The following is a 285,511-nucleotide window of genomic DNA, read 5'->3' on the forward strand; positions in this document are numbered from 1 at the left end:
AGGGAGGTAAGAGATTCCTCTCAGGAAGGAGGGAATGATTTGAGCATCTCTCAACTTACACAGTGAAGTCAGATTTCAAGACAGATGGTTATACAGCTAGCCCACTGCAGCAGGAACTGTAACTTTTTTTTTTTAAAGATTTACTTATTGGGAAGGCAGATTTACAGAGAGAAGAAGAGACAGTGAGAAAGATCTGTCTGCTGGTTCACTCCCCAAGAGGCTGCAATGGCTGGAACTGAGCCAGTCCGAAGCCAGGAACCAGAAGCTTCTCCTGGATCTTTCACATGGGTGCAGGATCCTAAGGCTCTGGGCTGTCCTTGACTGCTTTCCCAGGCCACAAGCAGGGCACTGGATGGGAAGTGGAGCAGCTGGGATTCAAACTAGTGCCCACCTTGGAACCTGGCAGTTACAAGGCAGGGATTTAGCCACTAGGCTACTTGGCCGGGCCTGACTACAGCTTTTGATTGCCTACTTACTGAAGCAGTTGCGACTGCCCCTTAGGGACTTCAGAGAGGGGCTGTATTTTAAATAACTACTAGGCGCAAATACTACCGCTGCCAGGAGCCTCAGTGATCCTCTGTAGCCCCAACTCCCTTAAAGTACCTGTCCCCAAGTATTTATTTCATAACTACCGAACAATGGTAGCAGTTTGATATGGTCATCTTAAAAGAGTGCAATGAAGACACTTCCAAAAGTTCAAAGAAAATGAAGACAAAAGATGAGTTTATTTTGGTACAAGTTTTTTTAAAATGTACCCACAGTTTCTTATAATGTGCATTTTCCATGAACTTTACGAAGACTTCTCCAGTGTCACAGTGGAATGAAATATTATGTCAAAACCCTAATACAAACATAAGCGATTATGCCAAACAAAAACATGACAAAAAAGGTTTGGCCGTCTCCCTGGATGGCATCACTTATTTCCTGGCATCTGCTTTCTTGGCGAGCTGCAGGCAGTTTTCGCCACGGCCATAGGATGTTCTGATTCACCATTTTCTTCTCGGTCACTTTGGAAAGAATAGGGATTGGGACTTTGCAGACTATCAAATCCCCCAAGTCTTATAAGGACACAAGGGATGAGCAACATAAGCTATTGTTGCAAAGGAGCTTGGGTCTGCGAGAAAAATATACGAGAACACAACAGTGGGTTGTTTCTTTGAGTGATTGTTTTTACCTCTAAAACCTGTCCAGTTTTGGACAGATGCGTTGTGCGGGAGGAAAGCTAAAGGAAGGCATTCAGAGTCTCACAGATCTTCTCTGGCAGGCCATTTTCTGCTAACCGACCACATCTGACAGATGATCCAATAAGTTCTTAATTGCCCAAGAAATTTCATCTTGTATTCTACCACTCTGAGTATCATTTGCACCTGTGATATGCAGAGAGCAGTCAAGAACCACATCTTGTATTTTTAAGAACCCATACTTAAAAATTAAGATTTGTGCTTATGTAATTATGGTGATAATTCAGAAACCAAACTGGTATTTATAAACACTAGTATTTCATAGAACGACTTAAAGGAAGAGACCCTTTCCAACTTCTTTATAAACTGAGGAACATATAATTGCTTTAAGAAGAACTAAGTTACTTTTACTAATTGCATTCCAGAACTTTGTCAAAAGGAAAAATCTTTTGCAATCTTGAGACTTATACCTCCCCAAATCTTAGATGCATGGCTTTCAAAAATTATTTTTGTAATCCACAACATGTGAAACCTTCTGGCTGACAAAAGGCCAATGCGTACATTCTTCCCAAGGGTGGAATGAACTTTCCTGTGTTCATGCAGCTGAGTTCTGCAGTGCTCACCACACTGAGAAGCAAGGAATCATTCATTTTCATCATCCATGTTGTAGACAAACAGGAAGTGAGAAGATCCCATGAAGGTCATTACTGTAGATTCCATATTCTGATCAAAGTTTAAAAACACAAACGTTTGTATCTTAGGTGGCAGGTGTCCTTCTTGGCTGTAACAGCATCTTCAAAGACTTTTCAGTTTATCTTTATCTGGCTCTTTTTGACTGCAAAGTGCAAAAGACTCCCGCACAAACTGCCTGCACATTGGGCACTGCTGAAAATAGCGCACGCAGCCATCGCACAGGCACGTGTGCCTGCAGGGCAGCAGCACCCAGTTCACGGCCCCGTTCTGGCACACGACGCAGTCCTTGCTGCTCTCCTCCCATGGCTCCCCTTCGCTTTCCGACAGTCCTGCCCTTTCCAGCAAACTCCGGTCGGTGTTTTCGTCTTCTGGGGAGGGGCGGCTGGAGGGAGTGCAATTATTATTGGCAGACATGAAAAGTTGCTGAAAATCAAAGAATAGAGGTTGAAGGATAAATGACCACGACCCTTTCAATCAAGGGGTCCTAGCAGCATTTGTGAGTTATTACAGCCAAGAGCAAGAAGAAGCTCACACCTATGGCCGCTCACAGCAAAAAAGCACATCGCCTCTACGTGGCTAGTCTTGAAGTTGTGAACAAATGGACAGAGGTAAGAGACCCCAGGGCATGACTTACCTTAAGATCATGAAATTGACCTTGAGCCAGGAGTACATACTGATACAATATTCTGCAGGAAAGTTTGTAAGTCTTATCAGGAATATGAATTACTGACACCATGGAAATCTAAAATTAAAAAAAAAAATTGAAGAGCAGTCAGTACTTAACCTCCTTATGTTATTTTACAAAGATGAGGCAAACGCTTCTCAAGTAAATATAAAAGTTAAATTAGAAACTTTGGTCTAAATAAGCACAGTCATTGAAAAGGATTCAATTACATATTTTAATCATTCAAATTTAAAGATTTTAAATGATCTCAGTAAAAATATCAATGCACATTTTTTAAAGATTTATTTATTTATTTGTATTGCAAAGTACGATATATAGAGAGAGGAGGAGACACAGAGAGGAAGATCTTTCATCCAGTGATTCACTCCCCAAGTGACCGCAACAGCTAGAGCTGAGCTAATCCGAAGCCAGGAGCCAGGAGTTTCTTCCGGGTCTCCCATGAGGGTGGAGGGTCCTAAGGCTTTGGTCCGACCTTCACTGCTTCCCAGGCCACAAGCAGGAAGACGGATAGGGAAAGGGGCTGCCAGGATTAGAACCAGTACCCATGTGCGATCCCAGCACAGGCAAGGTGAGGACTTCAGTTGCTAGGCCATCGCACCAAGCCCACCACTGAACTGTTTTATGATGCTGTCTTTATAAACCCAACAGTTTTCCTAAGGAAAAATAAACACTTTAAAACAGCCAGGAAAATCCTGAGCAGAGAGCTATGGGAGGACACGAATGCAGTCAAATAAGAAAACACAGTACTAAACTTCTCAACTGCAGTGTGCGATACCGGTATACGGAAAGACAGATGATTGGAACGGAATGAACAATCCAGACCCACGCCAAATTATGTATAAAATAAGAGCAAAGTGCTATCTCATTTCAATTGACAAAACATCTTTTTAACAGACACTATTGGTTGAGGAAGGGTCTGTGGCAGAGTGAGTTAAACTGCCACTCAGGACGCTGGCATTCCCTACTGGAGTGCCAGTTTGAGTCCTGGCTACTTCCTTTCAATCCAGTTTTCTGCTAGCATAACTGGGGGTGACAAATCGTTGATGGATCAGGTCCTCGGGTCCCTACCCATGCAGGAGATCAGACAAAGTTTCTGGCTCCTGACTTTGGAATGACCCGACCCCAGCTGTTGCAGTCAGCTGCGGAGTGAACCAGTGGATGGAAAATCATTGTCTCTCCAATATACAAATAACTGGGACAACGAGAGAGCTATTTGGAAAAAGTTAAAAGTAGACACATTACTCATCATATGTAAGTGCTAAGAACATATGGTATCTAAATGTAGAAAATAAACCTGTACAAGTAGTTGAAGAAAATGGGTAAATTCCTTTTTAGTAGCAGTATAGGGAATGACTTAAAGCCATAAATTAGATAACTTTGATATGCTGAGCTATGTAAAAAAAAATTAAAACCTTCATGACAAAAAGAAGAATTATAACAAAGTCAAAACATGACAAAGTGGACTGTAATATTCATATCCACTGATTGTGGTTTAATATTCCTTAATAGGAAAAGTTTAAAAATTAAGGAAAAAAATGACCAAAAGCCTGTAGAAAACTGGGAAAAGTAGGTGAGTGGACAATTCACAAGAGAGAAATACAGTCCTTAGCCATATTAAAAGGCATTCAACTACATCTTCAATGTTTCTTTTTCACCAAACTGACAGAAATTCAAAAGCTTGTCAGTATATTCTGTGGAAAAACTGTCCATCTCATATGTTGGTGGAAATGTTAAGAAAAACATACAAAGGTACAGCCCAAATGGAGAGGAACTTGGCAATATCTAGTCAAATGACATTCATTGACACTTCACCCATACAACTCCAACATTAAGATCACACATGGGGGATCTTAACACACAGGTTATTCAGTACAAGATTGCTTGCTACCGAGGAGGATTGCTAGCTACTTGGATCTCCAAGCACACTAGACTGGCAGAATAACTTTCGCGCGCGTGCGCGCACACACACACACACCTCTCATACACAGAACAAAGTAGGGTGCCATTCATAATCCCGAGTGCCACAATCCTGGTTGTTAAAATTCCCAAATTCTGAACTCTCTAAATACCAAAATCTCAAAATCATAACTCTAAAAGACTAACTGAGGGGGCTCTATTGTGGTGTGCGGAGTAAAGCAGCCACCTGCAATGCTGGCATCCCATATGGACACTTACTTGGGTACTAGCTGCTCCACTTTTGATCCAGCTCCCTAATGTGCCTAGGAAAGCAACAGAGGACAGCCCAAGTATTCGGGCACATGGGAGCCTTGGAAGATGCCCCAGTCTTTGGCATTGCCTCGGCTTAGTCCTTGTCATTACAGACATCTGGGCAGAGAACCAGTGCATGGAAGCTCATTCTCTCCCACTCATTTTCCATGACTTTCAAATACATACTTAATAACAAAAATAAACTAAAATGCTAAAAGTAGAAACCTCAAAAATCATGATTTTGGTAGGGAAGGAAGGGTTATGTAAGAAGGCAGAAAACTCAGTCTTCAGGGAGAGATTTGCATGTTTTCAGCTGCACACAAGCTAACCGCCCAGCTTGTCAGTCCCGTGTGCCTCTGTCCCGTCCCACGCAGCATGATGCCTGCCTCTTCCTCAGACAATAAAAACAACTCAACACAGTCCGTGGCCTTCAGACTGAAGACACTTGTTCCTGCAGGGTCACAAAACACACTTATTGGTGAACTACTCTTAGCGAGCTGTCAGAAAAGACAGCCTTCTCGTATGGCCACCAAATCAAGATCTAAGTACAGGCTACACTTTGCTTAATGAATGGCCCCTTCAAAACTGTTTCCCTTGGTTTTTATCAAACACAAGAAATCTTTAGGAAGTTCACTGAAAGTACATATTACGAAAAAAAAAAACTATGCATGGATTCTGAAAAAAAATTTATGCCAAAATAAACGTAATTTCACCTTCTAGGTACTTCTGGGACTGCCTGCATTTCCTACAATTCATGTCCCTGTGGGGGCTGAAAGTTTCTGGAAATTATCCATTTACTTAAGTATTAATGATTCAAAAAAAAATGAAGCACTTTATAAATGCTTATTTAAAGATCTGCTGGACTTGGCAGAAGTAATGAAGTTTCCATTGAATCTTCAAATTGCAATGACAGATTTTGAATTATGTGTAACAAAGGGCTTCTAAAAGCAAATTTTGAAGTGTTACCAATAAGGTTTGTTCCTTCCATTCAGCCCAGTGCCTCTGATGGATTATTCAAATGAGTAGGTTGGCCATATGCTACAACAACAGAGAAACTTCAGCTTAAAAATGTGTCACTTGTCTGCGCTGGTATTCCTTCCAGCTGGTAAAATTCCAGAAGTTCTTAATGAATGAAAGTTGTACTTGTCAGAAGAACCAGCTAAACAATAATGACTGGTAGGATCAGAAATCAAGCGATGGTGCTGTCTGGTCACCAGTCCCAAGTTGGTGTGGTCCATGAGGGCAGGTGGAAGGGCTCTCTGGGAGACTAAAGCACATCACAAAAGATGGGAAGACTTAACAGGGACTGCTCAGACCAGCGGTCGAATTACAGACTTCCAAAATGAGCAGTATCATGTAGAAAATGGATGTGAACAAACTCCCAGGAAAGTCAGGCGCTGAAGGACATTGTGCGGCAAGACTTCAAATCCCCGCCAGCGAAGGGGAACGTCAGCTGGCCTTAAGGGACTGTCCCTTTGCAGCTGCCTACCATCGATCCCTACCATGCACTTTTGTGTATGTTGGATTTTCTTTTGAATATCCACTTTTTCTTTCTGTTCCCCACTCCCCGTTTCATTGTCAGCATTATGTTCTATGAGTCAACACGCCATGTCTACCTTTGCATCATTTAAATACTGGACGTACTAAAGTGTAAATACTTTCAAAGGGTTCTAATTTGTACTGCATATTTTAAAAAACATTTTGCTCCGCAAAAGTAAATTACCAGAACATCAACTTGGTATATAAGTGCTGTACACATGTAAAAATGTTCAAACTTCCTCAATAAAAAAATGCTTGGTACATCTGCAATTTGTAAAAATAAAATATCCACACATCTTAGAGCTCTGGTTGAGTGTGTCTGCAGTGGCAAGTTATCATGTTTGTTCGTTTGTTTTTAAAAGATTTATTTTTATTGCAAAGTCAGATATACAGAGAGGAGGAAGGTCTCCCGTCTGATGATTCACTCCCCAAGTGACCACAATGGCCAGAGATGTGCCAATCTGAAGCCAGGATCCAGAAACTTCTTCAGGTCTCCCACATGGGAGCAGGGAACCAAGGCCTTGGGTCATCCCTGATTGCCTTCCCAGGCCACAAGCAGGGAGCTGGATGGGAAGCAGGGCCTCCAGGATTAGAACCAGTGCCCATATGGGATCCTGGTACATTCAAGGCAAGGACTTTAGGCGTTAGGCAACCACGCTGTGCTCTATTTGTTTTTTTAACATTCATTTTTATCTTAAAGGCAGACTTACAGAGAATAGTAGAGTCAGAGAGAGAGTTCTCTCATCCGCTGGTTCACTCCCCAAGTGGCCACAGAAGCCAGACCTGAGCTGATGGAAGCCAAGAGCCAGGAGCTTTCTCTGGGTCTCCCAAGCAGGCACAGGGGTCCAAGGACTTGAGCCATGCTCTGCTGCCTACCAGGCCACAAGCAGAGAGCTGAATTATAAATATACTTATGTATTTTACACATATACATATATGTTATTATTGCCTATTTTATTGGGTAAAGTGGCCTAGGAAGTGTTTCATTATGTTCCTATGTTTCAAGTAAATCTCTTTCAACAAATGTAAACAAAAGCCTTTTACACATTTTTTCAAAATTATTTTCTAGGATTATTTTTGAGATTTTTGATCTCTCAGGATTTCAACATCTAGGATTCTGATCTCTACAACCGTCTTGCAGGATTACACGCAAACCCAGTGAAGCGCTCCACAGCTGCTGCAGAGACAGAGATGTCTTCAACCTGATCCAAAGGATTTCTAAGAGATATTGTGAAGTGACGTAAGTACAGATGAGTATTTACGAGAATGCAGAGTGCAGCTTGAGTACAGGCTGCTCTGATTTTGATTCAGCTTCCTGCGAAGGTACCTGAGAATGTAGAAAACACTGGCCCAAGTAACTGGATCCCTGTAACCCATGTGCGTGATCCCAGGGAGTTACTGGCTTCAGGATGTTCTAGTCCTGGCCATTGCAGCCTTGTGGAAAGGCTATATGTATGTATGTATGTATGTTTCTATCTATCTATTTGAATATAGATATAGATGTATATTTAGATATGTTTATAATTATATATAATTTCTATATATTTATAATTATATATAAATACACATCTATATATCTATATATGTGCAGTTTATAAGCATCTTGTATAACCTTTATAAAGTAGTTACAGCACAGATACACCTTTTGTGTAAGAAAGAATTAAAAAATAAGAAACACAGAAAGCAAAACACTAAACTTGGTTATTCACGAGGAATGGCACGTGGGAGGATGGCGTCCAGGGGTGTGGAAGTGAACAGTGTCTCTCTTCAAACTGTTGTGTGACTTTTGAGAGAACTAAACCAAGTAATTTATGCACAGTTAGGCTCTAAACCATCAGTCTTGGCAGGAAGACTTGGCAGGAGAGAGGATACTTTCAGCAAGCAAAATAATAGTATTTAGAGATGAAATTTAAGCCAAAAAAGGAAAAAAAAAAAAAGAAAATCATGAGATTGCAGAGATAGCAAAGATACAAACCAACAAATAAATCAAAGAGAAGGTGAGACCTTTTGTCCTGTCGAAGTCTAACTGTAAGGAGAGCTAACCTTGAAAATTTTTCATTTTGCAATCATTTCATAAAGACAAAATCTGGTAAGAATCATCAATATCAAAATATTAAATCCAGGGGAAATCTGTGATAAAAATCAGTATATTTGCATGATCTGACCAGCCTACAAGAGAGGACAGAGTAAGACAGGAGAACACGGCTTTTCAGCAGCTGTCACCCATGGCAAGAGCAGCTTGAATAATGATCCATGTACAGAAATATCTTCACAACAGCTACAGTGCCTTCCCACAGTTCAAGAGAGACAAACAGTGAAACAGTGGAGAAATTAGCTAGCACCTAGACTGAGGGGTCAACAGTAACCCCTACCAAGGAGAAAGCTGATGTCCACTTCCAGGGGTAACAGCATCACCTGCTCATATCAACACATCTTTAATCTGGTCATGAGCAACAGTCAGACAAACAAAAATGAGAACATTCGGTTTCACACAAAAGGGATGCCTGGGTGGCTATTCATTAAAATTGCTAATGTAATAAAAGACAAAGAAGGCTGTAAAATGTTCCAAATTAAAGCAAGGTAAAAATACAGGACAAATAGAAACCCCACATCCAGCCTAGAACCTGCCCTGGAGCAGAAAATTGCTCGTGGAGAACACTGCTATAGCAACCGATGCACTCCTCAGCTGTTTGTTGTTATGATTCCTGAAAGTGGCTGATTTGGGGACACAGTTCTGGAGGTGCCGGATCCAGAGACCCCCTGGCAAAGTTCAGAGGTGATGCAAGGATCACGTGCCAAGAGACAGCACACCAGTATGACTGTATCTGCGTTCATCTCTCCCTTTCCTAACAAAGCAACCACATTTCACTCTCAGGGACACCACCCAATACCCTAATCCAACCTCAACAATTCATCCCCAACGTTCCCACATTACCTGTACTTTCCTTATGTCACTTGACAACATCTCAGAAATTGCTCTGCTCAGAGAGCCCCGCCCGCCTTCCCTTTTAACAAGTGTATACCTCTCCACTGAGTTTGCACACAATCCTGCAAGACATACCTGAAGCCCCAAATCTCAAATTTTGAAATTTTGAAGATAAAAAAAAATCTCAAGAAGTTTCTAGAAAAATAATTTTGAAAAACTCATAAAAACTTTTATATACATGTTTAAAAAGAGATTTACTTGGGCCCGGCACGGTGGCGCAGTGGTTAAGGTCCTCCCCTTGCACGCCTGGGATCCCATATGGGCACCGTTTCTAATCCCAGTCACCCCGTTTCCCATCCAGCTCCATGCCTGTGGCCCGGGAGAGCAGTCAAGGACAGCCCAAAGCTTTGGGACCCTACACCCGAGTGGGAGACCCAGAAGAAGTTCCTGGATCCTGGCTTCGGATCAGCATAGCACCAGCCATTGCGCTCACTTGGGGAGTGAATCATCAGACGGAAGATCTTCCTCTCTGTCTCTCCTCTCTGTATATCCGCCTTTCCAATAAAAAATAATAAAAATAAATCTTTAAAAAAAAAGATTTACTTGAGAAACAAATAAACAAACAAACAAACAAAAACCACAATGGGACACTTCATATGGCACTTTGCCCAATAAAATAGACAGTAACAACATACTATCATTGGACTAAGTTTCTACCTTCTTAATACCACTACCATTATCCACTGGGGGCTAAATTCTTGCTTGAATTCAGGGGCCAAATCTTATGGGAAATAGGTTGAATAAAATATTATGTCAATATTACTCAAATCAAAAGGCTTGATAAAATATTGCATCAATGTTAAATGCATAAAGATGGTAAATATACTGTGGTTATTTAAGTGAACATTTTTACGATCAGGAAATATTCTCAAATTGTTCATTTAAAATATATGATATGATATGATTCCTTGATAATATATAATTATATAAATGTGTGTGTGAGTGTGCACAAACAATGCAAATGATGAAAATGCGATCTGGGTAAAGGATTCTCTCACTTCCATTAAAACAAAAATTTCACACAGTAATCCTTCGTTCCTCTTTCGACCTGAAACAACAAACGGTTCCTAACTATATTACCTAAAACTGATTCTATACTGTTATAACAGGAGTAAGATAATTATTTTTTCTTTATAGTCAGTGATTACCACTTCAATACTAAAAACCACATATGAAAAAAAACTGGAAAATTTTCAGTTTGCTTTTCAAATCAAGGAGGACCTTAGCACAAAATACAGTCATAAATATCTGCTAATATCTGCTTCCATTTGAGAGACAGGAGATGAGAGAGTCACAGGAAAAGTGTCCCAGGTAAGAAAGACACCAAAGGACCCAGGAAGGAGACAGAGAACAGGAGAAGATGCTGCTGGCTCCTCAACCAGGGACAGCCAGTGCCGTGTCATTCCCCTCAAAAAATGGTTAAAGGGGTAAACATTTTTGCTGTATGTATTGTAACACACACACACAATTTCAGTTTAAACAGGAACAAGGCAATCAGACAACAAAGAAGACTGTGAGCACACAGCGGACAGCACCGCTGGTGAGGGAAGGGAATGCAAGAACTGGTTCCATTGCCAAGAATGTGCTATCCAAAATGCCTGTTCAGCATTTAAAGAGAAAACCCTACCTTTTGTTTGATTTTAAGTATGTATTGAATGCTATGACAGAACACAGCAATAGCAATGGTCATACGTGGAAATGGCGGGGAGATAAACATATACTCAGTATTTTAATAAAGACAAAACCAAAAGGTGGTGGTAGGCATTTTGACTAGTATCTTGGATGCTGAATGGGTCACATCACACAGTTGTGATGTGGGGGGTGGGGGACTTTGGTTCCTGGGCTTCAGTGTTCGGCTAATGAAGCCTCTGGGAGTCAGTGATGTACTAAAATAGTTACGAGTGTGCCACTCACGTGGTCTGACTTCAATCTCTGATTCAAACACTCAAAGGTTTGACCTTTGGATGCCATGGGAACAGAACCCAAGGAACTTCGAAGGACTTGGTAGTGAGACGAGGCTACCTGGGCAGACAGGACAAGGATTAAAGAAACTGGGACTACAGAGCACCAGATTAACAGGTCTACTTGTCATCCACTGAAGAAGCAAGGAAGAAGAAAAGGGGGAAGCCAGAAGTTTCTCTTACACACACCACTGGAGGCACGTGGAACGAGTCCTGCTGTGAAGCTCTCTGAGGGCCACGGCCATGGCCTGATACAACTTCTTTTCCCCACTTATCATCTTTACTGAGCACTCACTGTATTCCAGGCTAGGTTCCAAAAATACAGTGCTGTTTGCATGACTTCTTAAGAACTGTACATGTTTATTATGAACTGGGCACTCGTTCATACCCTGGCTGCTCCACTCCCCATCTAACTCCCTTTTATAAAGTGGCCTAGGAAAGTAGTGGAGGACAGCCTAATGCCTTGGACCTGTACCTGTGCGGGAGACCCAGAAGAAGTTCCTGGCTCCCGGCTTCAAATTGGCTCAACTCTGGTCATTGCGAGTACTTGGGGAGCGAACCAGTAGATAGAAGATCTTTCTGTCTCTCCTCTGTAAATTTGACTTTCCAACAAAAATAAATAAATCTTTTTTAAAAACTGTATGCATTTAGGACTGGCAACATGTTTTGATATATAAACACAGAGTAAAATGAAAACTACAGTGAAGCAAATTAATATTGCCCATCACCTCTCATACAGTTACTGTGTGTGTGTATGTGGCAAAACCAGCTAGTCTTTCAGCAAAAATCAAACGTAACATTACCAACCACAGATCTCATATCACACATTAGCCCTTGAGAACTGGTCATCCTACACATCCACAATGTATCTAACACCATACAGCTGCTCATTTCCTCTTCTCTGCCACCACCATTCATAGCTTTCACCCTGGAGGCTTAACTATAAGCGACCAGCATTTCCGTTCCCCAGTAACAGCCTGCACATTCCAAAGCAAAATGTATACATGCTTCAAGAAGGTATTCCTGTTGAATGAGAATAAGGGCTGGCAGCAAGGGGCCCCAAGGCTCGGGGTCCAGGCTGAGTTCTCTGTTACTGAATGACTGAGACACTCTTGACCCTGTTTCTCTCTAACATGGTAAACTGCTGGAAGGTAAAAATTAGTAAACTAATTTGGACATTACAATGTATTATAAAAAAATGTTACCATGTTTTTATTAATGAACTTACCTGTATTAAACACTTTAGAAAATACATAGTTTATAAATGGGCATTTTTTAATAATGATAGGATTTTTAAGATTTATTTATTTTTGTTGTAAAGTCAGATATATAGAGAGGAGGAGAGACATAGAGGGAAGATCTTCTGTCCGATGATTCATTCCCAAAGCAGCCGCAATGGCTGGAGCTGTGCCAATCAGAAGCCAGAAGCCAGGAACCTCTTCCAGGTCTCCCATGCGGGTGCAGGGTCCCAAGATCTGGGCTGTCCCTGACTGCCTTCCTAGGCCACAAGCATGGAGCTGGATGGGAAGCAGGGCCGCCAGGATTAGAACCAGTGCTCATATGGGATCCTGGCATGTTCAAGGCAAGGACTTTAGCTGCTAGGCCACGACGCCGAGCCCTACAATGATAGGATTTCATCCAGTTATATTGCATACAAGTTGGACATCCCTTATCCAAAATGCTTGGGAGTACAGATGTTTCTAGGTTTCCATTTTTTTTTTCTTCAGATTTTGGGATATTTTGCACACACACAATGTCCTGAGGATGAGACTCCACCAGCGTAATTAGGAAGCTCATTTATGTTTCACATACACGGCCTGCAGGTAATATTGCATAACACTACACTTGAGTGTGCCTCAGCTATGACTGTGACCTGTGAAGTAGGAGACTTGTCCTGTCGCAGTCAGGTTGACTCAGAATTTCAGCTTTTGCAGATGGGTTTTCAGCTTAGAGATGTTAAAGCACTGCCAAAGTCAAGTCCTCTTTGATCTTGCATTTTCCTGATACATATAAATTACAAGATCAAAGAAATAACTAGCAGGGCTGATGTGTTAGTATAGCAAGTTAATCTTCCACTCTGTGGCACCAGCATCCCATATGAACACTGGTTCCTGCCCTGGCTGTTCCATTTCCAAATCAACTCTCTTCTTATGGCCTGGGAAAGCAGCAAATGATGGCTCAATCCTTGGAACCCTGTACCCATAGGGGAGACCTGGAAGAGGCTCCTGGCTCTCAACTTCAGATTGGCTCAGCTCTGGCCATCTTGGCCATTCGGGAAGTAGACCAATGGATGGAAAGCCTTTATCTTTCTCTTCTCTCTCTGTACTGCCGTTTAAATAAAAATAAAATAAATCTTAAGGAAAAAAATAAGCATATAGTGAGAAAAGAAAGTTCTCATAATATCTGAAACTAAACGTACCAGATTGTATGTGTCATAAGCATAGTTGGGGCTCTGACAGAAACACAACTACCACAAGGCTGCAGAAAATGATATTGTTTTAAACTGAGCATTTTTGATCACTGGTTATTTTAAAAATATTAGGACCAAACATGCTTCCTAACAGATTTTTTTTTCTATAGAGCAAACATAATAGATACAAAATTAATAACATTATCATAAATCAATCAAAATGTTTCCTTTATTTTCTAAATAGTTACATTTTTGTGAGTCATAAGGTACTATTGTACAAATAAAATTAGATACACAGCCTTTGTTTTCATTTGTCAAGAAAAAAATATGTCCAGGCCAAACATGTATCTTCAGAGATTCAAACATTTCACCACCCAAATCATTTAAAGGCAATGCTGTCAGAATTTACAATTACTTACGATATCATAGATCTCTCGGTCGTCCTTGTCAGCCAAGGTCAACAGTGCCACCAACGGATAGCGAGATCTGGGCACTGCACCGAAGTCCTCAATGTTGTTATCTTTGGGTAACTGGCAATATATTTCTTCTTTGCTGTCCTTTTTAATACTTTTTCTTAATGTAAAGGTAAATTGTCATGATGGTCAAAACAACAAAAATACACCAAAAAAGGATCAATAAACAACATTGGATTGTATCCACATAAAATCTAATTCCAACGTGCTAAAGAACGTATCAGATAAAAGGATACAAATACTGTTCTTGGTAGAGATATTCGCTATACAAAGCATCTTCTAATGCTTGCGGGGTGCTTATTCTGAAGCAATAAACGTGCTTCTGCAAGGCTTCATATAACTTCTGAACACTGCACCCCCAGTAGCAAGTGAGGTGACTGTCTTCAAGGCAATCTGTGGTCAAGCTTATGCCAGCTACAGGACACAAACCAGAAAAAGAATGGAAATCACCTAATGGCACTCTCCATACAGTGAGACCCTACCTTACAAAACCTGCTTCTGGAAGCCAGCCAGCCAAACGGCAATCCAAGCAACCATTTCAGGGTACATGTTTATAAAGAACGGAACTGATGTTTACAAGAGATACAAAAGTCTGAATGTCTACACAGCTTTGGAGTACTACCAGTCAACTCCTTCATTCTTTCTACATGTTTAACCTTGGAAAGTATCAATGTCATTCTTCCCTTTTGGCAACTCGAGGGTCTCTGAACAGTGTATGGAACTTTTACTACTAGAAACAGCATAGCAGATGAGATCCATCTCCAAAACATACGCGCGACCGATGGTGTCTGGAAGACATCACTGGAGCAGAGACGAGACTCAGAGACACTGAGGTTTACTTATGTTAATATACACATGTTGTTAACATTATTATTTAGTCTTGTCACACAGCTAATGTGCCAAATATCCTAAGGAGTGAGTGGGGATTCCAAAACATAGAGGTTAAGTTTAATAAGAATATTCTTGTACATTTGTTGTGTCCAAAACAAAAACAAAAGATAATACCATCAGAAAAGACCTAAGGACATTAACAAAATGTAAATGGACACACAAATTAGATTATACAGCTTTACTTATGCACCACATACACAGGACTTACTATGTAATTCTTCTCCCCTCAAGAGTGGCAGATGTAACAATACGAAGTTCAAGGGAATTGACTCCAAGGTCTCACACTGCTGGCAGTGTAAGCTGCTCAGTGCCCCGTGGCAGTGGTGAACCTGCCCAGATCCAAGGGCACAGTTTTTGATTGCTGCTTCTGGCTGAACAGTCATGGTCTTGGATTCTGGCTCTCCTCGAAACAACTTAGTATATATTTTTTAAAGTTGTTTGGTTGCTTGCTGACAGCGATTCTGATTGTCAGGTTACCTATTTTTACCACTGGTCAACAGCATGTGCTGAAGAAGGCACACGAGGGAGCGATGCTCTCACCTTCTTCTCAGCAGTGAGGAGCTGGCACGGAGTCTGAGAGCCTGAGGGTGTAAGGTGGCACTGACACAGCCCTTTCTACTCACAGTGAGGTAAGACTTTTAATTAGTAGGAACTTTGCACATAATTGAAGCAGAATCTGATTTCAGACTTCTTGAGTCCAATCATCAGGTATTAATTCAAGAAGCTGAAGAAAAGCATCCCATGAACATAAACATACGCACATGCCAGACACACACACACACACACACACACACACTCCTATTTTCTACAATGTCATATACACATCACGTGGCAAGAAAAAAAAAAGTTGTAAATAAAAGTAGAAGAAGGAAAAATAGAAAAAAAGTTCATTTAAAAAGTTGAAAAAGGAAACCCAAAAAGTGATTACTTAATATTACTGTATTATTGGAAGATAAGTGGAGAGATGCATGAATAAGCACATTAGCAATTACAGTAGTTATCATAGCAAATGCTGGAATTAACTTAAATGTCCAGCAATAGTATATTAAATGAATATACAGCACTGTGCAAGGAAGCACCATGCAGCTGCTAACAAAGAATTGTGGGGGGTCAGGAGACTGGTGTAGCAGCTGAGCCATCACCTGGGATGCCCGCAGCCCATACCAGAGTACCTGAACCTGACTAGAGTCTTGTCTCTGCTTCTGATTCCAGCTTCCTGCTGTTACACATCTTGGAACGCAGTATGTGTGAAGGCACAAGCAGTGAGTGCCTGCACAGAGTTCCTGGCTCCTAGCTTTGACTTGCTCCAGGGTGGCTGTTGCGGGCACTCTCTCTCAATCTCAGTTGCCTTTGGCCTGCTCCAGTCCCAGCTGTATTGGGCATTTGGTGCGTGCGCTCTCTCTCTCCCCTCCTTTTCAAATATGTGACAATAAAATAAATGAGTAAAAATTTTAACTACAGGAATTGAGGCCTATCAAAATACCTATTTGTATTATCTATGGAATATAGTATTACACAGAAACAGAAAGTTGGGGCAGGGGGTGGGAGACTGACACAATAGCTCAACTCGCCACCTTGCACCTTGCAGTGCCAGCACACCACAGAAGTGTTGGTTTGTGCCTTGGCTGCTCCACTTCACATCTAGCTCCCTGCTTCCGGCCTGGAAAAGTAGCACAGGATGACCCAGAGCCTTGGGACACTATACCCGCATGAGAGACCCACAAGGTTCCTGGCTTCCTCCAGCTGTTGCAGCCACTCAGGGAGTAAACAAGTGAATGGAGGATCTTTGTTTCTCCTTTTCTCTGTAAATCTGCCTTTCCAATACAAATATTTTTTTTTTTTTTTTAAAGAAAACAGTACATACACTGTGAGCAAAAGTGACAGATGTCAGCCTAGAAATCTTTCAAGGACAACAAAACAGGATCTGGAACTAACTGCTCCACGTCTCTGCTGAACTGTCAAGAGCATTTCAAAGATCCAAAGTGCAAAACTCAATGCATTTCTTCTCTTCCAAACCCGCCGCTCCTCCTGTCCTCCTGGCCTATGCAGGATGTAAGTAAAGAACCTCAGGTCACCCTCCCCCACTCCCCTTCTTTCTATAACTCTGTCTTTCAAAAAGAAAAAATAAATCTTCAAGACAAAGGGTGGGAGGTGGGTGTAACACTGTGTGATAAGCTAATCCTCTGCCTGAGGCGCCAGCATTCTAAATGAGTGATGTTCCTGTCCTGACTGCTTCATTCCCATCTGCTTAGGGCCTGGTAAGCAGTAGAAGATGGGCCAAAATCTTTGGGACCCTGTACTCCCATGGGAAACACGGAAGAAGCTCCTGGCTCCTGGCTTCAGATCAGCCTAGCTCTGACTGCTGCAGCCGGTTCAACAGTAAACTAGTGGATGGAAGGTCCTCTCTCACTTTCTCTCTCTCCTTTTCTCTGCAACTATCTTTCAAATAAAAATGAAACAGATCTATTAAAGAACCCCAAGTTGTCACCTCTCACCTCTGTCTTATCTGTCCCTCCTTATGTTTAATCTGTAACAAACTAGTTGTTGTTACTCCAAAGTACTTATTATCTCTCTCACATTCATCACAGGACTGTCCTCACTCCTCTTCTCCCTGGAATCTTCCCCAAACCAAGAAGGAAACACCTAACTTATCTTTATTAAACAAAGATTATTAGAGAAACATTATTTACAACAAGGGCTTTGGTTTTGGGAGCAGCACATTAAGCTGTCACATGTAATGATGGCAACAGATAGCAGTGTGCCAGTTAGAGCCCTGGCTGTCCTGCTTCCAACCCGGCATCCTGCTAATACGTCAGGGACTCAGCCATTCCAGGTGGGAGACCAGAGCGGAGTTCCTAGCTCCTGGCTTTGGCCTGACCAAGACCACTGCGGCCAGGAGGGACTGGCTGCAGACGCAAGAGTGTGCTTACACTCTCCATCATTGTGTCTTTCAAATAAACAAGTCTTTTTAAAATATAAAAATAAAGAATAAGCGGGGGGGGGGGGCGCAGCGTAGTGGCCTAGCAGCTAAAGGTCCTTGCCTTGAACAAGCCAAGATCCCATGTGGGCACTGGTTCTAATCCCCGCGGCCCCGCTTCCCATCCAGCTCCCTTCCTGTGGCCTGGGAAAGCAGTCGAGGACGGCCCTGCACCCGCACGGGAGACCTGGAAGAGCTCCTGCCTCCTGGCTTTGGTTTGATTCAGCACCAGCCATTGTGGCCACTTGGGGAATGAATCATTGGATGAAGGAATTTCCTCTCTGTCTCTCCTCTTCTCTGTATATCTGACTTTGCAATAAAAATAAATAAATCTTAAAAAAAAAAAAAAACCACACACACAGAAAAGAAAAATAAAAAAGACTTAATGGGCCCAGTGTGGTAGCCTAGCAGCTGGGGTCCTCACTGGCATGGGCCAGGATTCCATAGGCATCCTGGTTCTAATCCCAGTCACCCCGCTTCCCATCCAGCTCCCTGCTTGTGACCTGAGAAGGGAGTTCGGGATGGCCCAGAGCCTCAGGACACTGCACCCACTTGGGAGGCCTGGAAGAAGCTCCTGGCTCTGGATCGGCACAGCACCGGCTGTTGCAGTCACTTGAGGAGTGAATCATCAGACAGAAGATCTTCCTCTCTGTCTCTCCTCCTCTCTGTATATCAGACTTTGCAATAAAAATAAACAAAATGTAAAAAAAAATAAAATAAAAGACTTAGCATATGCTTTTTTATGAAACCTTTCCTGCGTATTTCCTCACCTTAATACACCATTTCTTTCTTTGCAAGTCACTCTGCCATAGGTACCTAGGGGGTCACAGAGACAATTTATTGTTCCAAGACCGCAACTAAATCCAGAAACAAACAACTGTCACCTCTGGTTCTCATCTACAAAAGCATCATGTTCCATTGAAACAATCCATGGCAAAGCACAGTGAGCTCAGGTAAGAGACAGCAGCCTTCCCCAGCTGCGTTTAGTCCTGTGGCATCATCTCTCACCACCCTGAAGATGAAGGACAAAGGCAGGTCTCAACACACTAATCTTGGGAACATCTGGAATACTTTGTTTTTTTTCATCTGTATATACATAATCTGTCTCTATTTATTAACTGGTAAATTCCTCAATAGTAAAGTTTATGAGTTCTTTAGTTTTGTATCTGTACAATGTAGTCCAGGTCAGGAACAAAATACTTGCCAATAAACGGTTGTTACGGAGCCTAAAGAGGAAGCCAGAGAGACAGAAATGGCAGAGGTGGGAGGGGTGGTTGCACATAATGAGACAAAAGCTTTGGGAAATAGTCACCAACTTGAAATTGAAGCTGAAGATGGATTAGTAATCTCTAAGCCAAAAGGATTCTTGACTTGTCTCATCTGTTTCTTGAAAACTCTTGCACTGAACTGGGTCTCTTCTGAGTTTCTCAGAATGACTGGCACATCCCAACCAAACCTGGAGAAAGGCGAAAACAAAACAAAACACTAGTTGTAGCAAAGGTTGAAACTTTACACCATTTGTAGCATGTTCATTAGCTGATCCTTACCCTAAATGTCAGAAAAAAGATCAAGCAACTCAATTTACCATCTTTTGCAGAAACCTAGAATTACGGAATTGGTCACACCAAGTTGCAACACCATGGTTCAGATGGCTAAAACTGAAGATGCTCTTGAAAACCAAGAGCTCGGGCCCAGGGCGGTGGCGCAAGTGGTTAAGGTCCTCTGCTTGAATGCCCGGGATCCCATATGGGCGCCGGTTCTATCCCAGCAGCCCCGCTTCCCTTCCAGCTCCACGCCTGTGGCCCAGGGAAGCAGCCGAGGACGGCCCAAAGCTTTGGCACCCTGCACCCGAGTGGGAGACCCGGAAGAGGCTCCTGGCTTCGGATCGGCATAGCATTGACCGTTGCACTCACTTGGGGAGTGAATCATCAGACGGAAGATCTTCCTCTCTGTCTCTCCTCTCTGTATATCCGCCTTTCCAATCAAAAAATAATAAAAATAAATCTTTAAAAAAAAAAAGCTATACTTAATATGTCAGAAAAAGAAATAAAATTACAGAATTTTGAAGGAGATACACAAAACATATATCCCATATGTAGACTATTTACTATGCTCTTAGGGACAAGACAATTTTTAAAAAGATTCATTTATTTACTTGAACTCCAGAATTACAGAGACTAAGAGAGAAAGAAGGAGAGAGAGAGAAATCTCCCATCTGCTGATTCGCTCCCCCAAAAGGTTGCAATGTCCAGTACCGGGCTGCTCCGAAACTGGGAGTCAGATCTCCTACATGGACACAGGGCCCAAGGTTGCTTTCTTTTCTTTCTTTCTTTTTTTTTTAAGATTTATTTTTATTGCAAAGTCAGATAGAGAGGAAGAGTGACAGAGAGGAAGATCTTCCATCCAATGATTTACTCCCCAAGTGACTGCAACGGCTGGAGCTGTGCCAATCCAAAGCCAGAAGCTAGGAATCTCTTCCAGTTCTCTCACACGGGTGCAGCATCCCAAGGCTTTGGGCTGTCCTTGACTGCTTTCCCAGGCCATGAGCAAGGAGCCAGATGGGAAGCTGGGTCACCAGGATTAGAACTGGTGCCTACATGGGATCCCAGAGCGTTCAAGGTGAGGACTCTAACCACTAGGTCACTGCGACGGGCTCCCAAAGCTGTTTTCTAAAGCCACTGGTAGGGAGACTGATTGGAAGCAATGCAGCTGGGACTCAAACCAGCACCCATATGGGATTCTGGTACCACAGGGCCAGTGGATGGAAGTTTTCTCTCTCTCTGTAGATTTCTCTCCTTTCTGTAAATCTGCCTTTCAAATAAAAATAAATGCATCTTTAAAAAAAAGAAGAAAGAGAACAATGGTTGCTTCTGGAAGCACAGGAGTAGGCACTGAGGGTATGGATATATGGATATTTACCACATGGGTGGTAATTTTCTATATCTTACTAAAGGCTTGAGTTGTATAGGTGATATGTTTCAAAGCACCATCAAATGCCAGTCTATACATTTTTTTTTAAGATTTATTTATTCTTATTGGAAAGCCAGATTTAACAGAGAGAAGGAGAGACAAAGTCTGCTGGTTCATTCCCTAAATGGCTGCAATGACCAAAGCTGAGCCAATTTGAAGCCTGAAGCCAGGAGCTTCTCCTGGGTCTCCCACATGGGCAGGATTCCAAGGCTTGAATCATCTTTTACTGTTTTCCCAGGCCATAAGCAGGGAGCTGGAGTAGAAGTGGAGCAGCCAGGACATGAACCCATGCCCATATGGGATGTCCGCACGTGGAGGCGGAGATTAGCTAGCTGAGTCTATGCACCAGCCCCCACAGTTGGAATATTTCTTTGCATGCAGACACCATTTTAAAAGTAAAAAAAAGAACTGTAAACCAAAGTAAACACTGAACTTTATTTATCAGTATGATAGTACTTACGAATGAAGAGCTCAGCTTACTTGGAAGCCCAAGATGAAATAAGATGAACCAATGTGCAAGCAGAAGAATGGATAGATGGACAGACATGTAGTAAAGAAATTATAGTATGATACTAGTGGCAGAATCTAAGCCATAGGCAAATACAAGTCCCCTGCGTAATTCTCTCCAGGGTTTTATGTGCTTAAAATCTTTTATACTAAATCTTGGAAAAAGAGAGAAATAGCTAGATTTGAAGATAAATACCTTTATGAATTAAAAAGGGAAAGAAACAAAAAGTAGTAAGCAAGGCTAATGCCATGGGTCAGTGTGTTCTGAGTCTGGTGGCAGGCAGTGGCCACGGAGTCTTCAAGTAGGAAAAGAGGTTGACACAAGCTGTCTACTCAAAAACGAGTCATGGCTAGGTCTGCAACTTTCTTTGCTGTTGTTGTTAAATTTTTATTTTTAATTTTTGAATTTTATGGTACAATTCTGTAGAGACTGGGATTCCCCCCCCCCCCCCCCGAACTCCCACCCCCGGACAGATTTTCCCCACACTGCTACAACAGTATAGTCCTTCATGAGGAGTCATGATTCCATCAGTCTCTTATTTAAGTGCCCCGACATTGCTGGTACAGACAACGTCAGACAGTCCAGCATCCCATTGTCTACACATTTCCAACAGTTTCATTGGGAGTCCATCTCTGATTTGGAAGCAGGGATGCATATTGCATTGTATCCCTACACCTGGATATGATAGTCTCCATTATTCCATTACTATACACTCCCATAAACGAAAAGCCACTAAATAAGGTCAATAACTGGTATGAATTAGAACAACAACAACAAAATTATATCGGTCTGCAACTTTGGAACCAAGAGTTGCGATAGGCCAATATTTATCATGCGGTCCGGTACAGGGGGCCCCGGAATCTGGGTGATGATTACAAAGAGGCTCAATATGAGGGTAAGGACAAAGCAGAAACAGAATAAAACAAAACAAAGAACCCTCTACTAAAACTTCAAAACATGCCCAAAAAATCTAACGCAGCAACAACCAACCAAAGTAAACAAAACTTCCACTCTAGATAAGCTTAACTTGCTAGAACTAAAACTATCCTGATTATGCCTAATAAAACTCAAACTTAGCCTCTCACAGACCAAACCATTTCCAAGCAGCTTCACTGTGACCAAGAGCAGAGCTTAGGAATTTTTATAGGAATATGAAAATAGTCAGCATCCAATAATGTAAAATTCACAATGTTTACAATCCAGTGTTAAAAAACTAACAGGTATGTAAAAAAGCCAAAGAATTAGTACCCACAGCATCAGAGAAACTAATCTGTAAAAAACCAAAAAATGACAACATGTAATTACTAGACAGACATCAGAATACTTCTTACATTTCATATGTTTAAAAATGTAAGATTCAGCAGATGATAAAGATATGGAAGATAGAAACTTCCAGAGGTGGAGTGCTTCCGATGGAAACGACTGCAGATTAGACATAACAAAACAAAAAATTAACACTATAGAAAGTACCTAAAATGAAACATAAAAAGAAAGAAAAAAAAAGACTGAATAAAAATAAAAATAAAAATAAATTAAAAAAAGGAACAGCTTCAAGCAGTTTGAAGCACACACAGCAGAAAGCCAGAGCAGCAGCAGACAAATAAAGAGCTTGAACATATAATGACCAGTAACATCTCTAACGCATTCAAAATGACAAGTTCACAGACTCCAGAATCTCAAAGCACAAGAAGTTAAGAAAATTATACTATGGCACTAATAATCAATTGTTTAAACCCAAGTGGCCACTTAGAAGCAGCCCATGAAAAATATACCACATTAAAAACAAGATAAGGGGGAGAGTAGCTTTATTGCCAGAAGCAGTGAAAGTCAGAAAATCTTCAAAGAGTAAAAAGGAAAAAAAATAACCAATCTATATTTTGCAAAACAAAAAATAAGGACTTCTTCAAAGTTAGGAAAAGCTAAAAGAATTCATCAACAATATACCTGTAGAGTAAGAAACGGTAGAAGTTTTCTGGTCCCAGCACTATAGCCTAGCAGCTAACGTTATCACCTTGTACATACCTGGATCCCATATATGGGCACCAGTTCTAACGCCAGTGGCCCAGCTTCCCATTCAGCTCCCTGATTGTGGCCAAGGAAGGCCCAAAGCCTTAGGACCCTGCACCTGTGTGGGAACCTGGAGCAAGTTCCAGGCTCCTGGCTTTGGATTGGCACAGCACAGGCCATTACGGTCACTTGGGGAATGAATCATTGGATGGAGGGTCTTGCTCTCTGTCTCTCCTCCTCTCTCTCTCTCTATATATATATCTGACTTTGCAATAAAAATAAAATAATCTTTAAAAAAAAAAAGGAGTTTTCTTGAAAAGAAAGAAAATGATCCCAAACAGAAATCTGTCTTGAAGAAAAGAAACGAATAGCAATGAAATGGTAACACTATCAGAAAATATTTTTATTTTCTTACTTAAATCTCTTTTTTTTCAACATTTATTTATTTTTATTACAAAGTCAGATATACAGACAGGAGGAGAGATAGAGAGGAAGATCTTCTGTCCTATGACTCACTCCCCAAGTGAGCACAACAGCTGATGCTATGCCGATCCGCAGCCAGGATCCGGGAACTTCTTCCGGGTCTCCCACATAGGTGCAGGGTCCCAAAGCTTTGGGCTGTCCTCAACTGCTCTCCCAGGCCACAAGCAGGGAGCTGGATGGGAAGTGGAGCTGCCAGGATTAGATCCGGTGCCCATATGGGATCCCGGCGCATTCTAGGTTAGGACTTTTAGCCACTAGGCCATGGCGCCAGGCCCACTTAAATCTCTTTATTACTTGTGAGAAGTATACCACAAATCCTAAAGGAATGACTCAAGAAATGTATTGCTAATTAATCAACAAAGAGCTAAAGCAGAATCATATAAAGAACTTTAGCATAAATGAAGGCTGAACTACAGAGGAGGAAGAGGAATACAAACACAGGGCAAGCAGCAAGGTGGTAGATTTCAATTTCATCATCATAATAAATCACATCAAATGCAAATTACTTAATCTCCCCAATTAAAAGATTATCAGATCATATAAAAATATAAGATGTGGGCTGGCATGATGGCTCAGTGGCTAAATCCTCACTTTGCAATTCCTGGGATCGATATGGGTGCCCGATCAGGTCCCAACTATTCCACTTGCCATCTAACGCCCCACCTGTGGCCTCACAAAGCAATAGAGGATGGCCCAAAGCCTTGTGGCAAAGAACTCACGTGGGAGACCCAGAAGAAGCTCCTGGCTCCTGTTTTCCTGGCTCCCCTTCTCTCAGTAAGTCTGTCTTTCCAATAAAAATAAATCCATGGCATACCCATGACAGTTACCTACCTATATTTACTAGCAAGTAAATATATATATATTTTTTTAAAGATTTAATATTTTTTTATGGTAAAGTTAGATACATAGGAGGAGAGACAGAGAGGAAGATTTTCCATCTGATGATTGACTCCCCTAAATGACTGCAACGCCTGGAGCTGAGCCGATCTGAAGCCAGGAGCCAGGAACCTCTTCCGGATCTCCTATGCAGCTACAGGGTCCCAAGGCTTTGAGCCGTCCTCTGTTGCTTTCCCAGGCCATAAGCAGGGAGGTAGATGGGAAGCAGGGCTGCCAGGATTAGAACCAGTGCCCATATGGGATCCTGGGAGGTTCAAGGCAAGGACTTAATCTGCTAGGTCACTGGGCTGGGCCCTAAAAATAAATAAATCTTAAAAAAAATAAGATGTAACTATATGCTATATATAAGAAAACCATTTTAGGGCCCAGCACGATGGCGTAGTGGTTGACGTCCTCGCCTTGCACGCCCGGTATCCCATATGGGTGCAGGTTTTAATCCCGGCAGTTCCACTTCCCATCAGGCTCCTTGCTGGTGGCCTGGAAGGGCGGTCAAGAACGGCCTGGAGTCTTGGGACCCTGTGCCTGCGTGGGAGACCCGGAAGAGGATCCTGGCTCTAGATTGGCTCAGCTCCAACCATTGCGGCCGCTTCGGGAGTGGGCCATCGGATGAAGGATCTTCCTCTCTGTCTTTCCTTCTCTCTGTATCTGAGTTGCCAATGAAAAGAAATAAATCTTAAAAAAAGAAAAGGTTTAAAAAAAAAAAATAAGAAAACCATTTTAAACCTCAAGATAAATATAGGTTACAAGTAAGAAGATGGAAACGTGTACTTACACACACACATAAACCTGGAGTGGCAATAGTAACACCAAAGTTGGTCTCAAAAACTTTTTTCAGAACTCAAAAATTACTCGAGAGGGAACAGGACAGAGCTCTTCAATATGTCAGTCTACTCTCCAATGGCCAAGGCCAGGCTAGGCCACAGTAAGGAACGCCATGAAAGGTTCCGACATGGGTAGTGACATCACCTCTGACTCCCAGGACTTGCACCAACGGAAAGACAATGCCAGAGTGGAGTCAGGATCAAACCTAGGCACTCCACTATGGGATAGAGCACTACAGTCAGCTACCAGCCTTGTAGGTAGATCCGACTGTAGGGCCAAAATATCACTCTTCAGAACAAAGATGTTTACCAGGAACATTGTTAACTATCATGGGCAAGCCATGGATTACTAGAATCCTATTTCTCACATGGCTGACCTTGTGCGTGGCAGATAAAGTCATTGCTGACGTCCCACATGGGAATCGGCTGGAGTCATGATTGCTCCACTTCTGATCCAGCTGCCGTCTATGCGCCTGGAAAAGCAGCAGAAAATGGCCCAAGTGATTGCACTCCTGAACCTATGTGGCCAGCTGGGGAAAAGCCCCTGGCTCCTGGCATCAACCTGGCCCAGTTCAGCCACTTCGTGAGTAAATCAGTGGATTGAAGATCTCCCTCTCTGTGTAACTCTGCCTTTCAAAAAAGCTTTTTAAAAAAGGAAAAGAAGGGCCGGGCACCGTGGCCTAGCAGCTAAAGTCCTTGCCCTGAACATGCCGGGATCCCATATGGGTGCCGGTTCTAATCCTCGTTGCCCCACTTCCTATCCAGCTCCCTGCTTGTAGCCTGGGAAAACAGTCGAGGACGGCCCAAAGCCTTGGGACCCTGCACCCATGTGGGAAACCTGGAGGAGGTTCCTGGCTCCTGGCTTCGGATCGGCGTAGCACCAGCCATTGTGGCTGCTTGGGGAGTGAATCATCGGATGGAAGATCTTCCTCTTTGTCTTTCCTCCTCTCTATATGTATATCTGACTTTCCAATAAAAATAAATAAATCTTTTTTAAAAAAGGAAAACAAAATGGTGTTAAAACAAAATTCTATTTCTCATTAACAAGAATTAAAGAAATAACCAAACCAGCCTACATTTTGTCTTTGAGAGTTCCATTCCCTCCCCCTCAAGATCCCATTCACAGCAATAATTTCTGTACCAGTTGACTAAAATCCAATCAGCTATTTTAACAGACAAATATACATTTTAAAAAATTGACCAGTAGGAAAATGGACAGGACGAACAGGAAGACACTGAAGAATACCTCAGCAACAGCAGGAAGCACTCTCTCCCAGGACAAGCATACAGAGCAGAAGGGTCCCTGTGGAGCTGGGACACAGAAGCTGCTTAAGGAGGCTGCCCTCAGAGAGTGGGAAATGCTACAGTGGCATGCTAGGATGCACCTCCACTGCCAGGCTAAGACGGACAAGAAAAGGGAGCAAACAGGAAGCAGCAAGGCCTTTCCTGCCCTTGCAGCCTTGCAGATGCCCTCCTTATTGGCAAGGCCTGGGGCACAGCAGTCAGCCAAGAGGAAAGGTGCCTTAGAATTCTCCCACAGATCACCAAACAGAGTAAGTGCAGGAGGAGCGAGGTCCAGTATGCCAGCAGGATCCTTGTCACCTGAAACTATGAAGCATGGACACGGCACTTTGAGTTGTGGAGCTACTGCAAGACCACGTGGGTAAAACAGCAATGCCATGCTTTCTCATGAATCTCTGCCAAGAGCAGGGGAGAGAAGGAACAGAAAGAAACCAGCATAACCACACAGAACCACAACAGAAAAACAGATGACCTAGACAGATCATGCTTGGGGAGGTTAAAAACAAAATAAAATGATAAGGATTGAAAAGCAAGGTGGTTGGTTTTTTCACCTCTCTGGTGTGGTACTATTAGATGTCTTTAGAGAAGCAGGTTTCATCTTTCTACTCAGCAAATGTGTACTCTTGGCTTAGGTTTACAAATAAACATGGTAAGCCTACCTACTTGGGCAAAGCTGATCCAGATGGAAAGAGTGATTCGACTGTGTTCAAAATGACTGGCCAGGACCAACTGGCACTTCCATGGGCTTCTTGCCCTCAATAGTGCTTCACCCAAACTTCCAAAAGCATTGTGACGGCCTGGCCTCCCACCTTTTTAAAAATCATACTTACCTGGAGTGATAGCCATTAAATATAAAAACCAATATAACTGCTAACTATTCAAATCTTTGAAACCTAGCAGAACCAAGATTTAACCTGCATCTGACTGCTCTGACTTCTCTTGACCATCACAAACACTGAGACTCCCAATAACCTTCACCCACGGAGCTCAGCCTGGTTATCAGCTAAAGACACACAGCTGACTGATCTAATAGTTGGTCTTCATAGTAAAAATCTAAGCACATGACGTGTTGATCAACTAAGTACTTTGTTTCCTCATGGAGAAATTGCATTCTTTAAGAGAGTGACATTAACATTATGGTCATTTAAAAATGCTGCGTTGGGTAACACCTCCCTCATTCCAGTTACAAACTCTCTTAAAATTAATAACAGTAATAAAATCTGATGGGTCAAAAGCAACAAACTGGGTAGGGCTTGTCCTAATCTCCCTGCATCCACATACAAGGGGGTTTCTATTCTAAGCCTGGCAGGCTGGGGGCAGCACGTAAATATTACAATTTCCTTTAGCTCCTAAAGAGGTGTGTCTTTTCGGAAACTCACCAGCGTGGGGGGTCCTTTCTTTAAACTATTGCCAAATAGGGCAGGGTAGGGGGGAGGCAGTAAGAGGGAGGGACGACTTTAAAAGTTTACAGAAACTTTGTGACTTTCCCTCTACCTCCCCATGTGGATTGAGGGGTGTTTCTGACCTCGTTTGAAGAAGCCTGGCGTGATCATGAACACGTCCTCCCGCTCTGCTCACCAAGTGTTCTCTGAAATGCCTTCTGCACCACACACATTCAACTTTCGTATTCCAAATCACTCATTCTCCAAAATCCCAGTTTATTTCTCCCCTTCACCGGATCCTCTCTGCCTGCTTCCGGCCACACTGGTCCACCACTTGGGGCCAACATCTGTCACAGCTGCCAGCCTGCTGTATTTCTGAGGTCTAAACGCAAGTGACAACAGGATCTCAAAAGAGAGAATCTGTGTAGGAGAATGTGTAGGCTGGGACCGCCCCAGGGAAGATCTAACAGTCTTTGCTCTCCTGGTCTCCCATCCACCAGCTGCCTGGACCCCTGGGGTGTCGCTTCTTCCTAACATCCCTTTCGAGCCCCTCAAGTGGCCACTTTTACACCTGTATTGCTTAAGGGTGACCTCAGAAGTGGTGTTGGACTTTGAATAGAAACCAGTAAAAGCTCCCCCCTCCCCAAGTTTGGTGACAAGTTCTGTGCAAACACTTGAAGGCAGGTGTTTCCCAGCTGGGGTTTCATTCTCCGGTTTCCTGCGCATACAGTAGGCCCTGATCTGGGACAGAAGCCCACTGGACTTCCAGCGCCAGACCCGACACCGGAGCGGGCCCTTCTCGGCTGTGTGGTCGCCTTTGAAACAAAGCTGGGTGAGATACCCTGACCTGGCGTCCTCTGGGTGTCCGCCACGGCGGGGCACCAGCCTGGGCTGCAGGGCAGCGACGCAGGTGCGGTGACCACCTTGCCTCCCTGCCCCGCGAGGCCCCTCGGAGCCCCCGGCCCCGTCTCTCCCCCGACAGTCGCAGCCGCCCCGCGGCCCCCTTCCCCAGCGCGCACGGCTGCTGGCCGCGACCCCCTCCACTCCCGAAGCTGTACGCCCTGGGGACACACTCACCATCCTAGTACCAAGCCGGTAGTCACGACAAAGCAGGTAAACACCACCGCGATGTAGAAAAGCGGTGAATATTCGTACAGCGTGACCAGAAACACCGCAGCCATCAGGGTCTCCGGGACTGAGCTTGGCTCCGGCCACCCGGCCCAGTCCAGGCCAGCCCAGCCCAGCCCGCCCGGCCCGGGCTAAAAGCCGCTACGGTACCCGGGAGTGGACACACTTCCTAGGCCCGCACTCGCCGGGGATTCAGCCGGAGCTAGAAGCCGGGGCAGCCTCGTGGGCCGCGTCAGGTCAAGTGCCAATCACGTCGTCGCCTGCGAGGCTCGCCACGCCCCTTCAGCTCCCGTCTCCGGTCATTGGCTCCGCCGAGGGGCGTGGCCCTTGGTAGTACCGCCTCCCTCAACTTTCAAGATTGGTACCCAGCTAGCTAGCTTCTTCTGGCTGGTCTGGCCCGAGGGTCTTCGCTGCTCCGCGGAAGTTTCAAACATTAATTGAAGCGAGCTGTGATCAGGATCTGCAGGTTTCCTTATGTCCGAGAGACGTACTGTCCGAAAACAACTCGCACTGTTTCCAAATTCCGAAACCCTGCGGATTAGATCGTGGGTACTACAAAGCCAAAGAATCCCCTAGCTGTCCCAGTTTTAACTAAGAAATTTAGAAAACACACAAAGGAATCTCTACACAAGAAATGTTCACGAGCCCTGGCAGTCCTCAGATTGGACGTGATCTTAGATCAGAATTGCTTATGAAAAATTCTCTTAGAACCAAGACAATGAGCTATTGCGTCGGTCTCAATTGTCTTGTTTCTAAGAGAAACATATGGGTGCCGGTTAGTGGCTCGGCTGTTCCACTTCCCATCCAGCTCCTCCCAGCTTACGGCCTGGGAAAGTACTGGAGGATGACTCAAAGCCTTGGGCTCCTAACCCACGTGGAAGACCTAGATGAAGCTCCAGGCTTCAGATCGGCTCGGCTCCAACCTTGGTAGACATCTGGGAAGTGAACCAATGAAGGGAAGATCTTTCTGCCTTTCCAAAATAAAATAAAATATGATCTAAAAGAAAAAAAAAAGACTCTCCCTCTCCCCCTGTACTGCTGAAATTAGAGCTCTTTCATATTTTTTTATTTTTAAAAATAATTGTTTATTTTATTGCAAAGTCAAATACATACATACAGAGAGGAGAAGAGACAGAGAGGAAGATCTTCCGTCTGATGGTTCACTCCCAAAGCACCCCAACAGCAGGAGTTGAGCTGGTCTGAAGCCAGGAGCCTCCTCCAGGTCTCTCACACAGGTGCAGTTTCCCAAAGCTTTGGGCCAGCCTCGACTGCTTTCCCAGACCAGAAGCAGGAAGCTGGATGGGGAGTGGAGCTGCTGGTACTAGAACCAGTGCCCATATGGGGAGAACTTTAGCTGCTAGGCTATTGCACTTGGCCCTCATTCAAAGTAACAATTGCATTTTTTTCCTCTTAAATCACTCAGAAGCTTCTAAGTACAGAAAGTAGATCTCTGGTTGATCCAGCTCCCCAAAGTTGACACCCCTCCCAACTCTTTTTAATTATTTATTTGTTTTACTGGAAAGGCAGATTTATGGAGAGAGAAAGAGACAAAAAATATCTTCCATTTGCTCCACAAATGTCTGCAACAGCCAGAGCTGTATTGACCCAAAGCCAGGAGGTACAGGGACTCAAGATATTGGTCCATCCTCCACTGCTTCCCCAGGCCATAAGCAGGGAGCTGGAATGGGAATCCGAGCAGCTGGGTCATGGACCAGCACCCATATAGGATGCTAGTACTTGCAGGTGAAGGATTAGCCAAGTGAATCATTCTGCCGGACTCTTCAGCATATTTTTAAATTAACATATTTCATCAGTTCTCACTTGTTGAAAAAGTTTTTAATTGCTATTAATGAAACTGTAATAAATAGCCTGAAATTATCTCAGAATAAATTACTGTAGGGGAGACTTTTCATATTTTTCCAGAATTTGGAAAAGCACTGCTCCCTAGAAATGTATCAATTTGTACTCCAACTCTTTCATTCAGCTTTACTGTATTTTTACTGTCACATAACAAAACTTTTGGCCCATCTGAAAAGTGATTTTATCATCCAAAAAAAAATTTATACTAAAGGAAAGATTGAAGAATTTCCAAGTAAGTAGCCTTAAATAGATCTGATTCTGTTGGTTCTCCATATTCCACTAACACTATAAAAAAACTAAAAGTGTAAACAACAGCAACAACAAAAACCGAACAAATAGTAATAGCAACAGCATACTAGAAAAGGAGAAAATAGAGGAGTAGGGATAATTTACTCTCTGGAACATGAAAATCAAGTCCCAAAACAGCAGTGGGGAAAAACTGAGCCCTAATCTGATTGATCCTGCTGGAGAATTCTCATTGACAACAGGAACTAATACAAAGTTAACTTGTTTCAGAAAAACTTTATATGTGAGAGCAGACTGAAGAAAGGACAACATGTAACTCACTGGGGGATGTACGGAGTTGGTCTTGGGTGAGCACAAAACATATCAATCTGCACACCTCCAGTCAGTAGTAAGGCGTTTGCACCTAGGTTAGGCTGCACAAAGGTGACCACAGCTTAACTAGGTATACCTGGGCTGTTTCAAATAACATTCCAGGCTTCAGATAAGAGACATTGCAGAGTCTGAGCTCATCAAATAAACCTGACAGCGTTTCCTAGCAACTTTACCTATCCCACGGGTTTGGGGATGACAGTCAGGGTTACCCACAGGGCAAGACAACAGTCATGAATAAAATGGCTATGCTTATGTCATGCTAGATCCTGACATAGCCCTTATGATTCCCCATCTGAGTATCTGCTACAGCAGGGACAACTTTGCTATTTCCCATACACTTTATCTCCAGCACATCTTGCTCCATGCTGACAAAATGGAATTTTCATAGTGTATATTTCAATCCACTGCCAAAAATTCTTGATTTCCATGTTATTGAGCATTACAAAAAATTCATGGAAAATGGAATGAGAAGATAAGCTTATTTTGGTGCAATAATAATAACAAATAAATCTTTTTTAAAAAAGAAAAAGTTTACTGAGTGTTAGATAGGCATTACTGAAAGCACCTGTGATACAATAAAAAAAATGTGGCATGCCTTTTTAAAATTAAGCTTATCATCTAACAGAAAAGATAAAATAAATCCAATGAATTTTGAGCAGAGGCTGGCACAATGGCTCAATTGGCTAGTACCCACCCCCCGCCCTCTTCAAGTACCAGTATCCCATATAGGCACTGGTTCATGTCCCAGTTGCTCCACTTCCCATCCAGCTCCCTGCTTGTGGCCTGGGAGAGCAGTCGAGGATGGCTCAAAGCTTTGGGACCCTGCACTCCGATGAGAGCTGGAAGAAGCTCCTGGCTTCTGGATTTGTATTTTGAATCAAACACTGGCTATTATGTAGAAAACTGAGTGAGACGAGATTGAGAAGAAAGCCTAGATAAGAAATAATACTAGCTCTGATTAGGATACTGATGAGGACTTTCAATTAAGTGGAATATTCATTAGAAGCAATTATATCTGACCGAAAACCAACAATGATTGTATTTTAATCAAGATAAACATTTTCTGTGTGTGTGTGTGTGTGTGTGTGTGTGTGTGTGTGTGTGTCTGTCCCTTACCCTCTTTCCCTCTCAGGTGAAAGTCCAGAGGAAATTAATGTTGACACAGTTCAGTGCTCCACAGCGCCATGGACCCAGATTCCCGTGAGGCTCTACCACCTGTAGTCTTCACTTCAAAGGTCACCTCAAAGTCCAAGATGCTGTTTCAGCTCCAGCCATCATGACCAGATTCTTGTGATCAGGGAAGAAGAAAGGAAAGGAAAATGACACATCAGTCTCTATAAGGTTCACATCACACACATTAACCAAACTTCAGGATTATACCTATATTTAACTGCAAAAGGTGGTAGAAACACTCTTTATTCTAAGCAGGCTGGCTAGAAGTTCTAAAACACTATTACTTTTTTTTTTTTTTTTTTTTTTTTAGTTTTAAAGCAAGATTTATTAGAAAAGTTGAGAAGAGAAGACTCCCGTCCTAGCGACGGGAGGGGGTTTTGAGATAGAAAAAGACCCTTACCCCTGCCATAGTGGCAGGAGGAAAAGTAAAAAGAACCCTAGTGCTCTGCCATAGTGGCAGGAGGCAAAGAAGCAAAACCCGTATCAATGGTGGGGAATGCACCTTTTAAAAGTTTCCCTCAAAGATGTTTCTCCATGAACAAAGAAAATTCCTAGTTTCCATGGTACCTGGCCTTGGGACAAAACACTATTACTTGTAAGAGACAGAGTTTAAACTCCTCTGTTGCAGAAGTGTAAGGACTCAACAATAGCTTACTCCTGGACGTAGCTCTCACTCGCTGAGGTTGGATTCTAACCCTCTGGTTTGTTATCATTCTTTCCCGTCCTCTTGCCTCTTCCCCTCCAACACTCACTTTACCACTGCTGAGTGTCGCTGCTCCAGTGCCACGGCAAGGGGTACAGAGCCCACTTCCTTTTACAGGAAAGCTATCTACTCAACCTAAATCACTTCAGGCTCTCTAATCCCCCAGCTATGCTGATGTCTCCGTGATGCTCTCTGCTCCCGTTGGAGATTCCAGCCCCGATGAGGAAGCTAGCAAAGGTGCACAGGATTGCTTGCACACTCCACTGGCTCAGAAGTGGAAGACTGACTCCCTCTCCCCCTTGGGAGGCATACTCCTGGATCATTACCTCAGTTTCTCTACTGCAGGTAGCACATTAAATGCCACTTTTACTACCACCAATGTGGTGTGTGTGTGTGTGTGTGTGTGTGTGTGTGTGTGTCTTAATGGCGCTTCAAGAATTTGTGAAAACTTATAAAACTTAGAGGCCCACATGGTGGCTTAATAAGCTAAGCACCAGTATGGGAATACTTAGTATGTGTCCCAAAGCTTAAAAGCTTTATTCACATTCATGGTTATCACTGTGAGCGACGATCCTCTGCCCGCCTGACCTTTTGGCTATGGCAGCAGGCCTTTTTGGTTGTGTTGTCTCAGAGGAGCAGTGGTCTCTAGGGGGTACAGAGCCCAGCGCTGCTGCTCAACATCCCACAGTGACAGCACAGCTTAACAGCGAGGAAGAAGCTCGTGACCATAAAGGTCAACATTGCCCAGGGTAGAAACCTCCGACTTGGAAAATTCCATTGGCCTTGAGATGTCTCATCAAATCACCGACTCATTACACCTTGGTCCAAGATAGACGCTCTGGATTGCTACAGTAACCTCTTCAATGGTTTCCTTGCTTCTGCCTTCTGTTCTGCACCATCTAGTCTTTGGTTTCTTTAAAAAACATTTTTTTTTTTTTTGGTAGGGGCAGCACAACAGCGTAGTGGTTAAGGCCCTCGCCTTGAATGCGCCTGGGATCTCATATGGGCAGCAGTTCTAATCTCGGCGGCCCCACTTCACATTCAGCTCCCTGCCTGTGGCCTGGGAAAGCAGTGGAGGATGGTCCAAAGCCTTGGGACCCTGCACCCAAGCGGGAGACCTGGAAGAGCTCCTGGCTTCTGGCTTTGGATTGGCTTAGCACCAGCCATTGTGGTCACTTGGGGAGTGAATCATTGGAGGAAGATCTTCCTCTCTGCCTCTACTCCTCTCTGTATATCTGACTTTCCAACAAAAATAAGTAAATCTTTAAAACAAATTTTTTAAGTTTATACATAATAAAACTCCCCATGTTTATCAGGTGCAAGAACCACTCAATCAGATACAGGACAGTAGCACAGTTTTTTTTTGAAAGAGGTCGTCTCCTGAGCGCGCCGATAACTGGGCAACTGTGGTCGCACAGAGCGAGCGTGCCTAGCTCAGAGTCTCGCCCCAGTAGCACAGTTTTCAATGAGCAATTAGAAAGTGGCCGGTGACAGGGCTCACTTACACATCCATCATCGAATCACACTTGAGTTAACAACGTACTACCGGGAACATCAATGTCTTAACCAAGACTTAGCATGTGGGGTTCGGGGAAAGGACAGATGGAGGGAGGTGTGCTTGATTTGAGGGTGATCCAATCGGCATGGGAAGCTGCTGTCACGTTGACCACGGGAATCATCGCCTTCCATCTTTCCACTACGAGTCACTCTCAGAGCCTGAAGAGTTCCAAGGAGCCAAGGTTTTAAGGAGATACGGGGAGAAGCTCTTCGCTGGTAACCAGGCAACGCATCTTTCTTCTGACAGAAAAGGCGTTCGCGTTCCGTATACTTTTGAGCCGAGCCTCCTGCCGTCGGCCGTCACGTGTCGGCGGTGGGGGCGAAGCTGTCTGGCGCCGGAGCAGGAAGGGAGGCGGCCGCCCTGCCATTCTTAAAGGGACCTGGAGAAGGCGACGGGGTGCGGACGGCCGGAAGGAAAATGGTGAGTTGCCGCGGGGAGGGCGGGGGCCCGAGGGCTGGGCCAGCCAGCCGGGCTTTCCTGTTTTCCGGAGCCGGTGTTGGCGGGCAGTGCCCGGGGTGGGTCAGCGGCCGCTTCCGCCCGGGGCAGCCGGCAGGTGCCCACAGCCTGGGCCGTGGCCTCCCCAAGCCGCCGCCGCCTGACCGCCTCGGAGCAGCATTCCCCGGCCGAGGCGGGCTCTGGGACTAGGGTGCACCCACGGGCTGGGGGATTCGTCCTCGTCTGGCCTCAGAGCTCAAGGACAGGGGACTGCTCCCTGCAATGGCCGGTTTCCCCCTGCCAGGGCCGGGTTCAGGCCGGAGGAATCTCTGCCTGGCTATGCTCGTCCGCTCTGCGATCCCGGCCTACCTTTAGCCTCTGCTTTCCTCGGAACAAGCTTTCTTTGCCCTGGCTCGCATTGAGTTCAGGTCGTTGGAAGTCTTCGGACCCCGGGCTTTGGCGCTTGGCTTTGAAGAATTGAGTGTGGTGGGGTCTTGGGCGTGCTGGGGCGCTGGCTTGCATTCTCCCGGTGGGATGACCCTCCAGCCCAAAAAGAAAGGGAGTGAATAACATCTCTCGGCAACAAAGATCTTTCTGGAGCCTTCCCAGCGAGTATTGAAAAGATGCTCACGTTTGTTTGGGAACCACGCAAACAGAAATCACCGCTCCGGCTCACTGCATCTCCCTCACTCTAAACCCACGAACCATCGCAGAGGTCTTGTCGCTCAAGTCCTAGGCAGTGTTGAGTGTTGATCTTTGGTGACAACAACCCCTGCTGTTCAAAACGTGCTCTCCTTCATGCTCACCCCCTCGGCTTTTGGGGCACAAAGACTCCTGCTTGTCTTCCTACCCCTCTCGGTCCATCTGTCTCTCCTTTTCGCCAGTCAGGCATTCTTTTCCTTCCCTTTCTGTCCTGTGGCCCTGCCTGTGTCCACAGCTTCAGGGACCCCTCTGTGCCCCTGACTTGTGAATTTGTACCTAGGGTCTTGCACGTGAGGTGTTCTTTCATTGAGTACCTCACAGCCCCACCACCCAGTTTTACCAGAATAGAATTCCTGCTCTCCTACCTATCAAGCCATCTTCTGAGTGTTCTGGAACTGACTGTGAGAATTGTGCTGTTCAGTTTCCTCTCTTTTTATCCCCTTATCCAATTCATCCCCAGCTCCTTTGTGGTGGTTAAAACAGTGGGCCAGAAATCCAGGTGGGTGGTTGAATCCTGGCTCCACTCGCTGCCCAGCTTTGCAGAAGATGCTTGACCTCTGGAAACCTTTGCCTTCCAGAGACCTGTAGACCAGTAGTCCGCATCTTAGGGGATTGCTCTGAGCACAGGGAAGGAGGCGCAGCTATCCAGTTAAAGAACACAATAGTGTCTGTTTTCCTGTCTCCTTGTCATCAGTCTCTAAGCAGCTTTTCAGCCCTCCTCGGGACTGGCCACCGTTTGCCAGCCTCGCTGTCTTCGTCTGTTTCCTGAATGCGACAGCAAGTGCGGATCTTTTCAACATGCCAATGTAATTACATTTTCCTTCCCCACCCTGCTCAAATTACCTTAGTGCCTCCCTTTGCTCCTGAGATGGACATCAGAGGACTTCATGTGTCCCCCTGCCCTGTGTGGTTTGGCCCCTTCCAGTCTTGGACTGTGTTCCTACTCCCTCTGTGTGCTTGACTCTCCCATGTTTCATGGTCTTGAATGTGCCCTGATCACTTCAGTGGGAAGATCTTGGCACAGGCAGTTTTAGTGTGTAGATGGCTTTGTCGGGGAAGCCTTCTGTGATCATGCTGTCTTCACAGTCATCAATCCTCGCAGCATCCTGCCTCTTCCTTTCTGGTCCTTAGTTCAAGTACAGGTTTACGTATTTTTGCCTGATCCTTTGGGTATAGGTCTGTGGTCCACCCAGGGACTATCTCTAGCACTTTGTGAGGTCTTGATAATCATGAAGCAATCAGTGGTATAGAACACCAGTAAATGAACACTTGAGCTGCACTCTGCACTTCATGGAGACGTCTTACACACACACACACACACACACACACACACATATATATATATATTTTTAAAGATTTATTTATTTATTTATTTATTGGAAAGGCAAATGTACAGAGAGGAGGAGAGACAGAGAGGAAGATCTTTTGTCCGACGACTCACTCTCCAAGTGACTGCAACAGCCGGTGCTGCACCAATCTGAAGCCAGGATCCAGGAACTTCCCTCTGGGTCTCCCACGCGGGTGCAGGGTCCCAAAGCTCTGGGCCGTCCTCGACTGCTTTCCCGGGCTACAAGCAGGGAGCTGGATGGGAAGTGGAGCTGCTGGGATTAGAACCAGAGCCCATATGGGATCCCAGTGCGTTCAAGGTGAGGACTTTAACCACTATGCTGTCACACCTGGCCCACATATATTTTTAAAAAGGTTTATTTGTATTTGAAAGAACTGCAGAGAGAGGAGGAAGGAAGGATGGAGAGAGAAAGAATATCTTCCATCTGCTGCTTCATTTCCCAAATAGCACTTGATCTTAGCCAAAAGGGTGAAAAGCGATCATTTCCCAAATAGCAAAGCTGGGAACTTGGAACTCTAACCTGGTTTTTGATGTGTGTGTCAGGACCCCAAATTCTTTAGCCATCTTTCCGTTGCTTTCCCAGTGTGTGTCAGCAGGGATTTAGATCAGAAGTGGAGCAGCCACCACTTGAATTGGCATCCATATGGAAGGGTGGCCTTGTAGGTGGTGGTTTAACTCAGTATTCAAAAAACCAGCTCCCGACAGCAGTTTTTATAGGATTATGCTTTTATTTTTTTTTTTGAGAGGCAGAGAAAGCTCCCTGTTGAAAGCCTGCCAGAGTCCCTTGCCAGGCTGGAACCTGCGAGTGGGAAATTCAGTCGAGTTTCTCCATGTGTGTGGAAGGAACCCCATCACTTCGGTCATCGCTGCTGCCTCCCAGGCTCTGCATTGGCTGGTAGCTGGCTGTGCGAGATGAAAGTTGAACCTAGGCACCCCAATATGGACATGGACAGGCCTAGCTGAAAGGCCTGCACCCCTAGTAGATTTGGTGTTTAAATAATTTAAAAATTTTTAAATTTTATTTGAAAGGCAGAGGTAGAGAAAATACTCCATCTGCTGGTTTATTCCTTAACTTCCCACATTAGACATGGCTGAGCCAGGCCAGGGCCAGGAGCTAGGAACTCTGGCCCAGTTTTCATGTACTTGAGCTATCATCTGTTTCCAGTTGCTGGTTCAGTCCCCAAATAGTTGCAGCTGCCAGGGGTGAGCCAAGCACAGCTAGGAGCCTTGAACTGCTCCCAGATAACTTAGCATTAGCATTAGTGAGGAACACCAGTAGGGAGGGGCAAGCACAACTACTCACTGGCTAATCCTCTACGTCCAAGTCCTGGCATGTCATTTGGGTGCCAGTTTGTATCCCAGCTGCTCCACTTCCCATCCTGCTCCCTGCTTGTGGCCTGAAAAAGTAGCACAAGATGGCCAAAAGCCTTGGGACCCTGCACCCGCGTGGGAGATCCAGAAGAAGCTCCTGGCTCCTGGCTTCGGATTGGCTCTGCTCTGGGTATTATGGCCATTTGTGGAGTGAACCAGCAAATGGAAGATTATTCTCTCTTTTCTATATATCTCCTTTTCCAATGAAAATAAATCAATCGTCAAAAAAAAAAAAAAAAAAAAACAGCAGCCTGGCGTGGTAGCCTAGCAGCTAAAGCCCTCGCCTTACATACAGCAGGATCCAATATGGGTGCCACTTCTAATCCGGACGGCTCCACTTCCTATCACCTCCCTGCTTGTGTCCTGGGAAAGCAGTCAGGGACTGCCCAAATGTTGGGACCCTGCACCTGTGTGGGATATCCGGAAGAAGCTCCGGGATCCTGTCTTTAGATCAGCTCAGCTCCGGCCTTTGAGGCGCTTGGGGAGTGAATCATCAGATGGAAGATCTTCCTCTCTGTCTCTCCTCCTTTCTGTATACTTGACTTTAAAAAAAAAAATAGCATAAGAAGTAGGATTCGAACCAGTACCATGGCAACACATGTTAAGCCTTTACCCACAGCTCTGACATCTCATAGGTCAACTAGTTCTAGTCCCAGCTGCTCCACTTTTAATTCAACTGTCCTGATGCCCTGGGAAAAGCAGTGGAGTTTGACCCGAGTGCTTGGGCATCCATATAGGACACTCAGAACAAGCACCTGACTTCCAGTCAGTTCAGTTCTGTCTCTTATGGCCATTTGGGGTGTGACTCAACAAATGGAACATCTCTCTCTTTCTCCATAACTCTGCCTTTCAAGTAAAAATAAATAGGACTTGAACCGATGTTCTGCTGTGGCATGCTGTGTGAGTAGCAGTTCAGTCCACAGAGCCAGAGCAGGACCTGGCCCTAGCAGCATCGTAACTACTTTGCCAAATTCTGTCCTTACTCTGAAGGCATCTGACTAAGCAGTTTGAGTTGGCTGAGCAGTTTGAGGGCCTTTCAAATGGTGTTGGAGGGGTAAAAACAAAAATAAACTATGCAAATTAAAGCACAACATGTTTTTCATTTGATTTTTGTTCCTTTTAAGATCCATTTATTTATTTGAAAAGAGGAGGAAGGCTAGAGATCTTAAAGCTCTTCCATCTGCTTGTTCCTTCTCGAATGACTGCAACAGCCAATCTGGATAAGGCCAAAGCCTGGAGTCCGGAGCTCCATTTTGGTCTCCCTTGAGGGTAGTGGGTACACAAGGACTTAGGCCATCTTCTGCCACCTTCCCAGAGGTGTCAGTGGGGAGCTGGGTCAGAGGGGAGCAGCTAACTAATGCTGCAGTATGGAGTGCTGGGGTGACAGTCTGGCACACCACAATGCCCGCCCCTGCACTTGGTTTCCGTTCCCAGAATGTCAAGCTTTCACACCAACAGCTCTGGGTATCACAGTTGGATGATAAAACTTTCATGACAAATTGATCTTTGCCTAACCAAAAAACTAAATTACATATGTTTCACAAGTGGATTCTGCCTTTCATTGAAAAGAGAACGGAAATTCTGATTTTCTGACTTTAATGTCTTTATTGGAAGATGGGGGAAAAAAATGAACTACTATTAAATCTTAGCTTCAGGAAGATTCCATATGACTTGACATCTGTAAAGAGAGCTAAAAATATAAGCTCTATAGGGATATTATTTATTGTATGGTACTTACTAATTGTGTATACTTTTTGATTGTGTAATAGTGCATTTTATGGTCTTATTATACCTCACATGATACCAGTGTTCTTAATTTGAAAGGCAATTTAAAATTGATGGGTTTTTCTGTTTTATCGTGTATCTCATCCAATATTGGATCAAAAAGGAAGCTTTTTACTAAATTTTTATTCTGGGGCTGGTACAATGGCTTTGTTGGCTTAACCCTCACCTCTTAGACGCCAGCATCCGCTATGGGCACTGATTCATGTACTGGCTACTCCACTTCCCATCTAGCTCTCTGCTTGTGGCCTGGGAGAACAGTCGAGGACGGGCCAAGGCCATGGGACCCTGCACTCATGTGGAAGACCTGTAAGAAGCTTCTGGCTCCTGGCTTCCAATTGGCTGAGCTCTGGCCATTGAGGCCATTTGCAGAGTGAACCAGCAGACAGAAGATCTTTCTCACTGTATCTCCTTCACTCTGTAAATCTGCCTTTCCAATAAAAATAGATAAATCTTTTTAAGCTGTTCCTTATAAAAATTTTATTCTAACCTGCAGTTGTAAATCTAATGCTTCTGAGTCTTAATGAAGCATGCATTTAACATTGGTCTCAGAGTTCTAGTTTTCCTGCAGGGGGAAGTCACACCCTTCTGTGAAGAGATCAGAGTGGGTGGGTGTTGTTTGGAACTTGAGTCAATTAAAACAGCTGTAAAAATGATAGGGGAAATTTGAATACTACTTGAATATTTGAAAATGAAATTATTGTCCCGACCTTTAAGGTGGAGTAACTCTACTGTCTTATGTGGTTTTTTGTTTGTTTGTTTTTGTTTAAAGATTTACTTTATTTTTATTGGAAAGGCGGATATACAGAGAGGAGAGACAGAGAGGAAGATCTTCCGTCTGATGATTCGCTCTCCAAGTGACCACAATGGCTGGAGCTGAGCCAATCCAAAGCCAGGATCCAGGAACTACTTCTGGGTCTCCCACGCGGGTGCAGGTTCCCAAAGCTCTGGGCCGTCCTCGACTGCTTTCCCGGGCCACAAGCATGGAGCTAGATGGGAAGCGGGGCTGCCGGGATTAGAACCGGCGCCCATATGGGATCCCGGGCATGGAAGGCGAGGACCTTAACCACTGCGCCAGGCCCCTTATGTGTTTTTAATGGCACATTCTGTCTTTAGCAATATGCTAAAATACTGACAAGTGAAATCACTTCTGGCCTTTGGGACCGGTGTTGATGATCTAAGATTGACTTCATGTTGAGAATAGTTGAAACTGAGTGATTCTCACTGTACTACTCTCTACTTCTGTGTGTGGTTTTGAGTTTCGCATATTAAAAGTCTTTGTTTATTTATTTGGAAGAGTTACAGAGAGAGAGAGAGATCCGTCTGTCGTCCATTGATTCACTTCCCAACCCTCCCCAACAATCGGAGCTGAGCTGGTCCTATGCCGGGAGCCAGGGGTTGACTTCAGCCATTTTCTCCTGGTTTCCCAGGCACCTTAAGGATTCCGAGTGAAGTAGAGAAGCTGGGATTCAAACGCACCCCCGACAACACTCCTCTAAAAAGTATTTCTATTCTTTTGTTAGTAGTCATACATTATACTATAAAAAGAGATTACTATTATTATTTTTTTTTTTTACAAAATTATCTGTCAAACTGTCTATTAGAAAGGCAGAGAGTGAGAGGTAGAGATTTCGCATTTGCTGATTATCTCCCCAGATGTTTGCAGTAGGCTCAACTGGGTCAAGCAGAAGGCAGGAACCAGGACCTCAATCTGGGCCTCCCACCTGGGTAGCAGGATCCCAAAGCTGGAGCCGTTACCTGCTGCCTCCCAGGGTGTACCTAGGCAGGAAGCCAAAATCCAGAATGAATGCAAACCCAGGCAGTTTAGATGGGTGTAGGCGTCGCAGTGGCTGCTCCGGTGCTTTGCCAGACCTCTGCTCTGGAAGATTACCCTGGATCATTCCCTTGCCAGATTTCTGGGGAAAATTCTCTAGTATTTCTTTGTAACTTCTAAAAGATTCTTTTAGCACGTCTGTTCATGTTAACTTAATCTGGTTTTGTTCCTTTAGTTTCTTAATAGTTCTGGTGGTATAACCATAGTCATCTAATTAATTAATTTTACTCTTTAATGTTATAGGCAGGTTTTTATGCTTCTGTTATTTTTTCCCATCCATAATTGTGAGATCTAAAAATGATCCAGGACTTACTGGCTCTAAGCAAGAACAGTAAGAGTTTTTCCATTCTTCTTGCACAGTGTGACATGTTCCACTTGCCTTATTGAACTCCACATCATGCTCCTTGACATTTTTCACATTCTTCCCATCCTTTCCAATTTTGATACAGTTACAGAATTTTAGGTCTGGTTTTTGAGACATTTTTCACAGAAAGAAAAAGCTAAGTATACTTTACTGATTAGCTGAATAAAAGTTTATGATTAAACAGTATAGCTCAAAGATTGTCAAATTTACAAACTTTCAAATGTTCATGTGTTTTACTTGAATGCTTTCACATAACTAACTTTTTAGAGATATCAGATCTTTTTTTAAAAATTCAAGGTTTTATAACTTAATCTAATTGAAGTCATGGCATCCCACTTTTCTCTTATAGAGTGAGTCTTTGGTGGTCTGTGACGTTGCTGAAGATTTAGTGGAAAAGCTGAGAAAGTTTCGTTTTCGCAAAGAAACAAACAATGCCGCCATTATAAGTAAGCTAAAAGTGATTGTCTCGGATGCATGGTGTTCGTTTTTTTTGTTTGTTTGTTTGTTTGTTTCCTTAGCTATACTGAATAAGGTGAACCTTTAGAGAATGACGTTGCCTCCAGTTCTGAGGTCACAAAACAAGGGTCAGGTGCCTCCTCGCCATGGTCCTGCCCCCAGCCCTGGAGAGGGCATGCTTCTTGGTCACATAGGAAATATTTAAATACGTTTCCACTGCTGCCCTCTTAGAGATCTAAAATAGCCTGGTTATTCATCCTCAAATGAGAGTGAATTGGTTAGTAACTTGAGTGAATTGGTTGGGCACTCCGTGGTGTTCAGAATGACTTGGCCGCATTCCAGTGTTAAACCTGAACTCTGTTCGCTGTCACATGGAGAGCACTTTTAAGTGTCTGTTTTTCTGAATATGCAGAGAATTCTGGGAATTGCCTTCCCAGCAGTGATAGTAGTCCTATGCCATGAAATCTTGACACTGGACACACTAGACATCTCGGAAGTTTCTCCATCCTCACCACTAGTCCATTTATCTCTGGACATTTTAGGCACGTTGCATGTAGACCAGTCTCAGCTGCAACCACTGTTTCAGGTGGGAAATGGCACCTGAGTTATAACAGGCTTCACATGAATAGTAATGTGAGATGATAATATGAAGTGCTGAGTAAGCGAACCATGTGCTAGGAATGTGTGTAAAAGCTTTTAAATGGAAAACAAAGTTAGCGAATTGGACATTAACTGAAACTGTAAATGAGTTTTATGCATGCGTTTCTTTGATAATTTTATTTTAGATGGTCCAGAAAAGGACAGAACTGTGGGTGCTGCAGATCAGGGTCACATTTGAAACAGAATACTCATGTTTACTTATTTGTTTGTTTGTTTGTTTTAGTGAAGATTGACAAGGATAAACGCCTGGTGGTACTGGATGAAGAACTTGAGGTTTGTTCAATGAAACAAATGAAATTTTATAGTTAAGCAATTATTGCTCAAATGCTGCTATCTTGACTTTTTCAGATCAGTTTTGAACTTCCTTTAAATATGTGTTTATTGTGTATGAGAAACATGTACTAGTTATTGTATTATGTCTTGTCTTGCTGATTTAACTACTTTAAAGCATCTATAAAACCTGGTGTATTCAGTGGTAGGAGTTAGGGCTGTCTGCCCAGCACAAAGTGAGTCAGTTTTACAACTTACTTCTAAATTGCTTGGATAGTCATTGAAAACGAAAACCCCACAACTGGAGCATTTGGTTTGTCAAATTAGGTAGCTACTTAGAGCAAACATAAATGAACTTCTCTTGAAGTCGGATGTTGTGGTTTCCTCTGAGGTATTGGCTTCTGTCGCCCAGTGTCTCCTGGCAGTTGGGACGTGAGCAGGCAGGACTGTGCCCTCAGCCCCATCCCTGCAGCTCAAATGAAGGCCAGCAGAAAGGGCTTGGAGTGAACGGAGAGTTCAGTGATCCCAGTTTATGAGCAGTTTAGTCAGATCCCATTTCCTGTGTTGCATGTGGCAGGGGATTTCTGTTAGTGGTGTGGGTGTGTGGTGGGAGAGTGCTCCCAGGTTACTGTTCTCCACTGTGCCAGGGCATCTCGCCGGACGAACTTAAAGACGAACTGCCCGAACGACAACCTCGATATCCTTTTCTTCGTGCTCTAAAAACATGTTTTTGCCCCGGCCCCACTGGTCAGATTTTTGTTTGTGAACTCATTTGTTAAACCTTTAAAAACATATTTTACAAGGTAACCTCTGTCATGATCACAACCAAATGATTATTGATGTACATGTTAGTGAACTAAGAGTTGATGTGTCATTTTTCCAAACCATTCTATTTATTTTGTGTTTAATAAAAATTGAGAAAGGAAAAATTCCTACTAAATCCATTCTATAATACACTTTTTGTGGAGAGATGTTATGATTCCATTACTTACTTTTGGAGCTCATTTGTAATTTTGTGGGAACATAATAAAATGTGCCCTAAATGAATAAAATCTTACCATTTGGTGTTCCCCAAGGTACTGGTAAGCACTTTTCGTAGAGCAGTGACGTTAGTTTCTTTAACTTGAGAAAAACCTTCATTGTGTATAGTTATAAATATCAGCATGATGATGGAAGAGTTTCATATCCTCTGTGCTTTATTTTCTCCAGTCCTGTTGGTAAGTGCATTTCTTTCAATCATATTAAAATATTCATTGGTTCTGCTCTAAGCTTTCTTTATAGCAGGCAAATTTATGATGATTTTAAAGATTAAAAAGTGCTAAATACCTTAATTTAGTATATGTTCACATGCACTTGCATATAACCCTGGAAGGAAGCTTTTATATAGCATCATCTCTTGGAAGCTGTTTATTTTTTTAAGGTAAAATCCGATGAGTATAATTATTTGTCCTAACCACACTTAAACTGTAAGGATTTTGAAATGCAATGATATTTTTATATATTTGAAATGTTTTTTCATATTTTACTTATTTTTACTGGAAAGGCAGATATACAGAGAGGAGGAGAGACAGAGAGGAAGATCTTCCATCCACTGATTCATTCTCCAGGTTGCCACAATGGCCAAAGCTGAGCCGATCCAAAGCCAGGAGCTCTTCCGGGTCTCCCATATGGGTGCAGGGTCCCAAGGCTTTGGCCCGTCCTTGACTGCTTTCCCAGGCCGCAAGCAGGGAGCTGGATGGGAAGCAGGGCTGCCGGGATTAGAACCGGTGCCCATATGGGATCCTGGTGTGTGCAAGGCGAGGCCTTTAGCTGCTAGGCACTGGACCCAGGAAATTTTTTAACATTGTTTGTAAGTGTGTGATCTCTGTATAAATCATGTTTATCTTTTAAATCATGGTTACCAGTGAAGTGCTGGTACTATTCAGAGTGATCCCAGGATGGCTTCTATTGGGTGTTAAGATAGGGTACTGGTGTTTAAGGAACCAGGTACCAGAACTGCTGCCACCAGTGTTGAAGCCAGCAGGAAACACTCCTCTTGGAACTCTGCTCTAAATGTTATTTTTACCGTTTGCTCACACTTCACAGTGTACTTCAATATATTTTGAATTTCATTTGGGAGCAAAATAATTTTTTTTCAGAGATCTCCTTGTTCCACTGGCCTGCTGTCATCCCAAAACCTTATATATTTTCAGCATGCATAAAATTGATCTTGATATTTAGTATCAGAATAAAGAGTGTATACTGTAATTATTATTTGTCAATTTAATAGTAAAAACATTAGAAAACTAACAAAGTCCTAAAAGGTTTTTTTGTTGTGGTGTTGTTAAGATTTATTTTATTTTTATTGGAAGGTGAGATATACAGAGAGGAAGAGAAACAGAGAGGAAGATCTTCTGTCTGATGAGTCACTCCCCAAGCAGCCCCAGTGACTAGAGCTGTGTAGAGCCGAAGTCAGGAGCCAGGAGTCTCTTCTGGGTCTCCTACCATGCTCTTACCCCGCAAGTGCCATTGCAGCCACTTGGGGGAGTGACTCAGTGGACAGGAGATCTTCCTCACTGTCTCTCCTCCTCTGATATCTGACTTTCCAATTAAAAAAATAAATAAATATTTTTTTTTAAAAAGTGATCTTGGAATTCTAGAGTCATTTGCTGATGTTTAAACTTATTTATTTATACTTGAATTAATGTCTCTTTGTGCACGCATCTGCAGTATAGACTCAAAATACAGCTCGTATATGTTTAGACCAAATTATAAGCAAAGGAAATACTAAACGTGCTGTTTTAAAAATAAACATAATGAGCACCCCTCACATTCCAAATCTGTGCCTCACTTCTCCGCCAATCTTTCCTTTCCAGGATGTAAGCCTGAACAACAGATGATGTATGCTGGGAGTAAGAATAAGCTAGTCCAAACAGCTGAACTCACCAAGGTGCTGTTTACATTTGACTCGCTTGTTGAGACAATATTTTCCTTTACAGTGTAGAGTAATAGTTAAAACAGTCTGAAGAGTAGTGTTTTCCATGCAGGTGCAAGTTATTTAGTCAAAACAGTAAATCAGTTGGAAATAGAATTATAGAATTATTTGAACCGAAGTATGTTGTTTTTAAGTGGTAAATAAATTTTTAAAAATCACATGAAAAATGTAGACAGCTATGAAGATGTTACTGTAACAGTTTAATCTATTGAAGGTTTCTTTGTTTTTAATCTTTAATTTCAAAGTCTGAGTTACACAGAGAGAGACCCAAGTAGAGAAGGAAAACTGCCAAGCAACCAACTGACCTTCCATCCACTGGTTCACTCTTCAGAAAGCTCCAAGGCTGGGACTGGGTCATGCTCAAGTCAAGAGCTTCTTTGGGGTCTTCCATGTGGGTACAGGGTCCGAAGCACTTAGGCTATTTTCTGCTTTTCCCAGGCCACTAGTAAGGGAACTGTGTTAGAATTAGAAAGCCAGGACATGAACTGGCACCCATAGACAGCAACCAGCCACATGTGAAATTGCTGTCCCCAAGAGTTCTTTATATAAGTGTTGACAGATAAAGGCCAGCTTTGAAGCTGTGAGTGACATTTTCCATAGTCTGAAATGAACCATGTTCTGTGCTGGACTCCGGCATTGTACTGCTCACTAAAATTGCTCAAGAGTGGTAGAATTGTGAAGAATTCAGAGCATGATAATTTTACAAGCCTTGCATGGCCTACATGTTGGACATTTCCTACCCCTGCTCTAGCCTATTAATTGTCATTGGTACCACCAATTTTTGAACACGCTTTTTTCTTTTTTTTTTTTTTTTTAAGATTTATTTATTTTTATTACAAAGTCAGATATATATAGAGGAGGAGAGACAGAGAGGAAGATCTTCCGTCTGATGATTCACTCCCCAAGTGAGCCGCAACGGCCGGTGCTGCGCCAATCTGAAGCTGGGATCCAGGAACTTCATTCCAGGTCTCCCACACGGGTGCAGTTTCCCAAAGCTTTGGGCCGTCCTCGACTGCTTTCCCAGGCCACAAGCAGGGAGCTGGATGGGAAGTGGAGCTGCTGGGGTTAGATCTGGCGCCCATATGGGATCCCGGGCGCGTTCAAGGCGAGGACTTTTAGCCATTACACCACGCCGCTGGGCCCAACGCTTTTTTCTCATTTGTGTCACAGGAGCACTCTGTGGAATTACTCTAAAAGTTGGGGGAGATTAAGGAGTGTCAGATCTGTTTGAATCCTTGGGAGACATTGAAGGGCTAGAGTTGAAATATTACAAGTCATTTTTATAAATGAACCAATTGAATTCTTACTGCAATCCTATGGACATTTGGTTTGGTCCTTCAAGGTCACTGCAGGCAAGACTTAAAATTCAGTAAATCTGTAGAAGGCTAATTTTTATGTTAGTAATTCCATATGGCCTTGGAATGATGTTACCAATATCCAAATGGCCTTTGGCAGAAAAAAAAAGGTTCTGTACCCCTGGATGAGGCTGAGGACACTTTAACAGTCTCTGAGTTGATGATTAAGCACCCTGGGTATTCCCATACTTTGAACAGGAAAGCTGGTTCAGAGGGTGACCTTCCCAGGGCTACCTTGCAGAGCAAGGTTTCAAGCTCAGATCTGGTCTTCACTCGTATCATCTGTTATAGTACATGACCTCTCCGCGTGTAGCTGTTAAACCTTTTGGACTTGTGTTAATCCAGAGTCTTGCTGGGCATATGGCTGTGGCCCTCCAGTCCATCCTTACCAAAACCATCCACTGCTGGCATTAACATTGCATGTTCAGACTGTAGACTTAGTTCTGTTTCTCTAACTCTTAACTAGGTTAATTTTAGTTGTGTGTACCTGGGGTATCTTATCTAGTGGCAAGATTTGCACAGGTACTCTTTTTTGATATTTGTAGTTCTGTGCTTTTAAGAGAATTTGTTTTTTATGCCATGATTATTGTGCTTTGGTAACTGAGTACTTCGCATTTAAACAATGTACTTTCTAAAAGGTTTACCAAATTTATTACACAGGGAAAATCATGACCAATATGAAAGGAAGTTGAATTTGATATTTAATACTCACTATATAATGTGTTTGTTGTTGGAGAGTATCAGAGTATGACTTACATTTTTTTTTTCTTAAGGTGTTTGAAATAAGAAATACTGAAGACCTAACTGAAGAGTGGTTACGTGAGAAGCTGGGATTTTTCCACTAATGTGAACTTATATGTTCTAAGTATTTATGTATTTACCTGACCATACTGGAACCAGACATAAATACTTATTTATGCCTAAAAATGCACTGTTACTTACAGTATGTTTCCTGCAGTAAAGAAAATTTCTTTATTTGTGCAAAATTTGAAAAAGAGGGAATCATCTTCATAGTAATGAAACTTTGTAAAATGTTTCCTTATATATGTAATTGTTAGGTGGACTCCTTTCCTCCAGGGACTTTTTGCACTCTTGTGGTTAATTTCAATAACCTATGGTTCAGAATTTGTTGCAATTTACAGATACCATTGCAAAGTGGGTATTAGATTGTAATAGACAACAGTTGCCTCCTTTTGATAAATACTGGAAATTAGCAGTTGACAGATAAATGAAAATAGCATATTATCACTTTTCAAATTATTTCAGTTAATTTGGAGTAAAAGACTTGAATGACCCAAATTTTGAGCCACGAATAGTAATTTACTGTAGCGTAATCTGTGTTACAAGGACATTTTTTCTCAATTCCATACCTCCTTTGGTTTTCTGCTCTTTTTACTTAAATCCAGGAACTGTGTTTATCAGTCATTCAGTAATCAGTAATTAGATTTTGTGATAAAATTAGGTTTTCTTGTGCAAATTAGATCTTAGTCTTACTTAGCAACTGGTGGGGTGTGCTAATCAAGGGCTTCATTCCTGATTATGTTATCTCTAGATAGCTTCAAGTCTAGGTTTATAACACTTTACTTACAAAGCATCTCTTAATGTCCTGTGAACACTAATGATTTTAAATGTGTTAATATTGTGCCTTTGATTTGTTAGCTTTGAAGTTAGTGTAAGAATTTTTCACTGCCAGTATTCCAAATTTGCTGAAATTAATACTTTTTTAAAGGGTCCAAGTGAAACTAATTTTCTAATGTGTATATCTAAAATTTGTAATAAAACTAACTTCATATTTTTAAAAGTCCAACTATTTGCTTGCATTAGTGAATAATGGCAGTTGAGAATTTTGATTTGGGGGTATATTTGTGATTAGTTTTGTGCCATAAGAAAAAATACTTGTCTTAAAACATTGGCCATAGTGAATAATGTTATTAATACATCAATAAAAAACACATCTTATATCCTGAATGTCAGAAGATACTCTAAACCGGATGCATGAGTAGTTAGCCAGCCTAGTTTTGTTAGATGACGGCATCCTTGGTATACACAAGGGTTATAATGTATAGCACACTTTACAAAACAACACGTATGTAATTGTTCAATGCTGACTTGATACAAGGTCCAGAGCTCTATAGACTAACCATTTTTCGTAAGTGAATTTTTATATTAAGAATATCTTAGTCATTTCAGAACTAGCCAAGGCATTCTTATGTTGGTATATTTCCCATTCATAAGTTCTTTGCATTTCACTTTCGAGGTTTTTGTGTCAACTTTAGTAAAGTGGTAACGATGGTGGGAATGCTGGCAGAATAGAACAGAGCATCTTCTCTTTCCCACAGTTTGGCTTCCCTAATCTGGGAGTCTGGAAGCATTCGGAAGTCAGTTGGAGATGAGGAAGTGCTACAGTAGGTATTTGTGTGGCAAATGAATAGGAAGGATTCTGCATTCCAATTCTGAGAGAGAAAACTAACCCAGGAAGTTGAAGAAATTTTTAAACAGGTATTTTGATGTTGGAAAATTGTTAGTTTATCATTCTACATAAATGCAAATGTAATCCAAGTGAGTAGTGAACGCGTTTAATCTTTTTGAATGAAGGAAATGAGTTTCTGTTTCACGTGATTCACATTAGTAAGAGAAACTTGTGCTGCAAAAATGTGTTTTAAAAATGAGGTTCCTTAATTGGTCTTACTGTTTTGTTTTTAATGTTTTTTCCTATTTGGAATTCCTCCATGATGTCAGGGGGCACCGACTACCATGCACAGAACTCTTACTCTATTGTTGTGCAATAGGAGCAGAGAGTTGTGATAAAAATTCTTTTTTTAAGTTTGTCTGACTTCTCATCAATAACATGTATGTTGCAAGACAGCAGTTAGAGGTTAGGGGATAACTATTCCAGCTGTAGGGAGAGTTAGAAATCCTGTGCTCCAACATGTTCTCAAACATTTGTAGAATCTTTCCTTGTATCTTAAGTATATTTTACATTTTCAAGTTTATTTCCAATTTCTTATCTTTTTCCGCATTCCCTCAGAGAGTAAGTAACTCCAGCTAGATTTCATAATTCCAGTTTTTACATTCCCTATTTTTCTGGTATGACCATTACCACTCAGCCTTAAATCTTAATCTTTCCTTCTGTGCAGGGCCCTTTTCCCTGGGAACCTCCATCATGATCCTTAAAGTCAGCATTAATGTTGAGATTGTTGGCCTTGCATAAGTTCTGCATAGCATCTAATGTCAAGATAGAATCAACAAATAATACCGGTCTGCATTTTAGCATGTGTTTTTGTGGCAACATAAATGACATACGAAGAAAACTGTTCTCAGGTCACTATGCTGAAATTCCAAAATGTCTGAGTTTTGAATAGAAATCACTTTGTTCCGGTTTTGAAGCAACTATGTTAGGAAAAAAGTTGGTTGACTGTTTTGTTTACTTGATTTCTAAAATAATAGATGTTTGAATTGTCTCTTTCTAAAGAGGTCACTAAATGCCTAGTGCAATTAAACATACTCTTGTTTAAGAGGGTGTTCCTAAATTTTTTTTTATTGTCATCATTAAATAATCCATGTGGTAAAAAAGTCTGTCAGCACTTTTCCTTCTCTTTTAATCTCCTATTTTCAGGAGTCAAACGTAGCCATAAACTGTACTTTGGTCTGACACTTTGAAAGTTCCCAGGAAGGGGAGTTTATTGCCAAATTAAAGTTGGCTGTTTTTGCCCCACACTATAGATATTAAGGAAGGTGTACTTTTAAGAATGTCTGGACTACTTTTAAAACCCAAGTAATGTCAATCTGTATGTGAATTAGTGATGAATAATATTTTCATAAGCATTTCAATGCTGGTATTTGTTGGGAGTAGAGGGTAGCTTGTGTTCTGTCAGTTCAAGTATTCCTAGTATGGTAGCTTTCCCTTTGTGTCCATTAGACATAATACTGGAATCTATAAAGTTTGAGCCTTTACAGTTTATATGAAGAAGTGTTTCAAACATTTCAGGACAAATCTAATTTTGTATTTATGCAAGAATGTAAATAATCTTCTATGCCACTTAAAACGGTTGGTTCCAAGTTGAATACTCTTGAGAAATTTGTTTGTTATATCATTTGACATTTCAAATTAGTGATCATATTCCTGTGATGTTTCAATCAACTCCGTTAAGCTTGTGGTACAAACCGTGTTTTCCTGCTTTTTGGAATATGATTGGTACACATATGCTTACTTGAGTATGGAGGCCACTGACATGGGAGGCCAGTTCCCATCTATTTACATGGTCCAACATAATCTCATCCAGGAGGCTTGAAACATAAATGGTTTAGTCTTGTGAATTTCAACAGTTTTCTGTCATTGTTTAACAAAACCAACAACTGGCACAACTTCTTAAGCTGTGGTTTCAGTCTGCTAGTTCATATTGCATGTTTATTTTGGACAGTCTTCTGTTAAGCATGGTGCTTGTTATTGGTTTAAATAAAATGTTGACATGAAAGGACTTACGAATTTTTCATTCTTGACACTTCTCCCCTTTGGAGTTACTGATGATACCTTCTCACTCCATTGGCATATGTCACACACTGATTCAGCAGTTTACCTGAAAAAAGTGAGTGGCAAATAAACCAGAGTCACCTAACACCTTGGTGGGGGCAGATTTTGATGAAATGATGGTGCAAACTCTGTCTCATGCCAAGATGATTCCTTTGAGTGGTCGAGGGAATTTCAAATGATGAACCCTTGCTGTCAGAGGGGGAGTTGGAAGTTAGGAGAGCTGTGCACTTCCCAAGAAACTAAATTTAAGGTTCTTTAATTGAATGTAGTTTATAACCACTTAGTAAGCATTCATTGAATACCCATCTGCCTTTTTGCAGGCTGTGCTACATGATATGAGTTTAATAATATCTATTAAATAGATGCAAATCACTAATATTTAGGGTTTTTTAGGTGTACTTCTGGTGACTGAATATGTAGTAGAAGTCAGAATTTGTTATGATCGTGAAAGAAGTAATGTATGTGTGCCTTTTTTGTCTTCCAAGAATCTCACAAGGAGAATTGGCTAGAGTGTGGAATCCTTATTTCACATGTTGGGCCACTTAGTGACTCAGCCAAACTAAACCTTTTCACCTTCACTTAAATTATATAGATAGATAGATAGATAGATAGATAGATAGATAGATAGATATAGATATCTTATAAAATAAATCTTATATATATATTTAAGATTTATTTATTTTTATTGGAAAAACAGATTTACAGAGGAAAGGAGATATGGAGAGATCTTCTGTCCTCTTGATTCATTCCTCAAATGGCCACAATGGCCAAAGCTAAGCTGATCTGAAACCAGGAGCCAGGAACTTCTTTGAGGATTCTCACATGGTTATGGAGTCGTGAAGGCTTTGGGTCATCCCCTACTGCCTTCCCAGTCCACAAGAAGGGCGCTGGATGGGAAGTGGAGCAGCAGGGACACTTAACAGGTACCCATATGACATCATGGCACATGCAAGGAGAGGATTTAGTCACAAGACCATTGTGTCAACCCCTTTTTTAAAAGTATCTTTCTGTCCTTGTTGCTTTTCAGCAACAAGTATTCATAAACACCCTCACAGTGTAGACCCCATTCATTAGTGTGGGAGTACACCCTGGGTGGATGTTGTGTGTTGCACAGTGTGTCTTTAGCTATACTGGGGGGACTGATTAGATTTAATACCTCCTCTCTGAGCTTTACAGTTACCTGGTCTGCCCGAGATTTTCCTGTGGGCTGTGTGAACACTCTCTGCTGAGCTTGCCTTCTTTAAGTTAGTAAAGGAAAAAACAGAAAGCCCATGCTGTGTTTAAAAAGCCATCCTACAAAACAAAGCAGGTGGAGGATGGTTTGATTTGAATGCACATCTGTGTGCCCATGTGGAATAATATTGTCTACATAGTTAGATCAGTTAAATGCAAGTTCTCTGGCATTTAAGGGTCTCCATCCATGCTGGACAGCTGCCTTAATCTGTTTTCTGTACCACTGTATCAATACCTGAGGCTGGACAACAGAAAACAGATTGTTTTCTCACGGTTCTGGAGGTTGGGAATGGGAAATACAAGGTGAAGGTGTTGGCATCGGGTGAGGATGGCCAGGTTGGTAGATGTCCCCCAGAACTCACTCTCTCCCTGTCATATTCTCCCTCCTATACATCTCCAGACACACTTCCGTGAGCAATCCACAGGCCCCTGTGCCTGGTTCTCTGGCAGTGTGCTGTGCCAGTCTGGGGCCCTGCCTACCTACTCAGGGCCCATGCACACTCATGGCCACACACTCCCAGACCCTGTCTGTTGGAGTGCTGCTGTCCGCCACCCCCAATATATCTTTAAAAAAATAGGGGTTGGGCACGCGGAGTGGAACTCAGCTTCATTGGCCAATCCTGGCTAATGAACGGAGGAAGAAGTCCATCACCCCCTCCACTAGCTGCTTTTTAAGCAGCCGGCACCATCTTTGCTCCACAGGTTGGGCACGCCAAGTGGAACTCTGCTTCATCAGCCAATCTTGGCTGATGAGTGGAGGAAGAAGCCCACACCCCTCTCGGCTGCTTTTTTAAGCAGCCGGCACCATCTTTGTTCAATGGGCGGCCAGTGCGCCCATCGGGTGTGAGGCTTTACCCACTGGCCGTCTGCCGATGAGCTCTGGGGATTTGGAGGTGACAAAATATTGCCCAGGGACATCCATGGATATGGAAACCATATGTATGAGTGAGGAATGAATCCTGAGCGACACCTAACAACAGGGCCACTGCACTGGTGGTAAGTGAGGGGACTGAGGCCTGGTGGTATGGAGGGGAGAGATTGGAAGATCTGTATGGATCAGACTGATTCATCAGCCCACATGGGAGTCCTGAGATGGGCTTGTTAGCACAGAGCATCACTGACCACCACACGCCATACCACACAAAAGCTATGGCTGGGGGCCTATCTAGCAGATCTGGATCCAAGTACCTGACTGAGTGCTGGAACAGGTGACAGGCCACATTAGGGAGGAACATGACACTAACCAGCATGGGAGAGAACCAGGCCTGGGGGTAGATTCTGTGGGGGGATAAGTGGGCCCAACCCTATGGAAATACAAGTCCTGCTGGTTAACTCAAGAGTTCGGGTGTTGGCCCAGCACGATAGCACAATGGTTAAAGTCCTCAACTTGCATGTGCTGGGATCCCATATGAGCGCCGGTTCTAATCCCGGCAGCTCCACTTCCCATCCAGCTCCCTGCCAGTGGCCTGGGAAAGCAGTCAAGGACAGCCGAAAGCCTTGGGACCCTGCACCCACGTGGGAGACCTGGAGGAGCTCCTGGCTCCTGGCTTCACATTGGCTCAGCTCCAACCGTTGCAGCTGCTTGGGGAGTGAACCATCAGACAGAAGATCTTCCTCTCTGTTTCTCCTCCTCTCTGTATATCTGCCTTTCCAATAAAAAATGCATAAATCTAAAAAAAAAAAAAAACGTTGGGGTGGTGACTGGCTGAACTAGGAGTAAACACGGAACCTGCCAACACTCACAGGTACTGGAGCTGAGAATGTGGGACAGATGGGACCAGTCTGCTGTACATACTGGCAAGCACAGGAACCAGGGCAGGGGTGAGTTGGGTGGGGGTTTTTGTGGGTAGTTCCAACTAGGCTGCAGCTCCCACTGGTTTATGTGAAGGCTGAGTATGTAGTGGGCAGGATCGGGCTGGGCTCCAACACCATCGGATTTTGTAAAACGTGGGGTTGGAGACAAAACTGACTCAGCAATTGGAACTACCAGTGTATGTGTAGGCCTATTGGGGAGACAGACTATGCCAGACCCTGTATTAGCAAACACACACAAGAATCAGGTCTGGGATGGCCTCAGATGAGGTTTCTTGGGCAATTCCCCCCCAACTGAACTGCTGGACTCAGAACCCTAACCATGGAGAGAATTGCAGGTTCCATGGGCTGACTGTGGGAGTGCATGTTTCAGAGCTGGGCCACCTCAGTGGCTCAGACGGAGCAGAGGACAGCATATCCAAATGTACATGGAGGATATGGCAGTACATCGGAGCCTTCAGAGGACACCTGGTACCATGGCAGAGGATGGAGGACAGAACAAATTGATCAACTGCACCATCCAATCATTGGCAGTGAAGATCTGGGCAGATGGAGACACTAAAGTGGAGACACTATAGCAGCCAGTGGATTCAGGAGAGATTTCATCGTGATTGGAGTGGTGGGTTCGCCAGCAATTCAGGTCTGTTGAACTATCAAAGCCTCTTGAGAAATTCATGACATTGTAAATTTCTTTTTTTTTTTTTAAGATATATTTATTTATTTTTACAAAGTCAGATATACAGAGAGGAGGAGAGACAGAGAGGAAGATCTTCCGTCCGATGACTCACTCCCCAAGTGACTGCAATGGATGGTGCTGCGCCGATCCAAGGCTGGAAACCAGGAACCTCTTTCAGGTATCCTACACAGGTGCAGGGTCCCAAGGCTTTGGGCCGTCCTCGACTGCTTTCCCAGGCCACAAGCAGGGAGCTGGATGGGAAGTGGGGCTGCCGGGATTAGAACCGGCGCCCATATGGGATCCCGGGCGCGTTCAAGGTGAGGACCTTAGCCGCTAGGCCATACCATCAGGCCCAGCATTGTAAATTTCTATTTTTCTTCCTGTCGTTGATTTTGTATTATGGCTCTTCATTTAAGAGGGATGTGAGGTGACTGTGTAATGGAGACTCTCACGTCCAGAGGTGAGGATGCAATGCAGTGTGCATCTCTACTTCCAGGTCAAAGATGGACGATTAATAAGACTATTAGCTGTATCTTGACAATGGGAGACTGGACTGTGCCATTGTCCATGCCTGCAATGATGGATATGTGACTGTTTATTAAGAGCTATGCTATAGTAATAATATAAGGGAATTTGAAGGGGGAGAGGGACTTTGGGGAGGGGGTAGAGGAAATGAAAATAAATAAATAAATAAACAAACAACTAATAGAATAGGCGACTACACTTTCACATTGGCATAGTTAACACAATTGTGGCATTAACCTAGCCCATGATGCCCACCAGCTGTTATCTGCTTTCTCCCAGCAGTATAACACTTGCCTAGGTACAATGCAACTTAGGCCATTGCCTACAGCTGGGGCTAGAGTGCCCTTTTGATGCCAGTCTGCAGTATCTTGTCTCTTGAGTCCTGGTCCATCAGCCAGCTTGCATTCTGCATGTATGTGCTTGCAACAATCCCCTCTATTCCCCTTGTTAAGTTAAATGGGCATGCTTCGTAACTCCCATGCAGAAGTACCCAACTGCCTAGCTATCTTGGTTCATCTGCTTCTATGCCCTGCTTTCACACTAACTCCAGCCAAACAGGGCAAGATTGTGTACTAACATACCATGAGCTTCATCTTCTCCCAGCAGCAGCATCACTTCCTGTCCATGCCGCTGCTGCCTGCCAAAATCAACAGCTGCAAAAACTGTTTCCCATAAGGCATTCAGATTTTAAATGCTGTTGTTCGCTGATGTAAATATAGCACTTTCTTAAAAAAAAAAGTTACAATTTGGGTCTGATGCGATGACCTAGCAGCCAAAGTCCTCGCCTTGTACACACCAGGATTCCCTATGGGCACCAGTTCTAATCTCAGAGACCCCACTTCCCATCCAGCTCCCTGCTTGTGGCCATGGAAAGCAGTTGAGGATGACCCAGAATGTTGGGACCCTGCTCCCACATGGGAGACCTGGAAGAGGATCCTGGCTCCTGGCTTCAGATTGGCTCTCCAAGTGGCTGCAACACCTGGAGCTGAACTGATCCAAATCCAAAGCTGATCCACAGCTATTTCTTGGTCTTCCACATGTGTGCAGAGTCCCAAAGATTTGGGCTGTCCTCCATTGCTTTCCATGGCCTCAGGCAGGGAGCTGGATGGGAAGTAGAGCAGCTGGGACCTGTTACAAACATATGAGATGTCGGTGCAAACAAGGTGAGGATTTAACCACTAGGCTACCATGCTAGGCCCAAGTCTATTAAGATTTTAGAAATATGTATTTATTTTTATTGCAAAGTCAGATATACAGAGAGGAAGATCTTTTGTTTGACGATTCACTCCCCAAGTGAGCGCAGCAGCCGATGCTATGCCGATTTGCAGCCAGGAGCGAGAAACTTCCTCCAGGTCTCCCACATGGGAGCAGGGTCCTCCCCTGCTTTCCCAGGCCACAAGCAGGGAGCTGGATGGGAAGTGGAGCTGCCAGGATTAGAACTGGCGCCCATATGGGATCCCGGGAGTGCATTCAAGGCGAGATCTTTAACCACTATGCTATTGTGCTGGGCCCAAGTCTATTATTTTTTTTTTTTTTAAAGATTTATTTTTATTATTTTTTCATTGGAAAGGCGGAAGTCTATTATTTTTTTAAAAAGGAAAATGTCAGGGACATTTTGCGACAATTTTTCAAAAGCTACCCTATATATTTATTCTTCTATATATTGGCTGTCACAAATCATGCTACTAAGAAGAAAAGGGTGCACATGTTTCTCCAGACATATGTTTTCATTTCTCGAGAGGGAAGTGGTTATGTGATAACTCTCTGTTTAACGTTTTGGGGAACTTCCAAACTGTTTTTTAAAGCAGCCACACCGTGCTGTGCTCACACCAGCAGCGAGGGAGAAGTCCAGTTTCTCTGCATCGTTGCTAACGTTTGCTTGCGATTGACAGCTTGTCCAAACCAAGCGGCAATCCTAGCGGGGTGGGAAGTAGTACATCCCTTTGGTTTTCGCTTGTGTTTCCCTGATGGCTAATGATGTTGAGTATTTGTTCATGCGCTGACTGGCTATTTAAATGCCTTCTTTAAGATATTTGTCTTCATGGGCCCGGCGTGATGGTGCAGTGGTTAAGGTTCTCACCTTGCACGCCCGGGATCCCATATGGCCACCGGTTCTGGTCCCAGTAGCCCCACTTCCCATCCAGCACCCTACTTGTGGCCTGGGAAAGCAGTCGAGGACGGCCCAAAGCTTTGGGACCCTGCACCCGTGTGGGAGACCCGGAAGAGGCTCCTGGCTTCTGATCGGCATGGTATCAGCCGTTGTGCTCATTTGGGGAGTAAATCATCGGACAGAAGTTCTTCCTCTCTGTCTCTCCTCTCTGTATATCTGCCTTTCCAATAAAAATAAAATAAATCTTTAAAAATAAAAGAAAAGAAAAAAAAGATATTTGTCTTCAGATCTTCCCCCATATTTAATTGGCTTGTATGTTGCTTTAGTAAGTAACCTGTGAGTGTTTCATATATGTGCTAGTAACAGCTCTTTTGGAAGATAGACTGTTGGCAGATATTTCCTCCTTATCCAGTGGGTAATCTTCTCACTTTCCTGGTGTTGTGATGTGTCCTCTGAAGCACAAAGGTTGTCAATATTGACAAAGCCACATTTGTATACTTTTCATTAGTCATATGTTTAATATCATATCTTACAAGGCATTATCCAGGGCCTGATATGATGGCCTAGCACCTACAGTCCTTGCCTTGAACACTCCCGGGATCCCATATGAGCGCTGGTTCTAATCTTGGCATCCTGTCTTCCCATCCAGCTCCCTGCTTGTGGCCTGGGAAAGTAGTAGGGGACGGCCCAAAGCCTTGGGACCCTGCACGCCTATGGGAGACCAGGAAGAGGCTCCTGGCTTCAGCTCACCGGCCGCTGCGGCCGTTTGGGGAGTGTACCATAGAAGATTTTCTCTCTGTCTCTCCTCCTCTCTCTATATATCTGAGCTTGCAATAAAAATAAATAAATCTTTTTAAAAAAGGCTTTATCTACCTTCAAGGTCACAAATTTACTCTCATGTTTCCTTCCACATGTCTTAATCTTTGAGCTGCAACATTTATTTGTGTGTGTGAAAAGATTTATTTGAAAGTCAGGGAGTGAGGGAGAGAATCTTTCATTCCCAGCTCATTTCCCTCCTTAGCAGCCAGGGCTGGGTCAGACTGATCCAGGAGCCCAGAACTCCATCTGGGTCCCTGATGTGGATCATGGGTGGCAAGGACCCAAGCACCCAAGCTGTCTTCTGCTGCTTCCACAGGCAACTTAGCAGGAAGCTGGAGTTGAAGCAGAGCAGCCAGGACTTGAACCAGGAGAGTTGATACAGGATAGCTAGGAGCTTCTTCTGAGTCTCCCACATGGGTACAGGTCTCATGGCTCCTGGCCATCCTCCACTGCTTTCCAAGGTCACAAACAGGGAGCTGGGTGGGAAGTGGAGCAGCTGCAACACAAACCAGCACCCGTATGAGATCTTGGCTGGGCAAGGTTAGGATTTAGCCATTAGGCTATTGTGCTAGGCTCCTAAATTGAGACTCTTTTTTTTTCTTTTTAAGATTTAGTTGTGGGCCCGGCGCGGTGGCGCAAGTGGTTAAAGGCCCTTGCCTTGCACGCCCGGGATCCCATATGGGCGCCGGTTCTAATCCCGGCAGTCCCGCTTCCCTTCCAGCTCCCTGCCTGTGGCCTGGGAAAGCAGTCGAGGACAGCCCAAAGCTTTGGGAACCTGCACCCGCGTGGGAGACCCGGAAGAGGCTCCTGGCTTCGGATCGGCATAGTATCGGCCCGTTGCGCTCACTTGGGGAGTGAATCATCGGACGGAAGATCTTCCTCTCTGTCTCTCCTCTCTCTGTATATCTGCCTTTCCAATGAAAAAATAATAAAAATAAATCTTTAAAAAAAAAAAAAAGATTTAGTTGTGTTGTAAAGTCAAATATATAGAATGGAGGAGAGACAGAGAGGAAGATCTTCTGTCCATTAATTCACTCCCTAAGCGGCCTCAACCGGAGCTGTGCCAATCTGAAGCCAGGAGCCTCTTCCGCGTCTCCCACGCAGGTGCAGGGTCCCAAGGTTTTGGTCCATCCTTGACTGCTTTCCCAGGTCACAAGCAGGGAGCTGGATGAGAAACCGGGCTGCTGGGATTAGAACCTGCACCTGTATGGAATCCTGGCGTGTGCAAGGTGTCGCTAGGCTACCATGCTGTGCACTAAACAGAGACTCTTAAAGCAATTATTTTCAATCCTCTCCATTGACTAAATTCATGTAACTGAATACATTGCTGGATTTTTCAGTCTATCACTGTTTTTTAACATCGGTAAACAGGTATTAGGATAAACACTTTTCATTTAAATAAGTTGCTACAAGTTGCTGTAAGTTACTACTGAGACATTAGGTATATGATAACATGGGCATAGGTTGAACAAGAAATCACATTTAGTAAAAATTTAAAATGATGGGCAACCTGACTTTGAGTTATTTAAATTTGAAATATATGATTATATCACTGAAAAAAAAACACAATGAATTCTACAATGATACATTATTTTGAATAAAGACTCAATTATATGTTATTGGCATTCCTGCTTGTGGCCTGAGAAAGCAGTCAAGGACGGCCCAGATACTTGGGACCCTGCACCCGTGTAGGAGACCTGGAGAAAGTTTCTGGCTCCTGGCTCCAGATTGGTGCAGCACCGGCCATTGCGCTCACTTAGGGAGTGAATCAGCAGATGGAAGATCTTCCTCTCTGTCTCTCCTCCTCTCTGTATATCTGACTTTCCAATAAAAATAAATAAATTTTAAAATAAAATTTTAAAAATGTAAAAATAGGGGGACATTTTCATTTCTACACTTTAAAGTATATTGCAGTCAACATTTTAATATATTCTGGTTTCCTTTCTGTCTTTTCTTATATACTCAAGAGATTGTATCCAAGTTCATTTCAGGAGTAACATAATATATATTTTTTCCATTCAGAAGAACTTACAAGCATAATTTGCTTTATAATATTTCTGAGTGCATAATTTATTTTTATGTTATTATTTTTACTAGGGAGGCAGATCAGATTTAACGGAGAGCAGAAGAGAAAGAGAGAAAGATTTCGCATCTGTTGGTTCACTCTCTAAATGACTACGGTGGCCAGAGATGAGCTGGTCCAAAGCCAGAAGCCAGGAGCCTCCTCTGATTCTCCCATGTGGGTTCAAGGGCCTGACACTTGAGCTATCCTTTGCTGCTTTCCAAATCCATAAGCATGGCACTGGATGGTAAGTGGAGCAGCTGAGACTAGAAATGGTTCCCGTAATGCATGTTGTCACTAGCAGGCCAAGGATTATTTTGTTGAGCCACTGTACCAGTCCTTTGAGTGCAAAAAAGATTTATTTGGTATTTGTGGACTTTGAAAACTATTGCTTGGAGATTTTTGTGTAAAAATCTTTTCCCACTATTTGTTCCCACCGCTGGTTCACTCCCCAAATGACTGTCATGTGACTGGGGCTCGGCCAGTGGTGAGGAGATAATTTCTGGTCTCCTGTGTTCATACAGGGGTCTAAGGACATGTGCCACCTCCACTGCTTCTCCATTAACAGGGAGCTGGACCAAAAGTGGAGCAGTGGGCTTGGGATCCCATGTGGGTGCTGATTCATGTCCTGGCTGCTCCATATCCCATCCTGCTCTCTGCCTGTGGAGGGCAGTTGAGGATGACCCAAGGCCTTGGGACCCTGCACCTGTGTGGGGCACCTGGAGAAGGCTCCTGGCTCCTGGGTTTGGATTGGCTTGGCTCCGGCTGTTGTCGTCGCTTGGGGAGTGAATTGGTGGATGGAGGATCTTCTTCCCTATCTCTCCTCTCTATAATCTGGCTTTCTAGTGAAGATAAATAAAATCTTTAAAAAGAAAAAGTGGAGCAGCTGGAGCTTAAACCAGTGTCTATATGGGATGCTGGTCCTGCAGGCAGAGGTTAACCTATCTCACCAGGGTGCCAGCTCCTTGATTAATTTTCAAGATTCCTCTTTTTATATTGAATCGACACTGTGCAATATTGGAAAAAGAGCCTTACCAAAATTACATACTTTATTTGATAGGTAAAAGTGGATATCTTTAGTTTCAAACTTTTCTTTATTAAAGAGTGTTGACTTTTTTCAGCTTGGTGCAGTAGTCTAGTGGCTAAAGTCCTCATCCGGCACATGCTGCATCCCCTGTGGGTGCCTGCTCGTGTCCCGGCTGCTCCACCTCCCACCCATTCCTTGCTTGTGGCCTGGGAAAGCAGTAGAGGATGGCCGAAAACCTTAGTATCCTGCACCTGCTTGGGAGACCTGAAAGAGGCTCCTGGCTTCTGGCTTTGGATCAGTTCAGCTCTGGCCACTGTAGCCACTTGTAGCCACTTTTTTCATAGATTTTTCAGTTACAACTGTAAACTGATCCTATGTTCTATGCATCCATTAATTGTAGTCTTAGTGGTAGCGTTGATTATAATTCAAAGTACTTATTAATCTTTTGTGGTTATTTTGGAAGGGAATAATTCAATTTCATGTTTTATTTTGATGGGTTTTTAAATTTCTATACTTTTTTGTGTAACTGAATCTGCTGTGTGTGTGTATGTGTGTGTGTGAATGCACGTGTGTGCTGGCCATGTGATTCACTGCTTTTCAGGTTGCCTCTGTGCTCTGTTGTGATTTTGTGGCTAGCTTTGAATCTACTGAAGTATATGCTAAATGATTAAAATCCATCGATTCAGGGGGAATGCTATTAAAGATATTTTTTCCCCCAAAACTGAATGGTTCCTAATATTGAAAGGGAATCTTTTATTGATTTGTTTGGTTTTTTGAAAGGCAGAATAACACACACCACACAAGGAGAGGGAAAAGGGAAGGAGGAGGAAGAGAAGGTTAGAGAGAGAGAGAGCAAGCGAGCAATGTCTTCCATCCATTGTTTCACTCCCCAAGTGTTATGGCCAGGACTGGACCAGACCAAAGCCAGGAGCCTGAAACTCCAACAGCGTCTCCCTTGTGTGCAGCAGGTGCCCAATACTTGGACCATCATTTGTCATCTTCCCAGGCACATTTGCAAGGAAGTTAGATCAGAAGCAGAGCAACTGGGACTCACAGGAGCTCTCTGACAGGGGATGCCAGTGTCAGGAGTGTCAGCTTGAAATATTGTGCCACATGGACTTTCAAACGGTATCTTTTCATTCCACTTCCTTTTGAATTTTTTGAGATTCAATGGATGAATCTTAATGAAGGGATCCCAAAATATCATATTGAGCCAGGAAAAATACCCAACCCCCCCAAAAAAAATGCCAGATAAAGAAATACATAGCCCATGATTGCCCAGAGATTGGGCTGTGAGGGAGCTTTGTGACAGATAGCACGTTCTCTTCCCTGTTGGGGGCGGGAGCTACTATAAGCACATGCATCAAGGGAAACTCCTCAAGGCATATGCTTTAGATCTGTGCAGTTTACTCTCTTAAGATTGTACCTTTATAAGAATAACAAAACGAATTGTCTTTTGCACGTGCAAGTCAGTTGCCTGAGTCTTCTTTGTACATTAATTCCTATCATAATGATTATGAAACAGGTGCATCTAGGACAAAGGGCAAGGTGAATGTCAACCACTGATCATTTATAGACCCTGCCCTGTTGGACAGCTATCAAATCTCTCTTCTTTGCATGCAGCCTCAGCCCAATGTCTTCAGAAAGTGAACAGAGAAGAGCATGGGTGACCAACTGTCAGCTTGCCCACAGAGGGAAAGCACGTGAGAGACATACATCCCTCTAGGGAGGTGTCGCGACTTCTCCCCAAGCCCTTGGTTTAGGCAGTGTGTGAGGTGGGGGCCCTGACACCTTGGGCAATCTGCTGCTGCACGTCACACCCTTCTCAGTTTCCTAGCCATTCCTCTGATCACAAGCCTAGATCCATAAGCTACCCACAACCACTCATAACTCCTACGTGAAACTGCTCTGCTCAGAGATTCAAAGGCAACTCCTGGCACCTCGGGAATGGCTGGCCTCAGCTTTTTCTGCTTAAGTTTCTTGCCCCTTAAGGTGAGGGTCCACAGCCTTTCAAAGCACCAGGGGCTCCACATGTGGGGTGACATCTGCCCTGATCGTGGCCTCTTTGTGGGCATCCTCAAGTTGATGAAGGGTGAATTCTTACACGAGGAGGGCTTCTGCTTTTGCAGTGCCAACTTGTGGGGAAGTGTCCTGCTCTCCCCTCCTCACGGAGCGCGAAGGACGGATGTGATTTGGGAATCCTTCAGAGTCAAATACAGGACAGGGTGCTGAGTGGAGTGGCCAGCATTACTCCCCCTTGGATAATATGTGAGTGAATGCACATTGAGGACCAGGAAATCTGACCCGGGCAGCCAGTTCACTTGAGTTGGCAAGGTAGTGTGTGTTCCAGGAAAGGTTTTCAATTTCTTAAAAATTATTTGATTGGCACCATAGCATCATAGGGTAAGCTTCTGCCTGTGGTACTGACATCCCATATGGGCACCAGATTTTAATTTTTTAATGCATACCTACTTGTGTATTTGAGAGAGTGGCAGAGAGAGAGAGAGAGAGAGATCCACTGGTTCACTCTGCAAATACCCGCAAGAGTCAGGGCGGAGTCAGATGGAAGTCAGGAACAAGGAAAGCCATCTGGGTCTCCCATAAAGGTGACAGGAACCCAAGTATTGGAGCCATTATCTGCTGTCTTCCAGGTGCTTAGCACGAGATTAGACTGGAAGCAGAAACGGGATTCTGACAAAGCCCTCTACTATGGGATATGTACATTCCAGACAGTGGCTCATGTGGTCACACAGTCCATTTCCCCAGAGAACATTCTATGGTGATAGAAATATATTTTTTTTAAAGATTAATTTACTTTTATTAGAAAGGCAGATATGCAAAGAGAAGGAGATCAAAAAAGGAAGATCTTCCATCTGCTGGTTCATTCCCCAAGTGGTTGCAATGTCTGGAGCTGTGCCAATTCGAAGCCAGGAGCCAGGAGCTTCTTTGGCATCTCCCACGGGGGTGCAGGGTCCCAAGGCTTTGGGCCATCCTCAACTGCTTTCCCAAGCAGGGAGTTGGATGGGAAGTGTAGCAGCTGGGATACAAACTGGCACCCATATGGAATCCTGGCGCATGCAAGGTGAAAACCTTAGCTACTCGTAGAAATATTTTTGCCTCTATGCCGTGTAATACAGTTCCACCGTAAATCCATTGCCAGGCTACTGGGAACTTAAAATTTATTTAGTGCAGCCAAGGTACTGAATTTTTAATTTTATTTATTTAATTAATTGAAATTTAGATAATTGTGCATGACTAGCAGCTCCTGTAGCACATACAACAGGTGTAAAGTTTATTAGTGTGCCCGGCAAATATGTGATGAGGATATTATAATACCACGACCTACGGGTCTATTACTGTCAGTGTTCTCTCTGACATAGACCAGGCATTCTACATATCCTTATTGAAACAACTAAACCCCTACTTTTTGATGCACAAAAGGGACTTACTTTTCACATGACAACAGTCACAGGGCTTGGAGTAGACAAAATTTCATTTACCAACCCTCTGTACCTCCTCGGGAGAAATATGGGCAATGCCTCTGGGCAAGGTGACCACCTGCAAGGTCAACATTCCATATTACAGCACTGGTTGACAGGAGTCCTGGCTGCTTTGCTACTGATCCAGCTCTCTGCTATTGTACCTGGGAAGACAGAAGGATATAGCCCAAGTGGGAGACTGGAATGGAGCTGCAGGCTCTCCTGGCTTTGGATCAGCCCCAGCCATTGTAGCCATCTGGAATCTGGAGAGTGAACCAGCAGATGGAAGATTTCTCTCTCATTAAAAATGACCAAAGTGTTTGAGCCTCTCACACTCACATAAGAGACACGGGTGAAGTTCCAGGCTCCTGACACTGACCTGACCCAGCAAGAACCATTGTAACCATCTGGAGAATGAACTAGCAAGTTGGAAGGTCCTTCTCTGTGTGCATGTGTGTGCATCCTTTTCGCTCTTCGCTGTTACTCTTCCTTCCGACTAATAAAATAGTTTTGAAGATTTACTTATTTTTATTTGAAAGTCAGATTTAGAGAAAGTGAGAGAGACAGAGAGATTGTTTTCAAGATTCACTCCTGAAATGAAGACCACAGTAGGACCGAGCCAGGCTGAATGCGGGAGCCTGGAACTCCATGCAGCTCTCTCACACAAGTGGCAAGGGTCCAAATATTTGGGCCATTTTCTGCTGTGTTTAGAACAGGGTTGGGAAAAGGGCCATGTGGATATTCATAACATCATTTACAGGCCATATAAAATGATCAATTTCAATATTAGTCTCCTAGATCTTGTAAAATATCTGAATTAACTCACCCCTAATGTGATGGTTGGAGATTCTCCTCTTTGGTGAAGTGCGCCCTGTCAGGCAGCACCAGTGATGTTTCTGCTCACAACTGCTTTTCAGTGGGTCAGTCTGGAGCGCAGAATCTGCAGCAGCTGAGTTCTGGTGAACACAGCTGCCTGTTGCAATGTATGTCTCCTAACGGGAGACTTGTCATGGCTTACATTCTATTCACCTGCTTTCAGCTCATCATCAGTTTGCAGCTGAAAGAGTTCACGTTGTAGATGATCAGACACATTAGCTGGTCCCTCACAGAAGGGCGCAGCAAAGATGTTCAATTCTGTCTGCCTCCTTTTCCTGTGCTAAAATCTCCCATTAAATATCTCAACGAGCTTGGCTCATTCATGGTACATTAAAGTGTTGTGGGAGGTTTCTGTCCTTCCAGTGTGGGGAAGTGCACCATGTTGCTCCTTTCAAGTTCCGTGCTCCACAGCCTTCATTTAGCTTGAATTATTTTTGCATTTGAAAGCAGGAAGCTGGCCCTGTGAGGTTCCTGGTGACGTGCACCACGCATGCGGGATCCCACAGCCACTGGCCATCACTGAGTTCCTTCACACATCTTCCTTTCATCTTCATCAACTGCTTGACTTCCACAGTTCGTCATGTTCCCATCACTCAGCCACCACACTTCACGGTGACAAAGTCACCACACTCAGAGTCAACTGCATTCAATAAACCCTTAACTGACATCCCCTTGTTGAGCCCCAACAAGTGTACCCAAGAGATTTTCTTGGTGCATGGTGCCATGGAGTGGCACATAATTAAATCATTTGGATCAGGAAAAAAAGATGTATTATTTCATTTTTTAGCAAATGCAATGAACTCTTTTTGCAAACCACCTAATCCTGTAATAAGGCCAATTCACTTTTCAGATGTTCACTCAAGTTCTGTCCAGTGATAAAGGAGCCTGTCAAACAAGTCCTCACCTCTGGTAGTCCGTCCCATCACGGCTTCCAGGGACGGCAGTTTCTCTCATGTGTGAAAGGCTGCAGTCATCCCAGGAAGGGAAATGCTCCATTGAACAGTAGTTCTTATTTCCATTGTTTTGTCACAAGTCAGGAAGGAAAACTGCAACTCTCTCGCAAAATTTTCGGTCTCTTGTACTAAGCCAGTGTCAGATCTGAGATGATCCTGAGACACAGCTGCATCCTGCAGCAATTGTACTTTGCCACCATGCGGTCTTTCTTCTTTTTTTCTTTAAGATCTGCTGATTTTTATTTGAAAGGAAAATTTACAGAGAGGAGAGAGTGAGAGAGAGAGAAAGAGAAAGAGAGAGAGAGCGAGCGCGATATCTTCCATTTGCTGGTTCACTCCCCAAATGGCTCACTGGCTACAGCTGAGTCAATCCAAAGCCAGAAGCCCTTTTGGGCCTCCTAAGCAGGTGCAGGGTTCCAAAGCATTAGGCCATCTTCTGCTGCTTTCCCAGAACACAGTTAGGGAGGTGGATGGGAAGTGGAGCAGTCAGGACATGAACCAGTGCCCATATGGGATGCTGACACCTGAAGGTGGAAGATCAGCCTGTTGAGCGCTGGCGCTGGCCCACATGCAGTGTTTCACAAGCTGTGTCCAGCACAGGAGGCCTCAGCTTCTTGGTAATGAGCTAGTTCACTCTAACTTGTTTGAATAACTTAATCTCTTGCACAGGAGGTCTCGTGAAAGTAGCTTGTGGTGATTCCAAACTCAGCTGAAGTGCCCCCTTCATCCTCCCAGTTTATTAAGCTTAGCAAGGGATGAGCAGAAGTGACACACCAAATTGGCTTTCCTTATTATTGTTGCCACATCGCTTCCGAGTAGGCATGCAGGTTTGCTTTGCACTTTAACAACGACCAAAAATCCTTTTTCCATGTCTCTTGGAAAGATCGACACTCTGCCTCAACTTTTCTTTGTAGTCACCATTTGTGGGTTGTCAGTTCAGGTTCTGAACTTGATGCCATTCAAGATCAGATAACCTTCCAGGATGTGTGTAGCCAGAGATGTGATTATTTTGCGTTGGTCACTAGTCTAATCCTGCTTCCTGGATTAAAACAAAAACAAAAACAAAAACAGGTGCATTGTTGGTATCATTGATTCGTGTGTTTTTTGGTGTAATTTCCTTAATCTTCATCTGAGATTCTGCGTTTGCAAGGCTGACCACAGGCATGTCGATGGGGTTGGACTGGAGTTACTGAGAGCTGAAAATGGTGTCAGTCATTGGAGGCACGGTCATCAACGTCACAGCGAATGCACTCATCCTCACCAGATTACCGTAGCTCTGCTATAGTGCCTTAACACTGTGGCAACATGTGTGCTGTCAGCCTGCCTGGCACTACCTGCCTGGCACTGCCTGCCTGGCACTGCCTGCCCGTGAGTTACCGCAACATAGGTCAGCAAGTGCCAGCAGCTAACAAGGAGCACACACTCTTCACAGATCCTGTCTAGCCCACAAGGAAGTTCTTTGTCCCTCAAGATATATGTTATGATTATGATTCAATTAATACAAATGCATGTAGCTATGAAAAAGCTCCTGGATTGATTGAAATTTGGGTCTCGTCTGTGGTTGGCTTTGCAGGCCCAGACCACATGCCTTTGCAGGCCTCATAGGGCCTATGGGGCCAGATGTTCCTGGCCCTTGATCCAGAAGAAGGGGGCAGGAGCTCATAGCTTGGCATCTACAGTTCTCTGCAAGTCTCTTTCCTGGGGCTCGTTAGACTGAGTTCTCCTGCACAAACACTGCCCATGTTGCCTTTTATTTTGCTTCTGTTTGCCTTTTTGCCTCCTTCCTTTTTCCCATAATGGCCCCCCCATCAGTCAACACCGTTGATCACTCAAATGCTAGCAGACACGCTCACTCCTTTCCATCGTAGCCTCCTCTGCTCCAACTTAGACCGACAGCAGCTTTCCCTGGACCATTGTTCCGGGCCTCCAGCTTCTAGTCCTCCATGTTGCTGATGGGGCTCACCGTGCACAGTCCGGCAGTTTGTACACCATACACAGCTCAGTGGGGCTGCAGCATGCCCTGTAGTTCTCCTTGTCTGTTTATATGGAAAAAATAACGTTGGCAGTGTTCAGAGGTGCCATATAATCCTGGTAGTCTAGACCTATACTAATTTGGTAGCTACTAGCCAAGGTGGCTATTTTAATTCAGTTAACTGGAAAAATGTCACACTCAGGTTTCCATTCCTCAAGCATACTCGCTGTATGGCAAGAACCAAGAGTACAGGTGACTTGTGGCTACTGTGTTGAGCATCAGAGGAACAGAAAGATTCCCCCATTGTGCAAAGTTCTATTAGGCAGCAGCGAAAAGATCCCTTTTAATACAATTTACTAGTAAGAGTGATCATTAATGCTAAAGACATCCTTCTCACACTTAAAAGTCTTTGGTGATTTTCACTTCCATCAGTAACAGTTAATAGGTGTTCAATCCATTTAGTGGGTTGCAGCCAGCAACACAAAAAAATAAAACAGCCAAAAATTATAGAAGGGACGGTTGGGTCTCTGCTGTGGCCTTATCTGGTTGCCACTGGCATCTTGTGTCAGAGCGCTGGTTCAAGACGCCAGCGCTCAGCTTTCAATCCACCCAAATCCTGGCTATCTGTGAGGGAGACCCAGATGGAGCTGCTGGGGAAAGACCAAGAGGATGGGAGATCTCTGTGTTTCCCAGTCACTCTGCCTTTCAAATAGATGAATCTTTAAAAAAAAAAAAAAGGATGGAGAGAGTACCCATGGATCTTTAGTTTCGACAGATTTTTGTTTTGGTACGTTACCTGGGAAAAACTGGACGCTCAATAAGTTACTCACTCAGAAAATAAACCAAGGAAAAGCACCGATTTTGTGCAGCCAATATGAGTGCGATGCCACCTCCAGCCATGAGAGGGCGCCGGCGCGGCGGCCGTGGTGCGCAGGCGCGCTGGGAGGCGGGCACCGCGGCGGCGGTCGTGGCGGCGGCCGGGGGGGAAGTGAATGGTTTTACCCAGAGGGCTGTGCGCCGCCTTTCTCCGCTGGCCCCGGCGCCGCTCCCAGCTCCTCCGGCCCGGCCATGGCGTTCACGTTCGCGGCCTTCTGCTACATGCTGGCGCTGCTGCTCACCGCCGCGCTCATCTTCTTCGCCATCTGGCACGTGAGTAGCGGGGCCGGGGTGGCGGCGGGGGTGGCGAGGCGGGCGAGGCGGCCGCTCAGCCTCTTCTCGCCCCGGGCCGGTGGGCAGCGCACCGCGGGATGGGGCGGAGGCCGCGCGCGCCGCACCGTCCGGGGGTCCCCAGGGGGGTTTGGCTGCAGGTCGCGGGAGAAGAACGAGCCAGGGCCCGGGGGTCGCCCGGAGGACGCGCAGGCCGCGCGCGCCGCTGCTCCTCCGTGGCGGGGTGGGGCGACCGCGGTCCTGCCCGCCGGGCTCTGCGGGGACGGCGCCTCGCTGGTCCGGCACGGGGGGCCCCGCGCAGCCCCTGGCTCTCCAAGGGTGTCCGCACTCGGCGTGAAGTTGGGTGGATTTGCCTTTTAGGGTTTCTGCAGGCGTGCAGCCAAGGTTGAGATAGTTACAGAGGCGTTTGCAACTGAACTTTGCGGCACTTGATTTTTTTTTTCTGAGAGAATTGCATTTTGTTTTTTTTTTTTCTCCCCAGCCTGGGGATCTGTTTTTGTGAACTTGGGTGCAGAGCGGACTGCCTCCCGCAGCTTTCTGCCCCTAAACCTTGCTGTGACTGCCGGCCGATTTGGCCTCTGAGCCACTCTCTCTGTAATTTATGGTCGCCTGGTCTTAGTTATAGGGCATTTTCATGAGGTTTCGAAAATGCTGAGAAACCTTAAGTTGCCCCGGGGCAGTTTTGTTTCTCCTACTTGCGTCATGTTCCAGCCCGCCACCCGATCACCCTAAGATGTGAAAAACACATCTTCAGTGGACCCTTAAAGAAACAGGCTTACGTTCTCTGTGATGGTTCTACCAGAGAATTAAAACAAAACAATACAGATTTCTATTTCTGTGGCATGAAGTGAGAGGTGTTCCGAGAGCCCTGTGGCAGTCGGTTTCCTTGGAAAGTTTTCTTAGTTTCCTCCGGTCCTCCCCATATTCCAGTGCTTTCTAGAATGCCGTGCTTCATTTGAATGATGGCATTTTCATAACGGGATTTGTTAGGAAGCACTGCCAGGACCTGTGATGAGTGCCTTACATCCTGGGCTGGCTTCATTAGGTGGGGAACTTTCAGAAGTGACTGTTGCCTTAAAACTGGCAACTTGTAGAGCATGGGAGGCTGTTGAGGCAAAGAGGAGAGGGGAGGCGCAGAAACCATCCGGGCTTCTCATGGGCCTCTGATGCACAGTGGTGTGGAGCTTCCTGGCACCTGCTGCTGACTCAGTGCCCCACCCCCTTTGCCAGACAATAGGGAGATTTCTTGGAAGGGCACGTTTTTGCCTTTGGGAACCACATTGTGATCTTTTTATGGAAAAACTTGAACTGCACTTTAATTTAAAAAGTGAGTAAGGTAGCTTCAGCTTTGAAATGCGTGAGTAGGGGAAGTAGAGAATTTGAAGCCCTGTTAAAAAATTTTAAAAAAAAAGTGCCTTAGCTTGGTGCAGGTTTGGTGCTTGGTTAGCGGAGAGGTTGTGCTCTCGATTAGTTCAGAGTTCCTTCCAAGACAATTCTAAATAAACACGTAATTTAAAATTTTGTATCCTCCATGCAGTGAGAGGTTTTATTTCCCAATGAGATTTCAGGATTTCATTTTGAGAGTTCAAGTATAAGCTTCCGAGTCTGACTCACAGGCAGCCAGGACTCGGATTGTGGTAGGGGCTTTTTTGCCGACATTATCATCTGGTTAAATCTCCTTGTCTTGTGTGCCTGAGTGCCTGGGTCATTTGAAAGCCAAAGCTGCAGAAGTCCCCTTTAGAACTGTGTTGGATTTTAAGATCTCCTTGGTTCCTTCCTTGGCATCTTGAGGGATTTATCTGTATTGTCCATTTCTGTGGACGGTCTTGTGAGCATCTCTGCTCAGCCACACTGCAAAGATCTGAATTGCACTGTCTCGGAGGAGGGCTTAGGCCCCTCGAACAGAAACACACCCGGCCTCAAACTCAAAAGGCTCCTGCTAGTCACCTGTAGAAAATGCCCAATAGAAAGAATAGTTTTAAAGATAAGTTTTGTACTTTGCTTTTTAAGTTGGATCTTGTTGTAGCAAGTAATTGTTTTATTTTGATTCTGGTGCCTGTCTTGAACTTTGGGACTAAACTGTATTGGAACTAATGACAGTAATGGCAGATTGCTAATCATTTCCCCTGTAATCAGACGTCAGCATCTTCTCGTTTCACATTTATGGTTTTGTCTTTTATTCGTGTTAGGGGTTGTTAGCAAAGGAAAATCTCTTAATGGATACTGTCCTTTCTAAAAAGAAAAGGAAAAAAAAAGCCCCCAAATGAAACTCCAGTCTTGTTTAAAGCCCCCCTCCACATCCACTAAATGTTTTTGAAGACAGGTATGTTCTGGGCATGATTTTATGTTTTAGGTCCTGGGACATAATAGTGAATAGACTAAAAATCTTGGTTTTCCTTAAGATTACATTGAATAATTATTTTCATTTCTTTTTTTTTTTTTTTTTTTTTGGAGTTTGACAAAAACTCAGACTGGTGGATTTTATAAATATGACAGAAATTTAGAGCTGCCTCTTTTTTTTTTTTTAAATCAAACTGGGAATATTAGCAAGGAAATAAGCATGTTTGTTACAAGCTGGAAATGCTGTTTACTGACAGTACGGAGTAGTGTTGCCATTTACACCCCAGCGGGGTGAGCGTGGGGCGGTGCTGTGTTCCCAGGGGAGTCAGTGGCAGCTGCTGCTTTTCGCCTGATACCTTGTGTGTCCCTTGTTTTTGATTCTGAGTGCATTTTCACTTCAAAGGTCTGTATTTTGGTAACCTGTCAAGTTAGAGGCATTGTTTTGCAGAGAGTGAACAAAAACATGCCTGGAAAGAGATGTGTGTGGAACCTCACGGGAACAAACCGAAGTCCGGCTCTGGTGTCTCCTGGCCGTGGCCCGGGCAGGACATGGCCAGACAGTGAAGCCTGGCCCTTCTCCCCTAGGTACAGGGAGAGTGCTATGCTCCAGGACTAGGAAGTCCAGCAGGGAGAGGTAGCCCCTTGTCGCCTACCGGGGTGCAGGAGGATGCCCTTGTTTTTGTCCAAGGCAGTTTGGAAAACCCACTAAGAGTGGTTGATCTGGGCCCAGTGTAGTGGCCTAGCAGCTAAAGTCCTCTCCTTGAATGCAACGGGATCCCATATGGGCACAGGTTCTGATCCCGACAGCTCCACTTCCCATCCAGCTCCCTGCTTGTGGCCTGGGAAAGCAGTCGAGGATGGCCCAAGACCTTGGGACCCTGCACTGGCATGGGAGACCCGCAGGAATCCTGGCTTTGGATCGGCACAGCACCGGCCGTTGTGATCACTTGGGGGGTGAATCATCGGATGGAACATCTTCCTCTCTGTCTCTACTTCTCTCTGTATATCTGACTTTGCAATAAAAATAAATAAATTAAAAAAAAAAGAGTGGTTGATCTGTAGGAGGAGGGATTTTTTAGGATAAAGAGGACTTTGGATAAATAATTGTATAGGTTGGGGGTTAAAATATCCCAAATAGAAAATGTAAGAGAATGGCATTGAAGAAATGGAAAATTGAAGGTCTTTGTTTCAGTATTCCAGATAAATGTAGTGATGATGACATAACCGTATTTTCACTTCTTGTAATCTGGTTTCCGTGGTTCTTGCTAGTAGTTTGTGTTGAGTTTACTGTAAATTGGTTACAGTTATGTTGGTTTCACTTTTTAAGATATTAACTTGATTCAATAATGATTCAATGATGATGGGATAGGTTTGTTACTACTTTTTATGACGGTCCTAACTGTTGTAATTTTATTTTAGATTATAGCATTTGATGAGCTGAAGACCGATTACAAGAATCCTATAGACCAGTGTAATACCCTGAATCCTGTAAGTTACAATGTAGGATTTATCTTTGGAATTTCAAAATGTATTTGCTTTTACCTTGAAATAATTGTGAAAATGATAATCCCAATGGTATGATATACTTGTACTTTTGAAATAGGCAGAATTTTTTAAAAAGTTCTTTTTTTTTCTGCCGTGCTTGACTATTTTGTTATTAATCTGCTGGTGATCTTGTCAGCTGTCACACTAACATTCTTCCAATCTGCTTTCTACGTTGTCGGCCAGACAGTTGAAAAGGTCAAAAAGATTAAAAGAGTCAAAATTGCACTAAAGGTGTGTACTGCTTTTCAGTTTAACGCTTTGATGCCGCATTCATTTCATGGGGAGGGTAGGGCATTTGTATTTGTGTGATTCTGTTCAGTGTGCCTGTTCATGCCTGTTGAGGTTTATGATTTCATGAAATTCCATATTTTTATGCAAATGTTTGCTTGCTGGCCCAGTCCAGTAGGGAAAGCTGTTAAATGCTTATGCTTTTTTAAAAATATAGCCATAGGCACTGCTGTGTTAAGTTATTTGGTACAGTGTTTGAAAGTTGGTTAGCATGAAGTGACATCAGTAGAGCTCAATGTTGAGTTGTGACTTGTTGCTAGGTGGTGGGCAAGCGGCATCTTTGCCGCCCTTTGGTTTGTCTCTGGGTGTTTGCGTTCTTTGCCAGAGGCGGTCTTCAATTCATGCTTTCCCATAACCTTTCAGGTGGATGGCTCTCTTTGGGATTCTGGAATCTTGAGGTAATTGACTTGTGGACTTAGGCTGCCAGAATTTTATAGGAAGCAAATTTGTCTTCAATGTCCACATAGTTATTTCTAGTGTATGTTGACTCCTAAGTTTCTCAGGCAGACAGATCTACCTGTCTTATACTAAGTTGTGATCTTGGGGCTCCATTTGCTTGAAGGTGTTATTTATTCTATTATTTTAACTTGATTTGGGAAGATTGTCCCTTAGTTCATAAATAAATCAGAAACAGGAAGAAAACAGCAAATATATTTTCAAGGAGAATAGAGCAATTCTGTTTTTAAACAAATTACTTAAGTAAGAGAAATTTGTGCAGTCTGGTGCGCTCAGCACACCGGCAGGGTCTTACTTGGTGAGTTTGCAACTTAATAATTGCTTCTGAGGTAAGAATAAATGCTGGGTTAGTTTCTGATTTGCTTTTTGAGAATTATTAGAAAAAATTTGATGTAGGTACAATGAAAACTATTAACTTAGCAGCTGTGGCCATTGTAAAAAAAAAAAAATCTAGATTTTTAGTTATTGAAATCAATTGTTACCAGGAAATGAGATTTTATTCTGGAATTAATAGTGTTCTGTGCTCTTTGGCTCTTTATTGCTAATAACTCACTGATGAGGAGGATAGTAACTGCAGTCAGACGAGGCCTTTGTTGGGCATGAGGCTGCGTGGTTTCCCTGGATTGTTTTTGGTAGCATTCTCGCACCCAATCCTCAGAGGTGGGTATATTTTCCTTCTGAGTGTGGGAGAGCGTGAGGATGGCATGGCGAGCCTCTGACACTCTGGTCCAGCATGATGCTCAGGGTTCTGCAGCTAAGAGAGCGTTGGACCCTGAACCCAGGCAGCCTGGTTGCAGTGCTGGATTTCTGGCTTTTCTGGATGGGATGAGCGTGCCAGCCTCCTGATGCTGTGAGGTAAGGACAGCCCTGGTGTGGTGGCTCGGACTGCCCCGGCCAGGATGCCGACCGTTGGCTGAGCAGCAGGGCATCTGACAGTTTTCCCTATTGAAGTGTATGTTTTGACAGTTCTGCCAAAGTATGGGGGAAGACAACTGCTCTAATTTTTAAAAATGTGAACTTGAACAGGAGAGTGTCGCATTTTGCATGCTTGAGTGCTGCCACTTCAGCCACGTTTGCATGAGGTCTTTTTCCTGGATACTGGTTTGTATGTGAACTTGAGTTCCTAAGTAGAATCACTGTGTTGGTACCCAGTGGGCCAGCCTATCCCTGAAGAGTGGGGAGGACTACATAAGACCTGTCCCTGGGCTTGTTTTTGAGAAGGGAGGACATTTGGATGTAGTTGGCTATTAGAATTGGTGAGTTTACGTTAGAATTCTTACAAAAATAAGCATTTAAGAGCAGTGTGAGTGATGCTGATCACAAAATTATTCCCTTTCTAAACCCTAGTCTGGCAGGATGAGATGAATTCTTTGCATAGCAATTTGGATTGACTGACTTCATTGGTTTTAATTATGTATGCTTCCTATTTCTTTAAGAAATCCCTGTAATGTAAACTTCAGTTCAAGTGGAACCCTAATGAAATGTGTACTTTTCTTCAGTGGTCTTGGTTGTGGTCACTGAGCTTCCATAGAGGCTGGTTCAAAGGTTCCATTTACAGCTGCAGAGTTGATCTTGTTGCTTGATTTTGTAGACAGTATCTGGTTGGTGGTATAGTTTAGTTGGTTTTTACTGGGATTTCCTCTAAAGTAGTATTTGCCATAAAGTTGAAGAGGTCTAAGTTGGGAAAATTACTTTGAGTGTACAGAATATAGGCTTCAGTCTGCAGTGTAATTATTTTTCCAGACACTGTTTGCCCTTTGGGAGGATCTACTGAAGTTGAGTCATGTGATTTGAACTTCGGCTGAAATAAACTTGGGAAACTGGCTTTACGGCTGTAAATTGTTCAGGATTCTTTGGTTAAACTTGTCATGAAGGGTTTTGATATTTTTAACAAGGTGATTAGACTGAAATCTTGGGAATAAAAAAGATAATGAGCTTGAACTTTTGGTCATTTTATAAAAGCCTTTTATTCCCCCCTTAAATCAGCTTTTCTTCACTTAACACTGCCTCCTACCGAAAGGTTTTGAGTTCTGCGTGTCTGCTGGTTTGAAGTTGTATCCCTAGTTGTTTGGCTGGCAGACATGACATAAGAATAATAAAGGCCATGGAAGAATGAGAGCTCAGGGACCTTCACAATTCCAGTGTCATGGTTAAGAAGCCGGTCTTTTCCCTCCTACATTGCAGAAGGCACTCTGTCGGCGTTTGTGCTTAGTGCCCCTCCCTCACTGTGCTGAGATCACTGGCTGATGCTTTCCATTGAGAAATGACTTGTGGTAATGTGATGTCATTGCCAAATACTGTCTATGTAGCTTTCCTGGTTTCTGTTAAAGGCTTTAAAAACACGAACGCGAAGATTTCCAAAGGGGAGTTTTGTTTTTTTGGATTTTTGTGTGTGTGCTTTGTTGCATGTGATCAGATATCTCATTTTTTGATATTTTTGTCATTATTGAGTGGTGGGATGAAAAAGTATTCCAACCTATTAGTAACTAGCTGAATAGTCTGGGTGGTAACTTTGTGTAAATCTACCCGTTGCTTTGAAGATGTTAGTTTTAAATTCTAAGCCTTAATTATTTTACAACAAGGTGCATCTTTCCATCAGTTTGCTCGTAGTCCTGCTTTTGGTAAAAAGTTAAATGAAGAACTAGAAGTCAGAGGCATTGTTCCTTCCTGTTTCTAAGGAAAGAGGGAGTTTGCCTAGGGAAGCAGAGTAGCTGCTGCTGACTGCCGTGGCGTTCACATGACGGCCTGTGTTTCTCTTCCAGCTTGTACTGCCAGAGTACCTCATCCATGCTTTCTTCTGTGTCATGTTTCTTTGTGCAGCAGAATGGCTTACACTGGGTCTCAATATGCCCCTCCTGGCATACCATATTTGGAGGTAATACTTTTGGAGGATATACTTTTAACGTTTTTTCTAATTAATGTTTAAATTGTACTACAGTTGTTGTGCTAGTTGCCTAAATGCAGATGGAAACTTAGTTGGTGTTTATTATTTTATAAAGATTGATTGTCTTATTTGAAGGGCATGGTATAACAGTAAAAGAGGAGAGAGAGGCAAAGGTCTCATGAACAGGGGTAAATGTTGTGGTGCAGTGCATTGAGCTACCACCTGTTATGCTGGCATTCATTGTGGATGCTTGTTTATGTCATAGCTGCTCCACTTTCTATCCAGCTCCCTGCTGTTGGCCTGGGAAAGCAGCAAAAGGTACACCAAGTGTTTGGTTCCCTGCCACATGGGAGACCCGGATGAAGATCCTGGCCCAGCCCTTGCCATTGCATCCATCTAGGGAGTGAACCAGCAATGGAAGGTTTTTCTGTGTCTTTCTCTGTTTCTTTCTTTCCTTTTTTTTAAAAGATTTGTTTTTATTTTGGAAAGGCAGATTTACAAAAAGCCGGAGAAACAGAAATATTTTCCATCTACTGGCTCACTCCCCAAATGACCACAACAGCCGAAGCTGAGCCAGTCTGAAGCCAGGAACAAGGAGCTTCTTCCAGGTCTCCAACACGGGTGCAGGATCCCAAGGCTTTGGGTCGTCCTTGACTGTTTTCCCAGGCCGCAGGACATTAACTGGCACCTGCATTGAATGCTGACACTCAAGTGGAGGATTAGTCTTTTGAGCCATTGCACCAGCCCTCCCCCCTCGTTTGTGTCTCTTTCTGTAAATCTGACTTAGAAATGGATAAATCTCAAATAAATAAATAAATAAATAAATAAATGGATACACAGAAAACTTTTAATACCTGCCAAAGATAGAACTTTATTGCTAAAGTGATTTTTAAAAGAAAATGAGGTCTGACTTAAATATAATAACGTGCACAAGTCTGAAGGGAGTAGGTTAATCAGCATTAATAGATGTTTACACCTGTGTAGCCGCTGTCACGACGGAGACGATACAGCAGCGTCAGTCCCAGGAGACTTGCTGGGTAGCCCTTACCTTCCTGGGTAGCCCTTCCCTTCCCATACCTCCCAAGATCACTGACGTCTTATCAGCTTAGCTGAGTTTTCTGTCTTTCAACTTTATATAAAAATACACAGCATGTGTTTAATTTCTTTCTCCATGTGTACCCTGTGAATAGAAATAAATTTAGCTATTTGTAAAGATTGTCTTTTATCATGATAATTATACCTACCCTGTGTAGAGTTAGAGCTTTTTGTTTTAATTAGGCATGTTAAAATCGCATGGCCCTTGAGTTCAGGAGGTGCTTACTGACATAACATTTAGGAATAAATTGATACGTCTCTGATTGACTCTGAAATGGTTCAAAAAGAAGTGTTTTCATGGTTAGAAAGAGAGGTGAGCAGATATGGTAAGTGGTTGTATTTGGGATATCTAAGTAAAGGATTCTGATACCTTTTTTCCCCTCCAAAAATTTATTGATTTTTATTTGAGGGGCAGATTTACAGAGAGGAGGAGAGAGACATAAAACACCCACCTGCCAGTACACTCCCCAAATAGCCATAACTGCCTGAACTGAGCCATTCTGAAGCTGGGAGCCAGGAGGTTCTTCTGGGTTTCCCACACTGGTCCAGGGTCTCAAGCATTTGGGCCAATCTTCACTACTTTCCTAGGCACACCAGCATGGAGCTGGATCAGAAAGGGAGCAGCCTGGACTGGAACTCATGCCCGTATGGGATGCTTGTACTACAGACAGACTTAACCTACTGGCCATGGCCTCTCTTGACATCCTTTCTTTGAGTCTGATATTATGTTAAAGTTTAAAAAAATACTTATAGTTCATTTTTTTTTCTTGGATTTCTGAAAATGCTAAGTGACTTGGTCATCTGTCCTTTTGGGCTATTTGTAAAATGAAGATGATGAAAGGCAGGAATTTTCACAGTGCCAGTGTGTTTCTCCTGGCAGCTGATGTCAGAGAGGAGAACCCCCTCCCAGGCTGAAGGCCTGCTGCGCTTCCCCAGTGACTAACAGCCTGCGTTTCTTCCAGGTACATGAGTAGACCGGTGATGAGTGGACCAGGACTCTATGACCCCACAACCATCATGAATGCAGATATTCTAGCATATTGTCAGAAAGAAGGATGGTGCAAATTAGCTTTTTATCTTCTATCATTTTTTTACTACTTATATGGGTAAGTTTAAAGAAATGAAAGTATGATTTTGCTTTGGTGTTCCTGAACTTGTAGGCATTCTGGCCCTCATTCCTGAACTTTGAGCCCCAGTTGAAGGACAACGTGGTGTCCTGAGAAGTGGTGACTGGCAGTGGCGCACCAGCGAAGTCCCATGGAATGTAGCATGTGCTGGTGATTGAACCAGCAGACCACTGGTGCCTTGCAGTGCTGGCATCTAGGCTGTTGCTTGCTGACCATTCAGAGACAATCAGAAAAGGACAGTCCTTGTTGTCCAAGGATAGGTGACGGTGCTGGGGAGATAGGGCTGTGGGTTTCTGCTGGGCTGCAGTTCCTCTCTAGAGGTGTGCTTGGTTTTTCCCCTCGCTCTTCTACATAAACTTTATGCGCTTTGTTATTCTCTGGTTTGCTTGACTAGTGTGAGCTGAATGAAGGAAAGAACTCTGCCTTCCTGAGTAGTGGGTTATCAGGTAGTGGTCACCTTTTCTCAGCGCTGGTGCTGCTAATGTAGTGAGAAGCTGTCCAGAAGGTTCTGTAGTACCCTGATTTCTACAGATGGCCTGTCAGTAGTGGCCCTGCCCCAGTCATGACAGCCAGAAATGACTCTGGGTGATGCTGAATTCCCCCTTTGGGGCATTCTTTACCTCTGCTCTTGGTATATTGTCTGTGCCATAAAATGACTGCTTGTTGAAACTGGACAAGGTCATGGTTAAGTGTGGAAACAGAATGGTTCTTTAAGCTATTTGAGCTTTCCAGTTCATTTTCAAAATGTAAAACCGTTAGCTATATATGATGAAGTTTTTGAGATAATGAAATTTCAATTACCTTTGCTTTTTGTCACTGAAAGCCTGCCAAGTATCATGTGCTGGGCTTCTGTTCACATTTCTGTTTGTTACACATATTTCCATTGTACATAAAGATGATTGAGATTTAAGAAAGACATTTTCAGGCATTTAGAGGTTGTCACTGTAAAAAAGAATTTTATAGGTATTTCATGTATATGAAACAAAGATAGTGAATAGATTCTGAAAGGTTCCAAGTTTCTGTAACACGTGTATAGAACTCTCAAACTTGATGAAAGGAAGAAAAGAAATGAATGAATGATAAAACAAGGTGGGCAGTCGTGGGAAAATGGCCAGTCGGATTTGGAAGCACTTGGATAGTGTTTCAGAACTGTCCAACAAGTTTGCTCCCCCCTTGCCTTGTGTCTCCTCTCACGTCCTTCCTCCGTCACGCTTCCTATAGAATTGCCCTTGTGGTTGAAGCCCAAGTCCTAAGCTCACTGCCTTTTATTTTGCTGACTTAACCTGGTTTTCTGTTGCTATTGCTTAGGGTTTTTTGTTGGTGGAAATGTGCCTCGATTGCCCATTTCCTTTTGTTAAATGGGTATAATGGCAATGCCAGCCATTATTAAGTGAGGCAATGCCTGGGCAAGAGCTGGCATGGGGCCTTGCGCAATGGGGTGTGGGAAGGAGTGCTGTCAACAGATGCTTGCTCCTGGCTAGAGTCTTTGCCCCAGGCACCACACTGAGGCATTTGAATCGCCTCTCTGAGCCCTGGTCCCCAGAAACTTTGGGGTAGATCCTAGGTATGTACTGCCTGCTTGCTAACATTGTAAAGGGAACGGGGACTGCTACAGTTCAGGTACTGAGCAAAAGTTTGTGAATGCATATTTGAATTAACTGGCGAGCCTATCTGTCTACCTGTGCTGTGATAGGATGCTCCCACTTACCAGTTGGCAGTGTCAAGTAGGTTGAACTTTCTCATGTTGCCAGGCTTTGGAAGTTTTGTATACATTTTAACAGTTCTTCTCTTCTTTACAGCATGATCTATGTGTTGGTGAGCTCTTAGAACAACACACGGAAGAATTGGTCCAGTTAAGTGCATGCAAAAAGCCACCATATGAAGGGATTCCTTCCAGCAAGATCCTGTTTCCAAGAGTAGCCTATGGAAGCTGATAAGTTACTTTAAAAATGACTCCTTATTTTTAAAATGCTTCCACATTTTTGGATTGTGGAAAGACTGTTTTCATATGTTACACCCGGATACAGAATTAAATGGAATTAAGCATAAATTAATATGAAATGATTACCTCTGGTGTCGACAGGTTTGAACTTGCACTCTTTAAGGAACAGCTATAATTCTCTGACTGATTGCGTCAGTTACTGACTGTTCTTAGTCCATTGAAACTTTTCTTTATTACAGGAACTTGTAGGGCTTATTTTGGTTTTATTGAAATGAATTTGATTATAAATTAGCTGTAGATATCAGGTGCTTCTGATGAAGTGAAAATGTATATCGGACTTGTGGGAAACTTGACATGTTTCCTCATCTATCATGTAGATGATTATGGATACATTTACAAAAATAAGAGTGGGATATTTTTCCCTTCGATTTGAGTATTATCCCTGTCTATTGCATGAATGAGAGATTTTCTCATAGTTCCATCAGAGTAATATACTTGCTTTAATTCTTAAGCATAAGTGAACATGATATTAAAAATATATGCTGAATTATTTTTGAAGAATGCATTTAAAGCTATTTAAATGTTTTTATTTGTAAAACATTAGTAAGAAATTGGTTATGCTTACTGTACTAATCGGGTGGTAAAGGTATTCTTAAGAATTTGCAAGTATGTTAGCTGTTCAGAATGGAATGAGAGACAAAGCTTTGTAACCACCCCGCTGTTCCTTTAGTGCAATACAATAAAATTCTGAAATTAAGACTTTCAGCGCATTGTTTTAAAGATTATAAGTAGCAACTACTTAAATTTACTTAAATCTGTAATAAAGACATGTTATTGTCGTTAGAAAAAACAAAACTGTGGAGTATTATATTGTAGTTTTTCTTGAAAACACCATGCCCAACCTAAAAACGGTTTCAGATGGCCCAAGTTTCTTCCTTTCGCCTACTGTCTGGTGAGGTTCATCAGTGATGAAAGCATAGATGTCATCTTTCTCTTAACCAGCTGAAAAGCATTAAGGCATTGAAAATGTGTCACGAATTTTTTGTCTGAAACGGCTGTTTTTAAGGAAAAGGAATTAGTAAATTGGAATTTTTCTACTGCTTGTAAGGCAGATAAGTTGTATTTTACAGGTTATGGTAAGCATGTTCGTGCTTTCTTTGGGATGAAGAAGTTAAGGTGACTGAAGACAGTGTGTGTGCTTCCAAAGTTTCTTCAACAGAGTATCAGAGAAGGGAAATCGATGTACAGGAACTCCCCATGATGATCCTCGGAGCTGATGGGTGTGCTTGGGGACCTCTTCCTGTGTTTAATTCTGTTCTGGCAAAGAAAGTGCTGTAGGAATTACACATCTCCACCCTGGGGAGAGTAGCTGTTTTCAATAGGGATCAAGTAATTGGGATGATACGTTGAAGAGGAGGATGTAGAACTAGAAGAGTCGTGGCATTTCACCACAGGGAGAGCTCTGAAGTCCCTGTGTCTCACCGTCTGGAGAGCCGCCTGGGCAGTTTGGCCAGCCACTCGTTGTTCCTGCTGTCAGTTACACATTGAGCACTGCTATGCACTAAGGATTTCTGCTTTGAGTCATTTTGGTTTCTAGTCTGCCCCCTCTCCTCCCTGCTCCTGGGTCATATGGGTACCCACTTCCTCATTTTTCTTTCCTGTTCACAAAGTACTTGGGAACAGCAGTCCTGGCCACGTCTTCTATATTACACATAGGTTCCTCGGGCTCTTACTGTAGTGTCCCTCTCCCAAGTAATATTCCTCATTTTCTTAGGAAATTCCAGTTTGCTTTTATAAATTTTAGCAGGCATCATTGTAATAGCCTATTCCAGAATATTCCCCATGATTCATGCAAGTCTTACTGGTTGGAAGGCAGATTTTCATGCTTCCAAAATTCAATGTGGTCCTCAGCCAATTCCTCAAAGGTGGCAGTGGAATGTTGTTAGTTCCTAGGCATGTGATTAGAAGTGATTGATTTTATCTTATCTCTCCCAGTGTGTTATGAAATTATGTTACTAAAACAGAAAGGAGACACTATCTTCCAGCAATACCTGTTAGCTCTTCTCCTTTTTGAATTTGTTACACCCATCAGTCTTGTTCCAGGAGGTCCAACCTCTCTGCCACACCTGCAGGAGATTCAACTGAGTCATGGTCTGCATCTGTAATTCTCAGCTTCTCTGAGAGGTTCCATGTGCAGCAACAGTTGTTTATTGAGGTACTGTTGTCTTTTTCTCCTGATCACTTGTGGATATTATGTGCTTCTCTTGATAAGAGCTTCTGAAACAACTGTCTTCATTTTTGCCCATTTTTTTGTATCTAGTATAACATTGGTTATATCTATACCAAGATAGATAGCAACAAGATAGATAGTAAATGTCATTTAGCACTTCTCACTTCTTTTGAGTATAATATTGTATCATGGTGATATGCCCATTTACCATTAAGGAGTTTGTGTTGGTTTTTTGTCCTGAAGCAAGTATCCGAGAAGCTTTGTACAGAGAAAGAAAGTTGCTTAGGCTCACAGATTTGATGGTTCACAGTTCAAGATAGGGTGCCCTGTTGGTCCAGGGTCTGATGAGGTTGGTGGCTGGAGGAAGCATCATGTGTGAGCTGGAAAGCAGCCAAGAGCCTGCTTGTCCTCCTTAGGGGCCTCTAGGGGCTCCACTGTAGTATTTTAGTGAAATCTTTTCTCCTTTCAAGGGCCACCTTCCTATAGGCCAACTGCATTCAATCTCCTTTAATCTATTAGCCCGTTATCAGCATAAAGCTTTGGAACCAAGCCTCCAACGACACATGGGCCTTGGACACTCCTGTTGTGTACCCAGAGCTGTGGAGTAGGAAAAGTATCTAATGCTGTTTGGTGCTTTTCATAGTGCTGAACTGGCTTTCCCCCCTTGCCATTCCTAGTTAGGGGAGAGTTTGATCCCAGGCTTGTAGACAAATTGCTAGTTTGTTTGAAGTTTGTATTATTTGTCATAGGAAGGGGAAGTGAGAGGAACTGACCACAGTCGTCTTCTGATGTTTTGAACGTTTGTGAATCATCTGTGAATGTGTATGGCCAGACCGATTATGTTCAGAGTCGTGGATGGCGATCTTTCACATCAGCAGGGTTTGTGGCCGTGTACATCACGTGTCTCTTAAAGCCTGCCTGCTATTGGCCAGCTACAGCAGCACTCATGCAAACATCTCTCCTAAAGTTCTCCTGTGTCTCCAAATTAGCATCATGTCAAAATATGTCAGATACTTGCATGGAAAAAAGATAGAGCTCTATCTGTCTGTTGATCAAATTACATGTTTAGGAATAGCAATCATGGGGTATCATTGCCATGGTGCATGGAATAGCTTCTGATGTCTTGTACCTTACATGGCAGAGCTTTCTTTTGAATTGTGGTTAATGATGTATATTTAAGAATCATGTTAATCTGGACTGGCTTATTTGTATCATTTTGCATCCACAAATGTGAATCTTTCAATAATCAGTTGGCAGTAGAATTGTAAATCAGAAGTTTTGATGGCAAAAATATTTTAAAACATTTTTAGAGGGCAGTGAAAAAGTACTGATGCCTTTTTGTCTAGCATTGTTCATGAAAGTACCTGTGTTTGTCCTTGCTGAAAACAATGTCAGTCTCAAATAAATAATTTTCATTTCCTTTGTTGAAACCAGTCATGATTTGGAGCCAGACCAGCAGCTAGTCAGTTTCTGATCCTGATACTAGAGCTTAGAAGATGGTTCTGAACAAGTCCTCCAAAGAGAAGCCATAAGGACAAATGAGGTTCTATTTCTGTATTTATTGACTATCTTCCTTAACAGCAATTTCACGTTGACTAAACTCATTCAGAGCTGTAAGGCTAAATGTCTAATAGCAGTAAATAACTACTGCGTGTGATGCTAGTTTCCAGGAAGTAGCTTTAACCATGGAAGACGCGGGGTTGAAGATTTTTGTCCTGCATTGATGCATGTTTGTAGATGTGGAGAACCTCTTGACATGCTTCAGAATGAATTGCATCTCTCATATGCTAATTTCAGTGTACATTGCTTTTTCTAAGTATTTAGATTTCTTTGGTTACCATGTTTACAATTTTTTGGAGAAGAAATATCTTAGCTCAGTGACTAGGGTAGACCTTTAAGAGAAATGTAAAATGTAGTTGGCTGCTTTTGTGCTCATTGCTTGTTAAAATCTTAAGTTAACCTTATGGTGCTGTTCCACTGTCCAAAGAAATGCTGTTGAGTAGCCCTATCTTAGTCCTTAGAGCTTGCTTATTTTGCTTTTGTATATTTAATAAAAATTGTCACAAATATTTTCTTGTGTAGTTTATGGATAATGGTTGAGTCTTGGTGTTAATTCAGTGTCAAATGCAGGCAACTGATTTGTGTATGATGAGAATGTGGTACTTACCCCCAGCGTCTCCCACGCTCCTGGCATTAGTCTGTGGGGTATCAGAGGATAGGCCAAAAAAAAAATATAATGCTTCCACTATAACATTGGGATTGCATGTTGTTAAACTTAGCTATACAATTTCAGAAATGTTTTCCCTTATTACTGTTAATGTAAGGAGTTCGATCAGGTATTTTAAATGTCAAAAGCTTAATTACCACTTGGAATGGAAATTAAGAGGTGCTTGCACTTTGAAAATTTGATGATCACAAGATTTGATTAATCCATTTTCCTAAATGTTTATGAATAAGCTACATATTTGGAGAAAGTTAGGATTTGCCAATGTCAATTTCAGTGGCTCTCTAATAGAATATTGTGACTTTAGTTTATTTAGTTGCAATACTGGAATCATGAATTCAGCCCATCCCTCTTGCTTTAGCTCTTGGTATTTGTTATCAGGTAAGAAAGCCCTAGGTTCAGCATTTTGAACTGGTGGTGATTCACCTGCCAGCCTTATCAGTCTCATACTCTTCAGTTCCAGAAGCAGTGCATGTGTACAGGTGTTAACTGGATTTTCTGTGGTATCTCTAGTGTGCTCAGGTTTCCTGACAGCATTCACAGTTGTTCTGGAGCATTCCCTAGTGAAATTCAAGTAGTTCAGCAGCAGCAAGAAGGTTGTGGGACAAAGCAAGACTTTCAGTCCTCTGTGATTTATTAACTTGATTTTGATGTGTTGCCACTCTGTCCTCTGTGGTAGTGTCTAAGGCTGCAGTGACAGAAGTAGCCATATGACCTGTCAGTGAAGACCAGCAGAAGATCCCTTGCCTGAAGTACTGCTTTGCTAAGACAAGGGCCTGTGACTTGCAGGATTATGATCTGTAGCTAGATGATTGCTTCAGATGGCTCAAACCTCTACCTGAAGACAAAAAGGAATATGCCCTGGAATGTATCACAGCTACCTGCAATGCCATGGGCTCCAAACTATGTCCTAACTCTTTCATTTCCCATCCAGCTTCTTGCTGATGTGTCAGAATGCAGTGGAAGGTGGCCCAAGTGCCATGTGGGAGACCAGTTGAAGCTTCTGGCTTCTACCTTCAGTCTGGCCCAGCCCCAGCTGCTGCGTCCACTTTGGGAATAAACCAGTGGTTGGCAAAAAGATAAATTCAATAGTAGAGTGTGGGCAGGGGGAGAGAATCAGAAATATTACCCTGTAACTGAGTTCTTTATAAATAAATGTGGAAGAGAGATTCAGATCTCTCCATGGAACTCCCTAGGTGGAAAAATGAATGCTGTAAAGACGGAGCAGCTGTCTAGAGTCAAGGAGGCCTCATCTCAGGAATGTCCCAGCAGATGTTGGATAAACAGCTGTTAAGACCCATGCAGCCTTGGGAGGGAAGTGACTACCAGACTCATGGGATGCCTCAATTTTTCCCTTAGTCCATGAAGTAGAAAAGCAGTTAAGGAAATCTGGGGAGGAACAGTGGATGCAGGTTATTTGAGAATAAGTGTCAGTGCTTATACAAAACCAAGTATGCCCTTATGCCGCCTAATATGTCACTGTTTTACCAACAGTAAAACGAGGTAAAGCTGTGGTTTGTCATAAAAATCTAGGTGTTTCCCCCCATATACTTTTTCCATTATTACCCACAGGTAAAATACACTAGGACAGCCAGCCAGTACATTTCCAAAAGGGAAATCGTGCACTAATTGTTCTAGCCTTCTGAATAAGAGATGAAGAGACCAGTGCTCTTTGTCAGTAAAAGCTTTAGGAGTATCTGCACATATACATTTATACTTAAATTGATAATACTGGACTTTTCAGTACAAATTATATAGAGAACTCAAATTTCAGACATGGTCATATATAAGTATATATGTATGCTCTTTGAAGCTCTTCTTTATCTTGATACAGATCTTGATAGTGAATCTCTTGATGACAGATGTGCAGCTAGCTTGTCCCGGAACTCATGAAGATAGTTATATTGCTGAAAAGAATAAAAATGCATTGGGATAAGATTGTAGCAAACCAGTTACCAGAGTAGACACAATACTAGCAGGTGTCAGGAATCAAAAGAATACTTGCTAATAAGCATAATTTACCCCTTTGTGGGTAAGGAAGCATTTAAACTTCTGGGCAAGTTTAATCCCTGAATGAAACTGCATACACTGTGAGAAGCCTCTGCTTTGAAAAACAAAAACCAACAACAACTCCAGTGCCAAGTGAAACATGTGTATTTATAAATCTATCTCACGATGTATTTTATTTGCAAGAGGAGAAACTTGAGCTTCTTGGATTAGAAGCATTATTTGATTACAACCCAGTAAAGAGCATTGTTAACAACTTGTGGAATGACATGTTCTTGTGTGAGTAGTCCTGGGAGTGCCAGGAAGCCCGAGAATCCGGCTGCGTGGTGGATTCATCAGTAATTGGAAGCATTCACTAAGTGTGCAGGTGTGGATCCCTAATCTTGGGCACACTGACTCGCAAAGGTGTGGGACTGCTAGAGGTCAGGATTCTTCCCTCCCACTGATGATTTCCCTGACACTAACATTTCGTCTTACAGTTGAGACACACTGGATGCCTGGCAAAGAAGGGCAGATTAACAAATAAAGTGAAAGTTTTAGCAGTGTGATTAATATATAACAGTTTCCTTGGCATGATTCCTATGTTATTTTTGGAGTGTTAGGAGGAACACAAGATATCACCTGAGTTATACAAAGAAAAGGATAATCAGCTCAGCTTTACATTTTTTGTATTTTAGTGTTTATTAGTATTTGTATCAAGAGTAAAACAACAAGTAAAGATTTTTTTTTCATGCTTCATTTGAAATGTCATGAGCTTTTGTAAATACCTGGGTGATTTTAAAATATGAATTAAAAAATAAAACAAGCAGGTGACCCGTGGTGGCCCTTCTGGTCAGTGTTACCTTGTTACCTTGGATTGTCACTGTCTTCCCCAAGGACAGGGCCGCTCATGTCTCTGCCCACCCCCTCACCTTTATGGTCTGAATGGCCCCAGATCCTCGCAGGTCCCGCAGGCTGTCTATGGCTTGCTGAGGTGATACACTGTCGGACAGGTAGAGCAGGAGACAAGCGGCTACTAATAAGACATGGCAGAAAAATAGGATTAAGTGACTAGTGGGAGAATTGGACTCACCCTGTCTAATTATGCTTCTGTAGCAGCAGGGGGCTTTGATTGTAACTTACAAAGGAATTACCATTGTGTGTTTTGTACAGTAAAATTATCTGAAATGACTGAGCCTGGATTAAAGTTTAACCCTGCTTCATTCTTTTAAAATTATTTTACTGAGTTATAAAGAATTCATATATCATACACACTTCAATCATTTAAAGGGTATAACCCAGTACCTTCTTATTTATTTTATTGTTTATTCAAGGGGTTTGCAGCTAACATCATAGTCAGTAGTTTAGAAAAATTTTCGTTGTCTCAGAAAGAAATCTTGCACCCCTTGTTATCACCTTGCCTTAATCCATCTGCCCTGCCCTAGGCAGCCACTATCTACTTCCTGCCCTGATACTGTCCTAATCAACATTTCATGTCAGTGGAATCATACCATGTTTTCTCATGTGTCTGACTTCACTCACCACATACTCAAGGTTCACATACAGGAGGGATCTTCAAAAAGTTTATGAAAAAATGTTTTATGAGAAAAACCATTCATGGGCTTCAAAATATCTCCCTCCTCTCCCCTCAACATCTTCAAAAATACGATTTTATTTGAAATGCAGAGACAAGGAGGTTCCTTTTGCTGCTTCACTCCCAAGGTGTCTGCAGCAGGCCAAAAGCCAAGGACCCAGAACTCAGTCTGGGCCTCCCGCTTGGCCTGGCATGGACTTATTACCTCCGCTCTCCTGGCTGCTTCTCAGGATCAGCATTGGCACAAAGCTAGAATCTGATCTAAGCCATGACTCTAGCCCTAGCACCCTGAGCAGGCGAAGGGGTTCCCCCAACAGGGCTTTTACTAGCTCGGCCAGATGCCAACCCTTAAGCTTCATTTCTCCATGAATTTTTTGAAATGTCCTCTTTTTTTGAAGTAACAGGTATCGACAACTCTGTGTGTGTGTGTGTGTGTGAGAGAGAGAGAGAGAGAGAGAGAGAGAGTGAGAGAGAGAGAGACCAGGTAATATCCCCCAGTATGGACATATTAATGGACACTGGGGCTGCTTCCATTTTCTGGGGTTTTCACAATAAATGTTTCTAAATATGGCCCAGTTTTTGTATGAACATGTTTTCCATTCTCTCTGTTAAGTGCTGAGGGATGGCACTGCCAGTTCATATGGTGACTCTGTGTTTAACTTGGGGAATAACTGCCAGAGTGTCCCAAAGCAGCTGTGCCCCTGCACTTGCCCACCACTACACCCCTCCTGGGACTGCTTGGAGGGCACAGGAGTCACCTGTGACAAGTGTCAGGTGGTTTGCGGTGACTGCCTTTCCCAGATGGCTAATGATGCCACACATCTTTTCATGTGCTTGCTTGTTTTGTTTGGGAGAATGTCTGTTCAGACCAGTGGCCCATTTTTCAAAATCAGGTCATGTGTCCTATGTTTTAAGAGTTCTTTATGTATTCTGGATTCAATACTTATCAAATACGCAATTTGAAAAGTTTTTTCCCCCCTATTCTATAGGTAGACTTTCTGGAAAGCACAAAAGTTGTTCATTTGGATGTTGTTCAACACTAAAAGGCCTATCACACTCCAGTGTGTGGGATTTCATGAGTTGATTTTGCATCTTTCAGCACACTAAACATTTTTTTTTGAAGTCAGCATACAGTAATTAACATTGTTATTTATATTTATGATACTCCTAGGTATTGATTTAGAGATTCCTATCAGTATTATAACATTTATTTTGGGAGAACATTGAGAGCACAGCGCAGCTACTGAGATGTACATTGAGTTTTGCAGCAGCAGTGCCAAAAATACTTTCTATTTCTACCTGGGCTTTGTGGGGAACACAAGTGTGGGGTCTTACCTAATCTGCTGAGTCTCAGCAGACTTCCATTGGTTTTCCTCCCATTTCAGTCTACATTGAGCATATGGCCCAGACACAAGAGTTTGTCTACTTTGAGATTAAGATAATAACAATGAAAATACATTTCTTACCAAGACAGGATCTCCCAAGTCCTCCATAGCAGCTGAAAGGGAAATACAGTTTTGAAGTTGGAACATTTTCATTTCATCCCAAATCACCATGAACGCCTCACTTTTTCTGCCTACTGTTGATATCCATAATGCCTGGCACAGTGCCTTGTCCACAGAGATTGTTAACAAATTAATCAGAAGCAAAATGTGTTTATTTCTGAGAGGTATTCTGAAAACCTCTAAGTCAAAATAAGGCCTTTGGACTTTTTTTGTTTCTTAAAATATATTTGAGAAGAAGGGAGGGAGAGAAAGAGAAACAGGAAGAGAAGTTTCATCTATTGGTTAGATCTGCAAATGCCCAATAGCTGAAGCCAGGCTGGACCAAAGCTAGTGGTTGGGAACTCAATCCAGTTTCTCCCACGTGGGTGACATGAACCCAAACACTTTAGCCATCACCTGCTCCTTTTCAGGGCACACATCTGCAAGAAGCTGTAGTCAGGGGCCAGAGGTGAGGATCGTACCTGATAAAGGCAGAGGTAGACCATTTTAGTGGCTTTTTGCAACATCGATCCTCCTCTATCCCCTATTGCTTTCATCTCTCTTCTCTCTTTCATGAATTCCTACTTATTTTTCAAATTCTACCTCCTGAAATGCTTGTGTCCCTATAGATGACTCTGGTGTTCTGCCTCCACTGCATACAGGCCATCTGTGGGCCCCAAAGGCAGTTGTGTGTTAGTGTTGTCCACTGTGGGTGTGACTCTTGGAGATTGGGGACAGGCCTCATTTGTAGTCTCAGGGTTTGGTGAATAGATGCCATGGGTTGAATTCTGTCTCCCTAATAGACAGTGAAGTTCACTGGCATGTGTGAGTGTGAGCTCACTGGGAAAGAGAAAGAGACTGAGTCTTTGAAAAATGTAATCAGGTGAAGGCGGGTCATTAGAGTAGCCCCCTCATCCAACGGGACTAGTGTCCTCCTAAGAGGAAAACACCACATTTAGACACAGACGCATGAGGAGACTTCTGACAGGCAGAGGTTGGGGTGATGAGAACCCCCCAAATGATTGGTGACCACGCCCAGAAACTCGGAGAGGCAGGAAAGGGATCTATGCAGTCTTAGAGACAGCCTTGGCTCTGCTGACACCATGATTCTGGATTTTTTGCCTCCAGGACTTGGAAGAGGGTGAATTTCTGTGTTTGAAGTTTCATTGGGATCCTTCGTTAGAGCAGGCCAAAAGGCTCCATTGTGGTACAGGATGCAAGCAGTGTTCCCTGAGTTGGTGTAGGATTGAACACATCCAGGCAGAACTAGAGAAAGAGCGCTGGCAGACGTGAGGACAGGGACAAGAGTTACCAGATCCTGTTTCTGAGGACAGCTCCCAGGACTGTTGGGAAATTGTGGGTTCACTGATGGCAGAATGGATAGAAGATCGTCCTGATTCAAACTGATGAGAAAATCCACATATCAGATGGTACTGAGAGCCTCAACAGTCTACATATGCTGGGTCACACATCCCTCTGCCCCGTTTGTGCGGTGCTCGGGTGTGGGAGCAGTCAGCTTCCAGAACCGGTGGAAGTGGAGTATTTGTGAAGCTTCCCTAACCTGGACTAGATCTCTTTCAAAAATGTGTTTGAGGAAACAAAAACAAACAAAAGGAGTAGAAGATGATAAGTCTCAGAATTGCTTTGAGAAACATGTATAAAAAAATGTAAAGTATTTTTCACTATCTATACCTAATTAACCAGCACTATGGTGCCTGTGCTTATCAGAAAAGGTAGAGATAACGGTATCCTGGAAAGTGTAGGCTGTCAGATGGCTTCTGGTTCCTTGTTCCTTAGCCTGTAAGCTAAAGTTCTCTGGGATCAGAGTTGAGTTTGGCCAAAAAGGTATACATCACCAAAGTCCCTGGTACAGTGGGTTTACCTTAAAGGATCCTTATTGGCTAGAAGCACCAGGAAAGCAGTAGGCTGGGTTTGCCAGCTGATAGTGTGTAACCTTCAGCTTAGGGAAGTGACCTTGGGGACCTTAAGGCATGAAGGGTCAAACTGTATAATGGCTTACCTTGTTTCAGACAAGATCAATGGTGTATTAGGATACAGACTGTCCAGGAAACTCAATGAGAACTGGATGGCTGGACTCACCTCACTCTGTGTCTCACCTCTGGCAAGTTCCCTGACCTGCCCACTGCCACACCCTTTGCCCCTTTCCAAGCTACTTTTTTCTTCACATTTCCACCCTCCCTTAATTTATCTTATTTTGCTCTAAACTTCTATACCATTGTTTGTGTTTTTATAATCACTGAAAGACCACTAGCATATTTCACTTTTGTCCCAGTAGCCACTTCTTATCAGCCGGAGGTTTTCAAGTTACGCTTACATGATCTGTTGGTTATTTTTTTGCTGCTAGTTTTGAAAAACAGTGGGCTTGCTTGCTATTTATTGAAAGTCACTAAGCAAGACTGATATGCTGGCTGATTTAGTGGGGTGCTGCTATAGAACAATGATGTGCCACCTTTTTGGAGTGAGGGTGGGTGGATTTGCAACTTAAGAGCTGAGACAAAAGGAGAGAAAAGTCAGCCTATCTTCTGATTTCTACACATTTCTGTCCTTTGAGAGATTTCTCTGTACCAGGCACTGTGCCTTTCCACATTCCTGACACTAATGGGAGGGAGGAAATAACTGAATAGGGCTGTAGTTAAGTCCAGACTTTTTTTTTTTTCCCTATAGGGAATGGAGAAAAGGCGAACATACTGTATTAAGGTTTTTCGGTTGTTTTTTAGGCAGGCTGCGAGCTCTTCCATGATTTCACAGCAGCTGGCTATGTCGGGAGTTCCTCCGTCTGGGATTGGATGATGATGGGTGGTAATTCCATACTGCTGGTAGAGGTCCAAAAGGTTGGGGACTCTGTATTTTGACAGTTCCCCTCTGGTGCAGAAAACAAATATGTCCTGTATCCCATAGCTCTTTAGTTCCTCTGCCAATAGACCAAGAAACAGACACATACGCACAGAATGGGACATGTTAAATATGCAAATATGGTCAGGAGGGAGCATCTGGAGTTAGCTTTTATATAGCAAACTAATGACAAATGATTGTCTATGAATTTGAATCTCTTGTTGTCAGCATCTGAACCAAAAGGTGATTACAATTAAACCTGACTTTATACATCAAAGCGCTTTTTATTACTGAATTTCTTCTAAGAGAAGTTAATTATATGGGTGTGCTTACCCAAAAGCGTTGTCTGCAATAAATACTGTTAAAATACCTAGTGTTTAGAAGCTCTTAAGGAGGAATGATATGACATATTTATTTCTTTTTTTCACAAATCCATCATGATGTCTATGTAAGATCTCCAGCAGGGTCCATGCTGGCAGCTCTCTGGTATTCTGTCTTACACTGTTCCCTACCATGCTGGATTGGATTTTAAATAAATTAAATGAGTTAGAACTTAACTTGGTAAAAAATAAAGCACGAAGTATATTAAGTTTCTATGATTCAGCTATTTTCACCCTAATGACATGAATTTGAACCACGAAATCTGACTAGAGGTGTTCTCTCCACTGGAATTATCTGATAGTAACTGTCATTCTAGATTATTTTGGTTCAAAATAAATCTGGCTGGAGTTTTCTCTCATCTATTACTCTTTAAGTCCAAAGACTGAGATTTGTAAGTGCCAATTGCCTTTGCTCAGGAACCTTTGGTCGTGTACTCTAAAGGTGGCTAGTCCAAACCGAGACAACCTGAGTGTCAAACATCTTATTACAAAGACTGAACTAAGCACATGAACCCTGCCAGCAAGTGGCTCTGCGTGTGAAACCTGATGAGATGATGATACCGAGGACACAGTGGGCTAAATTATACACTATTCAAGTCAATTTCAATGGAATGTTACATGTATGGCTTCCATTGGTGGTTCCTATTATATTGCTGCAGGAAAGTGCTGCTCTGGACAAAACGATTCTGTTTTGGTGCTTATTAAACAGTTGAATCTGTAGTTAACATCTGATCAGCTTTCAGAAAAGAGGGAGTTTCTGCTATAGTGTGGTTTTCAAACTTTCCTGGAAAGGATTCTGAGGAGTACCACACACTGCTGCAGGCAAATTCTAGGTCCTTCCCATCAGTCATCTTGATCTGTTTTTTATACTGGATTCATTTAGTATTTCATTGCAGAATTGGAAAGTCCTCTTAAAGAATGAATATGGCATATCCAAATGAGTTAGACTGGCCTTGAGCCAATGATTTAAATCATATTTGCTTATTATGATTTAAATGCTCTCCAAGTGGAAACTATCCTCCCATGATGGGTATGTCTTAAGCAGAAAAATCTTTATAGATATTGCAAGGGCCAACTAATCCATTAGAATTTTAGTCAGTTTTTGTAGATAAGGAATACATTAAAGAAACCACATTTGCAAAGTAGGAAATATTTTTAATTTTAAAAGTCTATTCTGTCAGAATTAAGCAATACATGTTTGTCTTTTGTATTGTCAGGCTATTAGTAGGGCTAGTAGGTTTGAGATATATTCCAGGGAAACTAGAATGAAATGTTTTAAAAATCCACATTTGTTAGTATCATGTAATATATAATTTCCAAATTGGAGAGATTATGCAGATTATTAGACTTGAGGCTCTGGTGGTCTGAGTATACCCCCAATATGCAGCGGTCAATTCCCACCCTTTGTCTTTCCTAGATCTCTGCTCTCTCTACCCAGCACGGGTGACTTCACTGATCCCTCTGAGTTCCCAGCGTGGGTTAAGTTCTACCTTGATAGTCAAGTGTGCAAGAAGCCCATGTATAAAGATCTGGACAGTGTAATATGCCATGTTTCCACTGGCAAATATTTGTCCTCAAACTTACACATTCGAGCATTCAATGCAGTTTACGTGTTAACAGAGAACTATCTCCACCAGCGAAAAGCAACATCATGTTTAATGGAACGAATTCTCTGAGTCTGGAACAAACACCTCTTTGTATTGCCAGAATAAATATATGGCTGGGGCTTGGCGCTGTGGCCTGGCGGCTAAAGTCCTCACCTTGAACGTGCCAGGATCCAATATGGGTGCCAGTTCTAATCCCAGCAGCTCCACTTCCCATCCAGCTCCCTGATTGTGGCCCGGGAAAGCAGTCAAGGACGGCCCAAAACCTTGGGACCCTGCATCCGTGTGGGATACCCGGAAGAAGTTCCTGGATCCTGGCTTCGGATTGGCATAGCATCAGCTGTTGAGCTCACTTGGGGAGTGAATCATCAGACGGAAGATCTTCCTCTCTGTCTCTCCTCCTCTCTGTATATCTGACTTTCCAATAAATAAATAAATCTTTAAAAAAAATATGGCTGGACATTTCACAAAATACTGAACATTTATTTTAAATATTAAGAAGAAGCTACTGTTTTTTTCCTTTTGACAAAGGGATTTTCTGTATTTTTTTAAAGACTTATTAGTATGGCTGTCTCATATTACACCTACCTGTATCTTTTTCAATATTTCTTCTAACATCTTTAAATTTACAACCTGTAAGTAGTAATAAGGCAAGTAAAAATGTCAGTTTATGTTCACACAGAACAAACATTTAAGCACAAATATAGCTATTTTAGAACACCATTCCAAATGATCATGTATATGTTCAATTCTGTTGTGAATGCAAATTTCAGTTCCTCCTATTTTTAGAAACATCATTACAAGGATCCTTGGGTCCCAGCTGCAGGACCTCCCAACAAGGATTGCTTGTCTTGTGCTCTTTCTGTGACAAGGACCTGGCTTGCAGTGCTCTGTCTCCCCGGCACCCTGGGCTTCAAAGTGGATGAGGACGGATGAATCAAGGAAGCAGAGCTATGAAGGCAGATCTGGAAGGCTGCAGAGTGGAGCCCACCACGGGGGCTTCCCAGAAGTGAGCTCCCCTGGGCAGATGGTCTATGAGATTCTTGCTCAGTACAGAGCTTCAAGAGTCAGATAATGGAAGAAAAACATTCATCTACATCTAGTAACAGGAAGACAATTGTAGTGTCACCTACCTGGCAGAGCAGATAAACCAAGAAACTGAGACCAATTTACTTGGGACAGAGACAACCTGAAAAGAAACATTGATCAAGCTTAGCCCTTTGGATTTAAAAAAAAATTTTAAGTTTTATTATTTAAACCTAGCACAGTAGCCTAGTGGTTGAAGTCCTTGCCTTGCATGTGCCAGGATCTCATATGGGCACTGGTTTATATCCCGGCCACTTCACTTTGCATTTAACTCCCTGCGTGTGGCCTGGGAAAGCAGCAGAGGATGACCCAAAGCCTTGGGACCCTCACCCCTGTGCAACACCCAGAAAAAGCTCCTGGATCCTGGCTTCAGATCGGCTCAGCTCCAGCTGTTGTGGCCACTGGGGAGTGAACCAGTGGATGGAAGATCTTTCTCTGTTTCTCCTTCTCTCTGTTAATCTGACTTCCCAATAAAAATTTTTGTTTTTAATTTTATTATTTTTTTAAAAGTTATGAATAGAAATTCAGTTTAGCCAACTTGGGTGTTTGTCAGTGAGTTACGGTGTTTCAAAGTTTCACGGTAGTCACAATTCAGAGTTCATATCATTGTGCCATCCCCCTTGCCCAAAAAGAACCTATAAGAGGGATTTATCATTTACTTTATTACTATTTAAATTTAAAAGCAGCAACTTCATTCAGATTTACTGTAAGGATAATCATGCTTAAATTTGCCAACAGGCAGTATACTGTTTGTTTAAATCATCCTGTGGTTTGTTTCTGGGGACACTTTGTATTAGTGACTTGAAGTCAAGGAGCTGGGGAGAGGACCAACTGGGAGTTTCCTCCTCTGCATTATTCCAGAGTTTTCTGTGGGGCTTCCTTAGCAGATATGATTTCAGTCACCTTACCTGAAGGAGCCACAAGTTATTCCACTGCTTGTTGTAAAGGATGATTAAAATGAAGTAATTTCAGGGAATTGCATTCTAAATGTTCAATGTTTGGAGGACACAGCTTTCGCCCGTCTGCAAGTCGGAAGATGTGTTTCGAGGAACACAGGGGACCAACATATAGATCACATGACTGAAAATGAGGTGAGTATTTTAGCTTAAAAACGGAATCTGCCGAGGAATGAGAAAGGCTGTGCTATTTGATAGCAGGATGGAACTCCAGGGACAGAAATGCTGGTTGTCCTTTTCCTATTGCAGGGAATGACTCTTGGGGAAAGAGATGACTGCATTTACAGCAATGAGAGTGTTTTATTGCTAGTTGAAGAGAATCTGGTGTAATGTGCTAAGATTTGGGAGTGCCTTGGAAGCAAAAACTTGAGTTCCATATTTGTTACCTTTATCATAAAGCAGAGTCTGCTGATAAATGCATTATCGTGACAAGCAGTTCTCTGTATTAGGATATGAGTTAGTGAAAAGTGATTAAATATCAATTGTGGCTTTTTTTTTTTTTCAGTTTCAGGAATTAGTAAGTTTTGGTACCCAATGGGAGTGCTACTTCTATTTTTACATGTTGAGGTTTTCTTAATGTATAAAGGACCAAAAAGCAAACAAACAAAAACTTGGTCATATTATACATCATTAAGAGTAAATCATGGAGTTAGATCCTTTAAAAATAAAAATTATACAGACTGTCCCTGATAGAAAAATTTGAAGTCCCACATACTCTCAAATCTAGAACTTTGAGCTCTGGTACTCAATTAATAAAAACAATTCAAATATTCCTAAACTCTTAAAAATCCAAAATCGGAAACATTTCTCATCCCAAGGCATTTTGGGGTGAGAGTCAATCTGCTGACGAACATGGCTTAAGTATTTTCAATACACGTGTCGGGAATGCAGTTGATCACTGATAAGAGGTGCTCACATACCATGATATGTGAATCGGAGTATGTTCGTCTTCAAGAGGCTCTTCATCGGATGAGTCAAACTCACTAGCTTGTATTGAACTAGGCTTCAAAAGAAATGTTATGTTAGAAAACAGAAACCAATAAAGGCTGTTTACATTCAGGTCTAGCTTACATATGCAACGAATATCTGCCATCTGTTAAGTCATCAGCCAATATGATTAGTGAGTTCAGTAATCTCAATAACAAGCGCTATTTCCCATCCTTCTCATAATGACACTGTGTTATGGGAAGAGAGTTTGGAAACCAACACACCTGGCAGGTGGTGTGGGCTCTGCCACTCACTGAATCATCCTGGAGAAGCTGCCTCTGTTGTTGTTGTTTTTTTTTTTTTTGACCTGTTTTTCTCAACTATAAAGTGGAAGATTTACTTATTAATTCACACATGTTTCTTTGAACACCTTCATATACCAAGCTCTGGAGATACATGGCCAACGGTCACCCCTCTGTTTGGCTGGAAAGTGAGGTGTGTGAATGGATTACAGAAGACAAGTGTTGGTGGTAAAGCAGGGGTACTTTATGTGGAAATTGTGCACTGTGGGACAAAGATGCATGGACCATCACTGAGTTGAGGCTTCACTGAGCAGGTGCTTAACGCCGGGCTCAGAATGCAGAGCTGCAGGTTTGTAGGCAGGTAGGGAAAAAGTGAAGGTATGTAAGGTAAATGGAGAAAAGGCTCATGTGTTCAGCAATGATGGAGGGGAGAGAGGAAGCCAGAGAAGCAGTTCCATGCAGCCTGGTTTTGAAAACAATAATCCCCAAGGATGGGAAGGTGGGTGCACGGGGGCGTATAAAGAATTAAGGAATCTCCAGCTTTATGGTCACTGGACTCTGCTAGCCCAAGGAACTAGAAGTTAATGCTGTAGGCAACCTTAGTACACGGGGTGGGGGTGGGCGTATTTTAAACTTTCTTGGAATTTTAAAGGTTCTGTTAGAAACATAAAATCAGGGCCTGGTGCAAGGGCCCAATTGGCTAAATCCTCCTCTTGCAAGTGTCATATAGACACTAATTTGTATCCCAGCTGCTCCACTTCCCATCCAGCTCCCTGCTTATGACCCAGGAAAGCAGCAGATGATGGCCCAAAGCCTTGGTACCCTGCACTCACATGGGAGACCCAGAAGAAGCTCCCGGCTTCGGATCGGCTCAGCTCTGACCATTGTGGCCATTTGGAGAATGAACCAGTGGATGTAAGATCTTTCTGTCTCTCTTCTCTGTAATTCTGATCTGCCTTTCCAATAAAAATAAATAAATCTTAAAGAAAAAATATCAACCTGAAAACCATCTTTTCCACTTCCTGGTAGGAACCGAGATGTAATACACAGGAGTGGCAAATGGATTAAGTGTCCAGTGGAGGATGTAGCTTTAACTGGCCAAGTGAGCTCATTAAGAATCATTCACCCCAGAATTCAGACAGACTTAGTCACCCAGTCATAGGTGACAATAAAACTTAAGCGCTCCCATGTAACTAAACGCACCTGATAGCTATGCCTGGGAAGGCAGGAAGGTAATGCTAAAACAGGACAACCGAACGCTGCTGAGGTCCTGTCCCTCCCAAATTTGGAAATCAGTAACTGGCTGTTCCCTTTCGGGGGGCAGGGGGGCAAGTGGAGAACTGCAGCCAGGAGTCAAAGACAGCTGATGTTCTGCCACTTGAAACAGGGATTAGCGAGTGTCACCACACCTGCCCCTTCTGGCTTGGAAGTCGGATTCTATAGACTGGCCTTGATAGCAGAGGATCATATAACAGAGCCAGTTTAGGCGCTGCCTGGTGGTGTTACTATCCATGGAACCCCAAAGATAGCTCTTCACCAGGCTGTCACCTCAGGTGGTTTGGTCAAGAGCTGAGCCCTCAGCTCCTGGCTGGCGTCGCGTTTTCTTTTTCTTTGCAGCAGTGGCCCATTCCCGCAGCCAGGGTTAAGAATCCCAACGTTTCCGCTTGCCCACTCCCAGGGATTCTCAATGGCAGCCAAAGGGGCACAGTGCCAGGTGGGGACACACCAGTGCCACCTTGGGGTGGGTGTTGCCCACAAGCCGGGGCGCGGCGTTTCTATTCGTGGTTTTTCTCACTGGGCACAGGGGCACCCTCGACACCGCTCGGGCCTGGGCCATCACGCACACTGACACGCCCAGACGCCTTAAGCGCTCCATGCCTCAGTCTCCCCACAAGAAGCAGGGATGTCCGCAGGCTCCTGAGACCCCTGCGGAAGGCAGGTGACAGGCACACGGCGGACATCGCTCCGCAGCCGGTGCCGGTGACCATGCGGCACTGATCAGCACCGCGCTGCCCACCCTGCCCAAGCTCTGGCCTCCCTTCCCTGCGGCTTCACACTTCCAAGCCCCGCCGCCCAACTCACCGGCTTCATCGCCGGACGCCGCACGCCGGGGCCAGTGTCGCCTCCCTAAGGCAGCACCGGGCGACTCAGCCGCTGCCCAGCTCCGAGCACACCCCCACTCAGCTCATTGGCTCATTTTTCCGTGAGGTGGGGCGCGGCGTCTTAGGAGAGCCAATCAGAGCCTCGTCCTGGTTCTGACTCCGCCTCCGGGTGCCGGGGCTCGGCCTCTAACTGTTCATTGGTTCCTGGGAGGGCTTCGAAAGACGCGCGGGAGGAGGGTCCTCTGGAGCGTTGATTGGCTGGAAGGCAAGCTCGTCCCGCCAGTTAAGAGCGCGTAGGGGGCGGGCCGAAGCGGAAGCGCTAGCGTCTCGGGCACGCGCGGGAGTTGTGGTATTTGTCGTGACTGGATGTGTATGTCAGGCAGTTTTTGTTCTTTAAAGATTTTTATTAACTTTTAAGGGCGTGAGTAGAGCGGGAGCACTGTATTGGGGCGTCACGGTTAAGAAAATACACCACATAAACTGTATTTCCAGTCATATGTCCGTTGTACAAGCTCTGTGGAAGAGACCAAAAAAAAAAAAATACGAATGGGTACATATAACATGTGCTTGACGTTCTATATTCTTTTTCATTTCAGGGTCTAGACAAGCTCGGGTGTAGAACAACCTTCCTAATCACCACATAATGAATGAAATAATAGCAGGAGGGAGATTCAAAAGATGCCAGGTGGGTCTGCAGTACTAAGAAGCTATACACACTTACATAAAATATATACATATGGCATGTTTGATTATTCCCGATTCTACAGTCCACATGTCATGGGCTGTGAGTAGTAAGTCACCTAGAGCAATGTTACCTGCTAATCTGTGGGAAAAAAAATTGATGTGTAAGTTTGAGTCAGTGGTTATAGAGATATTCAAAAGAAATCTCTTGATAAAGGATATGGCACTGTTAGACTCCAAGACTGTGTTAGGATTCTGCTGAGAGGCAGAACCACGAGGATGTGCAAGGACGTGTGTGGAAAGAATTCAGTTGTCAAAGATTGGCTCTTATGAGGGTGACGGTTGGAGGAGGCAGGTAAATTGGATACTGGGCAGAGTTCAGGTTCAAAGGCAGTCTGGCAGAACCTGGACGAGGCCAGACTGTAGATGAGCTGCCAAGGCTGGCTGCTGTCAAGTTCCCCCTTGTGCAAGGGACACCAGACTTTTGTCTTCTGCAGACCTTCCGCTGAGCAGATGAAGTTCAGCCATATTCCAGAAGGCAGTTTGTTTTTATACAAAGTCCATTGACTTTGAGGGGCTCCAAAAACACCCTTACCAGAACATCCAGAATATTGGTAGTCTAACTATCACACGGGCCTGGCCACATTGACACATTCTAGAGACATGTTGGATCTTCTGCAGTCCCTCTTGAAGCACAGTAGCCATAACGTTTTAAAACCATTAGCATATGTTAGAAGGTTAAGCCAGGCTGCTGTCAGTGAAATTATAAAATAGGCACAGGTTAACCATTGGTGTATCGGGGGCTCAGCCCTCATCCGAACTCTGTCCTCTCAGGTGGTTAGAATTAGTAAGAGGGGCTAGCCTTGTGTCACAGAGGGCTAGGCGACTGATAGAGCACTGGTTGGAGTCCCTGCTGCTCCACTTTTCATCTAGCTCCCTGCTAACGTACCTGGGAAAGTAATGCAAGATGGCCCAAGCACTTGTACTCCTGCCACACATGTAGAAGACTTGGATGAAGTTCTTGGCTCTTGGCCTCCAAGCCTGGTCCAGATTTGACCATTACAGCCATTTAGGGAGTAAACCAATGAAGGAAAATCTGCCTTTCTCTGTGTGTCACTTTGTCTTTCAAATTAATCGATCAACTAACAAAAAGTTGGTAGGGGCCAGGCTAGTATAGGAAAAGTATTAGAAGCATCTTCCACTGCTTGCTTTAAAAAAAGTTTTATTCTTTTTCCTTGTGTTTGAAAGGAAGAAAGAGAGACAGACACAGAATGTTCTATGTGCTAGTTCATTCCCCAGTAGTCTGGAACTCCATCTGGGTCTCTTTTGTGTAATGGCAGGGGCCCAAGCACCCAGGCGGTCTTCTGCTGCCTTCTCAGGCCTGTTAACAGGGAGCTGGATTAGAAATGGAGCAGCTGGGACTGAAACCTGGGATGCCAGTATTGCAAGCAGTTGATTTAATGTGCTTTGCCACAAGGCTGGCTCCCTCTGGGAGCTTTTTGAAAACCCCTTACTGGACAGAAAGTACAAGATAAGAGGTCAATGTGGTCTTGTGCATGAGACTCCCTCAATAGGGTTTTCATTCCAGTCCAAACAGTACAGGTTAGTCCTTAGTTTCAAGAAGAGCTTTAGAAAATGAGTTTCAGTCTGGCTTGTCTGTGATGTCTCTTCATTTGCTTCCTAAGTGTAGGTGACACACAGGGAATATGTGTGGGTGCTGGGACCCTCCTGGTGGTGGTTGTCACAGTCAGTGCAGTCTGAATTCAAGGCCGTAGTTGTGAAAGGCAGCACCTGAAGAAGGAAAAGCCACCGGAAACAGTTATTGATTTTTTGTTCGATTTAAAAATGATCATTGATGTCCCTTTTACCTTGCTTGGGTGCCAGGGTTGTGTGTGTGTGTGTGTGTGTGTGTGTGTGTTTCATCTGTTATACAATCAGTGTCTCCCATTTAGTAATCATTACTTTACATTTTTTTCTAATCACTTTTTTTTTTATCAGATCTTTTGTTAGGAAGGTTATGTGCAAAAGAACCACCGCATTTTCACAAATATTTTTATGTTCACCACTTACCCAAAAAGGCCCAGTGTGTTCAGGAATCCTAAATCTTGAATTCAGAATCCCATGTCCTCATGTAGTTTCAAACTGAGAGTGCAAAATCCCCCACCTCTTTTGTCCTGCTCACTTGCCTAGGGAGCTGCCCATTCTGGCCACTACTACACTGAACAACCAAACTGCGCAAGTTGCGTGGGCCAGGAGCAAGGTGAGGGAAGTGGACTCAGAAAATAGAATCCATGATAGCCAACTTAGGAAGCCACCTCAAAGTGTTTGTGGGGAGAGTGGAATTAAAAGCTATCTACTTTTGGGCCCGGCGCGGTGGCGCAAGTGGTTAAAGGTCCTCGCCTTGCACGCCCGGGATCCCATATGGGCGCCAGTTCTAATCCCAGCAGCCCCGCTTCCCTTCCAGCTCCCTGCCTGTGGCCTGGGAAAGCAGTCGAGGACGGCCCAAAACTTTGGGACCCTGCACCCGCGTGGGAGACCCGGAAGAGGCTCCTGGCTTCGGATTGGCATAGTATCGGCCCGTTGCGCTCACTTGGGGAGTGAATCATCGGATGGAAGATCTTCCTCTCTGTCTCTCCTCTCTATATATCCGCCTTTCCAATGAAAAAATAATAAAAACAAATCTTTAAAAAAAAAATGACAGTCTTTAAAAAAAAAAAAGCTATCTACTTTTGCATAACAAGAACTTTGGAATCTGTTCATGCTTTGTGTATTTTCTGTGGACCGCATGTCAGTAGGAGAAGGTTATCAACCAGAAGAGGCTGAAAGTGAATTGTTCAAAGAATGGTAGAGGGATGTGCCTCCTTAATATGCCCTCTTGATGTGCATGTAGCTATTGGTAGCAGTCCTGAGTTTGTCTTAGTATCACACATGGAGAGTCAAGCAGTGTCCCAGAGCTAGGGGTCTCCTCAGAGAGTAACCCTTTTCCATAGGCCTAGCTAGGGGGCCAGTACTGTGGCACAAATGTTAAAGCTGTTACCTGTGACACCAGCATCCTATGTGAGCACCTGTTTGTCTTGTAGGCTCCACTAGCACCATCAGAAAAATATTATTTGCCTTCTTTTAGAGACATGGTAGCTGGGAAGAGTACAGAAGAGAATTAAGATGCTATTTGTCCAGGTCCTAGAATGTCCAAACAGAGCTGGAATTCTTGTTCCAGAGCCTGCAGGTTTAGTTACTGCTTTGTGCTGCCTTGGAGCTTCAGCTGGGACTTAAAGAACAAAGACTAGGGAAAAACAGCTGCAGCTTGGGAGGAAAGCAGCTGTAAATCAAGTAGGAGAGACATGGAGCAATCATGCAAGAGAATCATAAAGAACAAAGTTGAAAATAGCACTCTCCTACCTTTGCTTTGAATGTAATGTTGTGAAGGCAAAATCCCACTGGGGAGATGCAAAACAAATTTCAGAATCCTGGTCTTAGTGGTGATGATGAGCATGATGATGATGATGGTGATGATGAACAGTGTTAAGAATTTTATGGCTGTGGTAGGATTTCTCTCTCTTTCTTTTTCTTTCTTTCTTTCTTTCTTTCTTTCTTTCTTTCTTTCTTTCTTTCTTTTTCTTTCTTTCTTTCTTTCTTTCTTTCTTTCTTTCTTTCTTTCTTTCTTTCTTTCTTTCTTTCTTTCTTTCTTTCTTTCTTTCTTTCTTTCTTCCTTCCTTCCTTCCTTCCTTCCTTCCTTTCTTTCTTATTTGAAAGAGTTAGAGAAGGAGAGAGAGAAGACAAACAGAGAGATCTTCCATCTATTGGTTGCTCCCCAAATGGCTGCAGTGACCAGATTTGGGCCACACAAGAGCTGGGAGCCAGGAGCTTCTTCCCAGTCTCTAATGTTTGTGCACATCCTCTGCTGCTCTCCCAGGTGCATTAGCAGGGAGCTGGATTGGAAGTGGAACAGTGGGACTCTAACTGGTATCCACTGTGGATGCCAGCATTACAGGTGCTACCCTAACCCATTGTGCCACAGTGCCAGCCTGGATTTCACTTTCTCATTCTTTTGAAGTAGAGATGACCAACTGATTTGTTCAGTGTCCACAATTTTTTTTAAGATTTATTTATTTTCGTTGGAAAGGCATTTTACAGAGAAGGAGAGACAGAGAGAAAGATCTTCCACCTGCTGGTTCACTTCCCAAATGGCTGCAATTGCTGGAGTTAAGTGTATCTGAAACCAGGAGCCAGGAGCTTCTTCCAGGTCTCCTGTGCGGGTGCAGGGTCCCAAGGCTTTGGGCCATCCTCCATTGCTTTCCTGGGTCATAAGCAGGGAGCTGGATGGGAAGTGGAGCAGCCCATGTGGGATTCTGGTGCTTGGAGGAGAAGGATTAGCCAGTTGATCCATTGTACTGGCTCCTTTGCCCACAATTCTGCAGGCTGTTTTTGTGTGGGCCATAAACAAAAAATGATTTCTGCAGGGTTTGAAATGTGTGTGTGTATAGAAAAATGAAATTAAAAGTTCATTTTTGTGCAAAGAATGTTTGAAATCCATGCTGTTTTCTCATAGTATGCATTTCTCATGAACTTTTTTGAAGACCCTGTGTGTGTGTGTGTGTGTGTATTTGTAAGTATATAAAGACATTTATTTTAATTTTAAGGAATTGGTTCAATTGATTGTGTAAGTTGGGAAGTGTGGAACCTGCTGGGTAGGCAGCTGGAGATGGAGAAAGAGCTGATGTTGTAGTTGAGGCCAGAAGGCTGCTTGCAGCCATTTCCCTCTGGCTTGGGGGTAGTCAGGCTTTTGTTGTATTCAGGCCTTCACCCAATTGGATGAGCCCCATCTACATGATAGAGGACAATCTATATTACCTCAAGTGCACTGATTCTTATTTCAGTCTCACCCCAAAATGCTCTCAAAGAAACATCCAGAATATTGTTCTCCAAATATGTGAGTCTCATGGCCCACCCAAAAGGACCCATGAAATTATCCATTTCATGGCAGAGTTGGGTTCACTCATTCTGTATATGATTATTGACCACCAGCTGTTTCCCAAGTACTATCTAAGGTGTGGAGAGCTAGAGTGAATGCAACAGACAAAATCCCTGCCTCATGGGATGCTCACATGCTATGGGAGAGAGTTAGGTGGTGGTAGGTCCTAGAAGAAAAACTAAAGGAGGGCCTGGCTCAATAGTGTAGTGGTTAAAGTCCTCACCTTGCATGTGCTGGGATCCCGTGTGGGTGCCGGTTCTGGTCCCGGCAGCCCTGTTTCCCATCCTGCTCCCTGCTTGTGGCCTAGGAAAGCAGTGGAGGATGTCCTGAGACTTTGGGATCCTGCACCGGTGTGGGAGACCTGGAGGAGCTCCTGGCTTCGGATTGGCTCAGTTCCAGCTGTTGCGGCAGCTTGGGGAGTGAACCATGAGATGGGGGATCTTCCTCTCTGTCTCTCCTCTCTGTGCTTCTGCCTTTCCAATAGAAATAAATAAATCTTGGGGGAAAAAAAAGAAAAACTAAAGGAAGGTTGATGCTGAGAAGGATCGTGCACTAGTCAGAAAAGTCAGAGGAGGCATCCTTGACTTTATCATTGGAGAAATATTCTATTGAAGTGTGAGAGGGGCCCGTGTGAATATGCAGGGGAGGAGTTTGGGGGCACAAATGGTGAGGTAGAATGAGTTAGAGGTATACAACATGTATAGGGAGGTCAGTGGGTGAGGTGAGAGCAGCAGGAGATGAAGCAGGGCCTTGTGGAAGTTCTCTGGCTGAAGGATTTAAGAGAATGGCCAGGAGAAGGCACACACCTGCATTCACTCTGGTCTTGCCTTCTCTGGTTCTCTCAGTACTGTATCCACAGATGTCATTCTTCAGTTTCATGTTCCTGCCCCCTGCCCTGCCCTGCCTCACCCCTCCCAGGGCTAATGAGGTTATGGCTCCTTGAGAGTTGTGTAGATTCTGCCCACAGCAGCTTCAGCTGGGTTCCCTTGATCCATTCTAGCTGCTGCTGACTTCTGCAGAGGTGAATAGTGGCTCTGGTCCCCTGTTGTGGGGTGGCAGGCTGTGCTGTGCTAGGCAGTGTGTCCACTTCTGTTCTCCAGGACTTGGTTCAGTTTTTGTCATTCAACTCCCTGCTATTGGCTAACGTAGTCTGTGATGCAAATTTTGTTGGATATATCTGGGAGCTGGCAAATGGGGGTGCTTGGGCCTAGTCCTACCGACTCTTTGTGAATGAAGTTTTACTGCAATGCAGTGTCACTTACCCGTGTAGGTGTTTCCCTTGTGGCACCTTGGCAGTGGAGTAGATTGAAACAGAGGCCAGAAGGCCTGCCAAGTCTGAGGTAGTGCTTTGGTTCTTTGCAGGAAAGATCTGCTGGTCCAGTGTGTGACAGAAATGCATGTAGCTTCAGGTGACATGTATCTCCATCTGCCTCTCACACAGCAATAATCCTGGGCATCTGAGGCTAATACGGTCTTCTGCTCCACTTGGCTCAGGCCCTTGGTGATGCAGGATCCCATGAGAACTGACATAGTCTGTGACCGAGTTTCTCCATCAGATGGCATCATGTTCTGATGCCTGAGTCTGCCCTGCAGGGAGGAGCATGATTTGAGTTCAGTCTGCCAGCGCTTGTAGTCTTCAGTTAATTTCTTGGGATGTGACTCATGGCTGTTCATAAAAATGAACTCATATGTGGTCGAAACACCGTGGGAGATTTTTCAGACTATTAGAGGGTAAGTGTTAACACATGCTTGTCGATCATGAATATTTTGAGAAGTACTCAAGAGAAATTAAACATGATTGCTGTCAGTAGTTGCACCTGGATATGTGTTTTACAACCAGATCCATATTTTACAGATGTTTTAATATTAGTACTGATGGATTTGGCATGTGTGTCTGGCAGAAAGTACTAGAATCTTAGAGTGGAATGTGATTTGGAGAACATGTCCTCATTTTTTAAAAATGTTTTTTAGGGGTGTTTTAAAACTTATTTTTAAAAATCTTAATTAGTTTTTGAAAGATTTAATGTGATTTGCAGGTATAATTATAAGAACATGACATTGTCTTCCTCCTTCTCTTCTCTCCCAATCTTACCTTCCACTCTTTTTCTTTCTCCTTTTTTTCTTTTGAAATAACATTTAAAAGTTATATTATAGTAAAAGGCTAAATACTTTTCCAAATAATAAGTTTAAGAGGTAAAAGACAAAAAGACATTGAATTAGTGGGAATTTAGACAATGGGTATAAACAATAATTGAATGGAAAAATAAACCATTTTCCAAGGTAATCACAGATCATTAAAGCTACAGTCGTGTGACATTTTTAACCACTGGTTTGACAAAGGTGGAAAAGAAAGTTTTCCAAAACGATACTTCTTTCTTCTTGATAAGCCAAGGTTAAGAGTTTCTCATGTGATGGCTGTCAGGTGCACTAATACGGTGCCTCTGATGGACCTGTGTTGTTTCCTCCTTGCTGCTTGCTTTAGTGAGCTGCCCCTCTTGCATGTGCTCTTGTTGGGTAGTTGCTTGGGACTCACACTTGATTGGGCCCATTTTTCTTGTCACAGTTATAGATCTAGGGAAAGTGTATGTCCTAAAATGAATGTCCTTTCTCATCTTGTATGTATTGATTGTGGGTGCTCTCATTTTCTTTTCAACCTTCTCAAGTTTTCTGCTTTACCCCAGAATGATGATGAGTTCATATTTATACTAAATAATCAAAATAAAGAGTACAACTAAAAATATTGCTTATATTTCATGGGTGGAAGTTATAGTTTAGCAGGTTAAACCTTTACTTGGAATGTCCGTGTCATAGGTCCAGTAGAGTTCCAGCTACTCTGCTTCTGATCCAGCTTTCTGTTAGCCCACCTGGGAGGCAGCAGATGTTGGTCCAAGTATTTGGGTTCCTACCACCATGTGAGAGACTAGGACAGATAAGGAGAAAGATCTTCTATCCACTAGTTCATTCCCCAAATGACAACAAGGGTCAGAGCTGGGAGCCAGAAACTTCTTTCTGTTCTGCAACATAGGTACAGGTGCCCAAGGCCTTGGCCTATCTTCTGCTGCCTTCCCAGGTCATTAACAGGGAACTGGGTAGGGAATTGGAGCAGCTGGCACTAAAATTGCCATACATATGAGATGCCAGCCATGCAGCTAGATGATTAGCCTGCATTTTGTGTTGGCCCCTCAAATATATTGTTAATTAATATAAACCAAAAACTTACATTTTAAATGGATTTGTGTTTGTAACACTTGATTGCATTTTCTATAACAAATTCACTCATTTACATGCTGCTTTGTAATGAGACTTTGCCACATGCTGGAACATGAACTGGTGCCTGTATGGGATGCTGCAATTGCAGGTGGTGGCTTTACTTGCTATGCCAGAACGTTAGCCTTTCAGCCATTTTCGTAACCCTGTCCCAAGCATCAAGAATCAGGACATTGGCAGCTCATAGAGGCCTGCTGTGTGTCCCCTGTGCGATGTGACTCCTGTTTCTCCTTCTGATGCCTATAGCTTAATTGTGCTTGCTTGTGAATTTCATTTGTGTTTCACTTCTTTTGCTCTTCTTGATGTTGGAGAAATTGATTCATAGTGTTGTGCATGGTTGTATTTGTTTGCTCTCAAGGTATTTGTTCTATGGTATGCATATTCATAATTTATTTATCTAGCCTGCCACTGGACTGTTTCTAGTTTTGGACCGTTATGAAGTTTGGTGGCATAAACATTCTTTTTCGTGTCTTTTGGTAAATGTATAGGATATGTTTCTGTTGAGCATATATGAGGAGCAAAAGTACATAAGTTCTTCTGTCAAGCAGTTTTTTATAAAGAGGTTGATTCTGTTGAGAGAGAAGGGAGAAGATAAGGAGAGAAGCCACACCCAGCCTTCCAAATACCCCTGCACTCTGCAGTGGAGGCCAGCCACCCAACACCACCTGAGGGTCCCCGATGTGGGGCATACTCTGTGGGTCCTGCTCAAGATGTTTCAGTAGTTCAACAGTTCTGAATTACTGTCAATCCTGCCATTCCAAGCACGATGAAATCTCTCCAGAATCCACTGGCTGACATAGTGCCCCTGAGAGTCTCTGCCCAAATATTCATTGCAACATGTGGCTGACTCAGTTGATCAATTTGTTCTGTCCTTCATCTTCTGTTGTAGTACTGGGTGTTCTCTGCAGACTCCAGTATACTGCCATGTCCTCCATGTGCACCTGGATATGCTGTCCACTGCTCTAAGCCACTCAGGCTAAGCTTTGACACATGCACTCCATGATCAGACATGGAACCTATACCTCTCTTCATGGTTGGGGTTCTGAGTCCAGCAATTCAGTTGAGGGGAATCACCATAGAAACTTCATATGAGATGATTCCAGATCTGATTCTTGTGCGTGCCTGCCAATACAGGGTCTGACACAGTTTGTCTCCCCAGTGAGCTCATGCACATGTGGTTGATTGCAATTGCTGGGTCAGTTCTGTCTCTAGCACTGTCTTTTGCACAAACCAATGGGTGTTGCTACCTAGCCCCATCTGCCCACCACACATTTGGCCCTCATGCAAACCAATGGGAACTGCAGCCTAGTTGGAGTGACCCACAATAATTCCCATCAGGCCCACCTCCTGCCCTGGTTCCTGAACTTGCCAGCATGTATAGCAGACTGGTCTAGTCTGTCCCACATCCCATTCAGCTCTCATAAATGTCAATAGGTATTGAAGCCTAGTTCAAGCCAATCAGGCCCACTATCCAGCCCACACATGTGCTGGCAGGTATCATTCTGTCAAGCCATCTCTGCCCCAGTCCTGGTTCTCATGTGCACCAGTCATTGTGGCAACCCAAGAGGAGAGTGTCTAGTGTTTCCCTACTGGGCCCATTCTCATTCTGGATCTTGCACTCTTGAGGTGGTTCTTCAGAGTTTGCCCCCCATGTCAGCATCTGCCAGCTGATTCTGTGGCAAATCCTTATGCATATACCAGAAGGAACAGTCAACCCAGCCTGGCATTTCCCTAATCTAGCTCACATGCAGACCAACATGCAGGTGTTGGCCTGGTCTAACATCATCCCAACTCACGCTCTCCAGTGGGAGTGGTGGTCCAGCAGGGGAACCATTTGCAGCTGCCCCTAGTGGCTTCACCTCCTCCCCCTTGGGTCTCACATGTGTTGGTAGGGTGCTGTGGCCCAGTCTGGCATGGCCCATCTCACTTAGGCATTTGCCAGTGGGTGCTGTAGCCTGGCCAGGCCCGGCCCACCCACAGTTCCAGCTCACTCTGGTGGGGGTTACTGCCTAGCCAACCCAGCTGGCCCCTGTCCTGGCCTTCATGTGAACTGGATTGTGTTGTGACCCAACCTGGCCCGACCCACACTCCATTCTGGCGCTCAGATTCACCAGTGGGTGATATGAACCGGCCCAGCTTGTGCCAAATATATGCCAGTGGGTACTATTCCCTGGCTTTGTCTGGGCTGCTCCCTGTTGTGGTTTTTGCATTCACCTGCAGGGACTGTTTCCTGACAGAGGAGTTGCCAAGTGCCTCCATCAGAACCTCTCCCAAATGCAGATCTCATGCCCATTGTTGGGTCAATGAGTTAGCCCTACTTAGTCCACCTCTTGTCCTAGCCAGAGCAGTGGGCTTTTCTGACCAGCCTTCACCAATCCCAGTTCTTGCTGTTGGGTGCTACAGCCTGGTCCACACCCAGACACAGCATAGCTCAGCAAGGGCAGAGACCTAGCCTAGCCCATCTTATACCTACCCTGGTTCTCATGAGCATCAGTGGGTGCTGGAGTCTAACCCAGTGTGGTGCACCCCAGATCCAGTTCACACTTGTGCCGAGGAACATTGCAGCTATGCCCAGACCAGGCAACAGTGCCCACTCTGGCCTTCACACTCACCAGTGGGAACCACAGCCAAGCTAGGGGGTCCACTTAGATCCCCAACCAGACCTATTCCCAGCTACAGATCTTGTGTGTGCCAGTGTTTGCTCTGACCCAGTTTGGCATAATTTCTATGTGTCTTGGCCTTTGTCTTTGGATGCTATAGCCTGGCCTGATGTGGATTGCCCACAGTCCCAACTTCCAACTCTTGCTGGTGGGTACTGGAACCTGGCCCTCTTCAATCTGCTCCCATCCCTGGCCCATGCAAACCAGTAGATGTGACAGTCTAGTCTGGCATGACCTATGCTCCAACCTGGTTTCTGCACGTTCTGGTGAGCTAAGGTTTGCTGGGTTGTGCCTGGTCTGCCCCTCTTTCAAAACCAACTCACACACTTGCCATCAGTTGGAGATACCTTGCCCAGCTTACTCGACCCCCAGGCCTGGACCACGTGCTCACCAGTGGAAGCTGTGACCTATAGGGGAGTCTCCTATGTCCCCCTACTTGGCCCATTCCCAGACCCAAATCTCACACATGCCAGTGGATGCTAGACCCTTGCCTGGCAGATCCTGCTCCTTCATATTGGCTTTGTATGAGCTGGTGAATGTTGTGGCCCAGCCCAACCCATACTCTGTTTTAGGTTGCACATGTGGGTACTGCAGCCTGACTTGCCCAGACTATTCTCAGTCCCTATACCCGTGAGTGATGGCAAGTTTCATGGTCACACCTAGCTCAGCCCATAATCACTCCAACTCTTGGGCTAGCCAATGGGACTTGTATTTCCACAAGGTTTGGCCCACATACCCCCCACAGAATCTGCCCCTGGATCTGGTTCTCTCACGTGCTGGTTGATGACATGACCCTCCCTAATATGACCCGTCCCCTCATCTGACACTCACTGTCAGGTGCTAGGATCTAGCCCTGCTAGGCAGGCCCCCAGCCCTGGCTTTTAGATGGATTGGCATGTGGTGGTCAGGCATGTTCCATGCTAACAAGCCCTACTAAGGACTCCCATCTGGGCTGGTGTATCGGTCTGACCTTTACAGATTTTCTGGTCTTTCCCTTCCAAACCACCAGGTCTCAGTCCCCTCAATCACTTCCAAGTGCAGTGGCCTTATCCATGGATGTCCCTAGACAGTTATTCTACCCCCTCAAGAGCCTAGAGCTCACTGTCGGGTGGCCATCAGACAAAGCCTGGCACTGGTTGGTGCCCGTAAGCCCTTAATTCACCTACTGCTTGGCAGTGATGACTGGGGCTAGGGCCCCAAGCATTGAGTCTGACCTGGCCCAGATGCCCCCAGCAGCCACCATGCTGCTAGGAGATCCGTCCATCCAAGCCCCGAGGATGAACTCTGTTGAGCAGTTTTTCAAAGAGATTATACCAGTTCATACCACCACTGACACTGGTTTAGATTCTAGCACATGTGATACTGTTTGTGTTTCCCTTTTACCATTCATTGAGTGAGTCATTTTACTTCAAACCACTATTGAATTTTAAAATGTTTTAAAAAATCGTAACACAAATAAGCTTAATACTAGAGAATTAGAAGATGCCAGTTCTTAAGAGGAAGTGGAAGTTAATAATCTTTAGAAAATATTTCTACTGGGTTGATGTTTGAGTGAAGTGAGTTAAGCCACTGCCTCTAAGGCTGGCATCTCCTGTGGGTGCTGATCTACCATTTGAAGAGTGAATTAGCAGATTTAAAATCTTTCTCTGTGTCTCTCCTTCTCGCTCCTATGGGAGTCCTGGTTGCTCCACTTTCAATCCAGCTCTCTGCTAATGGCCTGGGAAAAGCAACAGAATATGGCCCAAGTCTTTGGGTCCCTGTGTTCATGTGGGACATCTGGATGAAGCTCCTGGCTCCTGGGTTAGGCCTGGTCTAACTCTGGCCTTTCCCTTTCTTTCTAATTCTGCCTTTCAGATAAATAAATGAATGAATGAATGAATAAATAAATAAATCTTTTTAAAAAAGAAACTATTTCTATTGTGCATGTTAATATGTGTGTGTAAATATGTTTCCTATAGTTTTAGAACAGTGCATATCGTTGTAATGTATTTATGTGAGGAGCACATGCCTACTTCAGACCATAGAATTTAGACCCTTTAGAATGATAGTATAAACAGAATGGCTGCAAATTAAGAAGGTTCTCAAATTTATTGATTTTTAGAAACTAATTAATTTCAGAGACAGAGGGAGACAACTTCCATGTGCTGATTTAATCCCCAGATGCTCATCACAACCCCATTACTCTTGACCAGGCTGAAGCCAGGAGTTGGGAACTCCATCTTGATTTCCCATATGAGTGCCTGGGACCCAATCACTTGATTCATCTCTGCTGCCCTCTAACATGCACATTAGCAGACAGCTGGAATCAGGAACAGGAGCCGGGACTGAACCCAGATACTCCAACATTGGATTTGGGCATCTTATGTACCAAGCTTGATGCCCTCTCCTCAACTTTAAACTGAATGTTACTGAGCACCTCACACTGTGACGAAAGAATTGCTACTTCCGTTTTCCAGGTATTACTGGCTTGATGATAAAATTAAAAGTTCCATGAAGTTGTCTTTTATTAAACATTCTTGGGCTCTTTTATCCTGTGTGTGGAACCACAGCTCTGCCTACTCCTCACTGTGGTTCCGTGCACCCTTAAGGATGGCACTGGGCACTGGTTCCCCAGCACTCCTCTTCTTGCTTGCTGGGATGGTGTCTCAGTGCTAACACAGATAGCACAGACTCAGGTTGGGGCTACCTGCTATTGCCTCACTCAACTTGTAACACTTACTGTACCTTCTCTGTCACTACTGAACTTGTTGGCTCTGGATTTGCTAACCCTTGTAGCTTCAAGGTGCCATGAAAATTGTAGCTTCTTTGGCTCTTTTTTTAAGATTTTTTTTTTTTTTTTTGGAAAGGCAGATAAGATTTATGGCGAGAGGCAGAGAAAGATCTTAAATATGCTAATTAACTTCCCAAATGGCCGAAATGGCTGGAGCTGAGCTGATCCGAAGCTAGGATCCAGAAGCTTCTTCCGGGTCTACTATGCAGGTGCAGGGCCATAAGGCTCTGGGCCTTCTTCTACTGCTTTCCCAGGCCATAAGCAGGAAGTTGCATGGAAAATAGAGCAGCTGGGACATAAACCAGTGGCCCATGTGGCATCTTGGTGCTTGCCAGGTAAGGATTTAGCCACTCAGCGATGCTGCCAGGCGTAGCTTTTTTGACTGTTTAAATCCAGGGAACCTGGGCCAGAGGATAATAGGTGCTGGTTCCCACTGGACACCACCAAGAATCATCCCTTCCTGCCAGCCCTGACTCTGCATCCTGAGTGCCACTTTTGAAGTGAAGGGTTGCTGTTTAGGTTGACCTGCTTCATGACTATTGTACCAGTAACTCTTCTTTTCACTTTCAAAAGGATGTTGCTTTAGATTGTAAATCACATGTGGCCATCCTCTTTTAAATCATCTCCATGAAAGTGTTTCAGAAGTAAAACAGAATTGACAACATGTTTTTTTACAAAGAGACAAAAAGAGGTCTTCCATTTGCTGATTCACTATCCAAAAGGCTACAATAGCCAAGTATGGGCCAGGCTAAAGCCAGGAGCTAGGAGCTAATAATTCCATTGGAGTTTTCCCTTGTGGATATGGCAGGGGCCCAAGTGTTTGGGCCAATGTCTGTTGTCTTTCCAGGAACATTAGCAGAGGTGCTAGATTGGAAGTGGAGCAGCCAGGATTTGAACCAGCACCCTGATATGGGAAGTGAGCATTGTAAACCCTGCCCTGACAACACCCCTACAGAGAAGTGTGACTTTGAGCTGGAGCTGGCATTACAGGGATCTGCCTTGCTCTCAGCCTGCTGACTGACATCTGCTTTGGCTCCATTACAGCCTCCCCTCTTCCTTGGGCTGATGCTGTTTCTTCCTTTCTGTCTGGCAGCTGGCAAGAGCTGGAGTAGAATGCACTGACATGAGTAAGAGGTTAGTAACTCAAAAACCCAGTTTGCCTACCCTGGCTTCTACTGTGTTCTTGAGACAGTTTTTAGTTGGTCCACACCCTCATGAATAGATCACCCCCGTGATCTCATGCAGTTTCCTTTCATCAGTGACCTGTCCTGGGTCTGGACCCTGGCTCCTGACCCTTTGTTACATGGATTCTGGAACCCTCTGCAGCTTTCCCCCACAGACCTGCCTGGCTTGTTGCCTGTGTTCCCTCCCCATCCCCACTGTGTTCCAGTGTACTTTGCTCTTTGAGAACTGTGTTGCAACCTCTGGTTGGACTTGCATGTTGGAGTCCCATCAGGAACGCAGGGTGCTCTAGGAGAACAGAACAAAGGCTTTGATGTTAAAAGACCTGGATTCCAGGCTCCCTTCTGAGGTTAACTCTGGGGCCTTGGAGAAATCAACTGTATAGCTAACCTAAATTGAAATACCTTTACATATAGCAATGACATGAAATTGCTACTTGAACACTGACTTGGCAAGTTTGTCAAACATGGATTGGATATCAGTTTTTGTACTTGAACCATGGCTGTATGTAAAAGAAGCTTGGGGAGAGCCTATAACAGGCCACTTAAATTCCCAGCTTCATTGAGGAGTGGGCAGTTCTGCTGGCTCCTAAAGCTGGGTTATTCTTCTCTCTCCCATTGCTCCCCACACAAAGAGATCTTAATTCATCCAGCATTGCACAGCAGTATAAACCCAGCCTCTTTCCCCTTCTCATCTCATGGGCTTTAGAAAGGAGGTAGACAATTTTCTAGGATTGGAGAAGAATCTGATACTCTCCATCTTTCACTAATACTGAGTTCAGTTTCAACATGATTTAAACAAGGGGAGCATGCTTTTCATCACTGCCTTCTGGAGTGAACCAGAATGAGCTGGGAGCATGTATGTTATAAGCATCCATGTTAATGACCTACAATGTGAAACAGAACTTGGCAAGGCTGTGTAGGCTGTAGTTCTGTTCTTCCTGGAATAGGAAGTGACAGTGAAGAGAAGTCAGATTTCAGGAAACATCTCCCTCCTGTGCAGAAAGCCCCAAGCTGGGACTCAGATCTGATTAAATGTGTCAGGCTTCCACTTATTGTGGTAGATTATAACAGTCTTTCAGCGTTCAGAAGTGGCTAGTATCTCCATAGACTTGACTAGTTCCTGGTGATTATGCACTTGGCTGCTGGGGGCAGAGTGGTGTGCCAAAAGACTGGGTTGAAGATGTGTGCTTGAGTGGTGTTCAGTCTGGAAAGGGTGTTGTTCAAACATCACATTTCTCCCCAGAGGGGCCCATCTTGGTCATAGTTTGTCCTTGGAATCTGTTTCTCTTGAAACTGGATTGGAAAGGATACAGCCACATCACTGAGTTCCTTTTAGCTTCCTCAGCAAACACCTGAGGGGCCTTGCATTGATGTTACTGTGCGTGTCTGCTGCTTGGTCCAGAGGTAATTCCATGCCTAGTCTCTTAATCAGAAAGTCACATTCAGCAAAAACCTGGCAGATGGATTACTCGAAGTTACTAATTCTTTCAGAGACTGTGAAATCGGGTGGCTTGGGCAAATGCCAAACTGAATAATGGCATTTTTTTTTTCTGATGTACTTCTGGTTTTAGTTGAATGGGTTTGAACAAACCTGTCCATTCTGTAGCCAGTTCATACTTCTTTGTAATGTATTCCCTTTATTAGGCAGACAATCTGTTGCTTGGCGCGTGCTGCATAGCAGTGGAGGCTGGAAAAAAGAAACATGCTTTTGAGGATCATTAGCAAGGGCTCTTTTGGCATACATGGAGAAGACTAGAATGGGTGTCTATTTTGCTACTAACATTTGTTGAATGTGCAATTTACACTCTATTCTTTAGTAAATCTCATATTGTCCATTCCTTAGTCCTTTTAATTTTTCTTGCTATGTCTTTACTCAGTTTAAATAGAGTGTTATGAAAGACCTTTCTCCACTAAGGAGAACAGATGGAAAGTAAATGTGGCCTGTGACAGCACTGAGCTTCTCAATCTTTTCACTTGTGTTGCTTCGTTCTGTGACTCTTGTCTCTTTCTTCAAGAAGTAGCCCTCAGGGTGGGCATCTGGTATGGCAATTAAGGTGCAGCTTGGGATGCCCAGGTCCCACATTGGAGTCCCTAGGTTCAAGTTCTGACTTAGCTTCCTATTCAAGCTTCCAGCTAATGAGCATGCTGGGCCACATTATGTGATGGCTCAAACAGTTGGATCCTTGCCATCCATGTGGGACACCTGGATTGAATTCCTGGCACCCAGCTTCAGCCTGGCCAAGCTGTAGCTGTTGTGGTCGTTTGGGACAGATGGGAAGTCTCTCTGTGTCTATTTCTACTGTTCAAGTAGGTGAAATTGAAAAATAAATATATAAGTAAATTCCCAGTCCTCTGCTTTCTCATCCAGAGGCCCCGGTCTTCTACTGCTGCTATTATAAGATGTGGCTATGATAACGTCCATCTTTTTCCCTTTTTCTGATTGAGGCCTTCTTTTTGCAATGCAGACCCCTCCTCTTTTGGACTGTTGTACTAATAATGACTCTTTCCTTTTCGGCCTTTCTTTGTCATAGGCTGGTGAAAGCCTATGAAAGAGCCCATACCTTTCCAGTCATAAAGCTAACAAACGCAGAAAAACAGCAACAGCCCCTTCAAGCCCAGCAAAGCAGACCCCTACCGTTTTCACCCTCACAGCTAAGTTTCTCAACAGAGAAGTCTACACCAAGATACTCTAATTTATTATTATTATTTTTTAAACTTTGTAAACTTAAGCAAGATTAAAAAATGTTCTTCTAGAAGGAAAATGTAAAACCAGGGGCAGACATTAGGCCTACTTGTGTGCCACTGGGTAGGATACCCACATGCCACACTGGAGTGTGAGTCCATTCCTAGTCTCAGTTCCCAACTCCGGCTTCCTGTGGATTTGTACCCAGGGCGGTAGGTGAAGGTTCAGGTAGTTGGATTCCTGCCAGTCTTGTGGAGACCTGGATTGAGTTCTTGGCTGCTAAATTTAGCCATTACCCAGCCCTGGTCATTGTGTGCATATGAGAAGTAAGTCAGCAGCTGTAATATTGACTTCTATGTCTCCCAAATAAATAAAATTATATAAATTAACATAGTCATAGAGAACTATCTCTGCCTCAAATAAGTAATAATAATAATAAAGAAACCTGTCTAATTTATAGGGAATTTCTTTTCTTCTTAGCTTTCTAAGAACACAAGTCTCAAGTTGGATTGAATTTTTTTTCGCAGAACTTCTGATTATAAAATCTCAGCAACAAAGAAAAAAATGCAAAAATCATCTTTTATCTTAAGACATTTATAATCTAAGAGGAAATTTACATCAGGGCTCCCCTAATTTCTCTCTTTTTTTTTTTTAAAAAAGATGTATTTATTTTTTATTGGAAAGGCAGTTTACAGAGAGAAAGAAGTACAGAGAGAAAGATCTTTCATTTGCTGGTTCACTCCCCAGGTGGCTACAATGGCCAGTGATGAGCCGATCCAAAGCCAGGAGCTTCTTCCGCCTCTTCCATGTGGGTGCAGGGTCCCTAGGCTTTGGGCATACTCAACTGCCTTCCCAGGCCACAAGCAGGGAGCTGGGTGAAAAGTGGAGCAGCTGGGACACAAACTAGCACCCATATGAGATCCCAGCACAGGCAAGGTAAGGATTCAGCCACTGAGCCATCGTGCTGGACTCTTCTTCCTTCTTTTAGAGTTTGTTTTAGGTTTGGTAGATTGACAGATGAAAAAAGTGACAGTTCCCAAGTTGAGCCAGGTAATGGGAATAAAATTGCAGAATGCCTGTTAATCTTTGTGAAGATTCATTAGTGAAAAAGGCATAAAGCATCCTGATTTAATGCTCCTGATTAAAGGAATGACTTTGAGAGTTCTCTCCCTGCATGTAGAGCCTTTTCCTTGGCTTGATGGAGTGGTGTCTTCCATGCCAAACACACTAGAGCTCCAGCCTCTGCTCTGGCATTCTGATATGCTCATGATGTCATCTCTGATAGAGCTTTCCTGTCCTGTTCAGGGGACAGCTCATGTGGCCTCCCTTTGATTTCGTATTTTAAACAGTTTTTGAAAGAGAGGAGTATCTTTTATCCACCAGTTTTCTCCTGTAATGCCTACAGCAACGAGGGTTGAGCCAGGCTGAAGCTGGGAGCGAGCAATTCAATCTGGGTCTCCCAAGTGGGTAGTAGGAACCCAATTACTAGAACCATCATTGCCATCTCCTCTTCTATTTTGGAAGGAAGTTGGAATCAGGAGCTTGAGCTGGGTGTCAAACCCAGATATTCCAGTATGGGTACATCACCTTAGCTGACAGTTTAACCACTAGGCTACTCACCCTCCCACTCACCCCAGCAGAACACCTTTGATGGGAAAGTATATATTGTGCTTGAAATTATTTAGCTGAGTTGTTTAAACTGTTTTGCTATAGTTGACCTGAGAGTTCTGTGCAACATTATTTCATAAACAAGCTATGTGACCTCATGCTCAGTGCCTTTTGGTTTATTTATTTTTATTATCTGAGAGACAGAAGAGGAGAGCTTCCACCTGCTTGTTTACTTCCCAGATGCCTGCAATGGCCAGATCTGGACCAGGTCAAAGAGGGCAGTTGGCAACTCAATCCAGATCTCCTTTGGAGTAGCAAGAACCCAATTACTTGCATTATCACCCTTGCTTGCCTGGGTTTGCCTTTGTAGGAGATGGGAGTTAAGAGCCAAGGCCTGATATCACACCCAGGTACTCAAGCATGGATTGTGGCTCCCTTAATCACAAGGCTAAATGCTTGCCCCTCAGTGACTGTTGTTAAGTGTGCAGCTTCCTTTATTCAGAATATTATATTCTACTGATGTAGTGTCACATTTACCTGGAAAAAACTTGGTTATGTCCTCTAAAAAGTTCGTATACATCAAATCTTGACCCAATGAATAATATGGATGAACAGTTGCCAGTGTGAATTCAGCTAGTGTATTTTCATTTCATGAGATTGAGATAATTTTGTGATCCTCTCTGTGTAATACCCATTCTCTGGCAACATAATCTATGGTGCATCCTGGTGAGTTACATTAAACATCTGTAATTTACATCTATGCTGACTTCATGCTTTTCAGTATGTGGCCCTGCGTGGCTTGGACAAATGCCGCCTGCTGGGCACCACCACCACATCCAGAATGCAGACTGGTGTCATGTTCTCTGAATTGTCCTGGTGCTCCCCCTCCCCACTGATCTTTTAAGGAAATGATTTATTGAAATGAAAATCACATGCCGTAAGCATCAGCCAGTTAAGATGACAGCTGCTAGCTGCTTATTTTAGGCTTTGTAGGGTCTTTGGATGTGGGGAATCATTTTGGGTGCTTTGAAGTGTGTTTTGATTTGTTTGCAAGGGAGAGAGAAAGAGAGAGAGAAAGAGGGATGGAGGGAGAATATGAGATCTTCTGCCTTTCTTCTGCTTTGTGGTTTGCTCCTCAAATGTTCACAAAGGCCAGGGATGGACTGTGCTAAAGCTTGAAGCCTGGAACTCCATCTGACTGTCTCATGTGGGTGGCAAGTACCTAATATATGACATCACCTACTGCTGTATCATTAGCAGGTGGTTGGATGGGAAGCAGAATAGCTGGGACTTGAACCAGGCACTTCAGTATGAAATGTGTGCATCCCAAATGGTAGCTTAATATGCTGTGCCACAAAGCCTGCTTTACCTTGGATCTGACTCTTAAGTTTGTGCCTTTATGGGTTTCATCTGATTAATTTACGCAGTGTGTAGTGTTCTGATCTCTCTCTCTTCCTTTCTCTGTCTCTCCTTATATATTCTGTTCAGCTCAGCTTTTTCCCAGCTAAAAAGGTTGATTCATCAGTCTCCTAACAGTGTATTATTTGTGTTATTGATAGGAATGAGTAAGCAAAATGTAGTAGGCTGTGGATTTTCCTTGCAGCATCCTTGCTCATTTTTGCATTGCTCATCATGACATTTTAAGTATCATCAACCAAATTCTTTCTTCATCCTTCACTGCTCTGTGCTGCTGCTGAGTGTGTCCACCAACATCTCTATAGCCTGCCCTGTTGTCTTCCAGCCTGAGAAGGACTCGTTGGATGGCTGCTGCTCAGAGCCACCTTTGCAGGCCCCAGTTCAGCCCTTCTGATCTCCCTCACGTTTGGGTCTTTTCTATTTGCAGACAGCATTTTGCATCCACTCTGCAAAAGTTCGTAACTTTAGTCCTGTGAAGAGAGCTGAGAATTCGGTATGATTTTCCACACCCAAACTGAATAAACAACAACCACATAAAAATCCATGAGAAAAAAAAAGCCTGCAAGGAAAAAAACAAAAACACAACCAGCTTGTTTCAAATCTTCTCCAGGAAATGGCCTGCAGGTGCACAACTTGTTTGGGTGCTTTCATTGAGTGCTGTTTCACAGGCTTGGGGTTGGTGCCTTCCAGAGCTCTATGTATTTTAATGAAGGGGTGGGGAGGGGAAGAAACATGGTTTTGCTTCCAAAATCCTTGTGTTTTTTGACATGTTATGGTTCATCTGTGGCTAAATCACAATGAGGAAGCACTGAGAAAACATTTTCTTCTGGAAAGTTCAGGGCATGAATGTCTTCTGCATTGGGCCCCCTGTCCTGTCCTGGGCCAGGAAGGCTATGACAGGTGATTAGTCACCCAGTGGGGATCCAGCAGGCTCTCTCAGCTCAGAAGTAGAAGCAGAAGGCAAAAGACTCATTGCACAGGCCGCAGCAGGTGGCTCTCCCGGAAAGAGCATCAGTCATTGATTTCAGGCCTTTGTTGATAACTACTCTTTCTTTGAAGTCTTTTGATACTCTGGGGTTGCAGTGTAAGTGACCAAGCGTCCAGGTTCATGAGGAAATGAAAATGAGTCAGAAATAGGAAAGGAGGATTACAAATGAAGGAGAGGACCAATGAAGAGACATTTCTTTCCTTTTTGGGGTTTTGTGGTATGTGTATGTGTGTGTGTTTCAGTTGGCACCTATTTATGGGGTGTGATTTATAGTGTGACACCTGGATGAGTGTTTACAAACTTGAAATGATGATGGTAGCCTAGGCAGTGTTGCTATCTATTTCAACAGCAATCACTGCTCCATGTGTGGCATGGGGCGCTTTTGGAGTGTTTTTCTCATGTTGCTCCCCGAGTTACTCCTCCATGGAGATAAGAGAGTTGGCACGAGCATAGTCTGTGCCTAGCTGATATGGCTGGCACCTAGCACACTGGAGTGCCTGCCGTGACAAACATAGGGGCTACACAGGTAGGTAGGTGGGCAGGCAAAGAGAGAGTGCTTGCTGAATTTTTACTGCATTCTGCATTGAGGCAGTTGGAAGCAAGGTCATTCATGACAAAGCCCATGGGCTCCAGAACAGGTGGAGGGAACCAAAAGAAACAGGGAGAAGACAGGCACTATTGAGCATGCAGGAGTCTGGGCCATATCTTGCTGCTGTCCAGATTGATTGCTTGTTTGTTTGTTTGTTTCACAGCTGTGTTCATGGGTGGGAGCAGGGTGCCAGCAGGCCATCTGATATCGGGGCAGTGGGGTGTTTCCCTCCTGCTCCACTTGGAATCCAGCTCCCTGCTAATACACCCAGAAAGGGAACTGATGATGGCCTGCTGCATGGGCCTCTGCCACCCATGTAGGAGACCTGGCTAGAGTTTTTGACTCCTGGCTTTGGCTTGGCACGGCTCTGGTCATTGTAGCCATTTGGAGAGTGAAAGTGACTCAGGAAGCAGATAGATGATCTCTTTCTTTCTCTGTCACTCTGATTTTTTTTTCAAGATTTATTTTTATTAAAAAGTCAGATATACAGAGAGGAGGAGAGACAGAGAGGAAGATCTTCTGTCCGATGATTCACTAAGTGAGCGTAGTAGCCAGTGCTGTGCCGATCCAGAGCCAGAAGCCAGGAACTTCCTCCAGGTCTCCCACGTGGGAGCAGAGTTCCAAGGCTTTGGGCCATCCTCCACTGTTTTCCCAGCCCACAAGCAGGGAGCTGGATGGGAAGTGGAGCTGCTGGGATTAGATACGGTGTCCATATGGGATCCTGGTATGTTCAAGGTGAGGACTTTAGCTGCTAGGCCATGGTGCTGGGCCCGTGTCACTGATTTTCAAATGAATAAATAACCCCCCCAAAATAAAAGATAGAAAGAAAAATCCCTACCTTGGGGAATTACTCTTTTTAAACCATCTCAGGCAGATTTTCATGTATCCTTTCTGCTCACACTGTCACTCTAGGACACTGTCCCAAGTGTCTACTTCTCAGCTGTCTCTGCCATCACACAGTGGATAGTTCAGTCCTTCCTCCTGGTCTCCTCCAGCTGTCATTTGGTGGTCGGAAGCCCAACTCTTTTTTAAAACAAAATTTAAATAAAATTTATGTTTGATACATAGTTGATTAGGGTGGGAAGGGTTGAGGATTAGGGGAAAGTGGGTGAGACCATTGTTACCAAATGTTCATTTTCTTCTTCCTGTGTCTGGGGGAAAGGGAAATATAGGGGGAAAGCTGCACTCAACCTTCCAACTGCCTTAGTACCTGGGGATGGGGAGCTACCACCCAGTATCATCCCAGGGTCCCCGATGCAGAGCATGCTCTGAGTCTCCTCAAGTGATTTTGATATATCTGAAATGCTATCAATCTCGCTAATTCAAGGATGAGGAAATTCTTCCAAGGTCCATTGACTAACACAGTCCACCCTAGAGTAGAGTTTCCATTCTTTCAGTCATTTACTGTCAGTGCTTGGCTGGGGTAGTTGACCAATTTGTTCTGTCCTCCTTCCTCTAATATGGTAGCAGATGTCCTTTGCAGGCCCCAGTGGACTGCCATGTCTTTCATGTGCATCTGGGCATGCCATCCAATGCTCATCCAAGCCATTGAGGAGCCCCAGTTCTGACACATGCACTGCAAGGTTAGACCACAGATCCTGTGATTCTCCCCATGGTAAGAATTCTGAATTCAGTAGTTCAGTTGGGGGAATCCCCAAAGAAACTTTCATCTGAAGTGATCCCAGACCTGATTCGTGTGTGTGCTTACCAGTACAGGGTCTGGTTCAGTCCATGATGTACATCAGTCTATGCACACAATGGTGGTTGAAACTGCTGGATTGGTTCTGTCTTCAGCCCTATCTTTTACGTAAACCAATGGATGCTGTGACCCTGTCCAACCCTGCCCACTACACACTTGGCTTTCACATACACCAGCAGGAACTGCAACCTAGTTGGAGTGACCCCCTGCCTCCAGTAATCCCCGCTAGGCCGGCTCCCAGCCCTGGTTCCTGTGCCTACCAGTATGTACAGTAGACTGGTCCAATCTGTCCTTCATCCCATTCAACTCTTATATGTATCAATGGGCATTGGAGACTAGCTCAATCCAACTGACCTCACTATCCAGCCCATACTCATGCCAGCGGGTGTCACTGCCTCCCTAGCCAGGCTCGCTCCCATCACTGATTCTCATGCTCACCAGTGAGAGCGGCAGCACATCAGAGAGGTATCCTCCATTTTCCTACTGGCCCCACTCCTAGTCCAGGATCTTGCTCTTTTCAGGTGGTTCTTCAGTCCAGCTTGAGAGCACTTGCCCCCAGCCCAGCACTTGCCAGCTGATGCTGCAGGAAAGCCTAACAATGTGCACTTACTCTTCATGCATACACCAGTGGTTACAGTTGGTTAACCCAGTCTGGTTCTCTCCCAACCCAGTTCACATGCAGGCCAACAGACTTTGTAGTCCTGCTCAGCCTGGTCTGCCCCTGATCCCACTTCTCTTGCTCACCAGTGGTAGCAATGGCCCAGCACGGAAGTCCCTGCCGTTCCCATACTCGGATGACACCCCACCCTCTTGCATGTAATGGATTCTGGTGATTGCTGTAACCTGGCCTGGCTCAGTCTGCCTGATTCTAGCGTATGCTAACTCAGCCCAGCTAGCCCCCAGTCCCTAATGTGAACTGGCTGATATTGTGGCCCGACCCTACCTGTCCTGTATGTTGTTCTGGTTCTCAGATCTGAAGTGGATGTTATGAACTGGCCCAGCCTTGTCTGCCCCAACACCTGAGCCACAAATATGCTAGCAAGTACTGTAGCAAGGCCTGGTCTGGGCTGCCCCCAGCCTTGGTTCTTAAATTCACCTGCAGGGACAGATTCCTGACAAAGGAATTCCCCAACTCTTCTATCGGGTCACCTCCCAGTAGCAAATCTTGTGCACACCGATGGGTCCTTGGCTCATACTGACTTAGTTTATCTCCTATCCTGGCAAGAACAGTGGTCTTGCCCAAGCAACCCACACCCATTCCAGTTCTTACTGTTTGGTGCTACAACCCAGTCACACCTGGTCCATGCTGAGACCCAGCTCTCATGTGGCTCAGTGTGAATTGAGACCTAGTCCAGGCTGTACTATACCCACCCTGGCTTTCATGAGCATTAGTGGATGCTGGAGTCTAACCCAGTGTGACACACCCCAGACCCTACCCACATCCATGCTGATGGACACTGCAGTCATATCCAGCTCAGATCTTTGCCCCCATTCTGACTCTCATGCTCACCAGTGGCAACCAAAACCCAGCTGGCACGTCTTCTGAGTTCCTCAACGTGGCCTGTTTTCAGTCACAGATCCTGTGTGTGCCAGTGGTTGCTCTGACCCAGCTTGGCATAGCCCATCACCCATCTTGGCGTTTGACATAGGATGCTGCAGTCTGGCCTCTCCTGGCCTGCCCCTAGGCCCACCTCTCACTGGTGGGTGCAAGAACCTAATCCTCCCCACTCTATTCCCATTCCTGGCTCCTGCATGTGCAAGAACCACCCCATGTCCTTGCTGATGGGTAGGATTGTTTTGTCCAGCCTGACCAATACCAAGATCTGAATCATACGTTCATCTGTGGGAGCTACTGCCCACCAGGGGAGTTTCCCAAGTACCCCCACCAGGACTACTCCTGGGTCCTGATCTCACACATGCTGGCAGTTGCTAGACCTCCACCCAGCATAGTGTGCCTCCTCCATCTCAGCCTTTATATGAGCTGGTGGTTGTTGTGGCCCAGCTCACCCCAAACTCTATTCTTGGGTGCACCTGCTGGTGCTACAGCCTGTACCAGCCTAGCCTGATGCCAACCCCATTATCCATGAGTATCAGAGGGTTCCATGGTCATGCATAGCTTAGCCCATTACTACCTTCCAGACTTAAAGCAAATCAGTGGAAATTACAGTTCCACAGGTATGGACTCGTATATGCTCTACAGACTCTGTCCCCAGACCTGATTCCCTCATTCTGGGTAGTGTCATGGCCCAGCCTAACATGACGTGTCCCTTGTTCCAACTGTCACTGATGGGTACTGTGATCTAGCTCTGCGAGGTAGGCCCCTGCCCTAGCTTTAGTGTGAACTGGTGAGCCATGCTTACTAACCCAGCTCAGGTCTCCCACGTGGGCTGGTGCATCAGTCTGACCCATAAAGGTCCTCCAGCATCCCCAGCTCCAAACCACTTTGTTCAACCCCTCACTACCTGCAAGTACAGTAGCCTTGTTGATGGAAGATCCTCAGAAGTCATTCCTCACCTGCAGCATACAACCTCAGCAGTCCTCCCTCCCACACATCTTCTTTCCCCTTTCCCTGATGAATCCATGGTCCCTGCACCCAGGAATGCATGGATTCCTCAGTCCAGCCTTCAGAAGTCCAGTCTTCCTGTGGGGTGATGTGCCAGCCAATTAGGGACCCAAGCTCCTGGCACATGCGCTGGCCTGGGACCGTCTCCAAGCCTGGTCTGCCAGTATACCAGGCCAGTATGCTAACCTAGGGCTCTTCTCGCCCCTCCCCTCACCCTTCCTAGACCAAGCACATGAGGAAATCGCCAGGTTCACTGCTCCTGACTGGACATGAGTTCCCAGGCCCATGCACACTCTTGTTGACACCATCCCCCAGACCCACTGCAAGTCTGCATTCCCAGACCCCCATTAGCCAAGCCATAAGCCACCCTGCATCTTGGTGCAAAGGGCAGTGTGCTGCCCTGCTAGAAGCCCAACTCTAACCTCGTGTTCTTTGTATCACTTTACAAGACAACAGATGCTTACATCTTGTAAATATCCATCATTGACTTGTACCAAGTTTTTGACAAAAATGATCATTCAAAACACATGTTCTTGTCTTGCAATTACATATAGAGGGAGTGCATTGGCTAGCAGTAAGTAGGTGTATGTGTACACACATATGTGTACACACTCACATACTCATGCACATATATGCACATACACTCTGCTTTTGGTAAATGGGCGGAGACTGTTATCCAAAAGGGCAAAGGAGTCTGTTTAAAGTTGTCTAAGAAAGCTGTCAATTTCTCTTCCTTTTTTATATTTTCCTCCAGCTTTCAGGAAAGTGAGGAACTAGCTTTCATGGTGGCAGGGGCCCAGAGGATGGCAATCTGTAAGTCTTACAATGGTAATAAAACTTATTTCAGCTCTAGTTTAATAGTGAGCTGCAATCTAGAACTGTAACTGTAGGGGGCGCGCTTGTATTAATAATAGCATTGCCCTTGTTTCCTGGGCAGTAAAGAAGCCAAGTAGTGGGAGAAGAGAATTCTCTTCATTACTGGGTATTTTATAGGACCAAAGATAAAGGTACTGTATGAAACATATAAAAAATCCGTATTGTTCCATATTTTATGTCACATTTTTCAAAGTGGGTGGGTGGAGCAGGACTGCTGTTGGTATAAGGGCCTTCAGTGGCTTTTGATTTTGTCTATGATCAACTCTACACGTCTTACCGTGCCTGGTAAGGCTTTACAAGCTGCCCCTCTTCCTCACCCTTGCTTCCTTTCCTGCTGTCTGGGTGGGTTCTGGGGCAGGAACTGGCTTTGCCAGGCGGTCGCTGCTCTGTGGCCTACATCACTGCTCTGTGGGTCCTCTTGTGCTCCACCCCACCCCACCCTCTGCATGTGCAAGCCCCCTGCCTGCCTTCTCTGCGATAGGTTCTCCACAGCTAGCTCTTTACTGTATTAACACAATTCAAATTGTGATATGGTTCACCTGACAGTATCGTATCCCACAAAGTTCATCTTGTTGAAGAGTGCAAATCCGTGGATTTTTGTGTACTCAAGTGTTATTGCACAACCACCATCACTATCTCACTTTGGGGCATTTCTGTCACCCCCCAAAACAATCACTCCCTGCTTTTCTGCCAGCACCCGGTGTCCACCTTATCTCTGTAGCTTTGGTTGTTCTAGATTCCCCACTTGCCTCTTTTCAGCTCCAAAGTTCCCTGTTTTTTTCTTGCTGGAACAGCCAAGTTTGTTTATGTTCTTGCTCATCACTTCCTCTTGCACTCCAAGAATGCCTGGTAGGATGTGCTCAAGTTCAGGGTAGCTGGCAGGGAGGTGAGCTCAGGATCTTCCCAGCGGGGTCCATCAGTGTGCTGACCACTGCTCTGAGGGATGGATGTAGAGGTGGACAACGTCCAGCAGAAGGCCCGTGAAATCATTTGGTGTGGTCCTGCTAATGAAACCACAGGTGGGAATCAAAGCTCAATGAATCTCTAGCAGGCTAATTTACAGGTTGATCACTAGGTAGAGATACCCAAGTGGTCTGGAGCAGAAATAAAGCTTCCCATACCTGCAAGGGAACTCCAAGCTTCTGTGGGTCCTTGAAATCCAATTCCAGCTGAGGTGCCCCATTTTTCCTAAAATGCTCTCTGTCCTTCCATTGCAACCACAGAACTATGATGGATGCAATCTAGTGCCCTGTGGACTTCTAGAAGGTGCTGTGAGGGCACTGTAGCATTTACATGTTATGGGGCTATGGACCCAACATGAAATTCCGAGGCTTCACTTGTATTGTTACAGTTGACCTTGCTAGAAGCCTGTGATAGGCACTTTTATCCAAATCCATTTAAAATGTGTTTATGAGCCCGAGAGACAGAAGGAGGCAGCGGGCACACTCTGGTTCATTCCCCACATGACTGAACGTAGCTGGGGCTGGGCCAGACCTGAACCAGGAGCCAGGAATTCCATGTAGGTCTCCCATATGGGTGACAGGAGTCCAATTCCTCAAGCCATCACCACTGCCTCCTAAGATCAGAACAGAGCGGGGACTCGAGCCTGGGAAACCCTTGATGTGCAAGTGGGCATCCTGACTGGTAGGCCAAATCTTGCACCCAACTCATATTAAAGACAGAGAAGCAAGGCTTTGTGGTGGATGCATTTTACTCAGCTGGGTTGCAGTGGAGTTGGTGTTGGAGTGCTGAGCTAAAGGCTCATGCTTCTAAGTGCTCTCTGTCAGGCCTCTCTGACATTAGTGCTGTGTTCGCCGAAGGGACCGTGTCATGTGCATGAAACAGGTGAATCAACACGGTTGCTCTTGTGAAAATGGCTGTTAAGGACATGGAAAGCAAAGGCACGATGCCTCAAGTTTTCAGCATGGCAGCCAAGCAGCAGTTTGATGTGTAGGGGATGTTCTCCTGCTCTTCAGACCGGGGCATGGCCAGAGGGGTGTCAGCAGCCTGCCAGGGCCCTGTGGGAGGAGGGATCCATTGTCAATGACAGCAGTTCATGCTTGCTGAGCAGAAGGCCCATGGGAGAGCAGGTTTCCTGCAGAAGGGATGCCTGCAGGAGAACTGCCAAGAACAGCCTAGGCCAGTGTCAGGGCTGCTCAGCAACACAGAGGCAGTGGGATGCTGTACAGAGGAAGTTGATTGGAAGGATTGAGTAGATCCAAAGCCTGCAGCATTGCAGGGCGGGCTGGAGAGTTGAGGAGGAGCTGATGTGGGGTGCAGGTTGTCTGGCTGCCTGCTCTGACCTTCCTCTTGCTGGGGGTCAGCTGGTCTTTTGTCCTGTTCTGGTTGGGTTTATCATTTACCGCTAATGGTTGAGGTCTAGCTGCCTTTTGGATAACAATTTGCTTTACTTCAAATCCACCTATTTAAATGTTAATTGCACCCAACAAAGACTCACAGAAACTTACACAATGATGAGTGACTTCACATCTGGGCTCTGTGGCCCAGTCAAGTTGATGTGAACAGGGGCCATTAAAGTGAGGTCCTCTGTCCTGGGTCCCAGCTTCCCTAGGGCTGAGGGTCAGGTCTGAATGCAAAGTGGTTTGTTTTTTTGGGAAAGTGTCTGACTCCCACATGGTGGGTAAGATGGTGAGGCCGGCTCCTGTGTACCACAAGGTACCCCAGCCCCTTTGAGACTCCTGCTGAGGAAGGCTGCATGGGCGCAGCAGCCACCGTAGTAGATTTGTACTTGCCAGAGGCTGGCCTCTGGGAAGGTAGCTCCAAGCTTTCTAGTTGCGCTGGCCTCAGGGACCTAGTGAGGAGGGAGCTACTTGATGTTGCCTTGAGCCATCTATGGATTGCATTCAACAACCACTGGCTGAATACCAGACACTTTCTAAGCCCTGGGAAGACAGTGGTGATCCAGTGGCAGTAGATCTCTCTTCTCCAGATACCTATGTTCTGGAAAGTGGGAAGAGATAGCCGTTTAACTAAGTAACAGATAAGGGTTTATGTGATACATGCTGTGGAGACAAATCAAGACAACAAAATAGAAGTGGAGGATTCTGGAGTTAGGGGTGGTGGGGGCACTGGTGGCTTATGTTGGGAGGGGTGTCTGTGGTGGGCTGCTCTGTGGGAACACAGCATGAGGTGTCTGTGGCAGGGTGGGGGAAGGGGAGACAGAGGTGAGGAGCTCTGGCCAGGATGGAGGACAGAGCTGGGGGTGCTGTGGAGCAGTGTATGGATGAGAAAGTGGCTGGGGCTAGGCTGCCCCCAGGGCCAGCAGGTTGGCATTCAGGCTTGGAGGGGAGGGGAGAGTTGACCTTGCCATTCCCTTCAGGCTCTCTCCTGCAGTTTTGGAATTCAGGTTCAAGGAGATGGTCTGGAGGTGTTTAGGATTCTTGTCCCCAGCGAAGTGTCACAGAACTGTGTTTGGGGGCCGGTGTGGGGGTGTGTAACAGGTCTCAGTGAGAGGGGAGCTTCTCCAGGGATGCAGGCAGCTTCTCTGGCCGTGGATCTGGGTGGGTCTCCTCAACTGCTCGTCTTTCCCGGGGCCTGGTGAGCACACGCGCTGTGGACATCCATGGCCCGGCAGCCACTCGAAGGAAGTGACCTCAGAAGCATGCCTTTGCAAGCCACACAGCATGGGTCGGAGTGTGACACTGTGCTGCGTGCTCTGGTTTACGCCAAATTCAGCAGCTTGCGGCCTGCAGGTCCTCAGTATAAATAGCTGGCAAGCCTGACCTTGACAACCTCATTCCTCATTCCTTTCTTGTTACAGGTAATAGAGCTGAAAATGTGGTTTTAATTATAGCACTAATGAAAACTGAAAATCCAGACAGACACTTGACGAACTCCGCTGCGCTTTATATTACATTTGTGCTCACTACAAAGTGCCCAGCTGGGTGTAACGTTATCCCCCCTTTCCTCGAGCATCCGCCTGACTGAAGCTGGATAATTGATGTGTACTTTGGCAGGAGGTCAGCTTAGAGGGTTTTTTTTTTCCAAGTTTTTTTTTTTAAATCTTTAACGATATTTTGGGGGAAAGGAATACGTTTATTACCTGGGCTGGGAGAACATTTCTCTGGATTGACCTATATTCCTCCCACTCCTCCCCTCATTCCAAACTTCTAGACTATTCCATACATTATCTTTGGGAGAAACTCAAGGCCTTCAGAAATGAACTCATGGAGTGGCTACTTAACTTAGAGCTGAGGAGCTGTGTCGTTGGCCAGTAAAGCTGTCTGGGCAAGGCAGTTCCTAACCACACACACCTCAGTGCTATGCTCCTCCTAGGAAGATGACACATGCAGACTCTGAAAGGGAACCCCAAGGTCACTGTCACATGGAGGGTGCACCTGCGGTGTCCTCACCTCTGGCCCACAGCTGTCACTGAGGCCTTGTTCCCAAGGCCATCCAGCTCTAGAATGTACAGTTGCCAGATGAAATGTAGCGCACCCAGTAAAATCTGATTTTCAGATAAAGTGCATATACTTTTACATGTCTAATTATCTGTTGTTTATCTGACATTCAAATATAAATGGACATCCAGTAGTTTCACTAGTTGAATCTGGCAAGCCTACCTAAGAGGTTGCTGTGACTGGACAAAGGTCTCCTGCAGGACTTCCAGAGAATTCTGACTTAAGGCAAGGATATTTCTACTTTGGAGACCACATGCCATTAGCTATTCTAGCTTGCTACTGACTTCATTCACATTAAAAAAAAAGATTTATTCATTTTTTATTGAAAAGTCAGATCAGATTCATGGAGAGAAGGATAGATAGAAAGATCTTCCATCTGCTTCCCAAATAGTCACAGTGGCTGGAGCTGAGCTGATCCAAAGCCTGGTGCAGGGTCACAATGTTTTGGCCTATCCTCGACTGCTTTCCCTCTTACAAGCAGGGAGTTGAATGGGAAGTGGAGCAGCTGGAACACAAACCAGTGCCCATATGAGATCCAGCGTTTGCATGGTGAGGATTTAGCTATTGAGCCATTGTGCCGGGCAGTCCATATCTACCTGACTGTGAAATTGCTCCCTCCTTCTGCTCCTCAAGCCACACATAATGCCCACATTCATCATCTCTTTGCTTTTTTTTGGAAAGTCAGATATACAGAGAGGAGGAGACATAGTGAGGAAGATCTTCCGTCCGATGATTCACTCCCCAAGTGGCCGCAACGGCTGGTGCTGAGCCAATCTGAGGTCAGGAGCCAGGAGCTTTTTCCGGGTCTCCCATGTGGGTGCAGGTCCCAAAGCTATGGGCCATCCTCGACTGCTTTCCCAGGTCACAGGCAGGGAGCTGGTTGGGAAGCAGGGCTGCTGGGATTATAATCGGCGCCCATATGGGATCCTGGGGTGCGTGCAAGGCGAGGACCTTAACCACTACATTATCGCGCTGGGCCCCATCTCTTTGCTTTTAGATGACTACAATTCTTGGCATGGTCACCTCAAAAATAATGAAAAATTCTTCAGATGTACATTGATGATAGCAGTATCTTTGCTGCCATGGTGGGTGGCCCTTTCCAAGCTATTCTTTTTTAATTGATAATCTTTTTGCTTTACAAATGAAAAGATGTCTATTCATATTATGTGTGTAGATTTCTGTAAAATATGAAGAGTAGAGAGTAAGAAGTCTTTCTTTCCCTTTTCTTGTCTAAGCCTTCAGTTCCCTTCCACATTGACAACATAGGCCTGAGCGTCTTATGCATTCTTTCAGAGATATTTATGTTTACATATGCGATTCAACATATACTCCCCTTCCTCATTGTTCCACACACATGTTGGCATCCTGGATCCATTTTACTTTGTGCACCAAATACGTCTTCCTTCTTTCACTTGCTGTACCTTGGAGAGCCTGTTATGTCATGGTACAAAGAACTTTCCGACTCTGTAGATGATATTTCCTGATAGCACATTGTGTGTATTGTAGTTTGTTTAATCAGCCTACTTGGGAAGGAACTTTATCTGTTTATCTTGGCATGTAAGTTTGTTTCGTGGTTCCAGACATCTGCTGTTATAAAAAACAACATGGTACATGCATCATTTTGTATTCCTGTGAATAGATCTTTGATTAAATTCCTAGATACAGAGTTGTTGGCCAAAGATATCAATATAAATCTGTATGCATTCATGGGTTGCCAAATCTTCCTGTCCCAGGTTCCTTTGGCTGCTGTGATGAATTTACCACAAATGTGCAGTGGCTCCAAACAGCGTAATATTTTTTGTCTTTTAGTTTGGAGGTCAGAAGCCCCAGAATCAAGATACTAGCAGGGTTTTGCCTTTATTGGCTTCTAGAAGTACCTGAATTCCTTGCCTATGGTTGCTTCCTGGGTCCTTTTTTTAATTTAAGATTTATTTTTATTATTTTTTTATTGGAAAGGCAGATATACAGAAAGGAGAGCCAGAGAGAAAGATCTTCCATCCCATGATTTACTCCCCAAGTGAGTGCAACGGCCGATGCTATGCCGGTCCGAAGCCAGGAGCCTCTTCCGGGTCTCCCATGCGGGTGCAGGTTCCCAAAGCTTTGGGCCGTCCTCGACTGCTTTCCCAGGCCACAGGCAGGGAGCTGGATGGGAAGCGGGGCCGCCGGGATAGAACCAGCGGCCATATGGGATCCCGGGCGTGCAAGGCGAGGACCTTAACCACTTGCGCCACCGCGCTGGGCCCTCCTGGGTCCTTTATGCCACCAGTAGAGCATCTTCACATCTCTTTCTCTGACCACTGCTTTGTTCCGTTCCTCTCCTCTTACTCTGTCACTCCTGGCTCCATTTAGTAAGGACCATAAGGATGATAGTAGGCTCTGTGGCATAGCCCAGGAGACTGTCCTAACATCAGCATCCAAAACTCTAACCGCATCTACAATGTCCTCTTTGTCACATTAAGGTAACACATTCACAGTTGTTGGGGGTTAGCATGTGGCTGTATTCATGAAGTCATTACTGAGATGTCCACACTCTTAACTGTACCAGTTTATGCCGCCAATACAACCTCACTCATACAATTTGCATCGTATTTTCCTAATCTCCACATCTGATAAATTAAGGAAATAGCATATCAATTTGAATTTACACTGCATATCTCCTAGTTGAACTGTCCTGACAAATCATTGCTTACTTTTCTGTTAGGTGATCACTCAGAAAGTGATGATATATTAGTGACAATAAATGAAATAAATGATGTTTTTGAGAAACAAGTTGTGTTTATTTTTTTCAGTTTGTTATTTTCTACTTTGCCTAAGATTTTTTTTTTGCTCCACAAAATGTTATTTTTGAGTCCTTGAATTTATTGAATCAGACTTATTTATGACATCTAAGTTTTGTGTCATAATGCAGATAACTCCACTTCAGGGTAATACAGGAAACAGTCTCTTTCAATAAGTGGAAAACCAGTGGGGCAACGTTGTAATGTAATGAGCTCAACTGTCACCTGGTATTCCATTTGGACTCCTGTTTGTGCTGCTCCACTTCCAATGCAGCTCCCTGCTAATGAAGTTGGGAAGACATTAGCAAATGGCCCACATCTTTGAGCCCCAGCACCCATATGTGAGACCTGTGAGAAGTCCTGGCTCCTGGCATTGGCCTGGTCCAACCTGGCTGTTGCAGCCATTTGGGGAATGAACCTGTGGATGACAGATCTCTCTCTCCCTCTCTCTGACATTCCCTCTCTCTGTTTAACTCCTTCAAATAAGTAAAACAAATCTTTAAAAAAAATAAGCACAGAAATTATATTGTCTTTGTTGAAAGGCAGAAAATGCTCATCAATAAAGAAGAAAAACCAAATAAAACTTACATTTTGCTGTATCTGCTAAGACTGCCAATGGGCTAGTAGTGTGTTTGGAAATGGGGGCTAGGCAGGGAGCTGCTGAAGCCAGCACACCTGCTGGGAGGGGGCCCCTTGGGAACACCTTTCCCCAACCAGCAGTTTCACTCATCATCCAAAATGGGTCCTATGAGGAACACGGATGCTACAGAAATCAGAAAATGCTACAAATAAAGCATGTCTCCCTAGAGGACCAATTGTTAACAATTTACCAGTACACACTAAAGACCAGATAATGCATCTAAAAGGTTAAAAAAAGAAACCCAAGAGCTACTTTTAGTTGCTTTTTGCTGAGTGAGTGAATGCAGCTGATAGAGATGGTGTTGACACAGTAGATCTGTGCTTCTGTGTGTGTATACACAATCACATGTTTATTAAAATATCAGATTGCACATTAAATGTGGCGATTTGCTCTTTATCTCCTTAGCAGTATATTTTAGTCCTTCTTCTCCCTCTAACTATGCCTAACCAGGTTGCTATGGCAGCGGTTGCATGGTGTGCCAGAGTGATGGATTGCACTCTGACCAGTTTCCCATTAAAAGACATTTACAACATCAGTATGTCTTGGTTTCCCCTAGTTGATCTATGGGACCACTTACCTCTCTCTCCCAGGTGTTGGGATTATCAGTGGGGAAACTTTCAAGCAGTGCTTTGGTAGTCTCAGGTCCATGAGACCAGCGTAAGTGCAGGTACTGCTTTTCTAGCCGCCAGCCAGGCCTTTGGGAAAAAACAGTGGTCGTTCCTAGGCTAACCAGACTCAGACCTCTTAGAAACATAGATTATGGAGATATTCCTGTAGCAACTCTGGAAAAAAGAATGCTAGTCCTAGAGAAGTGGAATCTGAGAAACAGAACCTCGCCTGAGTCAGACAGGAAAGGTGAGGCATAAATCCTATCAGTTCATTGTGAGGTTTCAAACGAAGGGTTAGGGCTGCGGGATAACTAGAGAGGGTATCCTTTGGGCCAAGAAATTTTAAAGTGGGAATGATATTTCCTAATTAGCCATGCCTTTCAAAAAAGTCCAACACAATTATTATTTCTGAAGTACCTAGAATTCCCTAAGCACTGAAGTTTGGAGAATTTAATGAAAATGTGAAAAAAGAATGGGTGGGCAGATTTTAATCATGAAAAATTGGATTTTTTTGTAAATTCATAAGCACCTCTGAGCAACTTTTTTACAAGGCTTTTGTTGCATCCAAAGCCAGTTGCTACTGAATATGCTTCTGGCAGTGAAATACAGGATTACTGCGTTCAAGTGAGTTCACAAAATTATCTGTGATGTTATTTGAACAATGCAGCTGCTGAGTGGTATTCTCATCTGCACAGGGGAAGCAGAGACTCTGAACTTTTTAAACAAATGTTAAGGAAGGGTATTACCAATATATGGAATCTTAATTAGTGTCTATGCCAAGGCTTTGAAAATAATCTTTTGCTGATTCCTTGAGCCCCAGGGCAAACAGACTCTGGAGATGAAACAGTGTATGTATACTCCATGGCCTTTTAATTCCAGAGACATGCTGTTGCCACTGGAGGGCGGTGTTGCCCAGTCGCTGTGTTCATTTAAGTGGTTGGGTTTTCTGAAGATTGGCCTGAATTTATTTACAAGGTACCCAACTGGTTCAAAAGAAGTGTTTTATCTATGCTTCTTTTCTGAATCTGGCAAAGCTTGTGACTGCAGGTGGATGTACCCTCCCTGTTAAGTGTTTCCTTGGTATTCTAGGAAAAATCAACCTGTTTGTGTTAAGGTGGTGAGCTTCAGTTCCCACTAGTCTCTGCTTTTCTTCATTCACCAGCCCTTGGTGACCTGACAACACTGTGCAAAAAAAAAAAAAAAAAAAAAGTCAGATTAAGAACTGACATGCTGATCAATAAATTATTTTTTTAAAGATTTATTTTTATTACTTCTTATTGGAAAGAGAGGAGAGCCAGAGAGAAAGATCTTCCATCCGATGATTCACTCCCTAAGTGAGCGCAAAGGCCGATGCTATGCCGGTCCGAAGCCAGGAGCCTCTTCCGGGTCTCCCATGCGGGTGCAGGGTCCCAAAGCTTTGGGCCGTCCTGGACTGCTTTCCTGGGTCACAGGCAGGGAGCTGGAAGGGAAGCGGGGCTGCCGGGATAGAACTGGCGCCCATATGGGATCCCGGGCGTGCAAGGGGAGGACCTTAACCACTGCACCACTGCGCCAGGCCCTGATCAATAAATTATAAAGGCATTCTCTTAGACTTCTCAGTTTAAGTATTAATTTTTATTAGGACAAATTATTTTGTGTTTATTCTAGATTTTGTCCACACCCCACCCCCTGGTTTGGTCTATTAAACATGATAGAACTTCAGGAAAATCATGGGTGCTTAGAGAAAATAGATTGAGCAATTAAATGTTTTCCCTCTGTATAAGTACACAGGTAGAGTTTTGATTTAAAAGCATACTTTAGGATTGAAGTTAGGGAATATTTTCTGTTGAATTTTTTACAGTATGCATCTCTTTCTTAGACTATTCATAATCCCTTATTTTCATACAATGCTTTAAAAAATTGCAAACTTTGTGTATATTTTCTAATTAGAGCCTCCAAACAGATTGACAAATGGAACAAAGGAGGAATCACAGTTTTGATTCTGAGCTTGCAAAACAAGTGCAGGTTGAATGATGTGTAGCCACCTCCTGCTTCTCTGTCGGGCTTGCCGCACCTTCCCCAGGCACGCAGCGCATGGACAAAGGCTATGGCAGGAAGGATGGAGTCACAGGCATTTTTTGGTCCATCTTTCCTCCAATTCATAGACAAGCATGCTTCTTTTTGGTATTGTCCAGCCATGTTGAACAACACAGCATCATTTTTCAAGGACTTACCATGAATAGGAGGCTCTGTACATTAAAAGCCCTTCCGCTTCTTAGGGGGCTTTATTCCCAAGAGTGTTTCCGTAGAAATGTCTTTGACTTGAAAGTCTGTGGATCACTTTTCAAACGCGGAATTGTCTTATCTGAAATACATTCCTACCTGTGCTGAAAGACACAGGTATAATCAGTGCCTTGATCATTGGACAGTCTTTTCCAGAAGTGCCCTAGAGCCTGAAGGGCCTAAGGGTGCAGAGAGAAGGCCTTTGCTTGTGTCAGAATGCACTTGGAACTGGGCTCCCTCGTCCTGGGAGTGGCAGGAGGGGAGTTTCAGCGAATGGCCTGGGAACCCCTCTAATCCCTTCCTTGTTTTCAGCATCAGATCATTAACATAGTTCTAGATGTAGGTCACTTGAGTTCAATCGATTCCTTTGTGTTCTGCCATATCATCATTTTAGCTTCACTTTGAAAACCAAAAGCTAGAGTAATCAGGAGAGTGAATTAGTGGATGAGGATTCTTTTGTTATACTGGCCATCAAAATGGACTAAAAAAATTCACTTTTCTCTTTAGTCTCTGGCAAGATGCATGAATGAGGACTAGTTCCTCCAAAGCTGCTTGGCAAAATCAAAGTCAGACTCACTAGTGTCTAACAGTCTATAGGCCCTATCAGGTGGAGCCATTGTGTCCTTAAATCATCCATTTCAACATCAATGTGGTTTTGAAAAGATGAGGTAGATTAGTGCTCTTGGTTGGGTCAGTGTCATGCAGACTAGTGCCATGTGCCTATATTATTTAATCATATATCACATACAACTTTTGATTTAAAATGAAAAGTCTTTAAATAGTTTACTGTAAGAGTTTTAGATTCGCAAGCAGTTGGGAGAAATAGTGTGGGGAGATCCCATGTCTATGTAAGTTCCTCAGCTCTTTGGTGGCAGCATTTTGCAGAACTATAGCATGCTATCATAACCAAAGAATTCTTTTTTTTTCTTTAATTGGAAAAGCAGATATACAGAGAGAAGAAGAGCCAAAGAGAAAGACAAGATATTCATATTAGATGAGTCCAACGATCTTGCTCTCTGTTTCTTTTTTTTTTTTCTGGTTTCATTTGTGTATGTGTACGTGTATTTAATTGTTTACAGTCCTAGGATATATAGGTTCATGAATCTATCACCACACTGAAAACATTGAGTAGTCCCATTACTACAAGATTCTTTATTTTTGCTCTTTTAATTTAAAAATTTTATATTATTATTATTTGAAGCGTGGAAACAGAAAGCAAAGGAGTGTGGGGGAGAGAAAGAGGAGAGAGATTCCCTCTGTTTGTCAACTCCTAAAATTGTGGGCCAGGCCAAAGCTGGGAACTAGGAACTCCCCACCCGGGAAGCAGGAATCCCACCACTTAAGCCATCCCTGATGGTCTTGCAGGGTTTGCCTTAGCAGGAATTTGGAACCAGGAAGAGGAGCCTGGAGTCAAACCCAGGTACTCTGATCAGGAAGACAGTCATTTGAGCAGCTAGGCCAAATGCTTACCTCATCTTGCTCATTATAGCCACACTCCCCTGCTTTCTGCTCCTGTATCTTTCCTAACCCTTGCAACCATTGCATTCATCCTCCACTTCTAAAATGATTTCCTTTCAATAGGTTATACAGATGAAATCAGTAAGTGACATTTTAAGCATAATTTGCAGGGTGTTTGACCAAGTTATTTATTCCATGTCATGGAGGTATCACACCTTATTCATCCATCTATCTGTTGAAGGACTGCTGTTGTTCCAGTTTGGGCTCCTGAGAAGAAAGCTGCTCTGACCAGTCATGTTGGGCGTGAATGTAAAGCTTCTGTGTAATTGGCAATGCATGCCTAACACAGAGTGTATTTTGAAGAGTAATGGGGAATGGGTCTTGAAAAAGACCTGTCTGGATTTGTGTATAGACTACAGACTTTTTTCTCCTAAAGATTTATTTATTTTTATTGGAAAGGCAGATTTTCAGAGAGCAATAGATGTAGAGAGAAAGATCTTCTGCCTGCTGGTTCACTCCCCATGTGCTGCAATGGCTGGAGATGAGCTGATTCAAAACCAGGAACCAGGAGCTTCTCCTGGGTCTCCCAAGTAGGTGCAGGGACCCAAGACTTTGAACCATCCTCTACTGCCTTCCCAGGCCACAAGCAGGGAGCTGGATGGAAAGTAGAGCAGTCAGGACATGAACCAGCACCGTTATGACATCCCTGCGTGTGCAAGATGAGAATTTAGCCACTGAGCCATCATACTGGACCCAGAGACTACAGACTTGTAAAAGCCACGCAACTCCTTGTACTCTTTATATCTTGTCTAGATAAATAAAAAGGTTCTTTTGCTGCAAATAATTTAAATGCTCTCAGTTCTTAAGTGATTGCTTCATGGAGAAATGAAGTTTTAGTAACTGCAAAAGAAAAAAAAAGAAAGAAAAAGAAAAGAAAGCAAATGCAGTCATGACTTGCTGCTTTACTTTTCTGTAGGAAGACCCTTGATTGACCCTTGATGATCGTGTTGCATTGTGGTCAGTTGGGCCGAACCCTCTCACCCTGGAGGCCTCTCAGTCCTTGAGAGCTGGGCTTCTGTCTTCAGCATCTCAGCAATGCAGGTTAGATCCCTAACAGGAGCTTCTTTAAAATTCTGGTGATTTGTTTTGTTTGTTTGTTTGCTTATTTGTTTTTGTGCCACAGGATGATTTACAAGTCTTCTAGTGTAATTAATTTCATTGATTGTAATTTGATTAAAAATAGCAAAAATGTATCCCAATTTCTTCTAATTATGCCATTATGATCTCATATAAAGACTTCAATTAAGATCTCAATTAAGACCTGTTTTTTGGGAAGGAATTGCAAAGTAGCTAAATCTTAGCATTAAGCTCAAAAGGTATACAATCCAGGATTTCACTAAAGAAGAGTAAGGATTTTGCTTCCATATGCATCATATCAAAAAATGGCACAATCCATTAAACCCAAACTTGCCTTTTTTAGTGGGAAGAGTGTACGTGTGACATTTAAAAATGCACTTTGACAGTTGGAAGGTATTTAATGTCAGTTTGATTCAGGTTTATATGAGTTCAGATTTCAGCAACACCCTGTGGAGGTTGTAGCCTTACGGCAGAAAGAATGTCAGAAGTCTAGGATAATTTCATCTTATACATTAGTGGTTTGAGCTTGATATCTGATTTTCAGCCTTGTAGTGGATGTTATATTCTGGGTATTTCTGTCACAGCCTTTCTGTATTGCCTTGCTTTGGTTCAATCTCAAGATGGCAAAGCTCAATAGCTCTGGAGCTCAGGGTTCTAGGAATACATTCAGCTTTAAAATATCTATATGCTAAGGAAATATTAACAAACTAGTAAGATGTGCAAATGACTCTAAAATTACTTTTAAATTATAAATTTGGGCTTTTCTTATAAATTTGTACAGGAATTTCTTTTTTGTCTTTTTATTATTAATTCTTTTTATTTTTGATGATTTTTACTTTGATGATTAGGGTGATTAGTGTCAGTCAAAGAAGGTGGGTGAGATCACCATTTCCACATTCTCTGTTTTTCCTTCCTATATCTGGGGGAAGGGGGAAGATAAGGAGAGAAGCCACATCCAGCCTCCCAAACGCCTCTGCACCCTGGGATGGAGGACAGCCACCCGACACCATCCCAGGGTCCCTGATGTGGGAGCATGCTCCCAGGGTCCTGCTCATGAGATTTTGATAGTTCAGCAGTTCTGCATTACTGTCGATCTCACTACTCCAAGCAAGCTGAAATCTCTCCAGAATCCACTGGTTGACATAGTCTACCTTAGAGTCTCTGTTTGCCCAGTTAGTCACTGCAAACAGTTGGCTTGTATAGGTATTTCTAAAGGAAATAATATTTAAGAATTATCTTAGGATCTCTTCTTTTGTACCTCTGCTAAGGGTGCTGGTGCATAAGGCCACAAAAAATGACATCACAAGATGAGAAAAGTTAGGTTTTGAATAATACAAGAAGCTGATTATCAAAAGTAGTCCATATACTCCTGTGTGGTCCAATCTGAAAGCTGTTCTTTTCTTTCAAATTTTATTTTTTTTCCTATCAAAGAGATTACAGATATTTTCCTTATGCAGACTAGAGTAAAATGATGATCTTTCCCCCTCTTGACCTATTCCCTTTGTTATTTTGGAGAATGTGCATTGGTGGGCTAATAGATGATATTGTTTAAGAAGCAGCAACAATTTATAGTTTAGTTGAAGCAAGTTCTTGTAATAATGACAGGCACGGTTTGGCTTTAATCCCTGGGGATGCATGTAACCTGGTGAACAATACCCTTTTGGAGACGTGTTTGAATTATGAATCCAGTGGTGGGCTCTCTCAGTTCTGTGCAGAATAGCTTTCGTGTGGGTTGATGGAGCATTTTGTACCTGGGATTCAGAACTTTTATGAAGGCCAATACCCTGAAACTCATTCAAGCAATAAATTCACTTGTCTTTGAGTTTACAAGGCAATAAACAGTGAAGGCCTTTGACCTTAACATTTACTGAATACATTTGCAGCAGTTGTGTTTATTGACAACTATTTATAGGGAAGCATTGGGTACTGAATTTCCTAAGGTGCGAGGCAGAACAAATCTGTGGGTCTTAAAATTTTTTTTTGAAAGTCTGAGTTTAATTTTTGGTTCATTTTGACAAATTTTCAGTTCGGAGTTAGGGTTTGGTTCTGTGCACAGATCATGCTTTGGGGATTTCTTTCCTTGTGATAAAACCTTAGAATAGATACGTCCCCAAAGAACCAATAATGAAAGGACTAATGCTGGAATAAGTGACTGCCTATACAATTCAACGGATATTCAGCACTGTGAAAGGGCAGAAGAGAACAGTAAGGGAAGTTAGAGGTTTTCTCCCCATGGAATCATTATATGCCATGGAGTAAGCCATTTCTGTTCTGTGTGAATATCCAGTTGGAAAGAAGGAAAACACTATGTTGCCCACAGATGTATGTGTTCTTTGTAGCAAAAGGAGGATGTGATTTACTGAAATAAAGACTATGGCATTGGGATAGGGAAGCTAGGCAGCAGGTTAAGAGTTTTGCTGCAGATACAGGGTGAGGCTGGCTTGGGAAAGATGCTCTAGAGGCCTGGGGAGAGGACCCAGAGTGGCCACACTTGGAAGGGTCCCTTTTACTCTGTGAAATTCATTGGTGCTTATTCCCCAGTGTGAGGGACCCTCTCTTGGGAAGGCTGTTTGAAATAGAAAGAAATTCCTTGCTGACATTGCTATGGTTTGCTCCTGAGAGCACCAGGTGTGGTGATGGTTATCTTCGCATCTGGTGCTGGTGGGTGTTCTGCAGGAGAAGGGAAGAGAATCCCTCCCTCCCAGCTTCTGCAACAGTGCTAACATCACTCTCTGAGGATATGATTTCTGAAGGAAGTGGATCTGACAGCCACACAGTTAGCTTAAGACACTTCAGCTAAGGACCAGCACGATGGCTCAACTAATCCTCCACCTGCAAGAGCCAGCATCCCATGTGGGTGCTGGTTTGCGTCCTGGCTGCTCCATTTCCAATCCAGCTCCCTGCTTGTGGCCTGAGAAAGCAGTAGAGGATGGCCCAGGTTTTTGAACTCTTCTGGACCCTGCACCTGTGTGGGAGATCCAAAAGAAGCTCCTGGCTCTTAGCTTTGAATCAACTCATTTCCAGCCATTGCAGCCATCTGGAGGAGTGAACCAATAGATAGAAGATCTTTCTGTCTCTCCTCTCTCTGGAGAATAAAAATAAACTTAAGAAGAAAAATAGCTGACAAAATTCTTCAGAAGCTTGCTCCTAAAGACAGAGCAAACTGCAAAGGAAACGTGTTGTTTGGGTCTTGTTGTCACCTTTTATTAGACATTCATTGTTCTTGGACCCACTCCATTGAGGATGGGACTGCCTTTGCCCTTTGGCCTGCATCTGTACTTGCTTATGTGTCTGTTTTAATGGACAGTGAAGGAAAAGGATATTTCCTTTGCTTGTTGGGTGGGATCTTATTTGATGATTTAGCTGTGTTGATCTGCTATGGGAAGTCAGTGGGGAATGGTTTTAGTTAGCTGTGCCTTGAGACGATGTGTTCAGTTACACAGGCTACCTTCTTACAAACATGATCATTGTTCTGGGGCTTAGAAGGACAGTGTTGATGACTCAGGACAGATGAAAAATAGGTGAGTGATTGTGAGTAGTGCCTCCTGTTGGACAACCAGCTGCTGAGGACAAGAGACAGAAACTTGAATCATTTGTGATTTTATAGAATGGAGAATTTCTTATCCTTTTATTATCCTACACTTGTTAAATGTCTTCTTTGTAGTCCAATTTGGTCTAGCATTTCATTATGACCAAGTTGCAGTGAAATTCATTTCACCTCAGTTGAGCCACTTTGTTGGCATGCCTCTGGCCTGTAATTGAAGACAACACAACACACAAAGTCAGGGTGTTGGGCAATGAGATCAGTTGGGCAGAGCAAGTAGCTGCTTTCTAAGGTTATCATGTGTAATGCCTTTTTCCAGTTCAACAGCATATCTTGTTTTAAACAACATTTTGAAAGGCAGCCAAAGAAAAGGTTGGCTCAGATCTGCCCTTACCAGCCCTGTTTATGGGATACAGTGTTCTGCTTCTTGGCGGAAAATGATAAAGTAAAGCTGGCTTGGGGAGGTGTGCATGAATATGTGTTCGTGTATTTAAAGTCCATGTGTAAGAGTGAGCCCAAAGGGGAAGAATTACATAGAAACACACAGCAGGAGGAAGACTGATTGCTATATCTTACATTAGTTATAGGTACCAAGGTGAGGGTGAACTTGTCATTATCGTTGGTGAAAACAGTGTAGTAGTCAAAGTTAGTTACAGGAAGATTACTTGGCATGGCTTTTTTTGATGGGTGGTAGTTGACACAAGAATATGAGAATGGCATAAACAAGAGAGTGTTCTTACCTCCTTGATTAGCTTTGAAGGCAAACTAAAATTTTCTTTGAAATATGCTTTCTTTAGAAAGGCAGAATTGTTATGTTTCAACTGCCCTCATATTAACTTTGGGACACTCACCTGGAAAAACGGAAAACTTCACTCCCTGAAACAACTAGCAGCTTCCCAGAAAGCAGTGCGCTGAGCTTTGGGTCAGAAACAAACCAACCAAACAATCCCCAGGCTGCCGAAAGCTGTTTGTTAAGCAATGAAGGGAAATGCCCTCAGCCAGACAGTCTAAAGCCAAGAATGTAGGGCAGGAGATCAGATCCATGATCGGAAGGGGAGAAGGGAGCCGATAAGGCTGCGAAGAAAGCAGCGTCAGTCACCAAAACGGGTTTCGGAGGTAAAGTGAGGAGGGCCAGGATGTTTATGATACAATCACATTGCACTGTTAAATCCTGGCACGCACAGCAGAGCTGTGACTCAAAGGCTCTATTTGAGCAATGCAGCGTGTGCGAATGTGGAATCTACTGAATTGGGCTTGGGTGCAAGATGAAGTCCTTTTAATTTAATGGGAAGCAGTCTTCCTGGCAGGTCAGTGCCATTGTGTCATAGGTTAGTTGTACAAGGGAAACTGGGTTAGAGATGGTACGTGAGATAGATGAAGCTCATTTGTTTGCGTTAATAGGGAGATCCTTGGTGTGAAACAGGGATTTTGTGTGGCATTCCTTAGCTTTCCATCAACTGTAGGCTCATTTTGGTTAGCTTCGGGACAAGACATCTTTATGCTTCCCTTTCTCCTTTCTGTTTTTTGGAAGATGGCAACTTTGAACATTCTTGTGTGATTGTGAACAACTGTGATTTCATTGTGTGGCCCTAAATCCTACCTTGAAATGCTCAGACTTGTGAACCCTGTATGAGTAAATGAAAATATGGAAGTCCCAAATTATGCTGGAGGTGATTATGTGAGCCAGTCTGGCTACCTCTCTTGTAGTCTGTTTTCTTTTCTGCCCCTGTATGTGGAGGGCACAAATGTGAGGGGTCACCTGCTGGTGCATAAGTAGAGCTACCCTGGGCTTCAGGGTACCCTAGAGCCTGTTTTTGAGTCATCTAAGCCTCATGATTCTGTCCACATCTGGAAGCTGAACACTGCTGCTGAGTGGGAATTGTCAGATTGTCAGTAAGGGGAAATCAGAGGCGGACTACCTTAGCCTTCCTTCTTGTTCCACATTAATCTCAGGACCCTGTTTATGGGCTGATTCCAGATGTGCTTGACTCTAAGGCTGAGTTTTCAGAGGTGACAGGTGGTGTGTTTACCTCGGCATTAAAAAAAGGGTCAAATTGTGTTAGAGATCGTGGGGCACACGTCTGACTGTCCCCTGGGAATGCCTGATGGATGACCGTTTGCCTGCAGTCTGGCCTGGAAGCTGGAGGAGAGTGCCTACCAGCTGGGAGCAGGACGACTTGTAATTCTCCGTGGATGCGGTAGAGGTCGCAGTATGAAAGCAAAGTGCTGCTTTGAGGACTAAAATTGGAGTTCTTGGTGTCCTCCCGGGTCATTCTTCTTGGTGCACACTACTCTAAGCTGCTGGCTGGCTCTGGGTGTTGTGACTCTGCAGTCATGGTTTTCGATGAGCTCTGTTTTTAGGAACACTTAATTAGTTTGACCTGCCCTGCTGTGTCTAACATGAAGGGAAACATTCCAGGGACAGAGAGAACTTGAGACTCGTGCCTCTCAAACTTGTGAAGTACACAGAGCTCTTTTAAAGGGACAACAGGATCTTTGAGCATCCTGGGGTTTATATACATCCTTTTTATTATGTTTCTGTATATACACTTACTATTGTAGTCCTATTCCTTATGCCAACAAGAGTGACACTATTCTTCAAAATAATGATATTAATCCAATAAGGGTGGGTGGGGTCCTTTTGGTACAATGCAGATCATTGATGAATGGGAGAAGCACAAATTGGAGATTCAAGGTTATCTTTATTGAGTTTGTATTTTGAACTTCAATAGTGCTAGCTCAGAGAATTGCTACACATGTAAGTGAACTGTCTGAAAAGACTAGAAACTCCAGGGCTTTGCTTACTAGTTTAGAAACATCAGAATTCACATTAATGTCAAGCTTTACTGAAAAGAAAATGATTAAATACCAATCTGACTGTGACACCAGTTTCTTGTGGAAAGATATCTTCTGGATTATAAGGAAAGGTCAGCATCGCAGTACCTTGAAATCTGCCTGGAACGGGTATCTGATTCCAAGACTTTTGGAGTTGTGCCTTGATAAAAGTGTTTCTTGGTTAATTGCTATCATACTTACAGCAAACTGTGGTGACCACAGGGAGGACCACCCAGGGTGTCAGCTCACATCTTAAACAGAACGTGCACTGTGAGGGCAATGGCTGCTTTAAACATGGTGTGCCTCCATGACTAGGTGCCTTGTGATGGCTTTATTCTGCTACCAATGTGTTTATATGTGAAGTCCCATGAGACTGCCACATGTGGAGCTCATGCTAAGGAAGGCAGGAGGAAGGAAGGCCATCCTGGAGCAGGGCTTAGTTGGAAGGCTCCAGCATGAGGGGTCCAAATTTGCTTCTGTTATACATTTGAGATTATTGTCACATGGAAAACATAAACTAAACATTCTAACAGCACAATGGAAACAACCTCCATGTCCATCAATGGATGAATGGATAAGCAAAACATGGTATGCTATAAATGCATGATACAATGGGATATTATTCAGCCTCAGAAAGGAATGTGGTTCTAGTACATATTCTGCCATTGGTGGTCCCTGAAGACTTCATGTTAGAGGAAACAGGCCAGTCACAGAGGGACCAGTATTTTATGGTTGTACTTATACAAGGAAGCAATAACATTCAAAATCCTAGAGACACACGATTGAGTGGTGGTTGCCCAGTGCCAGAAGGAGGAAGTATTGGGACTGAGGGTCTGGAAAGACAGCATTGCAAATGAGGGAGATGAGGTGGTAGTGTAAGCGTTTGAATGTACGTGATGTTGCTGAATTGTACGTACACCCAACAACAATGGTTACATGGTCAGTCTTATGTTATGCACATTCTAGTGGAGCCATTTCAGAAACCTTAGAATTCTGCAAGTGTGGAACTCTGCTCTGGATCGTCGGGGTCCTGACATGACCTGGGTGACAGGGCTAGTCCACTCTCCTGGGTGAAAAGAGGAAGAGACAGACAGTTGGACTTGTTCTGTAGAAATCTCAGGTTTGTCTTTATTCTGAACTTAAGTTTAAGATACCTCTTTTACTTGAGAAATAGGGGTAAAGATATTCCGTTTGTAATATGAGGAGAGCAGTAGTCAACAATGATTTTTTTTTTGTAGATTTGTTTATTTTTATTGGAAAGTCAGATATAGAGAGAGAAGGAGAGGCAGAGAGGAAGATCTTCCATCTGCTGATTCACTCCACATGTGGCTGCAGTAGCTGGAGCTAAGCTGATCCAAAACCTGGAGCTAGGAGCTTCTGGGTCTCCCACACGGGTATAGGGTCCCAAGCTTTGGGTCAACTTCTACTGCCTTCCAAGGCCCCAATCAGGGCATTGGATGGGAAGTGGGATGTCCGGGAAATGAACTGGTGCCCGTATGGGATCCCAGTGTTTGCAAGGTGAGGATTTTAGCCACTAGGCTACTGTGCCGGACCCAACACTGATTGCTTTTAAGGTTGACAAAACAAGTCGGGCATCCCATGTTACTCTCCCCAATTCAATGTTTATTTTTAAAAAAACTTTTTAGTGAAATCCCAAAGAGTGAGAACTGCTGTTTCTGAAAGCTGGCTTAAGGTCCTGTTATCCCTTCCAATTTTAATGGTGACACTCATTCAAGGTGCATTAAACATGAGGAAATTTATGGCTTAACATTCTAGGCCCAGATTCCACCATCTCCCTCAGAGGCCTTCACAAAACACAAGGAACCACATAGATATAAACTGTTGCTAGCTCTCTTTCAATATTTATTGAACACCTATGGTAGGCTTGGGGAGATGGAGATGAATCAGGCTTGGTCCCTGCCCTGGAGGAGCCCGGGGCTCAGTAGGGGAGGCAGTCACATCAGCAACTGACTGTAACATAATTTGATAAATTCTGTCATAAAGAAATGGGTGAAGAGCTAGGGGAGCCTGAAGGAGGGGGTAGTAAACTGTAACATTATCCCCATATTTTACAGCTTTTAGAGTGAGGATATATATTGTCTAAGACTCTAACACAAATCCCTTCAGCTGCAATGTGGGCCCATTTCACCTTATTTTGACCCCAGATTAGAAAATGATCTTCTCACCAGGATGTGGGCAGCAGTGGATTTTGAATTCTGGGTTAGGATTTGTGATGGAAGGCGAGTTTAGGTCATATGGCATTTATTAAGGTTCAAGTGTGTCATAGGAAAGAGTTTGGAGTTCATAATTTGTGTGCATCAGACAAGAACCAGGGTGGCCCAGGCCCCAGAGATGAGAGTAAGGCCAGAAGGCTAGATGCCAGAGCCCTTACAAAGATCCTAAGTGGCAAAGAGGCCAGAAGACAGCTGTCACACTTTAGAAATTAATTGGTCATTGGCATGAGGCAATGGCTCGTGGGACAAATAGGAATAGAGAGCATTTGCTGGAGGCTCAATGTATTCCAGGCACTGTGCTGCCATCTGTGCCTTTAGCTTCAGAAGGACATTGGGGAAGTCAAGACTGTTGTGGTTATCCTCATTTTACAAATGAGAGAACTGAAACTTAGGGAGGTTACCAACTTTCTTCAAACCACAGAGGTAGGATGTGCTGGGAGTAGAAGCTGGCTTTGTCCCCAGGAACCTGAAGTTCCTTGCCTGCAGTCCAGGTCTGTCATCCTGGTGCTCGCATGATCCCAGCTTCCAGCCCAGCATCTCCTCCTGGCTGTTTCACCAGCCCTCTAAATCAGGAGTGTGAACATCAGGGTCAGTCTCTGCTCCCTCCAACTGGTGCCCTCCTTGTTCTTCCCACTAGTGTAAGAGCTCGGTCTGTTCTTTCTGCGTTTGTTGCTTGCTGCATCCAGAAGGTTGCCTGTCGTCCAACCCAGACATGCCCTGTTGTCTCGTGCGGCCTCCCACCTGCTCATCTGCTCTGTGGCTGCTAGTCACTGCTGTGTCCAGTTAGAGGGATATGGGCTACCAGATAAAGCTGCTTTTCAAGCCCAGCACTAGTTACATAATTTTCTGCTAAAAATTTAACACTCTATGAATACTAACAATAAATTTCTTCTGAGGGACTTCAAAGAATGTTCTGTTTAGTTTATCATTCAAGTTCTTTAGCAATAAGCCTCAGTTCTATTACTCAGTGTTAAATTGCATCATGCTATTTTTGTTTTATTGTAGTTGTTTCCTTGTATTCACTCTTTTTTTTTTTTGAAACACCATTGTTCCTGAACATATCTTATGCTTGGTCACCTCTGGGTCTTTATGTGTGTGGTACTGCTGACTTGCAAGGTGTCTCTGTCACCTCTACTTGCTGACATTAAGGCTGGTTTCAAGATTCATTTCTTAGAAGACTTACCTGTTTCCTCTGCTAGCAGTGACCTTTGTCCCCTTAAGGAGACTTGGCCCTGGTGCCATTTAAGGCAGTAATTCCATGCTACCCTATACCTGCCTTCGCTCCCTCATTAGACTCAAACCCTGAAGCCAAGGATCTTAGTCATGTTTAGTATTTTGCTTGGGGAACTCAAATACAGAGATAATTCAAAAAGTTTGTGGAAAAGGTAATTAAAATTGTTTGTTGGGCCTGTTGCAGTAGCCTAGTGGCTAAAATCTTTGCCTTGTATGCTCGGGATCCCATATGGATGCCGGTTTGTGTCTCAGTCACCCTGCTTCCCATCCAGCTCCTTGTCTGTGGTCTGGGAAAGCAGTCAAGGATGGCCCAAAGCCTTGGGACCCTGTGCCCATGTGGGAGACCCAGAAGAAGCTCCTGGCTCCTGGCTTTGGATCGGCTCATCTCCAACCATTGTGGTCACTTGGTCAGTGAATCAGTGGACAGATGATCTTACTCTCTTGTCTGCATATCTGAATTTCCGGTAAACATAGATAAATCTTTAAAAAAATTAAGTTTGTTTTGGTGCAATCTTGTCAAGTTCTTGCATATAAAAGTCTTCAGTAAATTCATGAAAATGCAGATTATGAAAAAAACTATGCTTGGATTTCAAAATTTTAAATTAAAACCAACATATCTTTTCATTATATTTTTCCCATGATTTTTTTTTCATTATATTTTTCCCATGAATGTTTTTGGGGTTACCCTTGAATTCATGGAAAGTGTGTGTGGGATTGCAAGAGAAGAAAGAAGGAGCTGAAGGGAGTCTGGGTTTTTGGAGCAGAGTGGGTATTTTAGTGCCCCTAAAATTTCTCCTGAAGGAATTATTGCGGCTTCTTCACCAGCATGGCTGCTTTAGGCCGGGCTTTGGGCTGTCATGTCACCTGGCCTCCTGTGCATTTTTTTTTTCTTCCCTTCTTTTACTCTACCAGAAACGGTTTTACCTACGAGGGTTTTATCAACTCTATTCAGTTGCTCCAAAAACTGGTTTATAGTTACTTCAGAAATTTTGACTTTGAAAATTATTCCACAGCCTCCTGTCAGTTACGTTTTGGGGGATTTAATCCTGTGTAGATTCGTTTTTGTTTCATATTCCTTAGTGATCTTTTTACCAAGGTCATGGCCACAGTGTTGTTACACTGTGCATTACTGTGTACATTATAGCTGGTGCTGTTGGTGCTTTCTGAATCGGACAGTGCTCCGCCTGCTCAACTGTAGGTCAAAGTCAGGAGTATGCTCAGCTGGTTTGTTTGATAAGTCACTGTGGGTTCATTTGGATCCTGGATCTCCAGAAAGATTGAATTTGAAGACAACTGTATGCTTGGTTCCTTCAGTGATTCACAGAATTTTGGGAATCAGCCTCCTGTTTAGACATCCAACTTTTGGCTAGTTGATTTGTCCAGGTGCAGAGACTCCACAAACTGCCCATGTGGGAGCTGAGACTCTGAGAAACCACCTGCAGGTGCTGAATTTCACATTTGGGTCTAGATTGGCACTCAGAGGAGAAAAATACTTGGAGAGCGACAGCATTGCCAATTATGAGAAGTCAGTTGTGGCTTTTGTGTCAAAATGATGTGCTTGTTTAAGCCCTGGGTACTGTGGCGATTGGGCTTGTGTAAACACGGACAAATAATGTATTAGAGTGGTCTACCACCTGTGCCTGTCAAATTGTCTAATGTCCTCCGCACAAGCCAGCTTATGCCAGGCAGGATAATTAGGCATTCCCCTCTTCCAAACACTGGCACTGTTCTCCCCCATGTGGAGTGCCTGAGCCTCTGAAGGCCATGTGACTAGGGATGAGACTTTCTCTGCACAAAAATCATGGAGTGGGATTTTCTTGGAAGTCAGTGGTAGTTGGAAAGGAAAAATGATCCAGAGGAGGATGAGCTGAAGAGATAGCCCTTGAGTAGTACTGCTATGTGACAGAGTCCAAAGCAGCTTCCGGGCTGTCAGTGTAGCATCTGGGAGAACCTGCCAAGAAGCCAGATGCTGCTGCTGCCACCGAAAGATGTTCCCACAACTTTGGGGCTTATGATATTCATCTTAGCCCCATGTGTGGCCTTGGGCATGGGCTTTATGGCTGGATAAAATAACAGAGGTGGGGAGGATGGAGTTGGTGCACATGCCCATGGGCTGATTTACAAAATCAAAGCCATGCTTGTTATAACCACCTACATCATTAGGAATTTGAACTCCCTGTGTGTCCACTCCACATGGGATTTGTTTGGAATACTACCCAACAAGTGACCTATTTGAACTTGAAGCTGGATACTAGGCTGCTGGGATCCCCATGGCTAGGCCGTTCTGTCTGGTTTTCTAGCTATTTTTTGTGGTCCGGGGGACAATCAAGCAGTTGAAGTCTTCAGGTGTTTATTTCAGCCCCAGATAAATGAGATGTTCTCATTTTACAGATGATTGAGTCAAGCAGAATTTCTCCAACTTGAAATAATGTTAAGTGGCTTGTTTCAAGTTATTCCATTTGCCATCTGTAGGAATAGAAGTTACTGAGAGTTGAAGCCTTTTTGGTCCACATTGACTTCTCGACTAGATTTTTTCTTGCCTTGAATGCACTGGCCTTCCTCCACAAATCCATGTGCGTTCATGTCATACTTTCTCCCTCCCACCCTCCCTTCCCCCCTCCCAACCCTGGACTGACTAGTGACACCAGAAACTAACATGGTTTCTTTCAGATCCAGGTGACTACTGGAGAAGTCATTTTCTCACTTTTTAGGGGATGAAAAAACGCCTTTTCTCCCCTGATGATCTGCACTGCAGAGAATTTCTAGAAACACACTAGATAGATACTTTAAAAATCTTGAGGCATGAGGGAATTACTCTTTCCGCCCCTAGACAGCTAGAGCAATGAGAAGATAAATTACAGGAAAGCAATTGTATGTGTTTTCTGAAGACCCTGGGAGTGAGAATATTTTGCATTTACATTGGGAAAGTGAGTTGAAGGAATTTATGGTAGGTTCATTCTTGGTTTATCCACTCAAATGAAGGAGACCAGCCTTGGGACCAATGTAAGGTATCTGATTTCTCATCAGAAAAATTCTTTTTTTTCCTTTTTAAAAATTGTATAAATTTTATTTTTGATAATTTTTACATATTTGATTAGGATGCGAAGGGTCAAGGGCTAGAGGACAGTGGGTGAGACCATTGTTTTCACATTCTTTTCTTTCTTTCCTGTATCTATGGAAAGGGGAAATAAGGGAGAAGCCACACCCAGCTTCCCAACCATCCCAGAGTCCCCAATGTGGGGCATGCTCCAAAGGTCCTGCTCAAGTAGTTTTGATAGTCCAACAGTTCTCTATTGCTACCAATCTTTCCACTCCAGTCACGATGAAATCTTAAAGACTTTTAGGCAGACCTGTTTCTACAAATACTTTATTGGGCAGCATGTGACTCAGGGAACTCACTGGCTGTGGAGACCAGTGTCCCTCCACTCCCCATGGGGAGAGCTCCAGGCAGGATGTGGATGGACATGGCCACACACAGCAGGGGCCAGGCAGGGCACATGGTTGAGCAGCTTCTTGATCAGGTCCACTACAGCATGTGGTGGCAGCAGTAGCGCTTCAGGCCCAGGGCATCCAGGGCATCCCCCCCTCTGGTGTACTCTGCCTTCAGCAGCTCCAGGTAGGGTGTCCATTTGTTGCCCATGACCTTGCAGCAGGTGTAGCAGTGCATAGTGAGGATCATGGTGGTGGCTCTCTGGCTTTGGGCTCTGGGCTCTGGGCTCTGGTCTCTGGGTTCTGAAGTCTGAGCTCTGCTGAGCCTTGAGTCAACTCGTGGACTACTGACTTGCACCCATAATAGCTTGATCAACTTTTATAGACTGAGGGTCACATAAGATTAGGATGAAGAGTTTGAGGAATTTATGTATCCAGAAAAATTCTTGTGGCTATTTTGCAGGGTGCTCTGCTTGCATGGCACACTCCAGAGGGTGAGCCAGAAGAAGGGATAGGCTAGGTTTAGGGAAATCACCAATAACAAGCAGTCTTGCCACCATCAGCTCTTAGGAACAGCAGGGAAAGCAGTTACTGAGTTCTGAGAGCTCTTCAGAAGGTCAGATCCCATTGGTGATGAGTAATCCATGGAGACCTAACAGGATTGAACTCCCTCTTCACTCCTGCTCTGGTCTCCTTGGCTGGATCAAGTTGGAAGGCAGAGGACCAGGGAGCCCAGGATGCTGCCTCCCTTGAACTCAGAACAGGACTAAGAAGGGCGTTGTGGATGTGCATTTGCAGGAGTAAGGCAGACACCTGCTCCACTGGCACATGGTGGGCACGGATGCTCTGTGATTCATCCCCACCTGGCTGAGTATTTGGGTGCTTCTCATGCCTTCTTACATGTGCCTGGCTTTTACATAAATAAGCACTATTTGGGTAAAAACAAAAAACAAAAACAAACAAACAAAACACAATAACAACTCACTTCATTTAGATCTTCCTTGGAAATATGGCTCAGAATATTGGCTAGATTGATGACTGTGAAACATTCAAAATTTCTTAAAATTTTGTTAAACATTGAGGTGGGAGAAGCATGTCTTTACTATGTCAAAATAGTATTGGCCTGTAAGCAAGTACTAGAAGGAAAAAGGTAAGATTAAAAGCAAGTTTATGGTTCATGGTGAAAGTAGAGACATTTTGCTGACTTCTAGTTCCCCTGGCTGCCATTTTTTCCCCTTTATATTTTTTTTAATTTTTGACAATCTTTACATAGTTAATAATGGAAAAAGGTTCAAGGGCTATAGAAAAGTGGGTAAGACTATTATTTCCATATTGTTTCCTTCATGTATCTGAGGTAAAGGAGGATATTGAGGGAGGAGCCCCACCCAGTTTCCCACCCATCCCAGGTCCCTGATGTGGGGCATGCTCTGAGATACTTGCTCAAGTGGTTTGGATAGTTCACCAGTTATGAATCGCTGCCAATCTCGCCACTCCAAGCACGATGAGGTAGTTGATGAATCTGCTGATTGACATAGTCCATCATAGAGTCTCCATTTGCCCAGTATTTTGCTGCCAACATATAACTGAGGTGGTTGTTGTTCTGTCTTCTGTTTTTTCTTGGTTAGGGTTCTGAGTCTGGCAGTTCGATTGGGGAGATCCCCAAGGAAACTTTGTCTGAGGTGTTCCCAGACCATATTCTTGTATGTACTAGCAAGTATAGGGCCCGGCACAGTCCATCGCCCCATCAGCTGGAGGTTGCAATTGCTGGGTTGGTTCTGTTTTCAGCCCCTACTTCCACTGGAACCAATGGGTATTGCAGCCTTGGCTGCCATTTTAAAGTCATTTTTTGTGTTCAGTAAAAATATGAAAGAGAAGTACTTGTCCCTTTGATGAGCTTATGTAGGCCTCTGGACAACCCAGCTGGCTCAACCAAGTATCTTGGGGAAGAAAGACTTTAAACAAGAATATTTGTTGCCTGAGTCTTGGAAACTTAAACTAAAATCCATCTGAGGCTCATTTTAATAGAGCCCTCTAGGTTTTTAAACATTTTTTCCCATAATTACTTCTGTTTTCTTTATAAGCAGTTTTATGGGGGAGTGGAGGAGATATTTTCCTGTACCCCTTCAAGTGGCTTTGTGCCCGGTACCCAGGCCTTAGTGGATGCACAGAAGGAGATCGTGTCTCTCACAGCCTCATGGATATGAAATTTTATGAAATTTTCTTTTCGCATTTTCTTTAATTTTTTATTTCTTTTTTATTTAAAATGTGGACACACACAGAGGCAGAGAGGCATCTCTCTGTATTATCTGATTAACTTCCAGAATGGCTATAACAACCAGTGCTCGGCAAGGCTGAAACCAAGAGCCCAGAATTCTACTTGGGTCTCCTATGTGGGTGGCAGGGAGCCAAGTACTTCTGTAATCACCTGCTGCCTCCCAGGGTTCATCCACAGGAGGCTGGATAGGAAGCAGAGAAGCTAATATGGCTAATATGGGAAGTAGAGGTGGGGGTCCCAAGTGGGAGGGCTGTATTTTTTTGCAGGGAGGGAGGTAAGAGGGCACAGGGAAAAAGGCTGGGATACTGGGTGTGAAGTGTGGAACCAGTGCTTTGAATGCTGCTAAAGAGAAGAGGCTCCCCACACCCACCTCCCTGGCATGTCCCTAACTGGGTGTCATTAGCATTTGTCAGCGTATACTGACACAATTTCTGGATATGACCCTGAGAAGTGGAGACGGGCAGCTTTCATCCTTGCTTTGCTAACCACAATGGCAAACTCGACTCCAGTATCTGTGCACCGTCACGAGAATTTAACCTGAGAAAAATGTTTTTGTTGAAAGGTATCATTTCTGATCTCAGGCTGTGGCCAATTGACGAGTTATCTGAGCAGCACTGGCTCAGGGATCTGGCTTCCAGATGTGAATGGAAGTTCAATTTTCTGTTTTCCTCCTATGCTCGTCTGCCCGCCCCCCCCCCTCTTTTTTTTTTTTAAAGGAAAGAAGTAGCTTGCTGGTTCCTGGCAGGGATGGGATGCCATCAGGTGGAGTCTGCATCTAAAAAGAGTTGTGTTTGAATGCTAAGTGCTCTATATAAATGGTGGTAACACAGGGACCTGTCTTATACTCTGTGGGAAATTGAGAGCTGTCTGCAGAGTTGTGAACATCAGCCACACATGTGGGCTGCAGTCAGAAAGAGAAGGGGGTAGAAAAGGGGGTAGGAAAGAGAAGGGGGTAGGCCCCCAAGTTCTCACCTTCGGGGCCAAAGCCCATAGCTTTGGACAAGTGCCTCCTGCTTTCGTGCTCACTTTGCTGCCTGTTCTAAATGCTGGACTTTTTTTTGTTGTTGTTGTGTAAATCTGTGCAAACATCTTTCAAGCTGCAGGATGTGAGTATAGGGAGCTCTCCAGCTTTGGTTCTCTCTATCTAAGGCCAAAGTGTTCCTGTTCAACAGCCAACTGAGGTAACAGCAAGGAAGCGGGTGCTGCTGGGCCTCCTTTCCCTAACTTTTGCCTAAGAGAATACCATTTGCTTACCCTGTAGGAATCCTGAAGGCTTCAGGAGAGAAAGCTGTTGAGCTGTCCTCACCCAGGGCTGCTTTGAATGCAGCCATCTGATTTCTGCTAGATCTTTGCATGCGTCTCTCATCCCTCTTCTAAACCCTCTAATGTAGAACATATAAACTATAGGAGGGAAGTTGGTATGCTTTGGAGAGTGTGAGGCTAATGATCACGGAAGATACATGATCCAGTGGGCCCAAGTTAGGCGCAAATGGTCAAGTCCGGGAATATAGCCTGTCATGAGCAGGCAGCTTTCCAGGGGTCGACTCCTGGAGCCCAAATGTCAGAGGTGGAGTTCTCACTTCCAGGAGGGTTTTTAATCACCTCCAGGTCAGGGGCAAGTGCAAGTAACTCCTAAATGGGACTGTTCTTGGGAACTCATGTCCCTGAGTAAGAGCTACCCTGGGCCCAGCATCCTGAATACAAGGACAAGACAGAAACAATACAGATTGTTTCAAAAATTGAAGACAAGGATAAATGGACATAAAAATAAGAGTGCTTCCTTGACTGGGATCTGTAAGGTCTCCAGGTCCTCAGGATGCACCTGTGTGTTCTGTCAGGATTTTAGCCACTTTGTATCTCTTTGAATTTTGTGAGAATGGGAGAATGAGATCTCTAGGAAGTTGAACAAAAAGAACAGAAAAATAAGGAATGCTTGGCATTTAAAGTTTTAAAATATTTATGGATTCTGTCATACTCTGAAAAAAAATAAAACCCTACAGAAAGGTTCCTCAGAAATGTCAATGTGTATATGTGTGTGTGTATATTTGTGTGTGTGTCTTTTAAAATATATGATGTATGTATAATGTATGTATGTATGTATGTATAATAAAGTACATATCAGGGATGAACAGTGGGGAAGTTTGTCCCCTCCCTATTCCTCTTCTTTCCTTGTTGGAGGGTGGGTTTTTTTTTTTTATTATTGCTATTTACATTTTATTTGCTTGGGGGAAATGTAGACAGAGACAGATTGAGACAGATGGGCTGAGAGTTCTCATCTGCTGGTTCCCTCCCCAAATGCCCACACTGGCTAGAGCTGGCTGAAGGTGGGAATTCAATACAGGTCTCCAAGATGGGTGGCAGGAAGCAAGTACTTCCTTCATCGCTTCTGCCTCCCAGGGAGTGTAGTGGCAGCGAGCTCGCACTGGGAGCTGAGGTCAGGTGTTGTACCCAGGCACTCTAACGGGGGCCAAAGGCATCCCAGCCAGCATCGGCACCATGAGATCCCAGTGAGAATTTTGAAAATAAACCTGCAAGGTAAAGTTCAGAGATGACAAAAATTCCTTGACTCTTTAGTAGTTTAGCAATGAGATCTGTATTCATTGGAACTTTACATTTTAATTCATTGTGTTTGTCAAGCACCTACTAAGCTTAGAGTAGGCACACAACTCCTGTCCTTTTCCTGAACTGCCCACAGTCTTGTCACAGGTAGTTGGAATCGGGGTCTGGACACCGAGCCAACAGAGGTGTCCAAAGGCGTACAGCAAAGTGTTATGGCCACATGAGCACATGTATGTGAAGGCTGAGTGGCCTCTGAGATCTTCCTGAAAGCCTGACCCAGCAATGGCTGGGAGGTGAGGAGGACAGAAGTGGGTTTGGAGATGGTACTTGGGGAGCTCTGGGGAGGTGTCCTTCTCTGTATAACCAAGCCTTTGCAAAGTGGTTGGCTGTGTCCATGACTAAGCTCAGCACACGGGGAGGCCGCCCAGGAAACAAGCTATGCAGTACCACCTACCCTCCTCTGCTTTGCTGAGGACTGGAGGCTGGAGGCTTTCTGACTCTACTGTGGGAGCTGCAGGCCTAATGGCTTTTAGTAAACCCATTGTGAAGCCTCCAAAAACCATGACCGGACCTCGGGTCACTGCTTTTGTCCATGGTCTGTACCTGATTTGAACTGGATGAATTGCATTCATTCTGATGTCACGTTTTAAATTGAGATCCCTGGATCCTTCCTGCCTTTGGTTTTAAATGTGGCCACTCAGGGAGGTCTGCCTGGGTCACCCTCCCTGTGGTGGTCACATCCTCTGCTGAGCATGGCATCCTGTTTATTTTGCTTGTGGCACTATTCACAAACTAATTATTTTGCTTATTACTGTTGATGAAGAGAGCAGTCCCTCTGTAATAGGACAATATTATGTGCCAGTAGTTTTGTAAAAAGAAAGGTTTACAATCTTTACATAATCTTAGCTTGCCTTTCTATTGACTTTCTGGAAGATTTTTAAGAATAGCCTTAGGTCCTCTTCCCTTTCCTAGCTGAGTGCCACAAGCTTTGTTTTTCTTTTAGTCTTCACCCCAGGCCTTTCTATGAGAGGGCTTTTCAGTTTCAAGGCAGCCCCATCCTGGGGTGTTATGGTTTCTTTGTCCAAGGAATGTACACTCCTGTCTGTCTTGGCAGTATCCTTCTTATCAATGACAACGTATTTGATAACTTCAGTCTGTGGTTTCATACTTTCCCCTGCACAGATATAAGGTATTGACTGTTTCCCTTGCTGGGTTAGGCACACTGTGAGAAGAAGGACTGTCTCTGTCTTGTTCCTAGGTTACATTCCTAGCCTGCAGCATTGGTGTCTGACCCAATAGAGGTTCTGTCATTCTTGATCGTTGCTTTTCCCAATCCTTGCTAGCCATGGTGGACCTCTGAAGTGTTCCCCATCCCCTAGCACCTGCACAGCCCACCTGACCTACCCCAAACTGAAGAGTTAAGAAGGAGTAGCAAGCTGTAAAGTTACTTCTTTCTAGTTCTGCTAACTGGTAACAAGCTGTCTTTGGGGAGGTTTGAGGGAGGGCTGGAGGAATACAAAAGGTCCCCAGAGAGACTTTCCTCTGCGTTCACCCTACACACAATCCAAGTTTTTTGTTCTGCCTGGTTGCTATTATATATATATATATTTTAAACTGGCCTTTCCTCTCTGGAAGTTTCTCCCCTGGTTCCCGATGTGGCCGTTCTTCTTGTTCTTGGATGCTTGGATAGTTCTTTATCTCCTCGACATCTGTGTAAGGGGATCCTGCCAAGATGATCAGATGTGAGATCAGTGCCAGAAATATTTTAATTAATTTACGGTGATAAAATGTGAAAAGAAAACCATCGAGGAAAGCCTGGGCCAAAGAAAATTAAACATAAGAGGAAACAGAGAAGCCAGAGCCATGAGGTCTTGGAAGGAAGGACTTGGTTGGCAGAGGAGCCAGCAAATCTTTTCTCTTGCCCTCTGCACTTTTTAATAACACCCAAGTTGAAAGAGCACAGAGGAGCACCAGGCGGGGAATGTAGCCAGCTATCAGCTTGGACATCTTGATGAGGGTCCTCAAACAAGAGTGTGTGGAAAACACCCAAGGCAAGGCTGCAGGACTAGCAGCTCCCCTGCAACAGCGGTGGCCAGGGTGTCTCAGGTGGGCAGAAGAGGGAAGTTAACCAAGCCACAGCTCCAGAATGGCCTTGGTGGCTGTTTGGAGGAGTCAGTGTTTGCCAGCAGAAATGGGGAAAAATCTTACCTGCCGGCTACATAAGACCCGCGAAATCATTTGCTCTGGTCCCACAAAAGCAGCTACAAGCAGAACTCAAAATTTAGTACATCTATACCAGGCTAATTTTTAAATTGACAATGTGTATTACCCATGAATGATGTTGTAAAGATCCAAATGGCCCTGGCAGAGTAAGGGTTTTCCACCCCTAAAAGTAAGTTTTTTGTTTTTTGTGCGTTTTTTTTTTTTTTGCCTTGCAACCTAATGCACAGTGCTTTGATAGAATAATGCAGATATTAGAAAAAAAATTTTTTAAAAGGAAACAACCAATTATTAGCTGGCTTTGTCCTTCTTAAGACAAAAAAAGCTACACACCAGCAATATCTGTTTGTAGGCTTAACTGGGTCATTTGACCTTTGCAATGTTGATTTGATTCAGTTTTTCTTCTTTTTCTTAATCAAAAATACCTGCTGAGTGCTCAGAAAGTAGAATTTCTCAGTTATTCCAGCTGAAATTTAAATGGAGACAAAAGAATGAAGAAAAACACTTGTGAAACCAGCACTCAGAAACTCTCTAAATAAGGAGTTATGTATTTCTATTGTAATTTGTTTTGAAACTGTGTGTTGTTGTAGATTGAATGATCTCAATCCAACTGTAAGAATTTAAGGAAAATATTTAATAGACTCTGAAAAGCAGCTGGGAGAAGCATATAGCAGCAGTGAGGGAGAAAAAAATGGGTCCCACAAGCTAATTCAGCAAAATAAATGAGAGAACTGAGTCAGCCATTTGCAGAAATCTATAGCACCTAATGCCTATCCATCCTAATTAAGAGGAAACTATGCAAAATTAAATAAATAAATTTGTATTGAACTTGGTAATGGACTATTTATACAGCTGACTTAATAGAATAATAGAACTGTAGAGCTGTTAGATGACTTCACGCCACATGTTTGAATCAGAACTGCCTAGAGTTGGTTTTTATTTTCTCTTATAAAATTTATATGTGTAGCCCCCACTATCAGGGTCTTTGGGGGTATGGACTTTGCATATGTGTTTTGAAAAAGCTTGCAGGAGACTCTAGAATGCAGCTCCATACACTTATTCACTCAATCGTTTAACATGTATCAAGTGTCTACTATGGACCCAGTATTGTATCCTTATGGTAGGAGCCATAGGTAGCATGGACAGGACAGACACACAACCTGCTTGTCCTCCTGGAGCTCTGGTCTGAGTAATCCACACCCTTTTCACGATCAGTTAAAGGCATCTTTTATCTGAAAGGGGCTGTCTTTGGGCATCTATTAGATGATGATAAACTAGAAGCAACAATACTCAGATTTCCCCATCTTAGTTCTGTATTTTTCTGACACCCACCTTCACCTTTTCTGACTGTCTTTAGTTTAGGCTAAAATGAAAATATTTGGAATTCTAGTGACTGGAAAGCCATGGAGTTGGGGTCTGGGGTTTAAATCTTCACTCTTCTGGGTGTTAGCTTCAGGACAGAGCAAGCAGGTGACCTGTAGCCATCTCAGGTTCATAGTCTGGGAAACGTAACTGCTACGCTGGGGTGTGTGTCAGGGGTGGGAGGGATTTTTGGTGGGATCATGTGAGCAAAAGAACCTCACTGGAAGCCCAGGAGTTTGGGAGGATACCATTGATAGATGTTCTGCCCAGATCTTAGTAGAGCAAGTCAGAAGCTCAAGGTTGACATGAAGAGCATTTGCAATCAGAAGAAGCAGGCAATCCTGCAGAAGAGCCAAAAGGGCATGGATCTGTCAGCCTTGCTGCTGGGCCAGATTGCCAGCATATTCGAAGCTTTCCTTCTTCTGACCAGCTTGGCTCTGACTAGCCACAGCCCAAGTCCTCAGTGAGTTTCCTTTTTCAGAACAGTAACCACCACTCCAGCATATTTCAGGTTCCAGAAACAGAGAATGGTACCTTATTAGAAAGGAAGAAATTGAGGGCTGGTGCTGTGGCTTAGTGGGTTAAGCTGCTGCCCTGTGCTGACATTTTATATGGATTGCAAATTGAGCAGACAGTATTTGAACAGTACTTATAAAAGATGCCAATGTCATAGATAGTGGCTTAAATCATTGCACCACAACTCCAGTTCCGATAAACTGATCTTTTAGTTCCAGTCTTACAATTTTTTGAAGTACCTTCATAGAGCCAAAAAGATATGATTCAGGCACTCCTCTTCTGATCTAGCTCCATGCTGATGCACCTGGGAAAGCAGTGGAGGGTGGTCCAAGTCCTTCGACCCTGCACCTACATAGGAGACCTGGAAGAATCTTTGGGCTTGCAGCATTAGCCTGACCCAGCTTTGGCCACTGTGACCATTTGGAGGAAGCCAGCAGATGGAAGATCTCTCTCTTGCTCTCACTCTGCCTTTCAAATAAATAAAATATATATAACAAACAAACAAACAAACAAAAAGAAATGGAGGAAATTGGTCAAAGTGAAGACTTATGTACTGACAGTGGAAAAACCTAGGTTTCCAACATTCTTTTTAAAAAGACATTTAAGATTTTACGGAGAGAGAAGGAGGCACACATATGCACAGATTTGGACACATACACACATACATACAGAGAAAGAGAGAGAGGTCTTTCATCCACTGGTTCACTCCCCAAATGGCTAGGAGCCAGGAGCTTCTCTCGGATCTCCCACTTGAGTGCAGAGTCTCAAGGACTTGGGCCATCTGCTGCTGCTTTCCCAAGCCATATGCAGAGAGCTGGATTGGAAGTGGAACAGCTGGGACATAAGCCAATACTTACATGGGATGCTGGTGCTACAGGGTGGGGGATTTGCTGGCTGTGTCACTGCACCCGCCCCCCTAATATTCTTCATAGAGTTTTTATATCTATGATTTCAGAGTTCACATGACTACATTCTAGGCCAAAGATACTTCAAAAAGTTTTGGGGACATATGAAATTGAAAGATAGGCTTATTTTGGCACAAAACAGTTTTGAAACACATGTATCATTTTTCCTAACATGCATTTTCCATGACTTTGTTTTTGAAGACCCCTCATAATTATGGTCCTAAGAATACCCGTTGACCAGCAAACACAGAAAGTCAAGTCTACCACGCAGTGAACATTGCAGTCCCGAGGTGGACACTGCTCAAGTGCTGATTGACAAGTGGATAAATACCCTGGTTGGCATCATACCATGTACTGATTGATAGTACTGAGAATGAAAAAAACCACAGCTACTTGAATCCATGTGATCGAGCATCACAAACTATGAATGCAGGAAGTTTGATGTAAGACAAGGTGCAAAATTGATTCCATTTATGTGGTGCTCAGAAGTAGATAAAGCGTGCCTATGGGGTTGGGAGTCAGGATGGTGGGATGATAACAGAAGGAACAGACATACCTGGTGATATGTATTTTTTTCTTTTATTTTTAAAAATAATCTTAGTTGACTAGGGTACAGAGGGTCAAGGACTACAGGAAAGCGGATAATACCATTGTTCCCACACTAATATCATCATTTTTTCCCCCTGTGTCTGTGGACAGGGGAGAAACAAAGGGAAAAGCCCCACCCAGCCTCCTGCCCATCCCAGTCCTCGATGTGAGGCACGCTCCGAGGGTCCTGCTCAAGCAGTTTTGATAGTTCAACAGTTCTGCATTGCTGCCAATCTTGCCGTTCCAATCACGATGAAACCTATTCAGAATCCACTGGCTTACATAGTCTCTTCATGGTTGGAGTTCTGAGATCACCATTTCAGTTGGAGGGATCTCCAAAGAAACTTCATCTGAGATGATCCCAAACCTGGTTCTTGTGTAAGTTTGCCAATACAGGGTCCAGCACCGTCCGTCACCCCAATCAGCTTATACACATGCTGGTTGTTGCAATTGCTGGGTCAGTTCTGTTTCAGCCCTGTCTTCCATGCAAACCAATGGGTGTTGTAGCCCAGCTTGATTCTACCCACTTCATACTCGGTCAACACACAAACCAGTGGAAGCTGCAGCCTAGCTGGGACAACTCCTCAAACCCCCACCAGGCCTACCCTGGTTCCCACACATGCCCGTAAGTACCGCAGGTTTGTTGAGTCTATCTCACATCCCATTTAGCGCTGGTACTTGTCAATTGGCATTGAAGCCTAGTTCAATCCAACCAACCTACTATCTAGCCCACACACATACTGGCAGGTGCCTTTTTGTCAAGCTACACCTGCACTTGTCCTGGTTTTCATGCTTTCCAGTGGGAGTGGTAACCCAACAGGGAGGTGCCCACTATCTCCCTATAGGCCACTCCCACTCCCAGGTTATGCACTGTCCAGGTGGTTCTGGCATTTAACTTGACAGAATTAGCCCCCAGTGCCAGCCTCTGCCATCTGATGCTGTGGCAAAGCCCAACCAACCCTCACCCATTCTAATTTTTGCTTGCACCAGTCGGAACAGTCAGACCAATCTGGCCCTTCCTTAATCTAGCTCACATGAGACCCACAGGTGTTGTAGCCCTGTCTGGTCTGGTCTGCCCCATCTCAACTCATGCTCTCCAGAGGAGTGGTTGTCCAGCAGGGGAGCCCACATTCCCCTGCCGGCAATATGCGGGTTTTTAAATTGAGTGTTAGACTGAGAGTGTTTCATTTGTGAAAATGCAAAGCACTTTAAAAAGTTTATAGAAGAATGGAATTAAAAGATAAGTTTATCAGGGCCAGGGGTGTGGTGTAGTGGGTTAAGCTGCTACCTGTGACAGTGGCCTCTTACATGAGTGCTGTTTGACTCCTGGCTGCTCCATTTTCAATCAAAACCCTGTCCCTGGTTTTCATGAACACCAGTGGGTGCTGGAGTCTAGCCCAGTCTTGTACTCCCCAGACCCATTCCACACCCATGCTGAGGAACACTGCTGCAGCCATATCCCGACCAGACTGCATCCTTACTCTGTCCCCCATGTTCTCCAGTGGAACCCACAATCCAGCCAGGGCATCCCCTTTGCTCCCCAACCAGGCCTATTGCCAGCCACTGATCTCATGCATTCCAGTGGTTGCTCTGACATAGGTTGGCATAGCTCTCCCTCTCTTGGCCTTTGCCATCAGATGCTGTATCCTGGCCTGGCCCAGCCAACCCCCAGTTCCAACTCTCAATGGTGTGTGTTGGAACCTGGCACTACTCAGTCTGCTCTCATCCCTGTCTCATGCAAACCAGTAGGTGTGGTAGCCTAGCCTGGCATAACCTGTACTCCATCCTATTTTCTGCACTTGCCAGTGGGCTATGGTTTACTCAGCCCTGCCTGGTCCACCCCCTTCCAAAACCAACTCACACACACACTTGCTGACAGATGGAGCTACCCTGGATGGAGGTAGGTCTGGACCACGTGCTTATCTGTGAGAGCTATGACCTACAAGAGGTTTCCCAGGTTTCCCAGGTTACCATGCTCTGGCCACTGCCAGACCCAGATCTCACACATGCCAGTGGATGCTTGGCCTTTGCCCAACATGGCCAGCCCCATCCATCCTGGCCTTTGTATGAGCTGGTACGGCCTGGCCTGCCCACACCTGTTTTAGGGTGCTCATGCAGGTGCTGCAGCCTAGACCTGCCAGCTTGTTCCCAGCCCCAGTACTGGTGAGCATCAGTGAGTTCTGTGGTCATGCCTAGCTCAGCCCATCAGCATCTCAACTCTCAAGCTAACCAGTGGGACTTGTCATTTCATAGGATTGGGCCCACATATCTCTCACAGAATCAATCTCTGGACCTGGTTCTCTTACATGCTGGTTAGTGTCATGATCCAGTCTAATGTGACCCATCCTTTGATCCAACACTCACTGTCAGGTACTGGAATCCAGCCCTGCCAGACAGGCCCCCAGCCATAGCTTGCATAGCACTGACATGTGGTGGTCAGCCATGTTCCATGCTAACAAGCCCAACCCGGGACTTCCATGTGGGCTGGTGCATCAATCTGACCCAAAACTATCTTCAGGTCTCTCCCCTCTGAACTACCAGGTCTCAGTCCCCTCACTTACTTGCAAGTGCAGTGGCCCTGTCATTGGGTGTCCCTCAGGATTCATTCCTTACCCACTCTACTGTAGCCTGTCTCTAGGCAATAATTTCATACCCACAAGACCCCAGAGCTCTCCGTGGGTGGCCAGTGGATGAAGCCTATAAGCCTAGGACCCTTCTCTGCCTAGCAACACTGCATGGGAAGCTAGGATCCCCAGCAGGAAGTCTGGGCTGGCACGCGCACCCCTAGCCACAGCCCGGGGGACCCAGAAACCCGTGCTGTGCTGCTGCTGACTTACCTGGACTCTGCCCTCAAACTACTCTTAAACAACGATAGTTAAACATCTTAGGTTAGACAAGCTTTGCAAAATTGAAAGTGAAGGGATCACAAACCATTTCTAGTTTACACTTCCAAAAGTTCATGGAAATACCATGTTTATTTTCATGCAAAGCCATTTCTTTTTCTGGAAGTGCCTAAGTTTTAATGTTTGATAATTAAGAGTATAGCTGACCAAGGTCCTAGGGAAGTGAAGATGCCATGTTCAAGAGGAAGTGTAGTATGCAAAAAGAATGCTCATAGTCTACACACAGTAGTTAGCTACAAAAAGCCATTTGGTCTTTAGGCTTGGAAAATAAAACATTCCAAATTTCAGTACAAATTGTTAGCAACCTTTAACTCTTCTGTGCTATAGGTACTTGGTTTTTATCTTCTAGTTCTCCTGTCCCAGCCTATGTCATGAACACTGTCATATTTATCTCAGATCATTAATGCTAGTATTGAAAACATCGATACTACGCATGATCTGGTTGGACATTGTCTGAAAGTTACCTTGCATCTTTTACAGAAGTGTCTGCAGCCCTGAGCTGAGACCCTGCCTAATTGTAGAGTTGTTCTTGGCTGTCTCCCCAGTGCCCCACTTGGTGGTTTTAGACTGTCAACTGCATGATCCAAAATAATTTTGAAATTCCTACATACGTGACCTTCAAAAAGTTCATGGAAAATATACATTATGGGAAAACCCAGCATGAATTTCAAAATTATTTTGCATCCCTATAGATTTATCTATTAGCTCCATCTTCCCATGAACATTTGGGAGTCCTTGCTTTGCACTTTTCTTCCACATACTGGAATTTCTAAGCTAACTCAAACCAAAGGAGGAATGGCCTTTTTGCATTTGTGCACATAGTTTGGAGAATGTGGGTGGCACAGGTGCAAAGCAGTGGTTCATGGGGTTTTTGAAGAGACCACTAACACTCATTAAAGATGATTTGTTCAATGAGCAGAGCTGCCGTTGCCCTCTGCGAGCCCCCAGCCTCTGGCTCTCTGAGCTGGGGAGGACGGCTCAGACTGTGCCCATGGAAATTCCTGCTCCTTATGGGCCTCTCTGGGGCCAAGTGTAGCTGACCAGATTTCAGTTGTGTTTTGCTTTCTAGGCTGCCTGGGTGGGTCAGAAGGTTTCTTTTGGGTGGGGAGAAACATTCCTTTCTTCCTGTGGGGAAGGTGGTATTTATGTTTCTCAGAAAAGAACTTCCCAAAGAATAACATATTGCCATACACTTTGGATGTTTGGGGTAAAAGAGAAAAATTTCAGCAATCTATTTCTACTCTAAAGTGCTGTCAGAAGGGTTAAGAGGGAGTGCAGCTCCGGAGAGCTCCGCTTTGCATTTCATGCTGAAGAGAGCCAGGGTGTTTAAACTGTGCTTAAAACCACCTTGGAGCTTTTCAAAACACCAATGTCGAGTTCCATGCCAGTGAATTGAATTGGACTCTCTGGGCCTTGAGGCTTGAGGCCTGCTGTTTTTCAAGGCTCCCTTAGGTGATTTTATTATGTCAGCAAGGAGGAGAACTGCTGCAGTATTGTGTAGGTAGAATACCTTAGAACATTCACAACAGAGCTTATTTTGGTGTATAAAAAAATTGGATTTATGCACATAAGAGGTCTTCCAAAAGCTCATGGAAAATGCATATAATGGGAACAAAAAAGTGGTGTGGTCATTTTGCCTGGTAATTAAGATGCCTGCATCCTATATTGGTGTTCCTGGGTTCAGTTCTCAACTCCAGCTCCTGACTCTAATTTCCTGCTAATGTAGAGGCTGGGAGACAACAGTGATGCCTCAAGGGATTGGATTCCCGACACCCCTATGGGACACCTGGATTGAATTCCTGGTTCCTCGCTTCAGCCTAACTCAGTATCAGACATTGTGGGCATTTAAGCAGTGAACCAGCAGGTGGGAACGCTCTTTCTTTCTCTTTTCCTTCCTTTCAAAATTAATAAATGATTAGTAAAAGAAACCATTCATCAAATAAGCTTCTCCATTTTTAATTCCATTTTCTGCAAATGTTTTGAAGTACCTTTGTATAGGAGTGTGAAAGAGACAAATTTGGATCCTTGAAGGAGATACAAGGATAAGTGAAAAATGAAAAACTGTCAATTATTTATTGAGTGGCTTCCTTTCATCAGGTATTGTGCTGGGCACGTACTTTATATTAGCTTGCAAACTTCATAACGACACTGTAAGGTGGGTGATGTGTTGCTTTCTCTACTTAGGTAGAGGAGCCAAGACGTAGGAAGATGAGCTGAGGAGTAAAAGGCAACCAAGTTAGCTTTACCGTGAAGCTAGAACTAAAGGCTCCATCTGTGTGATTCCAGAGCCATTAACCTACATACTCTGAAGGTCCTATGCATTTGTAGCTGTGGTAAGGGGCCAGATAGTAAAGATAGGCTTTTAAGGTTGTGTGAAGGACAAACTCCAAGCATTCATTTACCATGTTGCCTTTCCTTGGTGCTTCCCATGTTCACTGCTGCTGTTGTTCTCCCTTTCATTTCCCATTTTCTCCTGCTTCTTCTGGCTTTGAAGAAGACAACCCAGGCCCCAGTACAGTATGTGTCAAAACCAGAATTTATTGTCTTTCTGCCCAAAACAGTTCCTATCCCCCTGAGCCTCATTCTGTGAAGGTACATCTTTTTGTTCTCAGCCACATGTGATGGCCTGCAACCCAGAGCTGGACCACCGCTTTGTCCACATACCCATCTCCCCATGTGCTGGTGATAGAACGTGATCAAGAGCCAGTTCCTCATTACATGAGCCCTCCTCTCTGTAACCTATCACCATCAGGCTTTTGCAGAAGACCTTCTTTTCCTCTGTGTGGGCATTTCATTGCAGAAAAAAAAAGACTACTTATTTAAAAACAAGAACAAAGCACAGTGTGCCTTTAACTGCGTTTGCCTTTTTTGTATAACTGTGACCTTGGGAAGCATGTAGATGATCTGTATTTTAAACATGAAACCAAATCAGCAATCATGAGAGGTGAAAAGCTTGCTAAGATAGGAAGAAAATGGAAGCAGGTGAACCCAACTGTATTTCAAATAAATAACATGTAACAGAACATGGGGGAGAAAAATCTGACCAAAGTAACTTAGGAACATGGCATTTGCTTATATATAATGGCACTTTGGAAAGTTCAGAGAGATGTAATTTTTAAAAATTAATTATATTGCATTATGTGACACAGTTTTATAGACACTGGGAGTCCCCCAACCCCTCCCCAAACCCTACTCCTCCACCTTGTTGCATTATCACAGTTCAAGTTCAGTTGAGATTCTTTCATTGCAAGCATATACCAAACATAGAGTCTAGCATCTTATTGTTCAGATAAGTTCAAAGTCTTCTTGGGGAGACCATCTCTGGTCTGAAAATAGAGCTGGCAAAGTATCATCCCGATCAATTAAAAGCCCCAACATAACATCAGCAACAATTTATAATGTTATGGAATTAATTGACATAGTATTGAGTAACCAATAAGTTAAAAAAAATACAAGTTCTCAACCACATCCTATGACTTCTTCATTGACATTTCAATTTTAGTTTATATACAACCAGGTTTTATATACTTTAAAATGGCTCTGGGTTACTATTCAGCTGTCTTGTGTCTATTTTCATTATAATACTTAGCATTTTATAGTGTTGAAGCATAATTTTGCTGAACCTGGCTTTTTTTTGGGCAGTCTAGACTGGCTTATAATTCTAACAAGATATAGTCAACTGTTTAGGTGCAGAACAGTTTTAGGAGGAGTGTGCAGAGAAATCTTCAATACCCTAGCGAGGAGTAACTAATCTTTGTGTCCCACTTAGTGAGGTATAAGTGAACAGAGAGATGTAATTAAAAGATAAGTTTATAGGATGCAAATAATTTTCGGATCTAGGCTCATGAAGGGCCTTCAAAAGGTTCATGAGAAATGCATAGCATGAGAAAGCCCATGAATGGATTTCATGCAGTCTCAGGGGAGGGGAGTGAAGATGAGAGAACAGCAAATGAGTTCTGCCTTTTGGGAGAACCATTCTGAAATTACTTTAGATGTATTTCAGAATGGAGTAATGGGTAAAATATTCACATTATTGAGAGTGAGAGTTGTCACTGTGACATAATAGAGGTAAAGGGCCAGCGTTGTACTGGCCTAGCCAGGAAAGCTGCTGCCTGTGATGCTTTCGTCCCACATGGGCACCTGGTTCATGTATTTACTTCTCCACTTATCATCCAACTTCCTGCTAATGTCCTGGGAAAAGACAGTATAACATGGTCCAAGTACTTGGGCTCCTGCTATCTACATGGAGACATGGATGAAGCTTCTGGTTCCTGGCTTCAGTTTGGCCCAGTACTGGTTGTTACAGCTACTTAGGGAATGAACCAGTGGATGGCAGATCTCTCTGTCCCTCCCTCTCACTGTAACTCTACCTTCTAAAATAAATACTTTAGTTGTTTTTTTTAAAGAGAGGCTTTATCATATCTAAATGTGAGGATACAATGCAGTATGCATCTCTACTTCCAGACATAGATGGACTCCCAATGAAATGGTTTACTATGTCTTGACAATAAAATGATGGACTCTGCCATTATCCATGCTTGCAATGATGGACATATGATTGTGTATGAAGAACTATACTATAGTTAATGATATAGGGAAATTCAGTGAGAGGGGAAGAAATTGGGGAGGGGATAAGGGAGATCTCAGGGCCTATGGAACTATATCATAAAATGATAATAATAAAAAGAAGTAAAAAAATTTAAAAAGAGGTACAAATGTGGAATAGGAGAGTTAAGACAGAACTCTCTGGGGATAGATTAGAATTGGAGGCATTGGAGTAGACTCAAGATTATATGCATGTTGGTGGATGAGTGTTATATATAGACACAAATATGTCTGTATTTCCCAACTTTACCCCCCTCCCCCAAAATGATACCCCAGGTAACACTGAGTTTACCCAAGGGAACTGAGACCTTGGTGGCTTGGTGTCTAATACCTTCCCCCAATAAAAGAAACCTAATTCATGGGAAAAGTAGCTGATCTGAGGCCAGAGTCAGATTACATTCAAGTTGAAATTCGAGTGTGTTTTTCAGAAAGTGATTTTTTTTCAAGATGATAGTGTGACATAGGACACAATAACTGGCATGAAGTGACTCCAGCTAGTCAAACCAGAGGTAATTTGAGCACTTTAAGACACTGGTGAATTCTAAAATAAATTAAGATTATATTTATTGTTTCATAATCAGAGGATCTCACCTTTTAAAAATAGGCCAAAAACTCACTGACAGAATAAACGTGTGAGTTCTCTAGCCTCTAAAGTGATGCTGCCCCATCCGCAAATTTTGTGTCTTCAAGCTTTTTGCATCTGCCGTGCTCTCATTCTTCCTCCTTCAGTGCATCCCTGGATGACACTCCTGTGGCTTACTATGCGTGGTGTGTCTTACCCTCAGACTTGACAACACTGCAGGATGGAGTTCAGACCCAGGATGTCTATCCACTTCTTTTCTCTGGTTCCTCCACTGAGGGCTCAACTGCGGACCAGACCATTACTGTATCTTGTGTAAGGCTTTTGCATAGCCATTGCCACACTGTGCAACAACTGTTCTTTCTGGTATCCTCTAGAATATTCCTTGCAAAGAGGAACCAGGGATAGTTCAGTGCTGTGAAGATGCACTGAACACCAGGCAACAGAGAGTAGTCAGTCACAGGTACCTGCTTGGGCAGGGAGGTCCTTGGCAGGTATCCTTTCCCAGCTTCCCATGCAGTGATCATAACCAGGGTAGCAACTTGAGTAGGGCAGGCTGGGAGCATTTGCAGCACAGAAGTCAGCTCTGCTGCCTAGAACCCTCAGGAGGGAAACCCTTCTCTTGCTGTGGCCTGTGTGGTCACATTGTGAGTCTGAAGACGTCAGGGTATGTTTCTTGGAAAATCCAGTCTGAGAGCGTGAGGCCAATGTACAGAGAGAAGCACAGGAGTGTGCCATAGGAACAAAGCACTTGAGCCTATCATCTCCTCTGTCCCCAGGGTCAGATTCCACACTGTCCTTGGCTTTGTCCGTTGAGCCCCGATCCACCCCTGACCCTATTCTTTATCTTCTGTGTGTTCTGGTTGAGCTCCATCAGTTGCACCCAGTGAAGGTCAACCTCATGATCATCTTGAAGCCTAAGAGCAGACACAGTCACCTATCCTTTATTTCTCTGTTACAGATACTGTTCCAGATACATGGGAGATGCTCAGGAAATGCAGCAGCTGCACTCGAGGGACCATGCACAGGATCTTGGTAGGTGGTCTTCCTGACCTCTTTTGTTTTTGCTCTGCAGTAGAACCCAGGGTTTGGCTCATTGCAGTAATTACCACCTGCATTGATTTCATATCAGAACAACCACTCCCTTGCATTTTATGGATATCTAGAGAAGGTCTTTTCTGAGCCCAAAGCCAGAGCACACGAGTAAACAGGAAGCAGTTGGAAGATCTAGCTTGGAAGCTGACATGATGGCATTTCCAGAACATGTTGCTTGTTTATGTAGACGGTTAATTCAGAGATAGTGATATGTGTTGTGTATTTATTTAAAAACTATTGTTTGTCTAAAAATGTCTTCTAAGAATATTGTGGAGAATTTTATACCATTGAGATGAGTGTCCCCATAGCATTCCTGATACAGGATTGGAATCCAGGTTCACCCAAAAGCTAGGAGATGTCTTTGAGTCACATGCCCAGTGAGCCATTTTCGCTCAACATCCATCCCATAAAAAATCCCTTACAGTTTAGTTCGAAAGTTCTATTTTAGATTTGGGTTCTCAGTGGCCTTAACCTTAAAATAGAAGTGTACCAAGCAGACACCTCATTTTTCAGTATAGAATTAAGTTCTGCTGATAACGGATGGATACTTTCCACATTAATGTAAAATGTGAGCACGCATCGCCAGATAGTGTAATGCACTCCAGGAACCGACGGTGATATATTTAGATACTGATTAGAAGTAAAACCGATACATCATTCCTTGCAGTGCGCACACACAGTACCAGTGCCTAACAGGGCCTCTTGGGGCTGAGGTCATTTGTTTTTCCTCCTGGATATATTGTTTATATCATGTTCTCTCCCTCATGTTATATATTAAATTGTTTAATGTAAGCCATAAGAGAGCAAATGTCACTTAAAGGTCTCCCCCCTCCACCCTCTTAAAAATCTGAAGAATCAAATCTTCTAAAGCAGGTGATCTGTCAGTTTTCATTCTTGAATGTCACTGGCCCACACAGCTTTTCTTATCAGTTCATTTCACATTCCCAAATCAAATGACTATTAATCGACACCATCTGAGCTTGAGACTGGGTGTGTATGGGGAGTTGGCTTCCCGACTTTGGTGAGAGTTATTTTCTAGGTCCCAAATGTGTGTCTGAAGAAATGAAAGCTTCCCTGAAGTTGGTAGGTTAAAAAAAAAAACAGCAATTCATTATAGACAATGTCCTAGGAGGTGAAGATTGTTTAAAGTCCAGTTGATAATGCCTAACTCCCATGAACATTTTTGGAAAATCTGTGAACATACTGTGAAGGTGTCACTGCTGTATGTCCTGGGAGACAGGATGGTTCCAAATTAAACTGTTCTATTCTGTTGCCATGAGCACCTCCTGCATCTAGAGGTGTTTACCACTTACTGAGGCTTAGGGTGTGCAAGAACATCGAATGCCTTCTCTAACTGGATGGCCACCAAGATGCATCCCCTGTGAGAGGTTTACAGCACATCCAAGTCATGTCAGCCAGTCTTGTCTCTGCCTCCCAGCATCTTCCCCATGACCATGCTAAGCTTCTGCCATTCCTTGCTTAGATTCCTGGAATAGCTTCCCAGTTGGTGTCTCTGCTCTTGGTCTCTGCCATGTTAGTTATTGCTGTTCACAACACTCCATCCTGCAGGCATGTGCAGGATTGGTCTTGCTTGCTGCCTTTGAAGCGAGATGTGGTCAGAGGACTCCCTTGGGCTCACTCAGTGTGAGTGGACGTGAGAAGTGCTGCTTCCAGCTGGAAGTCTGGCTTACTGCTTGCTGTTGTGCAGATCTGCCCTGAATCCAATGCAGGCTGCTCTATCCTTGGGTCTCTGAAGGAGAAGCAGTGGAGCAGAATCCCAGTCCTTTTACAACAGACCTGGCATGTGAAGGAGGGAGAGAAAGCCTTTGCTGTTTATCAGCCACTAGGAGTTGATGCGTATTACAGCAGCAGGACCTAGCTGATCCTAGCTCTTGCACCTCCTTTATAGTCTCTTTAGATGGCAGCCGGGCTGGGCCTTTCAAGCAGACTCAGGACTTCTAATAGCTCCTCATCAACCCAGGATAAGACCCCAAAGTGCTTTTAGGCCCTATGTTCTAGTTGTCTACTTGGCTTCAGAGATAGCCACACGTGTTAACATATTTTATTAAACATTATATGCTTGCCAGAAAATTTAACTGTGTCCCTCTTCCCCTCACTCCCTTTCCTCAGGCCACACCAGCCTCCTGCCTGTCACCTAATCATTCCTCAGATGTTCCTAACTCAGGACCTTTGCATAGGTATCTACCTGCATGGGTGACCTTTATCCAAATGTCATGTGGCTCCTTCCTTACTTTGTCTGGGGCTCTATAAAAAATATCCCCTCTTCAGAAAGGCCCTCTTGATCACCTTCTCTGATACAGTACCCCAAAACTCATTATCTTTCCTACTTCGTTTTCCTACTTAGTGTATATGTGTTAATCACTGCTGGCTCTTGTGGTTTTTATTTCTTTGTCTTTTGTTCATTTTCCTCTTGAAGGCAGGGAATTTTTACCTGTTCTGTCCACTGCTTGCACTTTTGATGTGATCACTGGCCTACCCTGGGCACTCAGTAAATGTGTGTTGAATAGCTGTGAACCCTCATTGCCAACTTAAACTTTGAACACCAAAGTAATAAAGCTTTTTGAGAAAGTCCCTGATGCTGTGGCTGGAAAGAGACCTGTGCTGGGTGGCTCTGCCACCAGGTCCCTACTGTGCCTCAACTTCGGTCTGAACCAAACATAGCCAGAAAGTGGTTCAGTTGGGGAAGGTTTGTTCGTAACATAAGATGTGCTTGGACAATCAGCTGAGGTTTGTCCAGGACCCCAGGTTATTGAAAGCTGCAGCACCTTAGAAGTCAGCTGGCCAGTCTGCTCAGAGCCTGGCCTTGCGCTTGCTTGCCTTTGATGACCAGCCCTGAGTTGAAAATGCAGTCTTTCTCATTCCTGCTTCCCGGTGCCGGAGTCAGAGCCCTGGGCTGTGGAGCTCAGGCATCGAAGAGCTGACCCGCTGCCCAGGTGTTTCTTATGAGCCCTCAACTTTGGATCTTATTCCACCTTCTCCTTTTATAGACTTAGAGAAACCGAGCCCTAAGGATTTATTTCTTGTGGAAATGATTATGTCAAATTGCAACAAGGAAAGGCGAAAGTAATTTTCAAGGTAAAATAAAATTTTAAGAGTCATCATTCATCTCTCTTTTTTGGCACAGTTCTCCTTAACCAAAGATCTCTATTTATATATAAACATGAAAACATGAGTCCCTAGAGGAAGCAGATGGCAAGTACAAGTTTTTTTCTGTTAGTACTAGTACTCTAGTATTCTTGCAGCTTCCCAGCATACCTGACAGAGAGCTGATGGCTCTTGTCTGAAACAATAACCTCCAAGAAAATCTGCTTCCTGGGTTTATCTGCAGAATTGCAGCTCCTAGAATGGGGAAAAAGGAGAGTTCGGGAAAGGAAAAGAGAAATGAGTCAAATCCTCATCAAAAATCTGTCATGGGGCTGACACTGTGGTGCCGTGCATAAAGCTGCTGCCTGTAGTGCTGGCATCCCATATGGATGCTGATTCAATTACTGACTGCTCTGCAACCAATCCAGCTCCTAGTTCATGGCCTGGGAAAGAGCAGCACAAAATGGCCCACACCCTTATGCCCCTGCCACTCATGGGGAGTTCCAGATGAATCTCTGACTCCTAGCTTCAACGTGGCTCAACCCTGGCCATTTGAGCCATCTGGGGCGTGAACCAGTGGGTGGAAGTCTGTCTCTTCTGTCTCTCCTGCCTTCTGCCTCCCACACTATCCTGGCTCTCTGTAACTCTTTCAAATAAATAAATAAATCTTAAAAAAAAATCAATGTCATGAAACACTTTCCCAGGGACCCCCTTGTTCCATTAGGTGAGGGAATCTGTATAGAAGTAATGGGTTTGGGGAGCCAGTGTATCCATGTGAACCACTGAGATTTTCTTCACAGATGTGGAAATAGGCAAAGGGCCACTCCATCAGCCCAGGAGTGACTAACTGTTAGAGAACAGAAGATTCTCTGTAGTTTATCCTTTGTATCAGTGCCTGAAAAAAAATCCCTAGAATTCTGTGGTCAAATGTGGCTTTCAGTGAACAGATAAGAGCCCAAGTAAATGGAGGCACGCCTCCATTCCTCAGGGAAGTTGGTGAGCTGCCCACATAAATTGCTGATAAAGGCCCATCTGTTAAAACAAAGTCGAATAGTCCCAGCCATACATTTCAGCCAGAGACCCTAAGTGGTTATTTTTTTCTTGACAGTCTTGCTATTTTTTTTTCTCTAAAGCCCAGAAAACTATTTGAGAATGAAATATAGATGATGATATTGGCTTTAAGTTAATGTTACACTTTTTGCTTGCAGAGAGAAAAATTCTTCGGTGCAAGCCCTCTGGTAAACACTATTGCGTGATAAATTGTTATGAGAATAAAGTCATAAGGAAAGTGCAGCTTCACAAATGACACACGTAGGAAAACAGCAGATGTCTGATGAAGTAAAGAACCGACTTATTGCCAAGACCTTGAAAAACAAAATTAATTTCCTTTCGTCTTTGATAATGATGATGTAATGTAGTTAATAGGAAGAGCCTGCCACGCTCAAGCAGCTAGAAAAGGAGAAACATTGGCCAGGCGCGGGGTGCTGAATCCTGGGGTGCAGTTGCTGTTTCTCTCACTGCGTTCGCCACTAGATGAAGTGAGTGGAAGAAGTTAAGAAGCTTGTTTCGAGTTGCTTACAATAGAAATGGAGTTAGGCTCTATTCTCACTTTTAAGCAGCGATTTCTCCAAGAGGCAAACAAGCCAGTCCGTCATGCTGCTTTTGGTTTGACAATGAGTTCAGGTATGTGGAGGCCAAGAAAGTTACTATCAGTGAAAAATGGATTCCATAAGAGTCAAACAAAATCATGACTGTTTTTTAGGATAATTATATTCCCAAAGAAGGGTAGTGCTTGGGTTTTAGGAAAATGAGCCCCACGATTGTGACCTTTTCCCTACAAGTGAAAATTTTAATACCAATGAATTGCTCATGAGATTGATTGAGCAATTCATAGGTGCATACAACCATCTCCCAGCCTTGGCTGTCAACTACAACACAAAAAAATTCTTTTAAGGGCATCTGCCCTCTGTCAGTTTGTGTTCTAGGATTGTAGAAGCTTCTGAGTTTTCTGAACCCATAAACTGGGTTTAAAATCCACAACGTGGCAGGCAACCTTGCTCCACTCCTGATGTGAGAATTGGTCCTATTTTATACCACACATCTGAATTTGGTTCACCTGCTATAAACCACAGGTTATTTAAACAACCTTTCTGTGAGGTTGCTCTGAGTCTGTGAGAGAGATAAATGTCCCTCTTACGATGGGTGGTGCCCAGGGGATTAGATTATCAGCCAATACAAGTTCTGGCTAGGGCGGGGGTAAGAGGGGTGGGATTAAGTTACCCTCTGTTTCCCTTGCTCTCCATAAAGGTGCCGGCATTTAGGATGGAAGGCCTGTATGTGAAGGCCTCTGTGATCATTCTTCAGTGGCTCAGCCAGCTGAAACCCAGCAGACAGGGCAACACACTGGCCACTGCTATCTCAGTGCCAAGGCAAGAATGTTGAACTTGGTACACGGAGGCCAGTTGTTTTTCTTCTGTCTGAGGAGATTCTTCTCCCTTGGGAAAAGCACTGACTGGTCTTTTTCCAAATCCACTAGAGAGTGTACTGAAATCTGGGAGAGCTGTAATCTTTATCTGTTGTGTCTGTCCTTTCATTTTCTCTTTCATGCCATTGATATTGGAAATACATCTAAAAAAAACCCCTTTATTTATTTTTCTTCTACCTCATCTGGTATAAAGTTGGGTTATCTGGGAGGGAAGTCTGATAATAAACCCATTGTCCTGAATTCTGCTTCTTTATGGTGAGAAACAGCCCAGTTCAATGATACCATAGCAAAAAAAAAAAAAAAAAAAAAAAAGGTAGGGAACAGTTATCAAGCACGCAAGCACAGTATCATGCATGTGCTAATTCACTGTTGTGTGTGTGTGTGTTCTTGTGTTATCTCATCAAATATTCATAACAACATGATGGGGTGGGTACTATAAACAACCCTATTTTACACATGGGGTAATTGAGGCTTAGCAAGGTTAAACTAAGCCCACAATCACATAAACTGTTCTGTTTTAAAACTAAGATTGCAAGCCCTGTGCTCCTAATGACAAGGCCAGTCCACTTCCCGTTGTTCCACAATGCTGTGTTTTCTCTGTGCTTTGGTTCTGCTACCCATTATGTGTCATGCACGGAGACATGTCCTGTAACATCAGCACTTGGGATTTTAAATTAGCCTGAGAGAGTAAGTTCATGTACATGCAGGTTGTCTTGGGTGGAAAAAAACTCATATTAAATCCAGTCATTTCGTTGCTGCTTTGCAGGCACTAAATGTGCTCTTTTGGAAACTCCTTCCACGCTATCATACACCAGGTTGAGGCTGCTGGGTTTTTTGTTGTTGTTTGTTTGTTTGTTATTTATTGAACTGGGAGCTCTGGATATTTTTGCAAAAGCCTTATTCTCCTGCTGTTTCAGCTGGGATTTTTTTTCTCAGTAGTCAAGCCCCAGAACAAATAATAAGAGAGACTGCTAAACGTAGCTGTAAATCTTAAAAGGCTCACATGTTCGGACAAAGTCAAGCAGAAAGGAATAGAAACTTGGAAGCTCATCTCTCAAGGGAAAACCATTAAGAGAAGAACTGGTTCACTTCATGTGGAGGTGGGAGGGGAGGATTTAAAAGGCGGGTGGGAAGGTCTGAGGGCTTAATAGGCATATACTCCTGTGATGAGTTGTAGGAATGAGGAGGAAAGGAGGCAGAGAACCATGTATATGATGCACAGATGAAGGAACGGAAGTCCAGCATCAGGATAAAATGAAGAAAGCATTCTCTGAGGAATGGAAGAGGAATTATTTCCTTCTTGGCTTTTCTTTAAAATATCTGTTGAATGGTGGTGCTGTTGCTGACAGAACACTTAGCATATAAAAATAGGAAACTGGAAATTTCTGCATGTTTCACCCTGAAGAATATTTGCTCTTTCAACCTTGCACATCTCTTTAGGTAGAAATTCACTATACAATGAGGAACTCAGATTTTTAATGTATGTGGGGATTTTTTCTTACTTTTGATTAATTTATTTTAAAGATTTATTTATTTTTATTAAAAAGTCAGATATTTAGAGAGGAGGAAAGACAGAGAGGAAGATCTTGTGTCTGATGATTCACTCCCCAACTGACCGTAACGGCTGGAGCCAAGCCGATCCAAAGCCAGGAGCCAGGAGCTTTCTCTTAGTCTCCTATGAGGGTGCAGAGTTCCAAAGTTTTGGGTCGTCCTTTCCCAGGCCACAAGCAGGGAGCTGGATGGGAAGTGGAACAGGCAGGATTAGAACTGGCGCCGATATGGGATCCCAACATGCAAGGTGGGGACTTTAACTGCTAGGCTACCTCACCAGGCTCAATTTATGTCTTTTTTGAGAGTAAGAGGCACAGATATAGAGAAGACTCTCATTTGTTAGCGCCCTCTGAAATTCTTGCAAGGGCTGGAGCTGGGCCGAGGTAGAAGCTGGAGCCAGGAACACAATTCAGGTCTGCCGTGTGGGTGGCAGAACTGCAATTGCTTGAACTCTCAGCAATGCCTCCCAGGGTCTACACTGGCAGAAAACGGGACACAGGGGCCAGAATCAGGAGTCAAATTCCAATACTCTGCTGTGGAACACAGAGATCTTAACCATTAGGCTAAACACCTTCCCCCAGAACTCATACTGTTTCGTATATATATGAGAATACTTCAAAAAGTTAGTGGAAAATGGCATTAACAGGTAAATTTATTTTTGCACAAACCAATTTTTTTTAAGGCTTGTTTTATTTTTATTGGAAAGACAGATTTACAGAAAGAATGAGAGGAAAAGAGAGAAAGAGCTTCCATTACTCGTTTACTCCCCAAATGGCCGCAACAGCTGGAGCTGAACTGATCAGAAGCCAGGAGCTTCTTCTGGGTCTCCCACATGGGTGCAGAGTCCCAAGGGTTTGAACCATCCTCCGCTGCTTTCCCAGGCCACATGCAGGGAGCTGGATGGGAAGTGGAGCAGCTGGGACATGAACTGCTGCCCATATGGGATGTTGGCACTTTCAGGTAGAGGATTAGCCAGTTAGTTGAGCTGGCCCACAAACTGATTTTCAAAAGAATGCATGCAAGAGGTCTTCAAACTCAGTGGAAGATGTGTATTATGAATACACTATTATTTGTGGTGTTTTTGAAATAGCCTTGTATTGTTTCACAAACAACAAGGGACAGTAATCTTTACAGATGCTAAATCTCAAATCTTCATTCCCTAGAGTGGATGGAGGCAATGTAAAAAGCTCCCTCCCCCCCCACCCTTTAAACTTAAGTGGTGAAACTCCTTTTTTAATAATAAAAAAAAATCCACACTGGTGTAGAATGGGTGTAAAGGATTTGGAAAAATATCACTAAAAATAGCATTGCTCAAGTACTTTCAACCCTTGTAGTATACCGTATGTAAAAGGAGATTATCTTTACCATATTAATGATGTGACTTCTCAAAACAATGATTTGATTTTCAAAATACATGAAACAAGTTCAAGTCTACCAGTTACTGCTGTTTGCTCCATGTGTTTTGGCAAATGACTCGAGACTCAGTTTACTCATCTGTGCAGTATGGTTTATTGCTTAACTTCAGGAGCAGGTGTGAAGAGGAATGAGAGAATGAGTTATACACATTACTGGTAAGGACAGGTACTCATGAGAAGACAGCAATTTTAATTTTCTGGATGCTAAACTTATCTATACATTTAACTATGGAGGAAATGTCATGTTTGAAAACCGGTGTTTCTTTCTTCCTCTCCAAAGTTTGTCAGGCTCTCACAATACCTAAGACACTAAGCAAAGTGCAAGTGTGTTTGAGGCCATCTATGCTTTTCAAACTCCCTGAATAATGAGTCTGCTATTTGATGTCTCCCTGGAGAAGCTGTGCCTTTCTTCTGAGGAACACTGGACAGTTCAATCATGTATTTCTCTAACTTCTTATGTGCCAGACTTCGCCTGGATGCTTGCTATCTGAGATAGAAAATATACTTGAAATTTCCTCTAATGAAAAGTGTGTTTGAGAGCTCACAGTGAGTAAGTCAATGGATGTCTTGATGATAAATTCTCTGAAGAGAAATTGCAGGGAGGCGCAAAGGCAAATATCTAAGCAGAGGTAGGTCGGACTCAGGTGGGGAGAGGGAAGGGGCAAGGCTGTCTCTCCAGGCAGCTGATTACAGAGCCAAGATCTGAAATTTGAAGAGACAGGTGAAGAGTCATCAGGTAGATGACTCATACAAACACATGTAGGCAGGAAGGAACTTGGAGTGTTGGAGAGACAGCTTTTGTGTCTGACAGCTGGTGTGGTAGGAATAGCAGTGTGGGCTGGGTCTCTGGAAGAAGCTACAGTGCCCAGAGCAAAGGATCAGAAAGGGGAAGGGGGACTCCTGCAGGATATATCATCTGTTTCCATGATCAGACGCCTAATCTATACCTCCCTGCAAAGTGGCAGTTTCTGTTTTTGGCTGACTCTTTCCCTAAGATACTTCATCAAAAGACTCAGATCCCAAAAGGGAATCTCGGGGTAATGGAATGTTATTACAATTTGGATTGTGATCTGATATTAGAAAATTAAAATCCAGCCGCTGGGCCCAGCGCTGTGGCCTAGCGGCTAAAATCTTCACCCTGAATGCACCGGGATCCCATATGAGTGCCGGTTCTAGTCCCGGCAGCTCCACTTCCCATCCAGCTCCCTGCTTGTGGCCTGAGAAAACAGCCAGGTAGCCCCACCTGCCCTAGCTTTAGTGTGAACTGGTGAGCCATGCTTACTAACCCAGCTCAGGTCTCCCACGTGGGCTGGTGCATCAGTCTGACCCATAAAGGTCCTCCAGCATCCCCAGCTCCAAACCACTTTGTTCAACCCCTCACTACCTGCAAGTACAGTAGCCTTGTTGATGGAAGATCCTCAGAAGTCATTCCTCACCTGCAGCATACAACCTCAGCAGTCCTCCCTCCCACACATCTTCTTTCCCCTTTCCCTGATGAATCCATGGTCCCTGCACCCAGGAATGCATGGATTCCTCAGTCCAGCCTTCAGAAGTCCAGTCTTCCTGTGGGGTGATGTGCCAGCCAATTAGGGACCCAAGCTCCTGGCACATGTGCTGGCCTGGGACCATCTCCAAGCCTGGTCCACTAGCACAGCAGGCCAGAATGCTAACCTAGGGCTCTCCCCTCCCACTACCCACTCCCTGTTTAGGACCAAGCGCTTGGAGAAATCACCAGGTTTGCTCTGTCTGGCCTGATGAGCCCCCAGGTCTCTGCATTCCCGCATCCCCTGTACCCTTCACACCCTCCCCCCATTATCCAAGTCATTTGCCTGCCTATATCCTTGGTGCAAAGGGCAGTGTGCAGTGCCCTGCTGGAAGCCCAACTCTAACCTCTTGTTCTTTTTCTCACTTTACAAGACAACGGATGCTTACATATTTTAAATATCCATCACTGACTTGGTACCAAGTTTTTGACAAAAATGATCATTCAAAACACATGTTCTTGTCTTGCAATTGCATAAAGAGGGAGAATATTGCTTGTTAACTTTAAGAGAACAAAAGGTCTCCACTGCTCCTCCACCCCAAGATTTAGTGCAAATTGCTGTTAGGAAGAGGAAAATGAGTAGAATGGGTATACTCCTTCTGGGGACAGACTTGATGAATCATGCCAGGCTTCTTTACAGCACTGTACTTGAAAACCAAGGAAATGAATAGAAGGATTTGCTTTTCTGAAGGTCATCAGGCACAGGGCTGGACATCTGGAATCCGTGGCACTGTTTCCAGGGACCCTCTGATTTGCTTGTGATCTATGCTATGAAGTCAGGCTTTCTCCAGATTTAATGAACAGAAATGTAAGAAAGAGAGGAAAGTGTTAAAAAAAAATAACAACAACAACAAAAAGTCATAATTGGAAATAGGCAGCAGAGTCATACCCTGGAGTGAAATAGGAATCACTGAAGCCTCTGAAGGTTTAGATGGAGACTGGAGAAAGATGTCGAAGTGGAGACGATTGCCCTGGGCTGAAATGGACAATGATGTAGTTGAGTCGGGATGTTGCAGGAGTGTTTGTTTCAGGTTGGGGTTTTATGCACTGGCTCTGAAGTCACATGCCTCCGTTCAAATCCCAGTAATTCCAATTACATCCATGTGCCCTTGGGGGAAGACCATTAACCTCTTTAAGACCCACTTACCTCATCTGTTAAATGGTACCTACTTCATAGGACTCTTGTGAGGGCTAAAGGAAATAATGTAAATCTTGTCAAGTGTTTAGCTCTTTGGGCCTGGGAAATATGAGCTCTCAAGAAATGGTGGCCATCAATATTAGCTTGTGCTTCAGAAGGAACTGCACAAACACTTTGGCAAGGAGTCCATATTTTCCCTCGGGGCTGTAAATGTAAATCTGACCCACCCATTTTCAGGATATCCTGGGCTATAACTGTCATTGTGCCCCAGACACATGTTTTGGCCTGTGCTGCTGGTCCGCGTGGTTTTCTTTTATCTGGATCCTGTGTTGGAGTGGCTTAACATACTTCAGAGATCTTTGTCAAGCATTTCCATTCTTGCTAAGAAAAAGCTCAAGTTGACCTAAATGTACACTTCCCTACCTAGTCAGGGGGGAGATGTAAAATCACTCCTAAAGCTGTAGTACGTATTTGATATCTAAAAGGCTACAAATGCACAATGTGACATAATCTTTAAGAAGGGGACAACCTAGATGGCTAAATTCCAAATGAGTCCCAGGAGCCATTTTACATTTCAACTCTTCCGATTTCACGGATTAAGGATTTAGGTATTGAAGAGACTTTCATTGGAGAGCGATATAGAAATCAATGGAGCTGATTTTCAGAATGAATGTTCTTATAGGTTGAAACACCATTGCTTTGTCCTGAAAACACAGCACCCCAAATCTTGCTTTATGTATTTGATCCATGGTTTCTGAGTCGTATCTCTCAAGTGGTTTTGAATTCTTGAGGATGAACCCTGAAAAAGCAGACTCATTTCCCTTTTTTACTTCCTAAATTACAAAGTTTAAAAATTATAATTGTTTGTTTAGGTAACTTTCCAGTGGCTCTTGTAAACTGAGTTGGTGTGGAAGGAGAACTATCTTTGGGAATCCAAAGAGGCCAATTGTCTTCCGGCCCTCCTGGTCCTGCAGATGCTTAAGATGAGATCAGAAAATGTCCCTGTGCTGTTGGGAATTTTTAATTCAGAGAACAAGCTATTTGGAACTTCACACCCAACTTCCATGGTTCTTAAAAGGAAAGACACAGCATCAGACCAAATAAATCCTGATGGAAACTATTGGATCATTCTGTTTATTCCCCTGTCAAAGGTTTATTGATCGAGTGAGCGCTCCTGTAGCTGGGGCGGCCTTTGATCTGCCAGGGAGAAACTGGGTTTGGGATTTTTGGCGGAAGGGAGGGGAGGAGGTTGGGCAAGGATTTGGAATGCAATAGCCCTTGTTATCTGTAGTGGTCAGAAACCCGTCAGCTCCTGGCTCAGGGCCAGCATGAAGCTGCTACTTTGGAGGAGCAGAGGCCAGGGGACTGCAGGAGTGAGCTGAAGACAGGCCTGTGGCATTTGCAGTAGGAGCAGCACTTAAAGTAGCCAGAGTGATTTCTTGCTGCTAATAGATTTGTTTCTTTAGTGGCAGATAAGTAAAGGAAACGATGACTTTTAAGTGAATAGTTCCCCCTGCACGGAGCTGGTTAGTGTCAGCTAGTCCAGTGGCAGGAAATACCGATCCAGCTTTTTTTTTTTTTTTTTTTGTAGCCCAGTGACAAAAGGCTTCACAGTCTCCCCTCCCCCACTCCACTCCAGCCTTCCCACTGGATCCTTTTCGCCTACAAAACCCAGACGCCGGCCCCTCCGCCTGCTGGTGGACGGCCAAGGCTTGTCTGAAAGCCGTTTAAGTAATTGCTCATAATTGCACAGGTTTCCCCGGCTGGGCTTTTACCTCTCCACCCCTGAAATTAAAAGGGGCCAAAGATGTGTGACCTTTTTCTAATGGGCTGGGTCTGGGAACAAAGGAATTCAAGGAGGAGGCCCCAGGCCTTTATCAGGGCTCATCTATGACAGCTGGAGGCCTAGGGGAGCAACCTTGTTGTTCTTTTATAAGCTGGAGAGGAGCAGGGGTGGGAGGAAATTCCTCTTCCACCAGCCCCAGGATTCTTGTAGTGTCTTCCAGTTCTCGCTTCTCTCTCTGGTCCTCCGCTCTCAGACACATATATCTCTGGCCATTTAGATCTGAAAAGGAGTTGGGTGCTCCCTGCCTGACATCTTAGGAGTCCCTTTGGGTTATTAACTTGACTCCTCTGGGCCGCAGGTTCCTCATCTGAATCAGGGGTGATGCTACCTACCCTTCTCGGGGATTGTGGACAGTGTGTAGTACACACACAGTGAGATACCAAGGACTCTCATACATGGTTGATGTTTCTTAACTATGGCTTCCTGATGTCATTTTTTTCACTGCTCTTGTATTTCTCTGAGCTGGAGAGAGACATAGCTCTTGCATTTTATCACCCAAGTTAGTTCAAGTCCATAGAATTTTACACACAGAGCAGGATTTTAGAATTATCTCACTCATCGCTTTGCCAAACTGGTTCTGTGTTAGACCCATCTGGGGAGCCTTTCAAACCACCGATAGCCAAGTTTTGTATCTTATTTGTTCTGGGGTAGGTAGCTGGGTAACAATGGTGTTGTAAATGGGTTCTAGGAGATTCCAATCAGTGTTGAGAACCACAGATGTGATTGATCCATATGGTTTCACAGGTGAGGATACTGAGGTTGACAGAATGTATCTGCTCAACCCACTCATGGCTGGTGCATCCCTCCGTGAATCACAGCCAGTCTGCACCAAGCAGTTTGTGTGTGCCAATGGTGCTCCTAGCACTGGTGCTGGAGTCGTCTGGATTGATCTTGCAGGACAGCAGAAGCTCTGAAGGCTGAAGACAGACTGGGTTCCTTCCAACCTGTTGGTTGTTGGTTTGCTACTTTTCATTGCCTTCATATAGCAGTAGAATCATACCCGTGCCAAGGAAAAATTGGTCCTTTAAGTGGCTGATGGGGACTTGGGTTTCCAATCTACATGCGCTGAGGTTACTGAATCCGTATGCCCTAGAAAACCCCATACCTGAGGGCTGTGTATGTCCTGAGCCATTTTCTCTGGGTTGTCCTCTTGCCCTCAAATTTGCCTGACACAGTGGGGAGATCTAAGGCCTGGAAATCCTGCTGACACAAACAAAATGGAGACAAACGTGCACATTCTGGCCTGGCCTTATGCCGCCGGAGTTAATGAGCTGTCAGTGTTTCCATTCTAAACCCCTGTTTTGGGGGATGTCTAACCCAGTCGTAAACATTCTCTCCAGGCTTGAGCCTGGGCACTTGTGATTTCAGCCTGGGAGCACATGTGTGTGTGTGTGTTGGTGTGCACGTGTGTTTTTACAGGGATAGGAGGGAAAAAAATAAGTTAGCTGTTTTCAAGCAAAGGATGGTGAGGAAGGGTGATGGTAATTGATTGCAGATGGCATTTTTGATGCTGCCAGGGTTTGAAGGCTGCTGAGTGGCTTTGCCCCCCAGTTGGAAGGTTTGAGATGCTGGCCTGTGCTGTAGCTCTGTCTATGCAGTGCTAATTGAAAAAGTGAAAATCCATATATGAAGGGTGAAATGTGGAACTGGGTGGCTTCCGCAAGAGCCAGAATCGATTGAAGTCCAAGGCTGTGAGGGTCAGAAGGCAATGGAGCAAAACAATACTCTGCAGAGACACGTTCCTTTTCCCTGGGCCTGGTGGTTCCCCTCCTTCCCCATCCCTGGCTCTGTCCCTCATTAACAGGGGATAGGTGAGATGCCGTGTGACAAAGACCCACCCACCACACCCTGCCTTTGACTCCCGTAGTTACCAGAGTGTGTGGTAGATTGAAGGAGTTGTCCACTTCCTTTGGAATGGATAATATGGGAAAACTTCTGATAATATGGATTTAGTAACTTTATACCCTAGCTCTGATGTGTAAGGTACTAAACTGATCAATAGCTGTAAGAATCCATGCATCAAACAATCTGTAATCAGAAAGTTGTGTGCAGTGGGATTTGACCCAGCAGATCAGTTATACAAGGGATTTTAAAATGTTCCCGGGAAAGGTATTGTATGAAAAGTGGCATTGATTTAAAAAATGTTTTGTGTGAGTGTAGACTTACCTTATAATTTCATTGCCCTTATGTTTTTTGAGGTACCCTAATATGTTGATCACCCTGCTTATGTTTGTGTACCTTGAGCACACTTCTTTCAGAGCTTTGATGACTCTCTCCTGTGACTAGAAAGTCTTTCCCTTCTCTGCTTGCATGGCTGGTTCTTTATCTCCTGTCTAGTCTCAGCTCACATGTCTCCTTCCTGGCATACCCCCATCCTTGCGGTGTCACGCTGTTCCAAGGGTCAACAAAGTATAGCCTGGGAGCTAAGAATGTTTTCTCTCTTTACTTTGATTTTTTTTCCTTACAGTTTTAAATGATAAAGAGTGAAAGGAAATTAGTATTTCATGACAGATAAAAATGGTACTTCATGACAGATAAAAATGATATAAAATTCAGTTTTTAAAAAGATTTACTTATTTGGAATATGGAGAGAGAAAGAAAGAATTGCTCTTTTATCTGCTGGTTCACTTCCCAAATGGCTTCAATGGACAGGACTCAGTCACACGGAAGCCAAGGGTCAAGAGCTTCATCCAGGTCTGCCATGTGCATGGAAGGAACCTGGACATTTGGGCCATCTTCTGCTGCTTTCCCAGGCACATTTGTAGGGATCTGGATGAGAAGTAGAGCAGCTGGGACATGAAACAGTATCCATGTGGGATGTTGATGTCACAGGTGGTAGTTTAACCAAATTTTTGAGAGTCCATAAATAAAATTTTGTTTGAACGCAGACATGCTGGTAACTTCCATGTCATCTGCAGCTCCCTTTATGCTGCAGTGAAGAGTTGTGTAATTGTCATGCAGAGTGGCTTACAAAAGCTGGGGTATTTTCTCTCTGGCCATTGGCAGAGCATGTTTGCCAAGAACTGCTCAAATCTACTCTAACAATACTTTTAGGTTTTCTGATAGCATTTGCACTTGGAATGAATTATTGCCTGTTTGTGTGTTTACTGGTTAATATCTTCCACCAGAGTGTTATGGAGGGCTGAACTGTTGTGCCTTGTTCACTGCTGCCTAGGTACAAGACATAAAGTGGGTATTCAAATTATGTGTAATGACTGTATGAATGAATGAGTGTAATTTTTAGACTAAATTATTGATTCTGAAGTTGAAATAAGCATGCCTATCCATCCTTTCATGCAACAACTACTTACTAAGTAGCTTCCATGGCAGGTGCGTGTGCTCTTGGCTTATCCATTCATTGACAAGCCTGCTACCTTCTTGTGATTATTGGCTCTAATGGGGTTGGCAGACTTTCCAAGTTATCGGACAGTTCATCCTCTTCTTGTCTGTGGGTGCAATCTCCTGTCTTATTGCCCTCTTCTCCAGCATCAGCAGGAGAGCCGTGGCATACAGGGCCCTAAATCTCCTCCAGGGATGACCATTTGCCCTCTTTCTGGAAGAGACATCAGTTCTCTTTCTGTTCATTCAAGCATAGCCTTTGCCTCTGCCTTTGTCCCAGAAGCCCCCACTCTCCACACTCTCATTCATCCGGGCTAGCCCCGGGAGCCTCCCACTCACACCTGCAAATCTCGTTCACATGGCATTGGATTCATGGCCACTGGCCCCAGAGCAGGAGAGGGGGGCAGGAGTCTGGTGGCGTGCACACTTCCCCTCCCTCCTCCTCCTTCCTGCCTTTCCTGTTGATGAGTTTTGGTAAGGGCCCTCTGTATGTTTTTCCAGTAGTAGATGCTTGCTTTACTCATGGTACTTTAAGTAGGTGGCTGTAACAAGAATGTCTCACTTTATGACAATAGAAACACAGTCGCCCATCATGACTTTATTTGCTTCCATCAAAAAAGATGTTGAAAGATCCTCGATTGGGACATGAAAGGACATGAACCTGGTTCATCCTTATGAAAGTCTTATGTTCTTCTCAAGTACTGGGAGAAAGTGCCCATTTTTGCATGGACAATGGCCCTACAATTTCAGCCCTCCACCAATATCTGGGTTAAATATATGTGAGTATGCCAAAAAAGCTGATAGAGCAATTGAAAATAGAGAAATGATAAGGTTCTGTGAGGAAATTTTGAAATCCATTTATAGTTTTTTTTTCATAATGTATGCTTTCCATAAAAAATTTTACTTTACCATTATAAAATCATGGAGCCAAATGTTATCAATTCTAGCTGCTCTGCAAGATTTGACCAAGAAAAGGTAGCGTCTTCTGACACCTCTTTTAGCACCTGATGGGTTATGAGACTCTCCTTTGAATGGCAGTTTGGGAAATGGCCAGAGAAGCTAAGGACAGATGTTGGAAGGGCTTATGCAGGAACTGAGATAAGATATACCTGACCAATTCTAAACAGATTACTAGTTTTCTTTAAAGCTGGGTATTATTTCTCAGGTATCTTGTCTGTCCCCTTTTTCCTTTCCTGCTTTAAATCCTGTAGGGCCTCCAAGAACCTCCAGAGTAGAAATTTCAGATAAAGGCTAATGCCCTTTATGTTGGCCATCTGGCAAATCCAGCACTGAGGAAAGCCCCAGGCCCATGTGGGTGCTTCCTAAACATCATTGAATGTCTTATGGAGGGAAGACTAGTAAATGTGCTCTTGGTTGGCAAGAGGATAGGGAATATGATTCTTTCTTTCTGACTTGGAAGCCCTGCTTGCCTCCACTCTCAGAAATACATCCAGCCAGTGAGGAATGGAGAAGACACATGGATTAGTTTCAGGAAAGCAACTCATAAAAGAAAAAAATAATAATTCTTACTTGTGTTGTTGGATGGACATTCAAAATATCAGGCCCTAGGTGAGAGATGCATGTAATCCTGACATCCTTAAACACAAGACTTGAAAAATCAAACACTGGCAGGCAGCACAGATTGGAAATGTGGTGCAATAAGGGAAGATCTGGTCCCTCTTTTCAGGTCTGCCCCCACCACTTCTTCTAAAGGCTCCCAGGACTCCATAGACCAGAGCGTCTCAGTATAATGTGCTCATGTGTATCCCCCATGGGTCTTGTAAAAGCCAGATGCAGATTCCCCAAGTCTCAGGCAGGCCTGATCTTGAGCTGCTCGCACGTGTCCCCACTGACGTCAGTGCTGCTGGTCCCTGCTCCACTCCTGCAGGGGTGAGGCCTTAGCGAACAAGCTCTAGAGTCCAGATTGCTCACTTCCTCTTGGTCTGATGTCCATTTCATTTGTTGGGCCAAAGCTCTGAAGGGGGTAATGGTTCTCCTGGGTTGGAAGTTTGGAAATTCTGCTGGGAGTTACTAGGGTTTCTCCCTGCTCAGGCTTCCCTTCAGCTAGTCGTCCTCCACAGCCTCCAGTGGGACCAAAATACTCTGTAGCCTTCTCTGCTACTTCTGCATGCTGCATCCCTGCCAGAATTCCTGGGTTAGGCTCACAATGGAGCTGCTCACCCCTAGGAAAAGACTCTGCCATTCCACAGCCACGAGCACTGTTCAGACGTACGGCAGGCATGGCACAAGCATCTTAACCTACTTCCCAAGGTGACCATCATGGCTCTTTAGTACACTGCCTGGATGTTGCACATGGTCCTCCCAGCACTGCTCTGAAATGCCTTTTCTCTCTGGCCTGCTCTAATGCTCTCCTGCCTTTGAATCTTCTGCTTACTAGCTGTGTGTCTATATTGTAAATCTGTAACAGACCTGACTATCCCGCTCCTAGGTATATGCCCAAAAGAAATTAAAAGTACATATGAAAAGGGGATCTGTAATCCTATATTTACAGCAGCACAATCTACAATCATAGCAAAGACATGGAAACAACTCAGATGTCCATCCAAAGAGGAGTAGCTAAAGAAACTGTGGTACATCTACTACTCCATGAAATATTATTCAGCCATTAAAAAAATGAAATTATACAATTTGCAACTAGGTGGTCCCAACTAGAGACCATTATGCTCAGTGAAGTAAGTCAATCACAAAAAGAGAAATGCTATATGTTCTCTCTAATGTAAGGAATCTATCATGCAAATTTGACTATATAGTGGTGAAACAATGGAGACTACCATATCCAATATGAAGATACATGCATCTCTGTTTCCAAACAAAAGATGGGCTCCCAGTGAAAGTGTTGGATACATCTAGACAATGGGATGATGGACTGTCTGACATTGTACCAGCAATGTTGGGGCACACTTACATAGCAGACTGATGGAATTGTAACTCCTTATGAAGAGTTGTGACATTATGGGAAAAATCAGTTGGGGTGGGGTAGAAATTGAGGAGAGGGGAATCCATACTATACACAATTATATGATAAATTTCAAAAATAAAAATTAAAATCTTAAAAATTTGTCTGCTACTCACTGTCACTTCCCCCACATATTGAGATCAAGCACTTCAAGATGCTATTGATAAGTTCAGCCAAATCTAGTCTAGAACACCTCCATTGAGTCTCCTGTGGGCCACTGATCAGCCTGTGTGCTAGTTTGCTATGCCCAGGCCCATAGGCTAACAAGTGTAAGTCATGACAATCCCTTGTGGGTGGCGAGATTGCTGCAAGCAGTTCCTGATGTATGTGGTCTTGTGTCACTCAGGATATGCTGGCAGAAAGTCTGAGTCAATTTCATTCTGTGGTGATTGGTTTAAGCAGGGACATGTGACTCAATTCTGACTGTTCAAACATGGAGGAACTTCTAGGGAAAGTTTTCTTGGTCTCAAAAAAGAAATGTGGTTGGGGTCCAGCACAGTAGCCTAGCCTAGTGGCTAAAGTCCTCGCCTTGCACACACCAGGATCCCATATGGGCACTGGTTTATGTCTCAGAACCCCACCTCCCATTCTACTCCCTGCTCATGACCTGGGAAAGCAGTGGAGCATGGCCCAAAGCCTTGGGACCTGCACCTGCGTGGGAGATCTGGAAGAAGCTCCTGGCTCCTCGTTTAGGATTGGCTTAGCTCTGGCCATTGCCATCACTTGGGGAGTGAATCATCAGATGGAAGATCTTCCTCTCTGTCTTTCCTCCTCTGTATATCTGACTTTGCAATAAAAATAATAATAATAAAAAAGAAGTGTGGTTAAAACTTTTAACTCAACAAGAAGAACTTATAAGAAATAAAAAAATACATCCATACAAAGACCTGTAAATGAATGTTTATAATAGCTTTATTCATAATATATTAAACTGAAAGCAACCCAAATGTCCATCAGCTGCTGAATGGATAATCAAGCTATGATATATTTATATAATGAAGTAACATTTATTCATAAAACAGGACATATCATGGATGAATCTCTCTTTTTTTTTAAAGATTTATTTGTTTATTGGAAAGTCAGATATACAGAGAGGAAGATCTTCCATCCGATGATTCACTCAAGTGAGCACAACGGCTGATGCTATGCCAATCGGAAGCCAGGAGCCAGGAACTTCTTCCGGGTTTCCCACACGGGTACAGGGTCCCAAGGCCTCGGGCCATCCTTGACGGCTTTCCCAGGCCACAAGCAGGGAGCTGGATGGGAAGTGGAGCTGCTGGGACTAGAACCGGCGCCCATATGGGATCCTGGCACGTTCAAGGCGAGGATCGTAGCAGCTAGGCCACGCCGCCGGGCCCGAATCTCAAATACATTGTGTGTGAAGAGAAAAGCCAACACAAAAGTCTTCCAGAATATGGAGTTCTATTCATGTAACATCTTTGAAAAGTCAAAATGTTAAGGATAAATCAAATCAGTGGATGCTAGGTACTGGGTTTGAGAGAGGGGATTGATTATAAAAAGATATGAGGGAGCTTTTTGGCATAATGGAAATGTGCTATCCCTTGGTTGTTCCATGCGTGTGTACATTTGTCAGTCTCATAACTATATACAGTTGAAAACGGGGAGTTTTATTGTGTATATCACATTTCCATAGTGTAGACTTTTTCTTTTTAAAAGCATTTCTGCTGCTGTCTTTGAACAATGCCTTCCATTTATTCAGTAGCAGCTTGGGACCATAAGGAAGGGCCACCCTTGTGGGTCACATGCTACATTTTGCAGATTGTATAGAGAGATGGTTGTCACTGCCTTGGCTAGGGAGTCCTGGCAAGGAGCTCCAGTCAGCACGCACCTGCTCAGCTCTGCATGTTTCATGTCCAAGGTCCATCTAGAAACCAGGGCCAGGGCCAGGTCCCCTCTCTGGCCCTCTCCCCCTTGCTCCTGCCTCACATCTTCTGCTTATGATAGTTATACACAATGTCCTTCCCCTGAGTATAGTGACCAGGCCCTCTGCTTGCCCAGGCCAGGCCCCAACGGGCTTTAAAGTCTTACCTCTCCATTGAGCTTGTTCCCTGCTGGTCCTTGCCTCTCATCATCTTTCATCCCCAGGGCCGGGGAAATAGTAGTTGTTGGTAAGGCACGTTTAACACTGCTGCTTGAGAAGATTCAGTTTTGCTACAGGGAAAAACAAAAAGAATGGATAAAACTTGCAAGATGTGTTAAGGCTACCAAGCAAGTAGTCATTAGACACACCAGTTTATTAGAGCAAATGTGAAAACAAAAACAACAATAACAAAAAACAGCAAGCTTGGAGGACTGAATTGGCACTAAATACTTGTGATGAATCCACATGAGGTCCCAAATATTTATGAGATCTTCATTGGAATGTCCATTGGTACATGTGTGTGGCCCCATGTGTTTTCTACCTAAAAAGTGCAGATACAATACATGGTGTTCAACAGTTTAATTTCTAAGGTATGGCTTTGGTGAGATGTGCTTACTCTTGAGTTTGATAGAGCGAGTGCCTTCCCTTGACCCCAGTATCCTCCTCTGCTGGATCCTCTGGTTCAAATCTCAACTCTGGTTATCACAGTCATAGCATTCATGAGAAAGGTGGCATCTAGAATTTAGGCTGCATGATTCTTCCACCTGCTTCCACTTGATGTTAAGTGTGATGACTTGCATCATTTATTTTATCTTGCTTCTTGCTGTGTGCTTTTAGTGACTTGTGAATCGCGTGAGTCAAACATAGTAACATGGTCTGGGAACTTTTCTATTCCACAGTCTCTGGGAGAGCCAGGTAGTGTACATGCTTTGGAGGATTACCATTATGTCCAGGTAATTTTTTAGCTAACACTGCTCATTATATACTGGCTTAATGAGTGATTTTGTGGATGAAGAAGCTGTAGGATTCAGGATTGTCTTTCAGGCTTTGGAGACTGTACCCACCTTAAACAAAAAGTTGTTACTGCCTTTTGAGCACCTGAGATATTTTCTACCTATGCTGGACTTGGAGGGGACCCCCTTAGGAAAGGTAGGATAGGGCACATTAGGACTGGGGGTTCTGCCCCTATAAGAATGGAGACAGAAGCAGTAGGTGGGAACATGTGGTGGTGTATCTGAATGTTGTTGCCCAGACACTGTAGCATCAGGAAGTAGGTAAAACCAAAGTCCTGAAATGAAACAATGCAGTGAAGTTGCAGACAACTGTAGGGTTTACAAATCTCCATGGAAATGTGGTGGATGGCAGGAGGTTGAATCAGGTCATGTTGAGGTGTGATGCTGGATAGAATACTGGATCAGTGGTCATGTTCTAGGTTGGGATGGAAATACCATCCAGGTCATTGTAGACTCAGGGGGCCACTTTGAGAGCCCAGAATTCTTCGCTTCATGAATTTATACAGGCAGAGAATTTCCCCTCGATTGCTGTCTTGCTTGTGTTTGAAAAAGGTTAATTCTCTGTGTATGCTCCCCTCAGACCCCCTAGCCTTTTAGTCCCTTATGTGGTGATACAGATGCCTTCAGGCTGTTGCTGTCTTGAATCAAATCCTTGAAGTATAAATAAGCAAATAAATACCCAAACAATTAAATGAACTTTCCTTCTCTTGATGGCCTGTGACCATTCTGAAAATAACGTCAGTTCTCTGCTTGGCTCCAGGGGATTTTATGAGCTTTAATGACATGTCTGAAAAGCGTTTCATTTCCTTGGAAACAAGCTTAACAATGTGTTTTTCTCTCCACCGTGATATAACAAGCCACTCATGCTGTGCTACTGATTTATAATAATTGAAATTTTGGTTGCTAAAAAATTGAAGTAATTTGATGGCATCTCAAAATAAAATTTTTCATTTTTTCTTGCATCTCATACCCTTTTTGGGTGACAGATAGGTAAATGGCCTTTCCATGACTTTTTGAAAGAACATTCCATGGTATTTATTCTCCTGTCATATTTTAACTAGTCCTTACATCAGTTCACGAGGTCATGGACTTGGCCTGTTTTTCATTTTACAAACATCTGGATTTATAGTAAATGATTCATGCAGCTGATACAAAAACTGCCCTCCTCTTGCTCTCTCTTATTATCACTTGTGGAATTCGATTTCCCTCCTACCCTTTGAGCTGTTCTTTCATTTGGAACCATTTCCTCAGTTCTGCAAGTCTCCCGTTTCTGGCATCATCGTGATTAATTTTTCCACGGTAATGGAAAATGCTAGCTGGGGTAGGGAGTCTCATTTCTAGGTAGAAAAACGCATGTTCTCCCTTGCAAAGACTACAGCAAATGGCTGAGATGATAACAAGAGCAACAAGACCCAGAATAGGAGATCAAGTACAAATGGGAATGGAGGAAAATGAGGCAATCTTGTTAGATACCCCTTTTACTGCTTTCTTTTCTAGGGCTCATCACTATCTGACAAGCCATGTGATTGTTAATAGATTTGTTTGTCTCTCTCTTGCTGCCTTAGCATGGAACCTTTATGAAGGGAGGAATTTCATCTCTGGCGCTATAACTGTGCTGGGCATGTAGTATGCACTCAATAAATATTTGTTGAGTCAATGAATGTAAGGGCCATTCATCCATCAGCCAAATATAAAAACAGAATATACTACTATTTGTTGGTTGCATCTTGTACCAGGTTAAATAGGGTCTGAAATTTAGAATGAGACCTTGTTTGGAACCAGGTCATTGTATATCTCATGAAATTCAGTTGAAATTCTAATGGGTTAGGTTGTTCCCTGAGTCCATTGTGATTGTTGTTCCCAGAAGAGGAAAGGACATTAAAAGGACAGTCATAGTGAAGAAAGCTGAATGGCAGCACAGGCAGACCTCTGGTTCTATGGCTCTCAGCTAAGGAGTGCCAAGGGACACCAGCAGCCATCGGAAACCAATGAGAGGGAGCTCCTGGGAGAAACCAACCCTGAAAACACCTTGATTTCAGCTCTTGACCTCCTGTACTAGAAGAGAATAAATTCAGAAGTTCAAAGCCACCCAATGGCTGGTTACAACAGTCCTAGCACCAACTCTGTGCCAACTCCTGAGCAACTGCCCACTTAGAGAGGTGAAAACTGAGACTAAATGAGAAGCCCAAAGTCTTGCTCCTGAGTACTCAAGCCCAATTCTATTCTCTTGTACTTTCCAGGACTCCACAATGCTGCTTGGTCTGGCTTGGGGCCATGAGTTTAAGGACTTATAAGTTTACAAGCAGAGTTGCCACCCTAGGGTCAGCTTCGTGGCTGCCTTTTCTAAGTTGTGATAGTGAATGGGGTAAGGAGAGCAGAGTGAGTGATTTCTCATGAGGAGGCTTGTGCTTGGTGGAATGAGTGTCAATGTGAGTCTGCCAGAAACATGTTGTGCTGCTCCTCCTCTTTGTGGGGCAGTCTTCCAGCAGTGCCTGGGAAGAGCTGCTCTCCTGTCGGCTCTATTCTTCTGCCAGGAGGCGGATCCCAAACTGTTCTCTCCTCTGCAGTTAAGCTGTTGTCTGGCAGGGAAAAGAGGCCTTTGAATACTCCCAAGCCCAGAAGAAAGGCAGGCCCATGTCGTCCAGTGGCCGACTACAGGAGCTCCTGGGAACCGTCATCACAAAGCAAAACACAGCCCCTGAGTTCATTGAACTCTCAGAAGGCAGCTGTCTTCTGGACTCAGGGAGGAACTTTAAAAACTCTTTGATCATGATCCTTCTAGAAAGAGTCAGGTGAATAAAAGTTGAAAAGAGGGCAAGCCTTACTCATTTTTCTAGCAGCTGATTACGGTTCTGAATAAGGTGTACTTTTACAGTCACAACTCCATGAAATATGACAGTGGTGGGAGGTTGAAGGGAGCTATTTTGCTCTTCCCCACACACCTAAGACAATGATCCCATGCACTCATCCTTTGATATTTGAAATTCTGTTATTAAGAGAAGAAATAATTCCACAACTAGAGATACAGAAAGAAGTACAAATAAACCTGGGGAAAACTGCACATTGGCTTTAATCCACATTATAATGGTTTAAGTGGATAACAATGAGGTATTTCTGAATTTTGGCAAACTAGACAAAATTCAAAATGGTGGTTGTCTAAAACAGGAGTAAAGATACCAAAGAAAGTGTTGGTGCTCAGGGCAGGAAGAGAAGCTATGGCTAAAAACTGTCATCTTAAACATTTTGCTATGGGAATGGATATGGGACAAAAGAAACTACCATCACTGCCAAGTCACCCTTGTTCTGAATACACTGGTAGGGTTAATGATTCACCACAGCAATGCAGTTCTGGTGCTGCTAGAAAGCCTTCCTGGGCTGCAGTAAGGGCTATACTTTATTGGTTAGGTAGTGTTGACCAGATGGCTCCTGAGCTCCTAGTAATCCAAGCCTGTCACATCTTCTGACTGTATCCTGCTTGTTCTGTCTTCCTGGTGGTGCCCTGCTGCTTGGCTATTGTGGTAAGGCCAGCTCTGCTGAGATCTATTAACCCTATAGATAGACCCTTCTTTGGTTGAGCCAGTGAATTCTGTTAGTACCTTCCCATGAATTTCCTAATTTCATCACCAAAAATTCTTACGTCTCACAAAGCTCCTAAGTCATAAGGAAGCTAAGATGGTTGCTTACCCTAATCTTGCTGGACAGTATAGCTCAGGTTGATGGACCCACGCTTAGCCTCTTCCTGGTCTGATTCTTGAGATGTCGTCAGACAGGTATGAATAGGAATCACTGGGACTATCAGAATAAAAGTGGTTTGTGTTTGAGAAAGGGTTAGGAATTCCCTCCTGGTGACATCATGCTTTCCAGCACTGATATATGTGTGTGTGTGTGTGTGTGTGTGTGTGTGTTCATGGAGCAGTACCCTCTTCCTGGGAAAGCCACCACAGTATAATCACAGCAACAGCAAACATAGCTGAAATTAAGCTAAGGTTGAACTCTTTTGCTGAACCAGGGACCAGGCTGAAGCTGTTTTCACGGATCAGCTCATTCAGTAATCAATACAACCCAAATACACACACACACACACACACACACACACACACACACACACACACACATTTTTGTAAGAGAGGGAAACTGAAGACCAGAGGCAAGAACTTATTACACATCACACAGCATCAAAATTCAGAGCGTTTGGAGCTCCTGACTTCGGATTACAAAATGTGATTAGAATCACAGCTATGTATTTACTGCCTGTGTGACCTTTAGGCTATATGAATGACCACATTTGACCTAGTAATTGTTGTATGATGTATAAAAAATTGTTTGGATCAGCATAGTTGCTCAACAAATAGCACTTTTCTTGCTTTTCTTGTTTTTTTTTTTTTCCGCACCTGTTCTCACTTTTTCTTGCTCTTGCTCTTGTATCTCTTTTTTGCTGTTGCATCTCATTACCTGAACTCTCAAATCCACTGCTTATATTTCTTTTACTCATATATCACCACTGCACCGTGGTAGGAAGATGTTTTGGATTCCATTATCTCTAGGTTCACATTTAACTTGGCAGTTCTCTAATTGTGGACCTCTGAGAAGTTAGTAGCCTTCTGAGAGTCTTGGCTTGAGTCATTGTGAAATGGGACTATTAAGATCTTCTTTTAAAAAATATATGATCGGGCCCGGCGCAGTGGCGCAGTGGCACAGTCTTTAAGGTCCTCACCTTTCACGCCCGGGATCCCATATGGGCACCAGTTCTAATCCCAGCAGCCCCACTTCCCTTCCAGCTCCCTGCCTGTGGCCTGGGAAAGCAGTCGAGGACGGCCCAAAGCTTTGGGACCCTGCACCCGCGTGGGAGACCCGGAAGAGGCTCCTGGCTTCGGATCAGCATAGCATCGGCCATTGCGCTCACTTGGGGAGTGAATCATTGGATGGAGGATCTTCCTCTCTGTCTCTCCTCTCTGTATATCTGCCTTTCCAATAAAAATAATAATAATAATAAAATATGATCAATACAGATGTTGCAGCTGCTATTTGTATCCTATATCACTTGACTCAGTCTGTCTGTTGTTTCTGCTGTAGCCATTCTTCTCTGCCAATTGAAACTCAGGATGGCAGTGCCCTTTCATGATCTCTTTGTTCTTTAATCTATAGTCTTTTTTACAAATAGAAGTGCAACGTACAGGACTTCAAGTGAGTCATGAATTATCACATGCTATGATCTAGGATGTGCAACATGTCAGAATTTGTACAAAACATCTGAAACAGCACGTATTAGAAAGAGAACACAATGAACTTGCCCTGAATTCAATGATATTAACCTATTAAATACCAAGCAGCAGTATTTGTCTCCATCTCTAGATGTTGTATCTTGGTAGGTCATGGAAATCTGCTGCAAAGAGTCAAACATGGGACTTCAAAGAATGTGAGGTAGGATTCATGCTTGTTCATGATATCTGCAGTGTTACCACTGCTGGTGTGTTTTTAGGATACTTGAACTCTCCCTGTCCCAGCTCATTGTTCAGGTTCACAGAGCATTATGTGGGACAAAGGGATGGAAAAGATGCAGTTAACACCTTTAAAGAGCTATGGTTTGGTTGAAATGAAAAGCTAAATGCACAGATATTTGCATGGAGCAGCTGTGCGACAAGCACCATCTTTAATCACTCTTAAGTCCTTCTAGAAAGTCTGGGTTCCTCCTAAAGCAGACCGAAAGAATTTTGAGGTAGTTTATAAATTTATTTAAGCCTTGAGGTGGATTACAAAAAATGTGCAAAGTATAAGCTCTATGGCTAAAGGAAGCCAGAGGAAGGAAAATAGAGCTAATTTGGGATAAAACAGCACACAGGAATGTATCCCATATGGTTCTGTGCAGCAGCTTGAGGTGGACTGCATATTTGACTCTGAGTTTTCTGAAGACCAAAGGAAAAAGGAAAAACAGACATGGTTTTGGAGGTTAGCATTTTCAAGATGAAACAATCATTTTAGAGGATCACATTTTTTCTGTGGAGTCTTGAAAGCACATTCTCTCGTGGATCTTCACTGAGAGGATGCTAGGCTGTTGCTACTGCTATCTCACACAGTATTCATTTAGTAACGACTGTGAAGAGCTCGCAGAGGGCCATTTCTTGCAGTGTCTTTCAGTGTAAGTTTAAGACAAAAGCCCATTTTAGCAAAGTCAACAGGAGAATATTTCTGTCCTTCAAACAAGTCTGTATAATCATGCATTTCCTTTTTTTTAAAGGTTTATTTGTTTTTGTTGGAAAGGCAGATTTACAGAGACAAGGAGTGATAGAAAGATATTCCATCTGCTTGTTCAGTTCCCAAATGACTGCCATAGCCAAGGCTGAGCTGATCTAAAGCCAGGAGCAAGAAGCTTCTTCCAGGTCTCCCATGTGGTGCAGGGTCTGAAGGCTTTGGGCCATCCTCCACTGCTTTCTCAGGCCACAGAGAGCTGGAGGGGAAACAGAGCATCTGGGATATGAACTGCTACCTACATGGGATGTTGGCACTTGTAGGCTGAAAATTAGCCAATTGAGTCATTGTGTCAGCCCCCACATTTCTTAATAATATTTGCATCCAATTTGCTGGATTCGGCATCCACACATTGCTGGAGGAAGATCTTATAATTTAAAACCATTTATACTCCATTTGTTTCTCCCCTTGACATTTAATTAGTTGTTGAAGAAATAAATCATGTGTCTTACAGAGTTTTCTACCTTCATACTTGAGCTGATTGCATCGTAGAGGTGTTACTGAGTTCTACAGTAGCAATTATTTTATTTCCATAAAAGGAAGTTGCAGGGCCCGGCGCGGTGGCGCAAGTGGTTAAGGTCCTCGCCTTGCACGCCCGGGATCCCATATGGGTGCCGGTTCTAATCCCAGCAGCCCCGCTTCCCTTCCAGCTCCCTGCCTGTGGCCTGGGAAGGCAGTCGAGGACAGCCCAAAGCTTTGGGATCCTGCACCCGCGTGGGAGACCCGGAAGAGGCTCCTGGCTTCGGATCGGCGTAGTATCGGCCCGTTGCGCTCACTTGGGGAGTGAATCATCGGACGGAAGATCTTCCTCTCTGTCTCTCCTCTCTGTATATCTGCCTTTCCAATGAAAAAATAATAAAAATAAATCTTTAAAAAAAATAAAAGGAAGTTGCATTTGGTTCTTTTTTTGAAATTAATCTCTTTTTAAATCTCGAATTTAGAAGAATAAATGTCTTCCTTCTCACTGATAGCCTTGGTTTCATCTCTATTTGTTGGAAAATATTAAGTGTAGTTATCTTTTCATTTAATATCAATGATGTCATTTTCTGAAAGCTTTATGTTGTCTGTTGTTTATGATGACTCTTGTTCACAGATGTTTTGTGATGTTTGTGAATTTAGGTGCATTAAAATTTGGGGGAATTATCTCTGAGTAGTCTTATGAGGCTTGGTTTGAGGGTTTATTTCTCTGGATTGGTTTCTAACGGTCATTGTCCATTTCCTAAAGACACCATGAAACTGGTTCCACTTCAGTTTAAATCCTCTGAGGTTTTCTGAGCCACTCTGGTAGTTTGATTTCTGGTCACTCTACGATCCATGTGAGTAGGGTTCTTTTTTTTTTTTTTTTAAATCATAGTGATATGTTTTGTTGTTTTGTAAAGTTCTAGTCAGAGCCAAGGTTTTCTTTGTATTTGCCTTTGTTGAATGCACTCTCTTTAGTTCACCATTTTCCTAAAGAATAATCCATTGTGAATTCTAGCTCTCTGTGGGTGGATACCCAATTTCTTCTGTCCCACATAGTGGTTGCATTAGCACTCTCTTACTTCTTTAATTGTAGTCTCATGGGTTATTTCACTCATTTTCTAATTTTCTAAAACTGGCAAATGTATGTCTATATGCTAATACGATTTATAGTTTGATTATTTTTCATAGTATATATGTTACTTGTCTCATGAGTATATATATTTAAAATAACGATAGAGACATTGTAATATGTATTTTCGAATTTTTTTGGTAGCTCCCTGAGTATTCAGTTAATTCAGATCTAATATGTTTGTGCCATAACAGAATTCAATGAGTTTTTTAGGACCTTTCTTGCCTTGATATAGGGAACCTATTGTAGTCTATGCTGACCCAGAATATGTTGCTGAATTTCCCTGTTATTCTGACTGGAACTTACTATCTCATTTGAGTAAGCTGACATGGTCTCACTCCTGTTGAACTCTGGCTGCCGATAGGGGGCCCTGTGTGAGCAAACGATTTTCAGTTGCCTTTCTTGTCCTCAAGTTGCTCTTGGGATCCTTCTTTGATGTTTGAGCCAACATATTAATTTTCCTTGTTCTGAAGATTGCCCAGACTTGCTCTTCCTATGATTGTTAGAGATCGTCTTGGAACCATCCCATTGTCTTCAAGAAGAGCTAATCTTTGCCACCTGATTGAACTCTCCTGATGTTATCCCCTTCTAACCACACAACCTCCAACACCCAGCCCCATTGTGGGTACCAGTTATTGCATACACCCAAGTCTCCTTTTTCAGTCATGGGTTGTTGGCCAAACTTCCTTGAGTTGCCATAGAAATGAAATTTGTGAGAAAGTGTTAGTACAAAGCTCTTCTTAAACAATCAGGCCAGAGAAGTTTTCTCGTCCCTGAATTGTGAGAGAACTTAGTTTGTACCATTCTTAAGGTACTTATCCACCTTCTTCTTTATGCTGCAATTACTTTACTGACATTTTTTCTTCCTTGACAAAAAATAAGGCAGTTAAGCATAGGCATGAAGACATACACTGAAGTCTGCATTCTGGTTGTATGATTTTGCACAAAATATTTTAATATCGCTGTTTCTGTGTTGGTCTCTGTAAATTGAGAATAGTACCTAATTCTTCATCTAAAAATGTTGGGAACTTACAATTTTTTTGGATTTTCAGAAAGTAATACAGTTTTTATAATATTCGTTATATAATATCTGGCAGTGTGCTGTAATCCAATACATTCCTTTTTCTGTGGCAACAGATATAAATATATATCACAGAAAAAGGATTAAGTGAAGATGGTAATTACACTCAGCACTGGATTCAGGTCATTTTTATACCACCACAGGAATTTAAAATCAACTCAATTTTCAGAGCTTTGTGACTTTTGTAATTGTGTGTGAAAGGTTGTAGATCACAGAGCTATTGCAGGAATTAAATAAGACAACATATTAAACTTTTGTAGCAGTGGGTCCTAACATACCTAGCAGACTTGGTAAATTTTACATGAAGCTAGTTTTTTTTTCCATCCCATGTATATATATATCATATATATATTAATTTGTTATTCATGTGGAGGCTAGGGCAGAGATGTGTCTGAGGAATAAAACCTTCCAGTGCTTTGCATGCCTGCTTTGATTATTTATTGGAAGGTACCTGCTTCTAGCTAATTATCTGACTATAGACTTCCTGTTATCTACATAAGCCAAGAGTGGCTCATCTGAATCAGTGTGACTGGGGTGTTAGAACTGGAATCTTGAAGACCATCTGGCCCATGAGCATGAACTGCTTTGAAACACAAGTAACCAGTATGTCATTCCCTCTCCTAATCTCCTAATTTAAAAAATGAAATTCTTAATTCAGAGAGGTGTGACTTGATTTTCCCAATGTATGTGACAGTACTTCAAAAACTTCATAAAAAAGGTGGAATTAAAGGATGAATTTATTTTAATTTGAAAAAAAATCTTTAAAACCCATACATAACTTTCATAATGCATTTCCTTGAATTTTTAAAAGTATTTTTTGAAAGGCAGAATAACAAAGAGAGAGACAGAATCTTCTTTAATCTACTGTTTTACTCTCAAAATGCTTGTAACAGGTGAGGCTAAGCCTGGATCCTGGGACTCCCTTTGGTCTTCCTACATGAGTGGATAGAACCTGAGCACTTGGGTCATCATCTGCTCCTTCCTAGGTACATTACCACAAAGTTTGGAAGTGAGCAGCTGGGACTGGAACCCGGCACTCTGGAATAGGGTATGGATATCTCAGGTGGTGGCTTAATCTTCTATGCTGCAGCATCCACCCTTCTGCGAACATTGTGAAGATTTCCAGTATGCAGTGCATTTCAATTTTTTAAGTCAAAATATATGCTTGTTTTGCTTTTTTTTTTAATTTGAAAGGCAGAGACACAGAGAAAGGGAGGCAGCTTTTCTATTCTCCAGTTAATTCTCTAAATGCTGACATGAACAGTGATTAGACTAGAGAAAATTCATCTGGGTCTCCCACAGGGGTGGTAGTGAGCTAAATACTTGAATCACCTGTTGCCTCCTAGGTTGCATTAATGTGAAGTTGCATCTGAAATGGATTAGCCATAACCAAACCAAGCACTCTCATGTGGGGTACTGGTGTGTTCCGTATGGCAACTTACACTTGCACCAAACATCTGCTCCAAAATTTATCTTTAGATTCAATTTTCCATGAACTTCACCAATGAATCTTTAAAGGTGGAGAAAGTGTAAATGTCAGGTGGAAGAAAAGAATGTTTTTTTCAGGTGTACTTTAGTGACTGACCTTCTTCATTGAGAACTACTTTCAGGAAAAAATGGAAAGGTGTCCCATTTTATGAATTATTTATTTGGTAAAAAGCATTCTATGTATATGATTTTTCAGTGTGTCTGCTCTTTAAATATTATTTTTAAATCTAAATGCTCAGTAGTTGTAATGCATTTTATTTACTGGACAAATATTTGAACTCTAGGTCTTCTTTAAGATGGACAAAGGTACAGGTTTTTCTTTTAAGGGGAACAAAAATTTATCAGGTGAACAAGTTTGGCCAGATTCTTAGGAAAAGTATAGCTAGGAAGTAGAAGATGCATACACTAAAGTCTAAAAGTTTGATGAAATACACTGAAGAAGATTTTAAAAAAGAAGAAGAAAAAGAAAGATATTCTATGATCATGGATTGGAAGAATTCATATTGGTAAGATGTTTATAGTATCCAAAGCAATCTTCAGATGTATACAGTCTCTATTAACATGCCAATGAAAATTTTCATAGAAACTGAAAAACAATCCAAAAGTTTATATGGAACCACAAAAGATTCCAAGTAATCAAAGAAAATTTGAGCAAAAGTGGAGGTATCACACAGCTCGACTTGAAAATCAGCAACGGTGGCAAGCAGTTTGATACAACAGTTAACCCACTACTTGGGATGCCTACATTACATATTGGAGTGTCCAAGTTTCAATTCTAACTCCACTCTGCATTGCTACTGATGTGCACCCTGGAAGGTAGCAAATGGTTTTTCAAGTGATTGGTGCCTACCACCAATGTAAGAGACCTGGATTGAGTTCCAGGCTTCTGAATTCAGTCTGGCCCACACATTACTCTTTTGGGCAATTGGAGAATGAACCAACGGATGAGAAATTTCCCTTTGTATCTTGTCTCCCTTCTCCTGTTTCTCTGTATTTTAGATAAATAACAATTAATATCAATTTAAAAAGGCTTTCTTGTTAAAAACTAAAACATACTACAAAGTTATAGTAATCAAAACAGTACAGAGGCCAGCATTACGACACAATGGATAAAAGCTGCTAACTGCAATGCTGGCTTCTCAAATGATCACCTGTTCTGCCCTGCTTCCAATCTAGCTCCTGGCTAATGTCCTGGAAAAGCAGTTGAGGATGGTGCAAGTGCTTTGGACTTCTGCTATGAATGTGGGAGACATAGAAGAAGCTCCAGGCTCCTGGCTTCAGCCTGGCTCAGACCTGGCTGTGCAGCCGTCTGTGAAGTGATCTGTCAGATGGAAGATTTCAGTCTCTGTTTCTTCCTTGCTCCCTGTAACTAAGACATTCAGATAAACAAATAAATCTATAAACAAAACAAAGAAACAAACCTCCAGCATGATACTGTAGTAAAAACATATACACAGAGACTGACTAAAGAATTGCAGAAAATAACTGATAAACAAATAGATTCATTTACAGTCAGTTGAGGTTTGAAAAGATGCCAAGAACTTACAATAGGACAAGGACAGTCTCTTCAATAAGCAGTGTTGTGAGAATGAGGCAACCGCATGTAGAATGAAAATAGACCCTTATTTCATGCGTATATAAAAGTCAACTTAAAAAGGAGTAAAGGTATCATGCTTAGGAAAAGTTTAAGTTTGAGGAGGGAGGTTTGCAGGGGAAAAAAAAAATGGTTACCTGCCTTCTCTTCTCAGTCCCAGGCACTGAGTCCCAATCTGCCACTTTTCCCATGCTGTATTTTGGGATAGAGAATGGTCAGAGAAGAGTTATAAGAGAAACATCAGAGGGTGTTTCAGAGGTGACGTTACTGCTCCAAAGCAGACTTGTTGTACTAAATAAGAGACCTTGAACATGCAAATTTGTACTCAAAAATCGATTAACTTGGCATACTTTTTTTTTTTTTTTTTTTTTACCCACCAGGACAAATTGTCCGAGTCCCTATTAATATTCTATGATTTGCATTGACTGTGGTGTCTATCCTACTTCATTTTTGGGGCCAGCTAATGAGGAAGATATAATTTATCCATGAAGTAGAGTAAGGAAACAGACTTAGAGAGCAGAAGTAAATTGCTCAAGATCCAATAGCTAGTTTGCCTCCAAACTGCTGCTCTTTGTTATTGAGTTGTCCAGCTTCTACAGAAAAATGCAATAAACGTAATAGAAAACACAGTATCATCTGACCACTTTGGAGCATTTCCTGCTAGCAGTTGGCCTTCAATAGATGCAGAAATTGAGGTTCAGTGATTTTTTAGCATCCTGATTCTGTTACTATTGTTCTCCCTTAGCACTTTTCTTAGGTAAGTGTCTAATAACTGGGGTAACATGTATCTCACTTTGTAGACAATATACTCTGAGTAAAAGCATTGCTTCCAGCCTGGCGACGTGGCCTAGCGGCTAAAGTCCTTGCCTTGAACGCGCCAGGATCCCATATGGGCGCCAGTTCCAATCCTGGCACCTCCACTTCCCATCCAGCTCCCTGCTTGTGGCCTGGGAAAGCAGTCAAGGACAGACCAAAGCTTTGGGACCCTGTACCCGTGTGGGATACCTGGAAGAAGTTCCAGGATCCTGGCTTCAGATCTGCATAGCATCGGCCGTTGTGCTCATTTGGGGAGTGAATCATCAGACAGAGGATCTTCCTCTCTGTCTCTCTTCCTCTCTGTATGTCTGACTTTCCAATAAATAAATAAATCTTAAAAAAAAAAAGCATTGTTTCTATCTATTTACCTCTGAATCCTGGACCTTACACCTTGTGGACTTGCAGCAACATTTATGAATGAATGAATGAATATGAACAGAGCTAAGCTGTAGCCAAGGGCAGTGTTTCCCTACCCTCCTCTACATCTGGGGACAGGGATTGGCTTTCCTTTGATCACAGGGAGTACAGAAGTGTCATAATCTCAGTCCCCCAGGGAGCTTGACCTCCTGACAGCATTTTCAAGGTTGTTGTTGAAAAATCAAGTTGCAATGCCCTCCTTCTCCCCTTACTTTCTCTTCCCATTCTCATCACAGTGCTAAAGATCCCTTCCAGGTAACTGCCTCCTGACCCAGGATACAGGTTTTGAAATGTCCCTTGGAGTCCCTGGAATAACCATGGGATGCAGGAATTGTGGGATAGTTGCAGAGGGGTATCCAGGCTGGGAAAGTGGGCAGTGAATATAAGCATGCAGGGGCAATTGTGGCATGAAGGACCCCCTTCATCCAACAGGCTCCCCTGATGTGATGCTCATGCTTACCATCTTGTGACTTGTGTTGTACCATGGGATTTTCAAAGGAACTCAAGCCAAAACAGAAGGGGACATAAAATGGCCCTAGTGGGAACACTGTAGAAGAGAAAAACAGATGTGATTTTCTGGTTTCTGGAGAAATAATTCAGGATGGCGGTATTGCGTGGCAGAGCATCGATCTCTCAGGGCAGATAGAATGGAGGCGGCCCCTCTGTGAAGCCCCTCGAGCCCTGGTTACCATGCAGCCAGACTTCAAGGCAGCCCTGCCTGGAGGATTTTGGTGCACCTAATTACATAAATACCAAGACACATCGTCTCCCCCCCAGACTAAAAGGTCTCTGCAACAATGAGGAGACAGTGGCCCCCGTGCCCCCTTGTCATGCACATTCATGTCACAGTCCTCAGCAGAGGACTTGGGGTTCTTTGATGCCCAATGTGCTCAATTTGATTTCAGAGATTTCCAATTCCTTGCTCCTAAGCACATCTCCTCAACTAACAAATAGCACCGGGACACAATTCTCTAGAAGGCTCTGTGCCCTTAATTACCTCAAGTCAGTGGCCTTCCCACTGTTGAGAGCCTGGCCGGTCCAGGGCCGCATTAACATTCCTGGGATTGTGCACCGCTGGCCTTTGTCGCTGGAGCTGAATGCCGCCTCATTAGCTCAGGCTCGTGGGGCATGCGTGTCTCTGACAACAGTTTAATTATGGACATTGTTTACGAATCAGTATTACATTGACAGACTAGAGGGCTAATCTTCCGATTAACACAATAGCTTGTTTTCAGTTTATTTTTTCAGCCAATGAAGGCAAGAGTTAAACAAACCTGTTTTTGTAGCTCTTGTTGATGCTAATAAGATTGGGAGACACATTTTGAGGCGTGGATACATTTGGAGGTTTTTATGTTTCTCTTCAAGTTTAGTTTAGCTTGTTATTCATCTGAAGGGAAAAAAAGACACCTTTGGAAAATATTCAAGTTGGAATGATGGAAAGAAGTGGGGGATTGGCTAATTAAGACAAAGGAGTTTAGGAAACTTTGTACCCTTGTTGGTTCCCCTATAGACCTTTGGGAGGTCTCAGTTTAAAAATGTCTTTATATAATTAGTTAATAATTAATTATATGATTAGTTAATAATTAATTATATAATTATCTTAATCTGTCATTAAAGATTCAGTTTGCTTTTCTTTAGCACTTTGAGGGCTATGAGTTGAAAGCAATGTGAAAACATTCCTTTAAAAAAATCTACATCTAATTAAAAAATATATATATATTGCTAATTTTAGACAGACAGGGAGACACAGAAATAAGATTTAATTCACTCCCCAAATGCCAAAACAGGAGGGGATGGGATGGGTGAGGCTGAAGCCTGGAGCTAGGTCTTCCACATGGATGGCAGGGATCTAGCTGCTTGGGTATATGGGTTCAAACACTTGGGCCATCCTCTGCTGCTTTCTGAAGCACATTAGCTTGGCACTGTATCTACGTGGAGCAGCTGGAACTTGAACTGGTGTCCATGTAGGATTGCTAGCATTGCAGACCATGCTCACCCTTCTATGCTATGGCACCAGCCCCCTGAGCAGTATCTTTACATGAATTGTCTGTCTGTAACTTCTTGAAAAGAGCAAAGATGATCAATTGACCTTCTCCTCCCCCCTTAACTTTCCACCTGATGGAAGTATTAAAGGAGGTAGGTACAGAGGCCAAGAGTCAAGGGAGTAAGAGGAATGGGCGGGGGCGGGGGAGGAGAAAAAGGGTTGGGTGACTCCTGCCTTTGTGTCCCAGGGTCAGACCCCATGCAGCAGGCATGCAGGCCTTTCCCCATGACCCTGTCTGCCAACACCACCTCCTCTACCATGTTTTCCCATTTAAAATCAAGCATCTCTGAATCCCCCATTTCATTCAGCCAATCCACATGGTGTGGCTCAGCTTTTAAGAAGAGTAAATCAACATTTTCAAGCTTGCCTGGTCTTAGTGTAAACAGTCTCCCTGCACTAAAAATGGCCTACAGTGTGATTTGGCCCCGTGCTAGGATGGTGGCTCCACACTGGGGACACACTTGCCTTTAAAAATAACATGGCATCAAGGAAGTGCACCTCGTTGCTGGCTGTGTGCGTGTTTTCTTAGCAACTTGAAAGGACTTTCTTAGCAACTTGAAAGGAGTCACCTTAGCTGCTCCTCTGAGTCATTGCTGGGGGGCCAGAAGCATGGAGAAGGGCCTGGTAGAAAGGCTTTGGGGAAGTGCAGTTGTCCTGGCTGGGCCTCATTAGGCTCTTGCCTCTTTTACCATCTCTGCCTGGAGGGAACCCTGGAGTGCAGTCTTCCTGTCTAGCAGGAGGCAGTAGATGCTTTTGCTCCAGCACAGGAGGAAACCTGTTGTGTGTGCTGCCTAGTACTTCTCTGAATCCCGTTTTCCCAGGCTGCCAGCCAGGCCTGATCCTCTTTCAGACCAGTCCCAGTTAGATGCAGCCTTCACCCACAGCACCTGGAGACTTCTTGGCGCCCCCTCACTTGTCCACAAGCTGTCTGTGGATCTGGGGTTTTTGTCTTAGCAGAGCTTGTCCCAATCCCATCTACCTTTTTGCTGTTGTCCTGAAGTCCCCACAGTTGCCAACAGTCTTTGCCTCTGTTTTTGACTGCTACGCAAATGTATTTCAAAGGGTTTATTTAGCTGGTAAGATGTCTTCCTGGAAGCATGATGTTGCCAGTTGTGTGGTTCCCTTGAATCAGTCTAAGTGTATTCTGAACTTTGCTTTGCTGTTCGTTAGTTGGTGAATTTGGACCAACCTTTAGACAATTTCTCTAGGCAGATGAAGGAGGTTGCAATAGTGGCGGTTAACTTCATAAGGTTGTTCTCAGAGTTACATGAGATAATCTCCATATAGCATTAAATGTCATGCCCGACTCGCATGGAGTGTTTAGGGAATTCTGCTATTCTTATGTCTTCATGAATGTAGACGCTGAGAATGTGCATCTTAAAGAATCCTGGGGTGTGACTCATTGTATAACCCTATAGCTGTCCTGACATTTAAGCCTTCAAACACGGCCCTGGTCTCAAGTTCTGGCAGATGTGTCATGCTGGTTGCCTGGCTGGTCTGTGCAGGAAGTTTGCTGCAGGCTAGGGGAAGAGCCTGCCTCCCAAAAGCACTTGAGCATCCTTGGAGGCAGTATTCCAGCCAGTCTGCAGCTCCCTCTATGGACCCAAGAATCTGAGGCAGCAGGAGTATCCTGATTTCTTAAAACTATTTGAATAGCTGCTTCCTTCTGCATCTTTGGGCAGGTGAGAAGCAGTACACACTCAGAACTCTTTGGCTCTTGTTCGCAAGCTGAGCCACATGCAGGGTTGAAGGATGGATCCGAAATAATAACCAGAAACAAGGCAGACAGACACTCACACCTGCCTGGAAGGAATGAACAAAACAGATGCCTGGGAACTTGGGAAGAATTTGTATGTGAACACATAGGCTTATGGATTTACCATTTCCACTCCAGCAACTTCTAGGAGACTTTGAAAGTGCCTCCCCATACTGCAGAAGAGGCCGGGCACCTGCGTGGGGAGCCACACCCGGCCGGTCCCCATGGGATTCTGATTTATGGAGAGTCGGATTCTGAGCTCAACTGCATTCTTGTGGCTGGGATCAAAAGGGCTTTCTTGCCGACCACACATCACATCCTGGGAATCCTCCCTCTGCAGAACATTCCTGAGAGCAAATGCAGCCTTGGCCACAGCCCATGGGGAGGAGGAAGCCTGGGAGGGCACGTCGCCTGGAAGATGGCATTTCCAGTCCTTCACAACAAAGAACTCTCCACCCAGTAGAAGAGCACTGTCGGTTTGGGCACAGTTACCATCTTTCCATCTGGGCAACCTGGTTGGTGGAAAATAAACTAAACTGAACCCTGGCAAATGACTTCACCTCTTTGGAACTTGGTTTCTTTATCTGTGGAGTGGGAATGTTGGATTAACATCAGAGGGGTCACTCTGTAGGCAATTTGCCACATTCCTCACTATTCCATATGGTCTCATATGTGCCTTGCTTTACTCATTTATAGTACCTTCTTTACCTCATTGGAAACTTGAACTTATTTTAAAATATTTATTTATCTGAAAAGCAGAGTCTCCAAGGGACAAGGAGAGAGAGAATGAGAGTGTTAGAGAGTAAGCTCTTCCATTCTCTGGTTCACTGGGGCCGGGCCAGGCTGAAGTCAGAAGCCATGAACTTAGTCTGGTTATTTCGTTTGAGTGACTAGAGTCCGTGGAGTTGGGCCATCTCCAGCTGCTTTTCCTGGTGCTTTAGCAGGGAACTGGATTGGAAGTGGAGCAGCCAGGACATGAACCTGTACCCATATGGGATGCTTGTGTTGTAGGTAACAGCTTTAACCTGATGCTCCATGATGATGGGCCTGGAATTCCAAATTTACAATTGCTAGACTAAATAGATATAATCTCAAAGGTCTCTCCCCATCCACCCACCCCAATCCCAGCTGTAAAATTCTTGAAGTTCACAGCTAGGGAGGTAGGAGGTTCTTGGGCTTTTGGACCAGGTACTTGGAGATGTGGGGGAAGGGAATGGCCACATGAGGAGGAGTGCCTGCTGGTGGAGTTGACTCTGGTGATTCCAAAGCAGAGAGAATACTGGTACTAAGTGGTAGCCTGTCTGCTACCTCCCTCCAAATACCCAGTGGTCTGCTTGGTTGAGTATTCTTAAGACTGGGCTTGGGCCCTGTGAGGTAGCCTAGTGACTAAAGTCCTTGCCTTGCATGCGCTGGGATCCCATATGGGTGCTGGTTTGTGTTCCTGCTGCCCCACTTCCCATCCAGCTCCCTGCTTGTGGCCTGGGAAAGGAGTCGAGGACACTGTTCCTGGCTTCAATCGGCTCAGCTCAGGCCATTGCAGCCACTTGGGGAGTGGGTTTGCTCACTTTTAGAATGAATTTGTCCCTGAAAGAATCAGTGAGGTCGTGCTTTCTCCTTTCATGGGATGCAGAAGCCTGGCAATGCTAAAAAGGGTGTGATGTGCTGGCATTTTTCTGCCAGCCAGCCCTGGGAGACAATTCTCATGTCTACCTTTTCAGTGAGAAAGGACAAGGTGCTCAGTCTAACTGAGGTCCCAGAATCCCTTTGGGAAGAAGGAGGAGTTTGGGTACACAGAGTGAGCTGGTTTGAGGAGCTGGGGCTGCACTTACATCTCTCGGTTTTAACTCCTGATGATGTCATAACGGAGAGTTTTCTGTGATGACAAGGTGAAGTGGATCCTACTTATCTGTCTGGAGAGACATTACCCATCATATTTAAGAGACTGAATGTGGTTCTCTGCCATCACATCTTTATGTTGTATTTAGATAAGAATCTTATCAAGAAAGTTAATGCTGGGCCCGGTGCTGTGGCTTAGCAGCTAAAGTCCTCACCTTGAATGCGCTGGATCCTATGTGGGTGCCAGTTCTAATCCCAGCAGCTCCACTTCCCATCCTACTCCCTGCTTGTGGCCTGGGAAAGCAGTCAAGGACGGCCCAAAGCCTTGAGACCCTGTACCCTCATGGGAGACCTGGAAGAGGTTCCTGGTTCCCAGCTTCGGATTGGCGCAGAACTGGCCATTGCCGTGACTTGGGGAGTGAATCATCAGATGGAAGATCTTCCTCTCTGTCTCTCCTCCTCTCTGTATATCCGACTTTGTGATAAAAATAAATAAATCTTTTTTTAAAAAAAGAAGAAAGTTAATGCTTTGGTTAGTGGGCGGTTTCTCCCCTGCCCTTTTTGGTGGATTGAGATGTCGGTAATTATGTTGTGCTGATAATTTGCCTTTCCTGAATCCCCACACTGCAAGTCAGGGAGAGAAGTATGGAGGAGGGGCTGATAGGTGAGGATATTAGAGTATTAGAAGGAGATGGTTACATGATAAAAGGCGCCTAGTCCACCATTTATGTCTAAAATCCAAGAGATGCAATATTCTGAATACTGAGCCTCTCGCTGCGGAATGGGATCTCACAAACTAGGGGCCCTGGTGAGAATAAACATGGCTGTCTCCACAGTCAACATTCTCTCATACTGTACATAGAAGTACATTTTTTTTCTGGTATCCTTCCTTCTTTCCATGGATAGAATGCTTGGAATCATGGGAGCCGAGCCATCTTTTGGAAAGTACCAAGATAGAGAGAATATTTTGCAGGTTCTGGAAATTCAGGGTCTTAGATTCCCAAAGCAAGATTTAATGCTAGCTCATAATGTAATTAAGAGAGACCCTAGATAGAGGGGAAACTTTCACTCTTCTGATTAAATTATCTTTTTTTTTTTAAGATTTATTTTTATTATTTTTTTATTGGAAAGGCGGATATACAGAGAGGAGAGCCAGAGAGGAAGATCTTCCGTCCGATGATTCACTCCCCAAGTGAGCGCAACGGGCCGATACTATGCCGATCCGAAGCCAGGAGCCTCTTCCGGGTCTCCCACGCGGGTGCAGGGTCCCAAGGCTTTGGGCTGTCCTCGACTGCTTTCCCAGGCCACAGGCAGGGAGCTGGAAGGGAAGCGGGGCTGCTGGGATTAGAACCGGCGCCCATATGGGATCCCGGGCGTGCAAGGCGAGGACCTTTAACCACTTGCGCCACCGGGCCGGGCCCTTGAATTATCTTTATTTATTTATTTATTTTTAAAAGATTAGCATTTCTTAAAGGTGAAGTGAGAGAGTGAGTGGGAAGGACAGAGAGAGAGGAAGAGAACCTCTGTCTTCTGGTTCACTCTCTAAATGGCCTCAGGGTCAGTAACTGGGCGAGGCTGACACCAGGAAGCTGGGACTCGGTGTGTGTCATTTGTTAGCGGCAGGGACCCAAGCGCTTGGGCCGTCTTCCCCTCTTTCGCAGGTGCATCATCAAGGAGCTGTTTTGAGTGTGGTGTAGCTAGGTGTGATTCTGTGCTTTTATGGGATGCCATGGCTTGACCTGTTGTGTCACAACACTGGTCACTACTCAAAAGATTTTTTTTTTTCTTTAAAAAGCTGTGTTAACTTTTAGGGACATAGATCAATTAAGTTGCTTACCTACTTGTATATTGAGTTTACTTACGTTGCTAATCAAATTCAGAATCACCCATAAGATTATCTGATTTAAGAATTATTGTGTGTATTAACCTCAGTTTATGAAACAGTTTATTTGTCTTTTGTTGTTGTTTAGCATTTTGGGCTTGCGCCTGTGACTTCCAGATTTTCTGAGCCCTCTGGGACAATTTGACATAGCACATAGTTGGTTAAGAAATCTGTTTTAGGGCCCGGTGCGGTGGCGCAAGTGGTTAAGGTCCTCGCCTTGTACGCCCGGGATCCCATATAGGCGCCAGTTCTATCCCAGCAGCCCCGCTTCCCTTCCAGCTCCCTGCCTGTGGCCTGGGAAAGCAGTCGAGGACGGCCCAAAGCTTTGGGATCCTGCACCCGCGTGGGAGACCCGGAAGAGGCTCCTGGCTTCGGATCGGCGTAGTATCGGCCCGTTGTGCTCACTTGGGGAGTGAATCATCGGACGGAAGATCTTCCTCTCTGTCTCTCCTCTCTGTATATCCGCCTTTCCAATGAAAAAATAATAAAAATAAATCTTAAAAAAAAAGATATTCCATTAGAAATCTGTTTTAGACACTACTGTTTGAATCTGTTTATCCCAAGCCACTACTGGTCATCTATATAACATTAGGGAGTTACAATGTGTTTCATTGATTTTATATACCTATTTTTACAATCTCATAATCCTAACTATTAATTTTTAAAGGGTCTTTTCAAAAAGCTTCTTTAAAACAAAACATAGTTTTTGCAATTATTCTAGGAGAAATTTCTTGGTCTATGACTTAAAAAAAAAAAGCAGTCTTCTCAGATAACCTCTATAAGTATCCCAAATTAGCTTTGATTGTGTTCTAATCTTTTATTTTATTAAGTAGTATAATCAAGAATATGGCTCATAAAATTCCACAAAAAGACTGAAAATAAAATAAAATCCTGAGTGAGTTAACTTTGTTTTTGTTTTTAAAAAACAAAATGGGCCTGGCGCGGTAGCCTAGTGGCTGAATCCCTACCTTGCAACTGCCGGGATCCCATGTGGATACTGGTTCATGTCCTAGCTGTTCCATTTCCCATCCAGCTCCCTGCTTGTGGCCCGGGAAAGCAGCACAAGATGGCCCAAAACCTTGGGGCCCTGCGCCCATGTGGGAGACTCAGGAGAAGCTCCTGATTCCTGGTTTCAGCTTGGCTCAGCTCCGTTGCGGCCACGTGAGGAGCGAACCTGTGGATGGAAGCTCTTTCTCTCTGTCTCTCCTTCTCTGTGTAGATCTGTCTTTCTAATAGAAATAAAATAAATCTTTTAAAAAACATCTAATTGACATAACATTTTTTAGCAATTTATATAGAAATCACAGGATTAATGCTATATGTTATATTAATTTCTATGCAGTTGTATATTGGAAACAATTTTTAGGAAAAATATTTTAATTAATTAAATAATTAGAATTCCAGAGAGAGGAGGAGAGAGAGGCCACTGGTGGGAACTGGGTCTGTGTGAAACCAGGAGCCAGGAGATCCTCAGGGTCTGTTCGATGTTTCAGGGGCCCAAGTCTCGGTCATCTCCTATTGCCTTCCTGGGTGTGTTAGCAGTGAGCTGGGTCAAAAATGGATTCGCCTGGACTAGAACTGGCTCTCACAGAGGAGGCCAGAACCAGTTCTATATAGGCTAAAAAAACTGAGGATGACTTACTGTTGAAATATTGAGAAACTTGACTAACAAGTAGCTATTTTAATTTCAGACAATGTTCAATTCTCTACTTAAAATTAATTCTATGGCGCATTCCTCCTTTGAGGTGTTCTGAGAAAAACAGAACAACTCCATGGTGAGATAAGGATAGAAAAGGCTGTATATTGATTTCTTTTCTCAGATATTTGAAATGCACGTTAGCCTGTTAAAGTCTCTGAAAATCCTATAGGAAGTCACTTGTTTTTAGTCTAGCATTTCCAAAATAGTGAAACTCTTCATACAAAGCACATAGTGGAGTGCTGTGCAATTATAGTTCTGGAGTGTGCTTGCTCAGTCTGCGCCTACCTGTGTATCTACCTACCTAGCTATCCATCTCAATTGCAGAGATGCCTGGTAGTACCTGGAAGGGTCCTGCATGGTCTTGAGGAACCTGTGGAGGAGGTTTTTTTTTTTTTTTTAAGATTTATTTTTATTGTAAAGTCAGATATATACAGAGAGGAGGATCTTCCATCCAATGATTCACTCCCCAAGTGATCGCAATGGCCGAAGCTGAGCTGATCTGAAGCCAAGAGCCAGGAACTCTTTGGACTGTCCTCAACTGCTTTTCCAGGCCACAAGCAGGAAGCTGGATGGGAAGTGGAGCTGCCAGGATTAGAACCGGCGCCCATTTGGGATCCTGGCACATTCAAGGTGAGGACTTTAGCTTCTAGGCCATTGCACTGGGCCCTGTGGAGGAGTTTTTAAGATGCAGCTAGGAAGAAGGGCAATGCAAGGTCATGGTTCAGCAACGTTTGCCTGGATGGAGAGACCCTAGTGTTGGTGTGCTCCCCAAGTACGCTTGGATCTACCAGGGCTGACTGCCAGAGTGTGTTGTCTGAGCCCTCACTGCCTCCCCAGGGAGTGCCACATCGCCATCCTGACCAGGAAGAGTGATCACCGTAGCCGATTCCTTAGTTCTGATGTGATTGGGTTGCGGGAGTAACACTCCACTTCTCATTCCACTTCCTCAGATACCAGAAGAAACAATGTGGGGAGAGTGAGCAAATGAGCAAGCAAGAACAAGTGTTAAGCATGCTCCCATTTGCTGTTTCACTCTCCAAATGCCTGCAGGGGCTACTGTTGAGGTGGAGTCAAAACCAGGTCTCCCCTGAGAGTGGCCCTGGACCCTCACTGCTGCCTCCTGATCTCTGCATCAGTGGGAAGCTAGAGTCAAAACCTGGCACCTGGAATCAAACTCAGGCCCTTCAATACAGGGCAAAGATGTCTTGACTTCTAAGCAAATGTTCACTTCCCACAACAGTTGTTCTTAATTTCATTTTGCAGAAGCTCTGGGCAAGGTGCTTGTGCCTGAGCTTTTCCATCTGAGAATTGGAGGCAATAATAATGTAATATTATAAAATACAAACTATTTTGCAAAGAAGTTTGTAACGTAAGTATGGCCGATTTAAGGGTAATGAACTCCAAATGTGTTCATCATTTAAAATGGAAACCTGCAAAGAACCATTTGATAGCAACTGCATTTTCAATGAGTGGCTTGAGGTCACAGTTCATAAAAGAGTTCTACACCACATGGGTCGTTTTCTGCAGAATTTGTAAACTGAAAGGATGGAATGCTCTCTGCTGTGTAAATTCTGCATCTGCTATTTCTTACAACTACTTTCCCTAGGGTATGAGTGACCGAAGCAGCGAAGTTAGTAGAGAAAACAGGTGTGCCTGTTCAAAGAAGGAAAGTAAGTGTATTTATGAAAATGATGTGCCCCAGCACCATGGTCCCTCTCCGAGATTCACAAGGCAGGCATCCCTACGGGCAGAGCTGATTGGAACAGAATTAGCTCCTTGCCTGGATCATCCAACGTGGAGTTTGGCAAGTTCAGAACATTGACCCCTGCCTGCAGGTAAGAGAGGAGTGATTTTACTAAGCTTTTACTCGTACTTTGCAGTGCTTCCTGTGGTTTCAGCTTGCTGAGTTGTTGCCAGTTCGAGCAATAGGATTGTGCTTGCCTGGACATGAGCCTTCTAAACCTGAACCAGAGAACTGCTCATTGGTGAGAAAGTTAGGTCAGGAGAACTGTGTTTTTATCTCATTCTGCAGTTATTTCTTTGAGAATCTAGGCCTGTAGGGAGTGGCAGTTAGAGCTAAAGTCCTCAAAGGGGTGCCAGCCAGGCACAGCCTCAAGGCAGTGTTGCTTTGAAGTCAGGAAAGCCCAGGTTTGATTTGGTCTTAAAGTTCATAGGTCTGGAAATTGGGCTTTGTCATGAACTAGGTACAAAACTTGACAAAGATTGCATGTATCGAGTTGATGATGGTTTGACTTACATGGACATGACCTGTTCAATGGACTGGACACTCTGTCAGCTGGATGAAATGGCTGCATTAGTTTCAAGAAAGATAATTGCCAAGCATACCAGACACCTGTACTAGTTTACCTGGATCTTCTGTCTGAAGGAAAGCTACATATGAAGGCTGCATGTTGAACATGGGGAGGGAGCTTACCAACAGTAACATGTGCATCAGGTCATATGACCTGATGTGTCTACCCACAGCACCAGGATTCATGCCAAGTAGTGCAGATGTTTGAGCCAGGGGGTAAAGCCCCTTCTTCTTGGAGTGGTGCTGGAAGTTTTCTCTTACATCTGAACCATCCCATATCTACCCTGTGTTGTGATGACAAATTCCTCCTGTCACCCGGGATTTCTCAAATGTGTCCTATGGTTAACTTGTCCCATTTTCTTGGGGTGGTGAGGAGAGGGAAGAAAGGGTTCTTTAGTTAAAAAATTCCACACACTATTCAGTATCTTTGTTGCTTCATTATTGTGTATAGCACATTAAGAATTCTGAATAAACCTGTTGGTTTACTCTTAAACTTTTCAAACATACAAAGACCAAGGAATTCTTTTCTTTCTTGGTGGGATATCTCCAGACATTGTGAAAAACTAGTTTTTCTAGGCAGTACTCTTTAGATTAAATACCCCTCCTCTGAAAATTTTAAAGCTCCAAATTTGAAGTATTTTAGCATTACAAGTGGTGAATTCCAAATCTGACCTAGTGTTATAGGGTCTTTGTCAAAACACAGGTGCACCAAAAATGTAGTGTAGAATTACCTTCTGAGAATGTGCAGAGTGTATTTGAAACATGAGTGAGTTTTGGTTTAGACTCAGATTCCATTCCCAAGATATCTCGTTATATATAGTCAAATATCCCAAAGTCGGGGGAAAAAAAGAAATTTAAACACTTCTGAGCCTAAGTATTTTCAATAAGGAATACCCTGCCCCAACCTTCCCCACACCCTATATGGAAATACCAGTACCTCTGTGAGCCTTTGATTGGGCAAGAGAATACTTTATTGTTTTTGCTTGGAATACAGTCTGTGATATCTTTTCTATTGATTCTAGGCCCTGCTAATAATAATGATAGAAAATAAAAACAAGGAAAGGGAAACAGAACAATAAAATGGTCCCCAGGTGAAATAAGTTCCTGGAGGGTAGAATGGCTGCTGTCTCAATTTCCTTCAAGTCCTAAATATTTGGGGTCTAGAATCTATGGAGAGGGACTGACATTGTGGTCAGCAGGTTAAGTCACTACCTGGGACACCAGCATTCCTTATGGTCAAGTCCTGGCATCTCTGCTTCTGATTCAGCTTCCTGCTAATATGCCTGATAAAACATAGCAGTGAAGGGCCATGAACTTGGGCCTCTGCTCCCCATGTGGGAAGCCCAGATGAAAGTCCTAGCTCCTTTGGCCTGGCCCAGCCCTGGCTGTTGTAGGCCTCTTGGGAGTGAACTAGTGGATGGAAGATTCTCTCTCTCTAATAAATAAATACATTTTAATATTTCTCAAATATTTTTACCTCTAAGAAGACCAGTCATTTTATTGGGCTTTTGTGGTATTTTTATCTCTCCCAAGTGGAGAAAAATGCAACCATTTTGCTTAATAGAGAACATGAAGAATTTCTGACAAGCTATGTTAGTAATTTCAGCTCTTAACTGATTTTAGCCTTAGCAGATGGTACAGTCTTGGACACTGGAAAACCTGAGTTCAAATTTCAATATTACCATGGGCAAGTGAGATCAGCTCTTGAAGCTTCAGATTCTATGTCAATTCACAATTAAATAATGACATCAATATTAAGCAAACAGTAGTGCCAACATTATGCTAAACATTGTACCTGCCTTGTTTAATTTTTTTTAAAGATTTATTTTATTTTTATTGGAAAGGCAGATATACAGAGAGGAGAGACAGAGAGGAAGATCTTCCGTCCAATGATTCACTCCCCAAGTGAGTGCAACGGCCGATGCTATGCCGATCCAAAGCCAGGAGCCTCTTCCGGGTCTCCCACGCGGGTGCAGTGTCCCAAAGCTTTGGGCCGTCCTCGACCGGGCCACAGGCAGGGAGCTGGATGGGAAATGGGGCTGCCGGGATTAGAACCGGCGCCCATATGGGATCCAGGGCACGTGCAAGGCGAGGACCTTAACCACTGCGCCATTGTGCCAGGCCCTGCCTTGTTTAATTTTAATCTCCCTAAACAAATCTATATTTTGGAGACAACAAGAACAGAAGTGGAGCTTCAGCAAAGTCGGTAGCCTGCTCAAGGACACACTGCTGGCAATGGCAATGAGAGAACTAGAACTTTAATCCAGGTCTCTCTGATAGCTAAATTCATGCTGAAGCCAAGGGCTTAGCACATAAATACTTAATACGTATTTAAAAACATAATTGGTTTTCTTTTTACTTAACAACATTAACCTGTATCCAAATGGCTTGCACTGATTTAAGTCTATTATGAAACTGTGGAAATAGGCAGAGAAGGTGATCCTCTAAGGAAGAAAAATCTCAGATTAGTCATGTGTGATCTAACAGAAATGCTTGTATGAGACAGTTTAGCAGAGTCTGTACAATGCTTGGTAATTACTGTCTGCACACTTTCTTGGTGTGTTTGTTTCTGTTCTATTGTGTGGCACTGATTATTCCTTATCGGCAGAGAGTGTTTTATTCTCTAGTGAACATTTATGTTTATCCATCCTTCTATTAATTTCCCAGATAATCAAACTTACCTTCCAAGGTAGAGCCAGAAAATGCATCTCTCAAATTGTTTTGTGGTCAGGAGAGAAATCCATGATAGGCTCTATGGCAACACAATGTCTACAAGGTGGATTTGGAAGTGAAGAAGGTGGGCAGATGACTGCATGGAGGGACCCAGTCTTCAGCTAAGATTGATGAAATGTGGGGGAAGGGAACAGTGACAGAGACACTCATCTACAGTCCTTAGATTGCAGGTGCTTCGTGTTGGTGATATGTTTTCAGTTTTGAGACATTACACTGTGAATCTCATAGAGTCCCATTAGCAGTGTTTTAACGTTTTTCTTCTTTCTATTTTGTACCTTAGAATATATTTTGCTATTCAGAAGAGATTTTCAGAAACTGGCCCAATTTAGTATTTTGTTTGTAGTGGTTAACTCAGATGTCAGGTCCCTGTTTGCCACTCATTCTTTTGACACCAGAGAGCCACGAAGAATAAGGTTTTGCACCTGAGTTTTAGATTAGATTGTTCCCTGAAGTAGTACATCATGGGGAATGTGTATGTTGAATCAAGTAATTTACTTAACAGTGATAGAGTTCTGTTTGTGCATGTGTGGTTTCTTGGGACATGATTGAGGAAGAAATCCTGAATTAAAATACCGTAACTTTTTTTGGAAATCTGTTGGGAAAGAGGATCAAGGATGCCAAGGAAGAGCAAGAAAGGAGAAGGGAGGGTTCTTTGGCTTCCTCCCTTCTCTCAGTCTAAAAAAGTCTGTTTTCCTTAGGGAGAGCCACCCATTCTCCTGGGGTCTGTACTGAAGGGTAACACCCTTGACCTTCTCCAAAAGATTCATCAATCCTGGAGCCTTCAGGTCATCTGTTTTTATAATTTGCATTTTTGTTCAAATCAATGTGAAGATGGGGAATGTCACCAGAGAGCTAACATGTAGGATCCTGCCTTGTGAAGGTTCTGCTTTCCCTAAAGAACAAAGAGAGACAGGGAGCATTGTAATCACCCATTAGGATGCTCTTAGGGATCTGGCTTATCTGGAAACAGGACATTAAGGAGATAACATTGACACACCATTTTAATCCCACCCCCAGCAGAGTCAAGTTTTCTGGCACTTCCCTTTGTCTAGGATTAAGGAGGAGATGTGCAGGAGACAGGTTTCTGTTTTTAAAACAACAGCTGCTGAGCAACCCGTGTTAACCCACCTTTTGTTACTAGGTTGGGGGCAATAGTGTGGGGCCAGGTAAGTATTTTCAGGAGTTCTCCCACTTTCTGGGGCTTTGGTCAGGCAGTAATCACCGAACATCTGTTTCTTTGCCTACTGAGCTGTTTCTCCTCCCACATTTTAAGTCTGGTTATGGAACCACAATTCTGTAATTTGCAAGGGAAGTATAGTGGGAAGTCATGTCTGAGTGTGCTTATGAAAACAATGCCTTAGGAATAAAGGCATATCTGAACTAGCCTCTTGCTAATTAGTTAGTCATTTATTTTGGGGTTCCACCTCCAGAAGAAGCTGTGCTGGCCAGTGGTTGCCATAGGAAACATACAGTCCCTAATTAAGAAGCAGGCACTTAATGCATAAGGCTAATGTGACCAAAGAAGCTCCTCTCATCCACCAGGAGTCCAGCATGAAGACAACAGTACATGTACAGTGTGAATCTTGGCTCCACATAAGGGTGTTCTGTAGGAAAGATGGCTGTTTTGCTCTTGAGAAGAGAAACAGTAGTTCCTCTCTCTATAAGGCATTGGAACTTAGGCTGTATTTTATAGTCTAGCATAAATGTGACTATAGGAGTCAGACTATCCATAACCCACAGGGTCTGACATGTTGCACATCTTAGGATTTTCCTTTTTGGCATTTTTCTATCACGATTTGGTTTTACATTTTTCCCTTGAAGGAATGATCATATATTAAATGTACTTATGAAATATGATAATATATAGTTATTACATATGATCATCACACCATACATGCAATATATAATATTATTTTAATGTATATGTTCACTATTTTTTGTATCTTGATATGCTTATATGAATAGCATCTGTATGTATATATGTTGCTTTGTAATTTGTTTTGTACTGTAACATGAGAGGATTATCTAAGAGTTCATAGAAAATGCATTATAAAAACATGGATTTCAATTTTTTTTTACACCAAAAATAAATTTGTCTTTTAATTTTATTTTCCCATAAACTCTTCATAGTAACTTCATATATTTCAAACATTTAAAAAGCATTTTAAAAGCATAACTGAATAAACATATGCCATACTTTATTTAGCTAATCTCTAAATGTTTGATGTTAATTTTTGATATATCTAGATTAAAATGCATTTCTGATGAAGTTCTTGGCATAAATTTTGAGAAATGGAATCAGTAGGTAAAGTAATATACCCATTGGCAAATTATTTCTACAGGTATTGTGTGTATGTGTTGGTTTCTCTGCCTTCGTACAATGATGATAATTATTCTTGTCATACTCATCAAATAGGAAATCAGTCATTAGATAGAAAATAAAGAAAGTATCTAATTTTTAGTTTTGCATTTGGGAGACATAGTGGTGTCACCTTCAATGTGTAATTCCGAAAAACTCTTAGCTCTTGTTTAAGAAAACACTGTAGTGTTTTTGATACATAAGAAGTTTTATACAGACGTTTAAATCTAAGACTGAGTAGAGACTTTACAGTTCTTTGTCCTACTGTGGAGATTTTCCTGTAACAAATAGACTGCTACTTTGATAATATAAAATAGGCTACTTCACTATTATCTCTGAACATAGATCTTAGAAAGATGTGGAGAAAATGAAATAAGCTCAGTGGGAAATTATGCAATCACGATTGAGCTGGGAATTCAAGGATATATCAACTCAGCTCAAAGAAAGGAAACATCCGTCTAAAGGTACTCCGGTGCTCGTATCGTTTATTATAAGCCTTTGGCACCTACTTAGGCATACCTGTTGTTAAAGATTGGAATAAAAGTCTCTATGAAACATATTCAGATGTTTCTGGACCAGGTGTGTGAAAGGTTCCCTGAGGTCAGCTTGTAACCTCTTAGTGTTTCTGCCGTGGCCTTAGGATGGGAATGGAAGGTATCATTCAGCTTTGTCTCATAGTTAAATCATTGTTAGGTAGCTAGAGAATGCAAACATGTGCTCTGAAAGCCTGGAGCTTTGAGATAGCAACCTGCAGACCTCTGCCAACAGTCAAACAGATGACCAGTGGATAAACCCCCTCCAGCCCTCCCTGCAGCTGGGCAGAGAGGGAGCGGCTGTCACCCTGTCGTAACATAGTAGGTCTGGTTGCTTTCTGCCATCATTCTTTGCTTCTCTACCTACAGCAGAGCTGGCCCCTTTTCTGGGTCCTCTTGTACATGTCTCCATCTTGGCACCAGCTATAATTGCATGCCCTGTAATTATATTTTCACAAGTCTGGTCTGTGCTGATGTCACCCTGCACCCTTCGGCAGGCTTTGCGTCTTACTCATTTTTAACCTCAAGTACCTAATATGTCCATATCATCACTAATCTGTGCAAGATTCTTCACTGAGGAAGTTATCAGCTTTCAGCTGCTCTGAATGTTGGCCAGAGGGGCAGATTAAAAGACCCAGGAGGCATAGCCCTTGCAAGACCTAAATAGTTTAGGGAATCTGTTATATTTCACTTTAGGCTCAAATTCTGTGTCACTCTGGGATTCTGAGTTTTATTTATTTATTTTTTTTTTGGCATCCACTTTTCTAAAATTTGCCTCTGTTGAAATATCACAGGGATCATACTTTAAAAATTCTATTGAGTTGTATTTGATATTAATAATGGAAAAGGAACAGATAGTATGAGAATCTGGCTAAAGATGACAATGATGACTTTTTAGTTCTTCTGGGGAAGGGAGGGACTATTACAAAGAGCTGGAATCATTTCTGTTATTGTTGTAAAGCAATTGTTGCATTTTAGAATGCTGAGCCAGCCCAGAGCAGCCCTGCACTCTGAAACAGCTGGGAGGCAGCATGATCTAGTAAACACAATGTTCTTAGTTCCTATGTAAAACCTCATGGGCTCATTTTGGTTTACAGGGAAATATCTTTAAATAGTGCAAATGAGCAGCTAAGTATCTTAGAGCAGTACACTGCCTATTTCAAAACAGACAAGTGAGTTTAATGTGGATTCGCTTATTACAGTATTGCTTTGTTGGATTCTGTGAGGCTTTCAGATGCTGATTATTTTCTGTTGGAAATAATCAAAGACTTCTTCACAGCTCTCTATATTAGGGAAAATAAGTAAGTAACTATGAGAGGTCTCTTTGGCAAAAGCACTTTGCCTTTTAATTCCTTTTTCTGTGAACTTTTGGAATTAACATATATTTATTATTTTTCTTAATTGTTTATTGACAGACTGAGCAGGTACAAGAACACGAGAGAGAGAGAGAGAGAGAGAGAGAGAGAGAGAGGAGAGGAGAGAGAATGAGCTTGTTCATTCTTTGGTTCATTCCTCAAATGATTGTAATAGCCAGGGTTGGGCCAGACATGCAAGTCAGGAGCAAGGAACTCCATTGGGGTCTCACATGTGGGTGGCAGGGATTTAAGCAATTGGGCCATCTTTCACTGCCTTTCCAAACGCATTAATAATGAGCTGGATTGGGAGTTGAGCAGCCAGGACTTGAATCAGTGCCTTGTGTGGGAATGGTGGAGTTGCAAACAGTGGCTTAACCTATTATACCGCAGCCAGCTCCATATACTTCTTTTCAAAGTCTCAAACCATCAGGTAAAGAATTATTAGAGTTTAAATGTGGCTAGAAAGGGGTTTATTCCTGAGTAATAAATATGTAACAGATAAACAAGATTTTCAAGTAAGCCATATATAGTGTAATACTTTCTCTACTTTTTTTAAACATTTATTTTATTTTTACTGGAAAGTCAGATATACAGAGAGGAGGAAAGACAGAGAGGAAGATCTTCCATTGCTGGTTCATTTCCCAAGTGACCACAATGGCCAGTGCTGTGCTGATCTGAAGCCAGGAGCCAGAAACTTCCTGCAGGTCTCCCATGTGGGTGCAGAGTCCCAAGGCTTTGGGCCGTCCTCGACTGCTTTCTCAGGCCACAAGTAGGGATTCCATATGGGTGCTGGCTCTACTTTTTTGTAGTTCACTAGAAGAAAGTTTGGGGATTTTCTAATTATTTGAATTAAAAAAAAAATAGGAGTCTAGGGAATGTTGTGTCAACATCTTCCTTTTATTCTGAGCAGGCAAAGCCTTACCTCACATAAAATTACACAGGCGAAATTCTGTTCCTCTGAGGATGGAGATTGCATCACTCCCCGTGTGTTTCTTATTTTGACTGATGGGCTTTCTTTAACAAAGTGACTTGTGCATGGGCTTTGATTTTTGGCTCTATTTACTGAGGTCATAGCCATCTTGTGTCCATCTCGTTTGTCATCTTGGGTGTACTAGGAGCAGTGCCACCCAGCAGATGTGCCTTTTGAACTTGTGTGATGGCATAGTTTCCAATGGTCATTTCATTGTCACAGCTGGCCCTGTGATGGAAACAAGTCAGGGGTATGGAAGAGGGAAAAGCATGAGTGAGAACAGCTAGCACTAATAGAATATCCCAGCAAAGACCTGAATTCTTCAGCACGTCTGTCATTTTTACACCATGGACTCTTTTGTTAAGAGAAAAATCCTAAGTTAACTGGAGTAAATAAAGAGGGAGTTTATGTATAAATTAGGGTTTGGTTTTGCCCTGTGAAGCGTGGCATGAGGCTTGAACTTTAAAAGCCAGGTTGGGCAGCTGTGGCACAAAGGATTAAGTCGCAGCTCCAGACACCTGCATCCCATAACCAAGTGCAGTCCAAGTTCCAGCTGCTCTGAGCTTCCGACCCAGTTTCCTGCTAATATGTCCTGATAGGATGATGGCTCAGTAATTGGCTTCCTGCCGCCTCTGTGGGGATCTCAAATGGAATTCTGGGCTCCTAGTTTCTGGCTTTGGTCTGACCCAGCTCTTCCTATTGTAGGTACTTGAATAAGTGAACCAGCAGAGAGAAGACTCTTCCTCTTCTATCTTTTCATCCTTTCAAGTGGATGAAAATAACAATTTTTTTTTTTTGCAAAGCATGTTGTATATAGAAAAATACCCAGATAAATTATGGTATATCTGTATTACAGGATATGTTATAGCATTGGAAAAGAGCAATATAAATATATTGAATCAGGGTTGCAAACTCAGAAATCTATAGGACCGAGGTGGACGTAGGGACAGGGACTGTGGGAGCTGCTGGAGTGTACCGTCCATCAGAAGGGGGTGACCACCTCTTGGTGTGCTCTTGTTCATTCCAACAAATGGCATCGAGAGACTTATAAAATTCTTGGCTGAAAAGGGAACATTTTCAGGTATTTGTATCAGACTCAGTTTCATGACTTTAAGGAAATACTGGAGCCCGTCTTTATCTTGACTGTACAGTGTGTTCATTCTGTTGCTTCACTGAGAAGCGTGTTAGGTGTCAAGGGTCACTAAGTGTGAACTTGATTACGGTGATTAGCCATGCAAGACCCCTGTCTTAATTTTCCCACTGTCAGTGATCAGAGACCGCCCTTAACTTGCAGCTGTCTCAGGAATGTGTTTAATTGATCAAGTATTAGTTTAACTATAGCAAATCTATTACTACTACTGGAATGACAACTCAAAGTAAATAATGAGCTAGTTGTTGATCACATCATAATTGTGCGTGAAAAATAACACCGTGCACATTGAGAAAGTTACAGTTCATTTCCTTGAATATCCTAGAAGAGGAAAAAAGAAAAAGAACAAAAAACGAAAGAGCCGTAACTGTTTATACAAAAAATAGTTGAGAGAACAAAAGCACTTATTTCCAGTCAAGGGGTGTAAAATGTGTTTTTAGCTTTCTCCATTCAGCAACTGTCCATAGGCTATAGAGCTGAAAATTGAATGATTCATAGACAACATGGTGAAACGCTATGTAAGTTCATGCTGCATGTGAACTCTTGTAAATTGCGGTGCTGACATGAACTCAAACCTTCACTATTCACATTGTTTGAAAACACATGTTTCAGTGACAGAGTGGCAAAACTTCCCTGCTCAGACTCCACCCTGCTTTTCGAAATTTTGAAAAACATCCCCTCAAAATTAAATGCTTACATAATGCTATAATCATCCCTTCTGGGTATTATAGCAAATCGTGTTATGGTATTCCACGTAGACTATTTCTCAGGCCAAAGAAAGCCATGTGAATGAACATGTACCATTCAAAACTACGTTCAGAATTGATCTGGGGAAGAGATGGGCAATTGTCTCCTGATTCAGAGGGAACCAAGGGAGATGGAGTGGGAAGGCAGTTGCAGTGTTTCCTTATCCACTCTGCAGCCTAATACAGTGCGGGGCTCCGGCTAGAACTGTCGCTTTATCTGAAATGACCCGCGCTGCGTTGCAGTCCTGAAGTGTTTCAGAGGAACAGTCACTCCATTCTTTCCGCAGAGCTGACCTGTTTCCAGTGAAATCTACACGCACTCCTTTCTGACCTGTTTGGTATTGTGATATTGATAACCAGCCACACTTTCCAGCCCCTTATCTCGCCTTCCATGGGATAATCTTTTCTTCTGGATCTTAATTCTGCTAATAGCACCCTTGACTGGCTGCCAGACAACAAACACGAGCAGGTGAAAAATGAATGGCTCCAGCCCGACCGCTGATAACTTCCAAAGGCTTTTTATTCTCAGAATTCCCTCCAAAAAATACAAGATGACAGGATGCCTGTCTGCCGCAAGCCTCTTGCTCAGCTCTGCAGGTCCCCCCTCTCCTGCCAGCCACCCCTTCCCTGCCAGTTCCTCCCGGTTTCTTTCCAGCCCCTCACCTCTCCTGCCAGTCCCCCCTCCCTTGTTAGGGCTTCTTCCTGCGCAGGAGATGGCTAATCTCCATTCTACTTAATGTTTCAGTATAAATGTTTTTACTCCGCCCTCCCTTAATCTAGAAAGTAATAGATACAAAGGTATCTTTTTGTGGAAACATGGCATAATACAAGAGAAGTTTCTTTTGAATTTGAAAAACATCGAAACCCTTGCATAGCTTTTCTATAATACACATTTTCTATAAAATTTTTGTGGATTCCTCCTCACTCCTCCAATAAGAGGTAGGGAACCCAAGGGAGTTTACAAAGATGTTCTCTATTTCTATTCCTAGGTTAATCACTAAAGTTTCATATACATTCCTCTGAGAGCTTTTCTACTTAAATATAATCACGTGTCTCCTTTTCTTTTTAAAGACAACAAAAATAACACCGAGTTTTTCTCGTTGTGTTGTTAGAACACCATGAAGATCTTTTCTCTGTACATATAAATGTATTTGTCCTTACCTCATGGCTATCAGATACTCCTTATTATGCTGGTAATAAAATTCAGTTAATCAGTTAACTATGAATAAGCATTTTCATTGTTTAGTTTTTCTGTATTTTTCATCTGTACATTTTTAACTGTCATGTCTACTTTAGCCAACATTCTGTCTTTTCCCAGCTGCTCAAGGATTACTTCCAGTTGCCTTTTTCAAACCTCCAAAACTTTTGTGTGTTTTGGTTTGCATGTTATTTAGGCTGTCAGAAAGATGTGATATTGTTAAATCACAGGTGGAGCTCAGAGCACGTCGTCTCCCATGGAGCTAGTTCATGCATAGTTTCACCTTCTGGAACTTGGATCAGTGCAGTTTAAAATGAGGGAAATGAATATATGCCGCAGGTGTACAAAGTAGTATGAGACAAAAAAAAATTCTAATGTGTTAACTGTAGAAATGAGTTACATGATTCTTAATGCAAAACGCAAAAAACTGAAAAAAAAAAAACAAAAACAGAAGTTTTTATTCTGAGAAATCAGTATATTATAATGTATAGCACTTAACTCTGCAAAATGCTGAAATCAGCTTACCCTCTTTCCCTGGCAAGGGCCTCTGGAAGGCCCGCACAGCAGGCAGCAGGGGGAATGATGGTTTTGTTCCAGAATAGCATTTCTGTCCTCCCAGGAGATCCTTGCTGGTGCTGTGACTCTCCGACGTGGGCACTGTATCCAGCGATGTTATGAAATCAATCTCAGAGAGTAAGACTCACATGGTACCAAAGTGGTGATTTAGGTGGAACATTTGAACATATGATTATAAGGTAAGTCCTACTAAGGGGGCCTGGCAGGATTCGCTTTGCTGGAATATATAAAAGTATCAACTGTTCCTGCAGGGAAATCATTTTAATAGATAACAGCATGTTGTACAATGTTTCATCAGTGATATTTAGATCTAAATTAAGAGCAGTTGTGAGATGGGTTGCCGATTTTTCTTGTGATAAAAGGGAAATAGTTCAAGAAATATGGACCAGATGTTATCTTAATCCAGACCGCATGTAAAAGAGCACACTATGGCACAGTAATAATAGTCTGTTCTACCTGTTTTTAATTTGCCTCCTCTCAGACACCCCCTGTGAAAAATAGATTAAACCAACACATCATTTATGCATCAGCACTAGGTTGGGGTTTTACTCTGTATGGAATGCCTAGATTGAAGTTTGTAACCATTGGTTTTTGATAAATGCTTTAAAATGCCCATTTGACAGTAGCCTTTCAGAAGGAAAAACCCTTGGACGGTCAGGGGCTTAGAAGAAAAGTTCACAGTTTGGGGATAATCCAGGTTTCAATAAAGATCTGTAAATTCACCGCTGCTTGACTGTAAGCTACACAATCTGTCATACATTTATATAAAGTCAGTATCAGAAAGGTGGGTAAGAAGATTCTGCTCCCTCAACCTGCAAGAGTAGCTTTAGCTCATTTGCATTCCTATGACTTGACCAAGTCTGCAAGTGTTGAGTGAGGAAGTGTGTGGCTTAGTAGATCTCCACGGGTCAGCCAATGTCCCCTTCTCTGCATGAGTTATCTGGAGAGAGTTGTCAAGGGTTCCTTTTGCAGGAGAGCCCTGCTTCTCAGGCCTGCTTCTGTCAAGAGGCCATCTCCTGCCTCCCCTGGTCCCATCTGTATCTGTGGTAGGCTGGTGATGCTCTTGTGGGCGTTTCCCCACGTGGCCCGACAGAATGGAAGATGGCTGCAGGGGCCTGGCAGGTGGCCTAAGTGAACCAAGAGGGGTGGGTGGAAGATGAGAAAGAGGAGTGGGACCCCTTGGTGACCTGAAACACACATTTAAAGGGGGCAAAGGTTACCCGACTTCAATTTTTGTTAGCACTCGGGCATGCAGGGTAATGTTAATACTTACTTAGGTTTCTTTGTTTCTAGATAACTTGTAAATAGCCTCTTTAGTATAAAATCTTTTGGGTTTTTTAATTGTGGGTTACATTACAAGTTAAGTTAAAATTTTCCATTGTAACCACCTTTTAAAGAAATGTTTTCATTTTTATTATTTTTAAGGCATAGAAACAGAAGGGGAAAGTGTTCTCATACGCTGGTTCACCCCCCACATGTCCACAATAGTTAGGGCTGGGGCAGGTAGAAGCCAGGAACCCGAAACTCAATCAGGATTTCCTGTGTGGCTGTCAGGGAGACTGTCCCTCCCTAGAGGGTCCCAGGGTGCACAATGGGAGGCTGGTGTGGAGAGCAGAGCCAGGAAGTGAACTCAGGTACTCTGATACCAGATGCAGGCATCCCAAGAAAATGCTCAAGATTCTCTTCCAGTTCAACCCTTTTAAACTGTGCAGCTGAATGACTTTAAGTACATTTATGTGATTGTGAGATCTTCTCCACAATTTATTTTTATCTTTCCTAAATGAAATGAAAACTCTGTCCATTAACCAGTAACTTCTCATTTTCTGCCTTGGCCCCAGCAAGCACCATGCTACTTGGCCTCTCCCTGAACTTGTCTCATCTAACTACTTCACGTATACAGAGTCACACAATCCATTTTGTTTAGTATCCTGTTTTTAGTGTTCATCCATGTGGATGGAGCGTGGATCATAATTTCCTTTCCTTTTGAAGCTAAATAATATTTCATGGCAGTGTGTGTGTGTGTGTGTGTGTGTGTGTGTGTGTGTGTGTGTGTGTGTGCCACATCTTTTTAGTCACTCATCCATCAGTAGACACTTGGAAGGCTTCAACATTTTGGCTGTTGTGAATCTCCTGCCTTTTAAAACACTTTGCTGGCCACTGGAAGCCTGGCTTCCAGCTGCAGTGGAGCCTTATGTTGGGGCCAGGTTGTAGCCTGAGCCTTAGAGCAAGGGTAGCTCTAAATCCGATGTTCCTTCTGTGTTCAGAGAGGGATGTGAAGGTAGTATTTCATTGGAATCCCCAATAGCCCAGAAGAGTTCAAGCAGACTGAAATTCTCTTCCTGGGTTTACTTGTTCAGAGGGAGAATTTGTTTTATTATGACCACACAGTTCCTGTGCTGAACACGACAAGTAGGACAGCGCCACTGAAAGCAGCTTCCGACCTGTGGAAAACTCCTTTGATTTCTTTTTCCCTAGGAAATCAATGCTCTTTTTCAAAATGCGATATTTCCATTTTTATTTCATGACAGAGAAGCAAGACTGTGTAATAAGAAAAATGAGCTTTTCGGGCCGCCCACACAGCTGGACCTGGGCAGGGAGGAGTTGTTGCCAACAGCTTCTATGGGTATTACAACGCAGGGTTTACATTTAAAAATCATTAGCCTGCTGATCACCAGTGACAGTCCAAGGGCAGTTTAATGACTATTGTTTTAATTGGAATGACAGCAAAAGCTTTCGAAAATTGCTTTTCCTGATCAGAATCTAGGCAAAAATGTGATTGGTTGTCATTCTGAAAAAATGAGAAGACATGACTACAAGGTTTCCCAAATCCAAGTTAGCGACAAAGACACAAAGAAACATGTTGCTCAGTGCTGCATTCCTGGGCCGCAAGGATGTTGCATTATATTCTGTGGGTGCTTCCTAAGAGTTTGTGAATACTGCATTTAACAGCAGCCTACACTTACTATACAAAGCTATTAAGGTTTCAACAACGGTGGAAACACAACGGAAGGCACATCTCAGTTTATGTCTTGAACATGCTGTTTCTGAAATCTATGTTTGCTTTTCAAAAAAAGGCTCAATAAAAATTAGCTCTTAATGTAAAAAAGACCCGCAAGGAGTTGCAGCAGGACATCTAGGTTAATAATGAAAGAGTGTTATTAGTAATGACCAAAGACCTTTAGCCTCCTGTCCAGAATTCTGTTTTACTGTATAGAATGAGAATGTAAACTCTATCACGTTGTGCTATTTAGTAACTTATTAGTGCATTCATCTCTTCATCATTTGACAGGTGGAAGTAGTAGTTGGGTTCTTAGTTTTAATTATAAGAGATTCCAGATGTAGAATGCTACCCAAATTAAAACCAGAGCTGTGCCTATGTCTTTTCAAAGGGGGCTGACTTCAAGGTATCTGCTTTTCATTTCAAAATGTTATTAAAGCTATTACTAAGAAATTCATAGTCTTAGCCTGTTCCTATAATTGACACCTTTAAAGTGACTAACCAGATTTAGAGTGTGCAGAAAAGTAAATTTGTCTTAGAGAATGACCCTAATCATCTATTTCCATATAATGGACAAATCAGTGTCTTTGGAATCAGCCTGGGAGTTGATTAATTAAGTCAAGGATTCCTTGTCTCCCTCACTCTCCTTTCTAAGGACACTTTGCAGGGTCCTATGACTCTGGGAGTTTAGAGTTCACCAACTCTGCTTACCTACACCCGGTGTGTGCTTCCTGGGGTCTGCCTCTGCCTCTGCCCCTTGGGACAAGCGGGAACATTTGGATAAAAATCAACCAGCTGCAGCTAGGATTTTTTTTTTCTTTGTATTTACTTTGGTAAGAAGTTCGTGGGGCTGGAGGTGGGGGACAATGTCCACGAAAACTTTCCAGCCCCTTCCCCGCGTTTGTTTCCGAGCTCAGCGTTAAGCATGCACCTCCCAGAGTGGCTGTGTGCACCGCTGAGATTTTCAGTAATTAGAAGGATAGCTGGCTGGGCTGATAAATGAGAGAAAGAACTTGTTTGGTGTAAACCGAGCCTGTATCTGAGGGAGAAATGTTGGGCTTTTATCCTCTGGAGTGTGATTGAAAGGGTGAGAAGTTAATTTGGCAGCCTTGCTTCTATGGTTTCATAACGCTGCTCCCCGCCCCCTCCCCGCAGCCCCTGGCGAAGCCCCGGGATCGCGGCGCTTTGCGCCTTGCCCTCGTACAAGGCAGGACGGTGACCCGAAACGGAACCCCTCTCCCCAGGGCGCATTCTCAGCAGCAACAGCTTGGCTCAAGTGTTTCTTATGAACAGCCGTCCCGAGCACTTGATCTAAATCATGCCATTTCCTTCACAGCATGGCACAGTTAACAAGTCAGTGCACCAACACAATGTACAGATGGCAGTTCAAAAGGTGCGGGTGTCCCCAGCTAGATAAAGGGCAGGCGGTTACGGGGTGGGGTGCTCATTACGGGAATGCAGCCGGGGGAGGGGGGTGACAGGGGGAGGCGGCAAGCCAGCCCAGCTCTGCCTCGGGGCCTCCCGGTGCGTACTGGTTGCGCCCTCGCCGGGAGGCAGAGTCTTGAACGCGGCCAAGTGCAAACAGCGGGCCTCCCGCTTCCAGAGAGAGGGTTGCGATGGGGTACGGCACTTACCTGGCTCCGTTTAGCTGCAACCCGGGCAAGTGGCAGGCAATCTCGAGCCAAATTCCTTCTCCTCCCCCTCTGCCTCCCCCCCCCCCCCCGCGCCCAGCCAAGTTCAAACGTTGGTAGGTAGGGCAGGGTTGGGGGAGCTCCCGGAGAACGCGTGCGGTTCCCCGGAGCCACAGGACCGCGCCCCGCAAAGCGTACGCTCGGGGCCCCGGCTGCCTGCCCCAGCGCGGCCCGCGTCCCTGGGCAAATTACATTAGCGCTAATGTCCAGCGGAGAATCGAGGAGACATATTGGCCCTTTAGACTTCAAAACAAGCCTAAATTGGAACCACATTGCGGGAATGCTGCTTAGCTAACATTTATATTACTTAGGTTACCGAATCCAGACTAAGTCCCTGGACTCGGCAGGGGAGGACATAATATATGAGGAAGTAAGAGAAGGGTGTTCTTCTCCCGCCTTTTTAGAAAAACGAACAAAAACGGCCCCCGCACTGGCGAGGAAATGGCTGCCAGGCCCTCAAGCATGGATTTCCCTAGGCAGATGAGGGCTCCCCTCCCAGGTCGGGCCCCCACCTGTGTATCGGCTGCAGGTTCGGGTGTCATCCTGATTCACCTGCAGCATGGGGAGTCCGGTGGGCCAGTCTTACCTCGGACCCCAGCAGAACTGACCGCGGCCGCGAAGCAGCAGGCAAAGGCCTTCCGTTTCTGTCTGTGAACCCATTGAAGTGAACAACATTCCCTCAGCTCCGAAATTTCAACAGCAAGGATCTTGTCAGAGAAGAAGGGGTTGGGCGGTAAAAGCCCAAATGTACAGAGTGACTGTGGGGGAACTGTGGTGCCCAGGCTGATCTCTAGTGCCCTGACCATCATGTCCTTGCCACAGACTGTCCCCATGGACTCCTCCTTTTTCTTCCATTTTGGTCATCCCACACCCAGTTCAGTAAAAGTGGAGGGGAGAAGAGCTGAAGGGCTAGCATGCAGGCAATTGCAAGTTCACACTTGACTGAGGGGACTTTAATTCTTTTGAGAGGAGTGATAATTTTAAACATTTATTTGAAAGGCAGAGAAATACCTTCCATCTACTGGTTCATTCCCAAAATGGCTAAAACAGCCAGGACTGCCAGGAACCAGAAACTCAGTCTGAGTCTCCGACTTCAGTGATGGACTCGAACCCAGGCCCTTCAGGAATTGGATAGGGATGTCCCAAGCCATATGTGAACAGTAATACCAAATGCTTAAGGCAGCTTTAGCTCCAGATGCATCCCAGTTAGAACTGGATTTTTCCATGAGTCTCTCTTATGAAGACCGCCAAGCACTGTAACCCAATGGCTTCAGGAATGGTCCTCATCCTGTTCCTGAATATCCTTTCACAACAAGGACATTGGAAAGTCCCAGAAGAGCAGCTGGTGGCTTCGTGCACTTCTATGAGCTATAGGAATTCTTTCCCGAAGGATTGCTTGTATTTACTTATTCCAAGACTTGGGTGTAACTTTGGAGAGCACAGTTTTGTTGAATAGCATTTGTTTTGTCAGGAGTCTGAGCTTTGTCATGCATTTCTGCTTTATTGTTAGTGAAAGTTTGCTATCTCCTCTCAGTTTTCTTTGGGATTTCTACCAGGATGTACAAGGGAATTATCAATTGCTTGTTGCTTGGTATTGAAGAGTGACAGTTCAGATGTTATTTGCTATGTGCATTTATAAAAACTGGCCAGGAACCAGTTTGACCCAGCATCCCAGTACAGATGTGCGTAATAATAGGATCACTGTAAGAGCTCAGAATTACTGTGTTGGTTTGTGCTGAAACTGGCTTGCTGTGGAGGGCAGAAATACTAAATATGTATACTGTCACCTGTCACTGAAAACACATATGACAAGATAAGAGAGAATGAAAATGTAAGACACACAAAAAAGGTAATAAACTAGAACTGGAGCAGAGTTTTCATTTTTAAAATATCACTTCATGGGACTGTGCATTTACACCAACTATGTTACCATTGGTAAACACAGTCTTGGAAATATTCATTGGGAATTACTTACAGAGCCAATTTATAAGTTAGTCAAGAAATGTATTAATTTGCTTTCTGTCGGCAATTTGCTTTTGTATCATTTCTAATTGTTTACTCACCTTGACTGTTTATAAGACTTGATTCCAAGTAAACTCTACAAATATCTAAAGAATGAGATCCAAAAAAAAATTCCATGAAAAATGATTTTGTTGTCAGTGAGCCCAGTGATGAGAAAAAGATCCCACATCCAGGAGACAACACTTACCAATCTTTTGAGCAAGAGAAGCACTGTATACTTCACGCTACTGAAGCCTAGGCTCAGAATCGTAGAGTCATACTCTGAGTTAATGAGAAAGTGCATTGCCACTTCAGTGGGAGAACTGAAATGAAAAACTCTCAGTGACCTTTGACCTCTCCTATAGGACCCTGGGGTATTTACTACACTGATTGTGTCAGATTTCATGTGACTTCAAAGTACAAAGGTTTCAGTAATGGAACTCAATTTACCTCATATATTTTCTTTTTCATATCATTGGCCAAAAGGGACTTGGGGAAACACTGTGGTGACGTTGTGTGATTGTTCACCCCTCTAATGGCCTACATTCCTCTTTCCTGTGGTGTGTGACTTATCCTGTCTTCCATCTTCTCCAGTATCCTTTCCTGAATCCCTGACACTGAGTCCAGACATGTGGCATGCTCTGGCCAATGAAAATGAATGGGTGTGGGGCTGAATGGAAACCAGTATAACTATAGATAACTCACAACCCTCTGGAACCATAAGCAAGATAAATACAATCATGTGCTGAGTAGTATTTTGGGGCCTGGCACCTGGCATGGTGGCCTAGCAGATAAAGTCCTCACCTTGCACACGCCAGGATCCCATATGGCTGCCGGCTCTAATCCCAGCAGTTCCACTTCCCATCCAGCTCCCTGCTTGTGGCCTGGGAAAGCAGTTGAGGATGGTCAAAAGCCTTGGGACCCTGCACCTGTGTGGGAGACTTTGAAGAAGTTCCTGGCTCCTGGCTTTGGATTGGCTCAGCTCTGGCTGTTGCGGTCACTTGGGGTGTGAATCATTGGACGGAAGATCTTCCTCTCTTCTCTCCTCCTCTCTGTATATCTGACTTTGCAATGAAAATAAATAAATCTTTTTTAAAAAAAGTGTTTTGATTGATAACTGACTGTTTATGACAGTGATCCCTTGCAATTGTATTGCCTAAAGCCATCAGAGCCACCTTAGTTTATGTAAGGATACTGTATAATGTTTGCACAATAATTATTAAATTGTCCAACAGTGCAATTCTCTGCATCCTTGTCATTTTGTTAAGCAAGGCATGAATGTACATTGGTTGTGTGTCTTAGGTGTATTGTATTGTAACAGCAAGACACAGATATGTTAGATACGGTGTCACAATGCTTGTGTTCAAGGCATGTGAAGAAACTCTCCAAACACCAGTCATCCAGAGAAGATCTGAGGAATTGTATCTAGGACTCTAGAGTCAAATAAAATGTTTGACGAATTGTGCAAGGATCCATGGTTGTGCATTGTGTTTATTGAGTCAGTATTCATGATTGGAGGATGATCAGAACATTTACAATCGTTAAAAATGACTCCAGCACCCACATGTCAGATTGGATAAACAGGTGTGGTGAACAGTAAGCCCCAGTAATAAAGTAGAATTTAGGAGGCAGGGAATGTATAATTACCACAGGAACAGAAGCAACATGGTTTTTTTGGGTTTTTTTTTGTTTTTTTTTGCTTTTGTCCCTCCCCATCCCTGTCTGTCTTCCTCTGGTTTTCATGGAGGAAGGAGGGACAGGTAAGCTACTGCCATTTTAGCTTTCTGTAATTTTTAGGTACAAATATCTTCTTTAAGGTGAAAGTTTAAAATATATTGAATAGACTCCCTAGAAGAATGTATCAGTTTTCTTCAGCCAAATCTCACATGTCTTAAGCTTAGGGAACAGTGGAAACTTAAAGGTTTGGAGCTATTGTTTTGGTACAGCATGTTAAGCTTCCATCTGAAATGCTATTATCCCTTATAAGCTTCAGTTTGAGTTCTAGCTGTTTTGCTTCCCATCCAGCTTCCTGCTAGATGTACCAGGGAAGCCAGCACAAGAAGGCCTGAGTGCTTGGGCCCCTGCAACCCAGATGAAGCTCTTGGCTTTGGAACCCCTGCCTTGGCTGTTGCAGCAATTTAGGGATGAACCAAGTCTCTTTTTCTGTAATTCTAACTTCCAAGTAAATAAATTAAATTTAAAAAAGAGAGAGAAACTTTTAGGGTTTGAAATGAAGCACAGCATCATCTCCAAAGTTCAGTAGATGCTGTAATCACATGGAGACTTGTAGATTCCTTCTATGTGCCTCATCTTCTTTTTGTAGGCAGAAGATGTAATTTATTTATGACATTTAACAGAATGCTCAAGATTTGGCTATTTGTATACAAAAAAATTTTATAGAACTCTCTCTCAATTTGGCCAGCAATGGTTAAATTTAAGACAATTATAGCTTTTAGGGACATTTTCACTTCTAGGTGTATGATAAGTTATAATAATTTTTTTATTTTATAGGTCAAAATCATTGAATGTTAATAATTTCACATAATTGATCTAAACATATAAAGTCCCTGCATGTGTGTAGGGAGACAAAAATGTATTTTTTGTAGTATCATTTGAATAATGGAAAGCTGAAAACAATCTAACTGTCCAATAGAAGACTGAATTAATCTGTTATGTTATTCTCAGAGGGGTAGTGATTAGTGGATTAAAGCAGTTTGAAGATATGCAATATAATACAGCTTATGTAATGTTTAAAGAGATGTAAAATTACATAATCCTGATGTGGATATGTACGCATATGGTAACAGAATGCAAATGTTCAGAGAAAGGGCCACTTAGTAGAGCAGAATCAAAAAGGCTTGGAGAGCTGGTTGTTATATTTGGATAAAAATAATGTGTTTTTTTTAAAGATTATATGTGTATTTGTTTGAAAGGTGTGTGTGTGGTGGGGGAAGACTTATGGGAGAGAGAGAGAGAGGGAGAGAAAGAGAGAAACAGAAACACTTGTATCCAAAAATTTACTCACAAATGGTCCCAGTGGCTGGGGCTAAACCAGCCTGAAATCAGGACTCTAACTCCTTCCATGCCTTAGGCATGGGTGACAGGGGCACAAGTATTTGGACCATCTACTGCTACTTCCCTAGGCATATTAGCAGAGAGCTAGATCCTAAGTGCAACAGTCATCACCTGAACTGCTGTGCTGCCTTCTATACCACAATGTTGGCTCTTACAAGAGGTTGTAAATCAGGTTTCATTAAGAGAGGATTAAAAATTTAACTATTTGAAGCAAGCATGGAAAAGAAAGTGGTATTATAAATGCCTTTATATTTGTCACTCAAAATAAAACTTTTTGGGAGGCCAGCATTGTGGCACAGTGGGTACAACCACCATCTGTGGCACCGGCATGCTGCTTGAGTACCAGTTCAAGTTCCAGGTGCTCCACTTTTTATCCAACTCCCCGCTAATGTGCCTGGGAAAGCAGCAGAAAAGAACCCAAATATTTAGGCACCTGCCACCAACCTAGATCACCCAGATGAAGCTACTTTTTCCTGCCTTCAGGCTGGCTCAGCCCTGGCCATTGCAGCCATCTGGGGAGTGAACCATCAGATGGAAGATATATTTCTTTTTCTCCCTCCCTCCCTTTCTCTCTCTCTCTCTCTATCTCTCTTTCTGAAACTCTGATTTTCAAATAATATTTTTTTTTCACTGTGTGTTAAAAGAGGGGGAATAGCTGTTGCGTTTTATTTGGCTATAGCATCTGAGAGCCCTGAGTTGATTGATTTAAATACTACGGAGATTCATGATGGTACTGGAAAGGATGGTCCCCAGTGTGGGCTTCGTTGGAGGCTCCTGATGTCATTAAGATCTCTAGTTCTTTTCACCTCTGTCCTCTGCCAGCCCCTGGATTGGCTGCATCCTCAGTGAGCAGCTACAGGGCTGCAAAGTTCTAGGTCTCATTATCACTCAGGTCAGCTTTCATAGTAGAAGAGTCAGCCTTCTTAGGAATAAGGAAATACTTTCTGGAACCCTCAACAGACTTCCCTTCCTATCTTAATTTTTAAAAATGATTTATTTATGTATTTGAAAGCTAGATTGACACAGAAAGGGAGATACACACATACACACAAATACCATCCATCTGCTGGTTTACTCCTCAGATGCTTGCTGAGCCATGCTGAAGTCAGTAGCCTGGAATCCCATCCAAGTTTCCCCTGTGGGTACAGGAGCTTACATAATAGGACTGTCTTATGCTGCCTCCCAGTTGCACTGGCAGGCAAGTTGAATTGAAAGTACAGAGTAGCCAGGACTCAAATCAGGATATGGGCATCCCAAGTGGTGGGATGTCATAATACCTGACCTTCCCTTACATTTTTTTTTTTTCAATTGGAAAGCCAGATCTACAGGAAGAAGAGACAGAGAAAAGGATCTTCCATCTGCTGGTTTACTCCCCAAGTAGTCGCAATAGCTGGGGCTTAGCTGATCTGAAGCCAGGAGCCTCTTTCAGGTCTCCCAAGTGGGTGCAAGGTCCCAAGGCTTTGGGCCGTCCTCCACTGCTTTCCCAAGTCATAAGCAGGGAGCTGGATGGGAAGTAGAGCACCCAGGACAAGAACCAGTGCTCTTATGGTATCCCAGTGCTTGCAATGTGAGGATTTTGCCATTGAACCATTGTGTTGGGGCCTTTTCCTTACATTTTACAGATTGTATGCTGATTCCAGAAAAGATCCTTAGGATTATCTTAGACCAGTTGTGCTCAGTTCCGGACCATATTCTTATAAGGAACATGGATGTGTGCAGGATTAATAGCTGACTGATAGAAATCAGAGTCTGTTAGGAAGAACAGAAAGAGGTACAGGTGCTGAACAGACAAGGCGCAATGTTCATTGCCATAACATGGAGTGTGTATGGGTGTTGGTAGTTTCACCATACTGTGTTCAGGCCATTCTCCAGGTTCCTGCACTACCAGTAATTGTGGACTGTTAGATAGTCTGTTAATTTTATGTGATTCCTTGACCGCAAGGTGTGTGTTTATTTATATATATATATATATATATATATACACACACACATATATATGGTATCAATATATATTATATATGATATGTGATATGTTATGTATTATATATTATATATTGTGATATATATATAATTACTCAGGCTGTAAATGGATGAGATTAATGTTTATTTATCTATTTTTGTAAATAGCTAAGTAAAAATTGGTGGTAATAGGGAGTCTTATATCTGCTGACCCACTCTTCAAATGGTTATAAAAGCTAGGTCTTGGTTAGGTCAAAGACAAAACCAGGATCTCCATCGAGGTATTACATATGGATTGCAGAGAGTCAAATGCTTCCTAGGCACATTAGCAGGAAATAGGATTAGAAGTGGAGTAGTCAAGACTTGAACCAGCACACTCTGATGAGATAGCATTTTCTAAGTAGTGGTTTAATCTGCACTGCCATAATGCCTCGCTAGATTCACTTTTAAACTAGCAGACTAATAAGACATCCTAATATGAGTGGACCTCGCCTTCTCAGGTAGAGATTTAAATAGAATAAAAGGTTGACCTTTCTTGAGGCAGAAGAAATTCTCTGTATCTGATCGCTTTAAAAAAAAAAAAGCCAAGATGTTGTGTCTGGGTATTTCAGATTTGTTAGCCTGCATAATTGTGTGGGACTTTCCTTGTAATAAATCCTTACATCCATACGTCCGTTTGCCCATCCACTTGTCAATCCACCCGTCCATCCACCCACTCACCCACCTATCCACCCACCCACCCATCCATCCACTCATCTAGTCACCCATTCACCCACCTATCCATTCTTCCTTCCTTCCATCCATCCATCCATCCATCCATCCATCCATCCATCCATCCATGCATCTACCTATCCATCCACCCATTCATCTGCCCACCCATCCATGCAGCCAACCATCCACCCATCCATCTATCCATCCTATTGTTTTAGTTTCCACAGAGAATTTTAACACCTTTTTCAAATCCCCAACCTCCCCTGATATCCAGATAGTATCCCCTAAGTGCCTGGAGTATAGAAAATCAGGGACCACCACTGTTTCCTGCCTGGCACTGACTTCATAAGCAGAAGCTCAAGTGTTAAGAACAAACAACATTGGAAGAAGGGGGGAAAATGCTCCTTCTCACAGAGACATCAACATCTTTGTTTCTATCATCTTTTAATATTTTAAAAATTTTACCTTGTTCATGTTTTGTAAAATTTCGAGTGTTTCCTCAGGGTATATTCACTGGCCCAATTTGAGATTTTAGGAATATTGTCAAGAATTTTCCACAAAGTATTTCCATTTTGGCAGCAGCTGCCTCTTTTTTTTTTTTTTTAAGTTGCTATGGCCCCTTGAGATTCATGTTTTACCTCAAATTACACATTTGCTTTGTGAATCTTGTTGTGGTAGTGACTAGAAAATTTGTCATCTGAAAGGAGAACCTTTTATTTTGAGAGAGTTTGAAATGGAGGAGTGGGCAGAGGAAGTGGCTTAAGGAGTCGAAATCTGTTGATTGTTGTGAGTCTTTTGAAGAAGGACTGGAAGATAGAAATGATTTGCTTTGGTTCCCAGGGAGAATGTTCTAGAACTCATGTAATGAAAATAGTTGCCTGTGTCCTCCCCTTTGTCAGTCACATTACCAGTTCCCTTTCTTTTTGCAAACACACATTTAAATAAAATGCGAGATCTGAGATCTGCTTTTTTTTACCTTTTATCTGTCTCTCCTGTTGTCAGAGAAGTCTACTGTTGGCAAGCAGGGAAGCCCAGTGCACTTGTCATTGTTTTTTTCTTTAACAGAAGGGACCACTCTGATAGTAATTACATAGACTCCAGGGCAGGAGCAAGAAGGGATGTTTTTGGTACTTACTTGAGGAGAGAGGATAAGTAAGATATTTTCCTTCTGGTTTTATCAGGGATTCTTACAAAACATAATTTAATTGAAAAAATACAATTTCAGTTCTTTCCCCTGAAGTGTCATTCCTTCCCCATAACTGAATTAAGGCTAACAAAACAAAATTCTAGCTTTTGCATTCTTATGCTAGCCAAAGAACTCCAGTACCCCACTTCTGCTTTCCTAGGTCCAGTAAGAAGTACTAGTTCACACAGCAGATTGGAGTCCCTTGGGGCCTCTTAAAATCTGAAAGCAAAAACCTATCTCCATTTGAAATCATGTTTGAGGATGGTTGCATATTTGAGAATGGATCCTCAAAAAGATATGGAATCCCAATTTTCATCAAAATATTCTAAGTGTTACATTAAGGTTAAGTCAGACCATCAGGGATTACTAGACCATGGTTAGTTATATCCTATATTTTGAGCATATCAAAAAGAGGGTACGAAGAACTTTGTGTGAGGTAGTTAGGCAAAAGGTAGTCTAGTGGGAAAATCAGTGGAGTTATGATATTTCATTGTTTCAAAATTCAAGTGTTTATAATGAGGAAGCATGTCTTTGTTATATCTGACCAATTTTGATATTTACATACCCCATGTTAGAGAGCCTGGTTTGAGACCTAGCTTCCCCTCCAGCTTCTTGTTAACAAGAGTTCTGGGAGACAGGAGGTGCTTGTGGCAGATCTGAATGATGTTCCTAGCTCCTGGCCTTGGTCTAGCCCAGCTCCGAGTGTTGCCATTAGGGAGTGAACCAGTATGTGGAAGATTTCTTCCCTCTCTTTGTCTCTCTTCTTAAAAAAAAAAAAGAAAAAGAAAATAATGAAAAATTTAAGAAAAAATTTAGTGGCATAGCATATTGAACCAGTTGCCAAGAAATATCAGTTCAGAAAGAGAAGCAAATAAAAAACTGGGCAATTTAACAGTTCCAGGAGAACCTGCTGCCTCTTACATGCTTCATAACCCTCCACAAGTGACAGAATGACGCACTAATTCCTGGTATCCACTAGCATTTGAAATGTCAAGTTCTTGGGAGAGATTGCTTTGTTTTCAGTTGTCCTATCTTTTGTTAACTTTGTGCTTAACCTTGAATACAGCCTTTTGTTTGAGTTTTAGGATTTATACTGCAAGCCACTAGAATAGTAATTTTGCCATTGTCATAATGTGACTTTGGTCACATTGGATCAAAAAGTTAATACTGGAAAACAAAAGTGGTTTCCTCTCTTAGGCACAGCAGGTGTAGCCTAGCAGCTGGATGTAAGAAGACACTTTAAAAAGCTCATGGAAAACTAGACTTTATAAAACTTTAAAAATTCATGCATGATTCTTAATACTACACATTTTCCATGAACTCTTTGAAGAAATTTAAGTTAATTAAATAGCTTCAAACTCATTAAAAATATTTTAGGTGTCACAAAAGCCAACATATATTTTGCTTCAAGTGATTTTTGCTTTTGACCTTTGAACTCTGGTGCGGCTTAGGAGAAATCTAATCTGCATGTTTGTGATTTCATTTACACTTCACTTACCCCTGTGTGGTTTCTCAAGGGCCTGTCCATGCTCAAGAATTTGGGGAGACTATTTTTCTTTAGTGCTGGGAAGGAGAGTTTTGCCAGAGTAAGTGATCTCAAATCCCAAAGGTTCAGGGTCAATGGGAAGCTCAGAACCCATTAAGTTCAAGTTGGTTCCACATGTTACAAAAATGTGTCTTCCTCTTGCTCCCATGGGTGTTAGGCAACTCTTTGCAGTAGGATTTGCAGTTGTTCTGTTCCTGGCCCTGATGGGCACTTGGCATTTTTGCCTATCTCTGCAGCACATCTGCTTCACCCCCTTCAAAAACTCAGATTCTTGCTTTCCAAAGACTGAGGAGCCCCCAAGGTCTTTACTTCCAGAAGTAAAATTTCTTCCCAGCTTCATCTGCCAAGGGCAGAAATACCTGATCCCAAACATACTTTTCTCCCATCTTCAAGTATGTTTAATTTCACCCTAAAAACAGCCCAGAACTCAGCTCCCATGTGTACAACTCCTTCCTAATATGCAATCATACTGGGAAATTCTCTCTTTCTCAATATAGCAGGGTTATATCCCCCACTCCTAACTGTGGCTTTCTAAAATTCTACATTATTTATACATATCATGCAGGTAATTCTGTATTTATATGTTCTGTTCCTTCAGGGGTTTCCACGTGCTTGATCTTTGTTCCCCTTTGGATTGGTGTCTTGGTTGCCAGTGTTACCTCCCTCCTTGTGTGCATAGCCCTGGTCTGAGGGTTCATTCAGCTCATGTTTCTCTGAAGGGGCTCAGAAATGAGGCTTGTTGGTCTGAACATATCTGATGATCTTTTTCTTCTTTGGGAAGGGACTGGGGGGCCAGTCCTGCCAAGGGATAGTAGGGCTAGGTCCAACAGAGACTTCTGGGAACATTTCCTTATTCCTCAAAAATGCCTGACTGGAGAAGCAATAGCTTCCCTTCTGCTGCTGCTCATGGTGGTGTCTCTATGTCTTTCTACCTAGGAGAGGTGCCTGGTGCACAGTCAGACTTCCTAAGGTCCTGGGAATTGCAGATCTGAGGACAAATTTGGCACACTGAGAGCTTCAGAGTAGAAAGAAGGCAGGGGTCTGGGACTTCTAATTTGAGACACATAAATACACACATACACGTGCACACACCCACACCCACACACACAGAGCTCCTCTTTACTGGTTCAATCCTCACTTCATGATGACCCCTGTTTGGAGTATGAAGCAAGGAACTGGGAATTCAATCCAGGTTTTGTATATGTACAGCAGGGACCTGACTACTTATGCCATCATGACAACCATCCACGCTGGCTCTACATTGGCAGGAATCGAGTCAGGTACCCTGATATAGGATGTGAGCAACCTAATTTCTAGACCAAACTCTTGTCCCAAGGTTTAAGATGCTGATAACACTGATGGACTACTAGCAAGTGATTCTGAGAATGTCTTATTCTATGAATAATGAAAATTCCTTGGAAGTCAAAGTGTTCTGGGTTGAGTTTTCTGTTCTAGGAAACCTGAACTCTTCCTAATACTTCACTCACTTTTCTGAGTGAATTTCCAACCAGCTTTGGTAGGGAGAGTACTGGGGATATCAGAGGGTGCCAGTTGCTTCCTGTCGCTTTCCATTCTCCCTGCACCCCGCCACCCCCCGCCCCCCACCGGGGCTGCGTCCCTTCACTCAAAGTTTACCACACCAGGGGGTATTCTTCCAAGTCTCCTAACCCATCTATCTGAAATTTCTTTTTTTTGTCTCCTGAGCTCCTACGTCTGTGCCTCCCTTTAAATCTTATCCTGCAACAGACCCTTTCTCATTGGCATTTGATTAGTTCCCTGTGATAGCCTGCATGAAGAATGCTCTATAAAATTGAGTTATGTTGTTCTGTGTTGTACTTCTCTGCCCTGGGGCCCAGTGGGAATCATGGGAAACAGATGAACACAGAGGTCAAAGGCACAGGCTGCAGAGGAAGCCTGCAGAGGGATGGCAATGTTGTGACCCTTCTGGGGACACATGGAGGAGCTGCAGTAGTAGTCTCCAGACCCTCCAAGGCACAGGCCTGAAGGAAAACACTGGTTTCTGGGACAGCCTGCAAGCCTGAAGGATGGGCCTAAGGGTTTCATCTCTGTAGACCACAGAATCTGAAAGAAGGTGATATTCCAGAAGCTGTCAAAGCCCAAGTCTAAGGTCTCTGCTGGACTCCTGCCAGACTCAGCCTTTGTGTCCAATCTTCCCCTGACTCCAAGAGTGTGTGCTTATGATAGGGACAAAGGACGTAACCTGGTGTAAACTTGGCTTTGCCTGTGATGATTTACTTGAGGGGACACCTTGAGAAGATGTGGAACATCTATACACTCTCAGGGTAACGTATGATCATCATTTGCTACTGGCTTTGTCCATAGATTTTTTAAAAAAGATTAATTTATTTTTATTGCAAAGTCAGATATACAGAGAGGAGAAGAGACAGAGAGGAAGATCTTCTACCCGATGATTCACTCCCCAAGTGACCACAATGGCTGGAGCTGAGCCAATCTGAAGCCAAGAACCAGGAGCCTCTTCTGGGTCTCCCATGTGGATGTAGGGTCTCAAGGCTTTGGACCGTCCTCAACTGCTTTCCCAGGCCATAAGCAGGGAACTGGATGGAAAGCGGGGCTGCTGGGATTTGAACTGGTGGCCATGTGGGATCCCAGCATGTTCAAGGCTAGGCTACTGAGCTGGGCCGCTGTGCATAGATTTTTATCCCCTCCCCTCCCTTCCCTTCCCCTCGCCCCATTTCCCCTTCCCTTCCCTCTCTTCCCCTCCCTGGGAAGGGGCACTTGTCCCAAGATTTAAGGTGGTTGATGACATTGTTGGACTACTAGCGGGTCACTCTTAGAATGTCTTATTCTGTGGATAATGAAATTTCCTTGAGGGTTCCCTTTCCTTCCCTTCCCTTCCCTTCCCTTCCCTTCCCGCTCATTTTATTTTTAAAAATTTTTATTGGAAGGTCAACTATACAGAGAGGGGAACAAACAGAGAGAAGATCTTCTGTGTGTTGATTCATTCCCCAAGCAGCCACAATGGCCCGATCCCTTATTTATTCATTTATTTATTTATTTTTAAAATTTATTTTATTTATTGGAAAGTCAGATATACAGAGAGGAGGAGAGACAGAGAAGAAGATCTTCCGTCCGATGATTCACTCCCCAAGTGAGCGCAACAGCCGATGCTATGCCAATCCGAAGCCAGGATCCAGGACCTTCTTCCGGGTCTCCCACACAGGTGCAGGGTCTCAGGTTGGGCTGTCCTTGACTGCTTTCCCAGGCCACAAGCAGAGATCCCTTATTTATTTTAAAGGTAAAATTCCTTCCCTTATTTTGAAGGTAAAGTTGGAGAGAGGGAGGGAGGGAGAGAGAAATTTTCCACTGGTTCACTCCCCAAGTGGCTGCAATGGTTTTGGCTGGCCCAGGCCGACATCGGGAGCCAGGAGCTTTATCCTAGTCTCCCATATGGGTGGCAGGAGCTCATTTACTTGGGCCGTTTTCTGCTGCTTTTCCCAGGCACACCAGCAGGGAGCTGGATTGAAAGTGCAAGAACTAAGACTTGAACCAGTGCGCATATGCGATGCTGGCATTGCAGAGGGTGGCTTAATGTGCCATGCCACCATCCGTGCTGGTTCCTAGTGACTCTTCTTGTTATACCTCCCTCCCATCTTTCCCAACTAACTTAGCATTATTTGCATCTCCTACTTTTCTGTGTTCTACTCTGTTCTCTGCAGGTTCCACTCTGGCAAGCCCCTTTCAGCTTCTCCTCACCTTCTTGCAAGCTTAGGTCACAGACCATTTCCTCCTTGAAGTGCTGACTCTGGGGCTCAGATCCATCTCTGCTGGGAAGTCTTCCAATTAACCTTTCTGACACATCGTTCCTTCATTTAAAGACTGCGCCACTGCACCCATGTGGGGAAAATCTGATTCCTGGCTTCATCCTGGCCTAACCCTGGGCCATAGAGATCATTTGAGGAGTGAACCAGCAGATGGAAAATCTCACTCCAACTCTGCCTTTCAAGCAAACAAACAAATAAACAAATAAAAAAGAATTCCCAGAGTGGCATACAGCAGGTGAATATGGATATCAGAATATTTTCTTAGTTTTCCTACGTACCTGGAAACATTTTTCCCCTTTCTGGACCTCCCATAGAACTCATTTGAAATTCTGTTGTCATATTTTTTTTAAAGATAATTGTTCATGAGATGCCTGTCTCCATTTGGGAATCATTTGCTGCCTCTAACCTCCCCTCGTAGTCTGCATATGAAAACCAAGATCACTGCTGAGATAACTGAGAACAGAGGTAGAAAGGCTAGAGTTGTTTTGACATTTATTTTTCCCTGGATCCTTTCATTTCACCCTTATCTGTTCCTTTAGGCCAGGTTAACTATTCAGGCTCATGTGGCCAGAACCTAACAGAAGAGCTCTTTGGGCACCTGATCTTGTACACAACAGACTTTCTGAACTCCACTCCCTTGGAACCTTTGTCTTCCTTCTGTCTCCTGGCCTAAAGCCAGACCCTTGATCACGGGCTGTGTTGGATTCTCTGGATTGATCTCTGTGTGATCTCCTGGAAAAGGTTCTATATTTTCACTCAGGACTTCACTTCTTGCTCCTCTGGACTCCCTTGTCCCGGCCTGGTTCAACCTCTGTAAGCTAACCCTGGTGCAAGCCTCAACTCTTGGCAAAACCAACTTTAGATTGGAGATGACTGTGGCAATTTGTGTACAAGATAAGGTGCTGCCTTGAAGTTCTTATATAAAGATGATATTTATAAATCTGTATGCCTTCCTTTTCCATGTCTCAGAGTGGACATTTTTCAAGCATTAAAAGTAACCATTCTTCTATTATTTCATCCCTTTACTAAGGTGTGAGATTATTATTTATTTTATGTTTTTTTTAAAGGTGAGGGCTATCCTCTTAGTTGTAGAAACTCAAAACAAAATGATTAAACCTGGAAAGTTTCTTACTTGGTGGGATAGGAGTTACTGCCTTTTATTAGTATATATTGCTAGCTCCGTTTCTAGCTGGTGAGAGGCTTTTTAAAATTGACAGTTGCTTTCCTAGCTATTTGTGGATTGGATGAAGAGACAGAAATACCAATCACTCAGATTTCCTCTCTGCTTTTGCTCCTGCCTGTTGGGGCAAGGCCCTTGGTTCCCAGCTAGTGATACCAAAATATCTCTGGGACCCCTATGGCAGGCTCTCTCACATGTTCACAATGGCACTGCACTCATCCAGGCTGTGTTGTGGGACTCTGGAGTCTGCCACAGGGTGGTGGTGGTGGGGCTTCTGCTTTATCTGGCACTGTGAGTTCCACAGACATTATTGCCATTCTCAGCCTCAGCATCATCTTCTCTCCAGGGTATCTGCCCAATGACAGCATCCCTTGCTGGAATAGGAGCCGTGAAGCCCTAGAGGTGCCAATGTTGTTAGATGATGTTTGTTTTACATAGGAGAAGAGCCACTTATTAGAATGGAGCCTGGTGGATCCACTGGCTGCTTAGGGGATTCCAATATTTATATACGACACTCCCTTAACCCAATGAGTGGCTGAGGACAGACAGAAAAAGTTCAAATGGCAGGCACTGTACAGCCTTCAGATTCACTACTGCCTTGACAGTGAAAGCTTGCTTCCTTGTTAAAATTTTCAATGCCTGGATTCTTGATTTCTCAGGCTAATAAAAGAGTTGTCTTACTCATCAGTTCTCCAGTAGATAGCAGATTTTCAGAGATTTAAACTCCCTGTTGTCCATAAGCAAGAGTCCTGAAGGCTGGCAGCTCCAGATTGCTAAACGCATAGTTCCAGGCTCTTCCACCTTTCAGCTTTCCCATCTTCAGCATGTCAGTTCTGTCCCTGTACTGATACTACTTTTGCAAGATGGCTGGGATGCTGATTTATATTGAATACACGATGAAGAGGCGGCTTCCTTCTTTGTAGATGTCTCTTTATGAACAAGGAAACATTTCTGAGACTCTGCCTCATGCCCTGACCCTTCAGAAGTCTTACATCTGATTAACGGGAATGACACCTGCAAAACCAGCTCCCAGGAAGAAGAATGGGATTAGCATGACTACTGTCATGAAGCCCACGGCTGTGAAGAGTGTGTGGACTGCCCAAGGAAAAGCTAGAGAGCTAGACATTCTGGGCAGAGAGCCAACAGGCAGCTACTCCCGGTATGACTGAATGCTGTGCCTCAGACAAAAACAAACACATGGCCCAAACAATGCTAAGCCTTTTCTGCACTCTATGCTTACAGCTCAGTAACGAGGAGCACGTGCAGCAGGTGTCTTGACTAACAAAGCCACAGAGAGGTTGACAGTTTTCACATTTCAAGGTTTGGAAAGAAAACACTCTACCTTCTGTGTGTCCTGTGAGGGACCTTAGTTCCAGGACAGAAATCGGGACTTGGGAAGGACCAGGGTGGGAGTGTGGTGGCGGTGGGTGGGAGCCAGGAAGTGAACTGAGGCTGCCAGGCTCCTGGAAACCTTGTAAAACACTGAGCCTGGCTAGGTGAGAGTTGGGCTTCCCCAAGGAGGAGAGGAAATGCCAAGCAAGCAGAGCAGGAATGGCTGCGAGGCCTGAGGTGGTTCTGATGGTTTATTTTTGGTTTATTTTCAGGAAGCTGAGGGAATCTCAGTTTGACAACCTTCGTTGTACTGGAAAACAACTTTGGAGGAAGTACTAAATATTTAGCTTTGACTCTTAATCCACCACCTGTGCATTTCTGCTTGAAGAAAATGCTAACTTTCTCCTTGCCTGGGGAACTCTGGCTCTGTGTACATGATGGGCTGTTTGAGTTCTGTGTTCTGTAAACTCACAGTAGCATTTGGAGATTCCCACACTTTCTGAGCACCAGGAGTTTGGCAGTCCCTTAATGATCAGCCATGCTTATAGGAGACATTCACAACATCAATGAGCCAGCTAGCTGATACTTCCTAATCATTTCAACACTATTAGATTGTACTCCTTCGCCTCAGAGTCAGTCTTTCACTTGAATCTTCTAGCAGCTCAAGGTAAAGGGTGACTATGATATGGTTATATTCTGTGACCTAAAATACTATATGCTTTGACGTATACTAAATTAAGCCAGGGAATCAGATTTGAACTTGTCTTTGCTTTGTTCTCAGTGAGTGACATTTAGAGTTAACTGAATTTTGGGCTTATTATTCCTTGTTTATAAAGTGGGCATTATTAGTACCCTCTCTGGCATATTCATGATATTTAACATATATCAGTTGTCCCTCCTCCACCAAATGTTCCCATGTCTGAATGGACAGCAAGCGACAAGTCAAAGAATACACTTGTTTCTTGTACACTTGAAAAGAGATCTGCAAACCAAAGATAATATGTATGTAATATAAAATGATTATGTATATTCATATATAATATTGGTATGGAGCTTTTGTAATTCTATCCTAATTGTGGAATAGGAGTCTTATGACTGGAAGATGCTTGCCACCTTTGGTCCCGCACAGTAGCTAGCATGGTCTTTCTAAAACTTAAAACCTGTCATCATCTCTCTTGAGTGGGTGTGGGCCTTGGGCTGTCTGGCTCTGCTCCTGGGAAGGCCTGCATTGCATATTGGAGTGCCTGGGTTTGAGTCCTTCATCTGCCTCTAATCCAGCTTCCTGCTAATGTGCACCCTAAGAGCAGTAGTATACTCACTGTTAGAAGCCTGGTTTCTGTAATTCTGCCAGGATGTAACTCCATTCTGGCAAAATCCCATGTTATCTCCCAGGTTTTTATTGCAGTAAAGTTAAGTCATCATCCCTATGGCAGGGATACTGGTGGAAAAAAACACCCAGCCAATAGATCCCTTACACGAACAGTGCCAGCAGACAGCAACCCCAATTAAAATGAGAACAAAGGAAACACGGGGAGGCTCTGAGACCCTGCAACCCCATTTGAATCCTGCTTGACTGATTGGCGGCTTTGGACCTCTTTTCCTTCAGTCTGTGCAGTGGGGCTTCCAAAATTTCACAGTAAACATGTATTATGAAAACTTAGATTTCAAAAAATGTTTGGTACTAAAATCAGCTTAACTTTTCTATTAACCTTTTCAGATGTTCTCATATATAATTGTGCAGTCCTGTTCCCATATCAAGTGTTCTGCAGAACAAGGATCTGTGCCAGAGAGCCTGGTCAAGGCACTTAGTAGATACTCAGAAAATACTGGATGAGCAATGATTATAAAAAAAGAGAGGCACTGAACTGAATAGCTAGTCTTGCTTCAAAGAGCTTGGGGTTACTGTGATTCTTCCTGGTTGCTTTCTGCTGGGATGTGGGGTGCAGGTGTGTTTACTCACATCTAGATAGGGTCACTTGGGGTGGATATGTACATGCACATGTACACATTCCAGAAGAAACTACAGTGTGATTTTTTTTTTTTTTTTAGTGACTCAGAAGAAAACTTCATTGGCCGGGAGGCATAATGGAAGTAGATGGTAGCAGGAAAGTCAGGCTTTCACAATCGCAGCAGCAAGGCAGACATAGGTAGGAGCCTTTGGGTAGCAGAAATGTGGGTGCTGTTGGGTGTCTCGGGGGTGAGGAAGCGTACCACTGGGGGCAAGGTGGGTCCTTTCAGTGGCAGCAGCAGGGAAGACATGTCCTCTTCATCCATCTCTTGTTCCCAATGAGGCGCTCCTTCCATGCAGCAGCCGCTTCCGGCATTTCAAAGGAGCAGCTAGAGCATTGCTTTCTGTGGAATACTCAATAAGCTGCATTTCTATACACTGTGTTTTACTGCCATTGCGCACAATGTGACACATTTGGGATTTCGTTCCAAGCGGGTTATGCATTTGTGAAGGTGTGTTTTCTCATCGTCATGAAAGGAGTTTTCTCACACAAGAACAACTGTGCCCATTCGTGTTGAGCAGAAGCATTTTCACGTGCTGAGTTTTGTTCCTATAGCTTCTCTCTGAGCAACTTGGTGGTCTAGCGTTGGGCTAATTAGCAAGCAGACCGGGCAGGAAGGAGCTGTGGGCAGTATTGTACTGGCCCAGGTGGGGCCAGCAGAGGCAGGTCATCACTCAACGTTGAGCCCAGCTTCCCATGGTGGACCGAGTGTTTCTTAGTCTCTGTCCTGGGTCGGCCCAGAGTCGAGGTACCAGAGTAATGAAAGGACCTGAGCAGAAAGCACGGTGTGATTTTGATGTAATGATAGGGAAAGACAGGTTTTTGAAAGAATTTTTTTCAACACCGTATGGAATTTTAGCTTCTTTTCCTTGCTCAGATGATTTAATTGGATTGATTTTTGGTTTTAAATTTGAGGTTTTCCAGAAAGTTTTCAGCTTAGTGCCAAATAGGAGTTGGTGGGTACTTTAGGAAAATGACTGCTTACTGTCAAATAATTTCCTAGTGGCATTTGAAGGGGATTTTCCTGGGGAAAGATATTAACACTGGTTTTCTTATTCATTATTTCAATCTGCACTACTCTGTTCTTATTTAACACATGCAATTCTAACATACTCTTGGCATTTCATTGTGTATTATCTGGTAGCTATTTCATAGTCCCACGCCTGTGGATTTTCTAGGAACAAGAATCAGGTTTTTATGTTGAGGCTGTACTGACTGGAATGTCAAATGGGGCCAAAGGTAATTATTCATCATTTGTATGATTCACACCATCCTCTATGATTTTTAAGAAACTCAAGAATCAATATTCTCCTCCTGTTTCAGATGTGGGAAAAGAGTGGAGAGGAAAGGACTTAAAGAGGCTCAAAGGGCATGAGTTGGATTCACCATGAAAATCTTACCACTTGGCAAATAGCTTTTTTTTTTTTTTTCAGGCCATTGCCTTGGCAGGATTCCTTTGGGAAATGTAGGAGGCATTATAATATTAAACCCAAACATTGTGAATTCTAGTTTGTTTCTTCTCAATTTGAAAAATGAATGTGGAAAGGAACACTTCTGATAAGCAATGAGACAAAGATATAGTATCAGGTGAAGGAGTGAAGTGTAGAAAAACTGAAATCATTTAGCAACTGGATTGAAGCTAGCCAGAATTTCACTACCTCTTAAAACCTGAGCCCAGCCCAGCACAAAGGGGTATGTGTCTTGCTGTGTCTTCAGTGAGGGCCATTTAACACTGGGACTTTTTCCAGCCATGTATTTCAGTAACAGCAACCCTTCCTTCAACATTTGGGGCTTGCCACTTTGAAAATCAATACTCTTCAGTGTCTGCTGAAATCTCTCATTTGTTTTTCTGTAGAGTGTATATAGGATGACCATATAAATTATCCTCTCTACTAGAGCATTTTTGGCAGTGAAAGGGAGTGTCATCTCAGGGTGCTTGGGTCTGTCACTCTTGTGGAAAACTTGAATGGAGTTTTAAGCACCTGACTTTGATCTGGCCCCATATCTACTGGGCAGAGGCATTTGGGAAGTGAATCAGCAAATCTCTCTCTCCTGATTTCTCCTTCTCTCTTTGTCATTCGGATTTTAAATAAAGAAATGAATAAATCTTTATAATTAAAAAAAAAGAGGGAAAGGGAGATTGGTTATCGGTTGTATCACAATTTGTAGGTATTAACTGAGACTATCACATGAAGACTTGAAAGATAACAGAAAGTGAAGCTATAGAAACCTAGACTTGTATGATGTGTTATGGGAATGTTACTTCATGTGTATATTTATACAGCCTTAAAAGAACAGGTGATTAAGTCTTTCAGCTCGATGTGGTGATGGAGCTAAGCTGCATCATCTGCATTCTCAACCAGATCCTTGTTACAAGCCTATGGCATGACTCATATTCCCAAGAAAGGATCACCACTGGCCTCTCCAGCCGTTGAACCCAGAATCTTACGTCCATCAAGCAGAGTTCTTAACCAGGCTTAGATTCCGCAGGACCCTATCAGTTGGTCATATGCTAGACTGTAACATCAAAGCAAAAACGTGACATGTTTTGGGCTTTTCTGTAAGACCCCAGATTCTAGTCTTTCTTTATCAGTAGCTAACTGTGATTTTTGGCAAGTCACATAACCTGTGTTTTGGTTTCCTTATCTCTAAAATAGAGGCAATCCTATCTGATGTGCAGACCTCAAAGCTTTGTTGGAAAGATGCAGTGAGGTGATGTATGGGGAAACCTTCTGGAAAGTGCTATGCATATGTGAAGTGTTATCATCGTGGGAGAGAAGGAGAGACATGAGATGAGAGGGGAAATCAGGGCTTCCAACCCCAGTAGGCCCAGTAGATTAGGTTTAGGCAAACAAATAATGAAAAGGAAGCCAGGGAAGAGACATTCTTCTCCTTTATGAAAAGGAGTAGGGAAGGAGCAAAAGAGGGCAGAAAAATGTAGCTGGGAAAACTCAGGGAATACCAGATGGTTTAGCATTTCTGAATTCCTCTGATGACACTTTTCCCTCAGAGTCTGGCAAAACCTCATTGAAAATGAATGTGTTGGAAAAACACCCATGTGAGAACCTGGGTTCCAAGGCTTAGGAATACATTGACTCATTGCTGATTGAGAAGATGGGGTTTATTTTGCAATCTGGTAGGAATCAAACTATCATACTTGCCTTTCTGGCTGACATTTTGCCAAGATTAAGCAAAACTATGTCAAATTGCTTTTGATGGCCTGTACTAGTACATTCTAAATTATATTATGAAATAATAACTTTGTGGAACACACCAATAGATATTAATTATTCTAGTAATGGCCATTGTTTTTTCTTTAAAATGATTACAACTTAAAAAAAAACTATAGAATTCTTCTATATTTATAGAAAACCTTAGACCAAAAGATCTAGCTAATAAAATAATAAAAACCAAGCATAGTCCTGCCACCAAGGGATTATAGCAATATTTGGATGAATGGTCTTAAAATAGGCTTGAAATACTTATTTATTTATTTAGAGAAGGAGAATTTCCTTTTCTAAATAATGGAGATGGAGAGGTTCCATCTGCTAATTCACTCCCCAGTTACCCACAACAGATAGGAGGATAGGGTTGTGGCTGGGTAACAGCTGGACTAAGGCCAAAGCTGGGAGCCAGGATCTCAATCCAGGTCTTCCATGTGGTTGGCAGGAACACAGTCCCGTGAGCCAACACCACACTGCATCCCAAAGTTTGTATTACCAAGAAATGAGTCAAAAGCCAGAACAGGGAAAAAACAAAACAAAACAAACAAAACAAAAAACAAAACAAAAAACCTCCGGTATTCTGATGTGGATATGCATGTCTTAACTTCCAAGTTCAATACACTTTCAATTTCGGATTTTTTTTTTTGACATGTATATACAGTATTTTAAAAGTAAAAATGGACGCATGGGGATTGTGCCACTTAGAATGCACACATCTCTAGTTGAAATGCCTGGGTTCAAGTACTAGCCCTGCTTCTGATTCTAGCTTCTAGCTAATGTGTACCCTCAGAGGGAGCAGGTGATAGCTTAGGTCCCTGCTGCCTGTGTGAGAGGTCTGACCTGAATTTCTGGCTACTGGTTTCAGCCTGGGTTGGGCTTCAGGCAGTTGGGGAGTGAACTAACCAATGCAAGATCTCTTTTGTCTGTCTCTCTCCTTTCAAATAAAATGAAAGTAAGATTTAAAAAGGAAAAAAAATCTTTCATTTTTAGTAATTCTTTAACTTATTTATGATCATATTTTGATAGGATGTTAATTTTTTTAAAGTTAGTTTATGTTTTACTGGGAGATTCCAAACAAATCTATAGCTAATAATGATATAAGATGAAGATGGAATGGCAGCAGGTACTCTGGAACACTTAGGAAGAACTTTTCTCTTAGGCTTAGAGAGTCAGAAGGGGGCTCCTGGAGGAAAGGACATAGAAGTTGAGACCCAAAAGATGACTAGGGGGAAGCCGACTATGGTGGATGCTACCATTCACCTGAGACTTATTTCCCAGCTGGCAGTCATGTTGCTTGTGATGGCACTCAGCTGAAGTTCTCTCCAGGAATTGCCCTCTACTGCAGGAAGCTGCCTTGCTCAAGGCTCCCTGCCACTGTGTACAGCATGGGAAAGGCCTACCTCTCCACTTCCATTAGGGTAACTCTGCATGTCATCCTAGTGCTACAGCTCATGGTTGATTGTGGCCCTGACTGTAGCTCCATTGTAGTTCAACATCTCCTCCATCCTGATCTGCCTTTTTTTTGACTGATGGTGTTCCCAAGAGCACTGCCCAATAAAAATTGTGCACACAAACTCTGGTCAGTGTAGGCTATAAGCAGTGGTTTGGTAGGGGGAGTAGGAAGAGGATTCCTAAAAGGTGGAACATCTTTCAGGCCTAGAGTTGATAAGGAAGAGAAAAATTTTTATAGAGCTTGGAATGTGTAGGTGAAGTCAGCAGGAGAGAGAGGTTATTCTAGAATGAGAGTCAAGCTTTTGTGACCCATGTCAAGGATATGAGAAGACTGTAGATCTTCAAGACCCATGGAAGGCTCCTGAAAGGTATAGATCGTTCAAGAGGCATAGTCTGATACGTGTTTGAGAAAGATCACCTTGGTGGTGGCACAGCATCATTCATAAAACCTTTCCTGAATAATGATCATTGCATTTTTTAATTAAAAGAGTGGGGTTACTCAGTATCTCTTTCTGGGCTTCACATGTTTACACAATGCATAGCAAACCACATGTCCCCTAGACAAGTTCTATAGTGACTGCTGGTATTTGCAGAGGTCCTGTGACTCCTTTAAAACTCAGAAAGCCCTCAGGCATAATTCTTCAGACTTTGTTTTTAAATGAAATATCAAGGATGTGCCAGAATGTACTCTTATTCCCATGAAGGAACCAAGAAAACAGCTCCAAAAAGGAAGACAGGCTTGTGCCTAACACATGGTGAGGGCTCAATAAATGAGTAAAAGGAAGGAGAAATCTCAGACATGGGCAAATTGCAATAGTTAGTTCCTGTGATGACAAAATGGGTATAGTAACGGATTCTGCCTCTTAAGCTTGTTGTGGTAGGTAAATAAGAAAATGTGGATAAAACTCTTATTTTGGTGTCTGAATAGAGCCTCAAAGTCTTAGTTATGCAAATAGTTCAAAGTTTGACATTCTCCGTATTGGTTGATCTTTAATGATTAAAACCAAATTTCAGGTATCTATTTGTCTCTTGTCCTAGTCACTCCGTAATATCACTTTAAAAGAGATAAAAAATCAGAAAATAAAGCTAAAAGATTCATTTACTCAATGATTTAACAACTGTTTTTTGGTGTGCATCCAGATTGATAGACATGAGTTCTGCTGTGAGGAACAAAATAGACACAACCCTTCTGCTCATGATGATCTGAATGGCAGACAGTGAACTTGGAAAACTTCATGAGTACTCATCAAGCAGTATGCCATCAGAGCAGAGGGAATAGGAAGGCCTCTAGGAAGAATTGACCGTTGAGCTAGGAGTGTTCTGTCAGCACCGGGACATCAAGTGTTTCTGGCAGAAATGAGATCCTGCTCCAAGACCCTGGGACAAGAAAACCTTGTGGCTCATTAGAAGGATAGAGATAAAGCAAATGTAGTGTGGTAGAGGGAGGTGAAGCAGAAAGGGAGAAAGGGAAAGATGTGTCATGGCTTTGATGGCCAGTGGTTCTTCCTTATACAGCCTAAAGGATACACAGACTGCCTGAAATCTGCTTGCTCTCCATGTCAGACTTAGTCCTTGATGAGTGTGAAATAGGAGGGCAAGCAGACTGCAGTCTGAATAGCCACCTCTGAGCACAGGGAGAAGTTGGTTATTTTTTCTACTCATGGGAAATGAAAAAGCATGTAGGGATAAGCATTTGGTCTAGAGGTTAAAAGGCTGGGTGAGATGCCTGCAGCCCATATCAAAGTGACTGAGTCCTGACCCTGATTCCAGCTTTCTGTCTTTCTAGACCATGGGATGCTATAGGTAATGGCTCAGCTTGTTGCGTTGCTGTCATCCACATGGCCGACCTGAACTGAGTTCCTGATTCATGGTTACATCCTAGCTTAGCCTCAACCATTCCGGACATTTTGAAAGGAAATTGACAGATGGGAGCTCTGTTTCTTGACCTTCCATGTGAATACATTATGATGATGATGATGATGATGTTTAAAGCATACAGTAGAGAATCTCCCCTATTTGCTGGGAGCACAAATATGTGTGCAGAAATGTCATTTGTATTTTTGTACCTATATTTTTGTTTCCATATTTTCACCTGTAAACACTGTACCTATTGCAAAGTGTTTTCTGCCTGTTTTTTTTTTTTTCTTAGATATGGTGTTTTCAGCAGAAGCAATCCGTGGGGAACAGGGGATGACTTAGAATAGGATATTGTTGTGGTTTTCCAGGAGATGCAGGAGAATTCTGCATGTCCCAACTGTTGGGGAGGTGGCTTACAGACTGGTTTTCCTAAAGAGGCCTCCAGTTCTCTATCTCTGTGGTTAGAACAACCTGTGTTCTGGAATATAGTGTTTAAACAGCAGGACCAGCATTTCTATCTTCCAGTAGAGCGAAGGCTTAATTAACATTTGAAAATGCTTTGAGATCTTTGGATAAAAGTGAAGTGTTATTATCTCTAGAGTGATATAGGTCATGTGGCACAGGAAGTGGCTTTAAAGGAAAGGAAGCCCTTTCATCAGCAAACTCCTTGGGGTGGTTTGAGCCTGCTTTGAGTGACTCAACATGCCCGTGTCATCTCTCCCTAGACTGTGAATGAAAGGAATAACTTGGCCTGCAGATTAGTAACTGCCACCATCATTCACTGGAAGAATTTAGTAAACTTGGAACACGAAATGCTCTACAAGTTTACAGAACCCTAAAGCGTTTACCACAGTTGTCCCTTGGTAAGCACTGAATAAATCTTTGTTGTTGTTATGATTTTCATATAGTTTAAGCTGTCTGCACTTGTTTTCTTGGAACTTAATGCCTTAGCCAGAGAATTCAGGAGTCTACCATGATAAATCTCCCTTTCATTTTAAAGTCTTAATAAAGGAACAAACTAAAATCTCAACCCTTGCAACCCTCAGAGAGGCCTGCAGAGGAGGCATGTACAGTGTCTAGAACCCTTCCTGGCAGGTAACATTTCCTTCAAAGGTGGGTACTTAGTCTTTTCCTTTCCTACCAAGAAGGACCCAAAGTAGAAATCAAGTTTCCTAACTTTATTTCCTCATAGTTCCTCTGGGTTTTCAGTGGACAAGAGTGCAAAGAGAACACTTTAAAGTAATTCCAATTTATTTAAGGCAGACATTGCAGAGGTACTTCATCCTGATCCTTCCATGAACTTATGTTTCTTCCTAACAATTTCTGGAAATGTAGTAGAACAGGGGAGAGGAATGGAGAACAGAAACAGGCAAACCTGTCTTGAGTGTTCTCACGAAATTAACTTTGCTATTGACATAAACAAAGATTTTTCACAAAAGGAAACATACATATTCCTCAAGTATATATATTTAAAAATATTTATTTATTTGAAGAGTAGAGAGATGGCAAATCTTCCATCTGCTTGTTCTCTTCTTAAATGGCTTCAACAGAGGGTATGGGCCAAACTGATGCCAGAAGCCAGCCACTCCATCCTGGTCTCCCACATCCCAGTTGCGTCAGCAGGGAACTGGACTGGAAGTGGAATAGCCAGGACTCCAACATGCACTCACATGGGATTCTGGGGTCACAAATGGAAGCTTAACATGATGCGCCGCTATACCAGCTCCTCCACATATAGTATTTTTGGCAAAGAAAAAGTGCTTTGCAACATGGCACAGGGATGAGAGGAATATGAAGGTACAGGTAGGACATAGTAAACACCCTGGAGAAAGGACCAAGATGTGAGAGACTGTGTCTGGGGCATGCTGGGAAAGGCTCCAGGACCATTTCTCTCTCCTGTGGGCCTAGGGGTGATTACACAGCTTGGGAGGTCAAGCACCCAGCCAACCTAATTAAGATCTCATTAGGCCAGCGCATCCCTGTTAACAGGCTGACCCGGGTGCAAATCCATTAGTACTGAAGTCCTCTCTGCTTTACAAACCCAGAATCCCCACCACAGCCCTGGGGCCTGGAAACTTGGCCAGTTTATTAAAGTGCCTGGCTGTCCTGTGACCATCAGGTACGGTTTCTTTCTGGCTTATTTCACATTCCGGTAAATTAGTTTGATCTGCTCTGAAACATTTTAACAAAGAAACCTCTCTGGTCATCACATGGTGAAATACAAAGTTTGAAAAGAACACAAACTTTACCTAATCAGAACAAAAAAGAAACCTCTCTTGAAAATGCACTATCCTGCCCTGCACCCCTTCTTTCCCTCCCCCCTCTCTCCACTTGTCATTTCCCTTGCTCTGATGGGATTTCAAAATTCCCATCCTCTGGGCAGACCTGGACCTCCTCTCTCTGATTTTTAATTTTTAAATTTTTTATCATTGTAGCTGACCTTGACATAAGATGGCAAAATTTGTTAAGTATAGTGTTGGTAAATGAAAGTATTGTTTTGGGTTGGGGGGGAAGTGGGGAAAGTTGGGGGTGGGAAGCAGGGGGTTTATCTAGCAAAAAAAAAAAAGAGAGAGAGAGAGAGAGAAAGAGAGAGATAGAAAGGAAAATCCACCCTAAGCAGGTTCAAATGAACTGAAATGGATCAAAGTAAACAGAGACATCTAAAAGCTTTTGTAAGTTAAAAGTGGCTATCTGTTGCAGGTCTTGCCTCATTAACTGCTGATTGAAGCTCTACTTGGCTCTCTGGGATACCTAACACCCCAGGCCTATCACCCGATGAACCCGGGTTAGGCGCTCTTGCCTTTCCCTGTTCGGCTTTGCACAGCTACTTGACCCCAGCCTTCTTACAAATGTTTATCCTTCCTACTAGGCCAAGGGAGTAAAGGTTTGTCCTTGGGAATCTCACTTCCAACCAATGAGAAATTCCCAGCCAAGCAAAAGGGTAGGCTGTATCTTACGGTGTTTGGGCGCTTGGCATTTTGTACAGTAGATAGGCAGCTTTGCTTTTTGAAAGAAGGGTTTGAACAAGAGTTTATAGGACAAAGTGTTCACGGTGTGATTTCCCCCTGATGTGGGTGCAAATGGCAACACACACTGGTCATGCCATCTACTCTCAGGTGCAGCTGCCCCTTGGATCCAGTGGTCCCAGCCCATCCCTAGACTGTTCAGCCACAACTGAGCGTGAGCCAGGCAGTGGGGGTAGGGGAGGAAAGGGAGGAGCAGGGCTCTTTGAGTAGGACCAGATAGGCCTCTGTGTAGAGTAATATTACAGCTCTTTCTCTCATAAACAAGCTGCATGCTTGCTTCCAAAGACCCATCTGGCATCGCTTTGAGAATGGCAATAATTACAAGCTGATGATGGACGTGGAAAAAAAAGCCCCGCTGAGCTAACTCATAAGGAAGTAGAGGCTGGGACTGCAGGGAAATTACAGGCTGAAAACCTTTCTAGTTTAGGCCTTTTGGTGTTCTTAATCACAGACTTTAAATGTTGTAATAAACACTGTTGCATTTTATTGACCAACTCCCATGACAGGCAAATCTTTTTCATTTTATTTTATTTTTACCATTTGCTCTTTGGAAAGCTGGTTGGCAGGTCTGCCTGGGTCTTGCCAATGGGTCTTTAGCTTTTCTGCTCATAGGAAAAGGGGATGACTTTTTATTTGCTTCCTAGAAATTTGCAAATTTTTTTCTTATGTTACTCTTTGCTTTGGGTGGTTCAGGCAGACTGCCAGGCTCTGTAAGATAAGTCTAGTATTTTGATCAAGAAGATTGAAGAGGATAATGATAATAATAAAAAAAATTTTGTATCATCAAATACAGTATTCAATACTGTACTGTTAGATATGTAAAATGTTAGATTCTGGTCTTGTCTTTAGAGATGGTGCTCATATCAGGAATGGAGTTGATATTGAAAGTAGAATTTTTTTCAAAGCTTTGGAACCCAAGACATTTTGTCGTTTCAACCAGTGAATAGAGCAAAATGTTTTAAAGAAATCTTCCTAGTAAGAAGAAAATAAACACTGAACAAGGATTTTCCATATTTATGAAATGTTATTAACCTGAAAGCTCATAACACAATTGTCATGGCAGTATTAGTGTTAAATATTGCACATTATCATTCGCTGTTATAATGACATTTTGATATCATAATGTGGAGTTATTTCTTGTTCAACACATTTTTATCAGTTTCAATGAAAAGTGTTTGATTTTCACTTTATGCACTTTAAGAATATGAGATTGGAAAGGATAAATACACAAATGAACTGGGATTTTTCTTGATTCAATTAACTTATACCAGTAGCTACTATTTTTTTTTTAATTTCAAAGCAGAGCATGTGAAGGTTAATTGTTCTTTAAACACCAGCTACTGCTTTTGAAACCTATTTTCAAATCTTTGCCACAGTATCTCATTTCTATTCCTTAAGGATTTATATTTCATTCTTTGTGCTTTGTCGACAGATCTGGCTCTCCCAGTTGGATTATTTACTTTTATCCTTTTGCATTTGATTACTTTCTGGAGCACATAAAGTTTTGGGGTCTCCAAAACTAAAGCAACAAAATGGTTGTATAATGGAAATTTATCAATGTAAACTCAAGTCCCTTGTGCTTTAAGCATTGCTCTAGCTGAAGTTCCCTCGTCGATGAGAACTTAATTTCTTTATATCTATGCAACTCTTTTCCTATGTAGGCTAGACTTGTTCTTTACAAAAGGAGCATGAATTGGTGAAAACTATATATTAAAAGCACCACTACTTGTCTAGTTTCCATTTCATTTCATAGGTCGCTGAGTGAAAAGGCTGGGTTCCTCTCTTTTCCCAAGGTACTCAGATATCCATGAAGTCGCCCGCATCCCACACTATCCTGTCTCTCACTGGGCACAATCCAGCTTGAAAGAATTCAACACTTACCGATCTTTGCAGAACTGTCAGCAATGACAGCAACCAGGGACGCTGACATGTCTTCTTGTTTACAAAGGACGAGCACAGCAAGGCCCTGGGGGATGACTTGATAAGCCCTCCAACTCCTCACTCCCCGATTCTGGCCTCTCTGGACCAGCTGCCTTTGCGTGCAGCCCAAGATGCAAGTATCTAAACTTGATGTAAACACTGACAAGTCAGCAAACATAGCAGCAAAGATAAAATAGGCATGCTCAAGGTTGCTTTGTAAACAGTGAAGACAGAAAGAGAAACAAGACTATCTCAGTTCTGAATCTTTTATGCACATAGTTGGGGGTCTTTTTGTACTTCAATTTGATGGAAGCAAAAACTAATAACATTAGAGTAAATTTAAGGATTGTTTTCATGATATTGAATATTTAATCTTTTTTTTAATTCTAGTATCCCTTCAATCCTGTAGAAATCCCAGCCAGTATTGTAGTTAAGTTCAAAGTCTTGTTTTGGCTTTTTTCTTTTTAATATAACACACTGTTGTTTAAGGAATCAGGAAGTGTTTTGTAAATTGCACTAATTCATTACTTTGTAAAGAGGACATTTCTTTGCAGGAAGATGATCCTGGAAATGTAAAATTCCTTTCTTCTTTGTTTTGCAGGCCTTTTAACTTACAACACATGAAGGTGAAAGTTTCATGTGTCCTATTGGTTCTGTGCTTATGTTAAGTGACAGGGACCCTAATTTCACCCACTTCATGGGATTCATGTTTGCAACTTTGATTGGGAAGATGCTGCTTCACCAAACACATCATACTGTCCTAGAAACACTCTCCTCCAAGATCCCTGAGCAAAAGATTTGGCAAGAGTCAATACCCCCCTGCTGTCTCTGCTACTTTCTGAGAGAACTGTCATTGCTGAAAATAACGTATACCAGTCAACAGAATAAAGTACCTTTGAGCAATGTAAAAGCCACATCAATCACAAAACTATAGCTTGATGCTGACAGTTACAGAAAGGAGTTTTGCCTTCATTATGAAGTGGTCTTTGTGGGAATGCGTATCTGCTAACAGTCTGCTCTGCTCTTGCTGAACGGTTCTCCTGGCGATACATGCCTAACCTTCACCAAAGTGTCTGTTCAGTTAACTCGATTTATAAATCACTGTTTCATAGCTATTGAGTCTCTGATCTTGAGTAAAAGTGGCCATTTCTTTTTTTAGATGGTGAAACAGGTTTTGCGTATATTCAGCGATATGGAATATATACATGATGGGTAGCCCTTTGCAATGTGCTTCCAGATAAATTTTCAACATTACCACTTTCTCTTGTGAGCCCATCCTGTAGATGTGGGCTCCATAAGATGTTTGAATGGAAAGGCTCAGTGTTTGAGGCTCTGATAAGAGGTGGAAAGCAAAATAGCATGCCCACAGGTATTTTCAAGGAACAATACTCACTGAAAACATTTAAATTGAGTAGAACTACATGGCTAGGAAGTATTGCTAAGGAAGAATATTGATTCCAAGGCACTGTTTAACTTACAGAGTTCACTACCCTTATACTGTTGATTCTGTTGGTGGCTTCCTCTTTCTGCCAGTCTGGTATATTGGAAGCAATTCATTGGACTTTTTTTTTTTTTTTTAAGGGCTGGTTGTTCATTGATGCCAGACAGAGGGGAAGATGTTTGTGCTCAAGTGGGATATAGGTAGGATCTATGATGACTATTTTCCTTAAAATATGAATGTAATGTATGAATGATGTCATAGTGAATTGAGGCTCAGACATGGATTACCTCACAGGTGCTTCTTCCCTGTGTCTTGCCAAGTTCATTCACACTAATATCTTACTTTTTCCCTGTAGTCTGGCTGCAGCATTCATATATTCAGTTCTGGATTTTGTTTGTGTCTTTTTGTTTATTTGTTTTTGGCTTGTGCTTGGGGTTGGGGGTGTGGATAATTGATTTTCTTTTGCTCCAAGCTCATCTTGAATCCATGTGTCATTTTTCTAAGTTTGTTTCTTTTTCAAGTAAATGCATGGCCTGGCCACTTGGCTTTTGCATAGTTCAGGTTTCCATCTGTAGAGAAATGAGACCATGAGATCTGCCAACATGCAAGAGGGAGATAAAAGCATTAAAAAAAAAAAAAACCTCTTCCTACACACAGGCCTGCTTTATAATAAACCAGAACAGTGCAGGAATTAAGATGTTGTTGAAATGCGCAAGTGTCTGTGCCCTTTTATTACATGCAAGGTGATGAGGTCATGGCTTACTGTTTAGCTTAGATGGTGCAATTAAGAGATTGATTTCTTAATGTGATTCATCTCGGAGTTGACTCAGAAAAGTTTTGGGGGGAAATGAGACTTGTACTATGAGATATTGGAAATTATCATTTTCTTTTTCAAGTTTGTGTGTGTGTGTGTGTTTCTACTCTGTGCAAGAATGAGAAGACTCCAATGACCCTGTCTCAGGTTTCTGAGTAGCAAGGAATCAGATTACTTACTGCCACTAAGGCCAAGGAGGTGGTTTTAGTTCTTGGCTTCTCCCCTTTGTTTTGATGACAAATATGTGAACTAAATATTAGTTTTATTAAGACATCTTTCAATCTCTGTGTATAGATATGTTTAAATGAAATGACATCCCATGTATGTATAAATATTTATATAACTATGTAGTCTTTCATCTTTATAAAATGCTCATGGGAAATGCAGTTTCTTTCAGTTATATTTTTCTATACACTTGTTGAAGTACATTTGTACACAACTTTTAGATGTGATTCATGTTTGTCAATTCCTGATTGAGTACTTTCAAACACAACATTCTAAGTTCCTACTGCTGAAAAGGGGAGAGTTTTGGCATTCGGCATTATAGAATAGCTGGTAAAGCTGCCTTATGCAATGCCAGCATCTCATAAGGGCATTGGTTAGTGTCCTGCTTGGTTCACTTCCAATCCTAGTTCCATGTTAATATTCTTGGAAAGCAGCAGGGGATGGCCCAATGGGCCCTTGCACCTAAGTGGGAAAACTGGATAAAACTCCTGGATCCTGGCTTTGGTCTCCCCCAACCTGGTCCCAGCCATTGTAGCTATCTGGGGAGTGAGTCAGTAGATGGAAGACCTCTTTCTCCCCTCTGCCCTGCCATGTATGTGTGTGTATGTGTGTATCTGTCTATCTCTCCCCCTCTCTCTCTACATATATATGTATTATCTCTGAGTTTGAAATAAATAAATAAATCTTTAGAAAAGAAAAAGAACAGTTTCTGTATTTGGTTATGGTGACTGTTCTCAGCCATATTAAAACCCCAAACAATTATTTGCAAATATAAGAATGCTGAGAAGCAAAGGCTTAGGCATCTCTATTCTGTTAAAGAAGATCTATTCTTTAACAGAAGACCTATTCTTTCAGGTCTATTCTTTAACAGAACCTCAGTTTGAGCAGCATCTACCCAGATTCCTTTCTCCATTCAAGTCTGCCTTTTTAATGTTTCTGCTTGGCCAGCTTTTAGTATCAATCCCAAATTTCTGTTTTTGTCAATCAATATAATAAGACATTGTGAAATGTCTGTTTTATTTAAGAAGCCAGCCTAGGGAACCAGTACCATTTTTAAGGCCTTAACTTTGTTCTCTCTCTCTTTCTTTCAAATATTTATTTATTTTTATTAGAATTATAGTTACAGAGAGAAGGAGAGACAGAGAGAAAGATTCTCCATCTATTGACTCTCCCCAAATGGCCATAATGGCTGGAGTTGACCTGATCCAAAATCAGAAGCCAGGAACTTCTTCTAAGGTCCCCCACATGGGTACAGAGCTCAAGGCTTTGGGTTATCCTAAAATGCTTTCCTAGGCCATAAGCAGGGAACTGAAATGGAAGTGGAGCAACTGGGACATGAACTGGTGCCCATATGGGATGCTGGCACATGCAAGCAAAGGACTAGCCAGTTGAGCCATTGCACCAGCTCCTAAAGCTATCTCTTTTATGAAGAGCCAGAAAAGTCTGCATTCATAAATTTAAGGCAGATCACAACAACCACTGAAATAAACCAGTCTATGAAGTGTTACATGTACCCTGAGGAGAGTGTAATTTATTTGTTGTATAATTAGGTAAGGCTTCCTAGAATTGGTGACAGTCAAATCAATCTTTAAAGGGGAAGCAAGACTTTATATAGATGAAGCTGGAAGTAAAGAACAAAGTTCCAGAAATGAAAGAGCGTTTGACCATGTGTGTGAGAAGAAACTGTTGGGGTGATGGTATTGGGGGAGACAGTTCAAAGTACAGAATCAGTTTGTGAAAGACCTTTATTATCATGCTAAGAAATATGAACTTTTCTAAAATAGACAGCTAGTAAAAGCTGTTGGACTGAGATGGTGTGCCATGACTATATGTGTACTTTAGAAAGATGACTTGGGGTCTAGAGAATGCAAGGGAACTCTGTGGCAACACTTGTTGTGGTCCAGGGGTAGATAGTGTAATGTGGGATGCTGACCCAAGAGACATTCTGAGTCTGGAATTGAATGTGATGAGACCCCTTGGAGACTTGCAAATGACTCTGAAGTTTCTGCTTTGGGTAGTTGGTGAGTAGAGACGCTCTGAACTGAAGTAAGGAACTTTAAGAAGAGGTTTGAGGAGGACAGTAAATGCATTCATAGACGTTTTGATGCACTTGAATTATATACGCTATTTCTTTCATCCAAGAACTAGCTTGTTAGAGACATTCTGTCTGGAATCCATTGTTAGACTTGCACCCTGTGTTGCTTTAAACTTAGGACCCAGCACTACCCCCTACCCTATCACAGATAGAGAAGATGTGCTGCTCACACTGCTGCATGCATTTCTATTTTTCTGTCCTCTCAAAGTGTCTGAGAGGAGCCCCCTCGTCCTTAACACAGGGCAGGGTCTCTCACCTAACTAACTCTTGTTCCTCTGCAGCGGGAGGAGGAAGCCACTGGAAATCCTTTCTAACGTTTGTAAGATTCTCCCGGCTGCACAGAACTTTGCTTTATTCATAAAGGTAGAATAATAGCCAAACTGGATTCTTGAATCCCACGGGTTGCAAAGCTGCCAGGCCCCATCCCAGTGGGTGGCAATGGACACCAGGCCCCGCAGAAGTGATGGTTGTGCATGGGCACTTTCTCTCCTCCATGCAGAAGAAAGCAGACGCGGTGGGGGTGGGGGGTATTCCAAGGCCCTTCTATAGCTCTCTTAACACTGGGGAACTGGGGAGTGTAGGCCTTGGGAGTTTGGAGAGACATGCCAAGGCTGGAGGGACTTCTAGAAAGCAGAAAATTCCCCATCTCTGAACCATTGCTGCTTTCTTCCTCCACCCCTCTTCTTGTGCTGTATGGCTCGTGCCAAGTCCAGATTCTGAGTGTGCCATGGTGGGAAGTCTCAGTGCCCAGCTGTGGTGTTCTAAACCCCTTTGAGGTGGAGAATAGCAGCAATGGATTTCTTTCGAAGCAAGTGGAATGTGTCTTAGAGAAATGTTCAGATGATTTCTTTATTAGCTTTGTAGACCGATGACAAGTCCTCTTAAAGGTGTTTAGGCAAAGTGACGCTAACGTTCCTAACACCTGCCCCTCCTGCCTGATGAAGCCATTCCAATGTTCACAGTCTGACATTAGCTTGTGATTAGAATCCCTTGAGTCAAGTCTTCAAAGATCCAACAGGAAGAAAAGTCAGCCCTGAAAAACAGTGTCTGATGGGTAGACCAATCCTGATCTTAGGCACTGGGCAGTGTGTTCATTAAATTATTCAGGTCTTTTTGGGCTCCTTTCCTACTCGAGAAAATTTGGAACACTAAACCTATTTAAAACACTGCACCCCTCCTCACACGCCTTACCAACCACCGTGCTGGGGCATAACAGCTTGTCTCTAGGTTCAATTCCTTTCATTATCACAGCAGCGGTAGTTAAGAAAAAAGAAATCTTTGAAAGAAACATAAACATGGTGGGCTCTTTCCATTGACTGTAGCCCTAAATCATTCATTAAGCACCTACAGATTACCTAGCTCATTGGAGGGTGTTCTGTGGTACAGAAAGAGGAAACAAGGCCCCTAGGAGCTCAGAGCCCACACAGACAATGAAGGAGCAAAGGGTTGGAGCCCAGGGCGGGGAAGGACAGCTCCTCAGCCTCATCTCCTTGCTTGGCTTTGATAACTTTCAGCGCAAGGCAGGGGCGGTGCTCAGAAAGAAAGCACCTTTCCATTCCCCTCCCATGTACAGACCTCTTAGAGGGAGGTAGAGGGAGAGGCAGGGTGGCAGCAGGTGGCAAGCTGGGTTGTTTGCAATAGGCCATCTTAGCTTCTACATGGGGGGTGGGGGGGAAAAGATACAGGCAGTAATGCAAAGAGACATTATTTTTCATGTTAAGTTCTAAGCAACTAGGCAGGCCAAATCCTTCTTTCCAAGACAGCCCCCGCAAAGACAGCAGGTAAGTGCAGGAGTCTAACCCTCAAAGAGGCTAGCATTCTTCAGACACTTCCAGAGCCACTTGTAAATTGAGAGCAGAAGCCCCATTTTCCCTGTCAAATCATGCCTGTCCCACCTCGGCGACACTGATAGTCCTGGGAGCTGATTCTGATGCCAACCTGTGGTGAACCCTGGCTGTGTGTACACTTCTTTGAAGGGCAGCTTGGGCTACAACTTGACCTTTTGGAGCTTAAGGAGGTGGGAAGAGGAGCAGAGGGTTGCTGGTCAGGCAACATTTCCTGGTTATTATGATGGGGAGTCTGTTTACCTGTCTTCAAGGGTCATAGCCATCTGAATGGCTTCTGGGCTCCCCTCGTGGGTTTGGTTTCAGAGGAGCTGGTGCTAAGGAATTCTGCTCCCCAGCAGCTGACCTTCCTCTGCCGCCAGGTGGGAGATACTTGTTCCCTAATGTGGTGCTTCAGGTCTCCCTGAGCAACACCGAGTTTCGCTTGTGAGGGCAACGGTTGGAAAGGCTGTTTTAAGTGGAGTTTACTGTTGTTGTATAAACCTTCATTTAAAATGGACTATAAAGTGTTTCTGAACCTGTCAAACACGCATTAAAATATTTTGCTCTATTTATGCCGATGTGTAACATTTGGTTTCTCCAGAGCTTTAATCAGTGATCTTCAAGTAGGAAGTTATTCATCTTTATTGCCAGTCGACTCTCAGTGGTGGTCGTGGCAACAATCTTTTTATTGCTTCTGTGTTTAGTTGTTCTTTGACATGATAGAAGTCAGCTGCAGTTCAATGAGCTCACTATTTGTGCAACTTAATTGCTTGCTTCCTTCAATACATACTCAATTTTTCCTTTTATGAGCAGGGCTGTTGGAAAAATTAAGCTTAAGGATATAGCCATCCACTGTTAATTAACCTCCTTCCCAAACACATTAGTAAAATAGGTCAAATAACTGCTGAGTGCTAAGTGCACTGTGACTGAGGCCTTCTGGGCTGGGAAGTGAATCCCATATTAAGTGAACAAATGTTGGAGCTTTGAGCATTTTCTGGAAGCAGCGATGACATAAGAAGAATGCTTTGTAATAGCATTCCCTGCTGCACCATCTCCTCTAAGTGGAATATGTTGTTTGACTTTGTCTGGCTCTGTCATGGGCTTAGCTTGCTTTGTTATATCAACATGAAAAGAAAAGAAAGACTTAGTTTTTTTTTTTTTTTCTTTCTAGGCTATTGCTTGTTTTTAAGGGGGGGGGTGGATCATAAATACAGCTTCCCCTTTAAATAATAGCAACCACTGCTGTTATTTTGGTTCGCAATTCGTAGAACAAGCTGAATATGGTGAGGATGTATAAATGCTTAGAAATAGAAATGGGTTTAGTGAGGGAACAAATCTATCAAGACAGTTTTACATGGAGCTCTTACAATTCCTCTCCACATCAGGGTTATATTCAGATGGAAAATCACTTTAATTGCAGCAGTTACGGGCTGATTGGAGCTTTGCCAACTTGACAGAAAATATTTTGAAGTTTATAGACTTAAAAAAAAAGTGACGGTTCCTGAATGTGACCAAAGGCAGGAAAATGTCAGGGTCCAGTTTAATACTTTTAGAAAGACGAAAGTAAATGCAAACAACATTAAAAAGGGGGAACATGCCAGAGAGAGCATGAATAGCTGCCATTTGTGACCCCTCCCTGTTTTAGCCTTTACAGAAAGGATAGGAGACCCAGAATCCCATAAGGGTGTGGGTTCATGTCCTGGCTGCTTCACTTCCGATCCAGCTCCCTGTCAATGGCCTGGGAACAGTAAGGAAAGCTTAAATGCTTGGGCTCCGGCCGCACACATGGGAGACCCAGATGAAGCTCCTGGATCTTGGCTTCAGCCTGGCTCGTCCTCATCCTTTGATCCACTTGAGAGTAAACCATTCATTGGATGGAAGATATCTTTCTCTGTCTCTTACTTCTCTCTTTAAGTGTTTTAGGTGAATCAATAAAATCTTTAAAATTTTTTTTCTTTTAAAATGGTTACCCAATTATAATCCAAAGCGTAAGTAAATAGGTCAGGAATCTGTGTTTCAAAAAGTTCATCTCTGATAAAACCTCTACTCAGTAACTCAATACTCTTCCTAGATTATTGTGCCCCATGGCCTGGGCCTCTTTTCTGCTTTGCATTGATGGTGGGTGAAAGGCTGTCCAGCATTATCAGCTACTGACACAGTTGAAATGGTAACCTGTGTGTGTCTTAGTTGGCCTACCTGTTAAAGAGGGATAATGAGCCTTTGCCAGTCTAGTCTCCAGGGGATTGTTAGGAAACTTGATTAGTTAATGCTGGTCAAGAGCCCAGAGGCAAAAATACTTTCCTTTTAGGTGAAGTTTACAGGAATGACCTTATTCATATTCATTATTGTGGTTCTAAAGGTTATCCTCTCTTATCTTTTGCCAGGTTAAACCAGAGATGCAAATGGCGGGTTGTTGACACCTGGCAAGGTGCTGAGCACCTAAAAGATTAAAAACAGAAGGCGCAGAGCCTTCACATGGGCCTATGGATGCCCCAGAGTTCATCATCCGTGTGGCAGGCCCGAGGCCCTGGAGAGGGCAAGACTTTTCTGGTGCAAAGGGAATGCTAGGAATGGAAGCCTAGGTACTTAATTAAAAGTGTGCTCCCAACGGACCAGTTATGATGGCAAATTCCTACCTTTGAAAGTTAAAGACATTGTGGGATAGGAAAACAAAATAAGAAACCAGGATTGATGGGTCTGAGGATATACAGCATTTTGGAAGCTCTTTTTGAGGCATGTTTAGTCTTACTAATCATTTAAAATAATTGCATCTTCTGGCCAACTTGTATGAAGAAAATTTACAAATGTTATATATAACATGTTGTCCTTAAAATAGCCACACTTTTGCCCAAAAAGAATATGTTGAATCATGTTAAGTCTCCAGGGATTGATAGCTTTCTCCTCTCATGGTCTCTGCTGCTATTTAAGAATATGAATAATAAATAAATAAATCTTTAAAAAAAAATATGCCCCCGTGGCCTTGGCAGCCCTTGATAGACTTTTATAATTCAATACTCCATTCAACCAGCAGGTGGCACTGTGGATACTGCAGTGGTAGAGAAATAGATTTTTGGAAGCAGAGATGAAAAGGGGGAGAAATTGAGATATTGAGAGAATATAAACGAGTGTAAGATCTTTGGGAGGTTAATAGGACATCTCAGAAGACTATAAACTAGTTTCTGTGCGTGGAAAGCTTCCATCGGTCTGTTTTACAAGAGTATTTTCTCAGTTCTTAGTCTTCTGCTGTACCAATTGATACCTGCTTTAATTCTATGAGTTGAAAAACATCAACAACAAAACACCTGAAAGGAATATATTTAGGGAGTTTTGACATTCAACATTTGCTCATATTCTAGCACTTCAGTGTAGAAAACAGCCTGTTGTGTATAGAATCTAAAATTTCTTTTTTAAGATTTATTTTTATTATTTTTTCATTGGAAAGGCGGATATACAGAGAGGAGAGACAGAGAGGAAGATCTTCCGTCCGATGATTCACTCCCCAAGTGAGCGCAACGGGCCGATACTATGCCGATCCGAAGCCAGGAGCCTCTTCGGGGTCTCCCACGCGGGTGCAGGGTCCCAAAGCTTTGGGCCGTCCTCGACTGCTTTCCCAGGCCACAGGCAGGGAGCTGGAAGGGAAGCGGGGCTGCCGGGATTAGAACCGGCGCCCATATGGGATCCCGGGCGTGCAAGGCGAGGACCTTTAACCACATGCGCCACCGCGCCGGGCCCTAGAATCTAAAATTTCATGCTTGCAGAATACCAGCCACTGGGCAAAAATGGTCACTTTGATTGAGTTCGTCACGTTATCCCAACTTTCTTTAGCCTCTGCATCCTCAGTTGCCCCGATTGTTTTTTTAATGTAAACAACGTACTTGAAAGAGACTTTTGTCAACGTTGGCTTCTTTTGGAAGTTTGTGTGGAGGTAACCACGTCGGATGTAGAGGCTGCCACGCTTACTGACTTCCAAGTGAGCAGGAAATTTCCAAATTTCTCAGGCTCTCATGTCAGCATTGCAGCCTGTCTCTGTTGCCCGCAGACATCAGAAAGAAACTTCTTTTGTCGCTTAGACCGGAAACAGAGGGAGGTTCCGAGGAGGAAGTGTCTGTTCGCTCATTAAACAGTTGCTAAGTGGAGGGCTGTCAGGAACCCTGGGCAGTCAACAACGTGTGGGCTTTCCTCCATGTAGGACGCCTGCTCTCGCAGGAGTACCTCCCAAGGTGGAAAACCTCTGTGTCCCTGTGCTGGGAGAGCTCATCTGTCCAGGGTTTAGCTGAAAAGGCTGTGACAAGCTGAAGGTCAGCTCCATCCATCGATGAAGGGTCTGCCCTTCCTAGGTGATCAGTTCAAGGGGCTGGGGCCAGGTAGAAAGAGGAGCAGGGAAGCTAGATTTTGGACAAGGTCAATCAGAACTTGGGAGCTCAGAGTGGCAGATCCGTATCTCAGGGGTCCAGTTTTAATGTTCTCAGACTCTTGCCCAAGTCCAGAACCTTCTGTGTGCCCAAGAGGGTTGGGAGCTGAAGCTGGTCCTGAGTGGTCCCTCTACGTGACTGGAAAGTTTGACCAGCCAGAGGGGAACCTGGGGATGGAAACCAAGTTACTGTAGATTCAGAAACAAGGATATTTCTGATTCACTAGGCAGGCTCCTTTGCTTTCTTGGCACTGGTTGGTCTTCTGAGCCCGGAGCCTGGGCAGTGCTCGAGCGGCACAGAGGAGCGTATGCTTCCTGTCACTTCCTCTTTGGCAGGTTGTGTCTGCAGACACTGGCTTCCATACCCCATAATTACTTTTTCACATTTTTTAATATAGTAACACATGGTTGGGCTTGTGGTGGGGGAACCAAGTGATGCCTCTGGGCCATGAGCACTATAAATAACTTCAGGGATCATTTTATATGGTTAGGGAAGGAAGCAGCTTCTTTCTTAAGAAATCGCTCCAAGCAAAGAAACAGGAATAAGAAACAAATAACTTTTATTTTCAAAAGCCCCTTTGCCTTTGTTATTTCTCTCATAGATCGCAGATTGTATTTGCTATTCATTTGTTTCCTGGCCAGCCACTCTTACGTGAACTTTTTTTTTTTTAAATCTTGGTGTGGTGATTGCAACTTTATTGCCCTACAGAGCAAAGTGCATGCATTCCGTATGTGAATGTGAAGCTAAGCTATCAACTCCATTCTCCAGGGTTACTGTCTGACGGCAAACTCCATGGCAGGCCTGCACGAGCAGGTGTGTGTGTAGTAACTGAAAGTCTCTGTGGCTGGAAGGGACTTCAAAAAACCACCTAGAGACAGGTTCTCATGCCTCTGAGAAAATGTTGAACCCCCTCCAGGGAGCTGGAGCTTAACAGATGGCTGAAAATAAAACTTCAGGACGTCAGTGGTAGAGTTTTAGTATCGAATCTGCATTTTCAAGAATGTCTTCCTTTTATGTAACCTTCCAGTGTACCTGAAACCTGTTGCTTCTTATTTATTCAGTAGAAGTTGACAACAGCTGTATGCGATCATCTTTGAATAACTCACATTTTATGCTTCCCTGGCCTGGTTTGTAAACATGCAAATAATTCAGTAATTAACACCTAAATAAAGTAAACAGTATTTTCTATTGAATAAAAGTCTAATGGAAAGATAAAGTGGAATTGTTCTCATAACACTCCCAAGGTTTCTCCATAGACTATGTGTATTGTTAGCATAGGTTGTGTTTGATACAATTCTCTCCTAAAGCAGAGTAGGTAAATTTTTTTTTTGCATGACACATATTATATTCTTATAATATATTTATTTTCCAGAAAGACAGGTTGTCTATGAAGGAGATTTGAACTAGTAACCACTACATTCTAGGCATCAAAATAATTTATTTAACCTTTAGCAGCATTAATTTTATATATATCATGCATGCCTGTTACACAGTCAATCTAAGTGAAGAGATGAAATTGTAGTGAGAAGCAAGTTTATGGGACTGGATGGGGTAAGGGGCAGCTGGGACACATGATGTTTGCCAAGGTCACAGGTACCTGGCACCATGCTCCAGGTTTCTAACCTGACAAGAGAAGTTGGAAATTTTTCCCTCTTGCAAAAGGAAACTTCACTTTCCTTCTCTGCTGAGAATGTGTTCTTGTAGATGGTGCTAAAGGCCAGTAACGTGCCCCCGATGCCATGGCTGCGCTTCACAGTTGAGCTGCAAAGGGATTGTGGTTGGATTGTCATTCTCAATAAATGACGTCATTGGACAACTTCATGGTGAAGACTCCTTGAGTGCCAAGAATCTGATAGAGCGTATGGCTGGGCATGGTTGCTGACAGTCATGATATCTTGTCAAAAGGGCTGTGAAGGGTGAAAGAGCAAAGTGTAGCTTTCTCAGGAGCCAGCAGCGCTTAGGAGGGAAATACTTGCATGGTCCCTCACCCCTGCCTCAGGCCTGTATCCTCAACTTCTACACACAGACCTGCTGGAATTCAACGTACTGACAGCAGAACCACAAGTTCTTGCTAACTGTACAAGCCTGAAAGGCCCTGAACACAAACAGTGCCCATTAGACAATGGGCCCCTTGCACAAAGGATTGCCAGCAGACACTTGTACCTGTTTTCTGCCATGCAGCAGTTTTTGAGACGATTACACACTTATGCCAGGGAATGGCAGGTGGCCAAGCCAGAGAGGTCTGCCTGCTGGAGTTTCAATAGTGCTCATTATGAAGAAGTTTCTCTTCCTACCCCTGGAAGGAAAAAGCCACTCACAGATAAAGTGTATGATATGATTACCATTGCTTCAGATAGCTGCAAGTATTACTTCCGACATGATAAGGGATTGTTTTCTGTCTCCGTAGCACAGAGCTTGGCTTGTCCTTTTTAAGAAGAAGTGGTGGCATTTTTGAAGGCCACTTGATCAGAGTGGAACCTGTGAGAGCGTGAGGTTGCCATGCAGATAACGATCAATACCGGTTTCAGCTCCCAGGGCTATTGCAGTGCGCGGTAGCAGAGGAGGGGGCAGTGGGTGGCAGACAGCAAAGCAGACCTTGGGAGGAGGCAAGGAAGTGGGCAAACTGGGCCAGGACTCTGGAGCCCTGGCGACCAAACACCGAGCCTATGGGGGATGCTGTCAGAGAATTCATTTCCTTGTGCTAGCCTTCCTATGGTTAAACTCATTAAGAGAGCTAGAAATCTTACCTCTCCAGAAGGGTGTGCTTTTTTTTTTTAATTTGTTTATTTATTTTTATTGGAAAGGCAGATTTACAGATAGAAAGAGAGAAAGAAAGATCTGCTATCTTCTGGTTCACTGTCCAAATGCCTGCAATGGCCACAGTGGAGTCGATCAGGAGCCAGGAGCTTCTTCTGGGTTTCCCACACAAATACAGGGTCCCAGGAAATTGGGCCATCCTTGATTGTTTTCTCAGGCCATCAGCAAGGAGCTGGATGGGAAGTGGAGCAGCCAGGACATGAACTGGCACCTATTTGAAATGCTGGTTCTTGAAGGTGGAGAATTAGCCACGGCACTGGCCCCAGGGTATACATTTATTTTATTTTATTTTTGTCCTAATTAAAAATTTTTTAAAATATTTCTTTCTTTGAAAGACAACATTATACACACACTCACACAAACATGCACACATCCACCTGCCGATTTGCTCCCCAAATGGCTGCAGGAGCCTGGACTGGGCCAGGCTACAGCCAAGAGCTTCATCCAGGTCTCCCACATGGGTAGCAGGGCTCTAAGGTATG

General features: G+C 43.4%; 4 protein-coding genes and 1 long non-coding RNA gene across 12 annotated transcripts; 3 read left to right on the forward strand and 2 right to left on the reverse strand.

The window, feature by feature from the left end:
• Positions 1-695: 695 nt before the first annotated feature.
• CGRRF1 (cell growth regulator with ring finger domain 1) lies at positions 696-29,680 on the reverse strand. 2 transcript variants are annotated; one of them, XM_040969519.1, is made up of 6 exons: positions 29,452-29,680; positions 19,317-19,460; positions 14,373-14,540; positions 14,083-14,230; positions 2,509-2,616; positions 696-2,297 (listed from the first exon to the last, which is right to left on the reverse strand). In XM_040969519.1, the coding sequence occupies exons 1-6, from the start codon at positions 29,553-29,555 to the stop codon at positions 1,977-1,979; spliced, it is 993 nt and encodes a 330-aa protein (XP_040825453.1). In that variant the 5' UTR covers positions 29,556-29,680; the 3' UTR covers positions 696-1,976. The 2 variants fall into 2 exon arrangements, with proteins under 2 accessions (XP_040825453.1, XP_040825452.1); XM_040969518.1 differs by having other exon boundaries at positions 699-2,297; positions 14,373-14,550; positions 19,321-19,460.
• A 6,054-nt stretch (positions 29,681-35,734) lies between these two features.
• Positions 35,735-50,947, forward strand: GMFB (glia maturation factor beta). 2 transcript variants are annotated; one of them, XM_040968780.1, is made up of 7 exons: positions 35,735-35,834; positions 43,600-43,696; positions 44,590-44,639; positions 45,284-45,333; positions 45,768-45,853; positions 47,492-47,565; positions 49,739-50,947. In XM_040968780.1, the coding sequence occupies exons 1-7, from the start codon at positions 35,832-35,834 to the stop codon at positions 49,808-49,810; spliced, it is 432 nt and encodes a 143-aa protein (XP_040824714.1). In that variant the 5' UTR covers positions 35,735-35,831; the 3' UTR covers positions 49,811-50,947. The 2 variants fall into 2 exon arrangements, with proteins under 2 accessions (XP_040824714.1, XP_040824715.1); XM_040968781.1 differs by having other exon boundaries at positions 45,771-45,853.
• Positions 50,948-72,008: 21,061 nt separating this feature from the next.
• Positions 72,009-88,181, forward strand: CNIH1 (cornichon family AMPA receptor auxiliary protein 1). Of its 2 annotated transcripts, XM_040968777.1 has the most exons (6): positions 72,056-72,189; positions 75,967-76,035; positions 76,276-76,323; positions 79,599-79,711; positions 81,778-81,921; positions 83,742-88,181. In XM_040968777.1, exons 1-6 carry the CDS (start codon positions 72,109-72,111, stop codon positions 83,767-83,769), a joined length of 483 nt encoding a protein of 160 aa, XP_040824711.1. In that variant the 5' UTR covers positions 72,056-72,108; the 3' UTR covers positions 83,770-88,181. The 2 variants fall into 2 exon arrangements, with proteins under 2 accessions (XP_040824712.1, XP_040824711.1); XM_040968778.1 differs by lacking the exon at positions 76,276-76,323 and having other exon boundaries at positions 72,009-72,189.
• A 1,828-nt stretch (positions 88,182-90,009) lies between these two features.
• CDKN3 (cyclin dependent kinase inhibitor 3) lies at positions 90,010-103,679 on the reverse strand. 5 transcript variants are annotated; one of them, XM_040969342.1, is made up of 8 exons: positions 103,593-103,673; positions 101,202-101,284; positions 99,373-99,428; positions 98,828-98,872; positions 96,112-96,334; positions 93,385-93,416; positions 91,257-91,357; positions 90,010-90,245 (listed from the first exon to the last, which is right to left on the reverse strand). In XM_040969342.1, exons 1-8 carry the CDS (start codon positions 103,599-103,601, stop codon positions 90,159-90,161), a joined length of 636 nt encoding a protein of 211 aa, XP_040825276.1. In that variant the 5' UTR covers positions 103,602-103,673; the 3' UTR covers positions 90,010-90,158. The 5 variants fall into 5 exon arrangements, with proteins under 5 accessions (XP_040825276.1, XP_040825275.1, XP_040825279.1 ...); XM_040969341.1 differs by having other exon boundaries at positions 91,257-91,360; XM_040969345.1 differs by lacking the exon at positions 99,373-99,428 and having other exon boundaries at positions 91,257-91,360; positions 101,266-101,284; positions 103,593-103,679.
• Positions 103,680-103,951: 272 nt separating this feature from the next.
• LOC121149129 lies at positions 103,952-217,445 on the forward strand. The gene is made up of 4 exons (XR_005882620.1): positions 103,952-103,982; positions 104,209-104,297; positions 177,621-177,694; positions 217,422-217,445. It is a non-coding gene; the product is annotated as an uncharacterized LOC121149129 (long non-coding RNA).
• Positions 217,446-285,511: the final 68,066 nt, after the last annotated feature.

Source organism: Ochotona curzoniae, unplaced genomic scaffold (genome assembly GCF_017591425.1).
Source record: "Ochotona curzoniae isolate NIBS_2020 unplaced genomic scaffold, NIBS_Ocur_1.0 scaffold_4701, whole genome shotgun sequence".
NCBI lineage: Eukaryota > Metazoa > Chordata > Mammalia > Lagomorpha > Ochotonidae > Ochotona > Ochotona curzoniae.

Bases quoted from the DNA above. Each gene is read 5' to 3' on its own strand.
- GMFB (XM_040968780.1), top strand. The intron at 45,854-47,491 runs GTAAGTGCATTT...TTTCCTTTCCAG, and splicing joins TATTTTCTCCAGTCCTGTTG to GATGTAAGCCTGAACAACAG. The intron at 47,566-49,738 runs GTGCTGTTTACA...TTTTTTCTTAAG, and splicing joins AAACAGCTGAACTCACCAAG to GTGTTTGAAATAAGAAATAC.
- CNIH1 (XM_040968777.1), top strand. From the start codon at position 72,109: ATGGCGTTCACGTTCGCGGCCTTCTGCTACATGCTGGCGCTGCTGCTC. The intron at 76,036-76,275 runs GTAAGTTACAAT...GTTGTCGGCCAG, and splicing joins AGTGTAATACCCTGAATCCT to ACAGTTGAAAAGGTCAAAAA. The intron at 81,922-83,741 runs GTAAGTTTAAAG...TCTTCTTTACAG, and splicing joins TTTTTTTACTACTTATATGG to CATGATCTATGTGTTGGTGA.
- CGRRF1 (XM_040969518.1), bottom strand. From the start codon at position 29,555: ATGGCTGCGGTGTTTCTGGTCACGCTGTACGAATATTCACCGCTTTTC. The intron at 2,617-14,082 runs GTAAGTAATTGT...TTTTAATTTTAG, and splicing joins ACCGAGAGATCTATGATATC to ATTTCCATGGTGTCAGTAAT. The intron at 2,298-2,508 runs GTAAGTCATGCC...TTTGATTTTCAG, and splicing joins GTCAATTTCATGATCTTAAG to CAACTTTTCATGTCTGCCAA.
- CDKN3 (XM_040969341.1), bottom strand. The intron at 96,335-98,827 runs GTAGGTGTAATA...GTCTATTGGCAG, and splicing joins AAATATTGAAAAAGATACAG to AGGAACTAAAGAGCTATGGG. The intron at 91,361-93,384 runs GTAAGAAATGTA...ATGTCTTATTAG, and splicing joins ACTTGGGAGATCCTGTCTTG to TAGCCGCTTGTCTCCTGCTC.